This window comes from Schistocerca gregaria, chromosome 4 (assembly GCF_023897955.1).
Source record: "Schistocerca gregaria isolate iqSchGreg1 chromosome 4, iqSchGreg1.2, whole genome shotgun sequence".
NCBI lineage: Eukaryota > Metazoa > Arthropoda > Insecta > Orthoptera > Acrididae > Schistocerca > Schistocerca gregaria.
The window spans coordinates 290,022,270-290,268,358 of NC_064923.1; the positions used below are offsets into that span (position 1 = coordinate 290,022,270).

General features: G+C 39.9%; 2 protein-coding genes and 1 non-coding gene across 7 annotated transcripts; 1 reads left to right on the plus strand and 2 right to left on the minus strand.

Annotated features, from left to right (window-relative positions):
- Positions 1-51,050: 51,050 nt before the first annotated feature.
- LOC126266691 (GILT-like protein 1) lies at positions 51,051-127,323 on the plus strand. 3 transcript variants are annotated; one of them, XM_049971123.1, is made up of 6 exons: positions 51,051-51,177; positions 72,796-72,981; positions 82,350-82,520; positions 82,671-82,817; positions 107,591-107,653; positions 125,623-127,323. In XM_049971123.1, the coding sequence occupies exons 1-6, from the start codon at positions 51,094-51,096 to the stop codon at positions 125,671-125,673; spliced, it is 702 nt and encodes a 233-aa protein (XP_049827080.1). In that variant the 5' UTR covers positions 51,051-51,093; the 3' UTR covers positions 125,674-127,323. The 3 variants fall into 3 exon arrangements, with proteins under 3 accessions (XP_049827080.1, XP_049827081.1, XP_049827082.1); XM_049971124.1 differs by having other exon boundaries at positions 51,058-51,177; positions 107,595-107,653; XM_049971125.1 differs by lacking the exons at positions 107,591-107,653; positions 125,623-127,323 and adding an exon at positions 91,786-91,903 and having other exon boundaries at positions 51,058-51,177.
- A 45-nt stretch (positions 127,324-127,368) lies between these two features.
- On the minus strand, positions 127,369-228,895 carry LOC126266690 (splicing factor 45). Of its 3 annotated transcripts, XR_007548906.1 has the most exons (11): positions 228,815-228,886; positions 228,493-228,627; positions 213,587-213,706; positions 213,408-213,504; positions 206,824-206,917; positions 195,524-195,794; positions 181,532-181,762; positions 160,217-160,391; positions 143,488-143,597; positions 142,471-142,569; positions 127,369-127,655 (listed from the first exon to the last, which is right to left on the minus strand). XR_007548906.1 is itself a non-coding variant. In XM_049971122.1 (10 exons), exons 2-9 carry the CDS (start codon positions 228,610-228,612, stop codon positions 143,500-143,502), a joined length of 1,206 nt encoding a protein of 401 aa, XP_049827079.1. In that variant the 5' UTR covers positions 228,613-228,627; positions 228,815-228,895; the 3' UTR covers positions 127,369-127,655; positions 143,488-143,499. The 3 variants fall into 3 exon arrangements, 1 of the variants encoding a protein (XP_049827079.1); XR_007548905.1 differs by having other exon boundaries at positions 228,493-228,892; XM_049971122.1 differs by lacking the exon at positions 142,471-142,569 and having other exon boundaries at positions 228,815-228,895.
- On the minus strand, positions 211,687-211,761 carry Trnas-cga (transfer RNA serine (anticodon CGA)). The gene has a single exon. It is a non-coding gene; the product is annotated as a tRNA-Ser (tRNA).
- Positions 228,896-246,089: the final 17,194 nt, after the last annotated feature.

A 246,089-nucleotide genomic window follows, 5' to 3' on the forward strand; every position in this document is an offset into this window, starting at 1 on the left:
AGTAGTTCTAAGTTCTAGGGGACGGATGACCACAGATGTTAAGTCCCATAGTGCTCAGAGCCATTTGAACTACTCCAGCAGCTTCGAAATTTCATAAACCATAAATGCTTCATTCCGCTCTAATTGCACATTTCGATGTCGAGATGCACTCTGAAGTACCTGATATTCAGCTTTTCTATGTGGTTTTCATGATAGCAGTTTTCTTGGAGGTCCAATACTGTGTTCTCTTCTTTGGTTCTTTATTATGATGTAATGTCATTCGTCCCAGAAAATGAAAATTTGCACTTGAAATTGAACGAAGTTGAAAGTAGCCACTAGTGCGGAATGAAACACTTCGTTTCAAATAAACTAACTGCCTCGGCGGAAAAAAAATTAATAGAAGCAAATTTCTCTACAAAACAGACAGAAATAATTTCATTAGACATTAACGGTTGATTGCTAATAACGTGGAAATAATATAAATTCAGAAAATTGAAACTACTGACTTATTTTGGTCTTTCAAGGTTCTGAGAATATAATTAATTCACTTGATAGCTCCCGGCCACAGAAATTGTTTCGTTTTCATTTGACGTGGGAGCTGTAAACGAAGAGACCAGCAATATCACGGAACATATACACGGGTCACGTGAAGAAGGACCCCCCCCCCCCCCACACACACACACACACTATAACTCAGCTTGATCTGCGCATGCGCGAAACTGGCAGCTTGGGCGAGCCTGAAAAGTTTTTCGTGGTAGCATCTGGCTACTTGCTGCTACTGCCCGTAGGCAAACAGCCACGCTCCAAGTAGCCAGAAGCAGAAGGAAGGCACTGCTCATACGCGAATTCAGCTCTGCGCATGCGCACGAGGCCGCTGACAACTGCTCTAACGAACCTGCTGTCCCTCATTCAGTTCCCTCGCTGACAGTCTTCATTTTCGTGTACTTACTTAGGCCTAAGCTATACTCTAAGAGTAATACAAATAATTAAAACAACGAAAGGGAAGCTGCGTCTTCTCAAGGATAGTCATCACTACCAAGTGCACAGAAAACATAATCAGTAGACGAACTGGTCGTGTGTGAATTCTGAATGGATTATGTGCCAAGGTCATTTAAAAATGGGCAAACTTATGGCTGAACAGCAACGTTTTTGCCTATCTGACGAAGCAGATATGCAGATTGAGAAACGAGTGCATAACTGCAGGAAGAGTGTCCTTGATGAAAAGGCAGTGCCTGTTTTCCAAATTTTTAAAGAGGAATTATGAGATTTGAAAGATAAAGGTTTAGATTTTGTCTCAAATGTACATAATGATGAAAATTCTACGACTGTGTTGTCTAAAGCAAGAAGAGAAGCTATTGGGACGGCCCAGAATCTGGCACTAGTTTGGAGAATCAACTGAGCAAAGACACTTCGAAATTAAGTAAAAGTAATAGTTTTATGAAAACTGACGATGGATCTATTCCTAACAAAAATCCTAGTGCTCATTTATGAAGAAGTGTGGAAAATCCTGCGTGAAAATTGAGCTTGTCCGGACAGGATATTTGACAGATCGAAACATTGGAAGAACAGAGGAAGAGATGATGGTATTTTCTGTTTTATTTGTTATAATCCCAGACGAAAGTCAAAATACCGGATGGTTATAATTAAACTTCCCCTATTAAACACGTTATAGCACGGAAACTAATAACCGTACGAGAACCAAACATGGTAGCATTAATGTCGAGAGTATGGTCACGTGATTTCCATGTGTCACAGAGCGACCGTCCAGTTCCAACTATGGTCACCGCGTGCTGTGATCAGTCATCGTGATTCATAGTCTCACTCAACCGACCAGTCGCAGTGCATTTGTTGCCGTGGCAACATGAGCTTGACGAAAGGAGCAGGGCATTATTGGTGAAGCTCTACTATCAAATCAACAATAATGCAGCAGCTGCACTTCGAGAATATCGCCGCCTGAAAGTATTACGGAAGGGTCCTCTTTCTCCACCTGCTGTGAGGAGCTTGATGAAGAAGTTCGAATCGACTGGAGAACTGGGCGTCGCTCCGGGTAGAGGCCGACAACCGGTTGGACCACAGGTTTTGATGAAACCGCGTATGCTATGGCAGACAACGCTGCACGCGGTTCCCGATTGTCAGGCAGTGGGCGTGCTGTGTCACGACAGTTGAACATCCCGTGGTCCACTGTGCGGAAGGTTCTCCGGACCATTCTCAAACGGTATCCGTACAACATCCATATCGTACAGCAGCTTGCACCGAAAGATGCACAACGACGTGTTGACTTCGCTCTCCACTTTCTCGCAAGGATTTAAGTTGACGAGGGCTGGCCCTGGACCATCCTATGGACAGACGAAGCTCATTTTTCTCTGACGGGTGAGGTGAACACACAGAATTGACAAGTATGGGATCTTCATTTCCAGTCACTGTTTATGTTGAACGTGTCACTGTATGGTGTGGTTTCACGGCTACGTTCGTCATTGGCCCATTCTTTTTTGAACAGATTGGCGCTCAAGAACCAAAGACGTGCCTTGTAACAGGCTAGCTTTACTGTGATATGCTTCGTGAGCATGTCATACCCGCGGTACAGGAGAGAGACACATTGAGATCAACCGTTTTCATGCAAGATGAGGCCCCAGCGGACATCGTTCGTGAATTTCACCTGCTTCTCCGAAACACATTTGGAAACTATCGAACTATCAGCCGATCGTTTCCAAATGCTTGTCCGGCACGATCACCTCATCTCACCCCCCGTGATTTCTGGTTGTGCGATACCGTAAGGACAGGGATTATCAGTAGAACATTCACACACGCGCTGATCCGAAGTGCAACGTGTACAGCGAGGCAGCCAGCATACCTACGGACATGCTTCGTTCTGCTACGCTTTCAGACTCTTCTGGGCACTGATGGACACCATATTGAGCCCCTTTTGTAGCAATAATGGCACCGTTAAGTAATAGTATGATGTTCCACAGCAGCACATTAAGAGTGTTTCAATTGAATTGATTCTGCATTATTTCTCTTCCGTGTGTCCTTGACATTAATGCTATGAAGTTTGGTCCTTGTATGGTAATTTGTTTACGTGTCTTAACGTGTTAAATAGGGAAAGTTTAATTGTAACCAGCTGGTACGTATAAAACACTATTTTCTGGGGTGAAAAATAATATGCCTATAAGGTTACGGAGAACTACAGTGCTACGCATTGAAATGGCTACAATTAACGCTATGAAAACAGTGTTGCCCGAAATATCCACTTTCGGTCGCAATTTTCACTTCACCCAATGTCTCCGAAAAAACTACGAGAAATGGGACTAAAGTAGGAATATAGAGATAGAGAAGAAGTCTAATCGTTTTGCCACATGTGTGCTGCAACAGTAAACAGTGGTAATAACGAAGGAAATAACAAGTGTAGGAAAGGTCATGAAATTCGCGTGCTGTATGGTCAATCAGTGGATGGTAACTCGTAGTAATCCCACTGAAATGGGGAATGTTTTTAATCAGCGGCCTGATCTACAGCAGCAGCAACAATAAGATACAAGTTCATATTTACAGCCTTCAGTATCAAGACATAGTAATGGAAGGAGAGCCCATGACAGTTCATTTGGACTACCAAGCAATCAAGAAGAATGTTGTCTAATAAAACGGCCTGAGGATAGATTGCCAGATTGGACTCACAAAGACAATCAGTGCCTGTTACTTTAATTGTCTATACAGGAAGGAGTTGGTACGCAAACAGTGAGTTGTGTCATGATGTAAATTGAGAACATGTAAATGGAACTAAAAGCTAATAATAATAAAAACAATAAAAATACGTCCTACAAATGGTTCTTCTTATTATTTTGAACCACATCAATCAATAACACGAAATAAGGCACCACACACTCGCAGTTTATTTAGTGCCTGTGACATTCGAGACAGTGTGTCAGCACTAATAACTTGATGAACTTGTGATGTTGTAATAATAACATTAGGGGGTCAGGGTCCAATAAATTCTGAGTACAAGAGAAACTGTGCAGTAGAAAAACAAACTAGCGGAGTCTTCTTGCTTATCTGTAACTGTGAGCTACACACACAGCGCAATCAGTTTACACCAAACTCCTCCGAAATGGACCTGTGACGATGCAGTATGCTCCAATAATAGTAACTTTTTCAGGTAAATGGACAGAAAAACCACTTTTTGTTGTTGTTGCAGTCGATCTATCTATGTTAACGAAGTCTGAGATAAACAACTGCCAACTACGTGTCGCGCTATGTTACAATCGGCGATATTCTTTGGTCACACCATTAACTGTGTGGCAGAACATTGTGATTCAGTGATATTCAGTGCATAAGTCACAGATATTTTTTAAGGACAGTAGTGTTAAGTCTTATCTGTGGAACTGTTTACTTACATGTCTCTTGACAGGAGTCGTCTCATGAGTGTTTCGTCCAAATGAAAGAACTTAAACAACATGTCGTCATAAAATTCTTTCCTTTGGATGGATAAACCAAAATGCATCTGTAAAATCAGAAAATTGGCCGTAAAATTGCCCGTAAATTGATAGAATAGGCCAAAAAATGCAGATGTGTGTAAGTAATTAGCTGCCTGACACAAAGATAACAAATTAATTCCAAGACCTCCTTTTGAGAAATTGCATTTATGTAATCTGTAGTGAAGGGGTTAGGTTGTATTAAATAAAAATTAATGAGATCAGAGCATACTCTGAAAAAAGGGCTGCCTTTAACACGATTAGGATATTGGCTAAATTCCAGAACTATAATGAACCCTAGAAAGTATATTTGAGAAAAAGCGATCTTTAACTATTTACCAAAGAGTCTATGTGAGGTACCTGCTTTCAACATTCTCCAATTTAAGGCAGCTGCCCTGTCAATATTGAGGATGTAGTCGGAAAACAATATCTCTTAACTAATAATTTTCTGACTGGCTGTGTGTAGTGTGGAGGTTGGGGAAGGTTAACTGCCATTCTTCTAGCATTAACATTAGTATCCCAGCCAGTCCAGTCAATAACAGCTGGATGTGTGGGTTAAGGATACTGTTGCTGCTGTTAACCTATAGCGAGTCTAGTTTTGATAGCTGCTGGACGTGTGAGGATTGCTGTCGTTAAACTAGCGCCAGAAAGTGTCTTGGCCAATCTTTGTAACAGCAGCTGCAGACGTGTAGGAAACGTTAGCGACAGCCCCGGACATTTGCACAAGCCCCGCCCATTTACTCCCCTCCACACCTACCCCCCCCCCCCCCCCCGCCACACCAACCAAGAGCGAATCAATATGAGCTTTGGTAGTCCTCGTCGCCGTCGTATTTTTGTTCGTGGTTTTTTGTTTTACAGCGGTTTTTCATACTAGCAGTGTTGTGCTGTTAGTACTTCTCAGCAGTTTGTGTAATACTGTCAAAATGAAACACAGATATGCACTCTCAATAAAGTTGTCCTACACAAGGTACCTAATCTTGACTGTTGTGGCCAACTGCTGTCAAAACTGATATCTAACAGACATTAAAGTACGATAAGATGTGTTGGGATGACACTGACGAAATTATGTACGTATGTTTAACAACAGGCAGCTCTAAAGCTCTCAAACACTGAAGACGAACTCAAAGTAATCTCGTGTCTGCTATAAGCAAGCAGTCATAAGAGTTCACAAGTAAAAATTCACCCATTACACAGGCAAATATTAATTAAGAATGTCAATGTATAAATATCTGACATCTTGCATTATGCATTTTTACATTATCCCACTCTTATATTCTTTAGTCTTAATGAGGTAATCAGAAACAAACCAAGATATCGACTTTGCCTTGTTTAGGCACAACATTGATTTTAGACAATCGAGATAATGGGCAGCATCCTTGGCGATACTACCAATTAATATTTCCCAAAAGAATTTCTTACACTACGCGAGGTGACGGAAATTTGCGCTCACTGCAGTTAACAAATATCACATTTTTTTATACAGTGCAGATGAAAGCTCATGAAATAAAAAAGACAGTGTGGATACCATTTTTATTTTTCTTTCTTATTGATGATTTTTCAACTCGCATATTCAATGAACATATTTCTAATTCTTTTCACAATGGTACCGGAAAAACTGTATTTCGTACTAACCACAGTCTAACATAACAGTCGCGACACTTCGCCTCGATTTTGTTGCCTACCGCGGCAGCAGCGCCCCAAACGGCCAGTAACTTAAACTGTGAGTTCGGCGTGATCGTGAAAGCGAATAGTGGTTGTTCATTTTGATTTCTACAATGGTTTTTACAAGCGGGAGCATTTGTAGCGCAATAAAATGCAGCAACACTAGGAAGAAGACACCACAGCTGTCTTTTTTAGGTTTCCTAAGGATCCTGAGAGGTATATAACATGTTACTGAACTGTATCGTCAGGATTCACTAGCAAACTACATGTATATTAATGATTAATGTTTTGCTTTAGAAGCAGAAAATGGCTAGTTAATAGCAGACGAGAAGACCTTATGAATGCCACAAAGATTCGACAATCCCTCTAAAGCTGTAAAACAGTCCTATGACACAGAAGCAGCCAGTTAAACTCTCCATTATCAGTGCCAGATTCATGTGAATCGTCAACACAGACCTGCTTTGAAGATGAAGTGGTTAGATTAAGTGCAGCTATTCGTGTCTTACAAAAACATAATGTTTGGTATGTATTTCATTCACTTCTGTTGTTAGTCTCTTAATTTTACTTGCTTCCTTCGTGTGATGACATTATTTTGTTAACAGCTTGTTCACTGACATTGTTTGAAAATTATTCAAATATTTGGTTTTGCGTGAAATGTAATCAGCTCATTATAAAGTTTTCAACATATTTCTACCACTATTTGGCAGTTGCTTGTACCACTTAAAATAATATAAAGATGAAGGTCGTACTTGTGGCAACAAGTGACAATGACAAACACAGTAGGCCTGCTGAACGATAAATGAGCTGTCAGTCGCTTTTTTATGTAGAGGTACATGTCTATGCTTCTTACCTGTGAATCTGTGTGTTTATATTCTTTTGATATCAACGTGGTAAGCTGCAATTCTATCCAATGTCACAAATATGTCTTCACGAATGTGTGTTAGCTTTCATGGATTTTGTCCATACTTGCGCTTATTTTAGAATCATTTTTAGAAACATATATGCTTTCTGATACTACACAAAGCCCTGGAGGCAAGAAAATAACTCAAATATTTCGTAAATTACGTAGGAAATGGAATCAAAACAAACATTATGCTTACGACGCGTCCGACGTTCACCTTACTCGCCGCTTGGAGCTCTAGTGCGTTCCATCTGTGAAACGGTAACAACTTTCGCAGCAGAGAGCGTCGCGACTGTTATGTTAGACTGTGGTACTAACTACTGATTTTCTCCCTTGTTATGACTGGTATATCTGTCATACGATCAACTTTGATGTTGGAACATGCGGCAGGCCATGGGCGGAGCTTAGGATATGGATTGGTGTGGAGGGGGTGATTGGGAGGGACTTCTGCACCGTCCGAGGCTGCGCTAACGTTACGTCAGACGTGTGCGCTCTTTCAAACAGAATATCTACAAGGTGTGTCCTTCTTTCAAAAACTTTTTCTCCCGTAATCACACATTGATAACTGACTTTGCATTATTTTTTATGTAAAAATTGTACATTTTAACCCCAGCGCATGGCCACAACCACACTGCAACCTCGCCACAGTGTCGCGTGGAAGCCGCGCGAACGCTGCCCCTGCAATGAGCAGCGGCGTGTGGCTAAGGTACCCTGCACGTGTCTGGCCCATGTCACTTCCCGTTAACAAGACACAGTTACGCATTCTGCCGTATATGAACCAAAAAATTAGCACACAGCTGTACCGCGACACAGCACACATGTCGCCTTCTACTAAAGGAAAAATACTTTCCTGCGTTAAAACTTGAAATCTGTATCACTATGGACTAAGCTGTGATTTGCATTCAAGTCCCGATATGTTTCAGTAAAATGTCAAATCAAAACCGCCTTTAGCCTTCTATATTTACGAATTTTATTTTATTTATGCGACTAGTTTCGGCGTTTTGCAGAGTCGAACACAGGACACGGAACTGTTATGTTGTGTTGTGGGTAGCTCTGCATGTGAGGGGCATAGTTATTATGGAAGTTCAAGTGTTAACTACAAGTGCTATTACAGTGAAGTACTGAAATATGGAAGTGATTAAAAAAATGCGCGTAAAGAAGTAATGAAATATGAGCAGTGCCGCCCCTAAAGTTTTTAGTATCGTCCCGTTGCGTGTTGTATCGTATCGTACATCAATCATCCGCGCCGTGTTCGGCCTCTCAGAATGAACTAATGTCAATCAGCAATATAGTTTACCACAAAAGAGAGCATTCAAGCGCCAGTGTCTTGTAGCGAGCGTTGAGAACTTTCGTTCGGTCATCCCGTTACGCATCATCAACAATCAGTCGCGCCGCGACGGTTACGCACAGGCTCGTACAAGTGAGAGCTGTGTATTGTAAATTAACTTTATGAACAGTGTTATATTATTACAAGTGTCAAGGAGGACTGGTACCAGAAATCTGCGTATGCGTGACGAGCGTAAGAACTTGCGTTCGATCATTCGGCTTCCGCATCCTCAACAATCACCCGCGTCGTGTCGGTTACGCGTGATCTACAAGTTGGCATCAAAACTTACGACTTAGAATGCAAACAGTGCAACCTGCTATCCTTTTTATCGTCTCAGAATATAGTTGTTCATACTAGACTTAGGCCAGTATTGTGTTTTAACGTCGAGTGGCTCCCCTAAACCCGCTTGCATATTTAGATACGTAATTTCAGGCAAGCCAGCAGCAGTGTGGAGCAGAACAGTACGACCGCCTCGGGAGTATCAGGTACGAGATGTGGACAAGCCGAACGGTCGAAACGAGAAACCAGGTAAAGTGTCCCCCACCATTTGTACCCCCGGGCGTGTTACATCCTGACAGACCTGTCGGAAGAATCCAACCTGAAGCTGGATTCTTCCTAGACGTCGGTCACGGGGTAATGAAGATGGCGTAGTGAAACTAGGGGCAAAGATAAAATAAAATTGCAAGTATACAAAGCTGAAGGTCTTTTTAATTTGACATTTGTAATGAACAGCCGAAGTCTCTCAACTGTCGTGTATAAAGATGGACTCGAAACTTCCTGGCAGATAAAAACTGTGTACCGGACCGAGACTCGAACTCCGGACCTTTGCCTTTCGCGGGCAAGTGCTCTACCAACTGAGCTACCCGAGCACGACTCACGCCCCGTCCTCACAGCTTTACTTCTGCCAGTACCTCGTCTCCTACCTTCCAGAGCACTTGCCCGCGAAAGGCAAAGGTCCCGAGTTCGAGTCTCGGTCCGGCACACAGTTTTAATTTGCCAGGAAGTTTCATATCAGCGCACACTCCGCTGCAGAGTGAAAATCTCATTCTGGAAAGATGGACTTACAGAAATGTTTCAGTAAATTTCCTATAAAAAATTTTAACCGCTCGAGCATGTAGTAGGTATCGAAACCATGACATAATTAGCTCCAGAATATCTGTGATGTCTGGACTTACACACACCAGTATCGCGCAATAGTCAGTTAATTAACTAATGTGTTCAGTGGATCAGTGGGACTTGCAGTATACACTAGTTGCTCTTACACATGTTAACAACGAGCTCTGTTACACTTCTTTCATCGAGTTCGTCTGAATAAACTCTAGGGGCTATTCCACTTAAAAAAGATAGTCGATGTTACTACAATTAATAGTTCAAAATGGTCACATTTAAGTTTTGTGTCTTAACTAACAACTGGCAGCAAAATATTGGGTATTTTTCTGTATGCACGTTTCATACCGCAGTGGTAAATATTACAAGGCATATTCCAGTCACTCGCTCTTCTGGTCTAGCCTTATAAATTTAGTTGTACTCGAAATCCAATTGTGTCGTCATCTTGGATCTTAAGAGTAAAAAAGGAGATCTGAGAGCCCCAAGTGATCAGTCTTCTGTGATAGTGGAAAGTGGCAACAGCACTTCCTCTAATGTCCTAAATATTCGTCAGCTAACAGTAGGTTGAAGAGACCAGCTGATGGGCACTTTGATACGGGGTTATTACTGGAAAATCCGGACAATTTTGCTACTACAGTTGCCAATATAAATTACACTGAAAATGGTATGTTCCTCAGCTCGAAGAATTTAAATGTGCATACACTCTTTACAGAACTGTTTTTCGATAAAATCTTGATAGTTAATATCTGTGAGCAAGTGGACTGTCAAGATTAATTACAAAAGGGAAGGTCCGTAATATTAAAGAAGGAGATGTGTGGATCGTTTACTATTATCTAAGTTGTAAATTCTCCAAGTTCGTTGCTGCAAGACGTAGTGTGACGGCGACGCTGCCACTTCTCCTCCACGGGAATGACAACGTAACAGCAAGAGAAGTATAGGGAAAAATCGGTAAGGAAGCACTGTAAACCATTTCGAAGTAATAACACAATACTGTGGCTACACCATACAAAACGGAATTAGCCAACGTCAAAATAGATGTTCTAATGGAAGAGATACTGGAATATTGCTGAAGCTTCGCATACAGATAATTATTACCTTTTGGACTGGGAAATATTGCAAGATGTTGACGGTATTTTTTAACAAAATGAAATGTGCTGCTACATAATATCAAAACACGACTTCTTAATGGAAGGAGCCTGACAGGATAACATCAATGTGATTGTTCATAATGATAAGGCAGTTGGGATTAACTATTTACAGTGGATGAGTTCCAATTGTAGAGCAACGATATACAACAAATTTATATGTCAAATCACAAGTCCGAGAGTGAACAAAGTTATCAGCAAACACTTTATATAATTCTTAAACTACGTGGACATGCAACTGTGAGAGACTTTTGCATCTTCCTTGGCTAAAGAACATGGCATTACGAGGTAGGAGGCTACAGTATACAACTAAAGAATGCACCATGTGTTTCACTCTTTGCAAACATTAAAAAACCAATAAACAGTATTTACAATGCGCTTCTCTGTACTCCATGTCAATCGCTTCCATGAGGTATCGATTAACGAATAACTTACAGAATAACTGCTGTGTGGTGTTAAGGTTCTGCAGTTTGTCTACTGGGGTAATACGAATACATACGAAGTGAATGGCGTACAAGTAATTCTTCCAGACATTCAAGACTGAGAAAAGCATATAAGCTATGTTCTTTCTGCATGTACTTTTAATTATCTACCCGTAAACAAGACATTTTTTTACAATGACTCCAACAAAGACAATATAAGTGTTAAACAGCAGTGTTATATTAAAGCAGGAGAAATATATTTTTCTCAGTCAGGGAGATTATTCTCCACAATACCATCAAATATAGATATTGGTGAATTAAGTTTTGTTCCCACAAATAATTTAATTCCATGAGTTCTAAGAAAAAGAATCATTCCTCTTCAAGGAAATTGACTCTTTAAGTACAGTTAATGTGCTATGTGTATGTAAAAGAAAACTAGAAATAGAAGAGATCCAAGTCAAGAAACGAAAACTGGACTAAATGCGACGTCCATAAAGAAAGAGTATAAACTGCAAAGCAAAAAGGAGCTATTGCTTTAAAAATGATAGTCTACGTGTATGTCTTTTGGATGGGAGAAGTGGACAGTCGGGTGAACGAAATAAATGTAAGTAGGCTGTTTAGGTTTTTTTATTGGTAACGCCGCCGCCACGTAGCGCTCTGTATGAAAATCACTGGCTGTGCCATGTGCAGTCTGTGGCTGGTATGCATTGTTGTCTGCCATTGTAGTGTTGGGCAGCGACAGCTGGATGCTAACAGCGCGTAGCGTTACGCAGTTGGAGGTGAGCCGCCAGCAGTGGTGGACGTGGGGAGTGAGATGGCGGAGTTTTGAAATTTGTAAGAATTGATGTCATGAACTGATATATATATATATATATATATATATATATATATATATATATATATATATATTATTAAGGTAAATACATTGTTTGTTCTCTATTAAAATCTTTCATTTGCTAACTGTGCCTATCAGTAGTTAGTGCCTTCTGTAGTTTGAATCTTTTATTTAGCTGGCAGTAGTGGTGCTCGCTGTATTGCAGTGGTTCGAGTAACGAAGATTTTTTGTGAGGTAAGTGATTTGTGAAAGGTATCGGTTAATGTTAGTCAGGGCCATTCTTTTGTCAGATTGCGTCGCGCTAAAAATATTGTGTGTCAATTTAAGCACAGTCGTGTATAATTTTTCTAAGGGGACGTTTCATAATGGGGTGACTCCTCTTAAAAATGTCTTTCAGTTTCCCACGATGGATGGAAGAGATATATGTGTTCGCCTACCCCAAATCTCTAGATGTATGATCGTTCTATGTTTGTGATATTGTTAAGCAGTTATACCTCAGCTCTTTTTTCGAACTGCAGATCACTGTCCATGGTACAGATTTTTTAGCAGTTGTTCCTCCAGCCTATAGGTTAGCTCTCGTAATACAACAGTGCGATTACAAGTCTCTGATTGCTATGAAAGTGTTGGTATTATATAATTTACATGCAGGAAAGAATTTTGTTATTTTCGGAATTGCCACATGATTCAGTTTCACCCATATCATAAAAATAAAGCCTCACTGCTGGAAGTTACACAGATAATTAAGGCACTAAATACAGAATGACTGCAGGCCTTTGTTATCTGTACATGTGTGGCAGTCTTGCACTAGATTAAATGTAAGTCTCTTCATCGAATGCCTAAGCAATGCTTTCTGTTGACAGATCTCATGTTAATGGCTGGATCATGTATGGGAATTACATTGACAGTGCTGTCCTTGTGTCATAGATGACTACTCCTTCGACTGAACATATCCTATCTTGCAACAACATGAAAGCAGAAGAAGAATTGTGATATTCTGCACACTGCTACAAGAATCCATTTGAATACTCCATTTAACCACGGAAGTCCATGGACTATGACTTAATTTTCTCATAGGTACCTATGCATCGATGCGAAAGTACTGTGATGTGGTTACCATCGTTGTGGAAGCAGCTACACAGTTTGCATTTGGAAACCTATCGATACGGCTGTGTATCATATTAATGTACAACATTGAATGCAGTGCATTTCCCTATTCAGTAATACAGGTATGTGCTGTGACGCCCGGCATTCGAATGGCTGTTATTCGTAGCAATAGTTTTAAATATTGCAGTTTGCTTTGATGAAGTTTTTAAATGACAAAATCCGTCTTGTACTTGGTTCGTCTATGATGTGTAAACATAATGCTACGATATACGAAATGTAGTTAACACACCTGTTAATAAAATAAGTTTTTTCGACGCTGGAGATAATATTAAAAGATATGTTAATTCGGCGGGGGAATCCAACTTACCATCTCTATCGGTGGAAGAACCTGTGTAGGAGACGAAACACTTTGAGTCGTAACTTGGTATCATGCTAACATATACGTCAGTCAATCTTTCTTATTTATGTCCGGTAGTAGAGCAGTAGCTGTGGCAGGAGCTAGGTTGTAGAACAATTCTTTTCAACTGGCGCACAGCATTGAAGCTATATGAAGAGAGTTACTGACAAACGCATCTGCAGGAATCGGATTTCACCGAAATTTGTGTTGGACTGCGGTCACTTGGAAGAAGTGCACACATTATAGATTCTCTGGCTGGAGGAAAGCACACATTTTCTGCTGCTGTTACCTACGTTGGCCACGGCAAGTTAGTTTGACAGCCCCTGTCGTTACAAATCCAGCAGCTATCAAAACTAGAGTGGCCAGAATACTCTCTAGTTCTACTTTAATAGCAGCCTCAGTATCCTTACACACACACCCAACAGTTATCGACTAGTCTGGCTAGGTTACTTCCTACCCTCCTTTAAGTCACATGCTTCCCTTAGCTAGAGTAACGCAAATTATTAGTGGAGTATTTCTTTTTACAACTACATTCTCAAAATTCATATGGTGTTTGTCTTGCATTAGGGGTGTTGTGAGAAGGTACATCACATTGACTCTTTGGTAAGTAGTAAAAGTTTATTTTTTCTCAAATATGTCTTCTGGAGCGCATTAAAGTTCATTAATTGTGGACGCAGTGTAGCCGATGTCTCTAATCATGTTACAGGTAGCCATGTTGCAGAATATGCAAAGATGTCATTAATTTGTAAAAGAACCCAATCCCTTCACTACAGAGTATATTAATTCAACTGCTCAAAAGAAGTCTTGGAACTAATTAATCTCGAAGTCAGACAGCTAATTATTCAGACCTGCATTTTTTCGTTTATTCTACCAATTTTACAGCCAATTTTACGTCCAATTTGCCGATTTTATGGTTGTATTTAAGTCTGTCCCTCCAAATCAAAGAATTTTTATGATTACATGGCATTTCAGTTCGTTCATTTCGATGAAAGACATATGAGAAGACTTCTGTCAAGAGGTGTATAAGCATAAATTTCCATAGATAAGACTGACACTTTTTAATTGCACTACAGTCCTTAAAAATATGCAGCTTATACATGGTGTATCTTCAGATCACAATGTTACACCACACACATTAATGGTGGGACCAAATCATATTGCAGGTGCAGTGCTACATATATTAATAGTTGCGTATCTTTTAGACTACACATCTGTTTGTGTCATATCCTAATTTAAGTAACACACACAAATTAATTGCAACAACAACAAAATAGGGATTTTATGCCAATTTACCTTGCGAAGTTATTATTCTTGGAATATATTGAACCATCAGAACTTCATTTTGGGAGCGTTTGTCATAAATTGATTGTGCTGTGTGTGTAGCTAGCAGTTAAACATAAGCAATACGACTCTGCCAGCCCGTTTTGCTAGTGTACAGTCTCCTTGTACTTAGAATTTGTGAGATCCTGATCCTCTAAAGTTATTATGACATCACCACAAGTTCAACATAAACGGCAGTGAAGCTGTTTCCACCTAGCGAAGCAAAACTCGTGGTAGCATCACTCCTTTCAGTTTGTGGTTGTTCATGAAATGATGCAGCAAATTATTCATTTTCTTTACTGTAGACAATATTATTCAGCGTGTACACATATTTAATAACTGTTTTAGAGAAATCGAGATTGTCATGAAATGTATGAAGAAAGATTTGGAGAGCAGCACTCAGAAGTTTTTTGATTATTATCAGTCGCATCCAGATATGTATCATAACATTTTATATGAAATACAATATCATATTTCACAGTCATTTTTAAAACTGCAAATGTCTCAGTAGCAGGGAGTATGGGTTGCGAGCGCAATTGTGATATCAAATTAATAAGCAAATTAATTAAATTGGTCAATAATACACCACTGCTCCAGCCCTCTCCCACCCACCACCGCCCGCAACCACCCCCGCCGCCACCCCTGGATGATGTCACGTGTTTTTCTCAGCTTGCACGTGTGCCCCAGCCCCTACCCCTCCCCCTCTCCCCACAACAATCGCCCTCCTGCAACCTACCCCACTGGTGGAAATTTTTAACTTTGGCGGGAATTCAGAATTTTGGTGATAATTTCGAATTTTGGCAGGAATTCTTTGTCTCAGGGGTATGATGACATCCCACCTGACCCCACAACCGTGAATTGACAGTAAATTGAAAATCGAACCCTGGTGCTCCTGGACAGAAAGACCAATTGCACATCCCCCAAACACAATTACACCACCAGAGGCGCTTGAATTGATGGGAAATTAAAAATAGCTGTGCCCTTTCCGGGACTCGAAACCTAATTCAACTGGATGGAAAGCCCAAGTGCTCCCTGCCCAACACATGGAAACTGTCCAGGTAGGGGACAGGAAGGTTAGGTTAGTGTACTTTATTTAGTTTCGTCGGGAAACTGACGTAAAAAAGATCGACTCTAATTGCGTAATTAATCATACAAATCAGGTCTAATTACACAACTATACCTGTAGCGCTACACAAGGATGTCATAAAAGCTCAATACAACTCAAAAACTGACGATGCCACACAACTGGTCTTATCCTGCTGGGAAAAATTTTCACAATACCACTCAAAAACAGAAACACTCAAGCTCTACCCTATACCTACAAGCTGGTGGGGTAAAGGCAGGGGTGTGAGGTACTATCTTTATTCTTTTTGACAGGAAAAATGTTCAACTGACGAGATGCTGGTGCTGGACAGAGAGGAGTTTAAAAAGTGCATTACCTGTGAGCACACAGTGTCTATCGTTGTTTGACGTCAGAGTTTGCTACAGATACCTACTCAAAAACAGCTGAGGCAATGCCAGTACACAATACCAGAAATGATGAAAAAATTCGTCACAGTATTAATTACACTTCGAAATTGTTGGTCAAAAACCTCATAATGAACGAGTCATTATGCATCACATGTTCTGGGGAAAATAGTCGTTCCTAAAAGACTGCAAAGGGGGCGGTAGTTGAACTTGTGTTATCCTCCACGTACAATCACAAACTGTCGAAAATCGTGGCCCTCTTCCTCCCTCCCGCCCTCCCTCCCTCGTCCACAAATGAGAGGGGGCACAAGCTTCTTGAAACAGCCAGATGTTCCGGCAAGTGTCTCGCACTCCCGCTATCACCCCTCTAAGGACACTGGCCGTCACCTTGGGGCGAGCCGGCCGGGTGGCCTAGCGGTTCTAGGCGCTATAGTCTGGAACCGCATGACCGCTACGGTCGCAGGTTCGAATCCTGCCTCGGGCATGGATGTGTGTGATGTCCTTAGATTAGTTAGGTTTAAGTAGTTCTAAGTTCTAGGGGACTGATGACCTTAGAAGTTAAGTCCCATAGTGCTCAGAGCCATTTGAACCTTGAGGCGACGCTCTTACGCCAGCACAATAGCATGTAAAGTCAACAAAGCAATAGTAGATAAAAAGACGGCTGCCTCAAGTGCAACTTGCTTGTCTGAAGTATAGTGACAGAGCCCCCACACCCTGCCCCTGGACAAGAGAGCGGCTGTGTCCTGTGACTACCACAGCAGACACGCCCACCCTTTCCGCTTGCCCGCAGCAGCCCACCATTCGGTGATGGAGTATTTGACGTCAATGCATCTATAATCAAACATCTATTAAAGAAAAGTAAAACGCAATTGCGACGATGACAAATGTCCTCTTTCCACGAAAATACGCAGAGTCCATTTACTTTTAGTTTTGTGATCAAAATCGGTATAGCTTTCACAGTTAACTGCATGATACAATCCGCATCTGCTTATTTTGCGACATCCAGCGAAGTGTACTGCCGCCAATTACAGATATCGGCGGCGACATGCCCACCCTGCGTAAAATCAGGAAAAAAAACTTCGACTATTTTGCTACGAAAACTACCTATCATCGCAGATGTCCTCGTTATTTCGAAATTGTCATCAGAGTAAAGAAAAAGCGATAATTTAAACTCTAAAAACCTACATTAAACAATTTCTTCCAGCTTCTTAAAAAAATTACACGACTTGAGAGCGTCTCTTGTGTTCAGTGTCTCTAAATAAACTGTCATGCACGTGACATAACATTAGAGAATACAATCTGTCATACCGCTGGCTCACATGTCGGAACAAACACAATCATTTTACATTCGACAACAACAAGCTATAATTCAAGAGAACGTAGCTGTTTTATACATTATGACGGGTATACTTTTACCAATACGATGCTATATCTTGCTAGCGTTTACAAAACAAATTGTGAAAGACTGTGTCCCCCTGTGCAAGTGGGAAATTGAAATTTCGTTAAAAGATATCGCCGCAGAAACACGTCATTTATATCACGTCATTTATATCAGTTTGATGGGATAATTAAATTGATCATGAGAATCACTTTGCATGGAGAGTAACTTTCATTTTTTTCAGCTGTCGGATTACACACGCCAAGAAGGAAAACTGGGAATCCGTGGAGGGAACGCAATGTTCTTTTCGAGGGACACTATTGAGAAATGACATCTGCAGCTGACCACAGAGGGATTCTACAACGCACCACATACATTTTGCCTAAGGACTGCGCTATTAAAAATACGATTATAACGCCTATGCTACTATCACCCTGCATTAAAAGCGGTCTTTAGTCTACAGGCACACACGGGTCGCTGATAGTGTTACGCTTTCAGGCAGAAATGCTGTCCGCAATTTCGAATCAAGTTTCTCCATTCAACCACATAATTACATTGGATCCTGTAGAAATGTCTTGTAATGATTGCAGCCTCTGGTGAATCACATTTGTGCCACGAGTCACCTTTTTTCGAACCTATCTGCTAAGGATCACATACATCAAAAACTCCAGCGGGTTTTTAGACAGTTTTTTCTGCATCTTGTAACTGCTCCTAAGTCTCTGCTCTGCCCTCCCTCGAGCTTAGTCTATGTGATCGTCCCAATCTAAGTCTGACCTATACGGAAGTCAGAGGGCGCTATATCTAAGAAGATCTGCATTCTGTGGGGACACAGGACGAGCTGATTTAATGCGACAGGAGCGCGCTTTGAGCACTCGGTGGAAATGGTAACATGGTGTCATGGCTCCACCAACCGCGTACAGGGTGTAAGGCCAGCACCAAACGCAAGGTAGTAGAAGAGATAGTACGAGCAGTTTTGGTGGCGCTGCCACAACACAGGCACGTAGACATAAAACACAAAGAATATTTCTCATTGACAAAAATGTGAAAGACATCGCAACATATGGAAACTGGAAGAGTTTGCGGTAATGTAGATCACTTCCATGAGCTATTCGAAGGTGATTACCTGTATAGTCAATCTCATCTTCCCATCAACAGGATAGCAGATGTCTCGGTGCTCCATTTTAAAAAGCATTGTTCCTTCATTTTGCACTTATGTACATGATTACTGTTCCAGTGTTGACCATCGCCGGGAAGTGCTGTTCACAAAACGCGTGACGTAGCACAAATAAAAAGAGGTACTGTTATCTTATTGGTGAAAAAAAAATCAAAACAAAAACATGTGTAGGGCAATGCAGCATATGGAAATAGGACGAGTCAGTAGCAATGAAGAACACTTCCAAACAACTGTGATGCTTATTATTACAGTAGGCCTACATCGACAGTGTCTTTACCATACCAACAGTCCACTGGTACACTGTTTATTACCACATAATGATTGACTGACATCGCTTGTTTGAGACGGAGATAGAATCGTGGTGGAGGAGGTAGCACCTTCCGTGTTTGGCTAACACCAAAACAGTGATCGTATGCATGGCAGCAATATGAGGAATCTAACAAATGGAACACAGCTCCATCAGCTAACCAGTCAGGTGATAGAGGTCATCAACACCTTCGGACAGCAGTTTGGAAACGCTCCACAATGCCTCAAAACTCTTCAAGTTTCCTTATGTTATTACTGTCTTTTATTTCAGTCACCCAGTGTGTGGGTATGTTGCGGGTTTAGCAGCACCGACATGATTTACAGCGTGCGATGTTTAGTTTTCTGGGGGACCCAATCGACCAAAACGAGTTATTGTCAGATAAGAATCTGATACAGATGTCGAAGTCGGCCGTCCAGTGTGGCCGAGCGGTTCTAGGCGCTCCAGTCTGGAACCGCGCGACCGCTACCGTCGCAGATTCGAATCCTGCCTCGGGCATGGATGTGTGTGATGTCCTTAGGTTAGTTAGGTTTAAGTAGTTCTAAGTCTAGGGGACTGATGACCTCAGATGTTAAGTCCCATAGAGCTCAGAGCCATTTGAACCATTATGTCGAAGTCGTGAAGGAAAAAAAAGAACAAAAATGTATGTCAGTGCACAAAGAGCGTTACAGCAGAAAAAACGGTGTATCAAACAACGAAACAGGGACCCTCTCCTGTGACTGATAAACTGTAGGACTAGGTTCTCGTACAGTACAGGCAATGAATCTTTACACCAGTCTGTGCAAACGACGTCAATAAATGGCCACGTGCTCCGATGGATAAATACCTGCATATTTGATAGGATCACCACATATGCTCGATGCCGTAGGCGGTACTCGTTTTCGATATCAACTGTGGTATGTATTACAGCACATCGCCCCATATCAATGGTATCTTTCCCATTCCGACGGTCCCCTGAGTACTCTATTGATTGACAACAATGATTGACTGACACAATATGATTGTTTGGCAGCGTTCCTCATTGCTACAGACTCATCCACTTTCATATGCTGCCTTCCCCTACACATATTTCTATTTTTTTCACCAATAAGATAACAGTATCTCTTTTTATTTGTGCTACCTCACGCTTTTTTTGTGAACAGCACATTTTCAATGCCGGAGCAGTAATCATGTACATCGCTACAAATCGAAGGAACAATGGTTTACGAAATGGAGCACCGAGGTGTCCACTATCCTGTTGATGGGCAGATGAGATTAACCGTAAAGGTAATCAGCTTTGAATAGCTGTTGGAAGCGCTCTACAATACCGCAAAATCTTCCAGTTTCCATATGGTGCCCTGTCTTCCACAATTTTATCAACGAGAAAAATTGCCTCTGTGTTTAATTTCAACCTGCTTGTGTTGTGGTAGCTGTAGAGTTTATGCCATGTGATGTTCAGTTTTCTGTGAGAGCCAGAGGATCGAAATGTGTTAATGCCAGTTGAGATGGAGCTGACACGGATTTTATGTCATGGATAAAAAAGCACGGCCATGGTGGCCGAGTGGTTCTAGGCGCTTCAGTCCGGAGCCGCGCTGCTGCTACGATCGCAGGTTCGAATCCTGCCTCGGGCATGGATGTGTGTGATGCCATTAGCTTATTTAGGTTTAAGTAGTTCTAAGTCTAGGGGACTGATGACCTCAGATGTTAAGTCCCATAGTGCTCAGAGCCATTTGAACCGTTTTTTGATAAAAAAGCGAAGTGTATGGTGGTGTACACTGATTCGGTGTGTTACAACAACAAAAAATGTATTAAACTGCTAATGGAGGAGAATTACTACCGGAACCCTCCCGTTTGATTGACAGTCTGTTGGATATGGTCATCCTACAGTACAAGTGATGAAACTTTAAACCAGTCTGTGGAAGCGACTTCGATCACGCACCATCTGCGCCAATGAACCAATACCTATATATTTAATAGGTATTTCACATATGTTTGGGTGACAGACATGAATGCAATCTGAGAGATGCAGATCTCCATCAGACTGCAGTAACTGTATGTATTTTGGACATGTGTCGCAATGCAGTAGCAAAATGTTTGTCCTTCCTCCATGTCATGTATGATGTGCAGTTTCCCTAACTTTCTCAACAAGAAACACCACCGTAACTGCTCGTACTAGCTCTTCTACTACCTCATGTTGCATGGGGAAGCTTCGTTTGGTGCTGGCCTTACAGACTGTACACGGTTGGTGGAGCTATGACACCATGTTCCTATTTCCACTGAGTGGTCAAACCGCGCTCCTGTTGCATTAACTCAGCACCTCCTGTGTCCCCACAGAATGCAGATCTTCTTAGATATAGCTCTCTCCGACTTCCATATAGGTTAGACTTAAATTGGGACGATCACATGGACTAAGTTGCAGGGAAGGCAGAGCAGAGACTTAGGAGCAGTTACAAGATGCAGAGAAACTGTCTAAAATCCCGCTGGAGTTCTGGATGTATGTGATCCTTAGCAGATAGGTTCGAAAAAAGGTGACTCGTATCGAGATACGAGAGTGGCACAAATGTGATTCACCAGAGGCTGTAATCATTACAAGACATTTCTACAGGATCCAATGCAAATATGTGGTTGAACGGATAAACTTGATTACAAATTGCGGACAGCATTTCTGCCTGACAGCGTAACATTATCAGCGACCCATGTGTGCTTGAAGACTCAAGACCGATTTTTATGCAGGGTGATGCTAGCATAGGCATTATGATCCTGTTTTTAATAGTGTGGTCCTTAGACGAAATGCATGTAGTGGGATGTAGAATCCATCTGTGGTCAGCTTCAGATGTCATTTCTCAATGCCGTTCCACGAAAAGAACGTCGAGTTCCTTCCATGGATTCCCAGTTGCCTACTTGGCGAGTGTTATCGGACTGCTGAAAAAAATTACTCGCCAAGCAACGTGACTCTCATGATCAATTTAATTAATTAGCTTATCAAATTGATAACAATGACGTGCCACCTGGAGGGTGGAAGAGATGGCTAGTGCGCCACAGAATTATTCTTGACAAGCATTTTTTTTTATTGCGGCTATAGTTTTTAACTATATTTCAATCTCCCACCTACACAGGGCGAGACAGGCCCTCACGATTTGTTTTGTAAACACTAGCAAGATACAGAATCGTATTGGTAAAAGGGGACCTGTCATAATGTACAAAACAGCTACGTTCTCTTGAATTATAGCTTGTTGTTGTCGAACGTGTTTCTTCCGACATTTGAGCCAACAGCGTGAAAGATCGTATTCTCTAATGTTATGACAAATTATTTAGAGACACTGAACGCAAGAGACGCTCTCAGCTCGTATAATTTCTTCAACAAGCTGGAAAAATTATTTAATATAGATTGTATCATGCAGTTGACTGTAAAACCTATACCGATCTTGATCATAAAACTAAAAGTAAATGGACTGCGCCTATTTGCGTGGAGAGAAGACATTTATCATCGTCGCAAACGTGTTTTGCTTTTTTATAAAAATGCTTGATTATAGGTGCGTTGTCGTCAAATACAACTGTTCTCCATCAGCGAACGGTAGGCTACTGTGGGCGAGGGGGAGGGGGGCGGTGCGTGTCTGCTGTGGTGGTTGCGGAACACAGCTGCTCAGTGTCCAGGGCGCGGCATGTGGCGGCTGTGTCGCTATATTTTAGTACTATACATGCTATTGTGCTGGCATAGATGTCAGAAAATCCCTAGAACAAAGAAACTCCCACCAAAATTCGAAATTACCACCAAAATTCTAACTTTGCGGAGGGGTAGGGGTGATGGAGTGGAGGGGGAGGGCCTGGGCCACAAATGCATCTGGGGGCGGGGGTGGGCGTGTTCATGAGTGTGGATGGGCGGGGCGTTGGTGTTGCTCTGGGACCCCATGCCGACTGGCAGATAATTACATGGCATTTAAACACTCGCTCAATGCCACTGGAGGAGGTAAGTGCAGGGTGGATGGGGAGGGAGCAGGAAATTCCGGGAAAGAGATTGCAATTCCACGACTTTAGATGCTGATATTAGCGATTTTAGCCAGAACGCCCTGTGATACCCAACTTGTGTCTGTAGGCAGGAGAAATTCTATCATCTTCGCGGAGATTTGTAGAGCAGCAGCCAGAAATTCTTTGATTATTACCAGATGCGTCCAGAGATGTTTCACAACATTTTGTACGAAACAGTGGTTAACATTGTGAAAGTATCTAATTTCAGACGGACAATAATGCCATTGCATGTTCTTAAAACATACCTAATGAATCCATTTCCTGTACGACATCTTGGGCCATCAAAAAATAGTACTTAATAAGTGACTTTAATAGAAACAATAAGTTACTGAGTGTAGTTCTGTGTTATGACCAGCAAGAATCGAATGTTTCAAACATGTCAAACATTTCAAGCTCGATTTCACTAGTACAGTTATTAAATACGCGTAAATGTTGAATAATACTGTCATCGATTAATATACAGCATCAGTACAAGAACAACCACAAACTGGAAGAAGTTGAAACTACGATAAGATTTGCTTCGGTAGGTGAATCAAAAACATCACTACTGTTTACGTGATCAGAGACAAATTTGTAGAATATTTCAGTGAAAATGTACCGAATACTTCAGTATGTGTGTGTTATGTATCTCACTATTCAATTAACTACCCGGAAGCCTTTCAGTACTATTAAAATGATGTTGTTGTTGTCTTCAGTCCTGAGACTGGTTTGATGCAGCTCTCCATGCTACTCTATCCTGTGCAAGCTGCTTCATCTCCCAGTACCTACTGCAACCTACATCCTTCTGAATCTGCTTAGTGTACTCATCTCTCGGTCTCCCTCTACGATTTTTACCCTCCACGCTGCCCTCCAATGCTAAATTTGTGATCCCTTGATGCCTCAAAACATGTCCTACCAACCGATCCCTTCTTCTAGTCAAGTTGTGCCACAAACTTCTCTTCTCCCCAATCCTATTCAATACCTCCTCATTAGTTACGTGATCTATCCACCTTATCTTCAGTATTCTTCTGTAGCACCACATTTCGAAAGATTCTATTCTCTTCTTGTCCAAACTAGTTATCGTCCATGTTTCACTTCCATACATGGCTACACTCCAAACAAATACTTTCACAAACGACTTCCTGATACATAAATCTATATTCGATGTTAACAAATTTCTCTTCTTCAGAAACGCTTTCCTTGCCATTGCCAGTCTACATTTTATATCCTCTCTACATCGACCATCATCAGTTATTTTACTTCCTAAATAGCAAAACTCCTTTACTACTTCAAGTGTCTCATTTCCTAATCTAATTCCCTCAGCATCACCCGATTTAATTTGACTACATTCCATTATCCTCGTTTTGCTTTTGTTAATGTTCATCTTATATCCTCCTTTCAAGACACTGTCCATTCCGTTCAACTGCTCTTCCAAGTCCTTTGCCGTCTCTGACAGAATTACAATGTCATCGGCGAACCTCAAAGTTTTTACTTCGTCTCCATGAATTTTAATACCTACTCCAAATTTTTCTTTTGTTTCCTTTACTGCTTGCTCAATATACAGATTGAATAACATCGAGGAGAGACTACAACCCTGTCTCACTCCTTTCCCAACCACTGCTTCCCTTTCATGCCCCTCGACTCTTATGACTGCCATCTGGTTTCTGTACAAATTGTAAATAGCTTTTCGCTCCCTGTATTTTACCCCTGCCACCTTTAGAATTTGAAAAAGAGTATTCCAGTCAACATTGTCAAAAGCTTTCTCTAAGTCTACAAATGCTAGAAACGTAGGTTTGCCTTTTCTTAATCTTTCTTCTAAGATAAGTCGTAAGGTCAGTATTGCCTCACGTGTTCCAACATTTCGACGGAATCCAAACTGATCCTCCCCGAGGTCTGCGTCTACCAGTTTTTCCATTCGTCTGTAAAGAATTCGCGTTAGTATTTTGCAGCCGTGGCTTATTAAACTGATAGTTCGGTAATTTTCACATCTGTCAGCACCTGCTTTCTTTGGGATTGGAATTATTATATTCTTCTTGAAGTCTGAGGGTATTTCGCCTGTCTCATACATCTTGCTCACCAGCTGGTAGAATTTTGTCATGACTGGCTCTCCCAAGGCCGTCAGTAGTTCTAATGGAATGTTGTCTACTCCAGGGGGCCTTGTTTCGACTCAGGTCTTTCAGTGCTCTGTCAAACTCTTCACGCAGTATCGTATCTCCCATTTCGTCTTCATCTACATCCTCTTCTATTTCCATAATATTGTCCTCAAGTACATCGCCCTTGTATAAACCTTCTATATACTCCTTCCACCTTTCTGCCTTCCCTTCTTTGCTTAGAACTGGGCTGCCATCTGAGCTCTTGATATTCATACACGTGGTTCTCTTCTCTCCAAAGGTCTCTTTAATTTTCCTGTAGGCAGTATCTATCTTACCCCTAGTGAGATAAGCTTCTACATCCTTACATTTGTCCTCTAGCCATCCTTGTTTAGCCATTTTGCACTTCCTGTCGATCTCATTTTTGAGACGTTTGTATTCCTTTTTGCGTGCTTCATTTACTACATTTTTATATTTTCTCCTTTCATCAATTAAATTCAATATTTCTTCTGTTACCCAAGGATTTCTAGCAGCCCTCGTCTTTGTACCTACTTTATCCTCTGCTGCCTTCACTACTACATCCCTCAGAGCTACCCATTCTTCTTCTACTGTATTTCTTTCCCCTATTCCTGTCAATTGTTCCCTTATGCTCTCCCTGAAACTCTGTACAATCTCTGGTTCTTTCAGTTTATCCAGGTCCCATCTCCTTAATTTCCCACATTTTTGCAGTTTCTTCAGTTTTAATCTACAGGTCATAACCAATAGATTGTGGTCAGAGTCCACATCTGCCCCTGGAAATGTCTTACAACTTAAAACCTGGTTCCTAAATCTCTGTCTTACCATTATATAATCTATCTGATACCTTTTTGTATCTCCAGGGTTCTTCCACGTATACAACCTTCTTTCATGATTCTTAAACCAAGTGTTAGCTATGATTAAGTTGTGCTCTGTGCAAAATTCTACTAGGCGGCTTCCTCTTTCATTTCTTAGCCCCAATCCATATTCACCTACTATGTTTCCTTCTCTCCCTTTTCCTACACTCGAATTCCAGTCACCCATTACTATTAAATTTTCTTCTCCCTTCACTACCTGAATAATTTCTTTTATTTCATCGTACATTTCTTCAATTTCTTCATCATCTACAGAGCTAGTTGGCATATAAACTTGTACTACTGTAGTAGGTGTGGGCTTCGTATCTATCTTGGCCACAATAATGCGTTCACTATGCTGTTTGTAGTAGCTTACCCGCATTCCTATTTTCCTATTCATTATTAAACCTACTCCTGCATTACCCCTATTTGATTTTGTGTTTATAACCCTGTAGTCACCTGACCAGAAGTCTTGTTCCTCCTGCCACCGAACTTCACTAATTCCCACTATATCTAACTTTAACCTATCCATTTCCCTTTTTAAATTTTCTAACCTACCTGCCCGATTAAGGGATCTGACATTCCACGCTCCGATCCGTAGAACGCCAGTTTTCTTTCTCCTGATAACGACATCCTCCTGAGTAGTCCCCGCCCGGAGATCCGAATGGGGGACTATTTTACCTCCGGAATATTTTACCCAAGAGGATGCCATCATCATTTAATCATACAGTAAAGCTGCATGTCCTCGGGAAAAATTACGGCTGTAGTTTCCCCTTGCTTTCAGCCGTTCGCAGTATCAGCACAGCAAGGCCGTTTTGGTTAATGTTGCAAGGCCAGATCAGTCAATCATCCAGACTGTTGCCCCTGCAACTACTGAAAAGGCTGCTGCCCCTCTTCAGGAACCACAAGTTTGTCTGGCCTCTCAACAGATACCCCTCCGTTGTGGTTGCACCTACGGTACGGCCATCTGTATCGCTGAGGCACGCAAGCCTCCCCACCAACGGCAAGGTCCATGGTTCATGGGGGGAGGATTAAAATGATATGTGCACAATACAGAACTGACTACATACTTACCCTTGCTGCCACCCAATTCCTCAGCAACTAGCACCCACAGTTTTCGTTGTATATTACAAGAACGACAGTTTCTGCCTTTCAAGTTCCACAAGCGTAGTTTTGTGTAAGCAACACTCTTCAATTATTTACAATCTACAGACATGACGATTATGGGTGTAACAGCGTGCGTACTAGCGACGAATGGCTACAAGCAACGAATCCTGGTCCCAGCAAATCGGTCGTCTGTAGTCGAATGGAATAGTCGCTTGTAATGGACGATATTCCACGACACTGATCTATGACACTGTTCCTATGGGTATCGATCGCTTGACTGCGCTCATAAACGCTTGTTCTCACATACTCGCATAGTCGCTTCCGGTGAGTGGTCAGCATTATCATACGTGCACAGAGTTGGAGGTTGGATGAAGGTATGAGCACAAGGGCAATGGACAGGGGGAGGATACGAGAACAATGTTAAGTGCTTGCAAATCAGATTAGCAAACAGGTTATTCTAAAAGAACATTTATTATTAAACATGAGACGGCCGGCCGGAGTGGCCGAGCGGTTCTAGGCGCTACAGTCTAGAACCGAGCGACCGCTACGGTCGCAGGTTCGAATCCTGCCTCGGGCATGGATGTGAGTGATGTCCTTAGGTTAGTTAGGTTTAATTAGTTCTAAGTTCTAGGCGACTGCTGACCTCAGAAGTTGAGTCGCATAGCCCTCAGAGCCAAACATGAGACGCACGTCGTCACAACGAGGAACACACCATAACAAGAAAAACTGCGTGTAGAACATGTCTTCAACAGAATTCTGAAGATGTACTGGTACAAATCATAAACCTAGAAAACTCCAGCTTGCCAACATTGTGTTCAAGATCCCAGGTCACTAGCTCCACTACCAAGAAAATCTTACAAGAACTATACCGACTGAAGTTAAAATCTTCTGGGTCATTAGGCCGCGTCATGTTTCTTCTAAAATCATCGACGTTTCAACCCCTCTGCTGGGATCTTCCTCAGGACCTTCTGGTGTCCACTACTGCTAGAATACTGTCAGAGACGAGTGTCTCGTCCTCTTATAAAGGGGAAGTTTTCACGCGTTCATGTTGGAGAAGTGACAGTATTGGTTAAAATTCGTATGGCTACCGTTGGTGGGCCATAGTCATTGGCTAATATTCCCGCTGTGATGCAGAAGAAGGGGCGTTGGTAGCTCATCTCCTGTGGATACCACTGGCGGCCCATCGCCATTGGATAGAAAGGCACTATTCCACACTTACGCTGGAGAAGGGTTATTGGTTGAAATGCTTGCTACCACTATTGGTTCGTCGTCATCAGAGCTAGATTCGAAACGGGCAAAGCTACAGAGGGGGAATGTTTACCCAAAATATTATTGTCCGCCGAGGTGACTTGCAGCGTGTTGTTTATGTCGCTCACACACCGCGGCTGCGTATTTACTTCCTTGATGGCAGGGAGCCACGATGCCGGAAGCTTAGAGCCGTCCTCTCCATTGAAATTAGATGCATTTTTAGAAATTTCAACCGCTTCTCGGACCTTTCTTCTATAAATGTTTGTTTCTTTAGCCAGTACACGGAGGTTTTTAAAGTCGATGTCAGAGCCACAGTTCTCATGATGTTCCGCTACTGCCGATTTTGCACTTTGTTTTAGCCGCATGTGCCGTTTGTATTCCTTAATGCGTTCTGTAACAGTTCTTCCCGTTTCGCCTATATACACTTACTTTGCCGCAACCACATGTCACTTGATGGACGCCTGCATTGTGGAGGCAATCAGGTGCATCCGTTTTCCGTCGGAAAAAGTCTTTTATTTTGTTCTGACTAAAGAAAGATGTCTGAATACCATTTTTCTTTGAAGTTCTGCTTATGCGGTCAGTGACCCCAGAAACGAACGGTAACCTGATGGAGTGAGAAGGCGGTTCCTCGTCATTCTTATTAGCGGTATAAATATTCCGCCTAAAAGCCCTGTCGATTGAATAACTATCATACCCATTTGCTTTCAATGTCCTCTTTAAACAATTCAACTCCGATTCCAAGTTGTCGTCACCACTGATACGGAAGGCACGTGAAGACAGAGTGTTGAGTACTGCTTGCTTCTGGGCTGGGTGGTGGTGCGAAGTGGCGTCTAAATACCTGTTTGTGTTAGTCGGCTTTCTGTACACTCTGTGGCCTAGAGTGTTATCAGATTCTGTGAGGTCGGTCTCCCGTTCCTAGATGTTTTGCTATACAGAAGGTCCCAGCACAGCAGAGGGGTCGAAACGTCGATCATTTTAGAAGAAACATGCCGCGGCCTAAGAACCCAGAAGATTTTAACTTCAGTGACAACGGCCACGAAAGCCTGCGGACTTACATGATACCGACTGTCTTTCACGTTCCGCAAAGGTGGTTTTTTGCAAATTACACTGATTTTTTTTTTCAGAATAATAAGATCTCTCATACAGTGGTGTGTGCCTCTAGCGCTGTCTCAACATTAATCATCATTTCTGAACACATTAGTCTCTAAGCAGAGGACATATCAGTGTATTTGGATTTCTCCGTTTCTTACACAATATGACCCTCCTCGTTCCAATGACAATATAAGTGCAATGCCTGGCTGCCTGATTTTAGAATATTTAGAAAATACATCAGATTGCAGTATGAATTGCCTGTTGCAAGCTAACAATGGTAGGAATCCATCGAAATTCAAATCATGCGTTATAGGATAAGAGCAGGGCCAGTTTGGCTACATGGAAATTGAGACTAGCATAGCGCATGTGGCGCTACGCAGTGCAGCATGCATTTTTGTAACTTAACAGGTTCGAATGGGACACACAAACTGGGACACGACGTGGTGGTGACATGACATGCTGCTGCGTCAGATCACACGGCGTTGTGGTTGTGGCACGGTTTCTCGCTTTTGGATATGTTCGAAAAAACATATCCAAAAGAATCCGCAGTTGTGATACATTGTATTGAAACTGAAAGTAGGGGAGGGCAAGAAAGGAAAAGAAAGGGAAAGGATTACTGATGTCATTTGCATTGGGACATTACGCGGAATCAGAGGCGACAACTGAAAATGTGTACTGTACCAGGACAGGCAACATTTTCAATGTGGGTGCACTTGGTGGAGAACTTGAAGAAAGTGACATGTACACCCAATCTGATATGTATGGTTTCAGAACCAAAACAATGCTGTCACGGCAGCCATCTATACTGAGGTGGCACAATTACTAACGACACCAAATAGTTACTCCAAGCAGCAGATACAGAAATTCATACCCACTTCCTCACGTTACTTAATTTCAAAAGCTAATGAGCATCCATTCCAAGATGATACGCTTAATGTTGCTCTGGAATGTTACCTAAGTGATGAGAGAGACAGCAGCAGGCAAAGTCCTAATCAGGATGAAGTTTTCTCTGTTACTGAAAATGGTGAAAAAGATAAATTGGTTCAAATGGCCCTGAGCACTATGGGACTAAACATCTGAGGTCATCAGTCCCCTAGAACTTAGAACTACTTAAACCTGCGCGAGGCAGGATTCGAACCTGCGACCGTAGCGGTCACGTGGTTCCAGACTGAAGCGCCTAGAGCCGCACGGCCACACCGACCGGCAAAGATAAATAGATAAAAAGAGATATGACCAGATCAATAAGAAAGCATATCTAGGCACTTCAGTCCGGAACCGCGCTGCTGCTACGGTCGCAGGTTCGAATCCTGCCTCGCACATGGGTGTGTGTGATGTCCTTAGGTTAGTTAGGTTCAAGTAATTCTAAGTCTAGGGGACTGATGACCTCAGATGTTAAGTACCATAGCGTTCAGAGTCATTTGAAACATTTGAAAGCATATCTCCTACCGAAAACTGAAAATTGCTCTCACAAAATTCTACTGCTTAGGACCAAAACTGATAAAATGCCAGCCAATGAAGGAAGTATGCACATGTATTTACTGCTTTAGTTTTGAACTTATTTGTTTCGTCATAAACCGTATCACAGGGAAGAAGTACAGAGAGATAAACCTGATGCTTTCGTATATAAATCAAGAGCCGCAAGATAAAAGTTAGTCACGGGAGTGTGCAGTATGTCCTGGTGATGAAGGGATGACAGTCGAAGCATAACCTTCAGGATACTGACACTGACATAAACTATGCATTGTGGGAGGGAGGAGAGCTGGTGAAGAAGACAGTGGAGCTAGGGAAGTTTGTTACAGAGATTAGGCATTGGGTCATGAAAGGAATAGATCATCATAATTTCCGCAGAATTCAGAGACGGGCCATAGCAGGAGTAAAATCAGCCACATCCGGAGTACTAACACATTGGTTCTTCATTCCGACTTTGCTGAGAACTGGTCTGTTGTTTTGCAGAATGAAATTCTCAATTTCACATGCGTTACTCACTTCGTCTCAACATCAAACTGTTTAGCTATTGTCAGTGATGATCTGATTCATGACAGTGTACATGGATGCTGTCAGCGTGATAATTGATGGCATACCATTCAGAGGTCATATGTTTCCTAAACATGTGTGTGTGATTGATGGTGTAGCATCTCATTTTAAAAATCGCTTTCAGCTTTATGAGCTTGGAAAACACTGTTCAGAAATTAAGACAAAAAATTGATATTTTCAGCAGCAGGTCATGGAAAAAGTGCATGTGATGGCGTAGGACGTATCTGTGAACATTTTGCAGCAGGATTGCATCTCTGGAATGAAGCTGTTGATGCTAAGAAATATGCAGTTGGATTTGTACAGACCATATCAAAAGTACTAAAGAACACGAAGCTCTTCTAAATGAATGTATATCAACGTTTAAAAAAGAGACAGGGGTGGTCTGTTATGAAGCCAGTGGTATGAATTCAGTCAAGTTTCTGCTGGGTTGCATACCGGAATGGCATGTGCTGTGCAAGAACAGTTCTCCACGAAAGCTGCCTGATACTGTGTGTGAAATGCAGATACCTCGGTATACTTCAGAGGACTTTGTTGTGAGGAACTTCATTTCTTGTGTTTATGACAATCAGCGGTAGGTGGGACAAATAATTTGTGTCTCTCATGATCCGCAAGATGTAACCGTCTCCTTTATGGCACTTCATGGTCTGGCAAATTTTTTCTAGTGGTCACCATCAAAAGATCAGTGTGGATTTCCCATTCCCCAAGTACTGTTCTTGTTGGTTCATACTTGTTCATGTGCAAATTCAGCTTGGCTATACAAGTTCAGTACGATGAAAAAAAAACAACAAATGAAATCTTATCAGTGTAGTACTGATCGTTGCAGTGTAGGCAACTTTGATTTGCGGAATATCACAAAGAAGTAAAATCATGAGAGAAGTTTGTGACTATCAGAAACAGAAAAATGTATATACAAAGTTATTTTCTATACTTAATTTTTTATAAGATGCATGAAAAAAATGATCTACTGTTTCCCTATTTACTTATAAAGCTGTAAAATAATTATTTTTTAAGGTATACTAGTTCTGCGTTACTCAACATCAACAATCAATTTAAATTTTTAAGTGACAAGGTGTTTTCGAGCTTGAGGGTAACTAGATCTAACACAAAAATTTATCAACTTTTGCAGAAGATTAGGGCGTGTATACAGTTCCCATATATATTTAGCAATTGCGAAACATTGCCGGGTTCGGAAGTGTTTCATAAAGTGTTGAGAAACACGTAAATGCTCTATTGGCTCAGGAAGACGGAAATTGGCTCCTAATAATATGGTGGGACATCCGTAGTTCTCTCATTTTCATTGGTTCATAAGAAGTAGCTTACGAACGAGAGATCGACAGATCCATTAAAATAACAATTCATTGTGTCATAAGGCCATAACTGAAAGAAAAGTAATTGAAGCTAGCGACAACTTTTATTTATCTTCGCCCTGCACAGGTGAATATTTGTAACTAACTTCTGAACCAAGTTCGCAACCGGTTCTAAAAAAACAAAGCACAGGATAAGCTTACTATGATGGAGAAATAGATGATATAGACTACTCACCTCACTCCCTTGTTTGATGTCTCTATAATAACAAACCAAGGATAGTCACTGAAGGACACTTCTCGTATACTGGTACGATTAATTGTTGTTGACAGTATCTTGGGCTGAAAACTCTGCAGTTTGCGTTCGATATTTTCATTTGCCATAATTTCCGGTGGTATCTTCTCCCATTCTTCTAATATACTTTCGTCACGCTCCTTGCTGTAATCTTTGCCTTGCTGTTTTCGCGGTTCCGGCACGGTTGTAATTTCGTTGTTGAATAATGTTGTGTCAGTTTCTTCTTCCAGACAATCTACGCACACATCGTAGTTCTCTGGAATAGTGGAAATATCTGATGCAGGGGTTTGCTTTGTTGGTAACTCAAGCACACTCGACTCTTCGTAATCGGCTTTTGCGTCCATGGCTTTTGTATCACGGTGTGCACATGCCACGGAATCCTTTGAAGTGGTGAAAACTTTTTGGAAACTCTTTCGCTGCGCTCGAAACTCAGAAACACTAGCGCTTTCGAAATTACGAATTGAATTTGTAGACTGTTCTTTGTATTCTTCGGAAGCCGCCAAGCCCTGTGGAGTGACCGAGCCCTCAGGTTCGATGGCTGAGCAATTAAACTTGTTTGTCTTAGTAAAAGATGTTCTCCGCGAAGTGCGATAAAGCGATGTTGGTGGCTCTGACGCAGCCAAGCTTCCATTATTGGTTATTGTTACACTATTGTATTTTTCCTCCCAGTGTCTCGGGGCTGCAGTGTTATTCACAACACCGCCTTTTTTCTTCACAGTCTGCTCCATGTCTTCTGAAGTGGCAGCATCTTGCACTGATACCGGTAGCGTCCTAGCGCCGGTTGTGGCTCGGTCAGCCTCTTCGTGTACTGTGCTGTCGTGATCAACAGCGGCGTTTGTGACTTCGTCAAGAGTGTAAACAGTCTCAGCACGGAATGTGTGTACTGCATCTTGCCCTGTCGGTAAATATGAGACGTAAGTTCTTTGATTCTTGTCATTTGTAGTCTTGATTTCCTTACTGTCAGTCACTGACATTGTTGTACTTCGGTCACTGTTTTGCCCCCACACTTCGTAATAATCATCGGCGTAATCATTCCGAAATCGATGTGGAGAACGACTAGGTTCTGTGCCCCTACTGAGCGTATGCTTCGAAGTATGGTTCCTCTCCCTTGGTTCCTCTGAAGTAGCTGCGGAAAGAATTCCTCCCCATATCGCCATACTGCTTAAAATCTTCATTCTGTTAGTGACTGTAGCGGTGGTACTGATTCCTGAGTAATTTGCTTTAATGAAGTTGGTCAAAACTTTGTCTGTAGTTGCATATTCCAAAGGTCTATGTTGTGCAGCATGGTCCGGCTCGCTCTTTATTGCCTTGCCTGTGTGATCTGGAGTTTTCATTCTATTATTTATTGTCATGGTGGGATTGGTTCCTGTGATATAACCATCCTGAATTTCGTCATCTATGGGTATAGATGGAGTACCGCTGTCTGCGGTGTAAGTCACAGTGTTATTTTCACGCACTGAAGGCTCTGACAGTGGTAAGCTATCAGCTTCACTCTTTAACAGTGACGCATTGTTGTACCTAATCTCTGTATTATCAGTTGCTACCTTTTTAGCACTTTCTTCTTCAAGTTCGCTCCCTGTAACATATTCCTCTTCATCATAGTAGTTCGAAACGTCATCAGCAAGAATGGGTCTTGTACCAACGTCTACCGAGTTCCCCGAAGAAACATGTTCATTTGTTGACGGTTCAAAGAAAACGTTGGTGTCAGCCTTGCCTTGTAAGAGAGTCCCATAGTTGTTCGTAGATTCTACACTACCAGAAGAGCTATTTTTCACTCCATGTTCACCGTTACCGTTAAATGACTCTGAAACTTCGCCAAAAGCATCACTTTTGCTTGCTAAAGAATTTTCTGGGACGTCGTTACTTTCTGCTAACCTTTCCTCATTGAAATCTACATCCAAGTTGGTAGTCTGTTTTGGTAAAAAGCTAAGTATGTCTTGCACTTCACTTACGATATCACTGGGCACTAGTTGTGGTCCGAAGGTGGTAATGTTTGATGATATTTCCGCTCCACCTTGCAAACTAAAGTTTGTTTCAGTTTGTCCATGCGCCAGAGATGTTGCTACTTTCGAGAGTAGAGAAGAACTCGTAATAATGCTGAACCAAAACACGTGTTCGGGTCTCATAGCGAATAGTCACGTAGTCTTCTTACACACATTGCAACATCACACAGATTGTTCAACGCAAAAATGAATCAAAGCGGAACTAAAATGATTGGACACCATTTACACAGTTAATTTCGAGAAATTAAGAATGACAGAAGTACTGTTACTAATTGAGACCAGATGCAACGAGAAAGGAGAAAAATATATGTAAGTCTGCAGAAAATCTCTCTTCTGTTAGCTCTGGAAAACAGAACTGCCACGATGGGTTGTAACAGCACAATGACCAACACATTAATCACTCCCGCGTGGTCTATTACAGCGGCAATGTATCAAGTGTCACATCGTTAGCCGCTGTCACGGACCATTTGCGAGAATGTAGCTAGCAATCAGACGATCGGAAACGTGAAAATTGCGACCAATTACTTACTTAATGTTCGTTTGTTTAGAGCATTAATATATGTAGTTAATGAAGGAATACGGTAAATCACTAGACATTTCACTCGCAACACGGCAGAGCAAAGAATCACTTTTCACGTGAACAGTTGAAAACACAAACTTCATAGCGTCAGTCAGAGACTGTATCCCCGTGCTTATTTATTTGGTGATATCCACCTGTAACTAGCTGCTCTGTTTATACATAAGGCGCACTTTCAAGATATTCAGGTTACATATTCTGATATATTCATCTATAACAAAATTGAAGTGGAATATTAATGTGATAGACATGTTTTCATATATAACCATTCAAGATAGATATGTGACTGTAATATAATAAATCCTTATATAATTCGCACTTAATACGGCAGTAACGTATGTCGACAATGGACTCTTCAGCTGGTTCACCTTGCGAAATAATTTCGTTTGCAGTGTCTAGTATTTGGTCCATGGTAATACTATGTGATTTAAGTTGGCTTTTTCTTCGCTGTCATGGCTGAACATTGGTGTAATGATAACTTTAATTTTATAAAGGTGACTGGAGCAACATCTATGGCCGGGTCGCATTCTTATTATGCAGCTCTGGTGCCGTTAACTCATTTTGACTCCTTTAAATTGAGGTTAACTCGGCATTTCCGACTGATTACGGGTATAAAATCTCCCTTTGTTCCTTTCGGTAATTGTCCACTCCCTGTTCCATTCTTCCAGTGCATGGCTGAGTACTTGTGGTAGAAATTATCTACAGAAGAGACTAATTCTTTGGAATGTGCTTTGCGTTAGACTTTACAACAATATCAACTTTTCTTGCAGTATGGATTAAACACAGCAAACCTTGTATGTAAATATTGGTGGTCGCGTTCCGGTATGAAGTTCCTATCCTCTGGAGAGTACTTTCTGAAATTTGTTCCTTATTCCATTGATAGTCGCTATGTGAATTGCTAATATTTCCGCAGCATTAATGAACGCTTCCTTAGCTGTAGAGTACCTCATCGTAGTGCTTGTTAGTGGGCAATAGAACGCATACCCTGTCCCTCCTGGTGTAGCCCCCTGCACCTAGCATACAAATTTCATGTACATCTGTATATGTAGCTACTGTTAGATATTGGGAAGAAATGCATTGTAATGAGAACTTTTCCTATGCACTGTACTGCTTTTATGTTCTTCCGAATTCATTCATCAATGAACACGGGAAGAATATCCTGTTCCCCCTGGTGTAGCCTCATGCATCTAGCACACAAATTTCATGTATATCTGTATGTGTAGCTACTGTTAGATATTGGGAAGAAATGCATTGTAATGAGAAATTTTTCTATTCACTGTACTGCTTTTATGTTCTTCCGAAATCATTCATCAATGAACACGGGAAGAGCCGGCCGGAGTGGCCGAGCGGTCTAGGCGCTACGGTCTGTAGCTACGGTCGCCTGTTCGAATCCTGCCTCGGGCATGGATGTGTGTGATGTCCTTAGGTTAGTTAGGTTTAAGTAGTTCCAAGTTCTAGGGGACTGATGACCTCAGAAGGTAAGTCCCATAGTGCTCAGAGCCATTTGAACCATTTTTGAACATGGGAAGAATGTCTGCTGGCTAAACTTCAGTACAAGTTTGCATGGAAAGGCAACCATAATAATCCCTTTAATACCTACGCCAATGTCTTAACAACTTCTGCTTACACAGTTCTGAAAATACTGTAGTTAATTTAATCTAATGCCCGTATCACACTGTAAAAAAGTTTTTGTCAAAAATGATTCATGTTTTATAAAATCTTAGACGGTGTACTGGAGTACTTCTATCAAATCTTTTATGAAAATTAGAACGAGATCCTGGCTTTTATAAAAGTTGAGAGTGCTTCTAGCTTATTAAAAAATTTGTCAAAGAACTCTGAAAGTGAATACGAGGCGCCGTTATCAGCATTCCATTCCATAGGACTCCGTTGTCAGCGGGATATTTCCGACATTGAAAGACACTTTAAAAATTTTACTTATAACATTCCAGTAAGATGTTCCGTGTTGCTCATACAGTCTTCTCAGCTTATCTGTAGCACTCTCTCTTCACTTTAAACAATTATCCCACATTAACTTTTTCAAAAAAATCAGCAAATGCGGTAAATAATTTATATGTAGTGAAACAGGAAAAGTGCCCCCCACCTTTTTCACCGCCGTAGGAAGCAAGCATCCACATATCCCCCTTTTTCCAGAAGCTAATTTCTTTCATTTTTTGCATACAATGGTTCATTTTTAGAAGAGAAATGTAATTACAAAATATATTCCTCGAAAAATTCTACAAAAAAAGGTCTTTTATATATTTTGAGCCGGACAAATAGTTTTAGAGACATGAGAGTTGGAACAGGATTCTGTTAATGCATAATTCTTGCAGCTTTTGTTGCTTAGTCAGTTATGTAAGTGAACATAAGTAATTAAGTATATGAAAATGTTTGGTATATTTTCAGCTTGAAGAAATTTCTTGTATATTTAGTATTGTTGATATCAGGATTACGTACCCAATAATGAAAAAGTCAGGTTTTCCTCCCATACACTCACCATCCCCCTACCATTGTTGCTGCCCTTTTTACCTACTCGTGTCCATTTTAGGTGAGTTTAGTCGTGAAAAATTATGTAGTGAAAAAAAAGGCAAAATTTCTACAAAGCATGTCCAGAGGGTTCAAAAATACCGTGCATAGAAAATGACATAAAAAATGTAACATACCTGGTGCTTTCAGTGTCTCGGAAATGATTTTCCACACCCTTTCCTTGTATTCGACATCCCGATATTTATCTACATCTACATATATACTCCGCTAACCACCAAGCGGTGTGCGGCGGAGGGCACAATTCACGTCAAAGTCATATTTCCACCCCGCACCCTCCTCTGTTCCACTCGCGGATCGCACGAGGGAAAAACGATTGTCTGAAGGCCTCAGTACGAGCTCTAATTTCCCTTATCTTTGAATGGTGATCATTGCGCGATTTGAAAGTTGCTGGTAATAATATACACTCCTGGAAATTGAAATAAGAACACCGTGAATTCATTGTCCCAGGAAGGGGAAACTTTATTGACACATTCCTGGGGTCAGATACATCACATGATCACACTGACAGAACCACAGGCACATAGACACAGGCAACAGAGCATGCACAATGTCGGCACTAGTACAGTGTATATCCACCTTTCGCAGCAATGCAGGCTGCTATTCTCCCATGGAGACGATCGTAGAGATGCTGGATGTAGTCCTGTGGAACGGCTTGCCATGCCATTTCCACCTGGGGCCTCAGTTGGACCAGCGTTCGAGCTGGTCGTGCAGACCGCGTGAGACGACGCTTCATCCAGTCCCAAACATGCTCAATGGGGGACAGATCCGGAGATCTTGCTGGCCAGGGTAGTTGACTTACACCTTCTAGAGCACGTTGGGTGGCACGGGATACATGCGGACGTGCATTGTCCTGTTGGAACAGCAAGTTCCCTTGCCGGTCTAGGAATGGTAGAACGATGGGTTCGATGACGGTTTGGATGTACCGTGCACTATTCAGTGTCCCCTCGACGATCACCAGAGGTGTACGGCCAGTGTAGGAGATCGCTCCCCACACCATGATGCCGGGTGTTGGCCCTGTGTGCCTCGGTCGTATGCAGTCCTGATTGTGGCGCTCACCTGCACGGCGCCAAACACGCATACGACCATCACTGGCACCAAGGCAGTAGCGACTCTCATCGCTGAAGACGACACTTCTCCATTCGTCCCTCCATTCACGCCTGTCGCGACACCACTGGAGGTGGGCTGCACGATGTTGGGGCGTGAGCGGAAGACGGCCTAACGGTATGCGGGACCGTAGCCCAGCTTCATGGAGACGGTTGCGAATGGTCCTCGCCGATACCCCAGGAGCAACAGTGTCCCTAATTTGCTGAGAAGTGGCGGTGCGGTCCCCTACGGCACTGCGTAGGATCCTATGGTCTTGGCGTGCATCCGTGCGTCGCTGCGGTCCGGTCCCAGGTCGATGGACACGTTCACCTTCCGCCGACCACTGGCGACAACATCGATGTACTGTGGAGACCTCACGCCCCACGTGTTGAGCAATTCGGCGGTACGTCCACCCGGCCTCCCGCATGCCCACTATACGCCCTCGCTCAAAGTCCGTCAACTGCACATACGGTTCACGTCCACGCTGTCGCGGCATGCTACCAGTGTTAAAGACTGCGATGGAGCTCCATATGCCACGGCAAACTGGCTGACACTGACGGCAGCGGTGCACAAATGCTGCGCATCTAGCGCCATTCGACGGCCAACACCGCGGTTCCTGATGTGTCCGCTGTGCCGTGCGTGTGATCATTGCTTGTACAGCCCTCTCACAGTGTCCGGAGCAAGTATGGTGGGTCTGACACACCGGTGTCAATGTGTTCTTTTTTCCATTTCCAGGAGTGTATATGCTCTACATCCTCGGCGAAGATCGGATTTCGGAAATGTGTGGGCAGCCCCTTCCGTTTAGCGCGTCGTCTATCTGCAAGTGTATCCCACTTCAAACTTTCTACGAGATTTGTAACGCTCTCGCGATGGCTAAATGTACCAGTGACGAATCTTGCCGCTCTTCTTTGGACCTTTTCAATCTCTTGAATGAGACCCAGCTGGTAAGGGTCCCATCATCACTTTGATCGTACAGAACAAGGAATTTGCGCACTTCTTCAATAAGGTTTCCGCTCTCCATGTTGCACGAGCCCGCACCGTTCTCCGTCAAAAAGTAATCTGAACTAGTCCGTGACGGTGCGGTCTCCATGCACCATTATGGTGTTAGCGCGGTGCGGTGGCGTGTGCCCTTACACGTTCTAATGCCTTGTTTTTTCTTTCTCGCCGTAGCACGTCCAACACTTAGCCGTGTGCTGGCGCGGGCTCGGTGCGGTTATGTGTGTCCCGACCTTATGTCGGTATTCGTAAGGTCTCCCACACACCAAAAATTGCGCTTTTGAAATCTTGCCCCTTCGGGGATGAATTTCTGTAGATGCCCATGAAGACATAATGACTCAGACTGTCATATACTAGTACAGATCTTACGTGCACGTGAAATTTCTCAAAACGTGCATAGATTCAACGGACTAGCTGTCAGAACTCTGCCAACCACAAAGTATATCTATCAATTGTCCGTAAATACAATGCAATAGAGTGATATAAAAAGCCCCACAGTTTTATGCCTTCATTACGCTGTCTCTCAATATTAATCAACACATAAAGCGTATTTTATTAGGACGACACGAATTACTGGACGTTTACAGAACTTACCAATGAAAAGTAACCATAAAACTGCTTTTACTGTGTCCGCGGCTTTTCTGTTGAGTGTAGGAGCTGGGAACTGTTTGCACGGTCAATGATGGGGAAAAAACACGACGAATAACGAGTCGGTAGATTAGACACGATGGCTGAACCAACGACAAAATAGTATTTGACTAACGTCGTCGTGATGACGAGTGTACGAAATGATATGGCGACAAAATGGATTATACTGTGCAGACTGCTGTCCTATAAAGCAAACAGACCATAAAATTTAAATTGTAGGCTACTCTTCCTGCCTAACCACCACCAGGAAAATTGAGACATTCTGAGAAACCCTACAAAAGTTTTGAAACGATCATCGGGCTACACTACAGATCGTAGACCTCAGGCTGCACTACAGATCAGTCCGTTACTATCATCAGTTTTCTTACACTCACATTCCTTGACTTCACCAACTCATAGCCAAACTGCAAATTTTCAACCTAATCTAGATCTCGGTCTACCCTGCGGATCAATTGTCACCGTATCCAGTTTTCCTCCAGTTACATTCGCTGGCTTCGGCAGTTACAACCAAACTATAACATCGGAATATGAAACAATATCCCAAGAAAACCTGTCATATGCCGAGAAACACGCAATATAAGAAGTAAAGGTGAAAACCAGTAATCAACTTTATAATCCATAACACTGAATCTGGCACCTGTAACCGAGCGGTTCTAGGCGCTTCATCCGGAACCGCGCTGCTGCTAAGGTCGCAGGTACGAATCCTGCCTCGCACATGGATGTGTGTGATGTCCTTAATGTTAGTTAGGTTTAAGTAGTTCTAAGTCTAGGGGACTGATGACCTCAGATGTTACGTCCCATAGTGCTTAGAGCCATTTGAACCATTTTGAACATAACACCCGGATAAATAACCTTCAATTTCCCGCTCTGCATGTCGAAGACAAAAGTTATCAGTTCGTATCTTCTGCCGAAACAAGTCACTAGATTCAACTATTTTCACTGGCTACCTATGCTATCACGCGATTGGCTATGACCAATGGAAACGAATTGGCAACAGCAGCTCACAGCGGAAGAGCCACCAACATCGTAAGTACATTTTAGGCAAAGTCATGTACCTTTCTTTTATCACTTTCGATTTACATCCGCAGCAGCAACAAGTCTGCACCTTTGCTCTGACTAGATTATAAACGAGTGAAAACAGGGCAAATATGTATAATATTAAAGTTTCTGCCTTTGCTCAGCATGCAGCAGTATTAGCAGTAGTAGTGGTTTTACTCATCCACAGATCTCATTTACAAGGATATTGGACATGTCTTGGTATTACAACTTAAGAACAACAGACCGCAGTCATGATCTAGTGGTCAGCGTTTCTGTCTCCGGATCACGGGTTCTGGATTTGGTTTCCCGCCCGGGTCGAGCATTTTCTCCGCCCGGGGACTGAGTGATTGTGTTGTACTCATCGTTTCACCATCATTCGGGAAAATGGCTGGGCTGGACAGAGAAAATATTAAGAATTTGCACAGCCGCTGATAACCACACCGTTGAGCACTCTACAGACCAAAAATCATCATGAAGAACAACAAAGATAAAGTAAGTCATATATAGAAACATTTATAGACTTACAGGTATAGTATGACAGTGATGGGAGAGGTAATCAGTTGCGGTCTAATAGTATACGGGTAGTTAGTCCTGGTCTTATAGTGGAAACTATCACCGCATTTGCACGAAAGAATTTATGGAAACCACAGAAAATCTAAATCAGGATGGCTGGGTAAAGATTGGAGCCTCCACTCTCCCAAATACAAGGCCGCTCTGTTTAAACCTCGTTCGGTTTACCCCTAGTGTACATCCTGTTTTACAAATAAGTTATTTCCTAATGTAAAAGGCTAGTGCTACATTCTTCATTCATTTCTCTCTCCCAGTTACTATGCACACATTGTTTTATTACACTACTCTCACGACACACACTAACCGTTGATGTCCGGACCATTTTGAGCATCACGACCCATTTGCTAACCCGAAAAACTGAATCAGCAAAGCATAAACAGGGAGAATGTAGCTATACGTCTTTGAGGAGACGTTATCAAGGGCGGCCGGCCGTAGTGGCTGGAGCCGCGCGACCGCTACGGTCGCAGGTTTGAATCCTGCCTCGGGCATGGATATGTGTGATGTCCTTAGGTTAGTTGAGTTTAAGTAGTTCAAAGTTCTAGGGGACTGATGACCTCAGATGTTAAGTACCAGAGCCTGAATCAGCATCCCTCTATAACAAGTGCGATGTTATCCTCAGAAAAAGGATTCTTCACTGCATAGCTGTGAGAGTACGTTTTTCCTGAAAAGGAAAAAAAGAAAAAACAAAGTGTTTAGTTGTTGTGTGGAATGTTATATGTTTTATTATTATTATTATTATTACTAAAACCCTTTCTGGTGTTATCTAAGTAATCCTTCAACGATAGAATGTATGGAATAACAGGTACTATTTAACTGCCTTTTTAAGTAAGTCTGTTTTAGGAATTTCTTTAATCTCCGTTGGTTAGTTATTGTACAGTTTTAAGTCTAAGTTCAGTCTAGACCTCGTCCCATGGTCATGGACAGAGCTGTTTGTGCAGTAATCATCAACGCTATTTTTGATGTGTACAACTGACTGGTAAATGTGTTCACATGGTGCAGTTAAAATCCCAGAGTTTTGAGCAGTTCCTTACAGTGAACTCTACTACTATTTTTGGTTAATATTTTTATGGCCCTTTTCTGTAGTTTGAAAACTGTGTTCATATTTTGTTCTTATGTTAGTTACACATTCCAGCTACTTCTCTACATAGTCGCCGCTCCGACTTAGACATTTGTCATAGCGTCGTGCCAACTCTCCAATACTCTGGTACAGGAGGTAGCCGCCTTTGCTTTCCGCCAATACTCTGCGCTGGTCTACAGCTCGTTGACTGTGCCAAAATGTTGTCTTCAAAGCCAGCGGTTCATGTGAACAATGTTGAAATACAGGGGCAGCCAGTTAACAGGCTCTGTTGTGGGTGATCACACATTTCCCATCAAAAACGCTGCAGGAGCATCTTCATTGCCCCTGCACAGTGAGGCCGAGAATTGCCATGAAAAAGGAACCACATGGCAGTTGCGTTATAAGAGCTGATGATATCAGTCGAATTCTCTCACCAGGCCCTCATACTTGGTCAGAGATGCTATTTCCTATGCATCTTTACGTGCTCACTGTGCACAGAGAACTGAAAAGAGAGACGTGACGCCATACATGGGCATACTAGAGCCACTGACCAACACACTTGTGTAAAGCTTCATCAGATTTTTGCAGTGGTTTCCATTTCGTGACCGATAGGAAATTACTTTCCAAATAGCCCTCATAAGTGTACAAGTGACCAGTAAATGTATTCTAGTTATAATCCCCAGTGCTTTGAACAGATCTTTACAATGAGCTCTACTACTATTTTTAGTTATTATTCTTATGGCCCTTTTCTGCAGTTTCAACATTGTGTTCACTTTCGTTCTTATGTTTCGCAGAAAAGAATGCCATAGCTAAGAACTGAGTGTACATGCGAATAGAATGTAACCAAAAGACACTGGTTGTTACACACTGATGACAGGACACTACGGGCATAACATGCTGATTACACTCTGTTTGGGAGTATCTTTGAGTGTTGCAACTCATCTTTGAAACAAGAAAATCAAGTACCACTTTTATGAATTTTAGTACCTCAGTTCAACACAAAAGAGTCATAATCATCAGAAGTTCAAAATTTCTATCATAGGTACAAAAAGATTTTTGGGAAGGTGCTGACATTCAAAGATAAAATAATATACTGTGCAGAGAATAAAAACAAAGCAGTGTGGGTTGTCATAAAAAAGGAAACAAAAAGAGACAAACAAACAACATACTGATAAGGGAGGTGGATAAAGTAATAAATAATCTACACCATCTAACAAACAGTATGAAGGACCATTTTTCGATTATTGCACAGAAGTTACATAAAAAGCTCCCAAAAGCAAATATAGCACCTGTAAATAATTATACACTAAGTACAATGATGTTGCAACCAACCACAGAGCATGAAGTCAGTGAAACTGTAAAAAAACTAAAAAATGCTGGATGAAGTAGCAATGCGTGCACTGAAACAAAGAGTAGAGTATACAGAGGCCCTGAACACCTTAACAAATATAATACGAGCAAATGAATCCTTCACATCAGGGAAATCTCCAGAATATTTTAAACAGGCAAAAACTGCACCTCTGCTAAAGAAAGGTAATGCACAAGACATACAAAATTACCAGTCCATTTCCTGGTGTTACCATTCACAAAAATAATAGAATCAATTATGAAAGAAAGATTAATGACTTACTTCAATAAATACAAACTTTTAAATTTATTTTAATTCCTACCAGTTATGTACCCTGATCATGCGACGTTTTGTACACAACAAAGCATCAGTCGATTCAGTGTTGACCAATCTACAATGTTTTTCCGATCATATCTTCAGGCACGCAGTGTCTTTATGTGGTTGAAGCTACATATATCATTTGTTTTCATGGATATGCTTACCTAGATGAAAATATTCAGAGTGATAAGACATGCTTTTTTTTTTTTTTTTTTCAAGGCTCTCTCAAATGAGAAAGTAATCACTCCACATGTCGCCATTATTCTGCAGTTCACAGACCACGTGTTCTGTTCATTGACTTCCAGTAAACGTTCGATACAGCTTCGGATTGCAGCCTAGTGAAAAAAATACGATCACACGGAATATCAGACCAGCTGTATGGTTAGACTGAAGAGTTCCGAGAAAACTTAACAGTGCATATCATTGTTAATGGAGAGTAAAGCAAATTTCAGGCATACCCCAAGGAGGTGTTAACGGACGGTTATTTCTTACGGTATATATAAATGACCTGGTGCATAATATCGATAATATCAAAAAATACGCCACACGACTATGCAGGAACTCGAAACACTCGAACAATCCTGTCATCCTTACTCTGGTAAACTACGATCACTACCATAGGTGGAAGCACAAGCGGCCAAAGACACTACTAGCTAGGGCATAATCACCAATGGCAAGCTAGCATACACCAACAAGCGACAAACGTCGGCAAGCTCCTGCGTATCAGTAACGTTGACTGGAAATTACCAGCTGCTATTAGAGCCGACCAACAGGCGACTGACGCACAAACAAATCGCCATCACCCTACACTGCGCATCTGATAATATGACTTATCGGACACAAAACGATGATAAACCTAACTGTTGCAGGTTGCTGACACTGATCGAGAGTTCAACACCGGCACCCAGCCGCAGCCGCCGAGCAACAGCACCGCATAACGTCAAAGGTATCGACATGCATAATACCCACTACTAACATAGCCTACCCTTGTATGACCTATCGCAGGCAGCAAGACATCCGCTACTGCTCTTACCACCCGACCTAACCATCGCAGAGGGTTTTTTCCCTTAGCTCTTGCCTTGGCACTTTTTTTTCTCTGGCCTTCAAAGCACTACCCTTCGTTCGACTTCGACCCAATCAATCTCCAGATGAGCGTGTATTAATGGTTAAACTTAACCAGACGTACGCAAACATCGCAGTACCCACACTCTGCGACACCTCACTCTAGTGAAAACTAACCCTCGGAGAATATCTAGGAGTAAGGAGAGATTTAAAAGGGAACGACCACATAAAACTAATAGCAGACAAGGCAGATGACAAACTAAGATTCTTGGAAATTCTAGACAACACACAACGGGGGTAACCTACAAAACCCACATTCGATCACTATTTGAACATTGCTCTTTAGTCTGGGATTTATACCAGATAGGGCTCATAGAGGAAATAGAGAAAATACAAAGAAGATAAGCGTGTTTCATTACATTTTCATTTAGTAAACGTGAAAGCTTCAACATGAATGTTGTGTATTACTTGACTTCGGCACAGCATCATCGCAGCAGCCTCATATGTGTTAGCAAAACTTGTCAGCTGTTTTTGTTTGGACATTGCTTGGCTATAATAGCCTAAGAATGATCTAATGCATGTTACTGAGTACACTACAAATCCTTGAGGAATTTGTCGCTCAGTATTTGTGGAAGGAACATTAGCATATCAGTTCTTTTATAAATATGCATTGTGTACTGTTTTCTGACAGGTGCTACATCCTAGGCGATCTTCGTACTAGGAGTCTGCAGAACAAACAAAATATCTAATCTACACTACTGGCCATTAAAATTGCTACACCACGAAGATGACGTGCTACTTACGTGAAATTTAACCGACAGGAAGAAGATGCTGTAATATGCAAATGATTTGCTTTTCAGGGCATTCACATAAGGTTGGCGCTGGTGGAGACACCTACAACGTGCTCACATGAGGAAAGTTTCCAACCGATTTCTCATACACAAACAGCAGATGACCGGCGTTGCCTGGTGAAACGTTGTGATGCCCCGTGAAAGGAGGAGAATTGCGTACCATCACGTTTCCGACTTTGATAAAGGTCGGATTGCAGCCTATCGCGATTGCGGTTTATCGTATCGCGACAATGCTGCTCGCGTTGGTCGAGATCCAATGACTGTTAGCAGAATATGGAATCGGTGGGTTCAGGAGAGTAATACGGAACGCCGTGCTGGATCCCAACGGCCTCGTATCACCAACAGTCGAAATGACAGGCATCTTATCAGCAGGGCTGCAACGGATCGTGTAGCCCCGTCTCGATCCCTGAATCAGCAGATGGGGACGTTTGCAAGACAACAACCATCTGCACGAACAGTTTGACGACGTTTGCAGCAGCATGTACTATCAGCTCGGAGACCGTGGTTGCGGTTACCCTTGACGCTGCATCACATGCAGGAGCGCCTGCGATGGTGTACTCAACGACGAACCTGGGTGCACGAATGGCAAAACGTCATTTTTTCGGATGAATCCACGTTCTGTTTACAGCATCATTATGGTCGCATTCGTGTTTGGCGTCGTCGCGGTGAACGCAAATTGTAAGCGTGTATTCGTCATCGGCATACTAGCGTATCACCCGTCTTGATGGTATGGGGTGCCATTGGTTACACGTCTAGGTCACCTCTTGTTCGCATTGACGGCACTTTGAACAGTGGGCTTTTCATTTCAGATGTGCTACGACCCGTTGCTCTACCTTTCATTCGTTCTCTGTGAATCCCTACATTTCAGCAGGATAATGCACGACCGCATGTTGCAGGTCCTGTATGGGCCTTTCTGGATACAGAACATGTTCGACTGCTGCCCTAGCCAGCACGTCTCTTACCAATTGAAAACGCCTAGTCAATGGTGGCCGAGCAACTGGCTCGTCACAATACACCAGTCACTACTCTTGATGAACTGTGGTATCGTGTTGAAGCTGCATGGGCAGCTGTACCTGTACACTCCATCCAAGCTCTGTTTGACTCAATGCCCAGGCGTATCAAGGCCGTTATTACGGCCAGAGGTGGTTGTTCTGGGTACTGATTTCTCAGGATCTATGCACCCAAATTGCGTGAAAATGTAATCATATGTCAGTTCTAGTATAATATATTTGTCCAATGAATACCTGTTTATCATGTGCATTTCTTCCTGGTGAAGCAGTTTTAACATGATATCTCAAAGTTCGCGCGAAATCTCGAGGTTGGAATGACACAACATGTGATCTCTGACAATCAGACTGATTTCAGCCTCACTTAGCTATTGTCTTAACTCCATTCTTTCGACAAAGAGTGTGGTTTATGTGCAGACATACAGAAAGAGAATCAGTGAGGTTCTGGAAGGAACTGAGAGGGATTTGGAGCCATGCCAGCTCCAGTGCCATTGCCAATTGTGCAAAGTTTCTCGATTGACGATCCATGGCACGAACAGCCTGATCTTGGTGGTCCCACAGACTATCGACTGGTTTTATATCCGGGGAGTCTGCTGGGTCAGGGAGTACAGTAAACTCATCTGGTGCTCTTCGAACCATGCAAGTATGCTATGAGTTCTGTGACACTTGGCACTGTTGTGCTGATAGATGCCACCGTGTAGAGGAAAAGCAAGGTGAATGTAGGGGTGGGCATGATTCCCAAGGACAGATGCATACTTTTTTGTTGATCTACTGTGCCTTCCAGAATGATGAGATCACCCAGGGAATGCCACAAAAACATTCCCCAATCCATAACAGCCCCTCCTGTGACCTGAACCATTGCAATGACCCAACGGCCATCTCTCCAACGGAGCATGAAACATGATTCATTTGAAAAGGCTACCTGTCGCCAGTCAGTGGACGTTTAGTCGCTTTATCGGTGTGCAAATTCCAACCTTCATCGCCAATGAACAGCAGTCAGCATGGGTGCATGAATCAGGTGCCTGCTATGGAGGCCCATATGCAGCAAAGTTCATTGAATCGTCGTTAGGGTGACGCAGTTGGTAGCCCCTGGTGCATCTAGCTGGTCAGTTGCTCAACAGTTGCACATTTATTCGCCTGTACACATCTGTGCAGCCATCGTTCACCCCTTTCATCTGTAGCCTGTGATGCACCACTGCTGCCTTGCAGCCGACTTTGGACAGTGCCGTTTTCCCATGCACAACATACTTTAACCATGGCAGCCTGTGAACAGTTTACAAACTTAGCCATTTTGATAATGCTTCCACCCTTGCTTGAAAGCCAATGATCATGCCCTTCTGGACATAAGCTAAATCGCTCCACTTCTGCATTGTGAAAACAACTACGGTGTTTTTCACGCCCCCTACACACGCTTTATTTACCCTTGACTGCTACTGCTGCCACCTGCCCAACCGTGAGTGGCTATTTCATATTGATGTCGAACACGGGCGGTGGTCACAGAAATGTGATTAGACCTTGTATTACAGAGAAATGGTAAGTTATGCCTTACAAATTCGTTAAAGATCATAACTGTTCACAACAGCTGTAAGTGTTCTGGGAGATTAGGCTGGCAGCACTTTAAGGTTGTTCGTCGAACAATTGGTGTTGCACATGAAGGTCACGTCATTATAAATCCTTTGTAGACATGAAGAAAAGCCATAGCATGACTTCCAGGTCCAAGGTCTATACCTGTATTTCAGTAGCCACTTTACAGTATATCACAAAGGGTAGTTCTGGTAGCGCGCACACAAAACATCTTGGCCTGCATCGGCGAAGACGTGCGGTAGGAGAGGGACAACAGTTGTGGCGGGGCTACACTGTGAACGACCACTGCGCTGTAGAGGTGTCGTTCGACAGCTGATGCCGTCGCACAAACAAGTCTTGCATAACTATTTCTTTGTAAAAAGTACTGTTAGCTTACCAACAACACCCATTGTCTACAAGCCAGATGCAGCATCATCATCCACGTCACAGAGGCAGAAACATCATAGTCATCGGTATTTTACGTAGAACTGCCATCAATATTTTTATTGCTTTAATCCCTATAATTTTCTCCATTTTAAATCATACAAATTTCTCATATTTTCAATTATGTTAAGGTAAAGCCCCGTGCCACCTCACTCCCCCTCACAAAAAAAAAGTGGCCTGGCGAATGTCACCAAGGAAATCAAATTTACATCCATTACAGCAAAGGACCATACTGCATGCAATGCATAGACTTCCCAGGCGAACAAAACTGTAGGCTCTTCACAGCGACTTTTTCAAGCTCTCTGTGGATCAAAAAAAGTGAGCAGTTTTGTTATTATGCCTATCGACGTTCCGTGATGTTACAATTCCACTCAAAATTGAGAATATTATTTAGATTTTTTCCATCCTTGAAATATTGTACCCGAGTTGCTACATCCCAGTCAACTGGTCATTCTCGATTATGTTAGTGAAATGTATAAGAAAGAACTGTTTCTTTAGGAGTGCATACGCAATAATGAAGTCACAGTGTCAGTGATCACTTTCTGAAAACACGTGTCTGTCTGCAGATGGGTTCTTCAAATTGTTTATTCTTACAAGGGAGAGAAACTCATCTGCTCTACTGGTTTAGTACAACGTAGATACTATATCTACGTTTCTGAAAACATGCTTCTCTGCATAGAGAACTGGTTTTTACTTAGAACATCAACACTGACATTTCAATCCATAGGATTGTCCGGAATATATTAAACCTGGTATTTGAATTCCCTGATAATCTCTGAACTATTTCTTCGTTAAAAAAAAAAGAGAAAAAGAAGAAAAACGTAATCGATACCTTTCTGCAGTATCAACAAATAAGCAAAATTCAAAACATAAATATAATTAATTTGCAGTGTTAATACTACATCTCTGATTTGTTAACATTTTCTGTGTTTTCATACAGTCTTTGTTTAGGAAGTCTACTTCAAAATTCACAGCGATGTGCCCAACTAATTCACAACAACCGAAACTACATAACAAACAGTCACTTATTTTGCAGTCCGGCATAGTTCTCCTTTTAACTGTAAGTATTAGAATTTAAGGAATAAAAGGCTTGCGATGCTTCCCGTAATGAACAGACCTGCTATGTATAAACCGTTCTTGTAGAACTGGGTGCTTGCGTTTCTTCTTGTGGTAAGTTGGGAACCTGTGCCCTTATTAATTTATTGATAGTCTTTTTCTTAGCGATTCAAACGGCCTACGATAGAGCATAGGCTTGTAAGTTCATTTTGCGAAATAATAAAGCAAATGTGGAAACTTCCTACGAGAGAATCCAAAACGCGAACAGTTATTCTGGTAAACTGAATTAATAATAGTGTGTTTCTTCTAGAACTAAAATATATTGTCCGGAATTTATGTAGCCATGAAAAATAGTTTCCTGTTCAACTGCATGTATTAACCTACGTGCTAGTAATGCTTAAGTGTAGATTAATTCTTAAGTCGTTCACTGCATAACGTCGTAACTAACAAAAAGCAAATTTTACAGGAGAACAAACAAGATTTATGCTTGCCTATTTGCGCATTCTTGGTCCAGGCACTGTGCATGAGATAAAACGTCATCGTGAATATTTTTGTAACAGTTATTACACGAAAAATAGTCCTATTTTAATTTTCCTGGACGAACAAGAGTTACAACGTTGTACTGCTGAAACACTATTTTCTTCCGCATTACTTATTAACGAAATAGAAAACTGATTTTGAGGAAGTAGAACAACACAGTGTAAAACTGCCGGTAACGTTTGTTGCGATCTAAATCTGCACATGCAGCAGCATAAGATGCTGAAAAATGTAACACAACTGCTGTTGCAATTTACACTAAACATTTATGCCCAGCATTACATTTTCCGTGCTAAATGGATTTTGCAACGCAGACGTGCAAATCCACTATTCACAGGGTAGCTGCTGACAGAAATTCTGTTTTTAAGTTGGAATGTATTGGCACATGTCAAGTAAGGCTTTCTTCTTGTCACTTGGAACTGAAATTCATCTAGCGGCAGATTTCTTTTCCCTGTACCTCTCTGCTTCGTTGCATTGCTCTGACATACCCACGGTTTTAGGATGTTATGACTTCCTCCCCCTTAGTGTAGCAGGATCGTAAGATGAAATTTGTAGCTAGACAACAGTTATTTTTCAACTATTGGTCTAGTGAACTACGATCCCTGAAATCCTCTGCTTCCATCTTGCAGACAAGGAATCCGTTGTCATCTGCCTCAGTAGTGACTGGAATCCAGTCATTCTGTTCGTTTCTATAAGGGCAAAGTTTTACCATACGGCAAGAAACTACGCCCTGTAACGAGGAGTTTCTGGTCTACAGCAGTAAACTATTTACAGACGATCAGATATGGCAAAAGGGTAATCATCCGCCAGTTGTCCCATCAAATACAACTGTTGAACCAGGTTATCAGACTCCGAACCCCATCTATCATTGAGCGGACTGCATTGTGTAAAAAACGTACTTCGGAATGCATGAAGATACCTTTCTTGCGCTTCTCTTGCTAAGTATACATGAAAGCCATGTTACTACCATTATTATGTAATGTACCATACTGACAGGTTATAAAGAATGCTGCCACTGCTAAAATACAGTAGAATGATTATACTGTGGACGGAACAGCATCTTCTGAAAATCGACACACAAAGTCACATTATTACCAGTTGTTTTGCTATTTCCAGTACCGTAAAATGGAGCAACTTGAGACACCGGTGTGACTTGAGACAAAATGACATATCTTTATAGCCTAGTTCCGCAATTTACCAGTTTTAAGTTTACATAACCAAAATTTTTATCCTTTGTTTGGTTTGCACATCAGATCAGCTTTCTGACTGAGGTAAATTCATTCTTAAAATAATTATGTTGGCAGCCATGTATGATTTGTAACCAGGAAGTACAGCATCGTCTTTGTAGAGGTAATCAATTTTTCCGGAATTTTCTTTGTTTTACTACATGGAAGGTAATTTTCGAGGAGTGAAACTTCGTGGTGACTATTTTCAAGGTTTTGACATGAATATAAAATAATAAAAGTGACATTTTTGTTAAAGCGTAAATTATGAGAATTATTTATATTGATGAGGGACTTACATAGGCTGACATGAGAGACTGTTGTCCAGTCACAACCTCTTTCCTACTAAAGCTTTTTAATTTTATTCTTGCAGGAAATGCCACGTGTTCATGTTAAAAGAGATGGTACACGCAAATACGCAAGTAGCAATTTCGAAAATTTGGATAAGGCTTCTGAAGATGTAAAAATGTGCACTCTAGCCTTTCTAAAGTAGCTGAGAAATATTCTGTCGAAAAGTCCAAGCTTTCTCGTGCACGTTTTTAGAAAACAGACTAATAAAATTGGTGGACAAACCACTCCGTCTTCGCCGGCCGGGTGGCCGAGCGGTTCTAGGCGCTACAATCTGGAACCGCGATGCTGCTACGGTCGCAAGTTCGAATCCTGCCTCGGGCATGGATGTGTGATGTCCTTAGGTTAGTTAGGTTTAAGTAGTCCTAAGTTCTAGGGGACTGATGACCTCAGAAGTTAAGTCCCATAGTGCTCACAGCCATTTGAACCATTTTGAACCACTCTGTTTTCAACAGAAGAAGATACGTTAGTGAAAATGTGCTTACAATAAGTGAATGGGGATTCCCATTACTGTTTACATCAGACTTTTAGTTAGATACTGTTTTGACAAGCAAGGGAAAACCATCCTAACATTCAGGAAGAACATGCCTGGTGATGAGTGAGTGTGATCATTTCCGAATCGCCATAGTAATGTGCTGTCTGTGAGGTTAGTAGACAATATAAAGCATTGTTGAGCACACGTTTCACCAGAAATTATTACATCTTTTTCAATAATCTTCAAGCTGAACTACAGAATATTAAGCCGGCACAGTCATCAACTTTGATGAAACAAATTTATCGGATGATCCAGTCAGAAAATGTTTTGTGGTCAAAAGGGGTTTCAAGCACCCTGATTTTATTCTCAATTCTTGAAAGGCCTGTACATCCCTCATGATGGCGTGTACAGGAGATGGCATACTTCTTCCTCCTTTAATCATTTATCAATCACTTCGTCTTTGGGACACTTGGACATCAGGGGAGCACGTTATGGGAATACAGAATCAGGGTGGAGAGCCGGTAGACATTTCAAGGATGGTTTTAGACAATAGCCTAACCATATTTAAAGAAGCAAGATCCACCATGGACACTCATAGGTGACAGTCTATCGTCTCACATATCACAGACTGTAATAGCAAAATGCAGAGAGGAAGATATAAAATTTATTTGCCTGTCAAGGATTTCTGCTCATCTTTGTCAGCGTCTTAAAAAAAGCCTTTTTCGAGAATTGAAGGCTCAGCAGGAGGTATTATAAGGTCAGGGTTTGAAGAATGTGGTATCATTCCTGTGAATCAGCAGAAGGTACTGGCTCAAATCCTTTCTACAGGTACCATTAATGTTAAAAACAATAAAAACAGAAGTTCAGTTGAAGAACAACTACATGGGAGTATGACTGACTTTTTGAAGAGGTTGCACTAAGGGGAAAAAGAAAATGGTACTATGCAGATACAGAAGAAGAGAAGAATACAGACTGAACCAGGCAAGAGCGTGTCAAATATTGAGCCTAATGAATCACGACTGGATTTGAGTACCAGTGCAGAATGTGATGAACCTGAGGATTCATTAATGAATGATGTTAACAGCAATGGCAGTAACTTTTCTTTTCCAGAGGTTGTTCAACAGGAAGATAATGTTTCCTATGAAAGCATAGCTGTAGAAGATTATCTGTTGATTGAAATGACTATAAAAAGTGCTGCTAAAAAGTGTTTTGTAGAAAAAGTGGTCACAATTTCTGAAAATTCTAGAGGTGGCTCTAGGAAAGTTGAGGTGAAATTTTTGAGACAATATAAAAACAGTTCAGACACATTTGTATGGCCCCAAGTGGATGAGTTTTGTGTATCTTCATGAAATACAGGCCATCCTATTTCCACCTCAGCAGATCAGCATACTGATGAAATTTTCATGTTGTATTAGAATGTAAATTAAATTGTTCATGTTGCAGTGAAAATGTATTGTTTTTTAAATAAACAGTATTTTAATAAAAACATTTCTACTGGTAACTTTATGATTGTTTTAAAATGTTATTGGTGAGTTTTATGAGTGAAAACATTTTTAAAGTATTATATACACCCTGATTTTACTACAATGTGAATGTGAAGATCAATGCAAGTCATACTATGTATCTCATGTCGCCTCATTGATGTTCTCACATGGTACACACATTAAACTTGAAGGTCATCTGGAGTCACCTATGGTGATGAGGGTGATGGGGTGATATGAGGCATCTAGTTTTTTTTAATGTCATCTGATAATGAATTATTTTATTTATAGTTTGAACATCAGCTGGTAAAGTAAAAGAAGTGACTAAAATTTCAGGGTACAAAAAGGCAATTTAATTGAAGTCATATATGAATACGACATTTGACAAGTTCAAAAATGTCTCAAGCCAATCCGTTTTACAGAATCAGCAGTAAGCGTTTAGTATGATGTTTCTGATCTTGCATGGTAACTGAACTTCTCATTCCAGCTTTCTTAACTCCTTCGCCAGAATATGCATGAACACTGACCAACCATCTGGACAAAATGTCTGTCGCAATGTGAGGATGCATACGACCTTGGCAGATCTAATTTCAGTTTGAAATCACTTCTGAAAATAGTTATGTACATAGGTCTATTTTCTCTGACATTTAGTTCAGTATACTTCAGCTGAAAAATTGCATACCTTTTGCGTACGATTCGATCTTTAGGTAAATAACAAGTAAAACATTTATGCCAGGAGTAGTGTCTTTCTTACTTTGGAAACAATTCATATGTTTCCTCACTATGTCTCTGTCCTGGTCCAGGATTCTGTGAGGCCTGCTGTAGACTATTGTTTTTCTCTTTTGTCTTAGATGAAGTGCTCTTTAATTTCTCGGTCAAAAATTAGAGTCTGCGAGGTGTATTACGCAAAAAATTAAATACATACATTAGTGTTTTCTCTCAGACGTGAGGAATGGCAACAAGAGACACTGTAGTTCGTCTCCTCACATCAGCCATTTCAAGGCAATGGGAAGCCAAAATCGTGTCTGCTTGTAATAATGATGAGCATAAAATCTTCGAATGAGCTGCAGCTTTTTGTTCGACGATACATCTCCACATGAAAAGTGCCACTGGCAAATTATTTCCTAGTAAAGAACGAAATTCCATCCCTAATAATTGGAGCATCTCTCACAAAATCTGCTATATTTTGGCTTACGTTCAGATGAAAATCGTATGAAAAATAGGAATTATCGTCGAAATATCTCAGTTTCAGCTGTTGTTGTTGTGGTCTTCAGTCCTGAGACTGGTTTGATGCAGCTCTCCATGCTACTTCATCTCCCAGTACCTACTGCAACATACATCCTTCTGAATCTGTTTAGTGTATTAATCTGTTGGTCTCCCTCTACGATTTTTACCCTCCACGTTGCCCTCCAATACTAAATTGGTGATCCCTTGATGCCTCAGAACATGTCCTACCAACCGATCCCTTCTTCTAGTCAAGTTGTGCCATGAACTTCTCTTCTCCGCAATCCTATTCAATACCTCCTCATTAGTTATATGATCTACCCATCTAATCTTCAGCATTCTTCTGTAGCAGCACATTTCGAAAGCTTCTATTCTCTTCTTGTTCAGACTAGTTATCGTCCATGTTTCACTTCCATACATGGCTACGCTCCATACAAATACTTTGAGAAACGATTTCCTGACACATCAAATCTATACTCGATGTCAACAAATTTCTCTTCTTCAGAAACGCTTTCCTTGCCATTGCCAGTCTACTTTTGATATTCTATCTACTTCGACCACCATCAGTTATTTTACTCTCTAAATAGCAAAACTCCTTTACTACTTTAAGTGTCTCATTTCCTAATCTAATTCCCTCAGCATCACCCGACTTAATTCAACTACATTCCGTTATCCTCATTTTGCTTTTGTTGATGTTCATCTTATATACTCCTCTCAAGACACTGTCCATTCCATTCAACTGCTCTTCCAAGTCCTTTCTTGTCTCTGACCGAATTACAATGTCATCGGTGAACCTCATAGTTTTTATTTCTTCTCCATGGATTTTAATACCTACTCCGATTTTTTCTTTTGTTTCCTTCACTGCTTGACCAATATACAGATTGAATAACATCGAGGATAGCTACAACCCTGTCTCACTCCCTTCCCAACCACTGCGTCCCTCGACTCTGATAAATGCCATCTGGTTTCTGTACAAATTGTAAATAGCCTTTCGCTCCCTGTATTTTACCCCTGCCACCTTCAGAATTTGAAAGAAAGTATTCCAGTCAACATTTGTCAAAAGCTTTCTCTAAGTCTACAAATGCTAGAAACGTAGGTTTGCCTTTCCTTAATCTAGCTTCTAAGATAAGTAGTAGGGTCAGTATTGCCCCACGTGTTCCAATATTTCTATGGAATCCAATCTGATCTTCCCCGAGGTCGGCTTCTACCAGTTTTTCCATTCGTCTGTAAAGAATTCGCGTTAGTATTTTGCATCCGTGGCTTATTAAACTGATTGTTCGGTAATTTTCAAATCTGTCAGCACCTGCTTTCTTTGGGATTGGAATTATTGTATTCTTCTTGAAGTCTGAGGGTATTTCGCCTGCCGCATACATGTTGCTCACCAGATAGTAGAGTTTTGTCAGGACTGGCTCTCCCAAGGTCGTCAGTAGTTCTAATGGAATGTTATGTACTCCCGGGGCTTTGTTTCGACTCAGGTTTTTCAGTGCTCTGTCAAGCTCTTCACGCAGTATCGTATCTCCCATTTCATCTTCATCCACATTCTCTTCCATTTCCATAATATTGTCCTCAAGTACATTGGCCTTGTATAGACCCTCTATATACTCCTTCACCTTTCTGCTTTCCCTTCGTTGCTTAGAACTGGGTTTCTATCTGAGCTCTTGACAGTACTTGCAACAACATTGCAATAAACACTTTTGTGCCCGACAACCAAATGTGAGGCGGAAACTAGTGGACCAACTCATCAGGTGTATTCCTCAGACCTCCCGAAATTTTAAAACTCATTCTCGAAGGTCAGTTCTGGAGGAATGTTCCCATAACCTTTCTACTCTCCATAAATTTCTAACCCTGCAATTTTTAACTGTCGGTTGCATTACAGCCTTCTTTGTTTGTTGTTGATATGTGTTGTTGACGTGCGTTAGTATCTTCTAGACAGCGCCTCGTGAACTTTGTACATGTTTTGTTCAGTGTAGTACAAAAGACGTTCACAGGAATACGTATATTTTAATAGCCCTAAGTTTGATGAAATGTTAGTTCGTGGATGGAGAAAGATGTCAGTGGTTTAGAGCAAGAAATTGGCGAAAAAGGCGACAATTTTGCAGTAGCGAGTGATCACAATTCTGCTGGTGAATAACAGTATCATTCAGAGGAAGAACTGCAGGTGATTGGCAACTTTCTGTTTCTTCAATAAAATAGTTAAAATATTAGTTAAAATCAAATCCGCACTGAAAATAAAATTGCAGATCCCAGCTTTGATTGTCAATTTTGCACACTTGGTTTTTCTACCTTTCGAATGAAATTTCATCAACAAATTTAAAACTCGGAATTTAGCTCTCAGTGATAATTTACTTGCTACAGAGATACATTTTTTCAGAAAGTAAAATTCTGTTCTCTAACAGTTCGTTTGTGGGTACCATTGAAAAATCCGTACATGTGATTTTACGTCATAAAAAGTAAAATATTACAAGCTTTATTTAGCACAATAAAATTCTCAGGGAGTGTCGAAATACATTTACATAAACGTAAAAATAAATGTTACACAACTTAGATTAAAATTTTCAAATGATTTTCACCTGAAGTCTCGGTTGAAACAAGGGTCAAGAGACCACACCTCATAGTATATGTTTACAGAAAAGTCATCTCGTGAATTAAGGGACCAAAGACCACACCTCATAGTAAATGTTTACAGAAGTGTCACCTCATGAGTTAGGCTGCGTTCACAGTGTCACTGACAATGGTCATCAGACAGTCACCAGAGATCGCCCAATAACATTGGCCAATAGGGTGATCGTAGTGCGGCCGATCTCCTCTGTCACTTTTTGGCAGGGTCATAGGAGGTTAGGTTGGATTAGTTTAGGTTAGGTTAGAACCTATTCTACTGGGGTCGTTCAATAACTAATGCTCCACATTTTTTCTCAAAACATATTTGTTGTTAAGAGTCAGAATTTGGTGACAATATACATCAACAAGTCTTGTCCATGTCTTATTTCCCTTTGTTGTCTCCATCACGTTCTATGACCATATACTAACATTGTGGAAGAGCACGTTTTCCCAGCTGATAAGAGCTCTTGTCCTGCAGGTGTAGCCATGTTTTCACTGCACGACTGACACACTCGTCGTCTTCAAAGTGTGTTCCCCATAGAGAATCTTTAAGCAGCCCAAAGAGATGGAAGTGCGAGGGTGCCAGGTTGGGACAGTAGGAAGGATGAGTCATTGATATCCAACCCAATTTGGCGATGTGTTTCTGGGTTCTCACACTTGTGTGTGAGCGTGCATTAACATGTTGGAGCAAGATTTCTGCTGGATTCTTGATCGAAAGAGCACATCAGAAATGGTTCTTGAGTATTTTCAGAGTCTTCACGTATGCCTCTGAATTGATGGTTACCCCCTTGGCATCACATCCACGAGAATGATGTCATCACAATCCCAGAAGACTGTCATAATGACTTTTCCAACAGAGGGGATTGTCTTGAATTTCTTCTTTGTAGTGAATAAGGATGATACCACTCTATGGTCTGCCTTTTTGTTTCCAGTGCAAAGTGATGCACCTAGCTTTTGCCCCCGTAACGATCCATGACAGAAAGGCCTCTCTGTCGGTCTTAAAACGATCCAACAATTCAGATGAAATGGAGTTTCTTTGAATGTTGTGATCCGCTGCGAGCATTCGTGGAACCCATCATGAGCACCTCTTTGAATATCCAAGAGTCTCAATCATTGCAGATGCACTTCTAATGATGATCGACAACTGTACGAGGCTTGTCCGGAAAATACGTATAAAAGTTGAATAATGTCTTTATGTTACACGTTGCAGTCAGCACCAGGTGGGACTACTGCTGTAATCAATCCCACCAACGCTCAGTTCGAGTCAGAGCACTCTGCGTGAAGGTGGGAGTGTGTGGCAGCTTGTTGACAGTTACCGTTTTTCACCTGCCGTAGGCATGGAGCTCTCTCTGATTGAGGAACAGCGCGTCAACATTAAGTTTCTTGCAAAGCTAAGCAAGAATGGCAATTAGATTTTTGAGTGTTTGAAACAGGTTTACGGGGACAATTGTCTGAAGGAACCAGCCATGAACAAGTGCTCAGAAAGGTTCCGGGATGGCCGAGAAGAAGTGAACGATGACCCTCGCCCAGGACGCCCGTCGACATCGAGTTCCGATGCAAATGTAGAACGAATTCGGGCTTGTGTTCTTAAAGAATGTAGATTGAGAGTCAGAATGATTTCTGACAAGTTGTCAATCGCCAAAACAATCGTTCACGAAATCCTGACACAAAAACTTGAAATGAAGAAATTGTGTGCGAAAATCGTACTGAAGCTCTTGGCGCCAGAACAGAAACCAAAGAGGGTTGAGTGCTGTGAGGATTGGTTGGAAGCAGAGGAACGAGAGGACTTTCTCAACCAAGTCATCACTGGAGACGAGTCCTGGTTTTACGAATTCGATGTGGAGCTCAAATCTCAAAGCAAGGAATGGAAACTAGCAGGAGAACCGAGAACAAAAAAGTCGCGAAAATCAAGGTCCAATGTGAAGACAATGTTGATTGTTTTCTTTGATTCTAGGGGCATTGTTCACAAGGAATTTGTTCCTCCCGGCCAGAGAGTGAACGGAAATTTTTACGTTGAAGTTTTGTCACGTCTCAGAGCTCGTGTGGCCCGAGTTCCACTGGAGTTGGCAAAAGGGGGCAGGTGGATCCTTCATCACGACAATGCGCCCGCTCACATGTCGTTCGTTGTGCGCGAGTTTTTGGGCCGAAGCTCAATCACCGTGACAGACTACCCGCCTTATTCACCCGATTTAGCCCTGTGTGTCTTCTTCATGTTCTCGAAATGCAAAATGGTGCTTCAGGGGTGGCACTTGCGAGATGTGGAAGCTATCCAGGCGGAAACGACATGGCAACTGAACAACACCACAACTGAAGCCTTACAGCAATGTTATCAACAGTGGAAACGGCGTTGGCAGAAGTGTATCGCGTCTCAGGACGAGTACTTTGAAGGAGACCATATTGTAATACCTGAATAATTGTAAAATAAAGTTATTATTCAACTTTTACACATATTTTCCGGACAAACCTCGTAGAGCCAATTGTCAGTTGTGATGCGCCGGTCGGCATGAAAAATTGCATCCTCATGATTGAGCATATCTGGAGTAATAGCTGTGATAAGATGTCCTAAGCATGGCTGATCATGGAGCTCTGTTTCTGCATTTCCTGAGGATGTAACTTTCTTTATCCACGGCCCAACTGTACTCCTATCAACTGCAGCACCGCTGCACACAAACGTTTATGGTTGTTCACTACGGTTTCTTTTTCTGCACACAAGAATTCAATAACAGCACGCTCTTTGTAACGAGAGTCGTATGTAGACGCCATTTTGACGCTGTGCTATGGCTCTGCCATTTGCCAGAACGGTTCAAAACGCAGAGCAAACATCAAATGTAAAGCAGCAACAAGGACGTTTGTCTATGTATATGAATGGCTTTTTTTAAAATGTGAGGCATTACTTATTGAACGACCTTCATATGTATGAAGTAGCAGCAGGACAATGCGACGTCCCACACGTCCAAAATTTCTACAGAGTGGGTCCAGGAACACCCTTCTGAGTTTAAACACTTTGGCTGGCCACCAAACTCCATAGACATGAACATAATTGAGCATATCGGGTTGCCTTGCAATGTGATGTTTAGAAGAGATCTCCACCTCCTAGTACTCTTACAGATTTGTGGACAGCCCTGCAGGATTCATGGTGCCAATTCCCTCCAGCACTACTTCAGACATCAGTCGCGTCCATGCATGCCGTGTTGCCACACTTCTGCATGCTTGCAGAGGCACTACACGATATTAGGCAGGTGTGCCAGTTTCTTTGGCTCTTCAGTGTAGATACTGCCTATAGAAAGATTAAAGACACCTTTGGAGATAAGAGGAGGACCTGTATTAATAACAGGAGCTTAGATGGCAAGCCTGTACTAAACTAAGAAGGAAAAGTTGAAAGGTCGACAGTAGGCCTATATATACAAGGGAAGGGAAGAGAAAGTAGAGGAATATGAGATGGGGGACATAATACTATCAAAAGAATCCGACAGAGTACAGAAACACATAACTTGAAACAAGGCCTCTGGAACAGATGACGTCCCCCAGGGCTGCAGTTGTGCTTGGGAGAGTCAGCCATGACAAAAGTATTCCACCTGGTGTGCAAGATATATGAGACAGACGAAATAGCCTCAGATTTCTAAAAGAATGTAGCAATTCCAATTCCAAAGAAAGTAGATGCTGAAAGGTGTGAATGTAGGAAACGCAAGGCAATACTGACTTTACAACTTATCTTAGGAGACAGGTTAATGAAAGGCAAATCTACATATATAGCATTTGTAGACTTAGAGAACATTTTTGGCAATGTTGACTTGGCACACATCCTTTGAAATTCTGAAGATAAAAGGTTTAAAATACAGAGAGCGAAAGGGATAGCAGCTATAAAGAGTCAAAGGGCATGAAAGAGAGACAATAGTTGAGAAGAGAGTGAGAAAAGGATGTTTGGGGCTGGGGAAGTGCTGTAAGAATATCAGGAGTGGCAACGTATCCATTATCATCTGTTATGGAAAATTTATTAGAAGGTATGTGCCACTTACTGAATGTCACTTCAACACCAAAAAGAACAGATACAAAGCTGCAACCTGAGTCTTTTTTGTACTTCATGAACTTTAACAATTGTGTAGTCAGCAGTTTTAAGCCATAAAGAAATCCCTATTTTCATTAACATCTTTGTTGCAAGAACAGTCAGATTCTGCTAATATCAAGTGTATACTTTCATCTGACAACGAAATCTGGTTCTTGTGAGGAAGGTTCCTTCTTTCTATTTTTCTTTGATTCTATGACAGAGGCTTCTTCTTCCAGTGGGGGCTTCACAGGTGAACTTGTAAAGACAAGATATTCTCCTTTCTTTTGGTCACCACTGTGTCTTTTTGAGGACTACACTGTGGGGGTGGAAGCAATGTTTCAGGAGACACAAATAATTCTGCTTGGAGTTCATGAGGACAAGGAGGGACAAGATTACCAATGGAGGTAGCAGAAGTTGAAGGAACTGGATCACTAGAATAAACTAGAAAAGATGGAGGAACTGGACCTATAAATGTAGTAGGGACACTAGTACTTTCTGAAATAACTCATTCATTCTCATATGGCTCAAAAGGCTCAGACACAGATGAACACAGAAAATCTGCTTCACTAAATGTTTCGTCATTGAAAGGCATTATTCTTATAGCCATGAAACCTTTGCTGATATTAGAGTAAGTGAAATCAGATGGAAATGTTTCACACAAATATCCTGCTATATCATAGATATAAAGTGTCTGACCAATATGGTTTAGTAGCCACCTGTCACAAGCTTTGTTGTAATAGGGCTTGAAAGGCCAATAAATGGTAACATCCAAGGGCTGCAGTTTAAGGCTGTAGTGTGATGGTACTGTTACTAAAACTATGCTATAATGTATGGCAAATGTTATTGCTCATATTGATATATGGGTTTCATAATTGTCTATGATAAGCAGTTTTGGCTTTTCTGTGCTTGGTCATTCGTGTTTGTCAAAATGTGCCAAAAACATCCATATATATGCCTCCAATCATCCATCCTGAGTTTGAGTTGCCCATGCATTTCCAGCTGGGCTATTGTGGATCATACGATCTTGTAAATGGACACATGGGAACACAAAAAATGGAGAAACTGCTTTACCAGTCTCCTGATAATGCCACTCATGGTTACAAGTGTGCCTCTCTCCGCAGAAGTTATCTTCCCTACTTGCTTCTGGCCACATGGGGACATTACCTTTTCTGGCTTCTGTACCATTATGAGACCAATCTCATCAAGCCTGTGGATGTGTTCCAGTCCAGATATGAATTTTTGATGAGCTTCTTTAAAATTTATATATAATTCATCAACAATTGACTACTGAAACTAGCTGCATGTCTCAGACTAGTAGCTTCAGGTTGTCTAAGAGCTTATGCCTCTTCATAAAAGCCACTTCTTCCCAGACATTTTTTCTTACTGCGAGGTCAAGTTCCTAGTTTTTAGCTGCAGTAAATTCATATGGTAACTTCCTCATAAGAGTGAATGATAAACCGTAATGCATACACCACTCATGCTAAACCTCTGGAAATGTCTCAGTTTAGCAGGTGCGTCCATAGATGGTGGTATGAGGGGCAACAGTATAACTGGCCATGCTTTCCCATCTGAGTTTGTAATAATACAGCCAGTCTGTCCTCGAGCTGACTTCATGAGCTGCCATGTAGGAATTCTTGGTACCTGTTATGTCGAGATGCTCTCATAGCTTTATGTCCCCTTGCAGAGCCATAGTAGTGCTTTAGGATTCTGGAAGTGCAATACTAATTTCTGTGTTTTATGTAAGGAAGCAGGAAGAAATTTTTTGTGCAAATAATTTTTACATGGGATGTCATTATGGTGCATTTATTTAAGAAACACCATAAAATGAACTTGTTCACATTGATTATAAGCCAACTATAAATTGTACGAGAGCATGGTCTAAAGCATGACTAAATTGAAAGGCATCTTTTTGATGACTGCTAAGTGCTGTGAAAGACAGAGACAGTAATACGTCAGAAGAGTGATTGAGGATATTGGGTACAAGTGCTTCTCTGAGATGAAGAAATTGGCACAGAAGAGAAAGTCGTAGCTTCGTGGGGGGTCACATCAAACCAGTACAGAAGAAAAAGACACACTTTGTGTTAATTCCATTTGATTTTGCATTTATAACGCTTTACGCACCGAACTGGAAGTTCTGTTCTTGTTGCTGCAACCCTCTATTAATTTGCACTATATCTACCTTCAACTAATCCTAAACCATACAGTAGAGCTGCATGCCCTCAGGAAACATAACACTTGTACTTTTCCAATAGTCATACATACTATTTTAAATAACTGCAGAGATATATGTGATTATACAGTCTGCTCCAGTATGCTCTTGGCTGTGTCTGGTATGGATGAGTTTGGGCCATTTATTGAAAAAATAATCGAAGCATTAGATCAGAGGACTAAAGTTGTGGCTACGTTCCATGATTTTGCTAAAGTCTTTGACTCAGTAAATCATGACTTGCTCATTTATGTACTTGACAAATATGGAATTAAAGGCAGTGCTCCATAATGGTTTACACTCTATCTGCAGAAAAGAAAACAAAGGATAACTGTCACTTCAATGCTGTGAGTAATCATTTTAAACTGACTACAATATCACAAGCTGTGCCTTTAGGTTGTATTTCACAGCCAGTTCTGCTCCTATTCTATATAAATGACTTCCCATCGTTTCTGTTTATAGGCTTTTAACTGAAGCTGGCGGTGCTGAAAAATTAAGAGCTCTTTTTTTAACACACTCAGAACCCCACAAAATTGCTTTCAGATAAATAGGTTGAAACTAAATGTTGCAAAAACTCATGTAGTCCATTTTGAAAGCAAACATTTAAAATGTGTGGCGATTATCATACAGTATAAAATAAACTTATGGAAGAGGTTGACATGATCAAATTCCTTGGACTAAATGTTGACAAGAACTGAAGCTCTGGAATATGCATGTTGACTTTCCACAAATAAAATAAGCAGTTTTGCATTTACAATGCTACTGCTATGATTTCACATTAAATAACAGATCATAGTTATTTTGAATCTGTGATTAGGTAAGGTATAGATTTATGAGGGAGTTCAAATAGCATATCTCAAATACTGAAACTGCAGAAGCAAATTGTTGAATACGTGCACAGTAAAAAGAACCTCATTGCTCATTTTTCAGTAATTACAAATCCTAAATTTTCTCTCCCCACATTTATGAAATTATAATCTTCTTATAGAGCAGACAAAATTATTAGAGGAGAATCATTTTAGTCACACATGCAACACAAAAACACAGTGAATTTTCTGTTTCCTGCACACACACACACACACACACACACACACACACACACACACACACACACACACACACACACACACACACACAGCCTCTACAGTATATGAATATGAAAATATGTAACAAGTTAATAGGCAAAAATATATTTAACATGAAGTCAAGAAATCTAACCATAAAGCTACAGCAGATTTTTTAGGATAAATGTGACTACTTGGTAGAAAAATTCAAGGAGTGTGAAAGATAACTTGAGCAAGGAATAACTTCGTATTAGATTTCTATTGCAATTTTAGGACATATAAATCTTTATTATTAGTTGTTATTATCTACATTTACAGTAATATTCTGCAGTACCTAAAACTGAACCTATGTGATCTTTCCATTTCACATTCCTACAAAGTGGTACATTCAGGTATTTGTATGAGCTGACTGATTAAAATTGTGACTCACTGATATTGTAATAATGGTATAATTTTTTCCATTCTGTGAATGCTCAGTTTTACATTTTTAAACAATTAAAGCAAGTTGCCAGTCTTTGCACCACATTGAAATGTTCTCAAAATCCAGCTGAATATTTGCAGTGTAGGAAAAGATGAATTGCTACTTACAGTTCAGATGACATGTTCAAGTTGCAGACAGACTCAGTTAAAAGGCATTTACACTTAAGCTTCAGCCACAGCCTTCATCATAAAAAGAAAAACACACAACATTCATTCATACAAGTACGCACACCTCGTGCACACATAACCAGCTCCAAGCTTGGACCAGAATGCCTGCATTGGCAGTCGTGTGTGTGATGTGTGCTTGCTTTTGCAAAGCGATGGTGTGTGTTTCTTTTACTTTATCTTATGAAGGCTCTGGCTGAAAGCTTACACATGTCTTTTAATAGTGCCTCTCTGTGCAACTTAATGTGGCATGATTTCAACTGAATGTGTGTGCAGATTTTGTCAGACTGTACATCACTTTAGATTACTGCATCATCTGTGAAAAGTCTGAGGTTACTATTAACATTCTTTGCAGGCTCATCAATATACAACATGAACAGCAACAGTCCAAACACATTTCCCTGAGGCACATCTGTTGATTATTCTCCATCCTAGATGACATTCTATGCCCTGCCTACTAAAAACTCCCAAGTCCAATCACAAATTTCAGTTTATTCTATTTTTAGTAATAAATGCAGGTGAGATACTGAGTCAAATGCTTTTGGGAAGCCAAGAAATACTGCATCTATCTCACTGCCCTGATCCATGGCTTTCAGGATGTCCTGTGAGGAAAAATTGAGTTGGGTTTTATGTGTTCGATGTTTCTGGAATTAATGCCAGATGACATAGAGAAGATGCCTCATTACATTTTACCTCATATATGTTCTAAGATTTTATAAGAAATGGATGTCAGCGATATTGAAAGGTACTTTTGTGGATCACATCTGCTAACTTTCATATATGTGTGTGTAACTTGTGCTTTTTCCCAACTACCAGGTAAGGTTTTATGTTTGAGGGATCTACATTAATTTAGAGTTAAAAGAGTGTCTAACTCAGCTATAAATTTGGTGTAGAATCTGACAGGGATTCTGCCAGGACTTCGAGCTTTGTTCGATTTAGTGATTTCAACTGTTTTTCAACATCACTGATAATAGTATCTGTATCACATGTTTTGCAATGGTGTAGGTATTAAATTGGTGCAATACCAGTGGATTATTATTTGTACAGGAACGTTTGAAAATGAAGTTTATTGTTCCTCCTTTTGCTCTGATACTTTCAATTTAAGCCTGTTTCTAGTCCATGAATGTCTGGACACTTTGGTACCTCTGTCAACCTTTACATATGACCAGAAAGTCTTTGGATTTTTAAGAGATCCTTCAATAATATTCTGCTATTATAGCTGCTGAAGGTGTCATACATTCAGTTTTTACACTATGTGTATCATTCAGTATCTCTCTGTCTGCTTTGGTTTACATCTATTTTGCAGTAGTCTGTGTTTCTCTGAAAGTTTGTTTACAGTGTCTTTACACCACAATGTGTTCCTCCTATTGTGTCCTGTTCTAGTAAGTATGTATCCATCAAGCACATGGTCAATTATTCTTCTAAAACTGAGCAACACTTCTTCTTCACGGTCCTCTCCAGAGTTAAACGTTTCAAGTTTGTTACTGAGGTATACAAAAATGTAGACTTTCACAGCCGGAAATATCATGTCCATTATAATTATCCGGGCTGTTATGAACTGACCACAGCATAACAGCCCGGGTAATTATACTGAGGTATAGCATTATTGTCTCGTTATCTGCTGTGCTGAATGTGTAAACCCTTGTATGAGATTTAGTTTCTCTCTGTACTTTAATAATCACTGTTGCTATAACTTCCTCATGGTAACTGACATCAGTTTTCATGTGAATACCCCAAAGATGTTGTGACCAGGTGAAACTACTTTCGTCCTGCCACAACTGTGGATTCTTTGATTGCTCTGTGAGAATGCTCAGCATACTAGAACACATGAAATATTAGTCCACTTTATTACACAAAGGAATAAAAGGTTTGTTTAACATGAACACACTTCTGTGCCACAGGATTGCTTCATAAGTTACAACTCTTACTGACTAGCAAATCATCACTTGATGCACTAATTAACAAATTGTTATCTTGCAGTACAATGTTCCATGTCTAAATGAACAAGGCTTTCAGAAACTTTAAATATCTCATTTGTCCTATATTATGATTTTGATTTCTTCAGATAAGATCATGAATTGGAGGAGAGCTCTTGCTAAATCGACACTATATGGACCTCAGCATAAGGGCACTACTATGCTGAGAGGAGAGGCATGGTCTTCAGGAGTGCCCCCCCCCCCCCTTATGTCTTTGTGGATTGCAGCAAGTCTTCACTAATGTCTGTGGTATCGACTCTTGTTGCCAATTGTAAGGTGGCAAAATGATCTCTGTATGATACCACAAAACAGGTCAGGTCTATTTCTTGCAAATAGGTTCACTACATTTTTATCATGAGTTGGATTCCAAACTACCTGATCTACATAGTTCTCAGATAATGAATTTAGTAGTGTTTTTCAGAACATCTTATCACGCCACCAAATACAAAATTATAATTTTCCAACTGGTAGCTCGATGATTAGTTTCCTTCAATGAGTGTAGTATGGTTGAGGAACTTACGTTCCAGTGAAGTAAGGTTTTTCCATAAAGTTTTCAATTACATCTGGAACTGAGTCTGGTGGTGAATAGAAGGATCCAGTTATAAGTTTATGTCTCTACTGATACTGAGTCTCACTCAAATAATCTCGCATAAAGTTTCAATTTCCATCCTGATGGATTTGAGTTTCTTGCCTACTGCGACAAACACACTACTTCCATTTACCATAAGTATATCCTTTTGATAAATGCTTAACCCTAGCCTTAACCCTAGCGAAACCAATGAGTTTTCAGTAAAGTGTATAACCAACAAGTTGTTGGAGGTATTTTATGCCCATCCTTAAAAAGAAAAAGTTAATTGTTGTAGTCTGACATACTGACATATCTTCTGAAGAGGCCCTGGGGTGTAACTAGAATCCAGAGCCTGAAAATATCTTCTAGCACACCACCTTAGCAATGCCAATGAACTTATAGTAATGTGTATACCACTAAGGGTGGAGGAGAGAGTACTTTATCATCACTACACTCAGGTGACAAAAGTCATGGGATATAACTATATGCACATATACAGATGGTGGTAGTACCACGTACAGTGCATTGGCGGAGCTGTCATTTGTACTTAGATGATTTGTGTGGAAAGGTATCCAATGTGATTGTGGCCACACAGTGGGAATTAACAGACTTTGAACATGGAATATTAGATGGAGCTAGATGCATGGGACATTCCATTATGGAAATTGTTATGGACTTCAATATTCTGGAGTCCACAGTGTCAAGAGTGTGCTGAGAATACAAAATTTCATGCATTGCCTGTCACCATGGACAACACAGAGGTTCACAGTCTACAACAAGAGCAGCGGCATTTATATAAAGTTGTCAGTGCTAACAGACAACCAAGACATCATGAAACAACTGCAGAAATAAATGTAGGATCTACAAAGAATTTATCCATTACGGCAGACCAGCAAAATTTGGTGTTAATTGGCTATGGTAACTGACGACTGATGCAAGTGCCTTTGCTAACAGTACGACATCGCCTGCAGTGCCTCTTCTGGGCTTTTGGCAATATTGATTGGACCCAAGACAAGTGAAAAACTGTGGCCTGGTCAGACAAGTTCCAATTTAAATTGGTAACAGCTGATGGTAGGATTTGAATGTGACACAGACTCCATGAAGCCTTGGACTCAAGTTGTCAACAAGGCACTGTACAAGCTGGTGGTGGCTCCTTAACGGTGTGGGAAGTGTTCACATGGAATGGACTGGGTCCTCTAATCCAAATGAACCAATCATTGACTGGAAATAGTTATTTTCAGCTATTTGGAGACCATTTGCAGCCATTCATGGACTTCATGTTCCCAAACTGTGATGGAATTTTTATGGATGGCAGCATGCCATGCCACAGAGGCACAATTGTTCATGACTGGTTTCAAGAACATTCAATATCCCTTGTTAGTCCTATCTGGTATGTGTCTGACACACTTGGGAAATTTTGTAGGTTGAGTTACATGAATGATTTGTAAGCAAATTGGTTTGTAGACTAATTACATTTCCATAGTATTCTACCAATAAAGTGAAGTCTGCTATCTGCTTTACCTATGACCAAGCCTACATGATCATTCCATTTCACATCACTACAAATTATTACATGCAGGTATTTGTATGAGTTGACTAACTCAAATTCTGAATCACGGAAATTGTAATAACATGATTTTTTAAATTGTATGACGTCCTCAGTTTTATATTTGTTAACAATTAAAGCAAGTTGCCAATATTTGAACTACTTCAAAAACTTATTAAAATGCAACTGCATATTTGTGTTGATTTCTCAGACTGTACATCACTTTAGACTACTGCATCATCTGTGAAAACTCTGAGGTTTTTATTAATATTGTTTGCAGCGTCATCAATGCACAACATGAACAGCAATGGTCCAAATACATTTTCCTGAGGCACATGTGTTGATAACTCTCCATTTGAGATAACATGCTGTGTCCTACCTACTAAAAACTCCTTAATCCAACCACAAATTTTACTTGATACTGTATCTGATCATTCTTTTGATAAGAAGTGTAGATGTGATACTGAGTCAAGTGCTTTTGAAAGTGAAGAAATACTGCATACTCCTGACTGTTTTGATCCATGCCTTTCAGTATTTCATGTGGGAAGAGTGTGTCAGGTTTCACATGACTAATGTTTTTGTAACCCATGATGGTTGGTGTGGAGGAGGTCATTCTTAGTTAAACTGTCTTTTGTAGTTGCTTTATTGCTGCCATTTGACCACCACTGTGGGTCCAACCATTTATTATGGGCCTCATATCTATTTCATGAACAACAGTTGGATTTATTGATAAATTATTAATTGCTGTTGCATTATGTGCTCCTACACTTGTTGGAAATGTTGCTATAGAGAACAAACAAACCCTGGACATCATAAGTACCTGTAAGTGCTCATGGCCAGTCCTGTTTAAAATGAAATCGATATTGAAATCTCCAAATAGAATGACTTCTCAGTTATTTCTTCTAACAGCATGATGATGTTTATAACATTTCCTATTGACTGGCCTGTACATTGTGGAACTGCTAAACTGTATTTTCCCAAGTCTGTTACTGAAGCACAGCACTCAGAGAGCTGTTCAATGCAGTACAAGTCTAGGTCCTGTGGCTCGCAACTTTATTTCACTTTTTGTGTATTTAGCCACTCCCCCTTTTTTCCTACGTATAATATCTACCCATGTGGGATCCCTATACAATCTCTGTGACTTCCAAATAATATTTCCAGTCTAATTGGTTATGTACTGTGAGCCCCAACTTTTTTTTAATATTTTGAACTACATTCACATTAGCTCTTGTTATTCAGAGGATTTGTCTGCAATTCTCTTGTTGGTCACGAATAATTATGCTGTTGGCTCTCCAAACTAATTTTTAACCAATGTGTGATACATTCATACATTATATTATTCTTTACTTTTAGATGTAGAGTTCTGGGAGGTCAGTTGTTTCTATGGTATCAGTTGATTAACTTGTTGATATTCTGGTAGATATTTCATTCAATATTAATTCATAATTCATATTTTACCTCTGAAAACATTGTTATTCTTAATGTTATTTACGTTTTCCACTTGGCATTATAGTTGAGGTCATGAAATGGAACCATAAATGGGAAAATCAAGTAAGAGACAGTGAAAATGCATGATAATAATCATATCATAAATACAATACAACAATTATAAGCATAATGTCTCTGTAGGTGTATTAAGAATTCTGTTGTAATTATTTGACTACATGATAATTTTTTTCCTTTCAGATACTGAATACCAGTCCAAATGGTGTTTTATCACTTGTAAGACACATACCGAAAATTAACATAGCTATTTATTATCAAACATTATGTACAGATTCAAGAACATTCTTCTACAAGCAACTAATGCCAGCATATACCAGAATGCCTGACCTTATGAATGTTACATTAATACCTTTTGGACAGACACTGGTGAGTTTTTTTTTAGCCACATGTTAAGAAATTGTATTCAATAGACACATCTGTGAGATGTATGATAAACAATATTGAAAAAAAAATTAATACTGCCTAATTTTTATTAATATGTAACATTATCAGTGAATCTGGCATTAATGGCCTTCAGCTTATGCACCTAACTCTTGTACTCTGGATATCTCTCCTAAGAATCATCAGGTACATTTTTCTGTGGTGTTTTACCAGGTTTTGCAATTTTTCTTTTCAATGTGTAGATGAACTCAGACAAATATTGCTCATCATCCCAGAATTAGTAGTGCTAATTGAACACACACACACACACACACACACACACACACACACACACACACACACAAAAACGAAAATTTACGTTCCTAGCTTTCGGAATAAATGTTCCTTCATCAGGGAGGAGAGAGGGGAAAGAAAGGGAAGAAGGGAAAGTGGATTTAGTTACTCACAACCCAGGTTATGAAACAACAGGGAAAGGAAAACAGGGAGGGCAGCAAGGATGGAGGCATGGTTGTCCACCCTCCCTGCTACCCTCCCTGTTTTCCTTTCCCTGTTGCTTCATAACCTGGGTTTTGAGTAACTAAATCCACTTTCCCTTCTTCCCTTTCTTTCCCCTCTCTCCTCCCTGATGAAGGAACATTATAATGTTCAGATAGTATTAAGAACAGAAAGTTGGTTGAAACCAGAAGTGAATATTTATTTATTTATTATCATCCCAATGATCACATTTGTGATACAGGAGTTTTCAGGATACATTTCAACAATTATATAATATCTTTACAATATTTTTTTCTATGCTGAATTCATATGAATCTATCTTATGTTTAGTACAATATACAACTAATAAGTGTTTTTATAACATAATTTCTTAAGTGCTTGACAGACCTATTCCTTAATGTGATTTCATTTGTCACATTTATGATATCATATATTCTTATACAGCTGAGCAGAGCTATTCACTTATACTGTAGTGACATTTGTTAAACATGTGGTTCTTAATCTTCTTATGTGCTTGACAGACATATTCATTGATGTAATTTCATTTGGTACATTAATTTAAACATGCATTCTTATACAGCTGCGCAGAGATATTCACTTACGCTGTAATAACATTTGTCAAGCATGTGGTTCTTTATATTCTAATACAGTTGAGCATAGAAATTCACTTACACTGTAATAACATTTGTCAAGCATGTAGTTCTTTATAACAGTCTTAAATTTATCCTCATTTTCAAGCTCTCTGATATGTTTTGGTAGTGCATTAAAATGATTGATGCCTTGATTATATACATGTTTCTGACTTCAGGTCCCTGTTACAGCTTTTAAGTGGAGATCTTTACATTGCTGTGTATCATAATTATGGTACTCTGTATTGGTTTTCATTTTGTTCCGATTTCTTTTGATTGCCAACAGACATTTAAGAATATATAATGATGGAATTGTTAAAATTTTCAGTGCTTTAAAAAGGGGCCTACAATGTGTTTGAGGTGGGCTCTGGGTCATTAACCGAATAGCGCGTTTTTGTAATCTCATTTAGATGACAATTTGTTTTTCCCCAGAATACTACCCCATAGGATGTAATGGACTGAAAATAGCCAAAATATACTGATCGGGTACAGTCATTACTACAAACTTTTGAGATTATTCTAAGCACAAAATAGGCTGAATTTAGTTTTAGTGCTAAGCTCACCACATAGTCCTTCCAGTTTATCTTCTCATTAATGTGCATACCCAGGAATTTTGCACACTGTACTCTTTCAAGTTGTTTGTCCTCCATGGTGGGATTTTTTTTCATTCATTGTTAGCTTGTTTGCCCTAAACCATTTTTGTATATCTTGTAGGACATGGTCCACAGTACTGTGCAATGACTGCTTCATATCAGTAACTATTAACCTAGTATCATCAGCAAATAACATGATTCTAGTTTTTCTCTCTGACACCTGAATATCATTAATGTAAATGAGGAACAGCAAGGGGCCTAATACACTTCCTTGGGGTACTCCTACTGTGACCTCCCTTGGATCTGATCTTAGTTTAATGTTTTGGTTAATATTTGGTGCTGTAATTTCAACCACCTGCATCCTCTTATCCAAATATGACTCAAACCACTTTTTTACTGGTCCTTTGATACCTATAGCTTCAACATTTTCCAAAAGTATGCAGTGGTCAACATTGGCAAAGGCTTTTGACAGATCTAGATTTATCCCGACTACACTTTTTCCCTCTTCCAATTTACTGATTATTTCTTTTGTGTTTTCCAGTACAGCTGTTTCAGTACTTTTCCCAGCTTGAAATCCATGCTGATTACTGTTTATCAGATTGTGGGTATGAAGATAATGTGTGACTCTATATTTCATTAGTATCTCTAAAACCTTGGAGAAAGTTGGGAGAAGTGAGACGGTCTGTAGTTTTCTATTTTAAGCTTATCACCTTTTTTCAACAGGGGAACGACTTAAGAAATTTTCAGCCATTGACAAGTTTGCTATGTGCGCCAATGGTTTTTCTATTTCATTAGCTGTTTTCTTTACTAGTATTATTGGTATCTCATCTACTCCAGCTGACATCTTGGACTTCAGTCTTTTAATCACTTTTAAAACTTCCTTTTCATTTGTTGGGACTGCCATCATACTGTTGGCTGCCTTGGGTGTTGCTCTCTTAATCTGCTCCACAAATTCCTGCTTAATGTCTGGGGTATATTTAAAAAGTAATTATTTATATAATTAGGCATGGCATATTTATCTGCCATTTTATTCTCCTCATCTTTTAGAATAATTTCCTTATCATTGATAGGTACCCCAGTTTCTTTTCTCACAATTTCCCATCATATTTTAGTTTTATTTCTGGACTGCTTTATTTCCATGTCATTATTCAGTAACTTTGCATTTGCAATTACTCTGCAGTATATTTTCCAATACCGTTTTACATATTCTATAAAATCAGTATCTGCACACTCCCTCAACTCTGAATTGAGTTTTTTCATGTTTTCACATGATTTCTTAATGCCAAGAGTCATTGAAGAACTTGACTTTGTGTGTCCAATAGACTTGATTCTGGTCAGTTTCTTTGGAAAACACATCTCAAAGTTCATAATATAATTCAATGCAAATACACCATATGCCTCATCTGCACTTGTTTGTTTCATAACACCTAACCAATTTTCATTTTCTAAGATACTTATGAACTGAAGATCGCTGTCCACAGAGAAGTTTCTTTTGTAAATATTATTTACACCTTTATCTTCCTTTGACCTTAAAGGCATTTCAATGATGAGAGCATTGTGGTCAGACAATCCTAAATCTATGTTTGCTACCTCTATGTCAGCTGTTGACATACTTGAGACAATGTTATCCATGAGGCTATTGGAGGTGTTTGTTGTTCTAGGTGAATTTGTTTATTTGTGGTAACATGTTGAAACTCTTTAATAAGTCCAAAAATTGCCTTTTTTGTTGACTTTCAACTAGAAGATTAATACTGAAATCACCGCAAAGAATAATCACAGTATTTTCATTTTTTAAAAAGTATTTAGCAATAATTCTACTATATCAGAAAAGACTTCTATGTTTCCACTCTGCTTCATGTCTCTTTTTGTAATTCTAGCTCTTGTCTAAGGTAAATACCGACTCCACCACCTTTTGCAATTTTCCTACTGTAATGATTTGCCAGTTTAAATGGATCAATATGAATACTACTAATTTCATGGTCCTTACACCAGTGTTCAGTAATACACAAGACATCAGGTTGGGTGTTACTTACTGCTATTTCGAGTTCACAATATTTGTTCGTGAGGCACTGCACATTTAGAGTTATAACCTTTAGAACAGGGGAGTGAGCACCAATGGTATTTCTCCTTTCGTTTATCAACAACAAAACCTAAGTTCAGACTGGAATATTTATCATAAAGAAAGGTTAATCATCAATGATGTGGCATATTTATTACAGTAAACTGTTCAGTAATATCTAGCGAAATTATCACGGATCCAAGATGTGAATTAATCCTGGTGAAGTTAAGCATGAAAAGTCAGTTAAAAATGGTAATTGGCATCTTTTATAGACTGCCTGGGTCAGGAGGTGTAGTGGTAGAGCATTTAAGAGATAACTTGTAGAATATTGTTAATAACTTTCCTGATCAAGCCGTTGTAATAGGGTGAGACTTCAGTTTGGCAGGTACAGACTGGGAGAGTCATGCTTTCAAAACTGCTCCCAGAGACAGGGATTCATGAAACATTATCTTGAATGTCTTATCCAAAAATTACTTTGAGCAGATAACTTGAGAACCAACTTGTGAAGGTAATGTCTTAGATCTCCTAGCAACAAACAGACCTTAATTTACCAAATTAATTAACATAAATGAAGGTATCAGTGATTATAAGGTTGTGATAACAACTATGACCGTGGGTTTATACAAACTGCAGAGTCTCTAGGTAGTCAGCATCATATATTCAGTGCTGTGGACAAAGATGTGGAGCACAAATGGAAAAAATTCAAAAGCATTGTTCAATATACCTTCAACAAGTATGCTCTATGCTCCAAGCAATATCTTAAGGGATGGGAGAGACCCACCACAGCTTAGCAGCCATGTTAGAAAACTGCTATGTATACAATCTTCATTACAGATTCAAGAGAAGTCAAAACGCTGCTGACAAATAAAAGCTGAATGAAGCAAAAAAGACCACAACAAGAGCAATGAGTGAAAGTAATAATTTGTCAACCTATTTGATTAAAATATATTAAAAACAAAGATTCCAAGACCTACCAAGCGGGAAAACGCCAGCAGACAGGCACAAGAACAAAACACATAAACACACACACAGAATTACCAGCTTTCGCAACCGATGGTTGCTTCTTCAGGAAGGAGAGGGAAAGACGAAAGGATGTGGGTTTTAAGGGAGAGGGTAAGGAGTCATTCCAATCCCGGGAGCGGAAAGACTTCCCTTAGGGAGAAAAAAAGGAAAGGTGTACACTCGCGCACACACACACACGCACACATATCCATCCGCACATACACATTGTTTTAATGATCTTGGTAGCTATGGGAGAATCACCTGTAATTGGTAAGTTGATTGTTGTTTCTGCACATAAGGTCCTTTGTCTGGTGTAATGTTGCACTTGGTCAGTTCGTGTTAGTTTTTTCATAGCCTCATGAGTTGTGGTTTGTGAAGTCTGTGAGAATGTGATGAGAAAAAGGAGCAAATTAAGTGATTTGTTCTCTGTCTTTAGCTGGTAGAAACAGAGAGTACACACTTCAAGAGTGGTTCTTTTTATTTTGGAAACATACTGAAAGACAGACTCACAAGTTACAACACAACAGGCATTCCAGAAGGAATTCAATGTGCAATGTTCCAACAAGGACAACAGTTTCATTGACTGTAAGGAAGCTGGAGACAACTAGTGTACTAAGCAGTGATTTTAGTAAACACAGACCAACAATGAGTGCAGAGGTTGTTCAAGGATGCTTTGAGAACTCTCCAAGGAAATCACTGTGTCAACTGAGCCTGGAGAAAGGCATTTCATATGGTACATGTCAGAGAGCTATGAAGAAACCAGCATTGTGAAAAAAGTGACTGGATACAAGATTTCCTCACATACAGAACTCAAAGCGTTGCCCTTAATGGAACAAAATCGACAGATGAAAAGGTAATTTACTGTGCACCCTACGAAAAGAAACAGATCATGTAAGAAAAACAGATCATGAGGAAAGAATGTGTTATGTTGATGTTTTCAGGGGCTTCTTATTCAACATCCAGACATTCTCTCCTTAACTTGCTTTACAGATGAGGCATGATTCCATCTGTCAGGTTATGTAAATCCACAAAACAGCAGATACTGTGCTGGTGTAAATCCCTTATCATCCGTAAAAATACAGCTGTGTGATGAAAAGGTTGAAGTGTGATGTGCAGTGTCAGGTTCCAGGATTGTTGGTCTCATTTTCTTTTATATGATTGTAGACACTACAGTTTATACGGGCACCCTTCAATACATTTTTGAGCTGGATGATGTCGAACTTACAGAAGGTCATTTCCAACAAGATGGAGTAATGTGTTACATCTAATGCTTCCATACAACTTGTATCCAGCTTCTATGGTGACTGAATAATCTCAAAAGATTTGTGTCCTCCCTGATCATCTGACCTAACAACCCAGATTGTTTATTGTGGGCATACCTTAAAAGCCAAATGTACAAGAATGGACCATAGACAACTGCAGAACTCTGTGATATCATTACACACAAAATAAGCAATGTTGGCAAGGATGAACTTCAGAGAATGTCATGGAATATGATGAAACTAATAGATTTGTGCATCAATGCTGGTGGAGGATATTTTCAGCTTTGGCTGTGGGGACTTTGTAAATATGTATGTATGTATGTGTATAATCTCCCAACTGAGTAATCTCACCTCACAAAACTGCAAATGTTACCACTAATGGTTCAAATGTTATGACTCATTAATGTGATTCAGGTTCATAGGGACACTTTACAGTGTCCAGTTCATTTCTTTTTGAATCCATCTTATACTTTTCAAAAAGAAGCTGTTTTGAACTGGCATTGGAAGAGTTTTCTACTGTGCTAGGGAGGAGCAAAAGTGGCAGCTGAGATGTTAGGTCAGCTCTCCCACCATTCTTCTTCCTTCCATTTCTAAAAGACAATGAGAAGCCTTTGCCTAGTCTGGCATGGTCCATGACACAAGCTCTCACAGTTGCCACAGTGTCATTTCTGCTACAGGTGCCATCTAGGTAGCATCGTAACAAGCAGTGACTACAAAACAAATACCTATCGTCAACAGTGTATATCTAGTAATACTGCACTTCATTCATGCTGCTGCTGGTGAGGCTTAGCAACTTCATTGCTAGCCACTATCCAAGCCTTATGTCTTCACTAAATGGAAGTGTACATTACCAGAGAGAGCAGTCATTTTTATCAGACAGTATTGCTATTTTTGTTTGTGATTTACGATGGCTGAGTTTCTAGACAACACAGCCACACTAAGGGAGTCATACATAAAGTATATGAATTTCTTCGTGACATTAAAGACAATGTCAGATGAGGCAAAATCTTATCAGCACTACAGACTGCAACAGCATATGCATGTAGTGCTTCATTACACACCATACACATTATATTTAAAGAAGCACATTCATGGAAACCTATGGTCACTAAATGAAGTTTCGATCTCCAAGGAAAGAAATTTGTGGAAAAAGAACTGCCACTGATTTTGATGATTTCCAGAAGGACATTGTTCATCAAATTGTACTGGAATTTTATAACCGTGGCAAGTACTCTACAAGGTAAAGGTAGCAGATGTTCTATGGGACAAGAATGCTTTTGCAGGGGCCTCTATCTGAGTGGAAGAATTCTAAAATCTTCAGGTTTCAGGTACAGAAAATGCAGTGATGGAAGATGCATTCTGATGGAAAAGTCCAATATTGTAGCAGATTTTTCTTTCTTTATTTTGGAAAAAATTCATAATACCACAAAAAGATAGTCATCATTGCCCTTTTATTTATCTCGATGAGATTTGGTTCAATCAAAATCATGCCAGGAAGCACATTTGGCAGGTTTCAATAGGCAGTGATGGGTATCAGCTGACAAAGGAGACGGACTTATTGTGTGTTGTGGAGGATATGGCTTTATCAAATGTGCAAAATTAATATATAGATCCTGCAAATACAGTGATTTTCTTGAAGAAATGAATAAAAACGTATTTAAGTTCTACTTTTTAGATTAGAGGAAGGTTATATGAGTGAATAATAGCACTTATCATTAAAAAGGGGAGAAAACTCTTTAATTTAAATCCAAAGAATGAAGAAAATGCAAAATGGCTAGAAGAGAAAACTATTTCAATTTCAGTCTTCCATATGAAAGCAGAGATGTTGGAGGAAGTCAGGTGTCAGAAGTACCTTCACAGTCAATTTGAACCACACAGCTTAGCTGCAGAAATGGACCATAAGGTTGTGAGGCTGCATTCTTATTGCTGCCAATATAACCTGATTAAAAACATATGGGACCTGGTGAAAAGAAGGGTCACATCGGAAGTTACACATTCAGAATGAAGATGTGCACAGTTGACTTCCAGAAGCAATTGATGATGTCACAATGCAATACTGGATTAACTGAATATGCCATGCTGAAAATCTGCAATAATTTGACTTTCTGAAGGGAGGTATCTGAGAAAAATATGTTGAAAGCATTGTCATTGCTTCAAATGACTCCTCAGATAGAAAGTCTTCAGAACAGGTCAGATGTAATCTATTTGAGATATTCCTGCGTCTCCAGGTCTCTTTCACATATATACAACCATCTTATATGATCTTGGAACCAAATTTTGGTGAAGATTAAGTTGTAAAATGTGCGAAATTCTACTGGACACCTGCCTCTTTTATTCCTTTCTGGCTGTCCATGTTCCCCAGACATTTTTAATTCTCATCATTTTGCAACTACCAGATTCCAGACCCCCATCACAATTAAATTTTTGTCTTCATTAACTATTGTAGTAATTAAGTAATATGCGAAACAAGACAACAGAAACATACAGAACAACTGATGTGAGTGGTACAAACTAAAAGAACATAGCAAGAGTGAGTCAGCACTGTTCCACACATATAGGAGTCCTTAGTACATGGCACAGTGGAGACCGAGCTGTGTGCACACTTCCTACAGGTGGCCTCTAATGGCTAGTTCGCACTGGTAGGGTAGGTGATTGATTTAAGTACACAAGCACAGTGACACTACAATAGGCACACTCACACACACAACCACTAGTAGCTGGATACACCAACCATCTGAATTTCTGTTATCTCAGGATCTAACATTCACCATTGAAACCTGTAGAATCTCAGTTTTGTTTTTCCTGATGATATCCTCCTGAGTAGTCTCTGTCCCACCTGGAGATCATGTTGGGGACTATTTTAACTCTGGAATATTTTACAAATTCCGATGCTATCACTGTTTAGCATACAGCTGAGCTGAAGGTTCTCTAGAAAAATAATGGCTGTAATTTCCCCTTGTTTTCACCCATTCCCAGTACCACCACAGCAAAGATCTTTCAGACAATAGTCCCTGCAACTACTGAAAAGTTGCTGCCCTTCTTCAGGAATCACAGGATAGTCAGATGCTCTACAGATATCGCTCCATTGTGGTTGCACATACTGTAAGTAGGCCATCCCACCTCAGCAAAGCCCAAGAATCATGGGGGAAAACTAACATATATACAAAAACACTGCAAAAAAAATCATACATCTGTTAAATTCCTGACTTTGTGTCATGTTGACTCTTATACTGATGATTTTATGATGGATAATACAAATGTCATTCTAAAAACATTCAAACTAATTGGAGTTTTGTTTTGAAAACCTTCCAAGGTTCATGAAAATGAAGGTGACGTAGAATTCTTATGTCCACATGGTCCACCAGAATGTAAAGGCATGTTAGTTCATGCTTGTGCAATAAATATTGTTCCACGAGATCTTGTTTTACAATATGTGTTCTGCATGATAATGGACAACTGGAATGGTCTTGTGATTGGTGAAAAGGTATAGTTACCGAAACTGTGTTTTATTCCTAAATTTAATAGTAACACAAGTATATAAAGTGTCCCTCAGTGGACTGATTTATTATAATTAACATTAGTGATATATTTGTTCATTATGCCTGTAAATACAACATACTTCAAATGTTCGCAGTGTGCAAAGAAGCTAGAAATAGACTGGCACAGTGTACTGGGATGCGTGAATAGCAACAAATCTACAATGTATTTGCTTCACTATAAAGAGCTAACAATGAGCCTAAACCCTCCCCTGACTCAAGTACCTAGAGTGGTTATAAACGGGGTAAGTTGATCAAGTGGTAAATATTTGACAGTAATTAAACTGTGTGACATGCACTTATTTCCTTCCTCTCAGTTTATAAATTCTCCTTGTTTTATTTGATACAAGAATAAATAAGAGAAGAACAATCTGATATGATGTTTAATCCTCCCAGAGTCCTGATTTTTCCACAAGAGCTTATGGTTTCTTTTAGTGTTTTTACTTATTTGAGATAAATTACATGTTCTCCAACTGCTAAAATAAACGTAATAACTGTCACAGGGAAGGGGGGGGGGGGGTGTGGATGGGAATGGGTACAAATGCTACCTGCATAATGAAAATCAAACAACGGAAAATCCAGGATGGAATGTAACAATACTGAAACGGTTTATAACCACATGGGCCCTCTGGAGGAATCCTTCCTATACACCCAGAATCTGAAACTCCTCACCTGGTTTAGATTCACTGATGACACCTTTGCAATCTGGATTAAGGGTGAGGATATGCTATCCACATTCTTCCAGAACCTCAACAAATTCTCCCCCATTTGCTTCACCTGGTCCTACTCAAACCAACAAGCCACCTTCCTAGATGTTGACCTCCACCTCAAACATGGCTACATCATTACCTCTGTCCACATCAAACCTACTAACCACCAGCAATACCTCTACTTCGATAGCTGCCACCTGTTCCATACCAAGAAGTCCCTTTCATACAGCCAAGCGACCCATAGTCATCACATCTGCAGTGACTAGTAGTCCCTCTCAAAATATACTGGGGGTCACACTGAAGTCTTCACTGACTGTAATTATCCTCTCAACCTTGTACAAAAACAAATCTCCCATGCCTTATCTTTCCAGTCACCCACCACCTCACTAAGTCCCACAGTCCGCCCACAGAGGAGCATTCCCCTCATAACTCATTACCACCCAGGACTGGAGCAACTTAATTGCATTCTCTGCCAGGGTTTCGACTACCTCTCATCCTGCCCTGAAATGAGAAATGTCCTGCCCACTATCCTTCCCACCTGTCCAATAGCGGTATTCCGCGATCCACCAAACCTACACAATATACTCGCCTATCCCTACACAACCCCTGCTCCCAACCCCTTACCTCATGGCTCATACCCCTGTAATAGACCTAGATGCAAGACCTGTTCCACACATCCTCCCACCACCACCACCACCACCACCACCACCACCACCTATCCCATCAAAGGCAGGGCTACCTGTGAAACCATTCACATTATCTACAAGCTAAGCTGCAACCAGTGTGGTGCTTTCTATGTGGGCATGACAACCAACAAGCTGTCTGTCTGCATGAATAGCCACTGACAAACTGCGAGCCAAGAAACAAGTGGACCACCCAGTTGCTGAGCACACTGCCTAGCATGACACCCTTCATTTCAACAACTGCTTCACAGTCTGTGCCATATGGAGCCTTCCCACCAACACCAGTTTTTCTGAATCATGCAGGTGGGAACTTTCCCTGCAATAATATATACTACACTCCCATAACCCTCCTGGACTTAAGCTTTGTTAGTCATTGTCCTCATCCATCTGGCCTCCCTGTTCCCATTCCAGCACTAAACAGCCTTCATTTCACCATCACATCCAGTCTTTTTACTTCTCTCCTTTTCCGCTACCCCCTTGCCCCACCTCTCCCCTGCCCGCCGTCTAACCTCGTGACTGCATATACCTGCCCTACCCTCTCCACCTCCTCCCTGCGCACTCCCCAGCAGGAATGCACTGTCCACCACCCCTACCCTACTATCACTTCCCCTCCCTACCCCAGCCTCCTCATTATCCCCACCACCCAGTCGCCACTCCCATCATTCACTTCTGCTGCTGCTCACAGTATGTCTACAGTTGTATTAGACTGTGTATGTGTGTGTGTGTGTGTGTGTGTGTGTGTGTGTGTGTGTGTGTGTGTGTGTGTGTGTCATCTATTTTTGGCAAAGGCCTTGTGGACCAAAAACTCTATTTGCAACAGACTTTTTGTTGTGCCTATCTGCAACTCAGCATCCGTGCATTATGAAATGGATCTTTTTGCTCATGTTTCGATACATCCTACTACAAAAGTACTGCAAGTCATCCTTAATTTTAGGTTAAGTATTACTGTGATTATATTATTGTGAGAACAATGCCCATGGTCCCACAACTATAAGTGACTACATAGTACAAGTAATGCCAACAGTTAATGAGTTTCTAAGTGCAACATAAATATATGCAGACCCCAGGGAGGCTGGCCAAGCCTGAACCACCATATCATGCAAAAGACTAGGTTTGGTTTAATCTTCTCATCTCCAACAACATCAGCTACAGAGGCAGAAATCTACGTTAGGAGACCCAATGCTGTTTTAGAATGCAGTGTGTTAAAGGACAAGAAAAGATTCTAAATGTGCATGAAAATAATAATAATAATAAAAGAAACCTGTGATGCTTGAGGCAACAGCACCATGATCAGGAGGGTGAAGATAAAACTCTGTGACTACCCCTCATAAACTTATTAAGGGGCCAAAAAATCTACATAATTGGACTACAGGAGGAAATTGCACAGGAGGAAGGTTTTGTGTAAAATTGTTCGCAACTTAAATGATACTTTCACGTTTAAACTATTTTACTGCGTAAATGACATTATCATGATGTTAAATGTTGGTCAAATAATGAATATGATGTTATTCTCAAATTAACTCTGTGTGATGTGCCCCATTCAAACTGTCTTTCAGCATAATGTTCTATTAGTCTATACATGTGGAACCACCCTTCTAAAATGAAAACAGGTTGGTAAATGGAAATTTAAAGTTAAATACTACGAAAAAGGGCAAGGTAAAATCTGTGAGGCTATCTAACCAAACATGATGGCCACTTTGGAAACCACCATCACTGATGTAAATTGCAATTTTCAAATGGAATCTCCAGAGGGTTAAAAAGACAAGTAGGTCCTCCTTCAAGGGAGTAGTCATTGGTATGGCTGTAGCCATGGGTTTGAATAAAACCATACAGACTGCTTGATACTGTTTGAATCATAATAATATTTTGGCTGCTGCCATTATCATCATCATTAGATCTGTAATAACGATTGAAGTGACATAAGAATGAGAGGTTTTTGGTATGCATTACCAGACTGGAAAAAAAGAAAAAACTAGCCACCCCCCCCCCCAACCCCATGAGAGAGAGAGAGAGAGAGAGAGAGAGAGAGAGAGAGAGAGAGAGAGAGAGAGAGAGAGAGAGAGAGGGGGGGGGGGTGGCTGTAGGCACAATGGTGCATTTTGGCAGATGGTCTAGTTTGTGGTGGGGTTGTATTGGGGTGAGTAGAGGGACAGAGAGGCAGGAGGTACTGAGAGGGGTTGGTGAGCTTGGGAGAGAATGTTAGGATGGAGGAAGGGGAAACTGTTGGGTGACGGGTGTGGGTTTCTGATTGAGGCTAGGATGATTGCAGGAGTGAATGGTAAGTTGCAAATAGTTGAGAGAAGATGGGGTGGACAGAAGGATCTGGATGGATCAGACTGTGAAGTAGCCACTGAAATTAAGCACATTATGCTCAGCTTTTGCTGATGGATTATCAACTTTGTTCTTGGCAACAGTTTGACAGTGGTCATTCATCTTGGTGAACAGTTGGTTTGTAGTCACACCGACATAAAAAGCTGCGCAGTGTTTGCAGCGAAGCTAGTATACGACATGGCTGCTTTCACAGGTGGTCTGAACCTCTGATGGTGTAGGTGGCTGCTTGACACTCCAGGGCCATCTGAATCCTTCCCTCCACCACGACTTCTCTGAACTAGGCAGATGTGAGTTATCCTTGCAACACATCCTTCGGTTCTGTAATTGTTCTGGCCTCAACCTCTTGTAACCCACATCCTCCACCCAAGAGCTTCTCCTTCCTATGTCCTGTCACCCCCTCTCAAATTCACCTCTCTATTTCACCTTCACTGTGCGCTGCTCCTCTCTGGCTCTGACTCCTGTGCATCACATGCTGAGCCTGTGCACCTACCACTCCTCCCTCCCACATTCCTAGTCAGCATACCAGCTGTCTTCCTCTCTGCTACCCAACCCACCCTGCTACCCAGCCCACCTGCTGCACAGACCTCAATGCAAACTAATCCACCCACTGAAATAGGGCATTGTGCACCCAGCCAATAAAATGTAGGGACATAGGCATGTGTAAGCATGCATGTGTATGTGCGTGTATTTTCTATGTGTAATTGTAATCCAGCCAGAAAAAGGAGCACTCCGCAAGTTTACCTGTCTTATGTGTCTGCCTACCAATGACTCTGCTTTTCAAGGAGTGGTCTCCTTCAATCCAAAAATATTTAAATTCCATCAAAATTTTACTACACAACATATGGTGTCAATGTCAATATGCCAAAGTCAACTGTTAACTTGGCTCAGTTATTTTTCAAAGATGCTAATGCTAGCCGAGAGGTGGTGCTAGTGTGAAGGACATCCAGGGACTTTATTTTTTTTGTTAACAAGTAGTCTTTGGAGCAGAATTTCTGAATTAGTAAATAATAACCTGGGTAGAGGATACCAAGTATGAGTGTGCACTAAAGAACTTGGTCTGTGGTTTGCAGACAGCATGGAAGGGGATGGGAAAATGGTAATGGCGGGGTTCTGTTCTGAACAGCCACCACACAATAGTGGAGCTGCAGTCCAACAAACACATAACTTTGAAGATACAGCTAGCAAGTCTGCAAACAGTGGTGTCGACAACTTATGTCAACAGGACCAGTAAGTCAACAAATACCAGTAAGTCAACAAATATAGATGTTCAAACTCAATATTTTCTCAGTAGAATACCTACAAATAAATTTTGGCATAAACAAAGGATAGATCAGAGCAAAACAAGTCCAACCACTAGCTTCCAGAAGGAAATCTTGTAAAACATAAAGGGGGTGAAAAAGATGCCATAGTGGCCAATGTTGCTTAGTATGATACTGACAAAGTTAAATAAAGAACATGTGTCATGTGGAAATTACACATCAGTATCTTAAAAACGTATTCATCAATATCATGTAAATATAAATCTTTTTTCCCATTCTTCCACTTCTTTCCTGAAGTTGTGAAGAATTGGGAAATACTTGTAATTATGATTCTCCCCCTCTTCTTCATTATCTTTATTGTATGAGTGGAATAACTAATAGTTACTGCAACCACATCAAGCACTTTTTAATGAAACAGTGGAAATGCCAGGTTGGAATATCAACAAATATGAAAAGGATAGTTTGGTACTCACCATAAAGATGACATGTTTAGTTGCAGACAGGCACTTGAAAAATACCATTATACACTGAGCTTTCAGTCAAAGCCTTCTATTCACAAGAAAGGAAAACACACATTGACACAAGCAGGAATACCTCATGTACACTTGACTGCTATATCTGAGTACTCTGGCTAGACACTTTTTAGTGGCATTTTTGCTTCCTTATTTGCCTATTCTGAGATGAATTTAATGGCATTGAATATAATAACTCAAGCCTCTTTGTGAAGAATTTTTCCTGCACCTGGTATGTAAAGACTGTGGTGTCACGATATAGTAAAGTGATAGCAGTGAGAATGCTCAAAGCGTGCAAGTTGGCAGGCAATAGTCAACTTAAACGACCACCATTTGGATCAAATGGATGGACTCACCCAATGTTCAGGATGTTTGTGCTATAACTGACTTTTTACAGCCAAGTGCACAGCTCAGTGTCATTGTTTTCTGATTTAGGCTCTTTGGGGAAGTACTTGGTAAAGTAGATAATGTAGTGATATTGGGGAGAGGCGGGGGGAGTCTGTATAGTAGTTTGGACCATAACCGTAACTATCCAATTGAAGATTACATCTAATATATCACAGAGAATATTCCTCAGACTAATATGACAGCTGTATGAAGTGTTCTGTAGAACAAATAAAGGCAAAATGTAAACATTCACTCAGCAAGGTAGGAAGATCACACATGGGTCTGACTGATTGTCACACAATACAGCATGGCCTACATCTGAATATTTCCGATAAAGGGTTACAAATGCATTCAGTTTAATGGAGCACTCTCTGCCCATTCATGTGATTTCCAATATATTCACTGACTATTTTTGTTATAAATTTTTCTGAAAGGTTGACACACAGACTAATTATAGGCCTTGTAGCAGCAATTAATGGAAAAACAAAAAACGGGATTTAGGCTTTTCTGTTCAAAAGTAAGAAACTTGTAGATTAAGAAAAATGACAAACTGAAAAAGCAAAAGGTATTTCTACACCTGTGCTATGTGTAACAGAACATCATTTGGAAGTAACAAAAACTGAGCAGTCACACCTAGATGCAGACAAGTCGAAACCCATTACTGAATCCATAATATAAGGAAAAAGGGAGTGGTGATATATGCAAAAAAATGGAATCAAGTCTAAGCCCATAGACCTAAATGAGTACTTTAAATGAGTACTGAACTGAAAAGCTCTGTAAGTGCTGTACTTCAATAACAGAATAAGAAACGTACATGATACTGGTTCTGATAGCGTAAAGGACCACATGAGGTTTTTTTAAAAACTGCATTATGCAATAAGAGAGCATACAAATAAGAAGTAATTGAGAAGTAATTGAGAAGTCATTGTATGTGGGAATATCAATAATTATTCCATTTTGGAGAATAATGCTTAAAGGCACTGAATAGTGTTATATAAATTGGAGGAGGAGGAAAAGAAAGCAAAGAGAAGGGATATCAGCTGCATTAGGACTTCTTGCAGCATGAGTGAAAATGTGTGCCGGATGTGGATTCGAATCTGGGCCCTCCTGCTTACTAGGCAATTGCGTTAACCACTGCTTCACCTGGATATAGTATTTGTCACAAATGCACGGACTACCTTGGCCGATCTACATTCCCACCTGCCATCACCTGACCACAGTCCCTGTCCTTAACCCTGTCCATACTCACTACTTACATATTCCTGCAGGAAATTGGACGTAATTGTGCATCTGCACTCAGTGTGGTAGATCCATTGCCCACTGAGGTATATCAATTATATGAGTCGTGGTGTCTACACCACGAGGAATACACAGCTGTGAAACATATTATGTAAATTGAAGAAGGAGGGTGGGGGACGGGGGGAGAAATGAAGGAAAGAGAAACAATTATTGACCTCAGCTGCATCAGGATTTTCACCGGTGATGAGTGAAAATGTGTGCCGGACCAGGATTGGAACCTGGGATCTCATGCTTAATAAGCAGTTGAGTTAACCACAGCATCATCCAGACACAGTGTTTATTGGTACTGCATAGACCATCTTGGCAAGCCTCTTGGCTGACCACGTTCCCACTTAGCACCATCTATCCGCAGTCCCTGTCCATGTCCATGTCCTCCACATTCGCCACTTAGACACCGTGCAATCATATAAATGATTCACCTCGATAGGTAATGGACACACCACATTCAGTGCAGACACACAATTATATCCAATCTCCTGTGGGACTCTCTAAGCTCTAAGCAGCAAGCATGGAGGATATGGACAGGGACTAGTTGGGAAGGGGCATTGGCTGAGATAGTCGATGCAGTTGCAATAATCACTGCGTCCAGGTAGTGCAGTCGTTGACAACTGCCTAGTAAGCAGATCCAGGGTTCAAATCCTGGTTTAGAAACAAATTTTCACTCCTTGCTGCCGATGCCACACAAAGTTCTGATGCGGCTGATATCAATAATCCCTTTTCTCTCCTTTCTCCCTCTTCCTCCTTCAATTTACACACGTTTCACAGCTGCAGATTCCTCATGACATCTGTTCTTTCGGACATGTCAAAAAAAAAAAAAAAAAAAAAAAAAAAACAGTTACTACACATTCATATCACTGAATATTGACTGATGTCTACCTCTGGCTGTTCTCCACAATAATATTCCCAACAGCAATAAAAGAATGTAGCTCAACAGTTACTATTAATTTATTTCTAAATCCTCCTGTCTTTCATTAAATAAATGTTAGCCCCACAATTAGTTTATCTGATCATGGTGGTCAAATGATAGCAACAAAGTATCATTGTCAGTCATGTTTGGTAAGAAAAGAAAAGAACAGTTTCACAAAATTATACTGACTCAGTCATGTTATTCAGAGGTAGTTTAATGTATGAACAGTGAGAAAAATCTTACCAAGGGAACACAGTACACGAGAAATTAAATTCTTTATTAAAAATAATCTTGCAACAATATGAACCATTCCTTTACAGTGTTGAAGCTGAGAGACTGGGTGGCTAACATATGAAGTCAAATTAGATTCTGCCAGGAAGAAATAGCATCATTTGTTGCCAAGGACTTGCTCTAATTAAGAGTCAGAGCTGCAGTACAATCAATATAGCAAAATCTTTCACTGTGTATTCACAAAGGCAAAAAACAATGAACTTTCTGCAAAATACTTAAAATTCCAAGAAAAAAGCAAAGACAATATGGACTACTGTTAGGCAAGAAACAAATGAACTTGGTAATGCAGATGATACGCAACTCCCTGATGACCATCGCAATGAGACATATGATGTATGTTTCATATCCTTAGCCAACAAAATCAATCAATTATTCTTAACAGCAGCTGAAGAAACATGGCCAATAAATGGACCATCAAAAACCAGATACATTAGATCTACTTAGATAAGCATTGCATATTCCACCAGAAAAATCAGTTTTACCCAGTCAACGTTCAGGGAGCTCACAAAAATCATTAGATCACTGAGAATGATATTTCAACAAAAGTCTTAAAACCTTGTGTTGACATTGCCCTCTTTGAGTTACTTTTGTAATCAGTCAGTGAACAAAGTGTATTTTCAAAAGATTGAAATATGCAGCAGTAACACCCATTTATAACACCAGCTATTCACACACCCATCTCCTTTTTCCTTGTCCTTCCAAAAAGATTTAATACAGTAACTTACAACTGCAGTGTTTCCCCTTTTTAGATATATGTGTGTGTGTGTTCAGAATCAGATTTGTTGTTACTATGCAATTTGAAATGTTGCACCTGTAAAACAACTTTCTTTGCAGACCATGTCAGTGCAGCTCTACTGACTTCGTCCACCCCTGCAGCTGTTCTTGTGCCGAAATCTTAGAATTTTCAAGCACTTTCGAATTTCTAAGAAGAAACACAACATACTTCTTCTTTTAACAAATGCTTATAATTACGTATCAAGGTACACTCAACTATTGTATTTCAATATGTATCGATAGGGAAACAACATTCATATAAGGGGTGTTCAAAAAGAAATGAGCTGGAGGCATAATTACAGAAACCAGTACCTGTATGTTAGAAGTATTGACCCTGGCTATTGAGACAGTTGTCCCAGTGTGACACAAGGTGGTGAATGGCTGTCTCATAAAATTCCCGGGGCTGCAATGTTAACCAGTTCCGCATGTACAGATGGACATCGTCGTCTGAGGTGAATCGTTTGCCCCTCAGAGCCTTTTTAAGGGGACCAAAAATAGCATAATCACAGAGAGAGAGGTCCGGACTGTATGGAGGGTGGCCAAGAAACCCCCATTTTAATTTCTGGAGAAGTGCCATGACTGTGTTGGCCATATGAGGCTTTCAAATTGTCATGGAATAGAATGACCCCACAGGTGAGATTGCCTGGTCGTTTTGATCTGATTGCTTGGCGAAGGGTGGCCAAGGCTTGGGAGTAACACAAGGCATTCCTGTGCTGCAGGAAGTGAATCAGAAGGGGGCATCTTGGTCAAAGAAGAACATCAGTATAACCTTTCCTGCACTCATGTGGATGGCCTTGGCTTCTTTGGTGGTGGTGACCCTGGGTGCTTCCACTGGAGATTTTGTCATTTTGATTCTAGTTCAAAGTGCCAGGGACGCATTCCCTTCCCGAGCATAGCACTGCAGATGAGCAAGACAGTGGGCCATTCGACATTCTTCCTGGTGTGGTAGAAGACTGTGGCGCACCCTTTGGGCACACAATTTGCACATCTGCAGTCATACCTTCATGATGGTGTGAACATTTCCAATCCTCAATCCAACCACGGATGCTATAGGTTTCCCTGTTACTCAGCAGTCTTGGGTAATGAGTGCATCCACCAGCTGGACAATGTCATCGATAATGAAGCGTGATGCTCCAGACCATGCATCATCGGCTATTGACGTTCTTCCTTTCCTGAAGCACTTGTGCCATGCCTTGACCCTTGCAAGGGACATGCAGTGTTCGCCATACACTTCTGACATTCATCGATGAATTTCTGTTCCTCCTACTCTTTCCGCTGTCAGAAAACAAACATTACCTCTTTGCTCTTCTGTTGACGCTTCCATGTCACTGTTTGCGATGTGACTGGCAGTGTTGGATGATTGATGCATGCTGCTGCTAGTTCTATATAGTCACATAACATGCATGCTTGCCCTGTAGCGACAGGCTGTGAACTTCCATGCTCTAGTCGGAACCACACCTTGTTACACATGCCATGATATTACCCTCGAGTCACCAGTTTGTGCATTCCAGACTCCAGCTCATTTCTTATTCAATGGCCCCTTATATACGCAGTTTAAGGTTGACTAAATAATGATTTTTTTCCTCATATCTCTAGACGTCTTCATCAGCAGAATCATGGCGTTTTCTTGGCAGTGCACTGTTCTACTCCAAACTTGGATACCAACTCACAGAGGTTCAAAAAACTCCTCACAGGTACCACAAACATTGTGCAGATGATTCATGTCCAAACAACAGAAAACAGACTGACACTTTAACAAGTAACCTAACAGAAACAAAACTGGATTTGGAGAGTGGAAATTGCAAATATGGTCTCCCACAAGATTAAGTGTACAGTCTGCTCCTGTTCTTGATGTACACAAATTATTTTCCACAGTCATTTAGAATTCTGTAAAGACCTATGAAGTTTCCTGATGAGACAAATATATTGGCACAGGAACCAAGTGCACCCATCTTGGACACAGTTTGTAGAATAATGGAATGTGTTTACAGAAAATAACTGAGTAGTGTTTTTTCATAAGTCGATAAATGCTCAGTTGATCAATCAGCAAAAACAATCAAGATCATGGAATACCTCATTTATTAAAATTACTAGGTTTGGCATGTTTAATCAGCCATCTTCAGATTATGAGCACTGTAAACATATGAACATGCTTGTTAACCAGGAAGTCAGCCTTTACATAATATATTACAAAAAGATGAGAAATACTACAGTGTAATGTTTACCCATTTTTCATGGAGCTGGTGGTGTGGTGAACAGCTAGCGCCATGTGGTCATATCAATAACTACTGCTAGTGGCTTTCTGCTAGGGGTTAAATAGTGTGCAAGTCATGTGCATTTGCATAATTGTTTCAGCTGCAGCCACTGGGAACTCAACTTACATATAAAGCATTATAATTTGTGAATAAAATGTAAATATGTTGTTGTTGTTGTGGTCTTCAGTCCTGAGACTGGTTTGATGCAGCTCTCCATGCCACTCTATTCTGTGCAAGCTTCTCCATCACCCAGTACCTACTGCAACCTACATCCTTCTGAATCTGCTTGGTGTATTCATCTCTTGGTCTCCCTCTACGATTTTTACTCTCCACGCTGCCCTCCAATACTAAATTGGTGATCCCTTGATGCCTCAGAACATGTCCTACCAACCGATCCCTTCTTCTGGTCAAGTTGTGCCACAAACTTCTCTTCTCCCCAATCCTATTCAATACTTCCTCATTAGTTATGCGTTCTATCCATCTAATCTTCAGCATTCTTCTGTAGCACCACATTTCAAAAGCTTCTATTCTCTTCTTGTCCAAACTATTTATCGTCCATGTTTCACTTCCATACATGGCTACACTCTATACAAATACTTTCAGAAATGATTTCCTGACACTTAAATCTATACTCGATGTTAACAAATTTCTCTTCTTCAGAAACACCTTCCTTGCCATTGCCACTCTACATTTTATATCCTCTCTACTTTGACCATCATCAGTTATTTTGCTCCCCAAATAGGAAAACTCCTTTACTACTTTAAGTGTCTCATTTCCTAATCTAATTCCCTCAGCATCACCCGACTTAATTCGACTACATTCCATTATCCTTGTTTTGCTTTTGTTGATGTTCATCTTATATACTCCTCTCAAGACACTGTCCATTCCATTCAACTGCTGTTCCAAGTCCTTTGCTGTCTCTGACAGAATTACAATGTCATCGGCGAACCTCAAAGTTTTTATTTCTTATCCGTGGATTTTAATACCTACTCCGAATTTTTCTTTTGTTTCCTTTACTGCTTGCTCAATATACAGATTGAATAACATCGGTGAGAGGCTGCAACCCTGTCTCACTCCCTTCCCAACCACTGCTTCCCTTTCATGTCCCTTGACTCTGATAAATGCCATCTGGTTTCTGTACAAATTGCAAATAGCCTTTCACTCCCTGTATTTTAACCCTGCCACCTTTAGAATTTGAAAGAGAGTATTCCAATCAACACTGTCAAAAGCTTTCTCTAAGTCTACAAATGCTAGAAACGTAGGTTTGCCTTTCCTTAATCTTTCTTCTAAGATAAGTAGTAGGGTCAGTATTGCCTCACGTGTTCCAGTATTTCTACGGAATCCAAACTGATCTTCCCCGAGGTCAGCTTCTACTAGTTTTTCCATTCGTCTGTAAAGAATTCACGTTAGTATTTTGCAGCTGTGCTTATTAAATTGATTGTTCGGTAATTTTCACATCTGTCAACACCTGCTTTCTTTGGGATTGAAATTATTATATTCTTCTTGAAGTCTGAGGGTATTTCGCCTGTCTCATACATTTTGCTCACCAGCTGGTAGAGTTTTGTCATGACTGGCTCTCCCAAGACCGTCAGTAGTTCTAATGGAATGTTATCTACTCCGGGGGCCTTGTTTCGACTCAGGTTTTTCAGTGCTCTGTCAAACTCTTCACGCAGTACCGTATCTCCCATTTCGTCTTCATCAACATCATCTTCCATTTCCATAATATTGTCCTCAAGTACATTGCCCTTGTATAAACCTTCTATATACCCCTTCCACCTTTCTGCCTTCCCTTCTTTGCTTAGAACTGGGTTTCCATCTGAGCTCTTGATGTTCATACAAGTGGTTCTCTTATCTCCAAAGGTCTCTTTAATTTTCCTGTAGGCAGTATCTATCTTACCCCTAGTGAGATAAGCCTCTACATCCTTACATTTGTCCTCTAGCCATCCCTGCTTAGCCATTTTGCACTTCCTGTCGATCTCATTTTTGAGACGTTTGTATTCCTTGTTGCCTGCTTCATTTACTGCCTTTTTATATTTTCTCCTTTAATCAATTAAATTCAATATTTCTTCTGTTACCCAAGGTATTCTACTAGCCCTCATCTTTTTACCTACTTGATCCTCTGCTGCCTTCACTACTTCATCCCTCAAAGCTACCCATTCTTCTTCTACTGTATTTCTTTCCCCCATTCCTGTCAATTGTTCTCTTATGCTCTCCCTGAAACTCTGTACAACCTCTGGTTCTTTCAGTTTATCCAGGTCCCATCTCCTTAAATTCCCACATTTTTGCAGTTTCTTCAGTTTTAATCTACAGGTCATAACCAATAGATTGTGATCAGAGTCCACATCTGCCCCTGGAAATGACTTACAATTTAAAACCTGGTTCCTAAATCTCTGTCTTACCATTATATAATCTATCTGATACCTTTTAGTATCTCCAGGGTTCTTCCATGTATACAGCCTTCTTTTATGATTCTTGAACTAAGTGTTAGCTATGATTAAGTTGTACTCTGTGCAAAATTCTACCAAGCGGCTTCCTCTTTCATTTCTTAGCCCCAATCCATATCCACCTACTACGTTTCCTTCTCTCCCTTTTCCTACACTCGAATTCCAGTCACCCATGACTATTAAATTTTTGTCTCCCTTCACTATTCGAATAATTTCTTTTATTTCATCATACATTTCTTCAATTTCTTCATCATCTGCTGAGCTAGTTGGCATATAAACTTGTACTACTGTAGTAGGTGTGGTCTTCGTATCTATCTTGGCCACAATAATGCGTTCACTATGCTGTTTGTAGTAGCTTACCCGCATTCCTATTTTCCTATTCATTATTAAACTTACTCCTGCATTACCCCTATTTTATTTTGTGTTTATAACCATGTAGTCACCTGACCAAAAGTCTTGTTCCTCCTGCCACCGAACTTCACTAATTCCCACTATATCTAACTTTAACCTATCCATTTCCCTTTTTAAATTTTCTAACCTACCTGCCCGATTAAGGCACCTGACATTCCACACTCCGATCTGTAGAACACCAGTTTTCTTTCTCCTGATAATGACATCCTCTTGAGTAGTCCCCCAGAGATCCAAATGGGGGACTATTTTACCTCCGAAATATTTTACCCAAGAGGACACCATCATCATTTAATCATACAGTAAAGCCGCATGCCCTCGGGAAAAATTACGGCCGTAGTTTCCCCTTGCTTTCAGCCGTTCACAGTACCAGCACAGCAAGGCTGTTTTGGTTATTGTTACAAGGCCACATCAGTCAATCATCCAAACTGTTGTCCTTGCAACTACTGAAAAGGCTGCTGCCCCTCTTCAGGAACCACACGTTTGTCTGGCCTCTCAACAGATACCCCTCCGTTGTGGTTGCACCTATGGTACGGCTATCTGTATCACAGAGACACGCAAGCCTCCCCACCAACGGCAAGGTCCGTGGTTCATGGGGGGGGGGGCGGATGTAAATATAATATGACAATATTATGTGTAGTATTACACAAATATAACTGTTCAAACAAATAATATGAGTCTTTAATAATCTTAGTATAAATTTATGAAAGACTTTAAAATAGGAATGTCAACAGAAACAGTTGGATTGTTGAACGCCAGATGGTGATGCTTCTTGCTACTTCTAGTAATACCGTTTCAATAGGAAACATCGACAGGATGGCTATTGGTGGTCAGAGATAATTCTGTAAGATGTCATTTCCACAGAGATGCCGTATAACGGCAGCAGTCGACCAAAGATGTATGTAGAGGATGCTGTTACTATGGAGACATTTTGGGTGACTGTTAATGGTTAAAGGTGTATTTATTGGATGCTGTTCCCATGGAGATGATGTGGTTATAATAGCTGCTGGCCACTGTAGACATTACGTATAGGCTGACTTCCCTAATTAACAAGCACTTTTATGTCTTTATAGTCCTCACAATCTGAAGACGGGAGACTAAATGTACCAAAACAGGTCATTTTAATAATTGAAGTATTCTGAAATCCTAACTGTTTTTACTAACTGATCACTACATACAGATTGCAGTATCTCCTTACTGTGTTGGTTAAAAGTATAAATACTCAGTTGTTCAAAATTTAGATTTTTGTAGTTACAAATCATGCTTGTTGCTGAAATAGTTTTGTTGAAAGCCAATGTTTGCTGTTGTTATAGGGTGCTGAAAACAATCAGTTTTTGCAGAACTTGATATTTGCTCTCATCTAGTTAAAGTAAAAGTTGATAAATGCAAACTGTGTTCACATAAACTGAAGGCAAGCACTTGTCATCAGAACCAACAATAAATTAATGATTTATATTCTAGAGTATTGCCCATTTTGAGCTTGCTTTGTCAGGGAGAAGGAACATCAAGGAAGAAGCAAAAAGGAGGAATACTGTTTCAAAAAAGTACAGAATAAGGAAAAAAAGATGGCCAGACAGCACTTGTATGTGCCCAACATTTCATGCCACATCAAGGATGTCCAAAAACAGACTCTCAAAAGGAACAAGATCTGAAGAAGAAATAGTTAATACCAAATCAAAGGTAGCACAAACTTTGTACTATAAAGTTCAACACAATAATGAAGGGAAAAATCCACATGTGGTGAAAGTAAGTTTTGATATAAAACAGAATCAGCCAATATCAGAGCTCTCCCTGGGTAAAGTATTCTATTCAAGGCAGGTTTCACTATGCAATTTGTGCATTATGATTTATTCCGGAGCACAGAAAATGGAAGGGAAATACTTTTATATTTAGCTTGAAACAAAAGGACCAAAAGGATGCAACTGAAATTCCTCAGCTCTGTTTGATTTTCTCAGAAACCTTGAAGGGTCCCAGCCACAAAATGAAATTCATTTATTTTCTGACTCCTGTACCAGCCTGCCTTTGGGGAAGAAAGCAGAAAATTTAAGTAGCTTGTACATTATTTACCTATTCTTGATTATAGCTTGAATCCTGAAAGAGTGTTTGGTAGAGTGAATAAAGGAAGATATTACTTCATCAACGGAATACTTTAAAGTGCTGGAACAACATGGCATCATCAAGATTCAAAATAAAGGTTTTGATGTCTTTCAAAGAAAATTTTTCAGTGCGTGATGGCTTGTGAAAAGTCTAAAAAGTAGGTATTACTGTCAATGTGGGACACACAATGCAAGTCCTGAAAGGTTGAGATACAGAAATCCAGCAACAGTAGCCCGAAAGTAAGGAAAGCATCCACTTTGGAAAAGAAGAACATGGTCAGCAAGTAAAACAAAAAGTGTGTCTTAAAACTTATGAGACACTTTAACATACCAGAAGGAGCAGAAGGGTTTTATAAGGATATTGTTGAAAGTAATCAATACATTTCCATTTTAGTATTGTTGTAGCCAATATCTTGTGTTGTATATTAGTAGCATCTGCTGTCTTGCACTTCTGCTTATCACACATTCATGGAAAAATATGATACTAAAAGTGTTTTATTGTAGTACATTATTGTGTTTCTAAGCAAAAGAACAATAAAGTAGCTTTGTTTGTAATTAATATTAAAGATAAAAAATAATCAGAAAAAAATTATATTAACAAACTTTGAAACTTTCTTCTTTACATTATCGAATTTTGAAAAAAACCTTGTCCCTCTATCCTGAAACAAAGAACGAAAATTTTAGAAAAGCCAAATGTACAATCACAATCATGCCTACAGTAGCTGTGTAAATATTAAAATATCTTGTTTATGTAAGTAGTATTTCAGTACAATATTTAAAATATTCATTTTCTGAAAAAATTGCTTTATTTTGCATTTATTGAGTTTTGAGAAAACATTCCTCAATTTTACCCTTAAATTTACATGTATAGCACAATTACAAACAAATAAAAATGATTTGTAGGAACTAGAAGTAAAAATCAACAGGCACACAATGGATGTGACCCCATGTGTGAGGCACCTGGATATCCACATGAATGACAAACTGAAATGGCATCTGCCTGCTTTGCATATAAACATTTCTGCCTCATTTTTATACTAACATGCCAATGTATTTACTCTCTAATGATGTTTGTAGTTAATGATAGGGGTGAATTTAGAATAAACTGTGAATTTCACAGTCACAATAGTAGAAGTAAAACTTATTTCAATATAGATTTGTATCTCTAGCTACAATTCAGAGTGCTGTTTTATATCTGTGGAAAAAGTCTGTAACAGGTAGGCTTCAGGTAAGAAATTGAAAATCCCCATACATTGAAAAATTAAATAAAAGAGCACTTATCAGACACCACTTTTACGATTTACGAGAATATTTGGACTGTTGGATGTAAATTCCATATACCTTGATGTTCATATTAGATCTTTCACTTTTGTAGTACTCAGACATCTGATACTGGTCTCTGAATCTATAAAGTTACACAAAAGCTTAGTATATGTAGTAGATAAACTCAATGGGTGAATGGTGTATGTGGGGTAGGACCAGCTTTGTTTTGATGTACCTGTTTTTCTTCCAATATACAAATAAATGTATGTCATAATTCCAAACTATCAGTGTGAGCAGATTAGCAGTTGCTGTAACTTCTTGTTAGTTTACAAAAGTAGCAAGTAATTTGCAGCTTTGCCAGTACTCTGTGTATCACATTCTTCACAGTGTGCACTTCACAGCCAAGTTGGCAGATGATTATTGATAAATCAACCTACAATTCTAATGTTTATAGAAATCTTTATTAAGAACTTTGGCCATCTTTCTGTGGCTTGAATGACACAATTTCTTGCAAGTTTTTATCCACAGCAATAAATTTCATCCAATTATGAAGACATCAGTTGCAAAAATTTTCTCCATACATTCATTTGGCTTTATGGGCACTACATCTTCTTACAACATACATTAAATGTCTATAAGTTCTCATTACATATAATTCTCTACGACTGACAACAAGTCTTAAACTGTAGACAACTGTAAACTCCAATTTGGATACATCAGATGACTGCGTATCATTTTTCAATGAGTGCTTCTAACATTGCCACCAACATTCATGTAATAGGCAGCTGTTCATTATGATACTTTTATTTAGCTTATAAATACATGCCTCATACATATTGGCAAGATTATGAAAAGGATTGATTGCCACTCATCATGTGGGGCAGATGTTGAATCACAGACAGGAACAACAAAAACACTGCTTAACTTGTGAGCTTTTGGTCACACAACTGATACACACATGACCTCTGTCTCTGGCCACCAAGGCCGGACCAAGAGACAGTGGTCATGTGCACATGAGTTGTGCTTGCATGAATATGTGTATGTTGTCTACTTTAGAGGAAGGTCTTTCAGCCGAAAGCTCACTATAAGGTGAGTTGCAATCTATCATTTTTATAATATTGTCATTATTCCATTCTCGATTTTCTATTGTTTGATTTTGCTCATTTGGGATTTCTTAGTGCTTGAAAGACTTCTTAGTAACTGTAGTATTAATTTCTGATCATTGTTTCCTAATTTCTGAATATGGTGCTCGGATCAGAGGCCTCTACTATCAGTTTAATTTTGAGCCTGAAGATTTACCATAAGCAGTATTATATTAAATTGTGTAATACTTGTGGTACCATTTTATTAATATGAAGGTACAAAAAATTATAATGAACAAGACAGTAAAGTTATATGGGATAAAGACAACAATAGATGGTCATGATCTATTATTATTATTTCTTTCTTTCCTGTATCAGACATTATGTCTGGTTAAAAATGAAAAGTGACATGGTCCTTGATCAAGTGTGACTTCCTTTTAACTCTACAGTATATGTTAAATTGCATTTAGGAACTTTCAGGTAATTGAACATGTATCAATAATCACAGATTTCTGTAGTTGTATATATACATTTGGATGTAGCTGTATTGCGTTGATGTACTGGTGGATATTGTGTGGTATGACTCCTGGAGTTGATAGTATAATTGGTATAATGTCAACTTTATGCTGATGCCACATGTCCTTGGCTTCCTCGGCCAGTTGGATGTATTTTTCAATTTTTTCTCCTGTTTTATTCTATACATTTGTTGCATTGGGTATGGATATTTTGATTAGTTGTGTTAATTTCTTCTTTTTATTGGTGAGTATGATGTCAGGTTTGTTATGTGGTGTTGTTTCATCTGTAATAATGGCTCTGTTCCAGTATAATTTGTATTCATCATTCTCCAGTACATTTTGTGGTGCATACTTGTATGTTGGAGCGTGTTGTTTTATTAGTTTATGTTGTATGGCAAGTTGTTGATGAATTATTTTTGCTACATTGTCATGTCTTCTGCAGTATTCTGTATTTGCTAGTATTATACATCCGCTTGTGATGTGATCTACTGTTTCTATTTGTTGTTTGCAAAGTCTGCATTTATCTGTTGTGGTATTGGGATCTTTAATAATGTGCTTGCTGTAATATCTGGTGTTTATTGTTTGCTCCTGTATTGCAATCATGAATCCTTCCATCTCACTGTATATATCGCCTTTCATTAGCCATGTGTTGGATGCGTCTTGATCGATGAGTGGCTGTGTTAGATGATACGGGTGCTTGCCATGTAGCGTTTTCTTTTTCCAATTTACTTTCTTCATATCTGTTGATGTTATGTGATCTAAAGGATTGTAGAAGTGGTTATGAAATTGCAATGGTGTAGCCAATGTATTTATATGAGTGATTGATTTGTGTATTTTGCTAGTTTCTGCTTGTTCTATAAAGAATTTTCTTAAATTGTCTACCTGTCCATAATGTAGGTTTTTTATGTCGATAAATCCCTTTCCTCCTTCCTTTCTGCTTAATGTGAATCTTTCTGTTGTTGATTGTATGTGATGTTTTCTATATTTGTGGCAAAGTGATCGTGTAAGTGTATTGAGTGCTTCTAGGTCTGTGTTACTCCATTTCACTACTCCAAATGAGTAGGTCAATATTGGTATAGCATAGGTATTTATAGCTTTTGTCTTGTTTCTTGCTGTCAGTTCTGTTTTCAGTATTTTTGTTAGTCTTTGTCTGTATTTATCTTTTAGTTCTTCTTTAATATTTGTATTATCTATTCCTATTTTTTGTCTGTATCCTAGATATTTATAGGCATCTGTTTTTTCCATCACTACTATGCAGTCGCTGTGGTTATCCAATATGTAATCTTCTTGTTTAGTGTGTTTTCCCTTGACAATGCTATTTTTCTTACGTTTGTCTGTTCCAAAAGTCATATTTATATCATTGCTGAATACTTCTGTTATCTTTAGTAATTGGTGGAGTTGTTGATGCCAGTAGTTTTAGGTCATCCATTTATAGCAAATGTGTGATTTTGTGTTGGCATGTTCCAGTAATATTATATCCATAATTTGTATTATTTAGCATATTGGATAGTTGGTTCAGAGCAAGGCAGAACCAGAAAGGACTTAATGAGTCTCCTTGGTATATTCCATGCTTATCTATATTGGCTGTGATGTGATACTATTTGAATTTGTTTGGATATGAAGTGTGGTTTTCCAATTTTTCATTGCTGTGTTTAGGAACTGTATCAATTTAGGATCTACTTTGTATATTTCCAATATTTGTAGTAACCATGAGTGGGGAACACTATAAAAAGCTTTTTGGTAATCAATGTATGCATAGTGTAGTGACCTTTGTTTACTTTTAGCTTGATATGTCACCTCTGCATCTATTATCAGTTGCTCTTTACATCCTCATGCTCCTTTGCAGCAGCCTTTTTGTTCTTCATTTATAATTTTGTTCTGTGTTGTATGTGTCATTAATTTCTGTGTGATGATTGAAGTTAATGTTTTGTATATTGTTGGTAGGCACGTTATGGGGCGATATTTTGCTGGGTTTGCTGTGTCTGCTTGATCTTTAGGTTTCAGATAAGTTATTCCTTGTGTAAGTGTATCAGGGAATGTGTATGGGTCTGCAATGTAACTGTTAAATAATTTATATTAAAAACAAAGATTCCAAGACTTACCAAGCGGGAAAGCGCCGGAAGACAGGCACAATGAACAAAACACACAAACACACACACAGAATTACTAGCTTTCGCAACCGATGGTTGCTTCTTCAGGAAGGAGAGGGAAAGACGAAAGGATTTGGGTTTTAAGGGAGAGGGTAAGGAGTCATTCCAATCCCGGGAGCGGAAAGACTTCCCTTAGGGGGAAAAAAAGGACAGGTGTACACTCGCGCACACACACACACGCACACATATCCATCCGCACATACACAGACACAAGCAGACATTTTTCCCATGTGGAAGTTTCTTTCTATTTTATTTACATCATCATTAATTTGAACCTGTTAAATAATTTGTTAGATGTGAATGTGTTGAGGTGAACTTCTTTAGCCAAAAATCTGCTATTTTATTTTCTCCAGGGGCTTTCCAATTGTGCATACAATTAATTGCTCGGGTGACTTCCATGTTGCAAAATTATCACTTCAGGCATTTCTGGTATCATCTTGTATGTGTCTGTTTCTGCTTGTATCCGCCGTGCATGTCTGTTATGTTGTACCGGATTTGACAATATGTTGCTCCAGAAGTGTTCCATGTCTATTATGTTTGGTGGATTGTCTGTTTTAATGTGTGCGTTATCTATTGTCTGGTAAAATTTCTTTTGGTTTGTGTTGAATGTTTGGTTTTGTTTCCTTCTATTTTCACTTTTTTTTTGTATCTTCTAAGTCGTTTGGCCAATGTTTGTAATTTCTGCTTCTTTTCATTTAATTGCTCTATCGTTTCTTGTTGTGAGATTTTACCTAACCTTTTTTGTGTTTTGTCTGATATTTAATTTCTTATTAATTGTGTTACCTGTCCGATGTCTTTTCTCAGTTTTTCTATTCTGATCTGTAGCCTGTGTTGCCATGCTGGTTTTGTGGGTTTCTTCTGTGTGTTGGTTGGTTCTGATCTCTGCCTAGTGTGTATATTTAGTGTAGTGAGTGCTCCTATATAAACCAGTAGTTGTAACTCTTCCATAGCTGTATTTTCATTTATTTTGTTGTGTATGATTGTGTTGGTAATTGTTATTGTTGTTTCAACTTGTGGGTTATTTGGTGGTCTATGCAAGAATGGTGTAATGTCTGTATTTGTGTCTTTGTATTCTATATATGTCAGCTGAAATTTTTCTTCTGTATCTAACACGTGTGTCACTTCGCATTCTATTTTTGCTTGTTCTGGGGCTGTCTTAAGATTTCGTTTTCCTTTGATTGTTTAATTGTTGTGTGTTCTTTGTTTGTTTACTCTGGGATGTTTGAGTCCATTATTGTATTTTCTGCTTCTTCTGATTACACATTATTTTGTTCCAGTATTTGTTGTACATGTTGTTTGATGTTTTCTAATTCTGACTGGGGTATCCTGTTATTTTTGATTATTACATGTATCTGATCAGCTAGTCATTGTTCTGCTAAAAATTTTAATTCTGGGTATCTGGTAATAAATGTTGTGTATACTTGTGATCTGTATCCAGTTGTGTTGGTTCCTAAGTTTGTTGCTTGGCAATAACAGATCATGAGGTGTTGGTTAACTTCATCTGACCATCTCATCCTCTGTCTTTGTTTTCCTTCTAGGGTAGTTGCAGGAAGCGTATCATACAAAACACCTCCATTTGGGTTTACATCATTTTCCGTGTGGCTAGCAGTGTTGTTATCATTGTGGATGGGCTTAGGGTTCAAGCGTCGTCCCCGACTGTGACAGCGCTTATCCGAGGCTTTATTAGTTCTGTCCTGAATCAACTAGTCACACTAAAAGGGGGGTTAGCCCTATTAGTGGTTTGTTCTTTTCGTCGCCTTTTATGGCTGGCAGAACGTACTGGATGCCTATTCTTTTCCCGGGCCTCCACGGGTTGTTATTATTATTATTATTATTATTACTGAACAAAGATTTAAGAACTATGTACTGAAATTTAATTCTTTGACTCTTAAATTTAGCAGAAATCAATTTATTTGGACAAATGACTTCAGAAATCCTGCTGAAGATGCTCTGAGGGGTGTCAAGAGGATAGATACACTGCCAGAGAAAAAAACTGATGATGACTGTTTTCTAATCTGGATTATATTTCTGATTAATATAAGGTGATCCTTTCATGCAATATCCACACAGCTCTGACTAAATAGAGGGAATATGGAAGAGTTAAAGGAATGTACCACAAAAGGAAATTTGCAAGGAAACAGTAGCTGCTGATTGTACTTCAACATAATGTCATAGATGCTCTACACAATTTTTGCCATTGTCACTGCTGATCACCTCTGGATTCTATAAACTTTGTGATAAGTTTTTTCTAAGGATGATAATGTCTAAACATCTGAGGCAATAATTACGGACCTTAAACATGCATCTGAAAAACTATACTGGTTTGAATACTTAATTTTTGAGAGGTGATCTAGAGAGAGAGAGAGAGAGAGAGAGAGAGAGAGAGAGAGAGAGAGAGAGAGAAACAAATTTGTAGCTAAAGTTTCTATAACCATTATATCACTTTGGAGGCAAATTTAGTTAGCTCTGAGCATGTGTATGTTCACTTTAGTATTCCATTTGCTGTTTCATTCTTAGATGACATCTTTTTCTTTGATGATCCTGTTAGGAATCATTCAATGTCATGCAGGTCAAGCTTCTCTTTCACAGGTCAAGCATCTCATTCTCCAGTTCACCTCTTAATAACATTAACATAACATAAAATAACATCTATGCTGCTAAGATCTAGTTTTCTCCCATTTTCCATTATAGCAAACAGTGATTTAGCAATGAATGCTAAGAAAGTCAAAACATCGGTCTATAATTTTTGCGAGTATAAATTTGGCACAAGTGGGATACATAATGGCCTATTAAGAAAGAAGAGCACACAAATTTCCATGTTAGTCATGTACTGCTAGTGGAATCAAAGTTAGGTTAACCAAACATAAACGTTTCTCTAGAAGCAACAGTGTATTAATTGCCAGACATCAAAGTATAATATAAAGCTGTTCATCAAAAAAGAAATAAGAAATGGTAATTCAGATTTGACAGGTACAAGCTGTGCACAATCTGCTTAGAACAATAAATCAGAATACAATTATGAAAAATTCTCAGCATTTAAGGCCACAAGTTTAATCCCAAATTTTGAACACATCTGTTCTCATAACTAAAGTCAGTTAACAATGACTGCTGGTTCTCCAGTGAATTTCTTCTTATGCATTGTACTGGCTAATGATATCAGTACCATATAGTGGAGAAGATGGAATTTAGAACTACAAACCCATGATCAAACAGCATCTAAACCTCGTCTACTTTCCCAAGATCAGAATAGAAGAGAAGTATTTACAAAAGGTAAATATCACATCATAAGAACTTTCTCAAGATGTTGTTATCTGCACAATTTTTCTTTGCCACTGCATTCTCTAGCACTCAACTGACAGAAGTTGGAAGACCTCACCACACCTACCCCTTAAGACATGTGAAGCATTGACCAGTGCTTGCTCTTTCCTGCTCCCTGCACCTACACTATCAGTGCCTTTCTACACTACAAAGAAAAAAGTTCACTGATTGCACATTATCAGCCTTGAAGCTGAGGGAAAACTACAAGAAGCTATATTGTTATTTATATTTTCTCTTTAATCATTAACAGTAATGTTTGACTCAAAATTTCAAACTAATTTTAATGTACATATTTATGTATATACAGATAACTCAAGATGACCTTGTTTCATAGGTAGATTATCCAGTTGGCTCAACATCTACAAGTTTATTTGAAGATCTTTGTAAGATACTGGAGGTATGTACTATTTTATCTTTGTCTAATTTTCCTTGTGGTACTAATATAATGTTCAAGGATATATTTTGAGGCTGAATGTAATATTTTAATGTGACTATGTTTACACACATCAAAATCTGGTAGGTGTTTATCATCATTTGAATTATGAGGGTGTGCTGAATAGTAATGCCTTCAAATTTTTTGTGTAGAATGTCTTTTTTAAAAAATAAAACAAACATTATCTATATATTTGCAGCCCTCTGCCACTGGAGGGCTCCAAATTGTAGTGTGTAACATGTAACTATGACGATGCTTGAGAAACAGAGTGCTATAATCGAGTTTTGAATTCAAGGATTTCGTCCACACATGGTGCACCCCCAGCATGACAGTGCCAGACCACAAATGAGCACTGCGACATCTGCAACAATCTGATCCCTGGGGGTTCATTGTCATTAAACATCCTCTACACAGGCCCGACCTGATCCCAAGCTTTAAATACATCTCCGAGGATTTCACTTTGAAAGTGATGAAGTGGTGCAAGCAGAGATGAGATTGTGGCTTCGTCAATGTAGTTAAACAAACTACAGTGATAGTATCAATGAACTGGTCTCTCGTGGGGGGGAAATGTGTTCATCGCCAGTATGACTGTTGAGAAATGAACACGTAAACGTGAAGAACAAAGAGTTAATGTTTGTTTTATTTAAAAAGCTTTAAGAGTTTTCACATAAAAGATTCAACAGCATTTTACAATACACTTTCACACTTAATAATTAAGTTCCTACATTTGTCCTATTGTCACAGGCATTCCTTTATTTATTTACATGATAAATTAACCAATGGAAAATCTGGGATGGAATAGTATAAGTAATTAGTTAAAATTCATGGTGAACATCAGCTGTCTTTTACTTTGCACAATTTTCTACCCCACTAATTTTGGTCAAATGACCATTTTCAAGCATTAGCCTAAAACGAATAAATCACATCAATAGAGTGTACATAGTTGGCAGGTAAATATAAGGTTAAATAGTGTATCACTTACTGGCATGTACAGCTGGAGAGTTATACCATAGTTATAGTAATTTGTTCTTTTGAGCCCACCATAGTAGAATTTTTTTTTTTTTTTCAGTAACAGCTGTGTACAATAGTTTTCACGAATTTTATTTTATTTATACAGATCAAGTTCCATAGTACCAAATTAAGGAGCAAATCTTCAACGTCATGCAACGTGGCAGTACATGAAATTACAACATAAAAGTAATAATAGATAAAAATAAAATGTTTATGAACCCGAAAAAGTCAATCCACAAGTTTAAGTAAAACAGTCAACAATACAACAAGAATCAGGTTAATTTTTTGAGAAACTCCTCAACAGCATAGAAGTGACCCATAAGGAAACTCTTTCAGTTTCAATTTGAAAGTGCATGGATTACTATTAAGATTTTTTAATTCGAGTGGTAGCTTGTCGAAAATGGATGCAGCAGTATAGTGCACACCTTTCTGCACAGGAGTTAAGGAAGTGTGATCCAAATGCAGGTTTGATTTCTGCTAAGTATTAACTGAGTGAAAGCTGCTTATTCTTGGGAATAAGCTAATACTGTTGACAAGAAATGACCCTAAGGAATACATATATTGAGAGGCCAATGTCAAAATATCCAGACTCGTGAACAGGGGTCGACAAGAGGTTCGTGAATTTACACCACTTATTGTCCAAACCACCCATCTTCCTTTTAGAATGGGAAGAGTTACCCCAAAATATAATACCATGAGACATAAGCGAATGAATACAAGAAAAGTAGACTTTAGATACCGGTCGAACAGTAAAAATGGTAGCATTAAGTCTTTGAACAAGACCCTGAACGTGGGCCTTCCACAACAGTTTACTATCTATCTTAACACCTAGAAATTTGAACTGTTCAGTTTCACTAATCATATGCCCATTCTGTGAAATTAAAATGTCAGGTTTTGTTGAATTGTGTGTTACCAACTGTAAAAACTGAGTCTTACTGTGATTTACCATTAGTTTATTTTCTACAAGCCATGAACTTAGGTCATGAACTGCACTATTTGAAATCGAGCCAATGTTGCACACAACATCCTTTACTACCAAGCCAGTGTCATTAACAAACAGAGATATTTTAGAGTTACCATAATACTAGAGGGCATATCATTTATATAAATAAGGAACAGGAGTCGCCCCAACACTGATCCCTGGGGCACCCTCCACTTGACCGTACCCCACTCAGACCTCACATCACAGCCATTCTCAGCATCGTGAATACTGACCTTTTGCTGTCTGTTGCTAAAGTAAGAGGTGAACCAATTGTGAGCTACTTCCCATATTCCGTAATGGTCCAACTTCTGGAGCAATGTTTTGTGATCAACACAATTAAACGTCTTAGGTAAATAAAAAATTATGCCTTGCTTTGGAAACTCTTTGTTTAACCCATCCAGTACCTAACAGAGAAAAGAGAATATAGCATTTTCAGTTGTAAAACCACTTCTAAAGCCAAACTGTACATTTGATAGCAAATCATGTGATATAAAAGGATCAATTATCTTTACATACACAGCCTTTTCAATAACTTTAACAAACACTGGTGGCTTAGAAATAGGTCTAAAATTACCTACATTGTCCCTTTCTCCCTTTTTATAAAGCGGCTTTACTACTGAATACTTTAATCATTCAGGAAACTGACCATTCCTAAAGGAAAAATTACAAATATGGCTAAATACAGGGCTAACATGTGCAGCACAGAACTTTAATATTCTGCTAGGCACTCCATAATATTCATGAGAGGCCCTAGTCTTCAGTGATTTAATTATTGACTCAATCTCCCTCTCACCTGTATCACAGAGGAGTATTTCAGACATCCTAATAACATTTTTAAGCACCTTACAGTACTGTTTATAATGGGCTACTGTAGCTTTAGTGTGACTACTTCTAACATTTTGATATAATTCTCACTTTGTTCTACGTGATACCCTTATGCCACTAGTCAGCCACCCGGGCTGCCCGTTACTGCTAGTATCCCATTTAAAATGTTCTAATGGAAAAGAACTCTCAAAGAGCATGAGAAATGTTTTAAGGAAAGCATTATATTTATTGTCACTATATTTACTGGCACTATAAACATCCTGCCACTCTTGTTCCTTGACAAGGTTTAAAAAACTCTCTATTGCTGTTGGATTAACTTTCCTACTTAGTTTGTAATTATACGTGACGTTTGTTTGAGTACAAAAGCCTTTTAGTGTTAAAATCCGTGCATCATGGACTGAAAGGCTATCACCCTTTTACTAACAGAATGCCCATCTAGTAATGAAGAATGAATAAAAATATTGTCTATGGCTGTGCTACTGTTCCTCTGCACCCTAGTTGGAAATAACACAATCTCCATCAGATCATAAAAATTTAGGAGATCTACCAACATCCTTTTTCTTGCACCACCATATATAAAATTTATATTGAAGTCACCACATATAATAAATTTCTGGTACTTCCTACAAAGTGAATCAAGAACCCTTAAGGGACTTATAAACAACAACAATTAGAAGTTTAGTTTCACTAAATTCAACTGCCCCTGCACAACATACAAATATCTGTTCAGCGCAGTGCTGTGATACATCCATGGACTCAAATGGAATACTGTTTTTTATGTACATAGCCACTCCTCCACCCCACAAGGAACTCCTTGGAGAAAAAAACAGCCAGCTAATCTGTATCTCAGTAAAGGAAGCCTCTGAATTGACAAATTATTGAAGTGGTGCTCCAACATTCCAATAATTTCAGAGTCAACATCTATAAGCAGTTCACTAACTTCATCTTTAATACCTCTTATACTATGATGAAATATGCTAATTCCTTCTCTACTTGGAAACATGACTTCCTTTAAAGGTTAGTTAGAGAGACTTCCTTTAAGCAGGTATACCTATCGGCTGACTTTAATTTAAAAAAGGTGCAGCTCTAACACCAACTACTACAGGAATCTTTCCATGAGTGATCTCACCACCACACTCTATACCATCACCTATAAGCTTTGCCAGCCTCCCCTTCCCATATCTACTGAGGTGTAGGCCATGCCTAGTGAAACCCAATCTACTGATAGACCCAACTGGCTACTGATAGACCCAACTGGCACCACTGAAATGTAACCCATGCCCTCTGCCATCAGCGCCAGCCCCATGTTAACGCCCATAACGCATTAAGATGAGGCTGATCAAGACGCTGAAACAGCTGCACGAAATGCACATTAGTGTCACCAGTTTGAGTAGCTATCTTTACCAGGTCACCACCTACATCGTATTCCCCATTCCTATCAAGACTGTTTGCTGCTCCACCCACTATCACTACCTGATCCTCCTTCGTAAAATTCCTACATAATTCCCCTATGCTGTCAGTCACCTGAGCCAATCATACACCAGGCTTCACAATGCTGGTGACCTACTACTCACTCCCCAACACTTCCTGCAACTGCTGGCCCACACCTCTACCATGCAAACTACCTAGCAGCAGAACCTCCTTCTTTCTGTTAGACTCTGCAACTGGCATAGGCCTCCTAACTGCTGAGGACTGCCACATGTTCCCTACATCTATAGCTACAAGAGGCTCCTCTCCACTCAACTCTGACAGTTGGTCCAATCTATTGCATATTCACAAAGTATAACTGTCTGAATACCTCCTCCTCCTAGTTGCCTTCTTGCCAGCTGGCAGTTTCCATTCCCCACCACCCTTCATCATCCTCAACCTATCTAGTTCCTCCTTTGCATGTTGTGAAGAAGCAAAGTTCACAACGACAGCTATTCACACACTGACACACTTTGCTTCCATATAAACAGTGCATATCAGTGACATAGATCGTAAAACTACAAATGTACAAATGTAATACATCAAGAAATGCCACACTTGTAACTTTCGTAAAAAAAAAAAAAAAATGTAAAATATGTCATAACTGCTGAAAAGAAATAGGTCTAAACGATAGGAAGCCATTTATTGACATCAGATGAAGCCACACTGGCGAATTTTTGTTTATTACAAAACATCGTAATTGTCGAAAAATAAGTCCACTAGGACATATTACTGGGCTAGGATGTTGCTAAGCTAATGGATAAAACCCAAAATAACATATAACAGCAAGTAATTATCAGCTCACAAAATGATGCATCATAAAATTATACTTACAGTGTGAATAACAACGAAGCTAAGCTCACACAATATCTTGTACCAAAATCGCATTATGGCAGTACCTGTATTCCTCTTTCATGTATTGATAAAAACTTAATCACACATTTAATTTCACATACCCAATGGAAGATCCATGTGGGAGAAGGAGGAGAGGGGAGCTTTTGTGATAATAGATTATTACTATATATAAATAATTTTGCTTCCTTCCTTTATTTTTATCAAAGTCCAAAATAAAATCTTACATGACATTGGGTACCAATGGGGGAAGGGGGGAGGGAGGGGGCGGAGGGGGGGGGGGCGGCTGGGAATGGATCTGAGGGCTCATGCCTATCCATCACAAGAACTGAATGTGAAGTAGAAAGAATAAAAAATTACCAGAGGGCTTACACTAATCAGTCATATTTGGGCTAGATGTGTATTACATATACAATCCTAAAAATACCTAACATTACACATTTTTTGAAGCAGCATACCATAACCAGTATCTGTTACATTTAAGAAATAAATCCTTAAATATTATTGATAGGAATTCATCATAATGTAGCACTTAACATTAAATATTTGTTACCAGGAAATATTCTGTTTTCAAAAGAGAAGTTAAACAACCTATATTAGAAAACACATATCACAGTAAAAAAATAAATATATAAAACACACAGTTTGCTCAAAGACTGCAAAACAAGGCTAGATGAGGACCATGTAAATGCTTAAAACTTATGCTCAATAGTGGGGCCTAATAAGCCAATCCCTGATCACAAAACATCTCCACTATCGTAATAAAAACTTTCACTCAGTCTGTTATTACAAAACCTTCACCCAGCACACCCCCCTGGGATACTGTCATTTAAGATTTTATTTTGGATGGCAGTTGTATATACAAATCTACTGTTTACAAAAGCTTATCCCCCCACCGCACCCCACTTCTTCCATTGGGTATGTAGAATCAAAAGTGTGATAAAGTTTTTGTGTGTATGTTCAAGAGGAATGCAGGTATTGTCATAATGTATTTCGGTATAGGATACTATGTGAGATTAGCTTCGTTGTTATTCACACTGTACATGTAATTTTATGATGCATCATTTTGTGAGCTGATGTTTACATGCTATTATATGTTATTTTGGTTTTTATCTGTTAACTTAGCAACATCCTAGCCCAATAATATGTTCTAGTTGACTTATTTTTCAGCAATTACAATGTTTTGTAATAAACAAAATTCGCCAATGTGGCTTTATCTGATGTCAATAAATGGCTTTCTATGGTTTACACAGATTTCTTTTTGGATGTTACGATGTATTTCAGATTACAAAAGTCACCAGTGCAACATTTCTTGATATATTACATTTGTGCATTTGTAGTTCCACAGTCTACCTCACTGATATACAGTGTCTACAAGGAACCAAAGTTTGTAATGTACCTCTTGTTTAGTTGATACTTCCATTGCTAGCATGTACTATAGTTTTCGTCTTTGAAATGGCATTGTTTTTGACTGTATCATTCAATGCTTAGCCTGATTACATCTGTCAGTGTGAACTTTGCTTCTTCATGCAAACTATTGTACACAGCTATTCCTATAAAAAAAACTTTCTAATATGGTGTGCTCAAAGAGAAAATTACTCCTATTATGGTATAACACTCCAGCCTTTCATGTCAGTAACTGACACACTATTTAGCCTTATATTTACCTGTAAACTGTGTACACTCTATTGATCCGATATACTCGTTTTAGGCTAATGCTTGATAATGGTTATTTGATCGAAACTAGTAGTGAAGCGAACTGTGCAACATAAAGGACAACTGAAGGGTCACCATGCATTTTAACAATTAGTTGGCAGTTGAATATCCCCACCTATGAACATATATAAACAATGAATTAGGAAAGGCTGTTACTCACCGGATAGAGGAGATGTTGAGCAGCACATGGGTACAATTGAAAGTAGAATGTTTGATATTATTCAACTATAAGACAAAATCCTTCACCAGATGAAATACATTTACGTTAACCATTGCTGTACAAGACATAAAGCTTAAAATTTCCATATCAGGACCATGACCATCAGTAATTGGGAAAGTCTGTCTCAGAAAGACTATTCAAAAGTCACAAAGGACATACCTTTTACATATCCCATTGTAAAAAGAGCTATAATCAATTTATTATAACATGAATTAACACGGAATGCTACTTGCCACATTGAGAAGGCACTGAACAGCAGGCAGGCACATTTAAAACTAGACTGTTGGGGATATTATTTACATATCAGATGAAGTTCTTCATCTGACGTCATTAACATAAATGTTCAAATAGCAATGGATTGGCTGAGACACATCCCCACTAATTTTTTTAAAAATTATTATTACAATTTTACATGGTTCACCTTGACTTTCACTCCTGTGTCAATATGATAACTTTTTCTTCTCAGAGCAGCACTTACACCCAATGCCCTCAATTATTTGTTGGATATATTCCACCTCTGTCTTCCTCTACAGTTTTAGCCTCTACAGCTCCCCCTTGTAACATGGAAGTTATTTCCTGATGTCTTAACACATGTCCTACAATCCTGTCCCTACTTCTTGCCTATTCCTTTCCACACACTTTCTGCAGAGAACCATCTCATTTCTTATTTTACTATCCCATTTTATTTCCATTGTTATTCTATACTATCAAATTTCAGATGCTTTGATTCTGTTCTTTTCTGGTTTCTATACTGTCCAATTCTGTGCTATAGATAGATGCATAAATGTACTCTTTTTTGTGTGGAAACTCTCAATTTTTTTAAACTTAAAATAGGTGTCTTCAATGTGCTCTTTAACCTATCTGCTCCGTCCTCTGAGTTTAACAGTGGAATTTCTTTTGCACTCTTAATGTTGAGCCCTTTGATCTCAATTTCACCAACGATTGTTTCGACATTTTTATATGCTGAATCTAACCTCGTGACGTTCTTTTTTTTTTAATTTCTTCACATTTTTCTTGTAGCCATTTTGCTTTATATTTCCTGCACTTCCTATTCATTTCATTCTTGAGTCATTTATATTGCTGTATTCCTGTCTTTTCCTACCGTGTGAGGTAGCACAGTGGTTAGCACACTGGATTTGCATTGTGCTCTGTCTCTAATGACATTGGTGTCAATGGGATTGTAAACCATAATCTTGCTTCATTCTGAACCCGTTTGTACCTACTCTTTACATCCATCAATTGAAGAACTACTTCTGTTACCCAAGGCTCCACTGGAGTTCTCTTCTTTGTACGAGGTGCATTCAAATTCTAAGGCCTACGATTTTTTTTTTCTCCAGCCTGGAAAGAGATAGAAACATGTGCATTGTTTTAAAATGAGGCCGTGTTCATTGTCAATACGTCGCAGAGATGGCAGCACCGTACGGCAGATGCAATTTTACCGCCAGTGGCGAGAATGAGAACTGTTTTAAATACTTAAAATGGCGACGTTTTCCTTACTTCAACAGCGTGCAATCACTCGTTTTCTGAATTTGCGTGGTGTGAAACCAATTGAAATTCATCAACAGTTGAAGGAGACATGTGGTGATGGAGTTATGGATGTGTCGAAAGTGCGTTCGTTGGTGTGACAGTTTAATGAAGGCAGAACATCGTGTGACAACAAACCGAAACAACCTCAGGCTCGCGCACAAGCCGGTCTGACGACATGATCGAGAAAAAGGAGAGAATTGTTTTGGGGGATCGCCAAATGACTGTTGAACAGATTGCCTCCAGAGTTGGCATTTCTGTGGGTTCTGTGCACACAATCCTGCATGACGACCTGAAAATGCGAAAAGTGTCATCCAGGTGGGTGCCACGAATGCCGACGGACGACCACATGGCTGCCCGTGTGGCATGTTGCCAAGCAATGTTGACACGCAACGACAGCATGATGGGACTTTCTTTTTGTTGGTTGTGACAATGGATGAGACGTGGATGCCATTTTTCAGTCCAGAAACAAAGCGCCAGTCAGCTCAATGGAAGCACACAGGTTCACCGCCACCAAAAAAATTTCGGATAACCGCCAGTGCTGAAAAAATGATGGCGTCCATGTTCTGGGACAGCGAGGGCGTAATCCTTACCCATTGTGTTCCAAAGGACACTACGGTAACAGGTGCATCCTACAAAAATGTTTTGATGAACAAATTCTTTCCTGCACTGCAACAAAAATGTTCAGGAAGGGCTGCACGTGTGCTGTTTCACCAAGACAACGCACCCGCACATCGAGCTAACATTACGCAACAGTTTCTTCGTGATAACAACTTTGAAGGGATTCCTCGTGCTCCCTACTCACCTGACCTGGCTCCTAGTCACTTTTGGCTTTTTCCAACAATGAAAGACACTCTCCGTGGCCGCACATTCACCAGCCGTGCTGCTATTGCCTCAGCGATTTTCCAGTGGTCAAAACAGACTACTAAAGAACCCTTCACCACTGCCATGGAATCCTGGCGTCAGCGTTGTGAAAAATGTGTACGTCTGCAGGGCGATTACGTCGAGAAGTGACGCCAGTTTCATTGATTTCGGGTGAGTAGTTAATTAGAAAAACATCGGAGGCCTTAGAACTTGAATGCACCTCATACCTATGTTTACTGACCAACTTTTTAGACATGTCCTTTCAGCTGAACTACCTACTGTGGTATTTATTATTACAGTACATTCAGCTTAAGAGAGCTTTAATGAACATCGTTCCCAAATACTTCAGTATCCCACTTCTTTACACATTTAGCTCAATCTTCCCAATTACTATATCTGCTCCTGGATATGCCTCACAATTCAATATCTGATTTGGGAATCTCTGTCCCTCCATGACGTAATCCAAATGGTTTCTTCCCATATTTCTAGCCCTTTCTGAATAAGAAATATTTCTTCTCTCTCACTTCTGTTATCAAGCCCATATTCTGCTGTGACTTTGTTTTCTAGTCCTCCCTCTACTGTAGTGTTCCAATCCCCTATGACTATTAGCTTTTATATCTCCTCTTACATACTGAATTATCTGTTGAATGTTCTCATATACTTTCTCTACCTCTTCATTTCTACTTGCAACACTGCGCTGTTGATGATGGTGCTAATTTACTGTTGGTTCTGATGAGAAGAAACCTATCTTTTAACTGTTTACAATAACTTTCTCTCTGCCCTACGTTCCTATTCATAATGAATCCTACCCCCATTACACCATTTTCTGTTGCTGTTGATATTAATTTTAACTTATCTGACCAGAAGTTCTTCTTCTATTACACTACACATACAACCCTCCCCCACTACAAGTAATCTGAATCTTTGAATTTCCCTTTTCGGATTTCTAGGCTCTCTACCACATTCATACTACAGAAATTCCCTGCCTCAACTTGTAGAATGTTCCCTTTTGTTGGTATTTCAATGCCTTTCTCATGTTTACTTCTCTTTTGGCATTCCCCTCCCTGGGATCTGAATGAGGAAGCAATCTGGAATCTTATGACAATGAAGAAACAATCAAGGCACTTTCTTTCAGTTACAGGTCACATGTCCTTCAAACACACACAAATTTGCACAAGGAAGCACACCTCACACACTCAACCACTATCTCTGGCCAGAGATAGCAGTGTGTGTGTGTGTGTGTGTGTGTGTGTGTGTGTGTGTGTGTGTGTTTGTGTGTTTTGTTTGTTTTTTTCTTTTTTTTTTAAAAAAAAGAAGGCTTTTGCCGAAAGCTCAATATGTAAGCAAGCTTTCCATTGTGCTTATCTGCAACTCAATGTGTCTAATTACTGTTCTCTTTACCTGAATGTTAGTAACTTACCCCATTGTTCAAACACTGAAACCTTTTTATGAGATTTTACAGCCATTTTCAACCTATTATTTTGCCTATGTGGTTCACATACTTGTTACTGCCTCTGACACAAAAATGCAGTTTCTTGTAACTGTTTATTCTAGGCTTTACTGGTAAGACTTACTTCAGCAAAGAGATGGTCATCTACGACTGAGGCATGTCCAACACTACCAGATGAGCAATTACTATTAAGCTTTCTATGCTAATTTAATGGTTGGTACCAGGTGTGAATGGACACAAACAGTAAGTTTTAGCATGTTAATACACAGGCTCCAGTCGAAGAGTGTGCAGTGCAAAAGAAAATCTTTGGCCAAGTGGATTATTTCTTTCACTGAACAACATGTGTACAGTACCTCAGAATTTTACGAGTCAGAACTTATTCCCCCAAAATATTTTTGGTCCCACCTGGCCAAATTCTTGTGTCATAAACAATTCAATTTCTTTATAGGCTGCAGTTTTATGACACGACCCTGATTTCAGTGTATTATGATCTTTACTTACGTTTTGCAGTTGAAACAGGCCAATGACTGAGCAAGCAGCTGGCATACATAACTTAGCACTAAAATAACTGACTGAATTACAGTCCCTGGTAATATCTACACATATATCCATACTCCACAAATCACTGTGAAGTGTATGGCACGGGTTATTTCCCACTGTACCATGTATTACATTTATTTCTTATTCCAGTCACATATGGGGTACAAGAAGAATGGCTGCGTAAATGTTTTTGGGCATGTGATACCTAATCTCATGTTGTCTCTGCAGGTACTATGAATGAGAGGTATAGGATTCAGTAGTATATTACTAGAGTCCTAACTTAAACTGGTTCTCGTTTCAATTAAGAATTCATTTCACCACTTTAGACAGCTAGAATATTCTACACTTTCATCTTGAAGATGAAGAGAAAGTTAAAAACAGAAACAATACTGAAGGGATCTGGAGAGGGGAAAAAGAAATTTAATAACCTCTGTTTTATCATCTCTTTCCATCTCAGTTATAACTGATCATAAAGTAATTGCATTTGTTCAAATTAACTAGAGCAGTTGTTACTTAAATGTTTTCCAAAACAATTTTGTAATCGTTTGAGTTACAGCTCTGAAGTGATTCACTGTAGTTGATGTAACAAAGTATTACATTCCAACAGAACATACACTTCGCAACATTTTGTTTCTTTATGCATTCAGGTAACATCAGTGCAACTTCGTCTAGTACTGGGTGATTCAAAATCAAGGTTTTAAGGTACTGTAGCACTTATTACATTCAACTCACAATTATAAATAACACATCAAATGAAAGAGCAACTCAAAGTTTTTCTTACAAGTGTTCATCAAATGCCACACATCGAGTCAATAGGCGCTAGTACTTCATAAATCTTGACCAGTGTGCTGGAGTAATTGTTGCAACAACTGCTTCAATCCTATTTCCTAAGTCAGGCAGCTTGGCTGGTAGTAGAGGTACATGCATATGATCCTTCATGAACCCCCAAAGGTAAAAATTGGATGGCATCAGATTGGATGGACATGGAGCCCATGGGAAAAAAGCTCTATCACCCAGCCTCCTGTGGCTAATCTAGCAGTGTGTACAACATTGTTTACACCAATCACGTACTGAGTTATACCAGAGAGGTGGCGCACAATCTCTCTGGCAAATGAAGTTCTATGGTTCAGATCCTTCCAGTTAAGAAAAGAGTCATAGATCTACAGGGTGTATACACGGACAAGGAAAAAAATTCCCGAATTTTTCCCGGATGGCCGGTTAAAAAATACACTTTTTCTGTATTAAGTGTCAGTATATTTTCTCTTGGAACTGTAAAACTTATCAATCCTTTGAAAGGTTAACATTTTGAAAATGGGCGTAGAATTTCCCGGCACTTTAAGAGGGGGGGGGGGGGGGGGGGGGAGTTTTCAAAAGACCTTTGATGTGCAGCAACATATGCGCCTTATATTTTTATATTAGGAATATATAAATTCGATTTCCAAAAAACACAGCACGTTAGTTCCCAGAGCATTGAAATCAAGATTCCGATGCCCTTCTGTAAGCCAATCATAGCTTGGGTCACATGATCTCGTCAGCCGATGACAGCAGATATTCAGAGCATAGGACACATGATGTAGTCAGCCGATAGCAACATCACTGTTAAGTAGTGCAAACATACAAAGAGGAAAAGTTAATGGTTTACATTAATGTACATAGTGTAGCTACAAGAAAAGCTAAGCTTTCATGCATAATATTGGTCTCACAGATTAATATGCTACAAGAGAAGCCAAGCTTTCAGATGTAATATTGGTCTTTTTATTGCCTGTGTTACACTTTTAAAATACATCTCACAAATGCGCCAATAAAATTTACAATAATGACGTAAATGTCTTGTCTTCTGGGCTCAAAACTCTTTTAAGTGGCTGGTCCTCAAAGTGTTAAGTTTTAAACGAGAGTCAAACGCTCTATGATTTAGGAAATTCGTCCTACATTCTCACACGTAACATAATTCATCTTGTGTAAAAGGAGATTTACTTCGAATGTCACACTTTTCAAACCACTACTCCCAGTATTTTCCCAAGATTGTTAGAAATAGGTTGGTTTTAGCAGTTGCCAGAGAGTGCCAGAAAACAGCTGCGATGATGTAGTAAGCCCGTATGTTCGTATATATAAAGCATTAAGAGATCTTACACGTCATAAAAGAGGATACTCCAAGAGCATCGACATTTCGTAAACTATACTAAATGTATAATTTGGCTTGAAGTGCACACTGGTATGTCCAGATTTACAATGAAGTATGCCCCACCTGATATTAAGATTTTCAGTGTGGTTTTTGGGATGTAAATTTTCTTGGAGTACCATTACTGTACTATCTCACATTTGGTTCTTTATTATGGCATAATTCCATAACCGCCAGAAGATGAAAACATGCACTTGAAATTCAGTGAATAATTACCAACTAGCCAATACTGTGGGATGAAACAAGTAGTTCCAAATAAATTGACTGAATAGGCAATAAATATTAATAAAAGCCAAATGTCTTTAGCAAACTGACAAAAATAACTTCATTGTTCTGCAAGGCGATTAGCTCTTGACTGCCAAAAACGTGGAAATAAAATGAAATCAGAAAATTGAAACTAGTCATATATTTTTGCATTCTGTAGTGATGTGAATGTATTTTAATTCACATGATAGATCCTGAGCACAGAAATCCATTTTGTTCTCATTTGACGTGGGAGCCATAAACAAAGAGGAAACAGCAAAATCACTAAACGTAAACACGGATCACGTGGAGACTAACCCCCCACCCCCACCCCCTCCTACAAGTCGGACAACTCTGCGCATGCGCAAATCTGGCAGCTAGGGTGCGCCAGAAAATTTTTTCTTGTTATCATCAGGATGCTTGCTGCTACAGCCGATACAGGTAACAGCCACGCTTAAAGTATCTGGAAGTGGGAGAAAGCACAACTCATATGCGACTGAACTGCGCATGCGCATGAGCCCTCTGAGAACTTCTCACATGAACCTAATGTAAACAGTTCTGACATCACGCTCATAAAAAAAGCAGTTTATTGTTACAAAATACAAGGCGTGTTTTTTAAGTAAGTACCATTTTGAAATTAAAAAAAGACATGCTAGGATGTCTCAATAATTTTATTTTCACATGAAAGCCTATACCTTATTCTACTTTTCTATATAATTTTCATCAATATTGAGGCACTTGTCATAATGTTGTACCAGTTTTTGAATACCCTCCTCATAGAAGTCTGCCGCCTGACTTGTTAACCACTGCATCGCCACTGTTTTGACTTTGTCATCGTCTTGAATACACTGACCGTCCAGGTGTTTCTTCAAGTGAAGGAAGAGATGGTAGGCAATGGGCGCAAGATCGGGGCTGTACGGGGGATGATCTAGAGTTTCCCATCGAAAATATGTGATGAGATTTTTGGTCTCATTTGCCACATGCAGACAGGCATTGTCTTGCAGCAAAACGATGCCCTTGCTCAACTTCCATGGACTGTTGCTTTGATTCTGGGGTGATGTAGGCCAACCATGTTTCATCGCCCGTAACAATCTGGCTTAAGAAATCATCACAGTCATTGTGGTACCACTCAAGGAAAGTCAATGCACTGTCAAAATGTTTGGTTTTGTGCACAACCGTCAACATTTTCAGTACCCAACGTATGCACAATTTTTGGTAATTCAAGTGCTCGGTCACAATGCCACACAAAACACTACAAGAAACATTAGGAAAGTCATCCCGCAAGGAGGAAATCGTAAAGCGTTTGTTTTCTCACACCTTATAGTCCAATTCCTGCACCAAACTTTCATTAACGACCGAAGGACGCCCACTCTGTTGTTCAGCATGCACATTTGTGCGGCGGCCATCTTTAAATGCTCTCACCCACTTCCTTACCATTCCATCACTCATAATGTTTTCTCCGCAAACTGTACAGATCTCACGATGAATATCTATCGCTTTTAGGCCTTTAGCACTAAGAAATCTTATAACAGCCCATACTTCACAGTCGGCGGGGCTCACGATTATCGGAGGCATCTTAAACACTCAGTACACAATGTCAACAAGGAAGAATCAGACTGTAATGGCGCCAGTGCACAGATTAAGGTACAGGCTTTCATGTAAAAATAAAATTATTGAGATATCTTAGCACGTCTTTTTTAAATTTCAAATCGGTACTTAAAAAACACACCTCGTATTGCATAATCTCCGTCTTTTGACACATTTTGCTGTTGCTTGTGTGCGCATGGTGTTTTGTCGTCATAAATGGCACATTTCCTTGGCAACTAAAGTTTATTTTGGTTTTTCTCCATTTGTTTATGTTTTATTGCTGCAGTATTATTTTGCAGTAGTGTGACACAGTAATATTCTTTGTTAGAGTATCAGTTCTTACTAGTCAAAACAACAAAAATTTAACTGAAAACTAAAACAATGAAAAATTCCCGTAGTTCCGAAAAATTCCCAGGTTTTTCCCAGTTGTCCACGGGCGTATACATCCTGTTCTAATTCAACAAGGTAAGAAACACCACTTACAGTTGCTTCACCAAAAACGAAAGGCCCATTAACTTTCTGTCAAGACATGGCACAAAACCACTCAATTTATGGGTGTTTCATTTGGACTGTACCATCTCGTGGGAAATTTCTGACCCCCTGATGCACATATTAGTGTATTCGCATTCCCACTTATGTGAAATGTCAACCATCCCCAAAGTTGATATGATCCAGAAAATCTGCATCTTTATGCAGCAACATTTTATTCTCAAAGTTGGCATGTAAACTGTAGCATGTAGGCTTTACAGCTTATAACAACTCCAAACTATAAGGCATACAAACACAAATGTTTTAGTTGCTCTTTCATTTGCCGTATTATTTATAACCGTAAGCTGAATGTACACACATCAAAAAACATTTTGTATCACTTCGGTTCCAAGAGTTCCAGAACCTATACAGAAAATTGGAATAGACATCATTTTTGCCCTTTTTATTGCCCATGAAAAGCACACACTGCATGTTGTACCACCATACAGTGAGACCTTCAGAGGTGCTCATCCAGATTGCTGTGTACACTGGTACCTCTAATACCCAGCAGCATGTCCTATTGCATTGATGCATGCCTGTATTTGTTGTGGCATACTAGCCACAAGCTCATCAAGGCACCGTTGGTCCAGATTATCCCACTCCTCAACTACAATTTGGCGTAGATCCCTCAGAGTGGTTGGTGGGTCACGTCATCTGTAAACAGGCCTTTTCAATCTATCCTAGATATGTTCAAAAGAATTCATGTCTGGAGAACATGCTGGCCACTCTAGCCGAACGATGTTGTTATCCTGAAGGAAGTCATTCACAAGACGTGCATGATGGGGACATGAATTGTCGTCCATGAAGACGAATGCATCGCCAATATGCTTGCACTATCGGTTCAAGGATCGCATTCACGTATCGTACAGCTATTACGGCGCATTCCATGACCACCAGCAGCGCACGTCGGCCCCATATAATGCCACCCCAAACCAACAGGGAACCTCCACTTTGCTGCACTCACTGGACAGTGTGTCTAAGGCATTCACCCTGACCGCGTTGCCTCCAAACATGTCTCCGACTACTGTCTGGTTGAAGGCATATGTGACACTCATCGGTGAAGACAGTGCTCCATTTGGCATGTTGTTGGGTCCATCTGTACCGCACTGATGGTGCCATGGTTGCAAAGATTGGCCTCACCATGGACGTCGGGAGCAAAGTTGCGCATCATGCAGCCTATTGCACACAGTTTGAGTCGTAACATGACGTCCTGTGGCTACACGAAAAGCTTTATTCAACATGGTGGTGGTGCTGTCGGGGTTCCTCTGAGCCATAATCTGTAGATAGCGATCATCCACTACAGTGGTAGCCCTTGAGCGGCCTGAATGAGGCATGTCATCAGCGGTTCCTGTCTCTATATCTCCTCCATGTCCAAACAACATTGGTTTGGTTCACTCTGAGACACTCTAACACTTCCATTGTTGAGAGCCCTTCCTGGCACAAAGTAACAATGTGAATGTGACCAAACCATGGTATTGACCATCTAGGCATGGTTTGAACTACGGACAACAAAAGCCGTGTACCCCCTTCCCGGTGGAATGACTGGAACTAATCGGCTATTGGACCACCTCTGTCTGTAGGCACTGCTCATGCATGGTTGTTTACATCTTTGGGAGGGTTTAATGATATCTCTGAACAATCAAAGGGACTGTGTCTGTGAAACAGTATCAACAAACAATGTCCAATGTCATTAATTTTGGAATGCACGGTATTTCTTGACATAATTGACAAAAACTGGATAGTGAAAGACCAGGGAGATTAAGTAACTTCCATCGACACCAATGAATAATATCAAATTCTTAGCAGACGATCAACATTTGACTATAGTTAAAATTTTAAATGTTCATTTCTTGAGATTCTGAATAGGGCTTTCTTTACTTATATGTGATGTTGTCTAAGTTCAAAAATACATTCTATTCCTGACAGCATTAACTGTGTTTTTCAGAAATATGAACCAATAGAGTGTCAGTGGCTGGAAGAAAATGAAGAATTGTAACTTATGAATGTGATCTTGATGAACTAAATAAAGACACAAAATATACAAATAATTACATCACTTTTCTTCACACTTTACATTTAGTCTACTTATGTTTACCCTAAAAGTACTGTAGCCGATAATATTATTATTCGAAATTTTGCTTCTTCCTTGAATAGGCAAAGACTTATGTGCATGTAAAGTTTGTATCTGACATTGCCCATTTAAGGGTTTTGCATGTTAAAGGCACAATGTAGGAAACTTGAAAACTGAGGCATTATAGGTGACATACTTCTCCCATAAAGAGCAAATTACTCCATGCCTCTTCAGTAATGGTCTTAACGGAAGCCATGTGTGGCTACAGTCTGTGTACTAACTTTAACAAACAAAATTTCAACATATTGAAAAGACAAATTCATCCTCTGCAAGCAAAACACAAAAATTGAAAACCCAGAGGACCTCATCAAGTCAACTTGTGTACACAAAGATAGTGCCTTTTGAAAATCACAGATCAAGTTTGGTTCTTCTGGGGCATAGGAGAAGAAGGTAGAAAGGAGCAGTGAGTAATGTTATCTTTCTCTATTACACTCCTATTTCCCTCACTCTTCTGTTTTTGACAAAATTATGAAAAGGATAATTGCCACTCACAATACAGCAGAGATGCTGAGTCACAGAAAGGAACAACAAAAGGAAAGCCAAACAGGTTAGATTTTGGCCAAAAAGGGCTTCATTGGAATTGGACAACATAAACATACACACAAATGAACCTCACACATAAATGGCCACAATCTTTGGGGGCTGGGCCAGTCTGGTCTGGTCTGGTCTGGCTTGGGCAGCCAGAGAAATTAATCTGTTAGATGATCAGTTTGGCCTCAGGAAAAGTAAAGGCACCAGAGAGGCCGTTCTGACTTCGTACCTGATAATGAAAGCCTGGAGGAAGAAAAATCAAGATAAGCTCATGGACATTGTTGATCTACAGAAAGTGTTCAACAATGTGAAATGATGCAAGATGTTTGAAATTCTAAGAAAAGTAGCACTACACTGCAGGGAAAGATATACACAAGAGCCAAAAGGGAATAATAAGACTGGAAGATCAAGAATAGGGTTCAAGACAGAGGGTCAATCTTTCACCCCTACTGTTCACTGTATCCATCAAAGCAGCAATGATGGAAATAAAAGGAATGTTCAATACTGGGATAAAAAATTAAAGGTAACAGGATATCAATGATACGATTTGCTGATGACATTGCTATCCTCAGTGAAAGTGAAGAAGAATCACAGGACCTGCTGAATGGAAAGAACAATCTGATGAATAGACTATGGACTGGCAGTAAATTGAACAACAATAGAAGTAGTGAGGAATAGCAAGAACGAGAACAGCGAGAAGCTTAATATCAAAACTGGGGACACGTTTATCCTTCTCCACTACCCCTGAATGTTTTTAACATCATCACAGAACCGCAATGTATAACACGTAGTTGACAGCCCCTGTAAAATATATATGAGTGGGCTATTACATTCAGAGTATTAGTTTACAAATGGAAAATATCTGTAGTAAATGTGGCCTAGATCAAAAGCTTGTGAAATGAGTGAACAGTATTTATAAAAGTGAAATCAGTAGTAATATGTACTCTTCAGTACAAATTTATAGTGAAACCAACACCTTGTAAGAAGATACTACTGGGTTTTTTTTATTAAAAAAGCCATAGGGTAAAATTAGATTAAAAAAGCCCATTAACTATGAGCACAGTTTATTTTAACATCACAGTATCTCAGGCTATTCAGTATCACCTGAATAAATTTACATAGTCAACATCCTGTCTTTCACAGAATTGACTAAACAGTCCATTTCTAGCACAAAAGTCATCCACAGTATATACAAGTTTTGTCTATCTGCAATGTTGTCTATCTGCAATGTGCATGGAGTCTGACTGCTACTGGTGATCCAACAATTGCAGCCATCAGTCTGTATGTCAGATGAAATGCCACTTCTGCTGCAGTCACTGAAAATTAAGATTAGACAAATTAAACAAATATTGAGACTACATCTGTAAGGAATGGTACATACAAATTTTTGTAAATAAATATGGCAATGGAAAATAGTTGCTGGAATATAAATGATTTAAGGAGTAAATGTTAACAAATACAATGACATCCATAAGTAATGACGGACAAACTGCCTGATGGCATTCGAGGTATGAAGAAAGGAAAGGCACCTGGAGATGACAGAGTTTCTATAGAAATGGTTTAAACTGTAGGAAAAATGATATACAATAAAATTGCTTTTTAATGAATTTCTAAAGAGGGTTCACCATACTTACACAGAATGGTTGGCTACAATATAAATTTGAACATTTTAGATAATGTAAGAATGATTAATCACAAACTGTAATGTCTTGGAAACTGTAGTTTAGCATGAACTCAACAGGTGTATACTTGTAAGTTACACGTAAAATCACCAATTTGAATTTTGAGTTACAGAAAGCAACCAAACTGAATATGATATTGTTTTCTTTGACTAATGATAGAAAACTGCTTAAATAATGTCATTTGTTCTACAAAAAAACATTCTATTAGTTTAGTTTTATTCTTTCTTCCATTATAATTTACTGGCAAGTGTTGTAACCCATCTGCTGATGCTGTAGGAACTGGCTCAGCAGACGACAAACACAGTAGTTCCTAACAGCATAAATTCTTTGCACAACTACAGCAAATCATCTTCCAGGTAATTTATCCTTTCCACCATCACCCCTCTACTGTCACAACTTCCACCATAATTTATTTTCGTTTGTTCCTGAACGAGAGAATCACACATTTCACTTACATCCATCCTGGATATGAAAGTCATGGCAGTTATGAGAAATCGTCTTGAAATGTAAAGTACACCCATGGCAAGATACAATCAATACGTTCACTGTGCAATAACAATAGTGACATTACTGATAACAGTGCCACTAAAGTGGAGTTACTAAACATGGTTTTCCAAAAGTCATTCATGAGATGAAGTAAGTACTCCAGAATTCAAATCAAGAACAACTGCCAATGTAAGTAAGTAGATATCCGCCATGTAGTGAAAGCAGTTTAAAATACTTAAGTAAGTCAAGGTCTCCAGTCCAGATTGTCCACCGTCAGGTTCCTTTCAGAGTATGCTGATATAATACCTCCATATTCAACAAGAACGCTCATAGAAAGATGCATACTTAAAGACTGGAAAGCTTCACAAATCACATCAGTACCCAAAAAAGAAAATAGGAGTAATATGCTGAATTAGAGACGCATACCACTAATACTGATTTTCAGTAGGATTTTGGAACATATACTGTGCTCAAACATTATGAATCACCTCGAAGAAAAAGATTTATTGACAAATAGCCAATTATGATTCAGCAAATATCATTCTTGTGAACAACAACTAGCTCTTTATTTTCACGAAGTAATGAGTTCTATTGACATGGGATGTCAAATAATTCCATATTCTTTGATTTCCAGGAGGATTTTGACACTGTTCCTCGTAAGCGACTTCTAATTAAATTGCATGTCTATGGGGTATGGTCTCAGTTGTGTAAGTAGATTCGTGATTTCCTGTCAGAAAGGTCACAGTCTGTAATAACTGACGAACAGTCATCGAGTAAAAGAGAAGTAATATCTGGGATTCCCCAAGAAAGTGTTATAGGCCCTCTGAGGATGCACAGCTCATGAGACATCATGAGGCTTTCCGAAACCTGACCCCAAGGGCAAGTAGAGGTCGAGCCCTACGAAAAAAGACTGGCACTGAAGTCTCCCAATAGGAAAAATTGTGGGAGTTGTTCTACAGGATCCTCAAAGTCTATTGCCTATTGGTGAGGCAAATGCAGTGAGCAAACGGTGACCCTCCGACACCCATGAATTTAACTGCAACTGCATGCAGGTCAGCATCCAGGGGACAGCAGAGGAGCGATGCGCATTACTGACAAACATGGCCAACCCTTTCCTTGGCTCTGTCCCTAGTCACATCATCCTTTCAGTGAAGGGCATGGCCCCGTAGTACAGGGGTGTCAGTGGCTTTAAAATGTATTTCTTGTAAACATATGCACAGGGGGAATTCCTGCTCTAGCAGTTTCAGTTCTTCTACATGTCTCCTTAACCCATTAATGTTCCACTATAATATGCGAGCTCTCTATGGCAAGGTTTGTACTTTCAATCTGTTTTTCCCTGGGAGAGGAGCCCAGATTGGGTGAGGGCTCAATTTTGGAGCGAGATGATCATCCCTGTCCAATGTCAAGGTGCATTAGCTCTATGGCTTAGTCAAGAGAGACGTAAGACAGGATGACATCGACATTGTCAGATAGTTTCCTTCCCAGCTCCATCAGTGGTGGATGCTTGGCCTTTGATTTTTTGCCATGGGTATGCTTCGAAGCCACAATTGCGGCAGTGGCAGTGGCAGCACTAGACAGTGGGCCATGTGAGCCTATGGGGGAGAAGGAACCTCCACAACATTAGTGACCACAGACTTTTATGATGTTTTGGGAGGAAATTTAGGTTGTGAAGTAACTGCAGCAGCACAATTACTCTGACAAATGCTGGTACTAGTGCTAACACTAGTTACCTCCATTTGTGTAGCTGCATCAGTTTTCTGCACTGGCTGTTTAACAACTGAAGCAAAGGAGGTAGTGAAAGTCGAGGGCTGCATTCGCTTAAAATCTTCTTGGCGTCACCATAGGGGATCTGTCTTGTGGTTTTAATCTCCTGTACAACTGTTCTTCAAGGAAGGCATGACAATCCCTAGTCCAGACACGGTGAGCCCCAGAGCAATTCACACACTTTGGAGGAGATGAGATTTATAGTGTTATATGTCTCATTTGATTTCTGCCAACACACAACACACACACACACACACACACACACACACACACACACACACACACACACAGAGAGAGAGAGAGAGAGAGAGAGAGAGAGAGAGAGAGAGAGAGTGAATATATAACAAATTATAATTTCACAACAAGTGTATGACAAACTTTCTGATGTCAAAAATGAAACCATCGTTTCTAGACATAATAATCATTTTGCTGCGGACACAATGAAAACAATGTGTGTGTTCACGCAATTAAATTTCAAGATAGTGTTTGTATAGACACATAACGTGACCTATGGGATGGCCCAAATGGCTCTGAGCACTATGGGACTTAACTTCTATGGTCATCAGTCCCCAAGAACTTTAGAACTAATTAAACCTAACTAACCTAAGGACATCACACACATCCATGCCCGAGGCAGGATTCGAACCTGCGAACATAGCAGTCACGCAGTTCCAGACTGAAGCGCCTAGAACTGCTCAGCCACTCTGGCCGGCTATTATGGGATGTGGAATATTTTCATATTTGGGAGGCAATTTCCACTTGCATTCTTGCAATCTAATCATGGAGGGGAAAAAAAATCATTTATTCTCATTTTTACTCAGCCCTGTCTTTCCCTACAAAACTTGGTGTCAACAGAACTTAGGAACTTTTTCTGTCATGTCATCAACATTCTACAAGTAATACCGTAATTTGATGACACAAATGAGCTACAATATAAACATTTCACACCTTGATGATTATGGTTCTGCTTTAATGAATTCTATGGTATCAGAAAGACTTTTCATTTAAGAGGGGATTGTCAAATACAAACTGCTTACGTATCTTGGAGACCACATCATTTACAAAGAAAACTGCAAAGAAGAGACACCAACTTGTCCATACAAGCCAGATTCTTCACACATACAATACCACTCAAAAGCTGCAACTGCAAATAAATCATCCTGTAATACAGCAGGTAGATCCCTTCCAGCTGTTGTGTCTTTCTTTCCCTCAAAATTATTATTATTATTATTATTATTATTATTTTAAATTTCATGGTATCTTCAACACTCCAGAATGAGATTTTCACTCTGCAGCAGAGTGTGCGCTGATATGAAACTTTCTGACAGATTAAAACTGTGTGTCGGACCAAGACTTGAACTCGGGACCTTTGCCTTACGTGGGAAAGTTCTCTACCAACTGAGCTACCCAAGCACAACTCACGCCACATCCTCACAGCTTTACTTCTGCCAGTACCTTGTCTCCTACCTTCCAAACTTTACAGAAGCTCTCCTAAGAACCTTGCAGAACTAGAGTTTGGAAGGTAAGAGACGAGGTACTGGCAGAAGTAAAGCTGTGAGGATGGGGCATGAGTCGTGCTCAATTGGTAGAGCACTTGCCCATGAAAGGCAAAAGTCCCGAGTTCGAGTCTCGGTCCGGCACACAGTTTTAATCTGGCAAGAAGTTTCATATCAGTGCACACTCTGCTGCAGAGTGAAAATCTCATTCTGGAAACACCCCCCCAGGCTGTGACTAAGCCATGTCTCCGCAATATCCTTTCTTTCAGGAGGGCTACTTCTGCAAGTTTCGCAGGAGAGCTTCTGTAAAGTTTGGAAGGTAGGAGACAAAGTACTGGCAGAAGTAAAGCTGTGAGGACAGTGCATGTGTTGTGCTTGGGTAGCTCAGCTGGTAGAGCACTTGCCCGCGAAAGACAAAGGTCCCGAGTTCGATTCTCGGTACGGCACACAGTTTTAATCTGCCAGGAAGTTTCATCTTCAACACTGTCATTTAGAGGCCATTTTCCTTCTTTTGGTTATTTAGAATCCATTAGTATGCTTAATTTGCTTAAAAAACATGCTAATAACACAACATCAGTGATTTCATATTTTTTTGTCATGGTTCGATTTGTAAACACATACCTGACTACTGACTTCCTAACAGAGTAGACGAAAAAGATATATTTCCATAGCACTCATCCAACCAATGTTGAAAATATGTTAGCCACATTTGTGTTCATTCAGTTCCAGAGTAATGCGGTTCCTTAATTAAAATATTGTTACAGAAATAGAATTCCATGTTTAGGCAAACTAACCAGTGTAATTCAAGAGACGCTAGTGTCATATCTAAAAGTCTTCTTTGAAAATGAATCTCCCTCTGTTGTTCAGATACTCAGATGTGTAAATTTTATTTGTAATTTATGGAAAGACAGCAAACAACAAGAGATACACTCAGTTTTAATTATTGAAAACTTATACGAGAGGCACGTTGGAAACAATTTAGTCAATCTGCAGAAAGTTATGAAATATACGAGATTTACCTCTGTCAGTATGGGGAAATTTACCACAGACGAGTTAATACAAGTTACAAGATGGAAAATGTATAGTTCAGTTTAACAAAATTTCATGTCTGAGAGTTTAACCAACAATTCAGCGATTGTTTTGAATAATTAGACTGTAAATGTGTAATTATTATCATGGAATGTATCAAATGTCAACAATTTTCATCATCTACTGTGACAATAGGGTCAGCCAGGCTGTGAACTGGATGTTGTTTCTAATAGTTACATACTGTGCACATCATTTTCATATTGATATGATTACTAGACTTCAAAGACAGTGATTCAATAACTTTATTCAGTGTCTATGTTAACTTTTTAGTCTGCCACAGGTGAAAGTTTGTGGTTAGTTACTTCAGTTTTAGGCTACTGCACTTGAACAATCACATTACAGAACATCAGTCAGTGAAGTATGTAGCTATCTGTTTATCTGTACATACATTTAAATACCGGTACATGTGACTCAATCTGGTTATAAACTGTAGGTTACTCAACAGCTAAGTGTAAGTAAAGTGTCTGAACTGTAATCTTGCTGGAGAACACGTCACTAACAATAACTTATTTCCAACATCCACTTTTCAACCAGATTCAACAGATGCACAGTGCTACTGAGGGCACATTTGTACAGATAAAGGCTATGCTACAATCCATGTAGAAAATGAACCAATTGCAAGCACTACGAAAGTGTTGCAACAAATTATCTTATCATATTAAAACAATACGAAATAGTCAGAGCTTCAAAACAGTTCTTAAAAAGTACCATTTAATGTCACAGACTAGTTATTGCCAAAATGTTGAACGCAAGCTACTAGTAGCTCGCTGGGACATTTTCAACAGCTCACAGTAATGTACAGTTGGCTAACCTGGATTGCTCCACTGAGCTCATAGTGTGCTCATGAGATCTGCCTGTTTCTCTGATGCAAATGCAATTGTCAGTCAAGAATACTACATTGTCCGCCTCAGTTGATTGTGGTGAGAATGTTCATGTCATGTTTTGTGTGTGTCACATGTTTGCTAACATGGGTAGTTTAATTTACACATTAATATTGAGTTAGGTTTGTTTTAATGATGGCATGTTCAAGGAGAAAACCAAACAACTTATCACAGTCATCTAAAATGAGAAACCTATTACTTCTTCACCCAGGTAAAGGACAAATGTGCATTTTTACTGTGCTATGAAAAAGTATCAACTAGAAGAAAACTTCATCGAAAGTCATTTCAAAACTGTTCACTCGGGGGTTAAAATGAGTTTTCCACTGGATAAAGAAAAGAAAAAGACTGCTAAAATCCAAACTTAATGCTCTACAATCAACATTTTTAAAACTATTAGACAAGAATAAAGCTTATTTGCTAGTTTCAAAAACAAAACTGAGATAATGTCTCTTATTAAATCTGTACAGCTTTTTGCAAACATAGTAATGAGAGGCACTGATGTTCTAAGTTCTGACATTACTTCACAACTTGAAACTGACCCTGGTCGCTGCAGCTATTTTCTGCTACAATTTGACACTAAAATGATTTGTTTGGTACAGCTCAACTGGCCGTTTTTACAAGAATGGGCTTTGATAATTTCAAAATAAGAGAGCAGCTGGTAAAGATTATACAACTAACAAGACAGTCTACAGGACAGGACATATTAAAGATCTTCCTGACTCTGAAAATATTCCTGTAAAGAAATTGGCGGGCTTAGCAACTGATCGAGCTCCTGCAATGGTAAGTGGAGAGAAAGGATTCATAGCTTTGTGTCATAAAGACAACAGCTATCTAAAATTTCTGATTTACGTTTATGTAATACACCAGAAGTCATTGGGTGGAAAGTTTTTAAGTCTGGCCAATGTAATGAGAACAGTCACAAAAGTATGAACGAAGTTAGAGCATATGCAATTCAGAGATGTTTGTCCAGGCCATTGACTGATGAACTAGACTGCCGGTATGGTGGCCTACTGCTTCATATGGAAGTCTGTTTGCTTAATAGATGCAGAGTGTTATAATGTTTTAAAGAACTGACCCCTGCCTTACTAGAATTTTTGAAAGAATTAGGTGAATCCTTCTGTGAACTGGAAGTTGCAGCTTGGCTGCAGGGTTCTGCTTTGCTCACAGTCATCACTGTAAAGTTGAATATCTTTATTTGTTGCCTTAAACTGAAGATTAAGATACTGGCAGAGCAATTTTTGATGTTGCTTCATTCTCAAAGAATCTGGAACTGAGGAGAAAAATCTCATCCAAGGAGAATACGATGCCTGTTTGAAACAAACCCTTAACAAGCATGGCACTTCAGTGTCTCCAAACAGCAGCAAGTAATATGTTGAAATTCCTTCAGGTATAAGAATCCAGTTCAACAAATGCTTCCAAGATTTCAAAAGCACTTCAACTGTTACACAGTTTGTTTAATTGCCTTTTATAGAGACTGATACTGAAGAGTTCACTATTTGTGTCATGGAACATTTTGATTTTCAAGAAGACAATGCTGCAATGGTATTGGAACTCACTGATTTTCAAGCTGATTTATCTTTAAAATTGTTTTGTTGATGCTTTGAAAATATTTGGCCTCCTGTTCCTAACTAAAAATACCGTATTTGGGTTCTGGTTGGTCTCAAAGTGCAGGCAATGTTCATATACATTTAATTAAAATTCATTTCACATTTACTAGAAATTTAAGTTTATAGCCAATAAACTGACATAAGTTTTTTTTTAAACAAAATGTTCTTATTTTTGTCCTAATAACTTCTGGTAGTTCACAGTGTGATTTAAAAATGGTACAGTAACACAGAAGCTTCTTACGTTCGGCAAACACTAACACAAAGCAGTGTGTGTCCATAACCTTCCAGCTGCTACAGATGCATTTATTTTAAATATTTCTTGTTTTACTGTTTGCAAGAATATATTTTCCTGTCCTGGGTGCAAAGTGGTAACATCAAAGTTTCTACTCCATTAACAAAATATACTATAAGTACTGAAACTGTTAATGTAATAATGTCTAATATTTGTAGAATTGTTTGATTCTCACTATTCACTAGTGTAAAAATGTATTCAGAAAGTCATCAGGAAACTTACACACATTACATCTTATCACTTGCCTTGACCTATACCTCGCTGTAACTATGCACGTAAAACAATGAAACAGAACCAATAAAATACCATACTATTCAATATTAATTTCAGGACTACTGTTCTTATCACAGCTGCATTGAGATTGATTGATTGTGGCATATCTGCAGAAGAAGACAAGTGTCTGAAACTGGAAAATCCTGTAATTAGAATTATATTAATACCTTCAGCTGCTAACGGGCATTCATATATATCACCACGGATAGGTGAAAATGTGTGCCCCAACAGGACTCGAACACAGGATCTCCTGCTTACAAGGCAGATGCCTATCCATCTGAGCCAACTGCAGGGACTACCTCGCGCATGCCTCCTGCGAGACCCACATTCTCACCTTGTATGTCCACACATTAAATTCATAGGGTCCCACCTCAACACACTAATTACTCGAGGAAGACATTCTTACCAAATCACATAAGAGTTTGGGGAATATGTGTGCATCTGCACAGAAGAAGGAGGTCATGGCCGGTGTTACCAGCACTATACACTTATGTGGATATGGTGCCTGTTCTTTCAGACAAGTATGCACATGGTGTGTGTGAGGTAGTCCCTGTAGTCGTGCTATCCTCCGTGTCCTTGGTGGCTCAGATGCATAGATCGTCTGCCATGTAAGCAGGAGATCCTGGGCTCAAGTCCCGGTCGGGGCCCGCATTTTCACCTGTATCCGTTGATATATATCAATGCCCGTTAGCAGCTGCAGGTATTAATATAACTCATTTCTTTCTAGATGGCTGCAAGTCATCAATGGTGTCTGTTCTTTCGGACATGTCTAAAAGAACAGACACCATATCCATGTAAGTATGTAATCCTGTAATTATTCTACAGCTATTGACATTAACATCCTTTAACAAAGCAGGCTACTAGCATAAACTAAAGACTGCAGTACTATTTGTTGAGCTTACAGACGCTTTTGATATGCATGGCACCATGACCTGCTACTTAAATTTTCAGAAATCATACTATGCAAAATACTTGTTAATTTAATGGACTACATGCTTAGCAACACACAATTTCAAGTATTCTTCGGAGAGAAATGTAGTAGATGCAAAGGCTGAATCATGGGCTACCTCTGGATTCTGTGCTATCATCAACCCTTTTTTTAAATTTTATACCAGTGATAAGCCCAACAATAATGCTAAAAAGGAGATCCAATCAATCAGGAAACCTAGAAGAGTACAAAAGAGCTTTGACTACAAACTGAGACATAAAGGATCGAATACTTTAAGAACTGTAGATTAAAGCCAAACCCATCTAAAACAGAGATAAATGCTTATAATTTCAATATCTGTGAGGTAAATCGCAAATTAAATGTGACATTTGAGAACATTTCTCTGGAACATAAACTGTACCCAAAATACTTGAAGGTCATTTTGAACCAGGTCCTTGCTTTTAAGAACCACTTAGAAAATACAGTGAAAAAAGAGAACACAAGAACTGACATAATTAGCCAACTAGTTTGAGTCAGGATGGGGTGCAAATGCAGATACTCTTCATGCTGCTACAATGATATTGGTTTACTCTATGAGATACTGGAAGAAAGTGCAGGTGAATCCTGTATATATGAAGGGAAAAAAAGAATGGACCTACAAAATTACAGACCAATATCCTTAACATCAGCTTGTTGCAGAATTCTAGAGCATATTCTCTGAGTTCAAATATAATAAATTTCCTAGAGACAAAAAAACTCATGTCCATGCCAGCACGGCTTTAGAAGGTATCGCTCATGTGAAACTCAGCTTGCACTTTTCTCATGATATACTACAAACTATGGATGAAGGGCAACAAGCAGATTCCTTACTTCTAGATTTCCAAAAAGCATTTGGCACATCACCCAACTGCAGACTGTTAACAAAGATACGAGCATACGGAATAGGCTCCCAGATAGGTGGCGTCTCTAAAGAATTCTTAAGTAGTAGAACCAATTACGTTGTCCTTACAGGCGAGCGTTTGTCGGAGACAGGGGTAACATCAGGAGAGCCCCAGGGTAGTGTGTTAGGACAATTGCTTTCTTTTATATACATAAATGATCTGGAGGATAGGTTGGGCAGCAAGCTGCAGTTGTTTGCTGATGATGCTGTGGTGTATGGGACTGCCGGATGATACAAGATGACCAAGAAAATTTCTAGCCATTGTGATGAATGGCAGCTGGCTTTAAATGTAGAAAAATTTAAGTTAATGTGGATGAGTAGGAAAAACAAACCCATAATGTTTGGATACAAAATTATGTGGTGTCCTACTAGATGGAGTCATGTTGTTTAAATATCCATGTGTAATGATGCAAAGCAATATGAAATGGAACGAGCATGTGATGATTGTGGTAGGGAAGGCGTATGGTTGACTTCAGTTTATTGGGGGAGTTTTTGGAAAGTGTTGTTCATCCATAAAGAAGAGCACATGTAGAACGCTAGTGCGACCTATGCTTGAGTACTGCTTGAGTGTGTGGGATCCGCACTAGGTCGAATTGAAAGATGATGACAAAGCAGTTCAGAGGCGAGCTGCTGGATTTCTTACTGAGGCATATAGACAGTCATTTTCCCATCACTCTATCTGTGAGTGGAACAGGAAAGGAAATGGCAAATAGTGTTACAGCATACCCCCCACCACACACTTTGCAGTGGCTTGTGGAGTATGTATGTTGATGTAGATGTAGACTAGAGTACTGTGCTCCAGCAGGGTGTATACATGGACAAGGAAAAAATTCCTGTATTTTTCCCAGATTCCTGGTTAAAAATACACTTTCTCCTGGGTGAAAATACACTTTTTCCGTGTTAAGTGACAGTATACTCTTCCTCTGGACTGCAAAAGTCATCAATCCTTTAAATGTTTATGGTTTTATATACTGACATAGAATTTCCCGGCACTTTAGAAAAAAAAACTCATGGGGAAAAACACATTTTGAAAGATCTATGATGTGCAGCAACATGTACGCTGCATATTTTCGTATTACGAAAGTATGAATTTGAATTCCACCAAACAAAGCATGTCACTTTCCGAAGCATTGAAATCCAGATTGCGATGCGCTTTTGTAAGTGTCATAGCTCATTCACGTGATCTCGCCAGCTGATGACAGCAATAGGACACTTGATGTAGTCAGCCAATACCAAGATCACTCTTAAGTAGCGTGAATACACAAATAAGAAAAGTTAATGGCTTAAATTATTACACATAGCATTCACATATAATATTGGTCTCGAAGATTAATAAGTTGGAAGAGAACCTAAGCTTCCACATATAATGTTGATCGTTTTTGTACGTGTTACACTTTAAGATACATCACACAAATGCGCCAGTAAAATTTTTAATAATGACACAAATGTCTCATCTTCTGGGCTCGAAATTCTTCTAAATGGTCGTCCTCAAAGAGTTGATTTTTAAATGAGAGTCAAATGCTTTGTGATTTAAGAAATTCATCATACACTGTCACACGTAGTTCATGTTGCATAAAAGGAAATCTGCTTTGAATGTAGCGCTTTTCAAACCACCATTCGCAATATTTTCCCGCGACCTGTTAGAAATAGGTTCACTTCTGCAGTTGCAAGAAAGTGCCAGATAACTGGCCTCACCGCGCTTGTGCAGCTACGATGACGCAGGAAGCTCATATGTTCATATGTATAAAACATTATGTCATAAACGAAACAAGACATCGAAGGATACTTCAAGAGCGTTGGGATTTCGCGAACCATATTAAAATGCACAATTAGGCTCACCCAGAGGTGATTGGGTTGTTAGAAGTTTTGTTGAAGTGGTTTGGTAGTGGTTGGTGTGAGTGTTGAGAAGGGAAAGCCTCGAACACGTGTTCACAGTTGTTGTTTAAATACCACTATCTTACAGCGGACCGAGAACTGGCTCAAACAAATATGAACTGTTTCACTATATTATGATAGAGTGCACCAGTAGTTGAGTGGGTAAGCGATGAGAAAATAAAGGAACCATTTTATGAGCAACATGCAGCTAAACAAAAACTTGGTTAGCCAAAGTGATGAGTGGCCGAATTCAAGTAGGGAATTTAGCGGGTAGAGTATTGTCAATGCATGAAGAGGTTCAGAGTTGTTTTAAATTGTCACTTAAGGTTAGTTTTAAAGTGGCGGTGGTATTTGTTTTTGTTTTTTTAAATTTTTTTATTACTGAATTTCTGTGATGTGGGGGTGCAGTATTTGATGGCCCTCACACACTTACATGAATAAAAGTGTATTCAAATACCTAGAGACACTAAATTCAAACTTTCTTGGGTTAACAAAAATCTTAAGTGTACTCAATTAGTATCTGGTGTGTGTATACAGATATTATAAGAAAAGCAAAGGGTGAAATTCAGAGATCTTAATACTGCTTTGCAGGACGCAAGTATACACTGGTATTTGTAAGGTTACCTGATCAGAAGTTCATTGATTGAGTGGATCCACGATAAATATATAGAAGGTAGATATTCTAAACAGTTAAAACAATTTCATATATGGAAAGTGTGTCCTCAGTAAATGCAAGTAGAACTGAAGTTGACGTAATTTATTACAGAACAGTCAACGATTATACCTATAACAAAGATTGGTAAAACGGTGGAGTACATGAAGTTGTGTTATTTACATATCAATTATCAGTGAAAGTGTCTTAATACAAACTGGTTATAACGTAATGATATATGGAATAGGAATTTTGTAAGTAATTAAAAAGTTACGAGTCTTTTCCAGAGATAATGTACTGTGTTGTGAGAATTTTGTTGTATGGGAGAACAACTGCAAGCTAGAAGTAACATTTATCTCGACATAATATAAGTAGGTACTGTATTTAAACAGATTTGTTGCTTTGATTCGACCACTAGTTTAGATAACGTGAGTTGTTATCTAAAATGACCTATTTCGTAATTACTTCTTGATACTGGTGATCTGTGTCATTACTATGTTTAGATGTGCCTATTCGTAGTGTAATCGTGTCATTGTTTGATCACAACGTTGTGTAAAGTAAGGGTGCTGTCTTTCATTATTCGATATTCGAGCCGGCTGCATAGTTAGTGGTTGAGTTTGCTGAAGTAGTAATTATATTAAGGTTGATCTGTCTTCAATTTGTTCCTTGAGAGTGTGATTATGGTAGGAGCTAGACTCCAAGTACTCGCCAGGCGCACCACTATGACTGGAATCTTATAAAATCAGATAGCGATCCGCAGTCATAAAATCAAATGTGAAATTAAAAACTGTACCTAATTAAAGCTGCAGTGGTCGATTGGTTCGCCCAAGTATTTTGCACAGCAGGAAGCCATACTTTAACAGCATAGCGACATTGGTACAGTACAGTCCATTGTCATCGTAATTTCGATACTGAGTACCTCCAGTCCTGCCCATACAGAACAATGTAGCTGAATTATCCAGAGTTAACAGACACCATTTTCAAGCATCAAAGCCTGGTTTACAATGAAGCGAATGGAAGCAAACATGTGCAAAAGAGCATTTGCAGAAAATTCACTACCACTTGCTTGTATATTGGTAGAATCATTTATACTAGAGGAAATGGAAGAGAACATGGGGTAGCAAACATTGCCTAGAAACGCTGTGTTATTAGTTTTTGTTTTTGGAGCTAATATTTAGCACACAGGATACAACTCTATCTAGTTAGAGCCACAATGTGAAACTGTGGCTATTCAGCGAGGATTATTTTGCATGACATGTGCACTGTCCTAATTTGCATTGCGGTTCTTGATGATAGATATACAGCAGTGGAAACAGTAAACCACTCATACTTATCACTGGCATTATCGTATATGAATGTGTCATTGCATTCATTGATTGGGCAACTGACTCAGTTTTTTTGTCCCCCCCCCCCCCCCCCCCCCGAAATGGTAAAGTGTGGTGTGCATGCAGTTCTTTCACTAAATCTGACTGATCAGCATTATAAACAGCAGTTGCAGGGATAACAGTAAGTTTTGTCTTTATGTCAGCTATGAATTTCTCTATAGCACTGTCTATCAGTGACACCTGCTCTACACATTTACACGACATAAACTTGGTGATTTTGCAACTTTCTATTTGGTACAATTTCTTGAACCTGAATAGCCAGGTCGACAAAGCCTGGAAATTAGCAATGTTCATGTCAGATGCAATTCAGAGGGCCCAGTCTCATAGATCGGCATCAGCAACAGTGCATAGCCTCTCATGCGCAGGTCTAAATCTTTCAAACTGTTCAAATGGTTTCGGGTTTCTGTTTGGCGCCAATTTCATGTAATTCATTCTTCCATTTGTACAGTTCATGCTCTGATTTTAAAAAACGAAAACACCTTTGCACACTGCGTAACTTCAAGTGTTTTTCCCTTCTTCGTTTAACCAATATTTCTTTGCCTTTCCTTTGTCACTGAAAGCTGTTGCAGTATGTGTCTTCTTTTCCTTTTTTTTGTGTTGGGCTTGGAACGTATTCTTCTGCAGACCTGTTATGAGGACAACTGATGTCAACTGAACAACAATTCATTGCATTGTCACAGTTATTTCATATTTCTTCTAATGTATCCACAATTTCAAATGAAATGTCAATATCATTTGAATCAATGTCAAGGAAATCAACTAATAAATGAAACATATGTACAGCCACAGGAGAAGTAGGTGATTAGGCTGGTAACCATGTTCTTCTTATTTCATCATTGCTAAATTGAGACCATTAATTGGATTCCATATTACTGTGAAACTGGAAGAAAAAAAAGAAAAGGTGCTATTAACAGGCATGCCTTACGAATGCACAATAAATATTAATTCAGCTTTATCTGTATTGTCAATACTTACCAATACGGCAAAATGCAACTGATAATTTGTAATAGGTGTTACTTGAGTTGCTAATTCAAGAGAATAGTAACTGTGTACGGTAGTGTCAGGGAAACTATCAACGAACGTTAACCTGAAACGTCCTTTACAAATTACGATCAGGTTGTGTTATGTTTCCTGTTTACAAATGTACAGTCGACCGCGGCTGTGTGTGTGTGCCTAGTTGTGCATGCACAGCTGCTACAGTGGCTGTAGGGGTGTATGTCTCTACCACCACCTCGTGTGCTAGGAATTTGGCAATTTTCAGCTTTTTTTAAAAAAATCTTGCAATGCCTCTTAACAGCTAAAATTTCGACAGTGCATTTCTTTCGTTGTATTTTTCCAGTGTAAAAAATTTAAGGGTAGGTTTCGACATGTCTTATTGGACCATTTCCTTGTTAATTCTGATTATAATACCCATACAGTCAAATTTTACTTTTTCTACACATGCAAAATGTGGCATTTTCAACACTTGTTATGAAGTTCTCCTGAAAGCTTATGGTGTTAAGCATGAGCTGGCTTGGGGAAGCCCTTGTAAGCCAAATTTCAGCTGTGCTTACATCACCTGATTAGAACATCACCTGATTAGAACATCCACAAAATTTTCTTATTTATTTCTTAATTAATTATGAAACTGTTAATCTGATGTGGCATAGATAAATCCATTAAATATGATAATATAACAATGCAACTGATTCATTCATGTAACCATCAAACATGGTACAGTTTCTAATATTCTCAGTACAATCTTTTCACTACTGCGGGTACACAGAAAGAACTATAACACATTTATGAGAATACCTACCTTGTAGCCCACTTAATCCAGCAACTGTAAATTGTTGAATTTCTCCCAACTATAGAAACCAGCTTTCACTTGGCGCCCACCGAAGAAACGTCCATTCAAATCCACTACAGCTGAAATTGAAACAACTAATAGGCAATGTGCAACTGAAATATGCATGTAAGTATAATAATATAAAAGAAGAATGGCTATCTGAAGTCTACAAAGGCTGAATAATTGGGCAGAAATACAGAACACTGCAACATAAACACACACTATTTTTTGTGATCTACTGGTACTAGTTTTTGTCTGCAATTTTAACTTTTGTGTTTTAATGCATTGTTGCGATCATCCGATAATAGTGCATTATATACCAATACTAAGGTAGAGACTCATCACTTCATTATAGGTTGACAGTGCATTAACTGATAAATGCAGAATAAGATAAAAGGCTAAATAATTATTTTTTAAATTACACTTTATTTAAAATTCTTTTAGTGTAAACTCTTGATTGCTGCCTGTTCATGAGTCCCATGTACATTAGTTCAAGCAGTCATGATACTTACTATCCATGCAGGATTTTAGAATTTAACATGACTCAGAGCTAACTCTTAAAGTACTGTCATTCTGTTTTTCAAGACTGTTTTAGTTACAAGATTGTACAAGAGTTCCAAGGGATAGAAAATTAACTGAGATCAATCAACAGAGGAAAGGCAACTGGAAATTGCTATTCTTTTAACAGTTAACTATTGTAGATCATTGGAGGGAAAAATGCCAGGGATTGAAAAAAATGTGCAAGCATTCTTATTTTCGAGAACGGTCACTGGACAGATTAACAAAATTATAGGCTTATACCACTGACACCAATCAACCACAGAATTCTGTAACACTTTCTATCCTTATGTATTATGACCTGTCTGGATTCCACATGCAGCTAAGTTAATACCAGGCTAGTATCCACATCCCACCTCACACGTGCTACGCAAACATCCAGAAAAACGTTGTCACACCAAACGCAGATTTACTCTATATGCTGAGAGAGGGGGTATAAAGATTCCATCCCAGGGGAGAGGGGTGCACAGATTCCATCCCAGGGGAGAGGGGTCACATCGGAAAGGGCATCCAGCCACCAGCTACCACTAACATTGCCTCAACACATTTAACAATGCCAACCCCATATGGGAAAAGGCAAAAGAAGCAGAAGGAGATTATGGATTTTCTGGGTATCAAATATTTCCTCTGCAGTATGGACTGTGCAAACAACTGTCTTAAGAAATCCAGTACACTCTATTCATTGAGAGGACCCACAAGGCAGTAGATACTAATGCCAAGTTCACCGCTATGTTCCTCGACTTCTGGGAGGCATTGGATAGTTTCACACTGTCTCACAATTAAAATATGGGCAAACTGAATAGCACACCAGTTTTTTTACTGGAATGAAGAATATAGAGCATCGTATTTTGCAAAAACCAAATAGTTTTTAGTGTAATGAAAGACAAACCGCAGAGGATCGAAGCTTTATACAAGATTGGCAGTTGAACCTCAACATTAAGAAATGTAATATACTGAGCAGAAATACGTGGATGGACCCATTATTGTTTGATTACACAGTTTTCTAATAATCATTCAAGCAGTCACATCCATCAGAACTACAGGAGTGTGCAGTGATTTAAAGTTAAACAATCAAATAAAACTAATTGCAGGAAAGGCAGAGGTTAAAAAATGGTTCAAATGGCTCTCAGCACTATGGTACTAAACATCTGAGGTCACCAGTCCCCTAGAACTTAGAACTACTTAAACCTAACTATCCTAAGGACATTACACACATCCATGCTCGAGGCAGGATTCGAACCTGCGACCGTAGCGGTCGCACGGTTCCAGACTGACACGCCAAAAACAGTTCGGCCACACTGGCTGGCAAAGGCAGAGGTCAAACTGAGATTGATTGGAAGAATCTTTAGGAAGTGTAACACATGAATGAAGCAGGTAACTTACCAAATCCTCGATGGACCAGTACTAGAGTATTACTGCTGAGTCTGGGACCCTTAGCATGTAATACTGATACAGAAAGTAAAGCAGATACAATGAAGAGTAACGTTTTTTGTCACAGGTTCACGAAAGTGCCATGGAGACACTCATTTAAACCACTGCAGATGCAATAAGACAGGCTTTGTGTATCACAATGTAGTACACTGTTAACATTCCAAGAGTGAATGCTCCTAGAATAATCTGCCAACATGTGGCTTCCTCCAACATAAATCACACAAAAAGATCCGAATAAATAAGAAAGATCTGAGGCTCATATGGATGCTTACTGACAGTTGTTATTCCTGTGCACAATTTGATACTGGAACAGGAAAGGGGGAAATGACAGAGGTACAAGAAGTATCCTCTGCCACAAGTGGCCTTTTTTCGTCCCCAGATACATATACCAGTGAAGTGAATCACCTATCTCCACATCATATAATATCTCCCACAACACAAAACGAAATTTAATACATAAAATTACACAAAAGGTCATAGCTGTTAGTCCCAAAAATAATATATTGTAAACAAAGTTATATAGTCTTTATTTCAAATATATTATAATAAAATAAAAAAAGGGAAAGAAAATAAATCTAAAATAACAAATCAGGGTACTGTTGTTGCCTGATAATGTTGAAAATAAATTTATGAGCCAGCCACCCTGAAAACACATTGAAGAATGGAATATGTGGAATGAAATAACAACAATATGAAATATGAGAGAAATTCCAAAAACAAGGTCTTCTATTTTTTGTGGTCGTAGATGAACTGTTATTACAGTTGTTGGCCACACTGTTGTGAGTGGCACTTTCACTACTCCCAAATAAGCATGCTTGCTTCACCCTGACACTCAGACTTGGCATGGCAGCCATTCACAATGGAGTTCCCATTGAATGCTGCTGCCAAGTGCAAAATTCGCACAGTTATTGCTCAGCTAACTTCAACAGCAGCTGTTGCAATAAAGGCATTCTGCATCAGAACGTTGTCTACTCTTGAAATTGCGATAGTGTATGTACCTACAGAATCAACCAATATATTGCTGCTGCCTCCTATTCGTATCTCACAAAAAGACCATCAAGACAATATTACAGAAATTCAAGCCCCAAGGGGTTACCGGCAATCATTCTTTCGGATGAATGGTGCGTGACTGGAACAGGAAAAGGAAGAAGTGACACTGGTACAAAAAGTACCCTCTGCCACACACAATAAGATGTTTGCAGAGTGTAGATGCAATTTTATTTGATTTTTGAATGCAAAAGGTATTAAACCAGTTGAAATTCACAACCAACTGACAGAAGTTATGAATAGTCATGCATCACTGTCAAAAACTTTTGCAAGAGGTGTAGAGAGTTTATAGTGAGTTATACTGAAATTCACAATGCAGAAAGGAGTGGTAGACCCTCAATTTCAATGAAAGTCATGATGGTTGACAAAATTAAGCATAGATATCAGAGTATCACCCTAGATGCTCCCTGCATTTTGGTTTCTGAAGTTTTCTGAAGCAAAATCCGCAGGATTTTAATTGAAAAGTTGCAATATCAGAAAATTGTGCAGCGTGGGTACTACATATGCTGACGTAAAGACACAAAGGGCAATGAGTTGCTTATTTCTGTAAATTTCTTAACATCTATGCAGATGAAAAGGACAACTCCTTTGACTCAATTGTTGCAAGTGATGAAATCTGGACATTCCACTTTGATCCTCAGACAAAGCAATAACCATGTGAGTGCCACCACCCCTCTTTGCTGAAGCCCTGAAAATTTAAACAAACGTAGTCTCCCATATTGTCATGGAAACTGTGTTCTGGAACCAGAAGGGGGTACTGTTGGTTAACTGGCGTCTGGTATCTGCACAAACTGTAAATAGCCTTTCGCTCCCTATATTTGATCCTTGCCTTCTTCAGAATTAGAGAGTGGGTATTCCAGTCAACATTGTCACGTGTGTATGTCAAGGCTGTAAAACATTAACACAAATTCTTTACAGACGAAAGGAAAAATTGGTAGAAACCTACCTTCGGGAAGATCAGTTTGGATTCAGAAAAAATGTTGGAACACGCAAGGTAATAATGACCCTACGACTTACCTTAGAAGATAGATTAAGGGAAGGCAAACCTACATTTCTAGCATTTGTAGACTTAGTTCTCTAAGTCTCTCCCAAGATTATCAGTAGTTCAGTTGTCTACTACTGGGGCCTTGTGTCAACTTAGGTCTTTCAGTGCTCTATCAAATTCTTCACACAGTATCATATCTCCCATTTCATCTTCGTCTACGTTCTTTTCCATATCCATAATATTTCCCTCAAGTACATCACCCCTGCATAGACCCTCTGTGTACTCCTTCCACCTTTCTGCTTTCCCTTCTTTGCTTAGAACTGGTTTTGCATCTGAGTTCTTGATATTCATACAGTTAGTTCTCATGTCTCCAAAGGTCTATTCAATTTTTCTGTAGGCAGTATCATACAGTTAGTTCTCATGTCTCCAAAGGTCTATTCAATTTTTCTGTAGGCAGTATCTATCTTTCCCCTTGTGATATATGCCTCTACATCCTGACATTCGTCCTCTAGCCATCCCTGCTTAGCCATTTTGCACTTCCTTCGATCTCATTTTTGGAACGTTTGTATTTCTTTCTGCCTGCTTCATATACTGCATTTTTATATTTTCTCCTTTAATCAATAACATTCAGTATCTCTTCTGTTACCCAAGGATTTCTACTAGCCCTCGTCTTTTTACCTACTTGATCCTCTGCTGCCTTCCCTATTGCATCTTTCAAAGCTACCCATTCTTCTTCCAATGTATTTCTTTCCCCTGTTCTTGTCAATTGTTCTGTAACACTCGATCTGAAACACTCTACAATTTCTGGTACTTTCAGTTTATCCAGGTCCCATCTCCTTAGATTCCCACCTTTTTGCAATTTCTTCAGTTTTGATCTACAGTTCATAACCAATAAATTATGGTCAAAGTCCACATGTGCCCTTGGAAATGTCTTACAGTTTAAAACCTGGTTCCTAAATCTCTGTCTTATCATTACATAACCTATTTGAAACCTTCCAGTGTCTCCAGGCCTCTTTCACATATACAACCTTCTTTGATGATTCTTAAACCAAGTGTTAGCTATGAAGAAGTTGTACTCTATGTAAAATTGTACCAGGCAGCTTCCTCTTTCATTCCTTACTCCCATTCCATATTCTCCTACTACTTTTCCCTCTCTTCCTTTTCCTACTATCGAATTACATTCCACCATGACTACTCTCGGCTGCAATAATGTGTTCACTACACTGTTCATAGTAGCTTACCTGCGCGCCTATTTTTTTATTCATTATTAAACCTACTCCTGCATTACCCCTATTTGATTTTCTGTTTACCTGACCAAAAGTCGTATTTGTCCTACCACCATACTTCACTAATTCCCACTACATCTAACTTTAACCTATCCATTTCCCTTTTTAAATTTTCCAACCTACCTGCCCAATGTAGAAATCTGACATTCCATACTCTGATCCATAGAATACCAGTTTTGTTTCTGCTAATAATGACATCCTCCTGAGTAGTCCCCACTTGGAGATCCAAATAGGGGACTATTTTAACTCTGGAATATTTTACCCAAGAGTACACAATCATCATTTAACCATACAGTGAAGCTGCATGCCCTCAGGAAATATTATGGCTGTGGTTTCCTCTTGCTTTCAGTCGTTCACAGTATGAGCACAGCAAGGCTGTTTTGTTTAAATTTACAAGGCCAGATCAGTCAATCATTCAGATTGACTCCCCCCACCCTCCCCCGCAAATACTGAAAGGGCTGCTGCCCCTCTTCAGAAACCACGTCTGTCTGACCCCTCAACTGATATCAGCTGATACCCATCCATTGTGGTTCCACCTACGGTATGGCTATCTGTATTGCTGAGGCACGGAAGCCTCCCCACCAGTGGCAAGGTCCATGATTCATGGGAGCAGAGGGTTCATTATCTGTCTGATATTGAAGTTCCTAATGGCCAACATACCCACACGCTGTAACTGTCTGGACTTTGCAAGGAAATCAGCCATAATTCACATATACTATGCTAACTGTGATATTATTTCGAGATTGGGGAGCACTGCAATCTGTTGATAAAATATGAGAGAACATCCATGTGGCTAATAATCACATTCACCTTCCATCCAGAGATATGCAAACCCATCACAGTTCACCATTCTCCCAACATGTGACAATGAACTGCGACAGTCTTGCACATCGCAAGTTACAATGTCACCAGGAATTCAGTGGGTATCAGATGTGCCAAACCTTTTGTCATGTGCACCCGTTATTTTGTAAACCACCAGCAACCTTTAAAAAAAGTCTGTGACAGGTCTTTGTTCAATGTTGCTCCTGTTTCTAAACTCTCACCTTAATTGAAGCAAGGATGTTTCAATATTTTCAGCGACATGAAATAGGATAAATTGCTGCGCACAACATAGATGAGATATTGAGGGGCAGACAGGCATCTTGAATGCCGATTATTGGATATTATAAAGCTGTCGGGCAGAGTCCTTTTTCAGGTGTAGATTTATGTGTGGATGCGCGCGCGCACGCCCACACACACACACACACACACACACACACACAAACCAAGCAGGGTAGCACATTGATTAGCATGCTGGACTTGCATTTGGGAGGATGATGGTTCGAATCTGCATCCAGCCAGCTAGATTTTGGTAGCCATTATTTTCCTAAATTGCTCCAGTCAAATGCCAGACTGGTTCCTTTGAAAGGCATGGTCAATTTTTTTTTTCCATTCTTAAAACATTTCTGAGCATATGCTCTTCTCTAATGACCTCGATGATGACTTTCAATGTGCCTGTCTGCCACTCAGTGTCTCCTCTATGTGCTAAGTAGCAATATTGTCACGTAGAAGAAGATGTAATTAGATGAATGACAAACACTAACTTCACTTAACGAAGGTTTATTCAGCACTTGCACATACAAGAGTGCAGATCGATCTGCCTCTGGCCAGAACACATACAGTATATATACATCTACAGAACATTCTAGTACAATGATTCTTTATATTTGTGGATATTTCTAGAATGTACTTGACCCAAATATAGAAATTAAAATTGTACAGTCAAGGTGAGTTTTGAACTCATGACCCTCCATGCAACAGTTTTGTTTCATAACCACTACACCACGATGCTACTCAACTTGTTCTGCGACAATATTTTCTACTAGGGCAATACCAAAAGTAAGGTCTCATATATTTTTAGATTTGCAAACAGCTGTTTATATTCTGTAACAGTTTATTTTTCCACACAATCACCATTTCAGTCAATGCATTTTTGTACGTGCTGTGTCAGTTTTACAATGTCCATGTCATACCAGCTCACTGCCATTTCCTTTATGAACCTTGTCTTTCATCTCATTGTCAGAGCAGAATTGCCACCCCGACAAATGTTTCTTTAACTTATGCAACAAGTGGTAGTCACTTGGTGCCAAGTCTGGACTGTGTGGTGGCTGGGTGATGATGTTCCAACCAAAGTTTTACAGAAGATGCACAGTCTGATGTACTAGGTAAGGGCAGGTGTTGTTATGGAGTATTCTTGTGCCCTTACTCATCATTCCTATTCTTTTGTTGTGAATTGCCCCTCTGAGTTTTTACAGTGTTTAAGAATATCTGTCACCATACATTGTTGTCTCAGCAGGTATAACATTAACCAACAGTACCCCCTTCTGGTTCCAGAACACAGTTTCCATGACAATATGGGAGACTACATTTGTTTAAATTTTCAGGGCTTCAGCAAAGAGGGGTGGTGCCACTCACATGGTTATTGCTTTGTCTGAGGATCAAAGTGGAATGTCCAGATTTCATCACTTGCAACAATTGAGTCAAAGAAGTTGTCCTTTTCATCTGCATAGACGTTAAGAAATTTACAGAAATAAGCAACTCATTGCCCTTTGGGAGGCTTAAACCAGAGGCTCAAAGGATCCTACAATGATCTCAGATGCAGATTTGGTTCAAATGGCTCTGAGCACTATGGGACTCAACTGCTGTGGTCATCAGTCCCCTAGAACTTAGAACTACTTAAACCTAACTAACCTAAGGACATCACACACATCCACGCCCGAGGCAGGATTTGAACCTGCGACCGTAGCAGTCGCACGGTTCCAGACTGGGCGCCTAGAACCGCGAAACCACCTTGGCCGGCGATGCAGATTTATGGACTACCGCTATCAGGTGAAGGATTGCAGAAACACACAGCAAAAAGGAATTGATTGCATGGATATCAGAGTACGTAAGATGTACACATGGGAGTAGGTTGGACGAAATGCGTTTGATGGTGAATTAGGTGCCATAGCAAGGGAAGGAAGTAGGCCAGACACACCAATTATGGAGGAGCACATTAATCCTTGCAGGTCAGAAAGAGAAAATGTTGATATGGTATTAGTTAACTGCAGAACTTTTCTTTGTGTGGTGCCAGAATTAGTGTCCCTTATTAACATCCAGAATTAAGGGTAAAAAGCTGCCTGACCCCAGAAGGTAATGGCAGCAAAATCTTTAAGTCCAATTGGAATATATATTGCAATGATAAGCTGAATACCAATCATGGCAGTTGGATGCTTTTATAGACAATCTGCAACTAACAGGCCCAAAATTTTCAATTCTTTACTCTAGAGGAGAGAATCAGAGACTACAAAGATATTCTAGGACCAACAAAAAAGTGTCAAAAAGAATGTTAAGAAAGCCAGAAAAATATTTCTGCTTACCAAGTGTGACAGGAAACAGGCTGAAGATTATCTGAGCAGTCAATATGAAACATTCTTAGCTAGGGATGAAGATGAGCTAAATCAATGGATAAAACTCAATAGTCCTGGTAGAATGTATATTTATGGAATAAAGCAAACAACTCACTAAATAATATAGGCCTTGAGACTTCAAAAGACACATAAGCAACAGCGAAAACTTTGATGGCTTTCACCTAAATACTTTTTCAAGCTATAGTACACACACATGCTCACTGCCCCCCACCCCCCCCACCCCCCCACCACCACACACACACGCACACACACACACGTACATACTTGTGTAGCTACACTGGACAGAGGTTCTGTAGCTTCACTTGACTGCGGGTTATGTCTGATGGAGTGGGCACGGGAAGAAAAGAAGTGATAAGCAGCAAAGGCTGAGGAAGGGTGGCTGGGGGAGAAGGCAGGATAGGAATGCTGGGAGCAGGCAGTAGGTGCACAGTATATGGATGTGGCAAGGGCACTTACTACATTCCACAATGGTACACTCATGCAGTGCATAATAACATGGAGCTGGATTGAGAGGTGCGGTGACTACAGGAAAGAGGGTGTGAGTGCAGGATGAATGAAGTTAGGATACTAGCGATGATTGATACCAGGAGGATTACAGGATTGGAAAATGTGTTACAAGGAAAATTCCCATATATGTAATTTATCCAGGATCCAGATGCCACGGGTTGTAAAGCATTAAATGACATGAATGCTTCCACAGGTGGTCCTGTCTCTGATAAGATAGGATAAGCCTGTGATGGAACTGGGGTGCATGTGCTTGATGGCTATCTTGAACAGGTTTCGCAACTGGATCTTCCACAACAGTATGATCTATGTGACAAGTAGTTGGATGTGGGTGTGGAGCAATGGCAGGCAAGGACATTGCGCAGACTAGGTGGGTACAGGAATACCACTTGGGAAGAGGTGGGAAGAATTATGGGTAGAATGTTCCTCACTTTGAGGGAGGATGATAAACAATCAAAGCCTTCACAAAGGATATAGTTTAGTTATTGCTGTCCAGAATGATAGTGGGTGGAAGTGGAGGTGCTCCTTTGCATCTGATTCTTGATGGTGATTGGAGAATTGGGGGTGTATGAAGACACTGTGTGGGAAATCCATCTGTGGGCTAGGTTTGGGGGATAGTTCCTACCTGTGCAGGCAAACTGGAGAAGGGATTTCTGGTCACTGCATATATGCTGTGCATGGTTTGTTGCAGTATATGGGACTGAGTTTTTGGCGTAGAAGGGATGGAATCTGTCAAAATGCAGGTACTGTTGATGGCTGGTAGATTTGATTTGGACAGAGGTATGAATGTATTCATGAGAGAGGTGTTTGTCAATGTCCAGGCAGGTGAAAAATTGGGCTGAGGGGGACCAGGCGAAGCAGATGGGAGAGAAGGTGTTCAGGCAGAGGAGGAATGCGTGCCATGGCCCTGGGTCCAGATCATAAAGACATAATTAATGAACCTGAATCAGATTATGGGTTCGGGATTTTACATGGTGTGGTCATTCCCTCTAGATAGCCCGGAAATATGTTGGAAAAGGAAGGTGCCATGCATGTCTCTTGCTTGTGATGTGGATCTATTTGTACATCTTCCCTTCAAAGGACAATACACATTTATGAGTGAAGATGTAACTGGTTAGATGTATAAGGGATACGATGGAGGGTCTGGTGTCAGAAGGTAGTTGGGAGAGGTAGTATTTGATAGTGGCAAGGCTATGCGCGTGGATGATGCTGGTGTATAAGGAAGTGGGATGAAAACTGATTAGTAGGGATCCAGGTAGTAATGAGGTGGTAAAGTAAGTGATTCGTGTTTTTAACACTTTGGCAACCAAGCACAACAACAACTTGGGCTATGACACTATTCAAATGACTGTGCCCTATTATATCTAAGGCTGTGATGTTTCATGGCGTGCAAGCCATCTTTCACTAAAAAACTTGACGGATTTTATATGAGAACCATGTAGGAACATCTAGTTACTGCCCCTTGCCATATGCCATCCCTTGTTGTCAGCCTATAGAATTGCTTTAACAGAAGCAGTAGCAAACTGCTATTCTGACTGACTGAGCCACTGCGTGCTCACACTGTCATTAGATCTGTGCATATACTCCCTACATTTCAATGCTTTCTGTAGTTCTGCTACTACAAATATGTCACTTTCATTGAGTGAGTAATAAATTCCGGAAACTCTCAAGGAAGAAATATCTAAGTGGAACAGTCTGAAGAAATTGGTGAAGAACTTTCTCAAGAAATATTTCCAGTGCAACTATCAGACAGAGACTTCCCTAGAATTTTCCTGGTAAACTTCTGGAGCTGAGACAAAGCAGCATCAACATGAATTTGAATGATTTGTTCAAAGGAGACATTACAACCTACTGGCACTGTTATTTTCTCTGTTGAGAGGTTTGTGTGAGTGTGTGGGAAGGGACCTTCAAAAGGAGGTGTGACCATGTTGGAGGTAAGTAATTTCACGGAGGTAACCACAAGGGTGGTTACATAGGAGTGGGGAAGGGTTACATTTGGATTGTAGTATGAACTTGGAGGGGGCTGAACTTCAAGTTTGTGGCTGAAGGTGAGGTCTTAGGATAGTACTGAAACTTCTGTAGGAATGAGGTTTTCGGTGGTGGTTTTAAACAGTGCCATGGATTAGTTTCGATTCTGGATTTTGTAGGATGGTAGGAGGGACTACTGATGGCGGAAAAGTTGCAACAGCTTCGACTGCAGCGTATGATAGGCATCTATACACTAAACCAACAAATCACAGGTCCAAAGTATTTTAGTAGCACACCACTGTATTTTACTTCCCAATAAACCCTCTCTCCATCCCTCCCAATTCCATGTCATAGTGCACCCCTCAACCTGACAAACCCCCAACCCAGTCCAGCTGCAGAGCTGTCAGCTGGCATAGTGTAGTCAGCCAAATTTGTGTATGCACTTATGAATGTGAAATCTAGCTTTAAAAAAAAAAAAAAAAAAAAAAAAAAAAAAATTAAAAAATGCCGATTCAGTTGATAGCTAGTAAAGTTTCCAGTTTTGTTTATGTTCTTTCCAACTCAATGCGTCTACTTCTCAGTAAGTTGCTTCCTTTAATTCTTAAATATTTAAAATTCAGAAGTATAGTACAAGTTACTTCAGATGTGCTAGTGCCAAGCAAGATTGTTCTGCAATATTTAAACCTGCCATGATTCAACAGGCGAGATAGGAAGTTATGGTGAACAGAAACAGAGTATCACCAAAGATTTAAATTGTAGTGACCTCTCATTATCTACAAGTGCATACTGCTGATCTAGGTTAAGCCATAGCAGCATTAGTACTTCAAAAGTGGCACTGTCATCAGGAAGTGGCCCATAAACATGCAGCTTTTTTTTCTGGTAAAGTAGACAGTCAATGGAGTCTATCCACTGGAGTAGTTGCAATTCAAAGAACCAAGTCATTAGGATGACTAAGCAAACCACCGCCTTGCTATTTGCTTCACGCTACCTATAAGAGCAAGTCTCTTGACTCTTGTGATGCCATGACTACTAGCGAGATATAATTTTTTTGCCTTTCTTTTACTACCTTGTACTTCATACATGTATTTCTGATAACGTAGAACAATTTTCATTTGGTTATATAGTGTAGAACATGAAGTGTGACTATGTTTACTTTGCTCTTTTCTATATGAGTTCCTTATGCAAAGACTTAGATTTTTTCTGATGATCTTTCAAGTAGTTTTATTAATTGTATTGTGTGAAACGGAATAAGTAGAAGTGTTGTAAGAACTGGGGAGCGAGAGAGGTATTGATAGTTGTTGGGTCGAATAGCGTGTGGTAAACAGTCGCGGAAGGTGCATGAGCATGGTGGTAAGGAAGCAAGTATTGTGAGTAGTAATGGTGTACATTTAATACAATATTAATACTGGACTTTCAGGTGTTAGACATGGTTTGAAATTGGACTTTATGATGGACTTTCTAAATGGACATTGTATTATGCGAACACAGTTGGTTTTTGCAAAACGATGCTTGTGGCACTGACAATGAACTCGTGAACAGACAGTATTGTCGTCTGTTTAGAATTGAGCTGCATTACATATACTGTGAATTTAATATTGCTCAGTTTTCTTGGCAACAAAATATGACATACGCTAAAACAGTAACTGCGAGTGGGGAACCTGTAAACTGTGTTGCCACGTAAGTGACTTTTTTTGCAGGAACAGTGTTACCATGAACCACGAATATTAACAACAGATAGACTGTCTAACTTAGCAATTGGCAAATTATAGCAAATGGAATGTTAATTTAAACACGATGTATGCACTGTACCAAACTATCGTGTGCGAATGTTGCATCTGAACTAATAAAACCTTCAAGTGCTGCATAAATGGCCTATGACAGATGGATGCTATGCAACTTATTACCACTGCCCGCCAAAACAGGATGTAAGGAAAGAGGATATATTAATGCCAAGGACATGACTGGATGAACTTTCAGGATTCATATCAGCAACTTCAAACTGTTTCTACCGCCGTCACCACATCACGCCGACCAAGAACAGTTAAGACTCAAAACCATTCCTCCCTTCCAGAAACTCACAATTGCAACCAATTTAGTTTTTTTCTGCTTTGAAACAGACTATATCTTAATGTTTCTCTCCATAAATAAAAGTATAGTAGTGCAACAAATGTAAGTTCCATTATTTTTTTATTTTAACGGGTATATTTCCCTGGAATGAAAGGAAATATTTCCTCAGGTGGTAATGGATATGATGCCATTCTTGGAGTAGATTTCCTACTATCAAATCAGGGCACAGTCAATTTATTTATTTACTGCTTTATTTAGCTTGGCTTCAGACCCCATCTTATTTATACGAAAAATTATTACTAACCACTGGTTTTAAAGCTCTCAGTATCTACGCATACTTATGGCTCAGTTATGTAAATATCGGAGAGTTACCAATAAAAGTAATAGTACTGATTAAAAACAACAACAGAAATTCAGAACAATAATAATATTAGTTTAACACTTTGGAAGTCATGTTTAATATCAATTAAAACATGAAGGATAATGGCAACTAGATGGCTGTGATAATCACTTAGTAATTGTTAGGAAAGAGAACACAGACTGTTTCATGGAGAGCTCTGAAAACAAGTGGGAGGGAGGACAGTTGGGGGCAGCCGAGGTTAGACTGGAGCTTGCTGGAAGAAGTATGTGGAATAGAGAGCTACTGTGATAGATGGCACACCACTATCTGTCTTCTGAAGCAGGGAAGGAGTGCAATTTCCCCTGAGATTTTGAGGAAGGTAGTTCCAGAGTCAGATAAGAAAAAGATTTTGAGAAGCTAGCTATGTTATGAAATGGTATAGAGAGAATTTTTGCTTTGATGAGAAAAGTATTTCTGTTATGTTGTCCAGACAGAAAGTGTTATAGAGTCAAATTAAGTACTAAGTAGGTGGTAGAGCAAAAGAGAGTGCTTAAGTCTCTGCGTTTACCTGTGTGTAGCCAAGATATTTGTTCATAGGCAGGAGTGATAATACGGTGGGTGGGAACAATAATGTGAATGTCACAAATGTATTGTACTCAGGTGTTCATTGGCAGTTCCATCTAGCATGAGCTCTTATACTGAAGAATAGAATCATCATAATCAAGAATTAGGATTACTAGTGATTCCACAAGTTCCTCTTTAGGCTCAAAAGAAGATACTATTTTATACATTTGTAGTGCAGGAAGAGATGCTGGTACTGTCTTACAGACTGCAGTTGTGTTTTCAGTCACGCAAACACTGATAGTCCACTATTATCCCTCAGTTCTATACCAGAGGATTTGGGGTGCAACTGGTTCTTGAAACTGAGGAGTAGCAATTGTTTTGAAAGTACTTAAAACTGCTTGCATTTTAGATGCACCAAGTAAGAAATCTAAATTTTGAGCCCACAATATTAAGGTAAGTAAGTCAGCATTTACATTCTGTATGGCAGCCTTCAGGTTTGGTGGACTTACATACACTGAGGTGTAAGAGGATGCTATCAACTTATACTTCCAATGGGAGAGAATAGCTGACGCGAGCACGCGTGTGCGCGCGTGCACACACACACACACACACACACACACACACACACACACACACACACACACACACACAAACAAACATTAATTCTGTCTCAGGCAATACAGTCCATATTACCACATTGCTGCAAGTCATTTCCAAATGCCTTGGGAAGCCATTTAAACTGCTTGCCACTTGAATAGTCCCTTAAGGTCACCTCCTTGGATAAGAATAACAGGGAACAGGGAAAGAATTCCCAGCACTGAAATGCCAAGAAATGCATTATCTGTGGTAAAATTGATATTACAAGATGAGGAACTGAAAAGGAAGAAACTTTGTGTGTGTGACAGTAATCTCAAAAGTAAGGTCTCCTACTTTTTTATAAGTACATAGACCTGTTTATTTCTACAATGGTGTACATCAGTTTACAGCTTGAACATTTAGCTATTTTTCGACATAATCACCATTTCTGCCGATGCATTTTTGTAGACGCTGTGGCAATTTTTGTATGCCCGCGTCATACCAGCTCACTGCCATGCTGTTCAGAAAGTTATGAACTGGTGTGATTGTTGCTTGGTCTCAGGTGTAACGTGATATGCCCAAGTTTCGGCACCCATGACAATTGAGTCCAAAACGTTGCCCTGTTCGGCTGCAAGGCAGTGAAGAAATGCGTGGGAAGCACCAACTCATTGTCGCATGTGGTCCTCAGTCAGCATGCGTGGCATCCATCTTGCGCACACCTTCCAGTAGTTCAATGTTTCCATTAAAATTCTGTGAGTGGTGCTTCCGGAAACCTCAGGAACAAATGTGCAGAGATCTTCCATGGTGATCCACCAATCTTCATGGATGCTTTGCTCAACCTTCAACACTGTCTCCTCAGAAATTTACGGTCTCCTGCTCCTTTGTTCATCGTGAATTTCGGTCCAACCAGCTACGAACTCTCTACACCACTTGTGAACATTTTTGACATCCATGCATGACTCACCATGCACTTCCATCAATTGGCGATGGATTTCAATTGGCGCAGTGCCCTTTGCGTTCAAAAATCGAATAACTGTGTGCAATTTGCACTTGGCGGTAACATCTAACGGGAGCTCCATTCTCAACAGCTGCCAAGCCAAGACTGAGTGCCTCAGCGCGGTGTGCGCATGTTTATACACAGTGTGTAAAGCACTCTTCATAACAGTGTGACCAACTGCCACACAAACAGAGTTCTGTACTTGTAAAAATATTGGAAACCTGGCTTTTGGGATTCCCCGCGAAGTTCCCATCATTGTCGACAATTCTGATGTGGAGGAAGCAAAGCCCTGATGGCCAGTATAGAAGTAGTAAAGTGCACAAAATAATAGTGGTACATTGTACAAAACATGCCACTGGGGAAACCTGCTCATGATGCTGCTTTGAGAGAAAACTCGCATAAGAAGAGAGAGAGAGAGAGAGAGAGAGAGAGAGAGAGAGAGAGAGAGAGAGAGGGAGGGAGGGAGGGAGAGGTAGGCGGAAGGAAGGGAGATATCTGAGGACTTTTTGACAGAGTATACCAACCTACTGACTGAATATACAACTTATTCCTCGACTAGCTGTTACTGACGGCCTTGCTAGCATGTCAGTAGTTTTGTAATGATTAGTGACAGTGAGTAAGTAAGCTATTGTACCCGCAATATCATCAGCTGTTGATCCCCGAGGGAAAATAACTTCTTATGTTTTTGTGTGCCACCACATACTGTGATACACACAGAAGAGAAGCAAGAAAATTTTATACTTCTCTTCATGCACCTGCTAGCCAATTTGTTTACAATGTATGTGAAACATATTACGAGACAGTAAGTGCGCAATATTTATTATATTAAAGAAAGTCCGAGGTAAGAGTACCAACGGCAGTTTACAATAGTTTTTTAACTGTCAACAAATGCACTGTTATGTACAAGTGTAATGGTGCTAGACTTACCTTTAATAGCTGATTCAATCCGTTTAAATTCAACAAATATTCTAACAGCTTCATCATGTGCAGCACTTGGTTGTTCATAAATAAGAACTTTAACAACATCACCATACTTTGTGTTACATTCATCTTTAACCTCAGGCTCCAGGTCTTCATCTACTTCTCCTGGACCAACCATATTCTGTAGAGAAAAGAGGAACATGAAATATTTATGGGCATTAAAAAAATACATTTTTTCTCATCCTCCCCCTTTCCCCACTTCCCAAGGAGGAGGGGTGAGGAAGAATTTCAGAAATACAAGCTAAATATAATAATTAAGTTTCTTTCTATCTTCTGTTTTATCAGAAAAAGTGGAAAATATAGAAACATGGTTACGCATATATTAAGTTATATCAAACAATGGTATTATTGATTAGTTATATCAGTTAGTATAATAGGATGTCTGCTTGGTTGCAAGTTAAATTGCGTCACCAACTTGATTCTCATACTGCTTTGAGTAGTAGCTGAGATTGCATATTAATTAGAAAATACTTGAAAGAATCTTTTTGAGCCATTCAAAATCCTTAATCTGTGGTCTAGTGTGGATTACTTGATGATATCTTCATGAAATGGATCACAGCCTCTACCCTGACAGCTTCTCTCCAGTTTATTTCACTTGCCTCTCTTTAGCTTAGCAAGTCATCTTCCTTGACATTGAATGCCACCTCAATGATGCTTCTAAAAAAGTCTCTTGACACAACAAGCCTATCAATAAATAACAATATCTCTATTTTTGTAGCTGCAAACCTATCCACCTAAAACACAGTCTCTTGTGTTTGCACACATTACAACCACAGCATTGAGTAACCACTCTCCCAAAATATTCTGAAGGCTGCTACAGACAGACACTATCCCTTCTCGTGCCTTTTCCCCAAATATGGTCATCTCATCAACAAAGACATCCAATGCAATAAAATACTCCTGTGTTCCAAAAACGTCAATCAGTTCCACTGACAAGCCACAAAGCAACAAACTGCACACTACACCCTGAACCAGATTGTCCACCAGGACTTCAACTACATACATACATAAGCCACAAGCCACCATACAGCACATAAAGGAGCATACCTTATAATACTACTACAGTAAAACCTCTACATTTTTGTGTGGTCCAGATTTAAAAGATGCAAAATTGAGGAAAATGCAGAATCAAGGAAAATGTTAAAATCCCCAAAATATGAACAGAAGCATATGTAATTGGCTTACATGATTAAAAATTGTAGTGCACTCCAATACACTACATACAACCTGTATATGTGGAAGAAATTAAATGTTGAATACAATGTTTGTACAATAATTTGTGGTAAAGAATTTCATTATATCTTAAAAAAAAAAGTGTAACAGCAAGTAAAAATTTGTCAAAAAACTGAGGTAATCGAGCTATTTTCTGATGTGCTATGAACACAAATTACATGTCAAAATATATGATATTGAGAAGTGTTTCCAGTGTGCTCACCACAAAAAAAGCAAATATTGATGAACATGTTGAATTAAACTGCAAACTGAAGTACGGTGAAAGGCATCAGCATCTTACTCGAAGGGTGTGTGTTTTCCTTCTCTTGATGAGAGAAACATAGACATGAAAAAATGAGTTTCCATCCCCAATTAAAGTTACAAGCTTATTAGAAGTCAGCTCAGCAAATTTCTGTACACTGTTCAAAACATAAAGTTAAAAGAAAGCTCAGGTGCTACAGTTTTGCTTCTTACCTTCTATTGCTGCAGACAATCTTTATGATATATACAGTGTGTGGTGCATAGTATATGCTTGAGAAGTATCTGTAGATGTTGCAGTTGTATCATGTCAGATTTGACCACAAAAGTCTTTAAAATACGCTACTGCAAAACCCTGTTCTATTTCCATGTGGCATCTCCGCCCTAGCACATGATCTGCAGGAAAAGTATATTTTCAGCACTGTGCTTTTGCCCCTATCTGCCCTCCTGTTATTGAAGGGCCACTCCCACTCTCCAAACTTCCAGCAGATGAGCTCGTTTTACCTGTGTTAGTGTGGTGTGGTGGCTGCACTGGCTACTGAGTGATGTAACAATTCGCCAGCCAATAAGAGTTCACTAGCCGGAAATGGTCGACTTTTCTGGATTCTGACTGCGCATATTCTTCAAGACTCAGTGTTTGAATTTAAAAGGTTTACAATTAATATTGCTGCTCAATACAATATATTGGAAATACAAGCAAAAAGACGGGAGTGAGTTTTAAGTGGCATAGGAAAAGTTGGCGGATAGGACCCTTGGCCACAAGTTGTCCATTTTTCCATTGCTGCCGCAACCTAACAGTAGTTGTACCATAACTGTGCAGTGAAGCTAAAAGTGCAAGTTGTGTTGGCAGCAGCAACTGTGGATTACATCAGAAATTCCTCTCTCACGTCCCTCCCTCTCTGCTACAGCCAAAGATATTTCCTTAATTCCACCACTACCCACAGCGCAAACCATCTGTCTTTTGTACTACTTATAACTCGTTCAGTCACATCAAATATCAATAGGAAGAAAATGGGAAGAAAGTCAAGTAAGAAATCGTGTAAGAATGTAGATTCAAGGTAATCTCACTAGGAAGAAACTAAAATCTGGGAATTTTTAGCAGTGATCTTATGGGCTTTTCACAAGGGCTACAAATGTATGACATAGCATCATAAGAAATGTAGAATTGGAGAATGTAAAATCAAAGTTCCACTGCCTCTAAGTGATAGTTGTTTCATAATTTTGTCTGCAGTGTGGAAGTTCTATTCATGAAACAACATCCGGTAACTGTTACTGTTAATATCAACGGAAAGAAATAATACGTAAAAAAAAAGTTTAATCATTATTCATGCATGTAGTCTTCAAGGATCAACTGACAATTCTTTTTTTTTATATAAACTGTTAATAAACAGGAAGATGTAGAATATCTTTTTACATTCATCACTTCAGCTTAGTTTGTGACCAAATGACAGAATATATCTTCAAGAAAATTCAGGATTTACATGGAATAAGCTTCTTCTGTGAGATATGTTATTGCATATTCAGGACTTGTAATGAAAGAAACAGAATATTTTGGTATATGAATTTTTTCTCACTAAGGCAGCTTACAACATCCACGAAAATATTAATTGTGTGTTTCATTGTCAGTTTCATCTGACTATCCATGTTCAGATTACCAAACAGAAGTACTTGAGCATGCAACATAGTAACCATAAATAAAGTTATTTGCACAAGATGTCCTTGATCAATAATATGAGCAGTTGTGATAACAAGTGGACATGGTCAGAGGCAGTACTGAAGAAAAGACACAACTCTGGTTGATAAGCAGTGGTTTGGTAGGAGGGGACCAAGAGTCACACATTGAAAACTGTAAACTAAGACGAAGACTATTCATTGCACTGACGGTATTTTATGACTTCTACTTTCCACATACAAGTACTTCTGATACAAGGTTTATAAACACACACCCAGTTGGCGAGAGCATGTCTCTGGAAACCAGTAGCTGTGTGGTAATATTGTGTTATTTGGTGTTGCATGCTGAATAATATGATGATTGATTACACATCACAATGTCAGGTTCATTAGATGACAAATATTTTAAAAAAAGGCAAGCCCTTATCAAACAAAAAGTAGCACATTTCATTTCACATCTGAACAAGCATTTTTACGCTTCAAGGAAGTCAAAACATTTCCACTGTGTAACACTAACACTCAACAATACTGACTTTAAACAGCATGAAAAAGGGGAGGACACGACATGGAGCTCAAAAATTTGGCTCAAACTGTGAGAACAGAAGCATGTCGATACCCCTTTCACGCTCCTAGAGTATCTCGTGTGAGTGAGCTGTTGGCCCATTGCAATTCACTGATTCTGCCAATTCATCTACATTTGTAACAGCCTCTAACAGTCGTGAATAGTGTCTCGCTATGCATCTGCAGTGTTTATTGGAAAATGGAAACCTATCAAGAATTTTCTACCAGTGAAGTGATTGGTGAAACATCAAAACAAAAACTTTTGAAGCAGCTTTGGAAAAAAAAAAAAAACAATTATGCTTTTCCAATTTATACAGAAATGGTATGATTACCAGCAATCCTTCTCTATTTGTGGCTCCTGTAGCAACAGCTATGGGCTACAGAGCAGGTTATTAAAATTATGAATTATAATTTCATAGTAAGGGATGAAGATTTGATATTACATGCCAAGCCTGACAAACAAAGTCTTTATGATGAGGTCTGTGGATTTTCTCATTCTCTTTCCCTCTCACTGCTCACACATGCTTTTTTCATATCCAAGCATTTTTTGTACAGGTTCCTTCTTGGACTACAGGCATGAACAATGAGGATTATGATTGTAACAAATGTTTCTCTCATATTTTGGTGCCCTTGACTGATTTCAATTTTGCTGATGCTCATCCAAATTGTAAGTTCCCATCATTAAAATCATGATTCCCACTCTTTAATAAATAAATAAATCTTCAAATTTGGAGAAAAAGAATTGAACAAATGAAAAATTGCAGTCATCAACTCAGGAACATGGGAAAATTATTCATGACAATGATAATGAACAGTGATAATGAGAACATTATAACAATGGACAGTGGCAGTCACATTCCCATATTTGTGAGAAAAATTTATCTTATTGCAAGTGATGCTTGGGCAAAAAGATAAATGTAAATACTCAATAAGACAGTGAAAAATCACCAAATTCATTAACAAAAATGATTTTGTAACTTTGAAGGAAATGGTGAAATTTCCGTACACTGTGTAAAATGTAATTTAAAAGCAAGTTCAGGTGCTACAGTTTTCCTTCATGCCTTCTATCACTGATGCCAATATTTACATTCTACAGTGTGTGATGCAAAGTATATATGTGAGTAGTGTATTTAGTTGTTGCAACTGTATCTTGTCAGACTTGAACACGCAAGTCTTTTACATGTGCTATCGCAAAACCCTTGCTCTATCTCCATGTGACATCTCTGCCATGGCACATGCTGACTGTCTCGTTTTTCCATTGCTTAGCCACAACCTAACAGTATTTCCCATTGCTGCCACAACCTAACAGTAGTTGTATCTTGATTGTGCGGTGAAGCTAAACATTGCAAGTTGTGTTGGCAATGCCAATCGTGAATTATTCAGCATTTTCTCTTTTACATCTCCCTTTTCCACAACAGCCTAAAATATTCCCTCACCTCCACCACCACCTGCTGTATGAACAGTCTGTCTTTTGTGCCAGTTATAAGTCATTCAGTCATATCAAATACTAATAGGGAGAAAACTGGATGAAGTCAACTGAGACATCGAATAAGAATGCAGAATCGAGGTAAACCTTAGTAGGAAGAAATGTAAAATCATGGAATTTTTAGCATTGATCTTAAGGGCTTTTCACAGGCACTATGAATTTATGGTGTAGAATCACAAAAAGCATAAAATTGGAGAACATAAAATCAAAGACCAACTGCAGTCATTTCCTTTCCTGTTATGCGCACAAATGAGGTGAAGGACAAACAACAATCTATATGCCTATGTGAAATGTTACGCCTAGATACAGTACATAAATGTGTCAGTGTCAAGCAAGACATCACTAATACTTTATTTGAACTTTTCAGGATTGGCTTTCTCACTTATTTGCATTAACTAAAGTTTCTTTTTCTTTAACATTTAGAGCGAACTGAATTTCATCACACAAAACATAAATTATGTCTAAGTCATCCCATTTCTTTCAACAGTCACTCAACAGCAACACTTTCCCAGATATAACAGTTTCATCAGCAAAGAGTCCGCTCCTGGTAGTTGAGTGGTCAGCGCGACGGAATGTCATGCCTAACAGCCCGGGTTTGATTCCTGGCTGGTCGGAGATTTTCTCCGCTCAGGAACTGGGTGTTGCATTGTCCTTATCATCATCATTTTATCCCCATCTACATGCAAGTCACCGAAGTGGTGTCAATTCGAAAGACTTGCACCAGGCGACCAGTCTACCCAACAGGAGGTCCTAGTCACACAGTATTTCCATATTCCATATCAGCAAACAGTCACAGATTTCCACTCACACAACCTGTCAGGTTATTTATGTACAAAGAGAACAAGAGCAACATTCTGCCCATAACTCTGTAGTACTTCTCTCAGAGAAGTATTCCACCTCCTGCAACCCCCACCCCCTTCCCTCCTATCCAATCAACAAAATGTTCTCAACCATTAATATGTTTTTCCAGTATCTAACCTCCTGTTGTTTATCAGCTATGCTGCAGTCACTACACCCAAGCACGAGTAGTCATTGCCAAATTTCTTTCAACGGCAAGAGCATGCTGCTCAGAGCATTGTCAGTTCTGGTGGCTACCGCTTTCCATTTCTCTTAACTAAGCAGGTGGTATCTTTTGTTAGAGGTATGTATCTTGTCCAGATTGATTTTTAGGCAGTCTCACTCTATTCTGCTCTGCCAGGAATTCACCCCTTCTCCACCTCACTACGAGTCCAACACATAATTACCCCCACACACATTTGGCCAAGCATTTTCTGACCTTGTATTACAGCTGATGATTCGAGGCATGCTGCCAGGGATGGTACATCCGCAACTGTTGAGTCCTTAGGAAATAAGATAATTTTTATTTTTTATTTTGTCCATCTCAGTTGCATTAATTTACTGTGTTACAGTGTTATTATCTTGACCACACTCTAATGTTTGCACATTCAATCAGAACTGTTTGAGGTACATTTGATCATATCATCTGGATATGACTTTTCAAGCAAATAGGCACACTCACAATAAGTTCATCCATTTCCTGTTAACTGATTCTTCTGTCCCTTCTTGGTACAACATTGTCATAATAAATGAAAGCACTATATTGCATACATTCTACAGGGTTAATTTATTTATTCAGGTTAACAGTTTTTTGGGATAGAACACCATCATCAGCCTTTAACTGACTATACGAGGTGGAATCCAAAATTTTCAGGACTGGTGCTGCCATCAGGAAAGTAGATCTTTGCACTGTTGGTGGTGAGAGCTGCTTATCTGATGAGTCGGTGTGTAGAGTGGCATTCAGCTGGGAAGATGTGTTGTGTGTCCACAGTTTGCATGTCAACAGTGATTTCCGTAATACTCTGTGTTTGGTGAGTCGCGATTTTGCAATGGATCCGCGAACAGAACAGCGCATGTGTATCAAATTCTGTATGAATCTCTGGAAAAGTGCTACAGAGACCCTATCAATGATTCAACAAGTGTTTGGGGACATAGTATGAGCCTTACACGTGTGTTTCACTGGCATGCTCGGTTCAGGGCCGGCCATACAGACGTTGAAGATGGTGCTCACACTGGAAGGCCTGTTAGCCGCACAATGCCAGATACTGTTGCCAAACTTCATGCGGATCGACATCAAACCATTCAAGACCTTGCGGATGAAGTGAGTATTGGTTATGGGACATGTCAACGGATGTTGACTGATGAATTGGGTATGCATAGTGTCGCAGCAGAATTTGTGCCAAGGATCTTGACTGCTGATCAGAAGGCACAGCATGTTGAAGTGTGCACGGACCTTCGTCAGACTGCATCTGATGATCCGATCTTCTTGCCATGGGTTACCACAATGACAGCTGGATTTACAGTAATGACCCAGAGACAAAGCAACAATCGTCCCTTTGGAAGAGCCCAGGCTCTCCAAGACCGAAAAAGCAAGACAGGTGAAGAGCATGGTCATCGTTTCCTTTGATAACAAGGGAATTGTGCACAAAGAATTCGTCCCACCCAACCAAACAGTGAATTGCACGTACTACTGTGATGTTTTGCAACGGCTCTGTGGAAATGTGTGGCGACGACGGCCCGAACTTTGGCGTCACGGGAACTGGCTGTTGCATGATGACAATGTGTCCTGTCACACGTCCTTGTTCACGAGGACCTTTTTGGCAAAAAACAACATGGCGGTTGTACCCCACCCACCGTACTCGCCAGATTTTTCACCTTACGACTTCACGCTATTCCCAAAACTGAAACTCAAGTTGATAGGCCGTCGGTTCGACACTCGAGAGAGGATTCAAGAAGCAACGCTGGCGGTGATAAACACCCTCAAAGAACAACGTTTGACCAGTGGCACAAGTGCTGGGACTGGTGTGTATGTGCGGATGAGAACTACTTCGAGGGTGATGGTGACCATTAGTCCAACGACGAATGGAATATTCCAGAATTTGAAACATGAACAGCTGCTAGCGTGAGTTTCTTAGAAGTAAATACCTTAGGGGTTGCGAAGCAACTCAAATCGCTTGATACAGGCAAGTATTCAGGTCCAGATTGTGTACCGATTAGGTTCCTTTCAGATTGCACTGATACAATAGCTCCCTACTTAGCAATCATATACAACTGCTCGCTCACCGATAGATCTGTACCTACAGATTGGAAAATTGCACAGGTCGCACCAGTGTTTAAGAAGGGTAGTAGGAGTAATCCATTGAACTACAGACCTATATCATTGACGTTGGTTTGCAGTAGGGTTTTGGAGCATATACTGTATTCAAACATTATGAATCACCTCGAAGGGAACAATCTATTGATAAGTAATCAGCATGGCTTCAGAAAACATCGTTCTTGTGCAACGCAGCTAGCTCTTTATTCGCATGAAGTAATGGCCGCTATCTTCAGGGGATCTCAAGTTGATTCCGTATTTCTAGATTTCCGGAAAGATTTTGACACCGTTTCTCACAAGCGACTTCTACGACTTCTACTCAAGCTGCGGGCCTATGGGCTATCGTCTCAGTTGTGCGACTGGATTCGTGATTTCCTGTCAGGAAGGTCGCAGTTCGTAGTAATAGACAGCAAATCATCGAGTAAAACTGAAGTGATATCAGGTGTTCCCCAGGGAAGCGTCATGGGACCTCTGCTGTTCCTGATCTATATAATGACCTGGGTGACAATCTGAGCAGTTCTCTTAGGTTGTTCGCAGATGATGCTGTAATTTACCATCTAGTAAGGTCATCTGAAGACCAGTATCAGTTACAAAGTGATTTAGAAAAGATTGCTGTATGGTGTGGCAGGTGGCAGTTGACGCTAAATAACGAAAAGTGTGAGGTGGTCAACACGAGTTCCAAAAGAAATCCATTGGAATTCGATTACTCGATAAATAGTACAATTCTCAAGGCTGTCAATTCAACTAAGTACCTGGGTGTTAAAATTATGAACAACTTCAGCTGGAAAGACCACATAGATAATATTGTGGGGAAGGTGAGCCAAAGGTTGCATTTCATTGGCAGGACACTTAGAAGATGCAACAAGTCCACTAGAGAGACAGCTTATCCTACACTCGTTAGTCCTCTGTTAGAATATTGCTGCGCGGTGTGGAATCCTTACCAGGTGGGATTGACGGAGGACATCGAAAGGGTGCAAAAAAGGGCAGCTCATTTTGTATTATCATGTAATAGGGGAGAGAGTGTGCCAGATATGATACGCGAGTTGGGATGGAAGTAATTACAGCAAAGACGTTTTTCGTCGCGGCAATACCTTTTTACGAAATTTCAGTCACCAACTTTCTCTTCCGAATGCGAAAATATTTTGTTGAGCCCAATCTACATAGGTAGGAATGATCATCAAAATAAAATAAGAGAAATCAGAGCTCGAACAGAAAGGTTTAGGTGTTCGTTTTTCCTGCGCGCTGTTCGGGAGTGGAATGGTAGAGAGATAGTAATATTGTGGTTCGATGAACCCTCTGCCAAGCACTTAAATGTGAATTGCAGAGTAATCATGTAGATATAGAGGTAAGGTTTTCAACAGATGGCAACACCAGTCCCGAAAATTTTGGATAAAACCTCGTAGTTGTCAAAGAATTTAAAATTTTGTATTGTAGCTATCTTTGATGATGATAGTAAAAGTCTGAGCATGGGCTTGTAAAATGAAAACCAGTTAATGTGAATAAAGAAATCCATTGCCTTTACTACAAAGATTTCTATTAACAAGCACTCAATATTTGAGAACAGTGGCAATTTACACTGATACATCAATTAAAATATTAATCCTTTTACTTTAACTGCACTTAAGTAACACATTTTCATGAGACACTTCCCTCTAGCTCCTAGAACATTAACTCATTTCTGCCAAAATCTTTCCACAGACTCCTGACAGAGATAACAAGAATAGGAGATGAAATCTTGTTTAACTGTTCATGCCACAGTTCTACAATATCATACGCATTCCACACACTCATGTAGAAAGCAGCTACATGCAAGAGAGGGAATATAGTCAGTTCAAGGTTTGACGATCACGGTGATTGTCATGAACCGTCATGGAATAAATATTAGTAAATGTGTTTTACAAGAAAATACATATGAGAGGTGGACAAAAAATGGGAACTCCTTGAGAAATTCATGCTTGAAGTTAAATGCAGGTGCTAGACATGCCTGTGGTTTGCACTACTGTATTTGACCACAAATAGCGCATGTGCCATCTCCATGATATGTTGCAAAGTGTCAGTTGTGGTCAGAGCAGTGTCAGACCTAAGTGAATTCGAATATGGGAAAATTCTTGGTGCTAATATGATGGGTGGTTTCAAAACCAAATAATCCAAAGTGTCAGGTTTTTTAGAGGAATGTTATCAAAGATTTATACTACATACAGGATAAGTGGAAAAACATCATCTGCTATGTCATAATGTGCATAAAAGTGTGTGTTGAGTAGCTGTGATGGGCAGTCATTGAAGAGGACTGTTACCAAAAATACAAAGTGCTACCCAAAAGTTCCCAGAATAGAGCAATGAATAAAATTATATTTACCGGGGTCTTATTTATCACCATCACTTTCAAAGTAGTCCCCTTGAGGGTGTATACACCACTCCCAGCTGTTTTCCCATGAATTAGGAGCTCCTCGGAATGTATTTTTTTGTGAGCCTATTTAGTAGTAGTAGTAGTTGTTGTTGTGGTCTTCAGTCCAGAGACTGGTTTGATGCACCTCTCCATGCTACTCTATCCTGTGCAAGCTTCTTCATCTCCCAGTACCTACTGCAACCTACATCCTTCTGAATTTGTTTAGTGTATTCATCTCTTGGTCTCACTCTACGATTTTTATCCTCCACACTGTCCTCCAATACCAAATTGGTGATCCCTTGATGCCTTAGAATATGCCATATACTAACCAATCCCTTCTTCTAGTCAAGTTGTGCCATAAATTTCTCTTCTCTCCAATTCTATTCAATACCTCCTCATTAGTTATGTGATCTACCCACCTAATCTTCAGCATTCTTTTGTAGCACCACATTTCGAAAGCTTCTATTCTCTTCTTGTATAACTATTTATCATGCACATTTCACTTTCAATTCTGTCTGAATCTCCTCAACTGTGTGAAGTTTGACTCTGAGTCGAGTTTCATTCCAGGAGACAAAAAAAATTCACTCAGTGCCAGGTTAGGTGAATATCACAGATGAGGAAAAACTGCCTTTTGTTTTTTGCCATCCTGGATGATCAATGCATTGTTATGATAGAGGAACCAATCACCCATGCGCCACTTTCGTCAGCAAAATCCTCCTGCACACCCGATAAGACAGCACGACAACACTGCCTACGATCTTCCAGCACCATATTCTGCACAGCAGCGATATTTTAGGAGAAATGCCAGTTGACAACTGTCCTGAATGGGGATTATTGTCACACAATGTTCTGCAATCTTGACAAAGTTTAAAATAGCCATAAGTCTGACTGTGGCCAAAGGTGTCTTCTCCAAATGCTTGCTTCAACATGTCACGTGTTTATGTAGCGGTTTTTCTGAGTCTGAAACAAAAGTTTATGGACACACGTTGTTCTGAGACATCCGTTATTGTCAGTTCTGCAAGTATACAACACACAAGAGTGGGCAAATGTGTATATAAACCAAATGCGGCTGCCTAGCACAAAGCCCCTCAAGTCACGAAGCTTTACAGCATGTATGAGGTACCATCTGGCAGTGTTTCATTGTCTTTTTTTTCCAATTTATTAGTCGTAACATTCCACAGTAGTAAATAATTTTCAACTGACATTTAAAAGTAATAAAACAAACTAAAATTAATTATAGGTTCCTTGGCATTTTAGAAAAAATCCAAGTCTAAACCAGATAGTGATGTTCGTCACTTGATCGTATTTGTTTTTCAAAGATCAAATTGTCTCTCGTTTCTTCATGTTCTGAATCGCATCATCGAAAATGGAGTTCACATGACTGTTCTTCTAAGGAAGTTTGCGTATGTATCATAATAATTATTCATGCGTAGTAGCTTGTGATGCTGGTCGGAAATGTACGTCCAAAAATCTCCATCGCTCCTTTCTTTCTTGGACAGCAGGTAAAATACCGCGTGTCCCTTCAACCAGTTGACGGCATTTTTCTTCCAGGTGGGGTATAGTTCTTCTTCTGGGTATAAAAGGCACGCTGGCATTATCAAATACGGCGGTTTTCTCTGCATAGTTGCTAATTTTTTTTCTGATTGACAACCATATATTATTCGCATTCCCACAGACAAATTGATGTTCATCTGTATCAATCAGGTTGCAAGTGGTACACAAAGGGGAATCAGCCAGGTGAATGGAATGTCGCCTGGAGTTCGTTGGAAATTTCCTATTTACAAAATAGTACCACAATGACTGCACTTTTGTTGGTAAATACGGGTGGTATATGTTCCTCCAGATATCATGCCAAGAGTGACTGATGTATTTTTGTTCTATGATGTTCTTGGTCTGAAAGTTCATTAGGTTTTGGTATATTTTCTTGACTTTGGTGACATCTAGGGTGTTCCCAGTCTAATGTAGCTATATTCTATGAAGAAATGTTTTAGGTGGTAAAGTTCAATTGGGATGTGGTGAACATCTATTGGGGTGTCCTGGCTGGCCGGCACTATTTCATATAACAAGAATGCGGCGACACTGTTGACTGACCTCTTCCACAGTTTATATGTTTTACAGACGTACAATGCTTGTGCTTTATTGCACATGTCTGTGAGATTCAATTCACCGTTCCCAGTCGGTAGAGTCAACATTTGGTACTTGACTTTGAAGATGTGGCCACAGCTGACAAAGTGGTCAAAAGCAGCCAAAATCCTGTTCGCCACTTCCCTTGGCATTGGCAAGGCTTGCGCCATGTAATTTAATTTAGAGGAGAAATAAATGTTGACGAGAGCCACTCTTTGTATCTCATCAAGAGTACGGATATTGTGCTGGTGTATACAGGCACGGATGGTGTTGAGGATTCTTCTGTAATTAACTGCGATGGTCTGCCGAATATTCCTTGTATACTCCACCCCAAGACGTCATGGTGACAATTTCCTTTATTGGCCCATGAATGGGAACTCCTAATCTGCTTCAATATTCATTATGCCAGACTTATTTCTATTCAGTTTCACACCAGATACTTGTTCATATTTGTTTATTATGTCGAGTGCTTTCTCTATCTCGTCACTTTCTTTGACAATAAATGCAACGTCATTGGCATATGCCCTGCAGACAATCCTACGGCCGTGTGTAGTGAATCCTTGTTAAGTTGTGGCTCAGGCAAGAAAGTAATGGCTTGATTGCTATTGCAAAGAGTGACATAGACATCGGGCACCCTTGACGCACCGAACTTTTCATTACAATGGGCCTACTGGACTGACCGTTTACCATAACTGTCGATGTTGACTTCTGCAGAAGATTTGTAATCATGTTGATAAAACCTTGCGGAACTAGATAGACTTCGCCAGCTACACATAAATTCCAGGAACTTTTGTTAAGTACCTCGTAAGAGAATGACAGCTGCAAAACTCAGAACTGAATGTCGCATTCGTAAACCCTGTCAGCAAATGCCCCACAGAAAAATGTGGTGCCGAAGCTGCAATATCTCAACTATAGGGCAATGGAAGGTTGTCATTTGGTCAGATAAGTCTTTTTCCACATTGTTTCTAACTTCTCCATGAATTTACATCCCAAGAGCAAAACTTGGCAGGAAGTCAATGAGGTTTGTGCAGCATTATGCACTCCACAACACCTGCTACTGTCATTTAGGTTGATCAGTTCCATCCCAAGATACAATGTCTGTTCCCCAATAATCATGTTGTCTTTGACGACAGCACCCCTATTAACATAGTTCACATTGTCCACGACTGATTTTGTGAGCACGAGGATGGAATGTTACATTTCTTCTGGCAACCAGATCGTAATATTACTGAGTAATGAAAACACTCCTATAGTCTTCCAATTTCTTGACTGCACTGGCAACTCGATGATGAAATTTATTGAGAGGCTTCTGCATACATAAAAATACAAGGGGTAACAGATTTCCTGAAGCAGATATAACTGTCCTGCACAGTGTAATAGTCAGAGGTTTTGGAGAGACTGAGTTTTTTCACCAAATCAACCTTTGCACTCTTGTTAAATATTGATTCACACCAGTCTGGTCAGTGTAAATTATATAATCAAGGTTGAAGTTTGGAATTATATGTCTTGTCTGTATACAGAACTTCTCTGCTGCTTCCACCCTTTCTTCCAAAGCTGCAAAATCATTTTTGCTAATGAATTTGGTGATTTTTTGCTGTCTAATTTAATGTTGATATTTTAAGCTTTTTACACTTTTTACCCGGTTATCACTAACAATAAGACGAACTTTTCTGATAAATATGGGAACGCAAGTGCCATTTCCCACTGTTATAACATTCTTGTCATCACCAGTTCATTATCAGCCTCACGAATTCTGAAAATTTTCCATTGTTTCAGAATTGATAAGTGCAATTTTTCATTTCTGGTGCCATCTTGTTCCAGTCCTTTTCTCCAAATTTGACGGTAATATTTTCTTCTTAATGATGGGAACTTATAATTTGGATAAGCATCAGTAAAAACGATTTTGGCAAAGGGTACCAAAGTATGAGAGTAACATTCATTAGCATCATAATCATCATCATTCACACCTGAACTCCAAGATAAAACCTGTTACAAATATGGCCCGGATAAAAAAAAAAAAAAAAAAAAAAAAAAAAAAAAAAAAGAGTACATGTAAGCAGAGAAACGGAAAGAGAATGAGAAAATCCACATACCTCTACATAATGACTTTGTTCGTCAGGTTTAGCACACAAATATCAAATCTTCATCATTTACTGTAAAATTATCATTCATAATTTTAATAACCTGCTCTGCAGTCACTTGACCCATAACTATTCCTACAGGACCCACAGACAGAGAAGGGTTGTCGGTGATCATGCCATTTCTCTATAAACTGAAAAAGCAATTTTTTTTTCCAAGCTTCAACAAAATATGCAATTTTGATATTTCACCAGTCACTTCCTTGGTAAAAAAGTATCGATAGGTTTCCATTTTCCAATAAAATGTAAAGTATTACTGTTAGTGTTACATGGTGTAAATGTCTTGATTTCCTCAAAGGATAGAAATGCTTGTTCAGATATGAAATGTGCAACTTTTAGTTTAATAAGGGCTTACCCTTATTAATATTCCTCATCTACTGGATCTGACACAGTGATTGTACATTCAGCCATCATACAATAGAACACCCAATAACACAATATTAACACACAGCAACTGGAGCTACTGGTTTCCAGAGTCATGCTCTAACCAACTGTGTGTTTGTTTATAAATCTTGTATCAGAAGCACTTGAATGTGGAAAGTAGAAGTAATAAAATACTGTCATTTGGTTGAATAGTCCTCATCTTACTTTATAGTTTCCAATGTGTGTCTTTCTTTTCCCTCCCACCACTGCTTGTTACCCAGAGTAGTTTCTTTTTTCAGTACTGCCTCTGATCATGCCCACTTGTTGTCACAACAGCTGATTTCTATTACATAAGGACATTTTGTACAAATAACTTTATTACTGATTGCTACATTGCATGGTGACGTACTTGTGTTTGATAATCTGGACATGGACAGTCAGACGAAAGTGTGACACAAGAAACACATAGTCATGTGTTAATATTGTTTTCTTGTGTGTTGTAAGCTGAGTAAATATAATGAAGACCTGCCTTAGTGAGAAAAATTTCATATGCCAAAATATCCCATTTCTTTCATCACGAGTATTTTTTGTCCTTGTTTGTACGCTAAACAAGCAAAAACTTATCTCACAGAGGAAACCTACTCCACAGAAATCCTGAATTTTCTTAAAAATGTATTCTGTCATTTTGTCGCTAAACTAAAGTGGTAAATGTAAAAAGAAGTCCTACATCTACCTGTATATTAACAGTGTACAAAAAAAGAAGTCTGATATTTCCACTTGTAAACCTCTGTCATTTTCAAGGCACAAACTGGATAAGACCCTAAAATGACAGTAACTGTTACGTGTAAAGGTATTGGTGGTTTTTGATGTTATCGATCAGCATTCCCTGGAGTTATTCGCAGAGGACGGTTAATTGTTTGCTTGTTCAATGGGTTATAAATGTGGCCTTTCATTGTAATATCGAACGTGTTAGTTTACACTCATAATGCCCATTTACAGCAAAAAATATGACAACTTACTGACCATTTTTACGATAGTCTTTTACATTAGCTTCTTCTACCAATAATTCATTTTTACACACAGATATTACACTTAACTACACACACACACACACACACACACACACACACACACACACACATTTTTAAAAATTCTATTGAGTATAAGCAGTTGTCAAGCAAATATAATGATTTCAGTTTGTGCATGAAGTTAATTTTGTGTGTATTAAATTTTTACTTATAGTGCAGTTCTAATATCAATAAATGATAATCATCGCAAACAGTTTCATTTTATTTTTCCTTTACATTAAGGGTGAAAAATGTGCTTTGGAAATTGCTGTCTCTGAGTGCTAAGATTTTGTGTAATTTATATTCTTCAGTAGAATAGTGTATACAGAATCTGTTCTGCATGAGAAATATGTTTTTAGCTCTGCATGAGTTTCTTTTCCCCTCCCCTCAGTGTTTACCCCTACCGCCACTAGTAATAAGTTTACAGATCTTAGCCTACAAAACAACTGAAATTCCTGAAGTACTGGATTATAAATTATAAACAGCCACAGAAGCTATAAACCAAATTTGGTGTGAGAATGCCATTCTTCTTCTCCCAGGACGCTCACAACGTCAACTGAAATAACCAAATTGCAAATCCATAAATAAACAAGAAAGAAATTTCAAAATTTTACTTCATATAGTAGACCTATTAGGAAAAAAGTGAGTTTTGCCGCTAGTAATACTGTAGGGTACAAAATTGAAAAGGCTATCACATTTGCTAATGATGTACGAGGTAATTGAGCCATTTTTCACCACACTACTGTCACAGATTAAACCTTAAAACATGCAGTTTTGAGGGTTCCTTCATTTTATGTTCACCTTGAAAATAGTACAATTTATAGCCTACATAATGAAATAAACTAAAAACTGTGAAATATGGTGAAAGCTTCCGGTTTAGAACATCTCACATGTGTGTGACATCTTGGATGTTTGTTTTCCATCTGTAGCCAATAGCTGTCAAGCATGGCAACATCATGCTAATGCAGTGACTTCTATCATATACAGCAATAAACAGCAAGCTTACTTGGCAGCTTGTTCCAAAGTCGTCTGATGTGATCAGTGTACAGCAAATGGCATGACTGCAATTTTCACTTTATATTATACCTCATACTCCCTTCACTACTGAGGATTAACTTTACTTACAGTAGTTCTGGTTGGAGCTGTAATCAGAATCTCGAATTTATCGAGCCTATCGACTGCAGCCAACGTAGGCTACTCAAATGCTATGAGTGGACAAACAATTAACAAGATGTGTTCAGTGAACAATTGTGTGACGGCTTGTTCGTCTTTCTTGCAGTACTCAATGGTGTTTAATGTGTTGTAATGGCAGACAGAGTGTTATAACTGTAACAGATTGCTGGGGCAGAGAAACATCAAAATCACAGCAGGATTAATTTTATTTCATCTCCATTTGTATAAATAAGTACCACATGTGAAGGAAAACTTATGTGTATATATGTGCTTTCACAAAACCTGTTGTGTTTACAGTACAGCAAGCGATGAGTTCAGAGTGCAAATGACACGCATTGGTAATACTGCAGAATGCTCCACCACAACCGCTCAACACAATGAGCAATGAAAAGTTTACAAGCAATACACTAGAGATCACTATGCTTGCATAACCAGAGAATGTTGCACTGCCACTGGCTACAGAAAGAAGATGATCACCCCCCCCCCCCCCCCCCCCCCAAAAACACACACACACACACACACACGGGCGCGCGTGCATATATACGTTAGATTCCAACACCTTTCACTGTATATCACAGCCTCTCAGTTTAAGTCACCATGTTCATCAATTTTTGCTGTTTTCTGGATGAGAGCAAAGGCAGGAACTCGCAAAAAGAGCATTTAGACATATAATTTTTGACTGTAGCAGGTTGGAAAATTGCATTACTACCTTGTACCCCAAACACCAATTTCAATTTTTTTGACAAGTTTTTACTTGCTGTTACATGTCTGTGAGGTTTTAAAAAATGGTTGAGCTGGTATAGCTCGCTATTTATTCCCCCCCCCCCCCCCCCCCCTCTTTTGAAACTACCTGCCTTCTCAGTACTTGCCGTGATGTCAATATTGAGATCGGATTGGAGTCTTTGGTTGCCGCATATCTTTGGCGAGTTGGCTTCCCACGCACCGCGAGGTGGTGAGGAGGAGGAAGAAGGGGCTTAAGTTGGTAGTGAGTGCTGGACTGTGTGTGAGGAGCAATGTGGTGTTGGAGGGTATGGTCGCTTGATCGGTGGGCCCTGCAGAAGCAGTCAGTTGGGGACGGAAGCTCAAAGATCCTAGTGTGGAGGTCGGTGTTGTCCTGAGGGCGATCATCGTGCAGTCATTTAAAGGATGAGAAGTGATTTCTTGGTTCTGCCCTTGGATTCTGACAAAGAATTACGGCAAGTTTGATGCATGAGGTGAACACAAGAACTCTAAAAAGTGGTGGTGCATATACCAGACTTGTGAGTGGTGTAAGCTTTGCTTCGGTACTTCAGTCTCCAGTTAGAGTGCTGCTTGGGAGGAGAACGATGATATCAGCATTGTCATCTATTTAGCTGCTTTAAAGTAAATGACTGTTTTGGATCGAAGGTGGATCAAAGTGAGGCGCCGAATCATTGCTTGTCTTATTAAGAAACCTATGTTGGCCCCAGTATGTTCAACTGTTATCTACAGTTAAAACAAGTAATTTGATACTCTCTTAGAGTCCATGAGTGAACCTTGGAGGTAGTGTTAAGTGTCTGTAGTAATGAAAGGATTGACTGTGGAGCTTTTCAGTTGGACGCTTATGAATCGTGTTAAATGCAGTTCACTTCTTATGGTATCTTACAGTTCTGCTTGTTGTGGCGAAATCACCCATAGTATTTTCATAATTTAGCTTGGGACATCATTCTGTGGTTTGGTGTGGCCCTGCCAAGAGTTCAAACCCCCAAATATTTTCTTACTGCCTTTGCTGGGGTTGTCTCTTTTCTACCCCACCGTACTGCTGTTTGGTGTGGTAATGTATAGTGGAAGTGTTCAGTAGTACCACATCTACTCCCTTGCCCATTTTAAGATTTGTGAGCCGCATCCACATCGACGTGCAAGTTGTGTAACTTGGTTGCACCTGTCAATGTTTTATCCATCATGGAAAATCTTTCCCATGCCGCATACAATTCTGAAGGACAGCATGGTGCACAACAGCGTATGACCACGGCGAAATCAAAAGACATGTATTGTATATTTTTTAACTGATTTAACCACTGAGGTTAAAAGTTGATTTGTGTTCTTTGATTTTGAAAGGAAAAGTTTTACATACCTGATTAATTATAACATTTATGCTTAATTATTTGTCATAATTCGGCAGTAGTACGCATCACATGCAAGTATGTTTATGGTGTACAGTGTTTAAAAGGAAGGAAAATATTTTGTGATACGGTGCGCATTGTAGAGACTACAGGGTTTGAGTGTACGTTGAGAGTAATCAGATTTTATTGCATTTAAGTTGTTTTATTTAAAAATTTTGTAATCAATATTTCATTACCTTTAGAGACCACAGGTCATATCTATGAAAATTTTGGTATTGCCATGTGGTGTTACAATCTTTTACTTAACCTTGCATTATGCAATTTGTAAATTTTTTCCTTTGCTTGAAAAGGGATTTTGAGTCTTAAGTGTTGTAAACTGATTCTGAGACTTTTTCTTTATCTGTTAAAATACTTCAGGAACTTTCATTAACACACTATATTGAGGATCTTGTTGTTCAAGATAATGAATGTTCACTCACTACTTTAAAATCAAGTTAATAAAGTTGTCAAATTTTAAAGATAAAAAAATGGCTTTTTTGAGAAATGGTGCCTGCCCATACCACCCACTACTTCCACGTATTCAAAGCATTGGCCTTCAGGTGTTGTGTGATGCTTCCCCCAGTATCTGTCCCAGCCAACACCTGCGGAGCCATGTCACTGATGAAATCTATAATCATGAATTACTGCATAAACATTGTATTGTACATTTAATTTCCTACTCCTACACAGATTTTATACAATGTATTCAAGAGAATTATGATTTTTAATCATGTATGTCCATTACATACATTCTTGCTCATATTTTGGGGATTTTAACGTTTTCCTCAATTCTGCATTTTCCTCAATTTTGCATTTTTTAAGTCTGGACCATACGAAAATGTAAAATAAGGGTGTCACACTAGTTAGGCCACTGAATATGTTATATCCTCTGTCTGCAGCTTTGGGTGCTGAAAACCTCCAGCACATAAAAATCTGTTTAGTCTAGTTTGAATATAGATGTTTTTCTGATCTCAACTTTACAACAGTTTTGATACTTTAACCACATTTCATATGCCACAATGTATGATCTACAATATATAATCTACTCAGCAACATTTTTCAAACTAAACTATATGAATTAAATGTGACAAATAACTAAATTCTGAAGTATCACAATAACTATGAGGAATAATACGAAGATAGTTCGTTAATCATAAAGTAACTCCGAGAAATTCTATTAAATGAAATAATTATCCTCAAAATAGCTTGGGCAAGAGTTACTTTCAGCATACAATCTAAATAAATGCACTGTTCAACATAATTCTGTGACTGTGTGGTGAAAAACATGAGCAGTAGTGAATTGGCTGCAAGATACAAAAAAACATTGCATCACTTAGCTATTTTACTTAAATTTAACAATTAATCACACTTCTTTTAAAGAAATGGCCCTAAGACTCAGTGATGCAAACTAACTGAAATCACACAATGTAATTAAACAATACTACTGTTACAGTACAAGAGTTATTGTTACCTGATCAAAACCGCTCATGCGACTTCCAAGAAAGACACGATACCTCACTAAGTGGTAACTATAGTATATTGATAGCATACCCTGAGCAGCACAACTTTTGCTGGGCTCTTCATGATTTCCGTAATAGATGGCTCAGGCTTTGGCTGGCCCTGTGGTGCTGACTGAGAAGCAGAAGATGGTGAGCCTGCAGATGGTGGAGGAGGTGGCATTATTTCTTTTTCACTTATTATACGGCCCCCTCGTTTACTAGTTTTCTCAACTTGTAAAGCCATAGAGATGCCTTGTTCTTGTTTTCCAAGGCCTTGTCCTTCCTGGAAAAAGAAACAGAAAATGGTAATGTGTCTGTACCAGTGGATTCATGATTATTTATAGAATGGTACTACCACGTTCAAAACAGCTTCAAACATTTGATTACTTTACAAATGTGTTAATAGGATAAATAATTGACTCCATGTAAAAGAGACAAAGTTTAAGAAAGGTATGAAATTATGCTTAACGTCTGTTGTGAGTCACCAAATGCTGGTTGAATACAGTGTTGGTAATTTGTGCTCCATTTACAGCAAACAGTAGTTTTTCACGCATTTCAATGTTTATGACCTCTTATCTCCTGAACTAAGTGTCCTAGAATGACACAAATTTACATGTACACTCAGTGATATATGTAGATATGTCTGCAAAGTATGTTTCAAATAGAGCTGTTAGTAAATAAGTTACAAATTAAACGATGGAAAATCCAAGATTGAATGTAACAATATTAGAGAAGGAAAGTTGCTACTCACCATATAGCTGAGTTGCGATAGGCACATCAAAAAGATCCACACAATTATAGCTTTTGGCCATTAAGGCCTTTGTCGGCAATACACAAACACAAACACAAACACAAACACACACACACACACACACACACACACACACACACACACACACACACACACGCACACACACACACAAAACGCAACTTGCACACACGTCTGCAGTCTGAGATAACTGAAACCACACTGCGAGCAGCAACACCAGGGCATGATGAGAGTGGCAACTGGATGGGGGTAAGGCGGAGGCTAGTGCGAGGAGGGGGGGGGGGGGGGATAGTATGGTGGGGCTGGTGGACAGTGAAGTGCTGCAGTTTATACGGAGGGCAGGAAGGGGGGTGGGGGAGTAAGTAGCAGAAAGGAGAAAAACAAAAATAAATTTAAAAAATAGAGTGTGGCGGTGAAATGACGGCTGTGTAGTGCTGGAATGGGAACAAGGATGGGGATGGACGGGTGAGGACAGTGACTAACGAAGGTTGAAACCAGGAGGGTTACAAAAAAGTAGGATGTATTGCAGGAAAAGTTCCCACCAACTCAATCCGAAAAGCTGGTGCTTGTGGGAAGGATCCATGTGGCACAGGCTGTGAAGCAGTCATTAAGGTGAGGGATATCATGTTTGGCAGCATGTTCAGCAACAGGGTGGTCCACTTGTTTTTTGGCCACAGTTTGTCGGTGGCCATTCATGTGGACAGACAGCTTGTTGGGTGTCATGCCTACATAGAATACAGCACAGTGGTTGCAGCTTAGCTTGTAAATCACATGACTGGTTTCACAGGTAGCCTTGCCTTTGATGGGATAGGTGATGTTAGTGACCAGACTGGAGTAGATGATGGTAGGAGGATGTATGGGACAGGTCTTGTATCTAGGTCTATTACAGGGATATGAGCCATGAGGTAAGGGGTTGGGAGCAGGGGTTGTGTAGGGATGGACGAGTTTATTATGTAGGTTTGGTGGATAGCGGAATACTGCTATTGAACAGGTGGGAAGGATAGTGGGCAGGACATTTCTAATTTCAGGGCACGATGAGAGGTAATCGAAACCCTGGCAGATAAGGTAATTTGGTTGCTCCAGTCTCGGGTGGTACTGAGTTACGAGGGGAATGCTCCTCTGTGGCTGGGCTGTGGGACTTTGGGAGGTGGTGGGAGACTGGAAAGATAAGACACGGGAGATTTGTTTTTGTACAAGGATGGGAGGATAATTAGGGTCAGTGAAAGCTTCAGTGAGACCCTCGGTATATTTTGGGAGGGACTGCTCGTCACTGCTGATGCGACAGCCACAGGTGGCTAGGCTGCATGGAAAGGTCTTCTTGGTATGGAATGGGTGGCTGCTGTCAAAGTGGAGGTATTGCTGGTGGTTAGTAGATTTGATATGGATAGAGGTACTGATGTAGCCATCTCTCAGGTGGAGGTCAACATCTAGGAAGGTGACTTGTTGGGTTGAGTAGAACTAGGTGAGGCAAATGGGGGACAAGTTGTTGAGGTTCTGGAGGAATGTGGATAGGGTTTCCTCCAGAGAATTTGTTGAGGTTCTGCAGGATACCCTATCCACATTCCTCCAGAACCTCAACAACTTCTCCCCCATTTGCCTCACCTAGTTCTACTCAACCCAACAAGAGGGTAGTTGCGGGATAGGAAAGCTGTTGTCAGGTTATTGGTGTAATGATTCGGGGATTCAGGACTGGAGCAAATTCGTTTGTCACGAAGACCTAAGCTGTAGGGAAGCGATCGTTTGATATGGAATGGGTGTCAGCTGTCAAAATGGAGGTACTGTTGCTTGTTGGTGTGTTTGACGTGGACGGATGTGTGAAGCTAGCCATTGGACAGATGGAGGTCAACGTCAAGGAAAGTGGCATGGGATTTGGAGTAAGACCAGGTGTATCTGATGGGACCAAAGGAGTTGAGGTTGGAGAAGAAATTCTGGAGTTGTTCTTCACTGTGAGTCCAGATCATGAAGATGTCATCAATAAATCTGTACTAAACTTTGGGTTGGCAGGCTTGGGTAACCAAGAAGGCTTCCTCTAAGCGACCCATAAATAGGTTGGCTTAGGAGGGGGCCATCCTGATACCCATGGCTGTTCCCTTCAATTGTTGGTATGTCTGGCCTTCAAAAGTGAAGTAGTTGTGGGTTAGGATGAAGCTGGCTAAGGTAATGAGGAAAGAGGATTTAGGTAGGGTAGCAAGTGATCGGCGTGAAAGGAAGTGCTCCATCGCAGCGAGGCCCTGGACGTGCGGGATATTTGTGTTTAAGGAAGTGGCATCAATGGTTACAACGATGGTTTCCGGGGGTAACAGATTGGGTAAGGACTCCAGGCATTCGAGAAAGTGGTTGATGTCTTTGATGAAGGATGGGAGACTGCATGTAATGGGTTGAAGGAGTTGATCTACATAGGCGGAGATACGTTCTGTGGGGGCTTGGTAACCAGCTACAATGGGGCGCCCGGGATGATTGGGTTTGCGCATTTTAGAACGTAGGTAGAAGGTAGGAGTGTGGGGTGTCGGTGGGGTCAGGAGGTTGATGGAGTCAGGTGGAAGGTTTTGTAGGGGGCCTAAGGTTCTGAGGATTCCTTGAAGCTCTGCCTGGACATCAGGAATGGGATTACCTTGGCAAACTTTGTATGTAGTGTTATCTAAAAGCTGACACAGTCCCTCAGCCACATACTCCCAACGATCAAGTACCAAAGTTGTGGAACCCTTGTCAGCCGGAAGAATGACGATGGATCGGTCAGCCTTCAGATCACAGATAGCCTGGGCTTCAGCTGTGGTGATGTTGGGAGTACGATTAAGGTTTTTTTAAGAAGGATTGAGAGGCAAGGCTGGAAGTGAGAAATTCCTGGAAGGTTTGGAGAGGGTGATTTTGGAAGAGGAGGTGGGTCCCGCTGTGATGGAGGATGGAACTGTTCCAGGCAGGGTTCAGTTTGGATAGTGTCTTGGGGAGTTGGATCATTAGGAGTAGGATTAGGATTAGTTTTCTTCATGGCAAAGTGATATTTCCAGCAGATAGTACGAGTGCAGGACAGTAAATCTTTGACGAGGGCTGTTTGGTTGAATCTGGGAGTGGGGATGAAGGTGAGGCCTATGGATAGGACAGAAGTTTCGGATTGGGAGAGAGGTTGGGAGGAAAGGTTAACTACTGAATTGGTGTGTTGTGGTTCCAGATTGTGTTTGATTAGAATTTTGAGGTTTTGGGGGGGAGTGGAGCTGGAAGTGGGAGATTGAGTAGATGGGAAAGACTGGGTCTGTGTGCAATGAGAGGAGGTTGAGGTTTGTTGGAAAGGTTGTGGAGGGTGAGTGAGTTGCCTTTCCAGAGGTGGGAAACCAGGAGATTTAATAGCTTTTTGAGGTGGAGGGTGGCATGCTGTTCTAATTTGCGGTTGGCCTGCAGGCGGATGCTCTGAACACCCAGTGTGGATGTGGGAGAGGAAAGATTGAGGACTTTTATTAGGGATAGGAGTCGATGGGTGTGTTCATTGGCTGAGTTGATGTGTAGGTGAAGGATTAGGCGGGTGAGGGCTATGGATTGTTCAGTTTGGAACTGGTATGGGACTGATGGAAATAAGGGTTACAGCCAGAGATGGGCACTTCAAGTGTGAGGCCTTTGGTGGTAATGCCAAATGTCAGACAAGCCTGAGTAAATAAAATAGAGTGTAATCTGGCTAGGGTGAAGGCATGTTTGTGGATGGAATGTAAATAAAACTTAATGAGGTCCCTGTGAGGGTGATTATATATAAAAAGTGACTTACTCAACGAAAGCACTGGCAGGTTGATAGACACACAAACATACACACAAAATTCAAGCTTTCGCAACCAACGGTTGCTTCATCAGGAAAGAGGGAAGGAGAGGGAAAGACAAAAGGATGTGGGTGTTAAGGGTGAGGGTAAGGAGTGTATGTATTTTGTGCGTTTGTTTGTGTGTTTATCACCCTGCCAGCACTTTCATTATATACATTGACCTACATCTGTCCAATGGCCAGCTTCACACATCCGTCCATATCAAACCCACCAACAAGCAACAGTGCCTCCATTTTGACAGCTGCCACCCATTTCATATCAAACGGTCGCTTCCCTACAGCTTAGGTCTTTGTGGCAAACGAATTTGCTCCAGTCCTGAATCCCCGAATCATTACACCAATAACCTGAAAACAGCTTTCCCATCCCGCAACTACTCTCCCGACCTGGTACGGAAGCAAACAGCTAGAGCCACTTCCTCATCCCCTCAAACCCAGAACCTCCCACAGAAGAACCCCAAAAGTGCCCCACTTGTGACAGGATACTTTCCGGTACTGGATCTGACTCTGAATGTGGTTCTCCAGCAGGAATACGACTTCCTCAAATCCTGCCCTGAAATCAGATCCATCCCCCCCCCCCCCCCCCCCCAGAGTGTCTTTCTGCTGTCCACCTAACCTTTGTAACCTCTTGGTTCATCCCTATGAAATCTCCAAACCACCTTCCCTACCCTCTGGTTCCTACCCTTGTAACTGCCCCCGGTGTAAGACTGATCCCATGCACCCTCCCACCACCACCTACTCCAGTACTGTAACCCAGAAGTCGTACACGATCAAAGGCAGAGCCACGTGTGAATGCACTCACGTGATTTACCAACTGACATGCGTACACTGTGAAGTGTTTTATGTGGGAATGACCAGCAACAAACTGTCCATTTGCATGAACGGACACAGGCAGACAGTGTTTGTTGGTAATGAGGATCACCCTGTGGCTAAAAATGCCTTGGTGCATGGACAGCACATCTTGGCACAGTGTTACACCGTCCGGATTATCTGGATACTTCCCACTGACACCAAACTATCAGATCTCCGGAGATGAGAACTTGCCCTTCAATATATTCTCTCCTCCCGTTACCCAACAGGCCTCAACCTCCACTAATTTCAAGTTGCCGCCCCTCGTACCTCACCTGCCATTCAACAACATCTTTGCCTCTGTACATCCGCCTCGACTGACATCTCTGCCCAACCTCTTTGCATTTACATATGTCTGTCTGTGTCTGTGTGGATGGATATGTGTGTGGGTGTGTGTGTGAGTGTATACCTGTTCTTTTTTCCCCCTAAGGTAAGTCTTTCCACTCCCGGGATTGAAATGACACCTTACCCTCTCCCTTAACCAACATCCTTTTGTCTTTCCCTGTCCTTCCCTGTTTCCCGATGAAGCAACCTTGAGTTGCGAAAGCTTAAAATTTATGTATGTATATATATTTTTCACGCATCAACTTGCGTGCTGCATACTTGCAGATGCTGTAGGTACAGTTTCTTTAAATTTCTTGGTACTCAACACACCCTTTGTGCTTTACCAGTTCAACTGCTTTTATTTTGGGGTCTCCTCTGTGGCGGGAATTTATCAATGATATTTGAAACGGTTGATTCAGGACACTCCCTGTCATGTAAACTATTTTGATGACATCTGGGTGACAGGTTCTACACAAGAGAAGCATTTACCAAACCTAAAGTCAGTTATCCAGTGCCTTCTGGAGAATGGCCTCTGTTCCAAGCTGAAAAAGTGCAGTTTTTTCTCCACAAGGGTGCATTTTTTGGGACATCTGCTGAGCAGAGGTGGCCTCATCCCTACGGATGACGATGTCAAAGCCATCAGCAACATGCCAGTGTCCCGGAACCTGAAGGTGCTCCTGTCTTTTTTATGCAAGAGTTCATATCATGTTAAGTTCATTCCCCAGACCATTCACATCTGCCATCCTCTTAATCGCTTTCTCTAAAAGGGCACTGAGTTTCTCTGGTCTGTGGAGTATCAACAGGCTTTTCAGTCCCTCAACCAGTATTTGTGCTTTTCTCCCTGTTTGGCTTCTTTCACACTGGGTAAACCTTTAACCCTGGGCTGTTACATCCTAGTATGACATTGGCGCAACTCTGTCCCTTCAGAAATGAGATGGCACTGAGCAGCACATCACTCGCACATCAAAAACTTTTCCACAGACCAGCTTAATTATTCTCAGATGAAAAAGGAGGCATTAGCTATCATTTTTGGAATTAACAAGTTTCACGTCTACTTGTAGGGGACGAAGTTCCTACTGGTCACCAACCACATGCCACTGATTTCCTTATCAGTTCTTGTTTTGAGCTGCCAGACAGTACTGCCCACCAGCTGCAGAGATAAGCACTTTTTTCCATTAATTATTCTTATGATATATGTTACTGATTCAACTCCCAGACCACAAATGCGGATGCGCTTCTGCGGCTTCCGCTTTGGCTTGCTCCAGAGTTCGACCAGCAGGAGGCTCTAGTGTTCATCTTGTATGATAGTTGGTAGCAAACCTTGTTGGATTTTCCATTACAGCAACAGAGGTTGTGACTCGCCACAGCGGATGACCCACTGTTCTGAAAAACCATTACGGCTATCCGGTTGGGTTTCCAGGTCAGGTCTCCTACATGAGTGAGTGCAAGATGTCCAGCTGGTCCTTCTGCTTGGCACAGAGGAGCAAAGCTGTTGGGTGGTCATTCCCTCAGCATTGCATCCTTGCATACTCCAGCTACTGCACGCTTTGCACTGCGGTATGAAGGCTTTAGCGTAACATCGTATATACTTGCCAGCGATCAACTGTGACATCAAACATCAAGTGTGGGCTTATAGGGCCTGCGAGCAGAACTAGGCTGCACTGCCAAGCCAGATTACCCCTTGGCCAATCTTGGACCACACATCCATGTGGATTCCGCTGTTTGGTTTTTGGGCAGCATGAGGTTGTTGTTGGTCAATGCTTGTACAATTCCCAGAACGGCCCCAAGTTGTTCTCCACACTATAGACTGCTATTGTTTGAGTGTTATTGGTCAGTATTGCTACTGAGGAATCTCCCATGACCCCCATGTCTGCTAGTGGCTGGCAGTTTGTGTCACAGGAGTCTGAAGAGTTTTGCATTTGAAATTGCATCCAGCATTCGAGGACTGTCCTGCTTCACTCGGCTTCTAACTTGGAGGTGGAGTGCTTAATGTGTATGTTCAAGACCCAAATGAAGAAGTCCATTTCTGCCTCTTCCCACGACAATGTGTTCTCAAGTTTTCTGGCTGTGAAGTCAATGGCACTATTCAAGAGGCGCAATGCGGTGAAACGGTTGCATGGGCACCACCCATGGGGTCTCCTAGATTTGTTGCAACCTGAGTCACATACCTCGGTCTACTGTGGCCCCACTGCATTTTCCTCCTGAGACTGCCATTTGGGCCTGGTCTTTTAGCAGGCAGCAAGGGTGGCTGCTGGGTGTCATGATCGGCCATAAAGATTGGCAGTTGTTTGTGGTGGACATCAGTTGGGAGCAGTAACACATCAAGGCTGTTGGGCCATCACTGCTAAACTCTCCCAGTCACCAGGCAGTGGCTCTCGCAACATTGTTCCGAGGGCAGGCTCCCACTTGCTGTGTCATGCTTCCACGTTGTGGTCCCCCTTCACCCTCAGAAATTCTCCGCTTCACCTGCAACCTTCGACCCTGGTGACGCTTCATCCCTTGTTTACCAATGCGGAGTCCATGGATTCTGACCTGCCCTCCACCACACCCCTTGCCTCCTCTCCCCTCTAGCCGAGAGATGTGGTCTGGCTGCCAGTGGACAAGCTGCAGCCTCAGCCTCTGCACCTTTTCACACCTCTTGTGGAGAAAATTTGTCGGCATTGTTTCCTTCAGAGGTTGCTACTTTACTGGGGTCTCCAATGCTCTCTCCGGTTTAGTGCTTGAGTTTATGGCCCAACCCTGGTAATTTTAGGCCTTATGTGGCCTTCTCAAGGAAAAGGATTTAGTATCCCTGCCAGCAGACATAGCAATAAGAGGCAGATGAGCTGACATGGGGGACACGTGACGCATCGTATGGGAAGGCCACCGATCAAATTGTTTACCAGTTAGCGGCAGTAAGGGGCAGTTCTAACACCGAGTTCAACTGTTGTGGGCATCATGTTACGCATCGTGCCATTTCTGTGTATTCAGTCATCAGCCACCCATGCCTGCCACATGCTATTCTTATGCCTGAACACAGCTCTAAGCAGTTTCAGACTTTCTGCTTCCCATAGATTGACTCGCGTGCACATTTTATTCCTCTGGTGGGGTGCTGGTCCCTAGCTTGTTGTCAACCCACCGTGTGCCTGTAACCGTACCTTGTGTGAACACTATTGTTTAGCAGTGTTGTCATGCCTGTGAAGATACTGAACTTAGCTTTCAAGATGTCATGTCAGAAAAGTGTGTTGCAAGACTAGTGTTCACAGAATCTCATTTGATTGGAATACAGGAGACCGTTCTGATCAAAATACCTCATTATGATTGTGCTTAGAATGTGTTCTAAGATTCTACAATAAATGAATGTCAATATTAGTCTTATGGATCACATCTGCTAACCTTCTTGTAGACGGGTGTGACCTGTGCTTTTTTCCAAATACAGGACACAGTTTTTGTTAGATGGATCAATCGCATATTATAATTATAAGAGGGTTTAACTTAGCTGCAAATTCTGTATAAAATGAAATAAGGATTCCACCAGGAATTGAGTCTTTTTCAACTTTATTAACTTCTGCTGTTATCTCAATGCCACTGACAGTAATATCAATATCTCTCATCTTTACTGCCCTCAATTTTAGTTCCTGTATCCTTCATGTGTGTCTGGACACTAATTTTGGTACCAGTGACAGATTTTAAATAGTCCGGAATTTCTTTGGGTTTGGTACAGTCTTCCATTAAGATCCTGGTACAATGGTCAACCTTTTGACAGGAATACATATTTCATTTAACATATTTCTATCTACAGATCTGTGCCTTGTTTTCCATTTACTGTGCAGAATTGTTTTGACCACAGAAGCTTTTCTGGTATAGCAGCTTGTTGTATGTTTGTCAGGTTTGCAGCCAGACCCTAAAAAAGCAAATTGACATATTATTTTGGCATTCAACTGGGCAGTCAACCTAAGATGCAATGCTGAACTGCTGAAAAGCCAGATCCATTGCCCACTGTGTGTGCGCCAGAAGCTGTCAGTGCTCTTCCCTTGCAGAGTGCACATGCAGTGCCACTTGTGATGAATGATGGGAGGGGAGATATATAACAATTGAGACAACTGCCAGATCTGCTTTTGATGTAATACCTGTTAAATGGGGTGGTTCCACTTTTGCTTAAAGGAAACTCATGGTCTCAGTTAATGAGATTACCTCTTAATGTAATCTCTACTGTTTCCTTAAGGACACTACTCCAATACCACTGATGCAACAGCAGCTACTAGTGTGTCAGCACATTGCCTACAGTGACCCTCAATTGAACAGTGCTCAAGTAGTATAGGTTTCCTGTTTTGTTGAAATCTTGTGTGGCAACAGTGTTCAGTGCATCTATCATGGACCATACATCAAGCTTTTCTCCCAGAACATGGAATTTTGTATCTGACAGGCTTCCTTTGTCCAAAGTCATCCAGCCATCCAGTGCTCTGGTCTTGACAAGTAGATGGAATGAAGTGCTGATGTTAGCTCTCTTCAAAATTCTCCAAATTTTAGAGGACACACTCCAAGTACAAGGAAGGAAATTAACTGTTTTACATCCATCTTCCTGTGCTTTTCAGAATAATCCGAACTTCACAGGTGTCTCACTGCTATCTTCAATGTTGACTACTTGCCATAAGATATTCCTTGTATCACTGCTGGAAACAGAAAACATAAATATGGAGCTAGCTCCAGAGACGGATCACAACAACGAAGAGGGCATCACCAAAGCAGGTGTACAGTCAGCAGGCATAAACACAGAGCTGATTACAAAAGTTGCTGATGACAATATGAAGGGTGACTCCAAGCTGGCAATAGTTGCTGTACTATCAGAACACAGCCGATATTCACATGCCATGCTAGTGACAGCATATGACCTGAGCAGTTTGGCTAGTACAGGGCTGTATACAAGGCTTGCCAGAATCAGTTACAGGCACTCCATGTTTGGTACTCGCCATGCTCCATCTTTCTCAAGTTTCCTGCACACTCATTTACTTCTTTGTGATGTGGACTCTGCTTGCATATTAATCTATGAGAAATTGCTTCCATATTAATCTTTGGGCTAATGAACAACTGCTGCACATTGGACTCTGCTTATGGACAAACTGTCTAACTTACAACTGAATGCTGCCTATTGACTCTGCTCCGGCTCACTGCCAGACACTGTATGCAGTTGTACTGTGTACCATGGCCAGTGTGCAACACATACTCGCTGAAATAGAGAAAAACTGAACACCTAAAGTCTATCTTCAAACATAATGCCTACTCTGATTAGGGATTTGCACATTATGGCATTTGGACCATCACTAGAAGTACAGGAAAATGGATGTGGAACAGTTGCTTTCTTTAAACAATGGAATATCCAGGTTGAAATGTAAGAATATTATGGGGACAACAGTTGCTACTCACCATATAGCAGAGATGGTGAGTCGCAGATAGGCATGGCAGCCTCGCTTCAGCTGCCAGAGATTGTGATCATGTACTGTGAATTGCATTTCCGTGAGAGAGAGAGAGAGAGAGAGAGAGAGAGAGAGAGAGAGAGAGTCTTTTTGACAAAGGCCTTGTTCGCCGAAAGGTTATTGCATGATGATTTTCTTATTTTTTTCCTTTTTTCCCCTGTGATTCAGTGTCTTTGCTGTATGTTGAGTAGCAACTATCCTTTTCATTATATAGTTGCCTTTCTTACTTATACTGGGTGTGTGCCCCCCAAAAGTGGGAGAATTTTAAGATGACTTTGTTCTGTCAACTACCCAAGATCAGTGAGCTATTAGGCTCTGTTAAGGATGATTTGGAACTAAATGAGCCTGGCATGGACAGATTTCATTTTCAAGTAAGAAAGCTTATGGCCTATGATAGGTGTACAGAACACTGTCACCCCAGAAAACCTCAACAACAAGAAAAGTCTGTATTGACTGAGCACTATTTCACAAAGGAGCACAGTATGAATGCTAAAACATTATATCAGTTTGATTTTTAGGATCTTGCTACAAACCTGAAAAACATAGCAGTCACTGTTTCATTAGAATTTTTTGTTTTCCAGAGACTGTATGCCATGGAGAGCTCTATCACCACGAACTGTTCTACCAGGTGCACATCTATCCAGTGCTTGGTCAGCTATCCTAAATTTGAACCAAAGTTCCTCAACAGGTTCCTAGCCCTAGCCTTGCTTTTGTGTCCATTTGCATTACAACTACCATAGAAATTTTTGTGCCTGCTGTTCCAGGCCTTTTTAAGTTATGTTCAATTCCCAACTTCATGCAACATACTTTAACATGTATACAGGGATGTGCAACACACTTCATATAGATACACAGCTGAAATGTGCTTTATGACCACTTGTTTATATTGGGTGTGTATGGAGAAAAAAGATTTCCCCCAGAATGTCTGGTTAAAAATACACTTTTTCCCCAGGTGAAAATACACCATACATTTTTTCTGTGCTAAGTGACAATATACTTTCCCTCAAAGCTGTAAAACTTGTCAATCCCTCAAATGGTGAAGGTTTTATATACCCGCATGGAACTTCCCAGTGCTACAGAAATGAAACCCAACAAAAAAAAAAAATATGTTCTGGAAAGATCTTTGATGCATGGCACGTTTTTGAATTGCGGAAGTATATACAGGAACCCTACCAAATACAGCGACAGGACTTCCATGAAATACAGCATGGCCCTTCTGAAGCAATGAAATCAAGATTGTGATGCACTTTTGTCAGCAAGTCATAGCTCAAGTCGCGTTATCTTGCCAGACAATGACAGCAGATATTCATAGCATAAGACACATGATGCAGTAAGTCAATAGCAACATCACTCTGAAGTAGCACAAACACACAAATAGGAAAAGTTAATGGCTTAAATTAATATATATAGACCATAGCTACAAGAAAAGCTATGTTTTTCGCACACAATATTGGTAGTCAAAACTTTTTTCCCCTGAGGGTGCATTTAGGCAGGGTCCTAAGAACACATCTTAAATTGTAGCAGCTGAATACTTCTGACAAGCACAATTATAAATTTCATTGTTGTGCAATGAACATTTCATGGGTTACTTGGATGAACGCATGTTCCATCAAGCACTTCGACTGTTCCACAGAGAAATAAATTAATGTGCAATTTCTCAAGAAGTTGAGTCTCACTTTTTTTTTTAAAAAGAATAATTATATTTTTGCCATTACTATTGCAAAATTTGTAATCCATAAAAGAACTAAAATAAATATGAAAAACTAATCTTGAAACATGGTCTTTTTTAGCGCGTTTTACTTTTTAAGATATATCAAACACAAATGCACAAATGTGGCAGTAAAATATTAAACAATGACATAAACGATTGCTCTTCTGGAAAGAACACTTTTCTAGTGACTGGCCCTCAGCATTAAGTTTTGAATGAGAGTCTAACACTCTGTGATTTCAGAAATTCACTGCACATTCTCACATGTAAATAATTCATGTTGCATTGAAGGAAAGTTAATTTGAAAGTAATGTTTCTCAAACCACGATTAACAGTATTTTACCGTGACCTGTTAGAATACAAACTGTTGTGACATTATGCTCACTGAAACGAGGTCCACGAGAAAAAACCCACTGAAAGCAGTTTGTTCCCATGAAGTACTGCACAATCTTTGAAACATTTTGCTACTGGTAGATGCTTGTGTGTGGACTGTTTTGTTATTGTAAATGGCACATTTTCTTTGCAACTGAAATTTTATTTAGGTGTTATTCTCTCATTTATGTTTAATTGCTGCAGGATTATTCTGCAGTAGCAGGCAAAAGTTGAATTCTTTGTTCGAGTTGTTCTGTTCTTACCAGTCAAAATTTAAAACATCTGACTGAAAATTAAAATAATGAAAAATTTGCAGGTTTTTCCTGAGTTTATCCTGGATGAAAAAATTCTGGGTTTTTCCCAGGCTTCCCAGTTATTCCAGGGATTATACATCCTGTTATATCCAGCAAGGGAAAACACCACTTATCTTTTTCAATCTGGTGGGTACAAATTGGACTGTACCCAGAGTTCTTTCCACTGTAGTACAGAGATTGGCATTTGTAGCTGATTCAACATTAACATAATTGCAACAAGGCATTCCAATGGCATCACAAGGTCATTATGATTCTTATGTGTGACTTTGCGCATGTGCTATTATGTGTGTGTGTGTGTGTGTGTGTGTGTGTGTGTGTGTGTGTGTACACAAAATGCAAAATGGAAAGGGCTGTATACTTATGCAGCATCTATTGCCTACGATCCTCATTTTGAGAGTTTCAAACAGTAACCAGAGTATAGCACAATATATCTCAAACTAATTTTACATGACTGCTTACTTTGAAACCATATTTGGCCATAATTTTGGCTGCAACGGAACCTCCAAATGACAATCCATATTTTTCACCAGAAACTTGTGGTAGCTTCTGTCCATCTGCCCCAGGAGGTGCAGCAGGAGCTGGGCTTGGTTCCTGAAGAGAGGGAGGAGGAGCAATGGCAACACCTCCCACGCGTGGTGTGGTTGGCTTCTCCTCTTCTTCTTCATCACTGTCTCTGCGTCCAGCAAAACCAGTCGTCTGCTTTGATCTTCTCTCATCAGAATTATCATACCTGTAAAAAATGAACAGAACTCAGTTTCAAACACATGCATTGTCAAACATTTTCCTTAATCTGGTGAATAACTTAATAGCTGCCATCCATAAACACACAAAATGGCAAGAGGTAGGTTAAGTTTAATAAGTAAAGAACAACAGAAATTTAGGCCATCTTCTCCTACTCCCCATATCTTTATCTGAAAGAACCCCTGCCCCCAATGTAAATATGTGCTGCCAAAACTTGTAATTCTTTGCTAAGCAATCCTTTTCAATTCTTCAAAATTTGATAGCACATTGCCATAAAGTTTAACAAGATCACTGATTTCATAGAATGAGTTTTCTAGAGTGTCAGGCTGAATATCCATCACATTAATTTATACATTATTCAGTATGTCCTCAATATCACATGAGTTAAGTGTTTGCAAAAACCTACAGTTTACCAGAAACCACCATGAAGTCACAAACATCTTATCATTTTTCTAACGAAAATTTACCCAGCTACCTAGACAGTTTTTCACCATTTGAGAAATGGTCCAACGTTTTCTCATCAATATGTTTCACGAAGAGCTTGTTTTCTGTTTGGAAGGCCTTTACATCTGTGTGCATGTAAGATATTATTTTGTTTTTCCCTTAACCCTCATATTCAGCATATTTAACCCATTAGTTAAATGTGCCAAAAATCCAAGTTCTATTAACCACTGAAGATCTTTAAGCTCTGGAACACATTTGCCTTTTTCTATCACAAATATGATGACTCCAAATGATTAGCCCTTTATTTATAAAATAGTCATGGGCCATAAGGAGAAGACATGTGGTTCTGCGGCTTGCTGTCTGCAGCTCTAGAGACTTTCTGAGTAAGTCATATGTTAGCATTAGAGAACATAAAGTTTGACTGACTGGGAAGCACTTGAATACAAACCACTCTCTCTGCACAGGCACACACCATCAGTTCACTCACAGAAGGCACAACATGTGGTAGAATGAAGAAAGCACCACATTAGGGAAATAGATATGTCCGTGTGTAAGCCAAATGTCAATGTCAGTGATTAACACAGTCCAACTCAGTGTCCAGAAAACAGCCAAATATTCCAAGTGTTCCATGGCAGTCCTTAAATCTGCCAAAGTTTTTACCAACATGAACTGGTGCTGATAGATGTATGACTCCACACTGCACCTAGCAACCTTGCTGGATATATGCATAATTGTATTGACTGATCCATGGATCTGTCTGGCAGGATTACAACCGTAAATGCATAAAACTACTTGTAGAAAATGTAGATGACAGAGAGAGTTGCTAGGAAAATCCTAAGGAAATGAAATAAAATATGAATTTGTAACTGTTGCTCATCAGTCTAGTGCCGTTACCAGGTAGGATAGTCTTGGTCATATGAATAAGAGTTTGTTTAGTTGCTGAGTCAATTAGTAAGAGTGAGAACATAATGAACACAGGTGCTACAAGAGAGTCATTTTGTTCCACACAGAGGTTTGTTTACAGATAAAATATCAAGAACTCATATTTCAAGAAAAGTCCAGCAACTTCCCTTCCACACACATTAAAATGATGATGCTGGTAAATCACAGCAGTTCTAACTCATATGTAGCAGTATCAGTCATTGTTCTTCCTTCATATGTAGCAACTGTTATTCCTTGATAAACATCAACATGGTTATGCATATATTAAAATAGCAACAGGAGACTAATAGCAGCTATTTAATGAAACTGGAGCAGTACTTCAAAAACAGAAGTATTTTATTAATCATTTATTTAATTTTTTGTTGTTTACAGAAATTTGAGGATTGACTGAAATGTAATGCCTCTGCCTTCATTAATTGAGTTTGGATGGGAATATTTTAATAAATTAAATGCAGAAATAATCCTTAGGATGTGATCTTTAATTACCAATAATCACTTTTCCACATAATCACCAGCCAATTGGATACATTTCTGCCAACGATGAACAAGTTTTTTGAAGCCATCAAGGAAGAAGTTGACACTTTGTTTCCGCAACCACAGTCTCACTGTTCTCTTAATGTCTTCATCAGAAGTATGATGATGTTCCTGCAAATCGTCTTGCATTATCAGGAGCACATGGCTGTCAGACGATTCTAAATCTGGACTGTATGGAGGAAGCCGTGTGGTGGTAAGTTCAGTCTCTGACCCTGCTGTGGTGGCATGCGAAGTGTGTGGTTTGGCATTGTCATGCTGAAGGAAAACGTTTCCCTTTCCCTTTTGGACCCTTGTTAGCCATCATTTCAGAGTTTGCAGTGTTGTGATGTAATGCTCTGAATTTATTGTTGTTACACGATCGAGGAAATCGACATGGATAACACCATCTGCATTCCAGAACACTGTGGCCGTGATTTTTCCAGCTGAGGGCTACAGCTTGAATTTCTTTTTCTGGGGCGAGTCTTTGTGTCGATATCCCATAGACTGACATTTCATCTCTGGGTCATAATGGTGTACCCACGTTTCGTCTCCTGTCACAACTGAATGGAGAAAGGCATCATCTTCATTCTTGTAATGCGAGAGGAGTTCCTGGCAAATTTCAAGTCTGTGTGCTTTCATTTCAGGGGTCAGCATCCGGGGTACCCATCATGCACAGGTCTTCCGATAGCCAAGCAAAGCAATAATGTGACCCACATGTTCTTGTGGAGTGCTGACTGTGCTCGCAATTTCTTTCTGAGTGATATGACGATCGTCCTGAATTGATCTGTCAACATTTTGCTTGTGAAACTCAGTGGTTGCTGTCACAGGACGCCCAACTCCTTGTTTGTCACACAGGTCAGATGTTCCTGCCTCACCATCTTTAAACTTACTGGATCTGTGCTAAGGGAGGGAGGGGTGGGAGGGGGGGGGGGGAGGGGGGAGAATTCTCTATATTGAAGAATGTCTCTTCCATGCAACACATGAAAAGAGGGACTTATGACAGGAACCTGCTGATCCAAAAGAAGTCTTCCCGGTTTGTTAGTAGGTCTGGCCCTCAAAGAAGAAGTGGTTATGGGGAAGGGTTACAAAAAAGGTGACAAAAAATGAGGTTTTCAAAAGATTTTCAGGTAGCTGTTGGGAGGGGTAGCTTTCTAGCACTGTGAGGATAAGGGATGTTAGTGCAAAGCAAGGTCACAAAGATTGTCCAGGTGGGAAGGGAGGGGGGGGGGGGGATGAATTTGATACATTCCAAGAAGTGGTTGGTATCTTTTATGTAATATGGGAAGCTCTGTATGATGAGTTGGAGATGAAGATCAACCAGGCCTGAGATCTGTTTTGTGGGAGCTTTACAGTCATCTACTATGGGGTGGCTGGATATGGTTGGTTTTGTGTATTTTGTGATGTATTTATAGACAATTTGGATGCATACATCAGAAAGGAGTTCTAGTGAAGCAGTTGTGAATCCTTGTCAGGAGACAACAGTTTTACAGACTTTCTGTATTGCAGTCAGGTTGGAGGGAATGGAGTCATGACGATACAACACTGTAACATACATCTCATGGTCATGTATAAAAGTAGCAGAGACTTTATCTGCAGGAAAAACGATGATAGTGTGTCTGCTTTCAGTTCATGGGTAGTTCGAGACACAGTTTGCGTAAGATTTGGTGTTCTGGTCTGCCCCCCCCCCCCCCCCCATCCCCACCCCCCAAGGAAGAACTGAGAAACAGTGTTAGAAGTGAGGAATTCCTGGAATACTTGGATGGGATGTTTTGGGCGAGAGAAAGAGAGTCCTTTTGGGATTTGGGTTAGATCTGTTCTGGACAGGGTTCAATGGGCACTACTTTGATTGTAGGTTAGGATTGTGCAGTGAAATGTCTTTTCCAGTTGATGTTACAGGTGGATGAGAGGAAATCTTATCTAGGACACTGTGACTGAAATTGAATGTGGAACAGAAGGTTAGCCCTGAATGAGTCTGAATGGGTCTGAATGAGAGGTTAAGGAATGAATGAGGGCTGTAGCTGTGATATGTTGGAGTTTCATTAGGGTTATGATTGTGTTTAGGGATGTGGGGGAGGGGGGGGGGGGGGCAGATATGCCAGGACTGGGTCAGCAAGTAAGGAGCCAGGCATGTCTTGCTGGCTGGGAAGATAGTGAGAAGTTGGTGCAGTACTAATGATGGAAGATGTGAGAGAGGAAAATGTGTGTGTGTGTGTGTGTGTGTGTGTGTGTGTGTGTGTGTGTGTGTGTGTGTGTGTGTAAGTACGTGCCTGTGCGTGTAGGTTGTGGACACCATTTTTGAGATATTCAACAGACTGCACAATTTCTTTAGGTGGTATGAGGCATATTGCTCAAGTTTGTGGCTCATTTCATGGACCTTATATTGAGTGTGCTGGCACATCCAGGGGTTGGCGATTCTAGACAGCTGTTGAGAATGGTGGTTAGCAAAGACAGTGTACAAGTGTTGGTCAAGGACAAGGTGCTTAAAGGCTTAGGAATGCTTAGTCTTGAATTTAAGGAGGGACTGGTGGAAGGATGTTTTGCAAATAGAGAAGGGTACTTTTAATATGAGGACTTTGGGAGCAAAACCAAAGGCTACGTAAGACTGGAGGAAAGATATGAAGAATGGTCCTTTGGCTATGGCAAGAGCAAGTTTGCACTAGGAATGTAGGTATTGAAGGATAGGGTTAATGAACATGATGAGAATGAGAAAAAGATGACTTAGGAAGAAATAAATATATTGTAACAAAAGGATACTTGCACTACATTGTCACTGGTGTTGCCTGCCTGCACTAATGAATGCCAGTAACATGTATTTGGTACATGTATTTTGAAATGTAGTAGAAATCCAGAATTTTTTTCATTGTTCCCTCGTTTCTTATTGTTTCTTTGGTGTGCCCTTAAGGGGACCATGCCCTGCCTATCTAATCCATGTTAATTTAGGCAAGTATTTGACCCATTTCTGAAAAAACTATTTGATGCAGGACCTTAATATTTTTACTGTATGTTACATGACGATAATAGTCAAAACTGCACTAAAATCAGAAAATATTTTTTGTGAGCTTCCTAATGAGGGAATATTAATTAATGTAGTACCAGAGATGGCTTTTTATGTTATGCAGAGTCTCTGTAAATTTCATTCATTTATCTATGATAGTTTCTGATATAATGGGGCACATGTACTGAAAATTTTAGTTTGCGGGAAATTGACTTTAAAGAAAAAATCTTTCGAAATTTGTTACTTACAGTTAATTAAAACTGTAGTGCTGCCATTCTTTGGCCTCTAGCAGGTCTTCCAGCTTCTTTTTCCCTTCCTGAATGTTCGTCTTGCTTTCTTGGCCATATTAGATGCAGACCTGTCTGCATCGGCTATCTTCATTTTATCGCAATGTTGCAGCTCAGTGATCATATTTTCACCAGGATTAATCCCCAGCTTTTTCAGTACCCAACACTTTTCAATATTACCACAAATGAATGTAATAACAGCGTCATGAACTCCTAGTTTCATTGTATGCATGCCTACAAATACAGTTTTAGGAAGCGGTTCCACATTATGCTGCTGAAACATTCATTTGGGTTCTGTGTCTGCCCTTTCCTTAAAAGGTCAGGATGAGCCAAGTCTCTGAAAATAGGTTTAATTGCTGTAATAACAGCAGCAGGAAGAGAATGCTGGTGAGAATAAGATTCTCCAGTTGCCTGAGCTCTATTGTATTTGCACCACGAATTTTTCTTCTGATGGACACAATCCATGACATGGCTTATCATCAGTAGAGAACTCGTGGAAGAATATGGCCCAAACATCTCTCTTCATTGCCTCCAGATTTTCTTTATTTCTCCTAATTGCCTCCCCAAAGTATACCTGCAAGTTTTCTATTTCAGTTTTAGTTAACCAACCCTGTCCGGTCAACAATTTTCCATCTTCTAATTTTTTTCCCCTCATATCAAGAGTTAATTTTTCTCAGTCTTGTTCCCAAACGTTTTTGAACATGGCCTACACATTCTATTTTGATAATAATGGCATCTCCATATGGCTTAGAGTTCCCCACATTGTTGTATGCCTTACTGTCACTATCACCCAAATATTTGGTGTACCGTTCGCCCCTTGTTTCTGCAGAGCGATGAAATATTTGTTGTACTCCATGAACTTCCATATCACCACCTGTTCCTCTAAAATTAGCCACACAATTGTGACCTTTATGTTCATTGACTTTACAACATTTGCAATATTTAGACATTATCTCCACATCTAACACTTTACCAGTGTCTAAACTCGTGACAGTCACTACTCCATTCTGCCAACTTCTATCAAGTGCAACTGCAATATTCAAACATCCATCATTTTCTTCCACTGCTTCCCTAGCAGCCAGTTTCATGCTTTCCTCACTGACCTCATATACAGCTTTGTCTAATATTGCAGTCAGTTTTTCAAATTTATTTGGTGGTTGATGTAAGTTCATCACTGACCAAAATGTTCTCCCTGCAGCCATGCCCTTGCCAATGGATCGTAAGGCATAAACTAATCTAGTAATGATTTCATAAGGGCCACTTGCATCTGGTTTTAAAGAAGTCATCAATGAAATCACAGTTAAGCATTTAGTGCAAATTAAATCCAGAAATCACAGCTGAGCATTGCAAATTAAATCCAGAGCAATTGCTAGGCCTTTTCTCCGACTGGCACACTCACAAATTTTCACACTCTGTGACTCACCACACTCTCTAAATTGTACAAATCTAGAAATTACATCTGATAATATTCTCAAATTTATAATAATGTTACTGCACCCCTCGTCACTTATAGTTAATTCATTCTAACTCTCTTGAAATGGTGAGAGCTTCTTTGATGATGGATCTGTTGAATAATTACAATTAGAAACATTGTTGCCAGGCAATATAACATCTTGTACAGAAAGCCTTCTAAACTTGTTTCCTCTAAATTGTCGTTTCTTGAAAATGCCTTTATGTTTCTTCATCCTCAATAAACACAACGAAACACACATAAACAAGCACTGCAAATGTAAGTATAACAATTACTCGAAATACTTGAACAAAACTAACCGCGTGTTTGAAAGTGTGTTGTTTACAAACAGCACAAACAAAAGAATACCGACTGTTGCATTCCAACGATAGCCAACACACTCAGGAGAAAAAAAAAGATCCCTAACGTGCAATGTAGGGGATATAAAGATCTAAAATACATGCAGAAAAGTGGGCGTGGTACATAAGCACACGTGGTAGAAAAATGCTCTTTAAATGCAAAAAAAATCTTTTCAGCAAAATCCTTTTCAGAGTACTTAGATAAAATCTTAATCTATCGAAATATGATGGAAACCAAAAATCGATTTTTTTCAACCCAAACCACAGTGTGGTCCCCTTAAGCTTAAGACTCTGACGTTTATTTTTCAGCCTGAGGTTTCCTCTTTAACCTTACATTTGCTCTTGTTTGTGTGGGAGTGCATATGCCAATCTTCATTGTGGCTTATTGTCTTGCTCAACTGTACTGATTTTATCTGCATAGATAGCTTTTGTTCTGTTCACTCCTGTTACCTATCCACTCAGTATGTTGAACCATATCATGTGGGACATTCTAACTATTTCTTACCATTTACAAACTGTTGAGGCTTTTTGTCTCTGCTCTTGAGCATCTGTGAACCAATGATTGTACTCGTCAGCTGTGTCCAATGATCAACATACTTCCTGACTTTATTCTTTGTTTTGCACCTGTTAACACGTGTTGAATGTGTATGGGGAAATTGTTGACCATTGCTCCACCTCATTTGGCATCTGTCATAGACATAACTAAGTGATCCATTAATGCAGCAAACATTATCAAATAATATAGACATGAGCTGAAGCAACTGTGTTCGATAATAGCTGTTAAAAATTTTCATGTTGATTACTGCTTGCACTGTGAAGGACCAGCAAGCATCAAGAATTTGCACTTGAACTTCTCACAAGTTATTGCACTTTGCGTTTCTGCTTCGATTTATACCAGTCACTCAGCAGCAGCACAAGTCGCCCATAAACCCATTCTGTTCTTGGCCTGTCTACATCTGAGGTTAATCAGAAAATACTGTATTTAAGACCACAGTTTGTCAGCAAACATGAGGTATTTGCTGAGACTTTCTGGCTGAAGCAACACAAAAAACAGAGAGCAGAACAGAAGAATTACACTGAATACAATAATTCAGATTGTAGCAATAGACATAATTCTCATAGCACGGTGCTCTTAGAAGCTCACTCTAACCCCTATCCTCTATATTTGCACCAGAAGCAATGTAACTGCAATTCTCACTATTGCCGGTACCCCCGTCCTCCTCACCCACAATGACAGATTTTAATATGTTGCTCTTTCACTTATTGTTCATTGTACTTTCCTTCACATGTTCAGACTTTGATGCTTTCTGTGAAGTATCAACATAGGTGGAAACATGTCTTAACTTTTCATATGTGCAGCACATATGAACAACTCTGTGGACTAGGGACTATCCAGGAAGCAGTCTCCATTTTCATGCAGTGTGGGAAGTAGGTAATTGTGCTTAGTGCTGCAATGGAGAGAAAGCCACATTGTTTCTTGTTTGTCTATACATCCATCGAACATAAGTGTTCCAATTGAAAATCCCACCAAATAAGAAATCCTTTCTTTAATGTCGTATTTAGTGGCAAAAAAATCTCATATTAATTGTCAGATATGTCCTGTGTAAGTTAACTATGTGATCAGGGAATGTGATGTTGTCAATGGTACAATTTGTTTAAGAATGGAAGGACAAATGTTCATGATAATGACAAGAGTGGCTGTCCATCTGTGCTGAGCAACAAACTGATATAGAAAAATTCATAAAAAGCTGAAGTTTCAGTTGTCAGATAACTTTCTGCAGATTTCTGTGTGTGTATTGCATGTTACTAAGGAATTAAGATACCACAAGTTCAGCACTCAATGGGTTCCAGTACCATTCAGAGAACCACAAAACGTAACTAATGACCACTTCTCTGAACATTCTTTCCCATTAGACTGCAGAACGAGAAGGCCTGCTAAACAGAACTGAGACCAGTGACAAGACTTGGGGTTTCGATGCTAATGCAAAGGAAAGCTGCATTCAATGGTCTGGGGTATTACCATCTCACCCACGAACCAAAAAAAGCACATTTTCTGTACACCCTGTCAGTGTCCAATTTGCAAGTGTACAGAAACCTTTTGTCTAGCTCTGCTCTTGTTTTCTCTTTCAAATGCAATCATCAGCAGGAATTGTGCTACAACCAGCTTTCTCTTAACACAAAACTGTAAAACTTTCTCCAAATATTTTTAGCTGTAAAACTTTGGGAGCAACAAGTTTAAAATAAAATAACTCTACAAAAACAGAAGATGCCAAATCACAAGAGAAGGGAGGTGTTACGATATTCATACCTCAATATGTGCACTTAATTGCTTAATGTGTTGTATGAAGAGGAAAAATCACTGGAAAAAAACTATAAAATTACACAGAAACAGAATGGCTTGCCAGTACTTACCTTTAGGGGATGAGAATCTAAGTACTGTCAGTTATACGTTCCACTGATCATCCCTGATCATCTGAATGACATAAAGATCATTTTCCCCCCTCTAGTGTTGTAGATATAATACTCACTGTTCTTCTCAATTTCTGATGGATTATTTACACCAAATTTCTTCAGCAAATACATGTACTGAGATGGTGTCCTTAAAATGCCTAGCACCTTGAAGAGGTAGCTACATGATGTCCGTGGATGAACACCACATATTATTTACTGCTTACTATTGTGCAATCAATACTTCCTTTCTAAGAGGTGAGTTACCCCAGAAAATTGCTCCATAAGCCATTGTTGCGTGAAAGTATGCAAAATATATCACGAGATTAATTTGATTATTTCCAAGATTAACAATTATATGAAGAGAAAAAGTAACTGAACTTAGTTATCTGAAAAGCTCATTACTATTCTTCTTCCAGTTCAAGTTTTTACTGAGTCGTGCACCCAAAAATTTGCAGTATTCTACCCTACTCACTGATCCTGCACATGTGGTACATCAGTTGTTGGCATGACTCTATTTTTTGCACAGAAAGATACATAATTATAAAAGCACAAACAGTCTGAGTTACCTACCCCTTGCTCGTAACCCCCCCCCCCCCCCCCCCCTTCCAATCTGCTCCCTCCTAATCTGTCCCTGTTTTCCTGCCTAAAGAAGGAAACAACAGTTCCAAAAGATAAGGTATTTTTACATCTAGCTATCTACATTACTTATAACAATGAAAACAATCAATTACTGATAAAATTATTTAATTGGATAGGTAAAACATCTACTCACCAAGCGGCAGCAGAAGATCCACATAAAAGATTATGTGATTGGCAAACTTTCGGAGCCACTGCCTCCTTCTTCAGGCTGAAGGATTGAAGGGGAAGGAAGAAGGGTGAAGTAAAGGGACTGGAGAGGTCTAGGAAAAGGGGTAGATTTCAGGAAAGTCATCCAGAACTGCGGGCCAGGGGAGACTTACTGCATGGAATGAGAAGGAAAGACTCCTGTACGGTACAGTCTCCCCTGACCCGAGGTTCTGGGTGACTTTTCTGAAATCTATCCCTTTTCCTAGACCTCTCCAGTCCTTTTCCTTCACCCTTCTTCCTCCCCCTTCAAACCTTCTGCCTGAAGGAGAATCCACTGGCTCCGAAAGCTTGCCAATCATTCCTCCTCCTTCAACCCTTCTGCCTGAAGGAGAAGCCACTGGCTCCGAAAGCTTGCCAATCACAACAGTCTTTTATCTTCTGCTGCTGCTTGGTGAGTAGATTTTTTATCTATCCAATAAAATAATTTTATCTACAGTACTTGGAATCTCACCATCTGGACAGTTAGAACACACACACACACACACACACACACACACACACACACACACACACTTTTAAGTAGTCACTATTCCAACACTCCAAACACATAAAAAAACTGCAACTACACCAACAAATATACTAAACTTATGAACAAACCCAATAACCTCAAAAATACTGAACCTTGACAAAATACAGAGAAGAGACTGTACTGGAAGTGGGAAAATTAAAAGACTGAATCATTCTTTTTCTAATAATAATAATAAAATTCATAATGTTGTTGAATACTTTACCTGTCTCTTCCTCGTTTATCTCTGTCATCTCTATTTTTTCTTCTCTTTTCCTCCTCTTCCTTTTCTTTCTCCCTCTCTCTTATTTCTCGCAAATCTGCAAAAATGTCAGCATTCATCAGCAGAAGTTACAAGACAGACATTTCACAGTGGACACTTCACTTACCCCTTATCCATGACTTACATAATCCTCAAGCTAAATAATAGGTAAACAGTTACAAAAATTAATAAATACAAATAAAAAAGTAAGTTTATCTCCAGCTAAAATTCAATTACAGACATTTTTCAAGTCTTGTTCTTATCACAATGAAATTTTTAGCCTACTGTGTCACACATTAATGCTTTGTGGTGAAGCAGACCCCTAATCCAACCATTTGTTTTCTGTAGATAATGTGCTACCAACTGGGCCAGCTGAGTATGTCTCATAGCCTAAAACAAAGATTAATTTGCATGTCCTTCACTTCCAGTCTTTCAAATTCATATATGCTCTTTCATATCTTGTTGGAGTACTGAAGAATATATAAGAAGATGGTATCTGTTCTTTCGGACATGTGTAATGGGCAGGGGCACTACGAATATAGTGCGGGACAATAAGTTGGGAATGTGGATGTCACGGGAGGTGTGCCAGAGATAAGTGCCTGCAATTGCACTACTCTCTGTGTCCTCGGTGGCTCAGATGGATAGAGCGTCTGTCATTTAAGCAGGAGATCCAGGGTTCGAGTCCCGGCTGGGGCACACATTTTCAACTGCTCCCATTGGTGTGTATCAACACCTGTATGCAGCTAAGGGTATTCATTTCACTGTATTGATTTAATTGTAATTTCATTTGTAGTGAAGAATAATGACATGGGTATTTGTCCGAGACATGGCCCAACAAATGGTTTCACTATTTTTGATTCTCGGTGTGGCTTCAGCTGCCAGAGGCTGTGTGTGTGTGTGTGTGTGTGTGTGTGTGTGTGTGTGTGTGTGTGTGTGTGTGGTGGGGGGGGGGGGGGGGCTATCTGCGACTCAGTATCTCTGCTATATAGTGGGTGGCAACTTTCCTCTTCAAAATACTGTTGGATTCTCATTTGCATTTCAGCCAGAAAACCACCCACTTCTGGTGTACTAACCAAGCACAGGAACAAATTCAAGATCAGTCTTGCAACTAGGAATGTTTGCAGACAGCAGGTGAGCTGCATTCAAATCATATTGAACTATAATATCTGAAAATCCTAAGAAAGCTCTCATTTCATCTGTTCTACTAAATGTACTGTATTAATGGTTGCATATTAAAGGCTGTATAAATAAAAATCTCTTATTGTACAAACTGGGGCCCCCATTTTGGGAAAAATTACCATTACCAGATTATCTGTACAATGCCAAACCAACTTCGCACTTCTATTTCTCCCACTTTTATACTTTATAAGTCATTCAGTTTAAACTGCCTGAAATTTATTTGGAATCTCCTTCAGTTATACAGGATGTAACAAATGATATTCACAAACTTCAGCAACTTGTAGAGGGTATGTTGAGGAACAAATTTTAGGTACAAATCACTCTCTGTAAACATCATATAATAGTGTCATAGACTGATTTTAGGGGCCAACATCTGTCTATAGATCACCCTTTAGGCAGCACCATGTACACTGACAAACTGTGAGCACACCTTCCCACAATAGATCTGACAGCATTCAGAAAATAAGATGCTGACCAACAAGTCCACTCCTGTCACAACAACAGTATGCACACAAATTTTCATTTCCGGTTGATTGGATGGTCTAGTGGCAGGTGTGGGCTCTTATACTTCTGACTATCTGTAGCGTTGGAGGAAAATGTTTCCAGACAGGGATTTCTAGCCTCATTTTCTCTTCAAGACACCTCGTAAAATACTTCAATGTTGTTGGTATCATTTTGTTACACCCTGTACATCTTACAGTTCACTTCCTCTACAAATACAGACTGTATTCTCTAAACTTTTTTTTTTCTGTGGCACTTTCTGTGCAAACTTCTGTCCTTAATGATCCATACTAACTTTCAAAATATACTGCAACACTTCACTCTTGTCCTTATTCCTTTCCCCATATACTCTGGTACTTTGCCTCACATTCTCTCCAACACGCTGCAAAGAGTGATCACAGAATACTATATCATTAACTGATAACATGAACAAGGGACAAATGGCTTTTGGGATGATTCTGTATATGCAGCCCTGTAGCATCTAACGATTGCACAATGTAGTTGGTCATAAGTTGACAAAGACAGGAAACGGATTTTTCAGTGTGTGATAGAGGATACATTACAAGGGCCTCTTCCTCATGTTTAGATGTGTGGAATGTATGCAAATTGCTACAAGGCTCTAACAACCAACTGATATCCAAGATGACAGCTAGATATTGCAACTCATATGTGCAAACACACTGCTGTGGATGAATACAACACCGATCAAGCCCACAACATTCACAAAAAGCATGTTCTACACAACCAAGTGGCATTCATAATGGGCTATGGCAGAAATAGCCAGAGCATCATCTGGGCTTCAGTGTACATTCAGCAGTACATTCATTCCAACAATCAATTTGGAAAACCACGGTTTTGTTAGTGGCGTGTATCATTAGATATCCTGTGAAACATTATTAAATGCCTTCACTGAAAATTGCCTAGAACAGATAGTTCAGAACTCCACTAATAATGGAAATGTATTGGACATAATGGCAACAAACAGATCTGGCCTCTTTGAGGATGTCCACATTGAAACTGGCATCAGCAATCATAATGCAGCTGTGGTAACAATGATTACCAAAGTACAAAGGGCAACTAAAACAAACAGAAAGATATATATGTTCAGCAAATGAGATAAAAAATCAACAGAGATATACCTCAATGAGGAACTTGAAATTTTCTGCACAGGGCAGGAGCACATAGAGCACCTATAGCTCAAGTTTAAAAGAATAGTTGACTATGCACTGGACAGATATGTACCCACAACAACAGTTCATAACCAGAGTCAACTCCATTGTATACAGTCACCATAAAGGAACTTATAAAGATACAGAGACTACTGCATAATAGGTGTAAAATAAAGCACAGGACTATATCTAGAGAGATGCTGAATGAAACACATTTGGCAGTTAAGAGGGAACTGCATGAAGCCTCCAGTCACTACCATAGCAGAATACTGTCAAATGATCTTTCACAAAAGCCAAAGAAATTCTAGTCATATGTAAAGCCTGTTAGTGGCACCAAAGTTAGAGTCCAGTCCCTAACAAATGAGACAGAAACAGAAATTGAGTGCAGCGAAGCAAAATCTGAAATGCTTAGCTCTATTTTCAAATGTTCCTTTACAAAAGAAAACTCAAGAGAATACCACAGTTTAATCCTATAACCACTGAAGAGATGAGTGGAATCAGTGATCATGTCAGTGGTGTTGAGAACCAGCTGAAATCATTAAAATTGAACAAAGCTCCTGGGCCCGATGGAATCCCTATCAGCTTCTATACTGAATTTGCAGCCAAGGAAGTCTCTCTTCTAACTATAATTTTTCTAAATATAATCCATCACTGATCCCTGAAACATTAAGCCATGCACACTAGTTGGAAGTAAGTACAGGTAACATATGTTTAATGAAGGGTAGTAGACATGATCCACAAAACTACTGTCAATTATCTTTGACAATTATTTGTTGTAGAATCTTAGAAAATATTGTGAGTTCAAACGAAATGAGGTATCTTGAACAGAATAACCACCTCCATGCAAGCCAGCATAGTTTCCGAAAATACTGATCAAGTCAAACCCAACTCACACTTCTCACATGACATACTGAAAGCTTTGGGTCAAGGTTGTCAGGTAGATGTGGTATTCCTTGACTTCCAAAAAGCATTTGACTCAGTATCACACCTACTCTTATTGTCTGAAGTTTGATCATATAAGGTATGAAGCGAAATTTGTGACTAGATTAAGGACTTTTTGACTGGGAGTAACCTCAGACCTTTTGCAGATGATGCACTTATCTATAATGAAGTACTGCCTGAAAGAAGCTGTACAAATATTGTCAGATCTTTGTAAGTGGAGAAAAGATTGGCAACTTGCCTTAAATGTTCAGGAATGTAAACTGTGCACTTCACAGAATGGAAAAAAAAACTTGGTATCCTATGACTACAATATCAGTGAGCTATAGTTAGAATTGGCCAACATGTACAAATACCTGAATGTAAACCTTTGTAGGGATATGAAATGGAATGATCACATAGGCTCTATTGTGGGTAAAGCAGGTAGTAGCATTATTGGTAAATACTGGGGAAGTGCAATCAACCTACAAAGGAGACTGCTGACAAACCACTTGTAGGACTTGTTCTAGAATAATGGGCAAGTATGTGGGACCCATAGCAAATAGGACTAATAGGGGATACTGAATGTATACAGAGAAGGACACCAAGTATGATCAAAGGTAGGTTTAACAACTGGGAAGGTGTTACAGTGATGCTGAAATAATTGAACTGGCAGACCCTTGAAAATAGATGTAGACTAAAAATGAAGACTCTAGGAATATACAACTCCCTATGTATTGCTCACACAGGGATCATGAGGAAAGAGGAAAATAATTACAGCAGGCACAGAGGCATTCAAACAATCATTATCCCCTTGCTCCATACATGAATGATATGGGAAGAAACTCTAACAACAGGTACAAGAGAATGTACCCTCTGCCATGCACTTTGCAGTTCTTTGCGAAGTATGGGTGTAGGTTTAAATGTAATAAAATCTAACTGGAAGTGACCATGAGGCTAGGGTTTCCTCTTTCATGTAGTCCAAGATACAGGTCATTTGTGGCAGACGTATTGTGTAGTACAAATTTACATAAGAAACTTCCTGGCAGATTAAAACTGTGTGCCCGACCGAGACTCGAACTCGGGACCTTTGCCTTTCGCGGGCAAGTGCTCTACCAACTGAGCTACCGAAGCACGACTCACGCCCGGTACTCACAGCTTTACTTCTGCCAGTATCCGTCTCCTACCTTCCAAACTTTACAGAAGCTCTTCTGCGAAACATGCAGAACTAGCACTCCTGAAAGGAAGGATACTGTGGAGACATGGCTTAGCCACAGCCTGGGGGATGTTTCCAGAATGAGATTTTCACTCTGCAGCGGAGTGTGCGCTGATATGAAACTTCCTGGCAGATTAAAACTGTGTGCCCGACCGAGACTCGAACTCGGGACCCTCGAGTTCGAGTCTCGGTCGGGCACACAGTTTTAATCTGCCAGGAAGTTTCATATCAGCGCACACTCCGCTGCAGAGTGAAAATCTCATTCTACAAATTTACATAGTTTGAATCTGGACCTCTCATGTTTACGCATTAACTAAATGTAACTGATATTGTTCCAAATACAACCATAGGGATTTTATTTTTCAAAGATAGCAATGCACTTAATCATCATGCACATACCGTGAAAGAATGGTTTGAAGAACACAATATGGACTTCATTTCTGATCTGCCTATTGCTCCTGCAAAAATTGGAGTCATTAGGTATTGGAGGCACTTGCAATAAGTGGTTTTAGTTTTTTTTTCTCCTCACCGATAGGACGCATATGGCTGTAATTTCGAGTAAAGATGCTAATAAAGTTCTGTCTAATGAAATTGTAGTTAGGTATGGTGTCCCTCCAGACTCATTTCTGGAGCCCCTGCTTTTCCTTTTGTTCACCAATGTCTCTGAATATGCCTAAGGTCTTACCTGAACTGTTCACAGATGACACAGGTCTCCTTTTCCAAATCCCACTGACAATCTCTTATGGTTGCCTGTTCTGGAGGTCAGTACATTGGAAAAATTTTCTGATGTAAAAGAGACTAAAAAAGATAATGAAATAGGTATCTCTTCGAATATTCCCTAAGCTAACTTCTGGAGAATTAAAAATACTGACTTCTCTCTGTATTTATATATTGGAACACACGTTCCAGTGCAAACATCTTCAGAGCCAAATACAACCAGGAAGCTCTATGTAGTATGAAGTATGGGCAATGTGATCTACAATATTTATCCCTATAAGTTTATGGAAACAGGTATACATTGAGGGATGAAGTTAAGAACTTTTTACCTAATGATAAAGTTAAGAACATTTTACTTAAACACTATTTTTATTCAGTTGATGGACATCTAAAGGACAATTTGTATAAACTCTACTTGGATCTTTATTGCACTTTTGCATTATAATCCTTATTATTTTCAATGTTACAGTCTTTTTTGTGTGTTGAATATAAATGTGAAACGTAAGTTACATGATTTTTGTTGGGCTGTGTTATATAATTTACTATTATAGCTTGTTATTGTACCTTAAAACATTTCTATGCCACATTTTTGAATTTATATGGACATGACTTGTGCTATATTCTTTGTACGTTAAACAACATAGGGATCTTGAGATCAAAATAAACAAATAAATAAGTACTTATGTTCTCTTCCTCAGCAATTACTGTACAAGCAAAAACAGTTGTCTTGATACTAGATCATGCTCTCTTTGAAATAATTTTTATCTCTATCAACTGAAAAATGAGATTAAATAAGTCAGCGGACACAATATAAAAGCAACAAAATTACGCATTATTCTCAGACATACCTTTCACCACCTTTTCATAATCATTTGGCCACATTGGATCATATTCACCTTCCACATTCCAATCCAAGTCTCTTGATGAGTTATTGCCTTTTCCTTCCTAAAACAATAATGAATAACACATATACAAATAAATGCATTAGATTTTGGGGTTATTGTGTAACAGGTGATTATCTGTTTACCTTCCCTGAATAACTGCCAAAACTGGAATTAGAATTTGAATCTTCATCATCCTTTTTAGATTTCAAATCAATGACAGGTGCAAGTATCTGTCCTGATTTGCGGAGAGCATCTCTTCTTGGCTGCAAGGGAAACGTACATTGCTTAATTCAAATAAACCACAACCATGTTTATTGTTATTGCTAATGAAACCTTGAATGGAAACTGAAGTTGCTGAAAATGAACACGTAAATTGGCTGGGATCATTGGTACATGGGTATGAGAGAGACCTATCCAGCTGCTGGATCTGTGAGGATAATAGCTACAATGACACTATTTCACATAGTTTAAATCTGCAAATGAGTAGCATTTTGAAGTTCCAGATGATTCAGATTCCATAGCAGTATTCTAATCACATGTCATAAATACAGCTTTCCTGTTTTCTGTTAAGACCAACTGTGAGGTAGGAAGCAAAACGGCATATTTTTGTAAATACAAAACTTGTTGAAAATTATATACTGGGAAAAAGAATATATATGGCAAAAACTATTTGTCTAGTGGTTTAAATGTCCTGCTAACCTAATTAAAACTGCTGTGAGAAGGTAAATGTCCTGCACATTTTCACAGCACAGGATTTCTTTATCACAGTCACTTTTAGCAGAAAATCTGTATATTGTTGTTTTAAGTAACACATGGCTTATGTCTGTTTGAATTTTCATTAGAGTCACAATCTGAAGTAAATTGGTCAAGAGATTTTTAGAAACAATGTTTACTGCTCCTCTCTTTGTCCATCTCCTACTCCCCCCCTCTATTTCCTCTTTCTGCCTCTCTATGTCCATTCTCCCCCCTCTCACTTGAATGTTTATTAGAGCATGGTGTAATAACTTGAACTAAATCAGTGAAGACTTTTATCAAGATTTTTGGAAACAATGTATTGTCTTTATATAGCAGTTTACATATATAAATTGTAAAACTCCTTTTATCGTTGACAGGATGTTACATCATAATCTTCCTGCCTTTCTGTAAGGCTCCAAACTTGTTTAGGATCAAAAGTGTCTGCCAGGCTAATAACATTTTAGCCTACATTCAGGACACCAGGCGATACATGGTGTTAACACAATGAAACTCTCACAACTACATACTGTTGAAGAAGAAATGCAGAGCATTTCTGCAATGTACATTTTCAGCAGGCTCCACAAAAGCTGAAGGTAGTGACAAACAGTAACTTTTCAAACTGAAGCTGAAGGTGGTTGTTCTGGCAATCATCATCTATTTCCTGTAGGAATATTTCAGGTCCAGGTGCCTACTGATGACTCAATGCACCTGATTTTCGGCGAGAGGTCTCCTTTAACCAGAACTTACCCACATTTAGATCCTCTTAGTGTGTTATAACCTTGTGATTAACTGGAATGAATGGAACAGTAGACAATACAGTTTATAATCCCTGTTGATACATCATGGACAGGGGACATCAGCTGGTCAAGTAATTATCAATATCAATGACATTCGCCAACAAACACGTAACTGAGATGTTATTTTATTTTGACTATCAGTTTTGGCCATGCCATCTTCAGGCCCGTATGCATCTCTCAAAATAAATGATACTGTCATACAGTGCCATATTTTCCTGGATGTCATTGCTATCAAGTCTTCAAATGAAGCACTCATGAAATGGTTTGAATTCAGGACATCCAGGAATATATTGCATTGTATGACAATATTGCTTATTTTCAGAGACGCATATGGGGCCTGAAGGCGACATAAAGGAATGCCTAAACTGGTAGCCAAAATAAAATAACATCTCAGTTACATGGCTGGTGGCGAATTTCATTGATATTGACAAATACAGTTTATTTGTTATCACTTTAGGATTATCCACCTGGTATTTCGTCTTATTATTATTATTATTATTATTATTATTTTTCTTCCACAGACTATCATTGAGCATCTCTTCTCATGGCAGCCCTCTTCATTTCACATCATCCTTCACCTGGTCTCTCCATCTTGTTTAAGGTCTACCAATTGGTCTTCGTCTATATTGTGTCCATTCAACGGCTCTTCTTGAAAGTCTTTCTGCTCCCATTCTTTTGACGTGGCCAAACGATTTAAGCCTATTACTCTCCCTAGTTTCTTTTAGGGGCCTGATCATTCCTTATTCTGTCCCTTTTCATACTACCCAGGAGGGATCATTTCTCATACAGCTTCCTCTGCATCTAACATTTGCTGAAATTCTCATTCTACTTCCTCTGTGATGGTGCTGTTTCTTTCATCTCTCGCTGTCTCATCATGTGTGTGTGGTTTTATGTTTATTTTTAATCACATCCTTCATATGGTTCTTGGCAGCGTTCTTTCCATACTTTCAAGATTTCTTCCTCCCACATGGGTTTTTCCTTCTTTGTTGACAACTTTTGAAGTATTTTCTTTTAGATGCCGTCTGCTACCTAATATGTTGAATAATATTTTCTTGTCATCATTAAAATTCTCTTCTATTTCTTTTGTGAATTTTTCCCAAGACAACTTCTTAGCTAATGCTATTATTTTCCTTGCTGCTCTGATCAGTTATTTCCATTTGTCTCTGTTATTGTCCGTTCTGGTTTTGAACCACTCTCCATGTGTAAATTATTTGTCCCTCATAGAAAGCACATTTCTGTTTCTTGTATTTTGTTTAAATATTCCAACATTTTGAATGATTTGCAGATCATGATCTTTGCTTTGGCAGGTATTTTCTAATTTCTAATTATGGCCAATACACAGTATTTAAATTTCAAATAATTTTCTATTCTCTCTGAAATTTCATCCTTGATGTTTATTTCTTGGTTGATTTAATTCCTAGATACCTCAAAGCATCCACCTTCTTTAATAATTTTTCCACTGCAAGTTAATACATTTATTTTTCCTGCTGATTTTTATTATTTCAATTTCAACTATTTTTTCATAAATCTTCATGCAGTGGCACAATAGTGCTATTCCTCTGTTAATTCTCGCACAGCCCCTTGTTACCCTTCTTAAATGTAGGTACAATAATTGCCTTTGTCCAATCATCAGGAACCTTTCATATGTCTACACTATCCTCATTATTCTACACAGGCATAAATTCCGATAGGTCCTGTGGTTTTGATCATTTCCACTATGACGTCATTTGCTCCAGGAGCTTCACCATTTTTCATTTCTCATACAACATTCTCTAGATACAACATCTGCTGACACTTTCTTTCCATCTCCACTGTGATGGTAATATTTCTTGTCTCCCTCTGTTTCATCATGTGTATTTGTTACATTGTGCCCTTCATATAGCACCTGGAAGTATTCTTTCTGCACTTTCAAAACTTCTTCTTCCCCCCACATGTGTTTTTCCTCTTTTTGCATGCCTTTTAAGTTTTTCTTTCTGCTTCCTTCTGTTACCTGATATGTGGTATAAGATCTTCTTGTCATCATTAAAATTCTCTTCTATTTCTTTTGTGAATTTTTCCCAAAACATCTTAACTAATGCTACCATTTTCCTTGCTGTTCTGCTTAGTTGTTTTCATTTGTCTCTATTATGTTCCATACTGCATCTGCAATTCCCTCATTCCAACATGGAGCTTCTTTGTGTCTGATTTTTGTTGATGTACTTCCAAATGTTTCTTCTGCTGCCTTGACTAGGGCATGTTTGAACATCCTCCATTTTTACTCCACATGTATCCTCTCATCATCAGGAAGTTGTGTCTTATACTTCTCCCTCTATATCCCTGGGTTTCTCTATTTTTGCCTGTCTTTTTTTCCTTCGCATGTACATTTTCTGAATTTCTTTAGTGTTCCTACCAAAAGTCTGTGGTCTCAGTTGAAATTAAAGCGTGGAATCACTTTCACTTCTGTGAGGCATCTTCCAAATTCTTCAATTATTATTATTATACAGTCTATGGTGGAGTTCTGTCCCAAATTCAAACTGTATCAGATAAACTTGTGATTATGTCTTTTCTTATGTCATCCATTAGAAATTACGCATTTGTTTCTCAGACATGTGTCTGGTAATACCTCAACTTCCTCATTTTTGTGATTTTCTCCATGGCTTCCTATGACTGAAGTCTGTGCAGGAGATTCAAGTTTTTAAGCTCTTCCCTTTTGAATGTAAGTTCAGTTTCTTAAACACTGCATCATCTTGCTTGCTGAAGTGATTTCTAAGATAAGTTAGTTACACATCTATTATTTTCATTGTTCTCTTCATTCATGTTCTTTCTGAGCAATGCTGGTTCACTTTAAGAGAGAATGTCTGACATGTTACTTCAGGATCTCTCAAATTACAGTTCCCTCAACATGGAAATTGTGAAATGATACATTAGGATATAACATTGTCAAATTCAGTAACATCACAAAATTAAGTTTAATCTAAATGCCATCCAATAAATTTTGTATTGTTATCTAATCTCTGCAGATTTGTGGTACATTACCATACATTATCAGCCATGTGCCACTGGTAAGAATTGAGATACATTTCATACTAAGATGGTCTGCTTCATACCAATGATAAGCAAGACCTATTTTATGGATCATGTAGTCACTTGTTAAATCTCTCATCACATATGCAACATGCAGTATTCAGTTTATTCACCAATGACCACTTACAGCGGAATAGGTCCGAACATTAAATACACAATTAACAATAACTTTACAGTAAAGTTTTTACAGTTTAATTCCTTTTCTATTATGAATATTCTTATATACTAATGTCAATGATTATTTCAAAATATTCTGTTATCCTGTAAAAATGGGTGTTTGAGTAACCAGTCATAAGCCTTAAGTTTGGTCAGTGACTGGGCAGATGCTGGAAGTTTATTGAAGAGTTTTAAACTCATTATTTTGTGTGTGTTTGCAGTCTTTGTGAGTCTTTGTCTTGGTATGTCGAAGTCCAGTTTGCCTCTGGTGTTGTGGGGATGTATGTTCTCTCTGGTCTCGAACTCATGTAAGTTGCTTCTGACATAAAGCAGTGCTGTGTAGATGTATAGATTCACAACAGTTAATATCATGTGCTTGATAAAGAGTAGGTGGCAGTGTTCCTTGGGCTTAACTTTGCTCATTATTCTGATTACTTTTTTTTTTTTTAATTTTCAGAATTTCACTGACAAAGCAAGAATGTCCCCATAACAATATGCTGTAGGAAATGTGTGACTGAAAGAGGCCAAAATATACCACCTGTAGATACTAATCAGTGACTACATCCGTCAGTCTCCAGATGAGATAACACACTCTTGCTATCCTCTTGCAGATATGGCTAATGTGTTCCTCTCAGTTTAATTTTGAATCAATGTGGAATCCTAACGGTTTTATTGATTTGCTTTCAACAGCTGTAGTTAAACCCAGAATTAGTTCCTGTGTTTTATCAGGATTACACAGGAGTTCATTAGAAGAAAACCAATCCATTACTAGTTCTAGTTTTTCCTGTGTTGCCTGATGCAGTTCTGTTGTGTCATGGTGTGTATTGAGCAATGTTGTATCATCTGCATAACACACAACTGAATTTGCGCCTACATCGTAAGGTAAGTCATTAATTGCAATGATGAACAGAAAAGGACCTAGGACCAAGCCCTGAGGCACTCCAGTCTGAACTTCCTTCAGTGAGGAGCATCTATTTCTAATTGATGCAAACTGTCTCCTGTTACTTAAGTATGATTTGATTACATCCAAAGATGGTTTGTGTATGCCATAAAATTCCAGTTTTGCAAGTAGGTTGTTAGATGGTATGCAGTCGAAGGCTTTGCTAAGATCACAAAGTACGACTGATACTAGATCCTTATTTTCGAATGCCGTTAACACCTGGTTAACAACTTCAGTGACAGCAGTAGTGGTATTTTTACCATGTTTATATGCAAACTGTCTATTGGAGAGGAGATCATGCTTATCAAAATAGTTATTTAGTTGACTGTACATTACATATTCAAAAACTTCAGAGAAAATTGGGACAATAGAAACTGGTCGATGGTTTTGGGGCAGAAGCTTATCTCCCTTTTTAAAGACTGGTATCACTTTAGCAGTTTTGAGTGCATCTGGGAAAACTCCAGAGTCTAAACACACATTAAAAATGAAAGAAAGGGGTTGACAGATAAGGTGTATTATTTTTTTCATTACATAGTTAGGAAACCAATAACAGTCCATACTTTTGGAGTTGGTGAACCTTGCCGCAGCTTTTACAATATCCTCTGGAGTGACAACATTCCAGTGGAAAGTATACATCCTATGGGGCACAGCATCAAGATGATCTAGTGCACAAGTGCCGTTTTGCTTGATTTTCTTTTTCAGTAATTATTTACTTCTTCTGGGACCAGCATTGCATCTTGTGTATGAGTTTGTGAATTATATTAGTTGATGATGTCCCATGCTGCTTTACATTTGTTGGGAGCACTTTCAATGTAATGTTCACATGCTTGTTTTTTGGCCAAAGACAGTTTGTCTTTGTAGATTTTTTTACATTTTAGATAAGCTCTATAAGATGTATTATCTAGGTCCTTGTTTACAAGAATTTTTAGATATTCTGTCTGAGCATCTCCTCCATAGTGAGAGCTAGCTCATCTGTATACCATTTTAGCTGTTTGTTTTTCTGTTTATGCTTAGGGCTACTTTTGATTAATGGTAAGCTTGAGTACCATAACTCAGGAAGTTGTTAAACACCATTTCACCAGCACCCTTCTCAGATTGTGTGTTGCATACAAAGTCCCAGTTAACATAAGATATTCTGTCAACAAATAAATTAATATATTCATCTTTCTGCCCTCTTACCCATGTGGCATTAGACTTGATTCTGACTGATTTGGGCCACTGATCACAGGAGAATGTTAAAAATCAATGGTTCATGATCAGCTAGGGCTCCACCGGCAAGTCTGACGTCATACATATCTCTATAAAATTTTACTATAATATCATCTACGCTCGCCTTATCCCGTGTTGGTGTGTAATTTGTACATTGTAAATTTAGTGATATTAAGATATTAAAAAACGTTATAGTGGCATGTTCATCACTGTTGGTCAATTCAATGTTGAAATCGCCGCAGATAATTAGTTTTATGTTAGATTTTAATATTTTTCTCATAAGCAGCTCAAATCTTTCGAAAAATGTATTTACATCTCCTCCTGGTGATCTATATAAGCTAACAATTATAGTATTCTCTACGTTTATCCTTATATAGCTAAATTCTCCCTCTAGTTCTGCACAGTAAGAGCTAACATCTATTTTAGTAAACATTATACTATCTTTAACAAATATTAGGACACCTCCATTCTTTCTTTCACTTCTACACATAATGTCTCCAACAGCATACCCTTGAGGAACAAAATATTGTATTTATTCTTCTGGCAGCCAATGTTCTGAGATACAAACAACATCAATGTTTACAATACTGCAAAAATGTTCTAATTGTAATACTTTGTTCCTAATGCAGCGAATGTTTGTTTGCATCACAGATTTATCTTTATTGTCTATTGTCTGTGAACACTCTCTCATTCAAATGTCGCTTTAACACCTAGTTCAAGTACAGGAGGTTTATTACTCGTCGATTCACAGACTTTTATACTAAAAAATGACGTACATTCCAGATATTACTCAAAGCGCAACTTTTGTAGATTGTTTTCTTCCGTCTGAGTCTTTCTTTAATTATTTCATTGACACGTTCGCACACAAACTTCTTCCCTTCATAATTTCCATGGTGCCCATGTCTGATGTGAAGGTTATGCTGCAGTTTACTTATATCGACCGCAGCACAATTTGCGTATTCAGATCACAGTTTCTTTATTTTAATATTCGTTCTTCGCATTTCTTTATTAATGCACGAACTATAGATTAGATTGTGCCTATGAGGCACTGTAGCAAAGACTGTATTCCTTGATTTATTTTTTTCGAAAAAGTTCTGAAGCACTTTTACGCAGACATCTGCTTCATTTTTCGCAACATAATTTGATCCTGTTATGCATACAACAAAGTCATTTTCTTGCGTGGATTTTGTTTGAATGCTAGGGTCTAAAAGCACATAATTGCTAAATACATGTAAAATCAGATAGTTAAATAATAATGGTTATGTTGTTATGAATTAATTAACTTGCAATAAAATTTTCTCTTTGTCTCCTCTGAGAAAACAGATCGTGCCTATGTGTATAAGTAAAACAATCAAAAACTGAGCTACTTCTACAGCTTAAATATCTTGGAGAAATTATCAAAAGCAAATTAAGTGAGACGGAAACATGGAGAAATAGAAGCAACAAAATGAAAGCAGCTCAGTTTCTAACCTGGTCAATGAATAAGAAGAGATGCTTGTCGACAGACACTACAATTTAACAGCATAAAATTGTACTCTCCCAAGAGCCACTTAAGTTTATGAAACCCTCTTCTAAATTAAAAATGAAAGAAGAACTGATCAGCTTCTCAAAACTCGCATTAGAACTAGCACAAATAAAAAAAATACGGAGTCAATGGGGTCTGGAGACTCCTCCTCAATGAAACTGTCTTTCAAGAGATTGATCCACTCGCCAGCATAATGAAGAAGACAAGAATCTCTTATTTCTTTTGCATCTAGTGAATGCAAGGAAACAAGATTTTACAACAACATGCACTGACAAATCTTAGAAATAAGTCAGGAGGACAATGGATCCGTGATACTCATCAAGAGCTTAAAACTAGTTGGGCTCCAGGTACCAGACGTGAAGGACAAAGATAAAATTAACACCCTTCTTGAGAACAACGAATTTTCAGCACAAATGACACACAGAAGGGGTATACAGATATCAGATGGAGTGCCGTGTGCTGATACCATTACCTGCTTTCTTATTACTCTGTACCTATTCTACCACACTGGAATTTACATCCTGTTTGTTGCATGCCACTACTGAATATCAATTCCAATCTGTGTAATAAAGATATCTCTTAACTTAAGATTCAATTATAACTTCTCTGTACTTTAACACTTTTTTTCTCACATCTCATCCATTCAACAATAAATTCAGTAAATTGGGTCTGCAAGCTCCAAATTCTATAATTTTCTATTTTTGTTTAGTTGCTGTTCAGTCCAATGCCACATGTTAAGTGACTTCAAATGGAGGTCTGAGTTTTAGCTTCATAGTTAAGTGAATATTCAAACAACTCCTGGAAATGTTGCCAGGTAATGCCAGGTAATGCTCCTGAAAACTGCTGGTATTTCAACAGGTGAGACCTGTGTCATTTTCAAGGCACAAATAAGAGATATCACCATGCATGGCAACTTAAACCTTTGATAGTGCCTTGAAAATCTATGGTGTGATCATATGCTGAATTATTAGCTGTCGTTGAGGAAGTTAGTCAGTTGCATTCCCCTGATACACACTCCTGGAAATGGAAAAAAGAACACATTGACACCGGTGTGTCAGACCCACCATACTTGCTCCGGACACTGCGAGAGGGCTGTACAAGCAATGATCACACGCATGGCACAGCGGACACACCAGGAACCGCGGTGTTGGCCGTCGAATGGCGCTAGCTGCACAGCATTTGTTCACCGCCGCCGTCAGTGTCAGCCAGTTTGCCGTGGCATACGGAGCTCCATCGCAGTCTTTAACACTGGTAGCATGCCGCGACAGCGTGGACGTGAACCGTATGTGCAGTTGACGGACTTTGAGCGAGGGCGTATAGTGGGCATGCGGGAGGCCGGGTGGCCGTACCGCCGAATTGCTCAACATGTGGGGCGTGAGGTCGCCACAGTACATCGATGTTGTCGCCAGTGGTCGGCGGAAGGTGCACGTGCCCGTCGACCTGGGACCGGACCGCAGCGACGCACGGATGCACGCCAAGACCGTAGGATCCTACGCAGTGCCGTAGGGGACCGCACCGCCACTTCCCAGCAAATTAGGGACACTGTTGCTCCTGGGGTATCGGCGAGGACCATTCGCAACCGTCCCATGAAGCTGGGCTACGGTCCCGCACACCGTTAGGCCGTCTTCCGCTCACGCCCCAACATCGTGCAGCCCACCTCCAGTGGTGTCGCGACAGGCGTGAATGGAGGAACGAATGGAGACGTGTCGTCTTCAGCGATGAGAGTCGCTTCTGTCTTGGTGCCAATGATGGTCATATGCGTGTTTGGCGCCGTGCAGGTGAGCGCCACAATCAGGACTGCATACGACCGAGGCACACAGGGCCAACACCCGGCATCATGGTGTGGGGAGCGATCTCCTACACTGGCCGTACACCTCTGGTGATCGTCGAGGGGACACTGAATAGTGCACGGTACATCCAAACCGTCATCGAACCCATCGTTCTACCATTCCTAGACCGGCAAGGGAACTTGCTGTTCCAACAGGACAATGCACGTCCGCATGTATCCCGTGCCACCTAACGTGCTCTAGAAGGTGTAAGTCAACTACCCTGGCCAGCAAGATCTCCGGATCTGTCCCCCATTGAGCATGTTTGGGACTGGATGAAGCGTCGTCTCACGTGGTCTGCACGTCCAGCACGAACGCTGGTCCAACTGAGGCGCCAGGTGGAAATGGCATGGCAAGCCGTTCCACAGGACTACATCCAGCATCTCTACGATCGTTTCCATGGGAGAATAGCAGCCTGCATTGCTGCGAAAGGTGGATATACACTGTACTAGTGCTGACATTGTGCATGCTCTGTTGCCTGTGTCTATGTGGCTGTGGTTCTGTCCGTGTGATCATGTGATGTATCTGACCCCAGGAATGTGTCAATAAAGTTTCCCCTTCCTGGGACAATGAATTCACGGTGTTCTTATTTCAATTTCCAGGAGTGTATTTGAATGCTTTACATAATCTCTTTCTCAAATGAGGAACTCAAAGCTCTGCAGATATATGTTTGTTAAATCAAATGGAGGTACTCAAATCTGTATCTAACAGATGTTTGGATTTGATGTGTTTTACACATAGAATTCTACAATTATGACTTACACTGTGACTAATACAATTTGCAGTTATTTAATGCAAGATGCATACCAACTGATACCAGAGATCAGTTGATACTGAAAATCTGCCTGAAATGGAAAACAAGGAAAACTGTTACTCCAAGGGCAAATTACTACAGTATGCTATGATTCACCGACAGATATCCGTTTATGTTCCATAAATCCTAGCACACACGAGGAATGAGAAAAACATTAATAGGCAGGTAAACCATGGCACACAGCATCTATAAGATAGGTATAAAAATTAAAACTAACACTAATCATACTGATCGCTATAGGCTTACAGATTTTACAAGACCTAACAAGTAAGTGGTTCATGGTGTGGGTTCCTGTAGTCATGTCCTAGTTCATGAACCAAGGGCAACATATGCGTGGCAAAGTAAGTGGTCCCGACAGTGGCGATACGAGTTACTTTGGAATAAGGCTGGGCATCTCGGACATATTCTGTGTCGTGGTCACCTTTGTGCTCATATGGCAAAGACTACCAAAACCACCGGTTAGTCCCTCAACCATTAGGGGTAAAACTCAATGGGACTCGGGGCAAGTAAGGCTAGCAACCTGCTTCCCTGGTACTTTAAATATGATGCTGGCAACAATCAGAGCATAATGCCTCGGACCTTTGGAGGTGACGGAGTCCCACCTCTAACTGACAAACCAGGGACTCATATTATACGACCTGGCAGACAGATGGTAATGAGATTGGGAGCTATCAATATCAATGGGGGCTACTCTGGGGAGAAGGTAGAGCTGGCAGAGGCTGCAAGTAAGATGGGGCTGGGCATTTTAGCTGTTAGTGACATTCGGGTAAGGGGTGAGAAAGAAGAGGAAGTGGGAGAATACAAGATCTACCTGTTAGGAGTCAAAGCTGGAATAGCACAATGGTGTGTAGGGCTTTACATCAAGAAAGAAATGGAACCCAGCATAGTTTCAATAAGGTATGTAAACGAACGACTGATGTGGATAGATTTGACAGTGTCTAGCAAGAAAATTAGGATTGTGTTAGTATATTCGCATTGTGAAGGGACAGATCAAGATAAGATGGATAGTTCTTATGAGGCACTCAGTGATGTAGTTGTTAGAGTAAAGAACAAGGACAGTGTTCTGCTCATGGGTGATTTTTAACGCCAGGATTGGAAATCGAACAGAAGGGTATGAAAAGGTTATGGGTAAATTTGGAGAGGATATGGAGGCCAAAAGGAACAGGAAACAACACTTGGATTTCTGTGCCAGTATGGGCTTAGTAACCACAAACTCCTGTTTTAAACATAAGAACATTCACCGGTATACTTGGGAAGGCAGGGGAACCAGATCTGTCATTGACTATATAATAACAGATCAGGAATTCAGGAAGGCTGTGAGGGACACATGTGTATTCAGGGGATTCTTTGATGACACTGACCATTATTTAATCGGCAGTGAAATTGGGATTGTAAGACCGAAAGTGCAGGAAGTCAGGTCCATATGTAGGATGATAAGAGTGGAGAAACTTCAGGATAAGGAAATCAGGCACAAGTACATAACATCGATCTCAGAAAGGTACCAGTTAGTTGAATGTAGTCAATTACAGTCATTGGAAAAGGAATGGTCAAGGTACAGGGACACAGTACTAGAAGTGGCTAAAGAATGTCTTGGAACAGTAGTGTGTAAAAGTAGGATGAAGCAAACAGCTTGGTGGAATGACACAGTCAAGGCAGCCTATAAAAGAAAAAAGAAGGCGTATCAAAAATGGCTACATACTAGATCTCAGGTAGACAGAGAAAGTTATGTTGAAGAAAGAAACAAAGCCAAACAGATAATTGCAGCATCCAAGAAGAAATCTTGGGAAGACTTTGGAAACAGGTTGGAGACTATGGGTCAAGCTGCTGGAAAACCATTCTGGAGTATAATTAGCAGTATTCAAAAGGGAGGTAAGAAGGAAATGACAAGTATTTTGGACAGGTCAGGAAAACTGCTGGTGAATCCTGTGGATGCCTTGGGCAAATGGAGGGAATATTCTGAAGAGTTACTCAATGTAGGTGAAAATACGATCAGTAATGTTTCAGATTTCGAGGTAGAATGGGATAGGAATGATGATGGAAATATGATCACATTTGAGGAAGTGTAGAAAATGGTCAATAGATTGCAGTGCAATAAAGCAGCTGGGGTGGATAAAATTAAGTCAGAACTCGTCAAATACCATGGACTGTCAAGTCTTAAATGGCTACACAGGATAACTGAAATGGCCTGGGAGTCGGGACAGGTTCCATCAGACTGGACAAAAGCAGTAATCACATCAATCTTTAAACATGGAAACAGAAAAGATTGTAACAACTACAGAGGTATCTCTTTAATCAGCATTGTGGGTAAAATCTTCTCAGGTATTGCTGAAAGGAAAGTGCGAGTATTAGTTGAGGACCAATTGGATGAAAATCAGTGTGGGTTTAGGCCTCTTAGAGATTGGCAGGACCAGATCTTTAGCTTACGGCAAATTATGGAGAAGTGTTATGAGTGGAACAGGGAACTGTATCTATGCTTTATAGATCTAGAAAAGGCATATGACCGGGTTCCTAGGAGGAACTTATTGTCTGTTCTACGAGGTTATGGAATAGGAGGCAAACTTTTGCAAGCAATTAAAGGTCTTTACATGGATAGTCAGGCAGCAGTTAGAGTTGACAGAAAATTGAGTTCATGGTTCAGAGTAGTTTCAGGGGTAAGACAAGGCTGCAACCTGTCTCCACTGTTGTTCATATCATTTATGGATCATACGTTGAAAACAACAGACTGGCTGGGTGAGATTAAGATATGTGAACACAAAATAAGCAGTCTTGCATATGCGGATGACTTCGTTGTGATGGCAGATTCGATTGAAAGTTTGCAAAGTAATATTTCAGAGCTAGATCAGAAATGTAAGGACTATGGTATGAAGATTAGCATTTCCAAAACGAAATGTCAATGGGAAAGAAATATAAACGAACTGAGTGCCAAATAGGAGGAACAAAGTTAGAACATGTGGACGGTTTCAAGTACTTAGGATGCATATTCTCACAGGATGGCAACATAGCGAAAGAACTGGAAGCGAGGTGTAGCAAAGCTAATGCAGTGAGCACTCAGCTACGATCTATTCTCTTCTGCAAGAAGGAAGTCAGTACCAAGACTAAGTTATCTGTGCACCATTCAATCTTTCGACCAACTTTGTTGTATGAGAGCAAAAGCTGGGTGGATTCAGGTTACCTTATCAACAAGGTTGAGGTTACGGATATGAAAGTAGCTAGGATGATTGCAGGTTCTAGTAGATGGGAACAATGGCAAGAGGGTGTCCACCATGAGGAAATAGAAAGAAAACCTGGGAATAAACTCTATAGATGTAGCAGTCAGGGCGAACAGGCTTAGATGGTGGGGTCATGTTACACGCATGGGAGAAGCAAGGTTACCCAAGAGACTCATGGGTTCAGCAGTAGAGGGTAGGAGGAGTCGGGGTAGACCAAGGAGAAGGTACCTGGATTCGGTTAAGAATGATTTTGAAGTAATAGGTTTAACATCAGAAGAGGCACTAATGTTAGCACTGAAGAGGGGAACATGGAGGAAATTTATAAGGGGGCTATGCTCCAGACTGAATGCTGAAAAGCATAATCAGTCTTAAATGATGATGATGAACAAATAAATCTATCACAAAGTTACTAGACTATAATTAACAATAAACAACATTGAGAGGTTATTCCAAACTACGTATTGAAGTGACTAAACCACCTAATGAGAAAAGGGGTATCTCGGCTTCTTAAAATCATTAAGTTCATTCAGAATGTAACAGGTTAAGGTTTTTCTTTTTTGTGTGTGGGTGAGTGGGGGATTCGACATACTAAATTAATTTAATGTATTTTTTCGCACTTGGTGTAGTACTGAGAAGGGTTACTGAAAATGTCAGTTTCGATTACGTCTCATTATAAATTACCTTAAGAATGGCAAACGCAAACACAGGATAACGGTACCTCAGTTTCCTGTGTTGCAGCAGGCTATTCCGGAATACCATGGTTCCTCGTTCTTACCTGCGTTTGGACAGCCTTCTTTAACTGCAGTTGGGACTGCAGTAACTTTATGCCAGACGACCAGCCGGCAACTTGTTCCGACTTCTGTTTGATTGCATCCATATCATCGTAAAGCGACATTCTTATTTTTGCAACCTGAGATTAATATAAACAACACAATGCAGAACTGTGATACAGCAGGTTATGTCAGTCGGCATTAATTATATATTTATCCCAGAAATCTTCAGTAATAACTGTTATTATGCCGGTAAAATGACAAACCCGTTCCACAACAACGCTACAAGAAAAATATTTCACATTTTCTTTAGGTTACAATAACTACCTGACTTGTTGACAAATAAAAAGTTCACAGAACTTTACCGTCGTCGCCAGAGATATGAAACACAACCATATTGAACATGCGGATACCACGCTGGTTTCGAAGCTTTGGAAACGGGAATAGATTTTCGTTTGTTTTAGCTTATTTGCGTCAACATATCTGAAAAGTGCTTAATTTATGCGGATTGTACTACTGGTTTTATACCTTTTTTTTATTGAAAACAAATACACCACAGTAATGGCATTATAATGAAAAAATAGAAACCAAAACTCAAATATTATAACCATCCATCTCAGCGTCTCAAGGGGAGATGATTAATCTACAATATGTCTCGTACCGTAAGCAACATCACTACAGACATTCTTGGAGCTTTTCCTCGAGAACATGGAGCTGAGTCATATGCTATGGCATTCTACGCCATCATCACGAAATACCCGAACGTCCTCTATAAATAAAAAAATTGCCTTTTAAATAATAACTAGGGGAACAATAAACAGCCACAGTTGGAATCAAGTCAACTCATAAAAATACTTGAGTATAACAAGTTGTAGGATTTTTAAATGATAATGGTACAGCAGGAGATACAACTTGTTACACTGGTAGCACACTTGAGAGACGCACTCAATCTACAAACGAGAATGCTTTCAAAACAGTTGTGAGTCCCAACCTACAATATGAAGGGTCCGCACCACATAGAGACAAGAGGATATTGAACACCTAGCATGAACGTCGGCAAATTTGCTTGACACCCGGAAATTCCGAAACAAAACCGGCAATGTTTGAAGATGGCCAGCTTTCCCCTGAAACACTACTTACAAAATTTCAAGAACCAGTATTGTGCGAAGAATTTAGAAACATACTAAGTAGGGACCCTGAAGAAAATTACAGCTCGCAACAGTCGTTCTTTCCACATTCCATACTCAAAACGAAACGAGAAGAAATACTATATTTTAACAGTCTATACATTATACTTAAGCAGTCATTGTTCCGCACTCCATACTCACGCGAAACGAGAGAAACGCTAATATTTTGTATAACTGGAGGTATCCAGTATCATATACTACACAGCTGTTTTCACGATATAGATGCAGATTTGAGGACATGCAATCTTATAGGGCGCTGTGTCACGATTCAGTACCACGCTAAACACACTTGTGCTACGAATCCTTGCGATGTAGATACTCACTGCCAATGACGGACACTCATATTTCTGTATTGTATGAAGAAGCTGTGCTCTTGCTAAGAGTTGCGGACGCTATACAGTGATGCTAGCTTGAAACTAACGAGAGACGCATTGTTGCAAATGACAATGGGCCGTCTCTTGACCACTGATTTATGTAAGCAGCGATTTTTACCGTTTGAAAGTGTAAACCGCGATGGAAAATTGTGACGATGTTACGAAATTCGCATAGAATATGCTAAAGCGCTCCTGGTCAGCAGATAAATAAAGCATAAATATATGATTCAAATGTGGAGGTAAATCTGTCAAAAAAAAAAAAGATGACAGCTCTACTTTCATTCATACAGAAATTATTTTTGCAATTAATTCTGAAGCATGCGATTTTTGAAACGTTTGTTGGTTTTGTTATTTTTTTGTAAGTATCTGTTTCCCAGATTAAAGCAATCAAATGAAGTTCAGACAAGACTTAGGATGTAAACATGCTTCAAGACTACTTTTTGAGAACATATTCATTTCAGGAAACATTAAAGATATTGAACGTTAATACAGTGTGTGCTGTATTGTTTCATGTGTTGTTGAGAGACGATTCCAAACTAACGAATCATGTGTAGAATACGAAGAGATGCCTTTACTGAAGTAAACACAAGGATGTTCGCTTTTATACTGATGTTAGCTAGTTACCATTTTTCAGAAACCCTGTGTCTGCTGTAACCACCAGGCAAATAACGATGTGCAAAATGACACTATGGTCTCAAAGTCACCTAGTTAAAATGCTTTAACTGACACAGAGGAAAAAAGGCCTCTAACTAAATCATGAAATCTTTGAACTTTAACGATTTTACATACTGTGAACTTGAACTTAGTTGCTTATAGATTAATGTATGTAAATGTTACATATGTCTCTAATAGATGGGCATATATTTTAATATTTACTGAGAAAGCTAAATGAAGTAATTACATATTAGTCATGTTTAAATATTAAAATTTGTAACAGTGTTTATAATGTAAGAATGATATGTTCAATGAATTTGGCTACAAAACCAATATTTTAGAGGGATGGAAAACATGGTATGCTGAAAGAAATCATTCAAACGATTGATTTCTGCAGTTGTAAGAAGCCGTATGCAGTCCTGCACACCTCACGCTATCTTAATAAGTTTTCTGTTCAGATACATGCTTTTGATTATTTTTCTTTCAAAATGTATCCTTTATTTCCCTTATTCCATTATACATTTATTTTCAATATGACTGGTTTCATTTAATATTCGATCATCTGCAGAGTATCCATATGGAACAACACATCAGAGTACTGTAGTTCATAGAACAGTGTATCACAGTTTAGATATGACAGGCTGCCCACATACTTACATAGTTCCAAAGCTGACTAAATACTGATCGAAACTATAGCTGATGTGGTAAGTTGATACCTAACTGTTTGAGCGGGCTGGGCACCCAGCGTCAGGCGCTACCCCAGCCAACAATGTAATGCGATTTTGTTAATTCTGCGAAGCCTCATCATTATCACAGCTCTATAGATGGTTACTGGTTTCGTCTGCAGCCCTTAGCGCTTCACACACAACTTTTACATACAAACTTCGATTTACATGTTAAGGTCTGAAGCACATTTGCTAGCCCAGTTAAATATGGCGTCTGGGAAACAGCTGTTACAGTTTCTGATTTAGTTAGAACAATCCCTACTTCACTCCAGTCAGACAAGGTATAATAAACAGCTTCAGTCTAACATTTCTACTTATCCTTCACTTTCAGAAAAGCCATTTCGTCCATATTTATGCCTGCCCGGTGCTTGGTGTTCTGTTTGCCGTTCCCTAGTCGGTCCGCGCCCGTGGGTCGCGCTATCCTGCCGCTCTAGGTGTTCCCTATTCCTTCCGCGCCCACTCCGGCCGCCTCCAACTGGGGTCGTGGCCTCCTGGTGTTGCCTTCTCGGTCCGCGCCCGGGCTTCGCTTCGCTTCTACCTTACGAGCTTTCCTTTGCTCGCATAGGAGCAGGGTAAACAATATTTTGTTGTTCCTGCTATGCCTGTGGTTTTTGTTTCAGTGCCTGACTTATTGGATCGTCCTATAGGGATGCAGTTGCATCCTGCCTGCTGAGGGTTATTAGTCCCTCAGTATGTCAGGCCAACGTGTGGTTGGCCTGTGGTGTATATTTTGGCCCAGGTCCTGTATGAGCCGGTTTTCTGAGTTCTCGGCCTTACCGTAGAACAGTCGTGCAGACTGCCTGAAGCGGTCCCGCAGTTGCACGATGCCGGTCTCTTCATGTAGCAGAGTGTAGGAATATCTTCTTGGAAGGCGCAGGGCGAGCTTTAGGGCTCTGTTCTGCACCCTCTGCAGGGTGCCTATATGAGTGCCAGCTGCCATGCCCCACACCACGGCTGCGTACTCTAGTACTGGTCTGACGAGCGCTAGGTACAGGGAGATGCCGTGTTGGGGGGCCAGCGTCGACGTGGGGTTTAGCAGGGGGTACAGGGTGTGAAGTCGCCCTATAGCCCTGCTCCTAACTTCCTGGACGTGTGGTCTCCAGATAAGCTTCTGGTCGAGTGTGACCCTGAGGTATTTGCCGGTTTTACTCCACAGCACGGGGATTCCCGTGATAGTAACCGGCGGCAGATCGGGAGGCAGCAGTCTTCTAGTGAATACTACTGCCTGGCTCTTTGCGGCGTTCTGCTTGAGCCGCCACTTGGTTGACCACGCGCCCAGGGTGTCGCAGCCAATCTGGAAGAGGCGTCGCATTTCCCTCACGTTCATGCTCCGCACGAATAGCGCGGTGTCGTCAGCATAGAGTTCTAACTTCATCGGCGCCACTCGTGGGGCATCCGCGGTGAAATTGGAGTACAGCAGGGGGCCAAGGACAGACCCCTGTGGCACTCTTGCTCGTATCGGCCCCTGGACGTTCCATATTCCGTATTCGCCCGCTCTGGCCGCCTCCGACTGCGACTGGGGCTCCTGGTGTTCCCTTCTGATTCGTGCCTGCAGTGTGCGGATGTCTGAGGCTCATTGTTGGTGTTGGAAACATATTTTCTCCGATATTGCTTCAGCAGTTCAAATGTCGGGTTCCATGCAGTGCTTAGCTGGTACCCTGCTTCCCAGTTAATCAGGTTTTGTGCCATCTTTATCTCTATAGATTCAGTGATGACACTATCCCAGAACCTGGGGGTCTGGACCATGACCTTGGTGTTCTCATAATCTATGTAATGTTTCAACTCTAGGCAGTGTTCTGCTACTGCTGATTTTGTGGCCTGCCTTAGCCTGGTATGTCGCTGGTGTTCCTTACATCTGATTTCCACCGTTCTCGTCGTTTGGCCAATGTAGGACATACTGCATTCACAAGGAATATTGTAAATGCCAGGCTTCCTTAAGCCCAAGTCATCTTTGACTGTTCCAAGTAAAGCCCTGATTTTGTTAGGTGCGCAGAAGACACTCTTGATGTTATGTTTCATTAGTATTCTGCTGATCTTGGCAGAAACAGGCCCAGCATACGGCTTCTTGATTTCTTCTGCTTGCTCGTTCTCCGGTGTATCCTGACGTCTGGTGGGATGTAGAGCTCTGCGGATGTCCCTGGATGAGAATCCCTTGTTAGCAAACACTTTTTGAAGATGTTCAAATTCCGCTGCCAGGTTGTCAGAGTCAGACAGTGTCTGGGCTCGGAGTACGAGTGTTCTAAGCACCCTGGTCTTTTGTGCTGGGTGGTGGCAGCTGTCGGCCTGTAGGTATAAGTCTGTGTGTGTTGGCTGTGGCTGAAGGTGCCATCCGCCTTCTTCTTCACCAGGACATCCAGAAACGGAAGCTGACCGTCCTTTTCTACCTCCATGCTGAATGTAATATTCGGATGCGTTGAGTTCAGGTGGCCCAGGAAGTCTTCCAGTTTTTCGCGACCAATTGACAAATGTCTCATCAACGTATCTCAGGAAGCATGTTGGCTGGTAAGTGGCAGTTGTAAGAGCCTCGTCCTCGAACTTCTCCATAAACAGGTTCGCCACTACTGGTGACAGGGGGCTACCCATCGCCACCCCTTCAGTCTGTTCATAGAATTGATCTCCACATAGGAAGTAAGATAATGTTGGAATATGCTTAAACAGATCCAGCACAGCTCCATCAAACTTCTCACTAATTAAGTCAAGCGTGTACTTAAGGGACACTCTGGTGAACAGGGACACCACGTCAAAACTGACCATTAAATCTGCATCTGAGAAACGTAGGTTTTTCAGACGTTCCACAAAGTCCCGTGAGTTGCGGGTGTGGTGTGCACACTTCCCCACATATGGTGCCAACATTTTCTTGAGATATGTAGCAGCTGGGTAGATGGCTCTCCCAATATTGCTCATAATGGGTCGTAGTGGTACACCCGCTTTGTGGATTTTGGGTAGTCCATGGAGTCTGGGTGGTTCTGGTGCCTTGGATTTCAGTTGTTTGATGACTTTCTCAGGCCAGCCAGTTTCCTTCAGCAGAGACTTGGTGTTTCTGTCCACCTTGTCAGTTGGATCCTGCTCTAGTGGTTTGTAAGCCGGGTCCTCCAGAAGTCGCCGGATCTTCAGGTCATAGTCACCTTTCTGCAGTATGACTGTGGAGTTCCCTTTGTCTGCTGGTAATACCACTATGTCGTCATCTTCTCGTAATCTCCTGAGGGCCATCCTCTCGTCTCCCGGCAGAAAACCCGATTTCCACAAGAAGACGAAACATGACAGCCGAAGCACGTTTCAAAACCTGCTTCGTTTAAATGTGAGAGAAAAGCAATTGCGGAATTGGAAAATCGGCAACTAGAAACAGATTTCCAGAAACAATATTGAAGTGTTTACATGACCACTCAGATGCGGTATTGAGAAATCGCTTTACGAAATCCGGTTTTGGGAACCCCATGTAAATGGAGTGACAGTTGAATGTTGACAATAGCACTGCGAGCTGTCAGGGATATTCTTACACTGTCTTTATAACAAGTACCATGAAAATAAAGGTCCAACTGAGATGGTAAAATATTGGATAAATTTCAAATTTCAACACAGTTGCAGAATCAGTTGTGACAAAATTCTCAGCAATAGTGTGCACATTTATTTTATTGGGAGATCAGTTAGGGAACTTACTTAAAACTTATGGTTTTATCTGCAGTACTCCATTTACTTATCATGGAAGAATGGACACGAATAACTGAGAGTAAATGTCAGACTTTTTGCTGAACGCTAGTGAAAGTACTTGTATAGCAGTTGCTCCTGTTTTGTGATTAATTCAATTCCAGATTGCTAAAATAACTGAGTTTTAATTTTGCACTGATCTGAGTATATATTTCAACCTTAGTGTTGCAATGTAGTGTGATTGTTAGTGTGTCAGGAATATCTCACATGATCAGTCCTACGTAATTAAAAATAAAAAGGTAATTTGTAGTAATGGACACTCAACTGTTTTTAACAACTGACTGATCAGTTGACTATTTATCCTTCAGTCGGTTTTTCCAGTCAAATGAAAGAACTGAATGAAACTACCCTCTATGGCCATATCAAATGTATGAATGTTTTCAGTCATCCACTAGGCTTAAGAAGTTTCACTCAATTCGAAACAAGTCTTATTCAGTGGTGGCCGTTATATGAATGTTTTCACTCACTCATTGGGTTTGAGCGGTTTCATTCAATGTGAGACAAACGACTGATAAGTCTCTAACTGTTGTGGCCGTGATATCAATGTTTTCACTCAGTCTCTAGGTTTGAGTGATTTTTTTGTTTTATACTTTTTCAGCCTTTTGGTTATACGTTAACCATCACTAGGGTTGACAAGTTTTTTTAGAGACAAATTAGGTATTTTATTTCAAAGACATGTGAATAAAAATATATTTCTAAAAATAAAGCATTTTCAAAATGTGTATATTTACTTACTCAAGTGCGAATTTTCGTACTTGTGACATTAAATATTAATATTTGGTTGGTTTCAAAAGTTTACTGGAGCTACACTGTAAATTGGTATGTGTTGTTGTTGTGGTCTTCAGTCCTGAGACTGGTTTGATGCAGCTCTCCATGCTACTCTATCCAGTGCAAGCTTCTTCATCTCCCAGTACCTACTGAATCTGCTTGGTGTATTCATCTCTTGGTCTCCCTCTACGATTTTTACCCTTCACTCTGCCCTCCAATGCTAAATTGGTGATCCCTTGATGCTTCAGAACATGTCCTACCAATCGATCCCTTCTTCTTGTCAAGTTGTGCCACAAACTTCTCTTCTCCCCAATCCTATTCAGTACCTCCTCATTAGTTATGTGATCTACCTATCTAACCTTCAGCATTCTTCTGTAGCACCACATTTCGAAAGCTTCTATTGTCTTTTTGTCCAAACTATTTATTGTCCATGTTTCACTTCCATACATGGCTACACTCCATACAAATACTTTCAGAAATGACTTCCTGACACTCAAATCAATACTCGACGTTAACAAATTTCTCTTCTTCAGAAACGCTTTCCTTGCCATTGCCAGTTATAACATCCCAGCTCCTCCACCAAATTATAACATCCCAGCTCCTCAACACCAAATTAAAACGTTGCATTAGGAGGTGTCTGCTTCGTGCAAAAGGTCTTGAGTTCATATTGACGACAACAAGTAATTCTTCATTACAGACGTTTATTTACAAACAGAACTAACAGACTTCACAGACTCAACAACTGACTGTCCGAGCTAACCGCACTGCATATCCGAACTGGCAACTGACAACTCCTAGGTGTATTAATATCTTTCCAAACAATGAGAGTCTTTGACAATGTTTTGTTTACAATACGATAGCAATTCACGACTTAAAACTAAATTAGACATTACAGAATTTTAGTACAGATTAAAGTAAGTAAAAGGATAAGTACATATAAATTCTTACAAGCATAATTTCCAAATAGATTTTATAACATTTTTCTACCAGCTTCTGGATAACCTTCACTAGATATGTACCGATGTTTCCAGAAATATCTTGACATTTGATTCTGGATATTTCTTGAGTGATTTAGAACAACTATTTATATGTAAAATGATTTAAATCGTGTTTCAAAACGTAAATAAATCTTTTTAGCAATATTTCTTGATACAAATCGTCTTTCGAAATTAGGTTATGAAACAGTTTTCACAAGTTTTCGTATTTTTGCGATCATAATATAGAATTTCTCCACAGAAAGTTCCAGAAGTGTGCATTAAACGTTCATTTAAAGACTTTCTGTTTAGCTGGTGAGTTTTTAAAAGTATCTTGTCCATATTATACGAAATAATTTAGCTCAAAACTGATAATTTATACAATTAATCAGAGCTACAGCAAACAGTGAGTCTTTCTTTTACAAAATGAAATATAATTACAAAATTGAATGAAAATAAGTTACTAATACTAATATATATTTACATTAATTCTATTTTTGTTCACAACATTTAAACATCACCAAAGTTTCCCTCTACATTTTGCATATCTGTATCGACATCCCCTAAAAGTCTACAGTATCGAATACTTCAATATGTCCCAATATGTCCTGTAATGTTACACAGTCTACATCTGATATCCTCTCTACTTCGACCATCATCAGTTATTTTCCTTCCTAAATAGCAAAACTCCTTTACTACTTTAAGTGTCTCACTTCCTAATCTAATACCCTCAGCATCTCCCAACTTAATTCGACTACATTCCATTATCCTCGTTTTGCTTTTGTTGATGTTCATCTTATATCCCCCTTTCAAGACGCTATCCATTTGGTTCAACTGCTCTTCCAAGTCCTTTGCTGTCTCTGACAGAATTACAATGTCATCGGCGAACCTCAAGGTTTTTATTTCTTCTCCATGGATTTTAATACCTACTCCGAATTTTTCTTTTGTTTCCTTCACTGGTTGCTCAATATACAGATTGAATAACATCGAGGAGAGGCTATGACCCTGTCTCACTCCCTTCCCAACCACTGCTTCCCTTTCATGACCCTCAACTGTTATAACTGCCATTTCGTTTCTGTACAAATTGTAAATAGCCTTTCGTTCCCTGTATTTTACCCCTGCCACCTTCAGAATGTGAAAAAGAGTATTCCAGTCAACATTGTCAAAAGCTTTCTCTAAGTCTACAAATGCTAGAAATGTAGGTTTGCCTTTCCTTGATCTAGCTTCTAAGAGAAGTCGTAGGGTCAGTATTGCCCCACGTGTTCCATTATTTCTACGGAATCCAAACTGATCTTCTCTGAGGTCGGGTTCTACTAGTTTTTCCATTCGTCTGTAAAGAATTCGCGTTAGTATTTTGCAGCCGTGACTTATTAAACAGATAGTTCGGTAATTTTCACATCTGGCAGCACCTGCTTTCTTTAGGATTGGAATTATTATATTCTGCTTGACGTCTGAGGGTATTTCGCCTGTCTCATACATATTGCTCACCAGATGGTAGAGTTTTGTCAGGACTGGTTCTCCCAAGGCTGTCAGTAGTTCTCATGGAATGTTATCTACTCCCGGGGCCTTGTTTCGACTCAGGTCTTTCAGTGCTCTGTCAAACTCTTCATGCAGTATCATATCTCCCATTTCATCTTCATCTACATCCTCTTCCATTTCCATAATATTGTCCTCAAATACATCGCCCTTGTATAGACCCTCTACATACTCCTTCCACCTTTCTGCTTTCCCTTCTTTGCTTAGAACCGGGTTTCCATCTGAGCTCTTGATATTCACACAAATCGTTCTCTTTTCTCCAAAGGTATCTTTAATTTTCCTGTAGGCAGTATCTATCTTTCCCCCATGTGAGATAAGCCTCTACATACTTACATTTATATAAATAAAAAAAAAACTTTTTAACACATTTTGATTAGGTCGATTTCTTGTCTGTTTGTTCGGTAAAAATTTTACAGTTGATTTTAAACTAACTTCCAGATAAGCTCGAGACTTGAAATTTTCATCATAGCTCAGAAATGGATGGCCCTGCAATAACAACACACTTTAGAGTCTGGTGTGTGGCGAAGGATACTTTGATTTTAGTATCCCTGTCTTTATGGTACAAATTTTGCAACTGGTTTTAAACTAACTTTCCAATAAGCTAAAGACTTGAGAGTTTCAACTTAGCTTAGTATTTCTAAATGACAGAGCAGTTAACTGTCTTTCTTTTCTGGTGTGTGGCGGAGAGTACTTGGCGTAGCAGTGCTATTCCCTGCTTTCCTGTTCCAGTTGCAAATATTTTGCAGTTAAGAACGATTCATACTAAGCGTCTATGTCAGCTTTATTCTGTCTAATTTGTGCGATTGGGGTCTTTTAGCGAGATATATATAGAAGGAAGCAATACATAGGTTGACTCAGTTGAAATAAAACTGCAATAAACCTGAAATTTACCACATGCCTCTATTTTAATCCCATTAAAACGTTTGAAACCATTTAAAAAATTCACACACACAAGACTTAAAGCACAAAATAACTATTTAAATAAAAATATTTTTTATATAGCATGTTTTTCGCTTGAAAAGAAAGACTGAATAATTCAGTCAGCGAAATGATGTCTCAGTTGCTCCCATAGACTGGTTTCACTCAAAAGAATGATTGAGAGTAATTCAACTGATTCATAAAAAGAACAGCCATATGTGTCGATTGTTTTCCAGCAACCAAATTAGTCAATTGTTTTCATTCGGTTGTTCATATCACTAGCAATGTACATAGGAACATTTATCGAATAATTGTTTTATTATTTTATGAGAATACTGTTAGTATTTAAATAGTTCATAAATTATATAGCACAATATGGCTCCTGTGCTATTATTGTGAAATTACATCAAAATTTGGTATTCCGTACCAGGTTGTATTGACAGTATGTAGACATTCTGCACTGATGCAACGTCTCGTTTGTCTCCTTTCAGAGCACCTGTGATCGTTTTAGCTTGGAAGCATATAAACAAACATATAATACAAATATGAAAAAAGCATTATATTTATTGAAATTTCTCTTTTACTACGAATTAGCTCCAGAGTGACATGCATCCTTCTCACAGTTCACATGTGATATTTATTGGTGTGTGTAGTACCTAAGTCTGCACCTTTTCATTTAAACTCATTTCATACAACATAGAAAGGCCAGGTAGATTTGTAACCCAAGGCTCTAATCGTGTCACATACATCAAAGTAGAAGTGATTAGTGTTCCTCACACCAGTCAAGTTCCTCATGGATAGAAACAATGGTCTAATGGAAGGCAGGGAGATGGTGCCAAAAATGTGCAGGGGAAACATGGACTCATATTTCTGAAGACAATAATGAAAGTATTAGTCGAAAGAAGGTCATTACTCTGTGATGCATGTCAAATGACTGATGGTGATATTGATGATCAAGTGAGATTTACAGTAAAGCTGGGTTTTAGTTATTTTATACTGGAGGACTAGACAATTCAACATCAAAAAGGAGTTTTAGAAGTGATTCTATTTCACCAAAACTTTTTAAATTAAGTTCATGCACAGAAGGAGTAAGGATGAATATTACTAGAGCTGCTTATGTATTGAGATTGTTCTGTATGCTTTGGCTACAGGAGACCTTTAATGACAGTAGTTGAATACAATAGAACAGGATCGAAAATTACTGATGTTAAGAGTAAAATGACATAGTGTTGGTATACTGAAAGAAGGATGTTGAAGATTATCCATTTTGTTGTTGGACAAGATGATGACTCATGTACCAAGGGAAATTTTAAGGTACACACAGCTGGACCCAGAAACAAATTCATGGAAGAGTGAATTATCATAGAACTCATTAAGGGTATTGGATAGCAAATTTAAAAAAAATCTAGATATGTCTGCTATGGAAAATCTACAGCTAGTGTATTACAAGCTACAACTTTGACTTCATGAGGGCAAACAATTTATCACTCGGTATTCACACACGTTCCATAACAGACATTCAGGGGCAGGAGAGAGAATCACCTTCGCTATCCACCCATTAACTAATCAGTTTACACGAGAGGAAATAATTGTCCAGTGCAGACCGTCACTGTGGCGTCACCGCCAGACACCACACTTGCTAGATGGTAGCCTTCAAATCGGCCGCAGTCCGTTAGTATACGTAGGACCCACGTGTCGCCACTATCAGTGATTGCAGACCGAGCGCCGCCATACGACAGGTCTATTCTAGAGAGACTTCCTAGCACTCGCCGCAGTTGTACAGCCGACTTTGCTAGCGATGGTTCACTGTCTACATACGCTCTCATTTTCAGAGACGACGATTTAGCATAGCCTTCAGCGACGTCATTTACTACGACCTATCAAGGCGCCACATTCTTCAAGAATGTATTATGAACAGATAATATTGTGAATCAAGTGCGGTCAAGAGCGACGTTCATCATTAATGGATTAAAGTTAAGTATCAAACTAATTATGTCCGCTTTCTGAAATCTCATTCCTTGTCATGTTCCAGACGTCAAGTAAGTATAATTCTTCCCTCCTAACGCCAGCCAGCGTGAGCTAAAACGCGTGCATTTCGGCCTCCACTCGTAACACGGTGTTGGCTCTTCTGCCAACACAAAAGTCACCATATTAAATCTTCTCATCCAATACACATATTCACTTCTGTCGCCACCCTACAAGCATTCTGTCTAGCTCACTATTCAGCTATCGAGAGGGCGCCATCAGGGCCACTACTTGAGCTTGTCCCTGCAGCTGTCAGTAAGAGCCGAACAGTTGGTCAGCTGGAACTTTTCTTTGTACCCACTACTCAAAACAGCCTTATGCCCTGACTTCCAGTCACCAGCTCTTTGTGACTCTTCCTGCCAGTCGCAGTACACTGCAAGACAAGCAACAGCAGCTTGGATGTAAATAGTAATTCATACAAATTCCACCCTGCTATAGACTGTCCAGTTTAAAAATCCACTTTACCCAAACCGAGACAGAGATGTCGATGACGACAAACCTCGAATTTCTCACTTGAGTGTAGATTTCTCCCTTTTATACATGTTATTTTCGAAGACAGAAAAAACCGAATCATACACACATTTTCACATTGCAGAAGTGTCATGCACAACAAAATGTCATAGGGAATATTTACTCTAAATACTTTCTCATCACATAAAAAAAATATCTTCTCTTATCATCTTAACATCTGCCATGGCCTGCATCATAGGACTAGAACAAAGCTAATTTTTGGATCATGACAGAACGCTAAGAGCATGCACTACCCCAGTAACAGGATGCCTCCACACATTCAAACTCTCTTAAAGTAACTAAATTCCTTGTCACCTACATAGTCTCTCAAGGTAGCGGCACAGAGGAGTTCAGGTTTATAGTACATATCAATTTATAAATTTAGTAACATAGCTGATTTTATTACGGTTATCATCCCTCCCTGTGTAGGTGGGAGATTGAAATTCTGTTACAAAATTTCGCCACAATGGAAAAACGGCTGATTACCACTCCTACCCTCGTATCATATCTGTGGCACTCTTACCCTCGCTTCCACCCAGTTGGAGGCACATCAACGATGTCAAATAGATGACTAATTAATTAAACTGATCATGACAGTCCGTTTGCATGGTGGGTAATTTTTTCCAGCAGTTGGATTACACTCACCAGGTAACTCAAATGGGAATCCCTAGAGGGAAGATTATGTTCTTTTCGAGGAACACTATTGAGAACCGCCATTCTGACTGCAGAAAGATTCTGCTGCCACGAAGATACATTTCACATGGACCACAGAGATAAGAAATAAGAAATTAGCACTCATAAGGAGGTATATAGGCACTCTTTTTCCTTGTTCTATCTATGAGTGGAATAGGAAAGGGAAGTACAGGGTCATCTCTGACACACAATTTACAATGGGTTGCAAAGTAAATAAATGTAAATGTAAATTTACTCTACCTGTTAAATGTACCATTTATAGGTACACAAAACTCATGGAAGAATATTAGTTCTCATTTATTGAGAAAACAAAAGAAGGAACTTCTACTGTTTATTGTCTCTCTCCGTAAAATTTTTGTATTAGTTCATAATTTTCTCACTACAGTCACACTGTGAGATGACTGTGGGAGATTGTAATATTGTTGCCCACAACACTTATAAGAAACCGGAAAGAGCTCACCTCTCAACTCTTCTTTCGTCAGTGTATCGCCTACCTGCTGTATTCTCACGAAACTTCCGGCGTCCATAGCATTTGAATCCATATGATTTTCACTAGTAGGAGATGTCCCCCGCCAAGTCACAGAACCCTGTTAATTCTCTCGAAATCACATGGCATTCCGACTGCACTGTTCCAGCAGTTAGAAGGCTGTCTACTCCGCCACCCCTCACTGACTAGGAAGAGAGCTACCACAACGAGAAAAGTAGCACACTAACATACCGGAGGATATTCACAATGATACAGAGTATAAGCAAAGTGCACGAAGAAATTCAGAAGCATAACACCTACAACTCATTGATATCGAATGTCAGTCTACAAATATCACCCCCTACATGTCCTGATCCCCTTTATCATATTTCTATCACTAAGATAGAAATATGACAGTACAATGGTGTCAGAGGCTTTGTCGACAGCACAATCTCTCTCTCTCTCTCTCTCTCTCTCTCTCTCTCTCTCTCTCTCTCTCTCTCTTCTCTTTCTCTTCGCTATTTTTATAACATCCAATCGAGCTCCCTGCCGCCGTTGGATAAGCAGCTGCAGCAGCAAGTCGTATAACCCTAGCTTACTTATTTGTTAGATAGTTTAATTAATTTCTTTGCGTGTTTTTGGGTACTTGCATTGTTTAATTCATATATTTCGGGCGTATTATAGTACTTGACAGTTCTAGCATCGCGCTTTAGTGTTTACTTCGTAGATTCTTATTTAAATTGCGTGTGAGTTTCGTATAGGAGCTGCAATTTTGAGTTTTAGTTACTGTAATCGTAAATTCAGCAGATTGTAGCGCAGTCGTTAGGCATTTGTACAGGTTAGTTGATACATTCTTTTCGTGTTCCGCTTGCGTTATCTAGGCACGGACTCGTGTTTCGGTAACTGTTGTTAAACATCGATTAGAATGGACAGGGACTGCGATTGCTGTGTTCGGATGAGGGCTGACTTGGCATCCCTTCGCTCACAGCTGCAATCGGCGCTGACTTCGGTCGCGCAGCTTGAGGCTGTTGCCAATGGGCACCACTGTGGGGAGCCGGACTCGGGTATCACGGGGATGTCAACCTCGTCCCGTCTGTCCCCAGATCGGTCTGCCGCTGCGGTTACCCCGGTTGCTGCCCGCAGTGGGGCTGAGCCCTCGCCTGTGGTTGATTGGGAGGTCGTTCCAAGGCGTGGCAGGCAGCGAAAGGCGTCCCCGGAGGCTGATCAGAAAGCCTGACAAACCGGTTTCAGGCACTGTCTCTGGCTGAGCCAGATGCAGCTGCCTGTCCTGTTTCAGAGGATCACTCTCAGCCTTCAAGGTCCGGGCAATCGCAGAGGGTGGGCTTACTGGTAGTTGGGAGCTCCAATGTTAGGCGCGTAATGGGGCCCCTTAGGGATACGGCGGCTAAGGAGGGGAAGAAATCCAGTGTGCACTCCGTGTGCATTCCGGGAGGAGTCATTCCTGATGTGGAAAGGGTCCTTCCAGATGCCATGAAGAGCACAGGGTGCAGCCAGCTGCAGGTGGTGGCACATGTCGGCACTAATGACGTGTGTCGCTTTGGATCTGAGGAAATTCTCTCTGGATTCCAGCGGCTATCTGATTTGGTGAAGGCTGCCGGTCTTGCTTACGAGATGAAGGCAGAGCTCACCATCTGCAGCATCGTTGACAGAACCGACTGCAGACCTTTGGTGCAGAGCCGGGTGGAGGGTCTGAATCAGAGGCTCAGACGGTTTTGCGACCGTATTGGCTGCAGATTCCTTGACTTGCGCCATAGGGTGGTGGGGTTTCGGGTTCCGCTGAATAGGTCAGGAGTTCACTACACTCAGCTGGCCGCTACACGGGTAGCGGAGGCTGTGTGGCGTGGACTGGGCGGTTTTTTAGGTTAGAAGGCCTCGGGAAAGTGCGGGTTGGGCTGCAATGTCAAAGGGTGCTTGGCAATTACAGGACGTGCTTGGATCAAGGAACAGTCGGAATTATAGTTGTAAATTGTTGTAGTTGCGCTGGAAAAGTCCCTGAGCTTCAAGCGCTAATAGAAAGCACAGAAGCTGATATCGTTACAGGTACAGAAAGCTGGCTAAAGCCTGAAATAAGTTCTGCAGAAATTTTTACGAAGTCTCAGACGGTGTTCAGGAAAGATAGATTAGGCAGAATTGGTGGTGGAGTGTTTGTGTCTGTCAGTAGTGGTTTATCTTGTATTGAAGTCGAAGTAGATACTCTGTGCGAATTGGTGTGGGTGGAGGTTATACTTAACAGCCGAATTAAGTTAATAATTGGCTCCTTCTACCGACCCCCAGACTCCGATGATACAGTTGCGGAACAGTTCAGAGAAAGTTTGAGTCTCGTAACAAATAAATACCCCACTCATACGGTTATATTTGGTGGGGACTTCAACCTACCCTCGGTATGTTGGCAAAAATACTTGTTCAAAACCGGTGGTAGGCAGAAAACATCTTCCGAGATTGTCCTAAATGCATTCTCCGAAAATTATTTCGAGCAGTTAGTCCACGAACCCACGCGAATTGTAAATGGTTGCGAAAACACACTTGACCTCTTGGCCACAAACAATCCAGAGCTGATAGAGAGCATCATGACTGATACAGGGATTAGTGATCACAAGGTCATTGTAGCTAGGCTCAATACCATTTCTTCCAAATCCATCAGAAACAAACGCAAAATAATTTTATTTAAAAAAGCGGATAAAGTGCCACTAGAAGCCTTCCTAAAAGACAATTTCCATTCCTTCCGAACTGACTATGCGAATGTAGACGAGATGTGGCTCAAATTCAAAGATATAGTAGCAACAGCAATTGAGAGATTCATACCTCATAAATTGGTAAGAGATGGAACGGATCCCCCATGGTACACAAAAAAGGTCCGAACGCTGTTGCAGAGGCAACGGAAAAAGCATGCGAAGTTCAGAAGAACGCGAAATCCTGAAGATGGGCTAAAATTTACAGACGCGCGAAATTTGGCACGTACTTCGATGCGAGATGCCTTTAATAGGTTCCACAACGAAACTTTGTCTCGAAATTTGGTAGAAAATTCGAAGAAATTCTGGTCGTATGT

What these genes read in the sequence shown, in the direction of transcription:
- LOC126266691 (XM_049971123.1), top strand. Translation starts at nt 51,094, where the DNA reads ATGTGCCCAACTAATTCACAACAACCGAAACTACATAACAAACAGTCA. An exon ending in GCATAGTTCTCCTTTTAACT is followed by an intron (nt 51,178 to 72,795) that starts GTAAGTATTAGA and finishes TTTTCCTTTCAG; the next exon opens with ATACTGAATACCAGTCCAAA. An exon ending in GTCTTGTGATTGGTGAAAAG is followed by an intron (nt 82,521 to 82,670) that starts GTATAGTTACCG and finishes AAATGTTCGCAG; the next exon opens with TGTGCAAAGAAGCTAGAAAT.
- LOC126266690 (XM_049971122.1), bottom strand. Translation starts at nt 228,612, where the DNA reads ATGTCGCTTTACGATGATATGGATGCAATCAAACAGAAGTCGGAACAA. An exon ending in TGGCCAAATATGGTTTCAAA is followed by an intron (nt 181,763 to 195,523) that starts GTAAGCAGTCAT and finishes TTCTTTTTCCAG; the next exon opens with GAAGGACAAGGCCTTGGAAA. An exon ending in CAAAAGTTGTGCTGCTCAGG is followed by an intron (nt 160,392 to 181,531) that starts GTATGCTATCAA and finishes TTTTCTCTACAG; the next exon opens with AATATGGTTGGTCCAGGAGA.